This window comes from Salvelinus fontinalis, unplaced genomic scaffold (assembly GCF_029448725.1).
Source record: "Salvelinus fontinalis isolate EN_2023a unplaced genomic scaffold, ASM2944872v1 scaffold_0134, whole genome shotgun sequence".
NCBI classification, from domain to species: domain Eukaryota; kingdom Metazoa; phylum Chordata; class Actinopteri; order Salmoniformes; family Salmonidae; genus Salvelinus; species Salvelinus fontinalis.
The window spans coordinates 129,601-374,925 of NW_026600343.1; the positions used below are offsets into that span (position 1 = coordinate 129,601).

At 42.7% G+C, this 245,325-nt stretch overlaps 5 protein-coding genes and 1 long non-coding RNA gene across 7 annotated transcripts; 1 reads left to right on the plus strand and 5 right to left on the minus strand.

Moving 5' to 3' along the window:
* Nucleotides 1–7,081: 7,081 nt before the first annotated feature.
* Nucleotides 7,082–7,636, minus strand: LOC129843427 (stonustoxin subunit beta-like; the record flags this gene model as incomplete). The annotated part of the gene is made up of 1 exon (XM_055912140.1): nucleotides 7,082–7,636. A coding segment is annotated over one exon (555 nt), but the record flags the coding sequence as incomplete, so codon positions are not given.
* An 8,503-nt stretch (nucleotides 7,637–16,139) lies between these two features.
* LOC129843423 (NLR family CARD domain-containing protein 3-like) lies at nucleotides 16,140–30,834 on the minus strand. Its single transcript, XM_055912138.1, has 8 exons — nucleotides 30,748–30,834; nucleotides 25,941–26,039; nucleotides 22,684–22,800; nucleotides 22,288–22,372; nucleotides 21,930–22,158; nucleotides 17,879–19,676; nucleotides 17,421–17,594; nucleotides 16,140–16,329 (listed from the first exon to the last, which is right to left on the minus strand). The coding sequence occupies exons 2-8, from the start codon at nucleotides 26,021–26,023 to the stop codon at nucleotides 16,140–16,142; spliced, it is 2,676 nt and encodes an 891-aa protein (XP_055768113.1). The 5' UTR covers nucleotides 26,024–26,039; nucleotides 30,748–30,834.
* A 12,634-nt stretch (nucleotides 30,835–43,468) lies between these two features.
* LOC129843428 (uncharacterized) lies at nucleotides 43,469–47,385 on the minus strand. Its single transcript, XM_055912142.1, has 5 exons — nucleotides 47,252–47,385; nucleotides 46,822–47,132; nucleotides 44,150–46,409; nucleotides 43,883–43,964; nucleotides 43,469–43,704 (listed from the first exon to the last, which is right to left on the minus strand). The coding sequence occupies exons 1-5, from the start codon at nucleotides 47,261–47,263 to the stop codon at nucleotides 43,586–43,588; spliced, it is 2,784 nt and encodes a 927-aa protein (XP_055768117.1). The 5' UTR covers nucleotides 47,264–47,385; the 3' UTR covers nucleotides 43,469–43,585.
* An 11,844-nt stretch (nucleotides 47,386–59,229) lies between these two features.
* LOC129843421 (NLR family CARD domain-containing protein 3-like) lies at nucleotides 59,230–85,490 on the plus strand. Of its 2 annotated transcripts, none has more exons than XM_055912136.1 (10): nucleotides 59,230–59,314; nucleotides 71,730–71,846; nucleotides 76,803–76,919; nucleotides 77,262–77,346; nucleotides 77,477–77,705; nucleotides 78,079–79,849; nucleotides 83,250–83,423; nucleotides 83,946–84,119; nucleotides 84,350–84,396; nucleotides 84,893–85,489. In XM_055912136.1, the coding sequence occupies exons 2-10, from the start codon at nucleotides 71,779–71,781 to the stop codon at nucleotides 85,417–85,419; spliced, it is 3,192 nt and encodes a 1,063-aa protein (XP_055768111.1). In that variant the 5' UTR covers nucleotides 59,230–59,314; nucleotides 71,730–71,778; the 3' UTR covers nucleotides 85,420–85,489. The 2 variants fall into 2 exon arrangements, with proteins under 2 accessions (XP_055768111.1, XP_055768110.1); XM_055912135.1 differs by lacking the exon at nucleotides 59,230–59,314 and adding an exon at nucleotides 66,999–67,114 and having other exon boundaries at nucleotides 78,085–79,849; nucleotides 84,893–85,490.
* Nucleotides 85,491–116,276: 30,786 nt separating this feature from the next.
* LOC129843425 (uncharacterized) lies at nucleotides 116,277–225,736 on the minus strand. Its single transcript, XM_055912139.1, has 19 exons — nucleotides 223,685–225,736; nucleotides 211,418–211,534; nucleotides 181,851–181,967; nucleotides 176,874–176,990; nucleotides 174,968–175,084; nucleotides 172,994–173,110; nucleotides 168,261–168,371; nucleotides 157,889–158,062; nucleotides 157,480–157,564; nucleotides 157,122–157,350; nucleotides 154,950–156,747; nucleotides 154,497–154,670; nucleotides 138,615–138,788; nucleotides 136,102–136,275; nucleotides 135,338–135,384; nucleotides 134,227–134,872; nucleotides 125,285–125,331; nucleotides 120,047–124,805; nucleotides 116,277–118,028 (listed from the first exon to the last, which is right to left on the minus strand). Exons 1-18 carry the CDS (start codon nucleotides 223,891–223,893, stop codon nucleotides 124,249–124,251), a joined length of 5,010 nt encoding a protein of 1,669 aa, XP_055768114.1. The 5' UTR covers nucleotides 223,894–225,736; the 3' UTR covers nucleotides 116,277–118,028; nucleotides 120,047–124,248.
* A 9,306-nt stretch (nucleotides 225,737–235,042) lies between these two features.
* Nucleotides 235,043–237,885, minus strand: LOC129843429 (uncharacterized). The gene is made up of 3 exons (XR_008757835.1): nucleotides 237,666–237,885; nucleotides 237,508–237,575; nucleotides 235,043–236,417 (listed from the first exon to the last, which is right to left on the minus strand). It is a non-coding gene; the product is annotated as an uncharacterized LOC129843429 (long non-coding RNA).
* Between the last annotated feature and the right edge of the window lie 7,440 nt (nucleotides 237,886–245,325).

A 245,325-nucleotide genomic window follows, 5' to 3' on the forward strand; every position in this document is an offset into this window, starting at 1 on the left:
AGGCTGTTTTGGTTCATTTCCCTCAGTGTTTTGTAAATGGTATCCAGGTAACTGGTCATGTTGAACATGTTCCTTCAGCACTTTTTGCAGGTCAGTTGGTGTTTCTGATAAGCTCCGCCGTGCTGCTTGGTAGTTTCAATGTCCATATGAATCTTTTCAACTGTCCTCTGTCAAGGTCGCAAAGTATATTCAACACCTTCTCTGTCACCTTGATGTTTATTGATAACCTTGCCGCGTGTAGCGAAGGCCACAGGTTGTAGCTGACTTGAGGTGTGAGTACAGTCACTGTCTTTGACTCGCTTCACCAGGTCATTGCGACCGATTTTCTTGAGCAGGGTGTTCAACCCTGCCCGTGCTGCAGCTCCGTAATGCCATAACATCTGCTAACCCTGTTCTATCTGTCACATATTGCAGGTCCAGAACACTGATGCGGTGTCGATGCGTGATCTCTATCTCGCTCATAACAAACTTCATCTTCTCAATATCATCACGGGTTATATTGTCCCAAAAAATTGAGACTATTTCCTTAGGTGACATAACATTACCATTACCTACTGAGGATGATCCAGGGTAATTTCCCATGTTGCCATCAAGCTATTACTAGTAATACCTCCCTTTCTTCTGGCAGTGTCAATCAGGGCCCGGGCCTTGTCATGAGTACCTCCTATAGACTGGATACTTTCCAACTCTCCATTGTTTAGCATCCTTTGTGCAAAGAGAACATCTGCAATATGGTCCAACATCTTCATCTTGGCAGCATCTATGTAGCTGAGTCTTTTCTTGTAAAGGACATTCATGGTATCGGCTATTCGGTATGTGACACAGGAACAGCTTGTTGAAATATACAACTGCACGTTGGCTCTGCTAGACCTCTGCTTATGACCAACTTTAGTCTTTACTGTTTTAGAGAAACATCATGACCAAGTTCTGACCTTGAAGCAGTTCAGACTTTCTGCCCCCCTCTCTCTCTTCCCCTCTGTTCTAACTCTCTCCCTTCCCTCTCTCTCTTTTTCCCTCTGTTCTGACTCTCTCTCCTCCCTCTCTCTCTCTTTCCCTCTGTTCTGACTCTCTCCCCTCCTTCTCTCTCTCTTTCCCTCTGTTCTGCCTCTCTACCCTCCCTCTCTCTTTCCCTCTGTTCTGACTCTCTACCCTCCCTCTCTCTCTCCCCCTCAGGGCTCCAGATCCTCTATCAGTTCTGACTCTCTACCCTCCCAGTATAGTATACAGACTGGACAACAGGACAATGATCCTAAGCCCGGACTTGAACCCGATCGAACATCTCTGGAGACACCTGAAAAAAGCAGTGCAGCGACGCTCCCCATCCAACCTGACAGCTTGAGAGGATCTGCAGAGAAGAATGGGAGAAACTCCCCAAATACAGGTGTGCCAAGCTTGTAGCATCATACCCAAGAAGACTCAAGGCTGTAATCACTGCCAAAGGTGCTTCAACAAAGTACTGAGTAAAGGGTCTGAATACTTATGTAAATGTGATATCTACGTTTTTTTTAAATAAACAGTTACACACATAAAATAAACAGTTTTTGCTTTGTAATTCTGGGTTATTGTGTGTAGATTGATGAGGGGAAAAAACTATGTAATCCATTTTAGAAAAAGGCTGTAACGTGACAAAATGTGTAAAAAGTCAAGGGGTCTGAATACTTTCTGAATGCCCTGTATATCAGTATATTAGACTCTCTCTCTGCAGTGATGTTGTTTTCATCACTTCTGGTTTAACACTGACATCAAGTGGTGATTGTCCAAACTGCACCTCTGTTAAGATAAAAAGCGAGAGATGTAGAGAGAGAGAGAGAGAGAAGACCACAGAGAGAGAGAGCAGAGAGAAGAGAGCAGAGCACAGAGAGAGAGCTCAGAGAGCAGAAAGAGGCAGAGAGAGAGAGAGCAGCGAGAGAGAGCAGAGCAGAGAGAGAGAGAGCAGGGAAAAGAGAAAGCAGAGAGCAGAGAAAAGAGAGAAAGCAGAGAGGGTGAGAGCAGAGAGAGAGCAGGCTGAGAGAGCAGAGAGCATTAGAGAGACCGGAGAGCAGGCTGAGAGAGCAGAGAGAAAACAGAAAGAGAGAGATCAGAGAGAGCAGAGAAAAGAGAGAGCGCAGCAGAGCAGAGAGCAGAGAACAGAGAGAGAGAGCAGAGAACAGAGAGAAGAGAGAGAGAGCAGAGGGAGTGAGAGAGCAGAGAGAAGAGAGAGAGAGCAGAGGGAGAGAGCAGAAAGAGAGAGAGCAGAGAGAGAGCAGAGAAAGAGCAGCAGAGCAGAGAGAGAGACCGCAGAGGGCGAGAGAGAGAGCCGAGAGGGAGAGAGAGAGCAGAGAGCAAAAAGAGAGAGAGAGAGAGAGTAGACAGAGCAGGGAGAGAGAGAGAAGAGAGAGCAGATAGAGCAGAGGGAGAGAGAGCAGAGAGGGAGAGAGAACAGAGAGAGCAGAGAGGGCAGAGAGCAGAAAGCAGGCTGAGAGAGCAGAGAGAGCAGAGAGTGAGAGAGGGAAGAGAGCAGAAAAAGAGCAGAGAGAGAGAGGAGAGGGAGAGAGCAGAGGGAGAGAGCAGAGGGAGAGAGATAGCAGAGAGAGAGCAGGCTGAGAGAGCAGAGAGACAGTGAGAGAGCAGAGAAGAGAGCAGAGAGCAGGCTGAGAAAGCAAAGAGAGAGAGAGAGAGCAGAGGGCAAAGAGAGAGCAGAGAGAGAGAAAGCAGAGAGCAGAGAGGTCAGAGAGTGAGCAGAGAGAGAGCAGGGAAAAGACAGCAGAGAGAGCAGAGGGAGAGATAGATCAGAGAACAGAGAGAGAGCAGAGAGAGAGAGAAGAGAGGGAGAGAGAGCAGGGTGAGAGAGAGAGAGCAGAGGGAGAGAGCACAGAGAGAGAGAGCAGAGACAGAGAAGAGAGTAGGCTGAGAGAGAAAAGAGAGAGAGCAGAGAGAGAGCAGAGACCAGAGAGAGAGCAGAGAGCAGGCTGAGAAAGCAAAGAGAGTGAGAGAGCAGAGAAGGCAGAGAGGGCAGAGAGAGAGCAGAGAGCAGAAAGAGAGCGTAGAGAGAGAGCAGAAAGCAGGCTGAGAGAGCAGAGAGAGAAAGCAGAGAGTGAGAGAGGGAAGAGAGCAGAAAAAGAGCAGAGAGAGAGTGCAGAGAGTAGGCTGAGAGTGCAGAGTGAGAGAGAGCAGAGAGATAGCAGAGAGAGAGCGAGCAGAGGGAGAGAGATAGCAGAGAGCAGGCTGAGAGAGCAGAGAGACAGTGAGAGAGCAGAGAAGAGAGCAGAGGGAGAGAGAGAACAGAGAGCAGAGAGCAGGCTGAGAGAGCAGAGAGAGAGAGCAGAGCGAGAGAGGGAGAGAGCAGAGAGTGAGATAGCAGTGAGCAGAGTGAGGGCAGAGAGAGCGAGCAGAGAGCAGGCTGAGAGAGCAGAGGGCAAAGAGAGAGCAGAGAGAGAGAAAGCAGAGAGCAGAGAGGTCAGAGAGCGAGCAGAGAGAGAGCAGGGAAAAGACAGCAGAGAGCAGAGGGAGAGATAGATCAGAGAACAGAGAGAGAGCAGAGAGAGAAGAGTAGAGAAAAGAGAGAGAGCAGAGAACATATAGAGAGAGCAGAGTGAGAGAGAAGAGAGGGAGAGAGAGCAGGGTGAGAGAGAGAGAGCAGAGGGAGAGCTGAGAGCTGAGCGAGCAGAGCACAGAGAGAGCATAGAGAGAGCAGAGACAGAGCAGAGAGTAGGCTGAGAGAGAAAAGAGAGAGAGCAGGCTGAGAAAGCAAAGAGAGTGAGAGATAGAGCAGGGGGAGAGAGAGCAGAGAGGTAGAGAGAACAGAGAGAGCAGAGAGGGCAGAGAGAGAGCAGAGAGCAGAAAGAGAGAGTAGAGAGAGAGCAGAAAGCAGGCTGAGAGAGCAGAGAGAGAGAGAGGGAAGAGAGCAGAAAAAGAGCAGAGAGTGCAGAGAGTAGGCTGAGAGTGCAGAGTGAGAGAGAGCAGAGAGAGAGCGAGCAGAGGGAGAGAGATAGCAGAGAGCAGGCTGAGAGAGCAGAGAAGAGAGCAGAGGGAGAGAGAGAACAGAGAGAGAGCAGAGAGCAGGCTGAGAGCAGAGAGAGATAGCAGAGCGAGAGAGGGAGAGAGCAGAGAGTGAGATAGCAGTGAGCAGAGTGAGGGCAGAGAGAGCGAGCAGAGAGCAGAGAGAGAGCGAGCAGAAAGCAGGCTGAGAAAGCAAAGAGAGAGAGAGAGAGAGCAGAGGGCAAAGAGAGAGCAGAGAGAGAGAAAGCAGAGAGCAGAGAGGTCAGAGAGTGAGCAGAGAGAGAGCAGGGAAAAGAGAGCAGAGAGAGCAGAGGGAGAGATAGATCAGAGAACAGAGAGAGAGCAGAGAGAGAGCAGAGCAAGAAGAGTAGAGAAAAGAGAGAGAGCAGAGAACATATAGAGAGAGCAGAGTGAGAGAAAAGAGAGGGAGAGAGAGAGAGCAGAGAGAGACAGCAGAGAGAGAGCTGAGAGCAGAGAGAGCTGAGTGAGCAGAGCACAGAGAGAGCATAGAGAGAGAGAGCAGAGAGTAGGCTGAGAGAGCAGAGAGGAGAGGGCAGAGTGAGAGAGAGAGAGCAGAGACCAGAGAGAGAGAAGAGAGCAGGCTGAGAAAGCAAAGAGAGTGAGAGAGCAGAGAAGGCAGAGAGAGAGCAGAGAGAGAAGAGGGCAGAGAGAGAGAGAGCAGGCTGAAAAAGCAAAGAGAGAGTGAGAGAGGATAGAGTGAGAGCAGAGAGAGAGCAGAGAAAAGAGAGCAGAAGAGCAGAGGGAAAGAGAGAGCAGAGAGAGAGAGCAGGCTGAGAGAGCAGAGAGAGAGAGAGAGCAGAGGGGGAGAGAGAGCAGAGGGGGAGAGAGAGCAGAGAGAGAGAGAGAGAGCAGAAAACAGAGCAGGCTGAGAAAGCAAAGAGAGAGCAGAGAGAAGAGAGAGGGCAGAGAGATTAGAGAGAACAGAGCAGAAAGAGCAGAGGGAGAGAGAGCAGAGAACAGAGAGAAGAGAGAGAAAAGAGAGAGCAGAGCGAGAGCAGAGAGAGCAGAGGATAGAGAGAGCAGAGATAGACAGCAGAGAGACAGCAGAGAGAGAGAGAGCAGAGTGAGAGAGAACAGAGAAGGCAGAGAGAGCAGAGAGAAGAGAGAGAACAGAGAGTGCTGAGAGAGCGAGAACAGAGAGAGAAAGCAGAGCATAGAGAAAAGAGAGAGCAGAGACTGAGATAGCAGAGAGAGATAGCAGGGAGAGCAGAGCAGAGAGAGCAGAGAACAGAGACAGAGAGCAGAGAGAAAGAGCAGAGAGAGAGCAGAAGGCAGAGAGCTGAGCGAGCAGAGCACAGAGAGAGCATAGAGAGAGGGGTGAGGGCAGAGTGAGAGAGAGAGCAGAGGGAGAGCAGAGAAGGCAGAGAGAGAGCAGAGAAGGCAGAGAGAGAAGAGGGCAGAGAGAGCAGAGGGAGAGAGAGAGAGCAGAGAACAGAGAGCAGAGAGAGCAGGCTGAGAAAGCAAAGAGAGAGAGCAGAGAGAGCAGAGAAGGCAGAGAGAGCAGGCTGAGAGAGCAGAGGGAGAGAGCAGAGAACAGAGAGAGAGCAGGCTGAGAAAGCAAAGGGAGAGCAGAGAGAACAGAGAAAAGAGAGAGCAGAGAGAACAGAGTAGAGAGAGCAGAGAGAAAGAGCAGAGCGAGCAGGCTGAGAAAGCAAAGAGAGAGAGCAGAGAGAGAGCAGAGAGAGAACAGAGAGTGCTGAGAGAGAAGAGAGAGAGCAAGCAGAGAGAGCAGAGCATAGAGAAAAGTGAGAGCAGAGAGAGAGAGCAGAGAGAGCAGAGAGAGAGAGCAGAGGGAGACAGAGAGCAGATAGAAAAAGCAGAGAGAGAGAACAGAGGGCAGAGAGAGCAGAGAGAACAGAGAGTGCTGAGAGAGAGAACAGAGAGTGCTGAGAGAGAGAACAGAGAGAACAGAGAGTGCTGAGAGAGCAATAGAGAGCATAGAGAGCGAGAGAGAGCAGGCTGAGAAAGCAAAGAGAGTGAGAGAGCGTAGAGTGAGAGAGAAGAGAGAGAGCAGAGAGAAAGCAGAGAAAAGAGAGAACAGCAGAGCAGACAGAGAGCAGGCTGAGAGAGAAGAGAGAGCAGAGAGCAAGAGAGAGCAGGGAGGGAGAGAGCAGAGAGTGAGAGCAGAGAGAGCAATAGAGAGCAGAGAGAGAGCGGACAGCAGAGAACAGAGAAAAGAGAGAACAGCAGAGCGAGCAAAGAGCAGAGAGAGAGCAGATAGCAGGCTGAGAGAGCAGAGAGAGAGCAGAGGGAGAGAAGAGAGTAGAGAGAGCAGAGAGAAAAAACAATATGTTGCTATAGTGACCCTGCATCACAACACTCTGTTGCTATAGTGACCCTGCATCACAACACTCTGTTGTACAATTTGTTTAATTCAATTCCACATATTTAATTGTTTGTATTTCATTTCATATTAGTTTCATGTTTCAACCAGTCGCAGGTTAACGTCAACCTGACAGAGGAAACGTAACATCAATAACCAAACTGTTTTCACAATTAACAGGCTTTTCTTGTTTCAAGTATGTTTTATTATGAAAAGTACAATATATCCTTGAATACTTGTACAACTATGGAGCGTATGTCCATATATAATTATACAATTTGTTATTCAACATAAAAGACAACAAACTATCACATTGGTATTTTAACGGTGTTATTGTCACAATTATAGGAAGACATGTGTGTGTGTGTGTGTGTTTCTACAGTGTGTGTGTGTGTTTGTCCAGTGTGTGTGTGTTTGTCCAGTGTGTGTGTGTCAAGTGTGTGTGTGTGTCCAGTGTGTGTATCTGTCCAGTGTGTGTGTGTGTGTGTCCAGTGTGTGTGTATCTGTCCAGTGTGTCTGTGTGTGTGTCCAGTGTGAGTGTGTGTCCAGTGTGAGTGTGTGTGTGTGTCCAGTGTGAGTGTGTGTGTGTGTGTCCATTGTGTGTGTGTGTGTGTCCAGTGAGTGTGTGTGTGTGTCCAGTGAGTGTGTGTGTGTGTCCAGTCTGTGTGTGTGGGTGTCCAGTGTGAGTGTTTGTGTGTGTCCAGTGAGTGTGTGTGTGTGTGTGTCCAGTGCATGTGTGTCTGTCCAGTGTGTGTCAGGTTATTTTTTCAGAGACACTGAGGCACCATCATACCAAACCCCAAACCCTGGATAGAGGGGCTCAGTGAATGTGGAGGTGAATGTGATCAGGTGGGTCAGTGTGTCAGAGGAGGCTCTATAGAAGGACAGAGTGCCGGCTGGCCAGTCCAGATACACTCCTACTCTGTGGGAGCTGGAGGGGCGGACGTCTATGGTAGTGGGTTTATTATTGTGCCAGGCAGCGTAACTGTTGTCAGAGCAGAACAGACTCCAGGACTTGTTATTCCATCCAAGACAACAGTCATCTCCCCATCCTCTCCTGCTGATTCCTTTATATGTCACTCCTATATCAGCCATTATCCCACTCCACTCTACCTCCCAGTAACAGCGCCCAGTCAGGCCCTCTCTACACAGCACCTGTCCACAGCCCTGAAATCTCTCTGGGTGATCAGGATACGGCTGCTCCTCTGTCCTACATGTCACCTTTCTGTTCTCCTCAGACAGAGAGAGTAGTCTGTTTACTGTGTTTAGGTCCAGTGTGAGATCACAGACATCTGATGGATGAAACCAGACACAATATTAGAAATCATCATCATTCACATTAGAATGTTAACTCACTTTTCACTAATTCATTTAATGTAGATGTTTCTAGGTATCAAAAGGAGAAGTTAAGGTAACTTGAGACTTGTTGAATGATCATATGTTATACTGTATGGTAATATAAAACACACTTATTCCCATTAATTACACACACACACACACACACACACACACACACACACACACACACACACACACACACACACACACACACACACACACACACACACACACACACACACACACACATACAGGACACACACATACAGGACACACATATACTGGACACACACACACACTGGACACACACACTGGACACTCATACACACACACACACACACACAAACACACACACACAAACAGTCAGCATATAACTTTGTCCAACTGTTGGTAAGAATGTTAGTCTTAACAAGCCTGATAAGTCAAACATGTCTGATATGAACATGGACATAAACCCTCTACATACTTGAGTTTCTCCAGTCTGCAGTGTGGATCCTCCAGTCCAGCAGAGAGCAGTCTGACTCCTGAGTCTCCTGGGTGATTGTAGCTCAGGTCCAGCTCTCTCAGGTGTGAGGGGTTTGACCTCAGAGCTGAGACCAGAGAAGCACAGCCTTCCTCTGTGACTAGACAGCCTGACAGCCTGCAAAGAGTCAAATCACATTAAATCACACTGCTATTCTTTGGTGGTGAAAATAGTGGCAGTATATTTTTATCCATATTCATGTCTCACCCTGATCGGTTTCACCTGTCTTGTGATTGTCTCCACCCCCTCCAGGTGTCGCTTATTTCCCTGGTGTATATATCCCTGTTTCCCTGGTGTATATATCCCTGTGTTTCCCTGGTGTATATATCCCTGTGTTTCCCTGGTGTATATATCCCTGTGTTTCCCTGGTGTATATATCCCTGTGTTTCCCCGGTGTATATATCCCTGGTGTATATATCCCTGTGTTTCCCTGGTGTATTTATCCCTGTGTTTCCCTGGTGTATATGTCCCTGTGTTTCCCTGGTGTATATATCCCTGTGTTTCCCTGGTGTATATATCCCTGTGTTTCCCTGGTGTATATATCCCTGTGTTTCCCTGGTGTATATATCCCTGTGTTTCCCTGGTGTATATATCCCTGTTTCCCTGGTGTATATATCCCTGTGTTTCCCTGGTGTATATATCCCCGTGTTTCCCTGGTGTATATATCCCTGTGTTTCCCTGGTGTATATATCGCTGTGTTTCCCTGGTGTATATATCCCTGTGTTTCCCTGGTGTATATATCCCTGTGTTTCCCTGGTGTATATATCCCTGTGTTTCCCTGGTGTATATATCCCTATGTTTCCCTGGTGTATATATCCCTGTGTTTCCCTGGTGTATATATCTCCCTGTGTTTCCCTGGTGTATATATCCCTGTGTTTCCCTGGTGTATATATCCCCGTGTTTTCCTGGTGTATATATCCCTGTGTTTCCCTGGTGTATATATCCCTGTGTTTCCCTGGTGTATATATCCCTGTGTTTCCCTGGTGTATATATCCCTGTGTTTCCCTGGTGTATATATCCCTGTGTTTCCCTGGTGTATATATCCCCGTGTTTCCCTGGTGTATATATCCCTGTGTTTCCCTGGTGTATATATCCCTGTGTTTCCCTGGTGTATATATCCCTGTGTTTCCCTGGTGTATATATCCCCGTGTTTCCCTGGTGTATATATCCCTGTGTTTCCCTGGTGTATATATCCCTGGTGTACATATCCCTGTGTTTCCCTGGTGTATATATCCCTGTGTTTACCAGTTTGTATATATCCCTGGTGTATATATCCCTGTTTCCCTGGTGTATATATCCCTGTGTTTCCCTGGTGTATATATCCCCGTGTTTCCCTGGTGTATATATCCCTGTGTTTCCCTGGTGTATATATCCCTGTGTTTCCCTGGTGTATATATCCCTGTGTTTCCCTGGTGTATATATCCTTGTGTTTCCCTGGTGTATATATCCCTGTGTTTCCCTGGTGTATATATCCTTGTGTTTCCCTGGTGTATATATCCCTGTGTTTCCTCGGTGTATTCCTCCCCCGTGTTTCCCTGGTGTATATATCCCTGTGTTTCCCTGGTGTATATATTCCTGGGTATCCCTGGTGTATATATATTCCTGTGTTTCCCTGGTGTATATATCCCTGTGTTTCCCTGGTGTATATATCCCTGTGTTTCCTCGGTGTATTCCTCCCCCGTATTTCCCTAGTGTATATATCCCTGTGTTTCCCTGGTGTATATATCCCTGTGTTTCCCTGGTGTATATATCCCTGTGTTTCCCTGGTGTATATTTCCCTGTGTTTCCCTGGTGTATATATATTCCTGTGTTTCCCTAGTGTATATATCCCTGTGTTTCCCTGGTGTATATTTCCCTGTGTTTCCCTGGTGTATATATATTCCTGTGTTTCCCTGGTGTATATATCCCTGTGTTTCCCTGGTGTATATATCCCTGTGTTTCCCTGGTGTATATATTCTCCTGTGTTTCCCTGGTGTATATATCCCTGTGTTTCCCTGGTGTATATATCCCTGTGTTTCCCTGGTGTATATATCCCTGTGTTTCCCTGGTGTATATATTCTCCTGTGTTTCCCTGGTGTATATATCCCTGTGTTTCCCTGGTGTATATATCCCTGTGTTTCCCTGGTGTATATATATTCCTGTGTTTCCCTGGTGTATATATCCTCCTGTGTTTCCCTGGTGTATATATCCCTGTGTTTCCCTGGTGTATATATCCCTGTGTTTCCCTGGTGTATATATCCCAGTGTTCCCCTGGTGTATATATCCCTGTGTTTCCCTGGTGTATATATCCCTGTGTTTCCCTGGTGTATATATCCCTGTGATTCCTGTCTCTCTGTACCAGTTCGTCTTGTATGTTTATCAAGTCAACCAGCGTTTTTCCCTACTCCTGCTTCTATTCTTTTTTGATAGTCCTCCCGGTTTTTGTCCCTTGCCTGTTTTCTGGACTCTGTACCCGCCTGCCTGACCATTCTGCCTGTCCTGACCTCTAGCCTGCCAGACCATTCTGCCTGTCCTGACCTCGAGCCTGCCTGACCATTCTGCCTGTCCTGACCTCTAGCCTGCCTGACCATCCTGCCTGTCCTGACCTCGAGTCTGCCTGACCATTCTGCCTGTCCTGACCTCTAGCCTGCCTGACCATTCTGCCTGTCCTGACCTCTAGCCTGCCTTACCATTCTGCCTGTCCTGACCTCTAGCCTGCCTGACCATTCTGCCTGTCCTGACCTCTAGCCTGCCTGACCATTCTGCCTGTCCTGACCTCTAGCCTGCCTGACCATTCTGCCTGTCCTGACCTCTAGTCTGCCTGACCATTCTGCCTGTCCTGACCTCTAGCCTGCCTGACCATTCTGCCTGTCCTGACCTCTAGCCTGCCTGACCATTCTGCCTGTCCTGACCTCGAGTCTGCCTGCCACACTGTACCTCCTGGACTCTGATCTGGTTATGACCTTTGGCCTGTCCACGACCATTCTCTTGCCTTCCCCTTTTAGTATATTAATAAATATCAAAGACTCTAACCATCTGCCTCCCGTTCCATCTGGGTCTCGCCTTGTACCTTAAACCACACTGCTATTCTTTGAGGGTATCACCTTTTATTTGAGGGTAGTTTAATACATGTCTGTTTCACCGTTTAGAAAAATAAAACATGCTCACCTCTCACCTTTAACCTCAAATAAAAGGTGACATTCTGTACTGTCACCTCATATGAAACATTATATCTCATATCCAAAATGCTGGAGCATAACACCAAATGTAAAACTGTAAGCTTCATTGTCCAAACACATGTGGTGTGGACTATGTGTGTCTGGTAAACACATGTGGTGTGGACTATGTGTGTCTGGTAAACACATGTGGTGTGGACTATGTGTGTCTGGTAAACACATGTGGTGTGGACTATGTGTGTCTGGTAAACACATGTGGTGTGGACTATGTGTGTCTGGTAAACACATGTGTTGTGGACTATGTGTGTCTGGTAAACACATGTGGTGTGGACTATGTGTGTCTGGTAAACACATGTGGTGTGGACTATGTGTGTCTGGTAAACACATGTGGTGTGGACTATGTGTGTCTGGTAAACACATGTGGTGTGGACTATGTGTGTCTGGTAAACACATGTGGTGTGGACTATGTGTGTCTGGTAAACACATGTGGTGTGGACTATGTGTGTCTGGTAAACACATGTGGTGTGGACTATGTGTGTCTGGTAAACACATGTGTTGTGGACTATGTGTGTCTGGTAAACACATGTGGTGTGGACTATGTGTGTCTGGTAAACACATGTGGTGTGGACTATGTGTGTCTGGTAAACACATGTGATGTGGACTATGTGTGTCTGGTAAACACATGTGGTGTGGACTATGTGTGTCTGGTAAACACATGTGTTGTGGACTATGTGTGTCTGGTAAACACATGTGGTGTGGACTATGTGTGTCTGGTAAACACATGTGTTGTGGACTATGTGTGTCTGGTAAACACATGTGTTGTGGACTATGTGTGTCTGGTAAACACATGTGGATCTGGTGAAAAGTTAGTCATTGAGTGAACAGGTTTTTATTTTTTATATTATTACATTTTTTACTAACGACATGCCACTGAGTAAAGCCAGTGTGTCTATGTATGTAGATGACTCAACATGCCACTTTGAGTAAGGCCAGTGTGTCTATGTATGTAGATGACTCATCACTGTACACGTCAGCTACTACAGCGACTGAAATGACTGCAACACTCAACAAAGAGCTGCAGTTAGTTTCAGAGTGGGTGGCAAGGAATAAGTTAGTCCTAAATATTTATAAAACTAAAAACATTGTATTTGGGACAAATCACTCACTAAAACTTAAACCTCAACTAAATATTGTAATAAATCATGTGGAAATTGAGCAAGTTGAGGTGACTAAACTGCTTGGAGTAACACTAGATTGTAAACTGTCATAGTCAAAACATATTGATACAACAGTAGCTAAGATGGGGAGAAGTCTGTCCATAATAAAGCACTGCTCTGCCAACTTAACAACACTATCAACAAGGCAGGTCCTACAGGTCCTAGTTTCTACCTTCTTAACAACACCATTAACCAGGCAGGTCCTACAGGCCCTAGTTTCTACCTTCTTAACAACACTATCAACAAGGCAGGTCCTACAGGCCCTAGTTTCTACCTTCTTAACAACACTATCAACAAGGCAGGTCCTACAGGCCCTAGTTTCTACCTTCTTAACAACAACACTATCAACAAGGCAGGTCCTACAGGCCCTAGTTTCTACCTTCTTAACAACACTATCAACAAGGCAGGTCCTACAGGCCCTAGTTTCTACCTTCTTAACAACACTATCACCAAGGCAGGTCCTACAGGCCCTAGTTTCTACCTTCTTAACAACACTATCACCAAGGCAGGTCCTACAGGCCCTAGTTTCTACCTTCTTAACAACACTATCAACAAGGCAGGTCCTACAGGCCCTAGTTTCTACCTTCTTAACAACACTATCAACAAGGCAGGTCCTACAGGCCCTAGTTTCTACCTTCTTAACAACACTATCAACAAGGCAGGTCCTACAGGCCCTAGTTTCTACCTTCTTAACAACACTATCAACAAGGCAGGTCCTACAGGCACTAGTTTCTACCTTCTTAACAACACTATCAACAAGGCAGGTCCTACAGGCCCTAGTTTCTACCTTCTTAACAACACTATCAACAAGGCAGGTCCTACAGGCCCTAGTTTCTACCTTCTTAACAACACTATCAACAAGGCAGGTCCTACAGGCCCTAGTTTCTACCTTCTTAACAACACTATCAACAAGGCAAGTCCTACAGGCCCTAGTTTCTACCTTCTTAACAACACTATCAACAAGGCAGGTCCTACAGGCCCTAGTTTCTACCTTCTTAACAACACTATCAACAAGGCAGGTCCTACAGGCCCTAGTTTCTACCTTCTTAACAACACTATCAACAAGGCAGGTCCTACAAGCCCCAGTTTTATCGCACCTGGACTACTGTTCAGTCGTGTGGTCAGGTGCCACAAAAAAGGATTTAGGAAAGTTGCATTTGGCTCAGAACAGGGCAGCACGGATGGCCCTTGGATGGACACAGAGAGCTAATATTAATAATATGCATCTCAATCTCTCCTGGCTGAAAGTGGAGGAGAGATTGACTTCATCACTACCAGTATTTGTAAAATGTGCTGACATTCTGAATGTACCGAGCTGTCTTTTTAAACAACTAGCTCACAGCTCAGACACCCATGTATACCCCACAAGACATGCCACAAGAGGTCTCTTCACAGTCCCCAAGTCCAGAACAGACTATGGGAGGCACACAGTACTACATAGAGCCATGACTACATGGAACTCTATTCCACATCAAGTAACTGACGCCAGCAGTAAAAATAGATTTAAAAAAAATGATTTTAAAAAAACCTTATGGAACAGCGGGGCCTGTGAAGAGATACACACATTGGCACACACACACACACACACACACACACACACACACACACACACACACACACACACACACACACACACACACACACACACACACACACACACACACACACACACACACACACACACACACACACACTCACTATAAACATGGATTTAGTACTGTAGATACAGTGGGGCAAAAAAGTATTTAGTCAGCCACCAATTGTGCAAGTTCTGCTACTTAAAAAGATGAGAGAGGCCTGTAATTTTCATCATAGGTACACTTCAACTATGAAAGACAAAATGAGAAAAAAAAATCCAGAAAATCACATTGTAGGATTTTTAATGAATTTATTTGCAAATTATGGTGGAAAATAAGTATTTGGTCAATAACAAAAGTTTATCTCAATACTTTGTTATATACCCTTTATTGGCAATGACAGAGGTCAAACGTTTTCTGTAAGTCTTCACAAGGTTTTCACACACTGTTGCTGGTATTTTGGCCCATTCCTCCATGCAGATCTCTTCTAGAGCAGTGATGTTTTGGGGCTGTTGCTGGGCAACACGGACTTTCAACTCCCTCCAAAGATTTTCTATGGGGTTGAGATCTGGAGACTGGCTAGGCCACTCCAGGACCTTGAAATGCTTCTTACGAAGCCACTCCTTCGTTGCCCGGGCGGTGTGTTTGGGATCATTGTCATAATGAAAGACCCAGCCACGTTTCATCTTCAATGCCCTTGCTGATGGAAGGAGGTTTTCACTCAAAATCTCACGATACATGGCCCCATTCATTCTGTCCTTTACACGGATCAGTCGTCCTGGTCCCTTTGCAGAAAAACTGCCCCAAAGCATGATGTTTCCACCCCCATGCTTCACAGTAGGTATGGTGTTCTTTGGATGCAACTCAGCATTCTTTGTCCTCCAAACACGACGAGTTGAGTTTTTACCAAAAAGTTCTATTTTGGTTTCATCTGACCATATGACATTCTTCCAATCTTCTTCTGGATCATCCAAATGCTCTCTAGCTAACTTCAGACGGGCCTGGACATGTACTGGCTTAATCAGGAGGACACGTCTGGCACTGCAGGATTTGAGTCCCTGGCGGCGTAGTGTGTTACTGATGGTAGGCTTTGTTACTTTGGTCCCAGCTCTCTGCAGGTCATTCACTAGGTCCCCCCGTGTGGTTCTGGGATTTTTGCTCACCGTTCTTGTGATCATTTTGACCCCACGGGGTGAGATCTTGCGTGGAGCCCCAGATCGAGGGAGATTATCAGTGGTCTTGTATGTCTTCCATTTCCTAATAATTGCTCCCACAGTTGATTTCTTCAAACCAAGCTGCTTACCTATTGCAGATTCAGTCTTCCCAGCCTGGTACAGGTCTACAATTTTGTTTCTGGTGTCTTTTGACAGCTCTTTGGTCTTGGCCATAGTGGAGTTTGGAGTGTGACTGTTTGAGGTTGTGGACAGGTGTCTTTTATACTGATAAGAAGTTCAAACAGGTGCCATTTATACAGGTAACGAGTGGAGGACAGAGGAGCCTCTTAAAGAAGAAGTTACAGGTCTGTGAGAGCCAGAAATCTTGCTTGTTTGTAGGTGACCAAATACTTATTTTCCACCATAATTTGCAAATAAATTCATAAAAAATCCTACAATGTGATTTTCTGGATTTTTTTTCTCATTTTGTCTGTCATAGTTTAAGTGTACCTATGATGAAAATTACAGGCCTCTCTCATCTTTTTAAGTGCGAGAACTTGCACAATTGGTGGCTGACTAAATACTTTTTTGCCCCACTGTAAATGTACAGAGTGGGTTGAGCTCCATTCCTGACAGGCTGATCAATTCAATCAGGATGCTGCCTTTTTGATGCTACTTTTTTGCAACGGGGCCTGAGGGCACACAGTGTGTTGTGAAATCTGTGAATGTATTGTAATGTTGTAAAATTGTATAAACTGGCTTAATTTTGCTGGACCCCAGGAAGAGTTGCTGCTGCTTTAGCAGGAACTAATGGGGATCCATAATAAATACAATACAAAATCTTGTTGACCAACTACAGGAATACTGACCTCAGAGTCTCCAGTTTACAGTGGGGATTCCCCAGTCCAGCAGAGAGCAGCTTCACTCCTGAATCCTTCAGGTCATTGTTACTCAGATCCAGCTCTCTCAGGTGTGAGGGGTTTGACCTCAGAGCTGAGACCAGAGACGCACAGCCTTCCTCTGTGACTAGACAGCCTGACAGCCTGCAAAGAGTCAAATCATATTAAAATCACACTGATATTCTTTGGTGGTGAAAATAGTGACAGTATATTAAAAAAAAAAAAATCAGATACATCGTCCTGAAACCTGCCATATCTATTTATAAATGGATGTTTCATTAAAAATGATAAATGATCAAAGTATTGCCTGCAGATAGAAACATGTATCGTACAAATATTTGAGTACTGACCAGACCAGTTTAAAAGCAGTATCAGTCAGAAGACAGACAGTGAGGTATCAGATTTAGATTGTATTGAGTATACAGTCCACACCATATCTATAATGACAGTGAGGTATCAGATTTAGATTGTATTGAGTATACAGTCCAGACCATATCAATTTTGACAGTGAAGCTAACATTTTAAATGTGTCTCTATACTCCAACATTTTGGATTTCAGATCAAGTGTTTCATATGAGTTGACAGTATATAATGTCACCTTTTATTTGAGGATATTTTAATACATATCTGTTTCACCATTTAGAAAAATAAAAGCACTTTATGTATCTAGTCCCCCTATTTGAAGAAGTCATAAGTATTCTGACCAATTAACTCATAGTGTATTAAAGTCGTCAAAAATGTAGTATTTGGTCTGATATTCCTTTAACGCAATGACTACATCAAGCCTGTGACTCAAACTCATTGATTGTACATTGACACATTTGCAGTTTGTTTTGGGTTATGTTTTTCCCAATATTAAAATGGTTGATTGTGACTGGAGTAATTTTCTGTCTAAGTGAGTAGATAACATGTTTCTAAACACTACTAAATTAATCCTGATGATGCCTTGATTAATACAAATCATGAATGAATAATGAATAATAATGAGTGAGAAAGTTACAGAGGCTACAACAAAACATGCTAACCTCTCACCATTAACCTCAAATAAAAGGTGACATTCTGTACTGTCAGCTAATATGAAAGAGTATGTCTCAAATCCAAAATGCTGGAGCACCACATTTAAAACTGTAAGCTTCACTGTCCAAACACATATGGTGTGGACTATGTGTGCCTGGTAAACACATGTGGATCTGGTGAACAGTTATCACTTGTTGACCAACTACAGGAATACTGACCTCAGAGTCTCCAGTTTACAGTGGGGATTCCCCAGTCCAGCAGAGAGCAGCTTCACTCCTGAATCCTTCAGGTCATTGTTACTCAGATCCAGCTCTCTCAGGTGTGAGGGGTTTGACTCCAGAGCTGAGACCAGAGAAGCACAGCCTTCCTCTGTGACTAGACAGCCTGACAGCCTGACAAAGAGATCATCATGACTTCACAAACACACTGTTCATTTAACACCAGTAGTGTAGAAGGACAATGGCAGATGCATTTGGTTAATTCTCTCAAACAACATATAGATTAATCTTCCGTCTCCTAGATTTGTATGGTCATAATGTTATACTAATGTGAACACCAATGCATTTATTCAATATGTCTTTCAATAATATTATATACATATTATAATACATATTTTTCTCAAAACTTCATATTTCTTCCTGATGATTAGGTTTTAAATGTCATTTTATTTACTCACAGAGCAGCTCTGGAGGCTTTGACCACTGGCAGCAGCCTCAGAAGACCTTCCTCTGATCTGGAGTATTTCTTCAGGTCAAACACATCCAGCTCCTTTTCTGAAGTCAGCAACACAAAGACCAGAGCTGACCACTGTGCAGGTGACAGTTTGTCTTCTGAGAGACTTCCTGATCTCAGGTAGCTTTGGATCTCCTCCACTAGAGAATGGTCATTCAGTTCATTCAGACAGTGGAACAGATTGATGCACCTCTCTGGAGAGGGATTCTCCCTGATCTTCTTCTTGATGTACTTGACTGTTTCTTCATGGGTCTGTGAGCTGCTTCTAATCTTTGTCAGTAGACCTTGTAAGTGCTTCTGATTGGACTCCAGTGAGAGGCCCAGAAGGAAGCGGAGGAAAAGGTCCAGGTTTCCCGTCTCACTTTGTAAGGCTTTATCCACAGCACTCTTGTAGAAAGTAACTTTACGCCTTTGTTTGATCCTCACCCAAAGGTTCCTGAACGTTGACTGAGGTTTGGCCATTAGATTCTCATTGTTGTTGATGAATGAGAGGAACACATATACAGCTGCCAGAAACTCCTGAATGCTCAGATGAACAAAGCAGTACACCTTTTCCTGGTACAGCCCACATTCCTCTTTAAAGAGCTGTGTGCACAATCCTGAGTACACTGAGGTTTCATTGACATCAATGCCAGCCTCTTTCAGGTCTTTTTCATAGAAAATCAGATTGCCCTTCACAAGCTGCTGAAAAGCCAGTTTTCCCAGTGACAGAATGCTCTCTTTATTCCAGTGTGGACCTGTCTCTTCTTTCCCAAGATACTTTTCATTCTTCTGTTTGGTATGAAACACCACAAGGTGTGTGTACATCTCAGTCAGAGTCTTGGGCATCTCTTCTCTCTTATGTTTCAGCATGTGTTCAAGGACTGTTGCAGAAATCCAACAGAAGACTGGAATGTGGCACATGATGTGGAGGCTCCTTGATGTCTTTATGTGTGAGATGATTCTGCTGGCCAGGTCCTCATCACTGAATCTCTTCCTAAAGTACTCCTCCTTCTGTGGGTCATTGAACCCTCGTACCTCTGTCACCTGGTCAACACACTCTGAAGGGATCTTATTGGCTGCTGCAGGTCGGGTAGTTATCCAGAGGAGAGCAGAGGGAAGCAGATTTCCCTTGATGAGATTTGTCAGCAGAACATCCACTGAGGTTGACTTTGTGACGTCCCAACAGATCTTGTTCTTCTGGAAGTCTAGAGGCAGTCGACACTCATCCAGACCATCAAAGATGAACAGAACTTTGTACTTGTTGTAGTTGGAGATTCCTGATTGTTTGGTTTCCATGGAGAAGTAATTGAGAAGTTCAATGAAAGTGTGTTTGTCCTCTTTCATCAAATTCAGCTCCCGAAAAGGGAATGAAAATACAAATTGGACATCCTGATTTGCTTTTCCTTCAGCCCAATCCAGAATGAACTTCTGCACAGAGACTGTTTTTCCAATGCCAGCGACTCCCTTTGTCAGCACAGTTCTGATACGTTTGTCTTGTCCAGTTAAGGGTTTGAAGATGTCGTTACATTTGATTGCAGTCTCTGGTCTTGCTTGTTTCCTGGTTGTTGTCTCAATCTGTCTCAGCTCATGTTCATTATTGACCTCTCCTGTTCCACCCTCTGTGATATAGAGCTCTGTGTAGATCTTATTGAGAAGTGTTGGGTTTCCTTGTTTAGCGATCCCCTCAAATACACATTGAAACTTCTTCTTTAGATTAGATTTGAGTTCACGTTGGCAAATCACAGCAAGCTCATCTGAATCTAGAAATAACACAGAGGATATTAATATTACGTCTGTTTTAATGCCTACAGTATTGTAGGACTGTTATAAAGTTTTACATTATAATCATTTATTCTCTTTAACTGACTGTATAAATGTGTAAATGTTTTCATAATGCATTACAGACTGGTGTGACTGATCATATTATTATTGGTATTATTGATGGTATTATTAATGTTGTCTCTCTCTCTAAATTAATCACCACAACACATCCCTGCTGCTACTTGATGAGGTCACTGTTAGGAATTTTGTTAATAAATAGTTAAAACAAATTCTAGCTTTAGATAAAACTATAACTAATTGAACTCTGCATGCCTGGTGAAAAGAGATTTGTGTTGTGGGTCATAAAATAAGCAGAAGGGGTCGTTAAACTATGGTTGAACTGACCCAACTTAGCCCTGAGGTGTTTAGATAAACTTTTTAGGTCTTCCATTATCTTGAGTTGTCTGCTAAAGTGGTAATCAATTATAGTGAGCCTTCAGGATAAATGATTATATGGTGTTTCATGTGAGTGCCCTGTGAGGTTAGAATGAACTTTTGAACCTGTTTTCTATTTGTCAGGACAATGGAACTTATTCTGTAACCTATGACGTCATATCTTGTATATAAACCTGTGTTTATGATCAAATGGTGCTCCGAGAATAAACCCTATTATCTAATTTTAATAAGACTGTATCCTGTCTATTTTATGTTAATAAGTATCTTACAAATTCTTATAAATAGACAGATTGAATTTAATTAATGAGTACATTAGAGGAATTATTTAATTCCACTAACAGTCACTAGGTGTTGTGTTAAGGCTAGAGGTCGACCGATTAATCGGAATGGCCGATTAATTAGGGCCGATTTCAAGTTTTCATAACAATCGGAAACCGGTATTTTTGGACACCGATTTTTTTTTTTTTACACCTTTATTTAACTAGGCAAGTCAGTTAAGAACACATTCTTATTTTCAATGACGGCCTAGAAACGGTGTGTTAACTGCCTCGTTCAGGGGCAGAATGACAGATTTTCACCTTGTCAGCTCGGGGGATCCAATCTTGCAACCTTCAGGTTAACTAGTCCAACGCAATAACGACCTGCCTGCCTCTTGTTGCACTCCACAAGGAGACTGCCTGTTACGCGAATGCAGTAAGCCAAAGTAAGTTGCTAGCTAGCATTAAACTTATCTTATAAAAAACAATCAATCATAATCACTAGTTAACTACACAAGGTTGATGATATTACTAGATATTATCTAGCGTGTCCTGCTAGATAATATAGATAATCTGACTGAGCATACAAGCATACAAGCATCTAAGTATCTGACTGAGCGGTGCTGGCAGAAGCAGGAGCGTAAACATTCATTCAAACAGCACTTTCGTGCGTTTTGCCAGCAGCTCTTCGTTGTGCGTCAAGCATTGCGCTGTTTATGACGTCAAGCCTATCAATTCCCGAGATGAGGCTGGTGTAACCGATGTGAAATGGCTAGGTAGTTAGCACGCGCTAATAGCGTTTCAAACGTCACTCGCTCTGAGCCTTGGAGTGGTTGTTCCCCTTGCTCTGCATGGCTAACGCTGCTTCGAGGGTGGCTGTTGTCGTTGTGTTCCTGATTCGAGCCCAGGGAGGAGCGAGTAGAGGGACGGAAGCTATACTGTTACACTGGCAATACTAAAGTGCCTATAAGAACATCCAACAGTCAAAGGTTAATGAAATACAAATGGTATAGAGGGAAATAGTTCTATAATTCCTATAATAACTACAACCTAAAACTTCTTATCTGGGAATATTGATGACTCATGTTAAAAGGAACCACCAGCTTTCATATGTTCTCATGTTCTGAGCAAGGAACTTAAACGTTAGCTTTCTTACATAGCACATATTGCACTTTGACTTTCTTCTCCAACACTTTGTTTTTGCATTATTTAAAACCAAATTGAACATGTTTCATTATTTATTTGAGGCTAAATTGATTTTATTGATGTATTATAATAAGTTAAAATAAGTGTTCATTCAGTATTGTTGTAATTGTCATTATTACAAATTCATTTTTCTTTTAAATTGGCCGATTAATCGGTATCGGGTTTTAGGTCCTCCAATAATCGGTATCGGTATCTGCGTTAAAATCATAATCGGTCGACCTCTAGTTAAGGCTGCTACAATATCATTGAGTTACACAGCTACTTTAGCTGTACTTTAGCTACAGCTTTTAAATGTTATAAAACACCATTCAACATGAGGCAGACAGATCTTACATTTCTCCAGTGTGTCAGCAAGCTCCTTCTGGTTCATTTTCCTCAGGATGTGCAGTGTGATCTTCAGAGCCCCCTCTCTGGCACTGCTCTCCTGCTTCTCATCTTCAGCATCCACCACTTCCTTATCCTGCTTCTGACTCTCAAAGCCTTCTGGGAGTTCTGGACTAAGAATCCTCTTCAACATCTTCAGCTCCTTCTTCACAAATGTCATAATTTTCTCTTCAAGCAACTGAAATAAATAAAGTAAATAAGTTAAGCAAGAGAAAAAATGCTTTCTCATTTACACATTAATGAATGATTGACAGATCAACTTTACTTGAGGTAAACAAAAACAAATGTACATAACAGGACCACATACACTGAATATGGAGGCCAGGTCTGTTTGATGACTCTGGGAAGACTGACCACTGAGAATCTCTGACTCTGATCTCTCCTGTTGGTTTCTGTGGACAAAACATGAGATTACATCTCCTCATCCAGGGTGTACACACACACACACACACACACACACACACACACACACACACACACACACACACACACACACACACACACACACACACACACACACACACACACACACACAGGAAGGGAATGTTCTGTTTGCTTAATATTGTTTTAGGAATATGAAAATGGACAAAAGGATTAGCCTATGGATTATGAAAACAACCAAAAGAAATGGGAAAATGGGAGAGGAGAAATGACTAGACAGTGTTGTTTAACTCAGTGTTCATGACCCATGAGTTCTTCTTACCTTTGTTCAGTAGAAAAGTCTCCCTCTCTAAACTGTATAGGTTGAACCATAGACTTGTCACTCTTCATGGACACACAGCTGGGTACAGGGGAGGCTGGTCTCTCCTGCTTGATTGGTCTTCAACACAACAGAGACAAACATTACATCTCTCATCTACTCTGAGCTCTGATGGGGAAACATCAGAAGAGTTTCATTCCAAAAAGCTATATATCCATTTTCAGAAATGTTCGTAAATTAGCTTTTATTGTTTACAGAAGTTATGTTTATATTTTTTTGCTAAATGAGGAGATGGCACGTGGGTACCTGCTCCTATAAACCAATGAGGAGATGGCATGTGGGTACCTGCTTCTATAAACCAATGAGGAGATGGCACGTGGGTACCTGCTTCTATAAACCAATGAGGAGATGCAGAGCGAACTGCGTCACAAATAGAACTGACTTCCAGACGCTCGTTGGCGCGCGCGAGCAGTGTGTCATTTTTAATAACGAAATTCATTTAGCGACGCGAGCGTTGTAGTCAGCCCCGCTAAAAGGCTGGTGTCGTTACTCTGCCTTCTCCGGGGGCATGTTGAGGTAAATTTACTAACCGGGAGGGTTGAATTATGTAATTTATTGGTGGGCTGGAAGACGCACTCTTGTCTTTTATATTCCGAGGTTGTTTACTCACAATATCAGATATTAAGATGATTTTTATAATGAATGTTTACTGAGGTTGAGGCTCTGACTAGTGATTATTTACCCGGTGTTCAATACCTGCTATTGAGGCGCCCTGAAAATAATATTCAAAAGATTGGTCCTTGGACACAGAGGGGTTAAACACTAAAGTTACCGTCCATCTAGTGAAGAGAGGAGAACCGGACAGAGGTAGCCAGCATCCGTCAACGAGAGAATGATGAATTGTTAGCTAAGTTAACTAGGATGCTGCTGGTATAGTAGCTAGCTAGCTTACCTAGCTGTACCGACTAGCTTGGCTAGCTAGCTGGTCGTTCTGTACCTCGTCTCGATGAAAATGACGAATCCGGTGAACCACAAAATTAACCAAGGATAGAGAGTGAAAAGGATCTGGCTACACTCATACTGTCCCTGACCGTAAAGAAAAAAGCAAATTGAACAATAAACTTCGGTGTCTCAACACTGTAGTGAACTCCGTCGTTATTCCCCAAGATCACCTCAGCCCACTCTGAGTGGAACTGGACAATATCCTTGGCGCCACACCGTACGTGGACGCGGACAGTTCTTTACGGGGACGCTGACAGTTCTGTACGGGGACGCGGGCAGTTCCAGAACACGGACATGAGCAGTGCAACACAATCAACTAAACCCAGTCTTTACAGCAGGTTACATTAGTAATATTCATTTTTTATTATTATGTAAAACAAACATTCTAAGTTTTTTATAACAATGTTTTGAGATCTGGGCCCATATCGCCAAAGTGTCTCAGAGTAGAAAATTGGTCCTATAAGTGCTGAGAATAAAGACATTTTACACTTATGGGTATAAATTAAAGCTATGCATGAAGTCTCTAGTCCCACCTAGTCAGCAGATATTCAGGACACCTCGTGAGCTGTCCTAAGTAGTCAATTCCGCGCTGGAAAAAACAGGCGGAATTGATCTGACCACTGGAGGCCTGCTACATCCTCAACACATTCATCTTTTGTTGATCAGAACTCTAGAGGTTCTTCATCACTGAACCCAAATATATATAATTTTTAGTGATTCCATATATTAAGGAAGTGATAGAAGCCTTTTTGGTTCTATAAGGAACCTTCTTTTCTAAGAGTGTATAATAAATACGTTTTTCTTTTGATTATTTAATTATCTACATCATGTTATTTCAAGTTGTCCCTTTGGAGCGCAACATCACATTGTTAAAAAATAATCCTAAATTGGGCGTGGCTATAAATTGGGCAATTGAAGGCATCTAGGGTGTAATATGTGTTCGATGAAAATGAATATTGTATGCAACGTTGTAGGTAACATTATTGGCGAGGGACTTGATGCCTACTATGGCAAAGATATTCAGAGTTGTTAAACGGGTGTGAAGAGTGTGTTGATATAATGGTAAAATTCCTTTGGAGCGCAACATCAAGTTTAAAAAAAATCTTCTTAGGGCTAGGGGGCAGTATCCTGAATTTCGGAGAGTCTGGCATGCCCAAAGTAAACTGCCTGTTACTCAGGCCCAGATACTAGGATATGCATATAATATAATATAATATAGAAAACACTCTGAAGTTTCTAAAACTGTTAAAATAATGTCTGTGAATATAACAGAACTGATATAGCAGGCAAAAACCCGAGGAAAATCCATCCAGGAATTTGGATTTTTTTTACCTCCCTGTCCATTCTCATGCTTTGCTATAGAATATAAAAAGGAAATCCTCCCAGATTGCAGTTCCTATGGCTTCCACTAGATGTCAACAGTCTTTAGAAATTGTTTCATGCTTGTTTTCAGAAAAATTAAGAAGTAGTTGTAGTTTTTCCAAGTGTACATCAGAATGACCTCAAGTGTGCGTGTGAATGCGTGTGAATGAAAGCGCACACCTTGTTATTTTTGTCCGGTATTGAAAGTCGTATATTCCGTCTTAAATTGTATCGATTATTTACATATTATTTACATCGTCGTGTCATGTGAAAATTCTATCAAATGTCTTACATTGCAACGAGTACAGTCAGGGTGCCGTGGAACCCCTGCAGTACCTCCACAGACCCCGGATTGAGAACCCCTGCAGTACCTCCACAGACCCCGGATTGAGAACCCCTGCTGTACCTCCACAGACCCCGGGTTGAGAACCCCTGCAGTACCTCCACAGACCCCGGATTGAGAACCCCTGCAGTACCTCCACAGACCCCGGATTGAGAACCCCTGCAGTACCTCCACAGACCCCGGATTGAGAACCCCTGCAGTACCTCCACAGACCCCGGATTGAGAACCCCTGCAGTACCTCCTCAGACCCCGGATTGAGAACCCCTGCAGTACCTCCACAGACCCCGGATTGAGAACCCCTGCAGTACCTCCACAGACACCGGATTGAGAACCCCTGCAGTACCTCCTCAGACCCCGGATTGAGAACCCCTGCAGTACCTCCACAGACCCCGGATTGAGAACCCCTGCAGTACCTCCACAGACCCCGGATTGAGAACCCCTGATTTAGCAGATTCTCTTATCCAGAGTGAATTACAGTAAGTGCATTCATCTTAAGATAGATATTTATTTTGGAAATAAACTTAATAAATTCTTCATAAAATTGTCATCTTACCTCTTAGCTTTGGTGTCATGTCCCCCAGAGAGATGCATTTTAGAGGCAGGGCCCCCCTCCTCTCTCTCCCCAGAGTGACTCATTTTAGAGCACTGTCCCCTAAACAGAGATCCAGCATGTTGGTTGTGTAATTTTTTAATGTCAATTGTTATCATTTATTAATTATCTCTTATAAAACATTTACTAACAGACATAGAAACAGTCAGGTGATTTAATGCATCACATGAACATGTAGTTGTGACATTTCATCTCCATGGTAACTGTCAATAATAATAATAAGTCACTGATTGTTAAGGTAGTTATAGACAGTACAGCAACAATAATAATAATAATAATAATAATAAGTCACTGTTTGTTAAGGTAGTTATAGACAGTACAGCAACAATAATAATAATAATAATAATAATAAGTCACTGATTGTTAAGGTAGATATAGACAGTACAGCAACAATAATAATAATAATAATAATAATAATAAGTCACTGTTTGTTAAGGTAGTTATAGACAGTACAGCAACAACAATAATAATAATAATAAGTCACTGTTTGTTAAGGTAGTTATAGACAGTACAGCAACAACAATAATAATAATAATAAGTCACTGTTTGTTAAGGTAGTTATAGACAGTACAGCAACAATAATAATAATAAGTCACTGTTTGTTAAGGTAGTTATAGACAGTACAGCAACAACAATAATAATAATAATAAGTCACTGTTTGTTAAGGTAGTTATAGACAGTACAGCAACAACAATAATAATAATAATAAGTCACTGTTTGTTAAGGTAGTTATAGACAGTACAGCAACAACAATAATAATAATAATAAGTCACTGTTTGTTAAGGTAGTTATAGACAGTACAGCAACAACAATAATAATAATAATATGTCACTGTTTGTTAAGGTAGTTATAGACAGTACAGCAACAACAATAATAATAATAATAATAAGTCACTGTTTGTTAAGGTAGTTATAGACAGTACAGCAACAACAATAATAATAATAATAATAATAATGAGTCACTGTTTGTTAAGGTAGTTATCGACAGTACAGCAAGGCCATGTCTCACAATTATTTGTATTCATTAACAGTATGCTATTTATTGTCTTTCAATCTGTTCTTTTCTAAACGTATCTGAGAATGTAGACAGAAGGGCTGAAATGGACATGATTGATCTGAGGGGGAAATCATTGATCCATTCAGAAAGTTTATTTGCAACAAGTAAGAGATTTTATATTATGTAAAGTAGGCTAGGTTATAATGTATAGTAGTGGGTTGTTAGTGATATGTAGATGTTATATTATGTAAAGTGGACTAGGTTATAATATATAATAGCAGTTTGCTAGTGATATGCAGATCAAGGTCTATACCTCCAGCCTAAACCTGTTCATGTCAGTTCACATAATGTTATATTCCTACCAGTAGCAGGACAGAGAATGTACTGTATATAACCTACATATCATAGATAACCAGTCTAAACCTGTTCAGATCAGTTCACATAATGTTATATTCCTACCAGTAGCAGGACAGAGAATGTACTGTATATAACCTACATATCATAGATAACCAGTCTAAACCTGTTCAGATCAGTTCACATAATGTTATAGTCCTACCAGTAGCAGGACAGAGCATGTACACTATATATACAAAAGTATGTGGACACCCCTTCAAATGAGTGGATTCAGCTATTTCAGCCACACCCGCTGCTGACAGGTGTATAAAATCGAGCAGACCGCCATGCAATCTCCATAGACAACTGTGAATGCTGTTATTGTGAAGGGGAAACGTCTAGGAGCAACAACGGCTCAACCCTGAAGTGGTAGGCCATACAAGCTCACAGAACGGGCCCGCCGAGTGCGGAAGCGCATAAAAATGGTCTGTTCTCGGTTGCAACACTCACTACCGAGTTCCAAACTGCAACGTCAACAAAATAACTGTTCGTCGGGAGCTTCATGAAATTAGTTTCCATGACCGAGCAGCCGCACACAGATCACCATATGCAATGCCAAGCATCGGCTTGAGTGGTGTAAAGCTCGCTGCCATTGGACTCTGGAACAGTGGAAACGTGTTCTTTGGAGTTATGAATCACGCTTCACCATCTGGCAGTCCGACGGACGAATCTGGGTTTGACGGATGCCAGGAAAACGTTACCTGCCCTAATGCATAGTGCCAACTGTAAAGTTTGGTGGAGGAGGAATAATGGTCTGGGGCTGTTCTTCATGGTTTGGGCCCCCTAGTTCTAGTGAAGATAAATCTTAACGCTACCGTATAAAATTACATTCTAGACGATTCTGTGCTTCCAACTTTGTGGCAACAGTTTGGGGAATGCCATTTTCTGTTTCAGCATGACAATATCCCCGTGCACAAAGTGAGGTCCATACAGAAATGGCTTGTCGAGATCGGTGTGGATGAACTTGACTGGCCTGCACAGGGCCCTGACCTCAACCCCATCGAACACCTTTGGGATGAATTGGAACGCCGACTGCAAGCCAGGCCTAATCACCCAACATCAGTGCCCGACCTCCCTAATGCTCTTGTGGCTGAACGGAAGCAAGTCCCCGCAGCAATGTTCCAACATCTAGTGGAAAGCCTTCCCAGAAGAGTGGAGGCTGTTATAGCAACAAAGTGGGGGACCAATTCCATATAAATGGACATGATTTTGTAATGAGATGTTCGACTAGCAGGTGTCCACATACTTTTGGTCATGTAGTGTATATAGCCTAATCTAAATCAAATCAAATTGTATTGGTCACAATGTCTGAGCGGTATAGATTAAGATACAGTAGTATAGAATACAGTATACAGTATATACATATATATGAGATGAACATACATAATAAGACTAATTCATCCTACATAAGACTAAGATACAGTAGAATAGAATAGTATAGAATGCAGTATATACATATGAGATGAGTAATGCATAGACTAAGATACAGTAGAATAGTATAGAATACAGTATATACATGTGAGATGAGTAATACATAGACTAAGATACAGTAGAATAGTATAGAATACAGTATATACATATGAGATGAGTAATACATAGACTAAGATACAGTAGAATAGTATAGAATACAGTATATACATATGAGATGAGTAATGCATAGACTAAGATACAGTAGAAAAGTGTAGAATACAGTATATACATATGAGATGAGTAATACATAGACTAAGATACAGTAGAATAGTATAGAATATAGTATATACATATGAGATGAGTAATGACAGATATTTATAGCCTGGGCCAGATTCTTTTCACAACATTTCCAACAGAGACCATCAGGTTGGTCGGCATGATTAGTGATTATACTGTAGCTCAACCCTACTGTGACTGTTGAATGTCTGACGACGACCTAACTTTATAATAGTTCGTAGCCTACCTACCAGAATCTGCCCGTCTTTCCTTCAAATCAACACTTTTATCTGTCTTCTAAATACTTTAAAGTACTACTTACTATTTATATATAACTATTTATATTTTTAACAACTTTTACTTTTACTTCACTACATTCATGAAGAAAATGATGCACTTTTTACTCCATACATTTTCCCTGACACCCAAAAGTACTCGTTACATTTTGAATACTTAGCAGGACAGAAAATGGTCTAATTCACACACTAATCAAGAGAACATCCCTGGTCATCCCTACTGCCTCTGATCTGGAGGACTCACTAAACAGAGAACATCCCTGGTCATCCCTACTGCATCTGATCTGGAGGACTCACTAAACACAAATGCTTTGTTTTTTAATGATATCTGAGTGTTGGAGTGTGACCCTGGCTATCCGTAAATTAAAATAACAAGAAAATTGTGCCGTCTGGTTTGCTTAATAAAAGGAATTGAAATTATTACTACTTTACTTTTACTTTGATAATTAAGTATATTTTAGCAATTAAATGTACTTTTGATACTTAATAATATTTAAAACCAAATACTTTTAGACTTTTCCTGAAGTAGTATTTTACTGTGTGACTTTCACTTTTACTTGAGTCATGTTCTATGAAGGAATCTTTCCTTTTACTCCAGTTTGAGAACTGAGTTCTGTTTCCACCACTGTTCTAACGTTCCATATGAGCCACAGTTTCAGACATTTTGTAACTGCGTCGGCTACAAAGTTACTTTACATTTCTTATCAGGAAATAAAGTAGCGGTCATTGGGTGAACTCGTTTTGCATTGCCCGGCTCCCCGGGTGAGCAGAGTTTGCGCATTTTATACCATTCCATTGGTCCTAAAAAATAATTGTCCACACACCTGTAGCACCGGGCCATGCAAAACGAACTTCCCACTGTCGCAGCGCACTGAGACACAGAGTTCTAAACCCAGACGCGTTTCTTCAAGACATCTCTCTTACATTATTTTTGATAAACATATAATTTACTCGAAACCAAGTTTAGTTGTGTTTTTTTCCTCCAAAATGTGAGTTAGTGTAGGCCTTTAATAATTGTAAGCAGGCCTACAAACCCAAAAGGTTTTAATTTGAGAATGTTAATTTGTATGCCTCAAATATTAAACTGTCTTAAAATATGTGATGATTAGTTGAATCAGGTGTGTAAGTGCTGGTAAGAACAAAAGGATTGAGAAACCCTGAGATAAACATAAAACCATATAATTGAAAAGCTCCTCCACCATCTTTACCAGACATTTTACTGATAACATGTAGGCCTACTAATCAGTTTCCACTTTGAAAACTGCTGTCTGTCAGCAACTCAGCTCCAGTAGCAGTTCTACTAACTAGTAATATCTCATTCCAGTTATTCATTCTCTTACTCTGTCCATTAGAATATATTATTGTTCAAAGATACTTACTTTATCTATTAGTTCTCTCCATATAGCGTTTTTAGCTCTGTCCTCAAAATGGATCCTTTCCAAAAGAACAACTTTGCTTTCTGTTTCAGCTCAGCCGTCTCCCCACCCTGATAATAAAGTGTTTTATTGGTATGTTCCACTAGATGGCAGTAAACACCTGCTGTAACTAGACTTTACAACTATGTGTTCGGTTTCATACAGGCAGTGTCCCAGAGGAGGAGTGCTAATCTAGGATCAGGTCCCCCTCTCCATGTAATCTGATTTATTATGATCTAGGATCAGGTCCCCCTCCCCATGTAATCTGATTCATTATGATCTAGGACCAGGTCCCCCTCTCCATGTAATCTGATTCATTATGATCTAGGATCAGGTCCCTCCTCTCCATGTAATCTGATTCATTATGATCTAGGATCAGGTCCCCCTCTCCATGTAATCTGATTCATTATGATCTAGGATCAGGTCCGTCTCTACATGTAATCTGATTCATTATGATCTAGGATCAGGTCCTCCCTCTCCATGTAATCTGATTCATTATGATCTAGGATCAGGTCCCCCTCTCCATGTAATCTGATTCATTATGATCTAGGATCAGGTCCGTCTCTACATGTAATCTGATTCATTATGATCTAGGATCAGGTCCTCCCTCTCCATGTAATCTGATTCATTATGATCTAGGATCAGGTTCCCCTCTCCATGTAATTTGATTCATTATGATCTAGGATCAGGTCCCCCTCTCCATGTAATCTGATTCATTATGATCTAGGATCAGGTCTCCCTGTCCATGTAATCTGATTCATTATGATCTAGGATCAGGTCCTCCTCTCCATGTAATCTGAATCATTATGATCTAGGATCAGGTCCTCTTCTCCATGTAATCGGATTCATTATGATTGTTTTGTCTCATGTCTCTGTATATTCATGTAGCCTGGGGGCCATGTAATCTGATTCAATATGATTGTTTTGTCTCATGTCTCTTTATATTCATGTAGCCTGGGGGCCATGTAATCTGATTCATTATGATTGTTTTGTCTCATGTCTCTTTATATTCATGTAGCCTGGGGGCCATGTAATCTGATTCAGTATGATTGTTTTGTCTCATGTCTCTTTATATTCATGTAGCCTGGGGGCCATGTAATCTGATTCATTATGATTGTTTTGTCTCATGTCTCTTTATATTCATGTAGCCTGGGGGCCATGTAATCTGATTCATTATGATTGTTTTGTATCATGTCTCTTTATATTCATGTAGCCTGGGGGCCATGTAATCTGATTCATTATGATTATTTTGTCTCATGTCTCTTTATATTCATGTAGCCTGGGGGAAATGTAGCTGTATTGAAATGACCTTGTTTTATAACCTTCTTTGTTGCTCAGTGGTACTTCAGGTGTCCTGACCACGTCCAGTTCTTTCACACAGTAATGCTCCAGCATCCACTCAGAGATTATGCATCTAATGCATTCCTCAAATACTGCAGAGTTGTTCAGCAAGTCCCTGAGATCGTCCTGTTCAACCACATGTATTAGTTTATTTGTCAGATGAAACCTGAGGGGATCACTGTAGTGTCATAATGCATCAACAATGGTTCTGAGGTCCTCAACAATGTTATTCTGTTCCGTAGCTGGGATGCAGTGTTCTTTCCTGATTTACTAAATAAAAAGACAGATATTGTTTTAGAGACGTTCAATTATCTGCTCAGTGTTGATCTCTGTGGCTTGAACATATTCAGCCTCTGGCAGACTCTCTACATCGCTCCTGTCATCTTCAATGGGATCAGTCCCAGTCTCAAATTCATCATGAGGGCAATTCTCATCTAAGTTGTCTCTTAAAAGCTCTCTGTGGTTTTGGTAGATGTGTGACCGATAGGTGCTGAAACATCTATTTGTTTTCCCACCACCATTAACTCCACAGGTAATTAGAACATGTGGTTCATGCTGGTGATAGAGGACAATATGTGTGAGTCGTCTGGACACAGAGAAAGTTTGCTCGTTGCAAAGTGGACAATTGAATAGAGTTGGCATTCTTCAGAAAGATTGTGAACCTTGGAATGATGGGATGGAATCATGGAGATCATTGGTACTCAGCCACTTGCAGACATCATCAAGGGACCAGTCTTCCACAGCCACACTCTAATTCTAGTTGACACTAAAAGCATGAAATGCATTAGTGTTGAGGCTGAAACAAAACAATAATTATTATTTGACCCTGCTGGTCATCTATGAACATTAGAACATCTTGGCCATGTTCTGTTATAATCTCATCCCGACAACAGCCAGAAGAGGACTGGCCACCCCTCATAGCCTGGTTCCTCTCTAGGTTTCTTCCTAGGTTCTGGCCTTTCTAGGGAGTTGGTCCTAGCCACCGTGCTTCTACACCTGCATTGCTTGCTGTTTGGGGTTTTAGGCTGGGTTTCTGTACAGCACTTTCTGATATAAGCTGATGTAACAAGGGCTTTATAAATACATTTGATTGATTGATTGATCCCAGTCTTTCCAGACAATCACCTTTCCTCCTATTTTGTAGTTATGGTTGTTCCATAATGAACCAGAGATTGTCAGTAAAGGTGAAGATATCTGTCTCTTATTTATCTGACTCCATATTTCTTAGTTTGGGACATTATGGGATTCTGCAGTCCCACATTTAAGTGTTGACTCAGATAATATGATGCTCCAAATGGGGCATTAAGTTCTTCTTCCATGTCGACCCAAATTGTCCTATTAGAGTTGTCAATAAAGAGCCTATCAGGGCAGTTATAAAGTCTTCTTGATATAATTGTCCTATTAGAGTTGTCAATAAAGAGCCTATCAGGGCAGTTATAAAGTCTTCTTGATATAATTGTCCTATTAGAGTTGTCAGTAAAGAGCCTATCTGGGCAGTTATAAAGTCTTCTTGATATAATTACATGTTAGGGAACTTTAATCCTCCCTTCTAAGTCTTTGCATGTATTCTAGCTTGGTTCATCCTGGCCCTTTTAATAGTCCAAATTAATCATTTTGTCTATAGATCATATTCTTTGTTGTTTCATTAGTTAAAACCTGCATTTCAGGAAGGGATCCAGTCTAAATCACTAGAAATGAGCATTTTATAGCTGATATTATTCATTTCTATCCCCCCAGCAGGGATTTTTTGCATGTTTCAGTGTGAAAAAAGTGTCCCCTTTTTGGGCCCTCACCAGTAGGCAACCCTGTTGTCATGGTCACCAGTTAGCATCACTGTTGTCATGGTCACCAGTTAGCATTCATGTTGTCATGGTCACCAGTTAGCATCCCTGTTTATGGATTATAAACAAATGTATTAATTTTTGTAAAATATTTTATTTATTTATTCATAATACAAAAATCGACTTACATTGCTGCATCAAACATGTCTAGCAAACCAAACACTGGTATTAACAATGCTCAAACATACAAAAATATCAATACAAATAAAATAATACAAAAAATAAACAAATTAAGTGCAATTATATTCACTCTGAAAATATCTTATTATAATGATTCATGAAGATGTTATTCTTGTTGTTATTCACTAGGGTTAGTGTTTTAATAAGATAATTAAATTCAATCAGGAAAAATTTGTAATTTTGGTATAGAATTTTGGAATCTTTGTTTGTGTATAAAGTATTTGGCAACAAGAATAAAAAAATTAACAATCATTTCAGTGGTTTTGTTATCATTGCAATAGTAACATATTATATATTTTATGTTAAAAATATAGCAAGTGTTCATAATGGTAAATAAGTACTTTGCAAGGTTTTCCCAAAATTCTGACACAAATTTACATTCAAAGAACAAGTGAGACAGATTCTCACCTTCTTTTCCACAGAAAACGCAGATATCATCAATAGCCACACATTTGGAAATTATAGAATTACATGGATATATCTTATGTAAAATTTTGAAGTGCACTTCCTTAACTTTGTTTGGTATACAGTATTTGTAAGGCCTTAACCATGCACTTTTCCAGACAATGTCAGGAATAAGCATGTTCCAGAAAAACTTTCCTCTCGGTGTAAGTTGGTTTTGTGAATGAAGAATTTGTGTTATATATTTATTACAACAAGATTTCTCAAGTAAGCCCACGCCTTCCAATCTGAGTTCTGGATAAACTTTGTGATCATTCCCAAAATTAAGATGACTTTTCATAAGTGTAGTTAGACCACTGGGAACGGCTTTGATCACAGAAATAAACTCTCTGAAAGGTATTGGAAAATCTTTCATTGTTATAAATTGTTCATATGTGAGAATATTACCCTTGTTGTCGAAAACATCAAGAACAAAGTCAATATTCCTCTCATGCCAGCTGGGGTAGAACAATGACTTATTCCTTCCAGTTATGTCTGAATTATTTCACAAAAGAGCTTTATGAGGGGAAAAATTGTGCAGGAAACATATTTTCCAGGCCATTAAGCTTGTTGGTGAAACCTAGCCAATTTAGCAGGTAATCTTTCAGGAATATAATTACATTTCAGTAAAAATTAAAGACCTCCCAATTTATTAAACACATTATTTGGAATGAAATACCATATTGAATCAGTATCGATCAAACATTTTTTCAACCAGTTTATCTTGAAAGTGTTATTTATGTCAACAAAATCCAACACTTCTAGACCGCCTTCAGCTCTTTTGTTAGAAAGGACAGATTTTTTTAGTATGTGAGACTTATTTTTCCAGATGAAGTCAAGAAAGGTCTTATTGATCACTTTACAAGTAGCTGGATTTACACATAACGATAATGAGGGGTACACAAAACCAGACAGTCCCTCTGCCTTGGACAGAAGTACTCTCCCAAGTATAGAAAGTTATCTTTGTAGCCAATTATTAAATATATTTTTAGTTCTCTTAATTTTAGGAGAGAAACCAAGACGCAGCGTAGTTCGTGTTCAACATGTTTAATAAAAGACGAATAAACGTGAACACTACACAATACAAAATAACAAACGTGACAAAACCGAAACAGTCCTATCTGGTGCATAGAACACAAAGACAGAAGACAACCACCCACAAACCCCAACACAAAACAAGTTACCTAAATATGGTTCCCAATCAGAGACAATGACTAACACCTGCCTCTGATTGAGAACCATATCAGGCCATACATAGAAATGGACAAACTAGACACTCAACATAGAATGCCCACCCAGCTCACGTCCTGACCAACAGTAAAACAAAGAAAACACAAAAGAACTCTGGTCAGAACGTGACAAGATTTCACATTTAGAAACATTCAGCATTAATCCTGATGCAATAGAAAATGCAGTTATAGCATTAAGGGCTTGTGCCACCTGGTCTTTGTCTCTTAAGAAAAGAGTAGTATCATCAGCCAGTTGGGAAATTTTGATTTCTTTGTTAAAAATGGTTAAGCCATACAAATTTGCATCATTCAGAATATCTAGAGATAGAAGTTCCACAACCAAAATGAATAAAAATGGCGAAATTGGGCATCCCTGTCGTACACTTCTGTTGATACTAAATCTTTTGGAAGTATTAAGGTTTAGTAGCACAGAACTATTTATATCTTTGTAAAACATGCGAATTACTTTAATAAAATTTTCCCCAAATCCAAAAAGTAAAAGAGAAATTCATGTTCAATTGTGTCAAAGGCTTTACAGAAGTCCAGAAATAGGACAACCGCATCTGAGTCAATTGCATCTGAGTAATCTATAAGGTCCAAGACTAAACTAATGTTAGAGCTTATGTGACGGCCCTTCATAAATCCTGTTTGAGTCTCATTTATAATGGTATCTATTCCTTTCTTTAGTCTTTTGGCATAAACCAGAGCAATCAATTTGTAATCAACATTTAATAAAGTAATTGGACTCCAATTGTCAATGAGAGAAGGGTCTTTATCAGGCTTCGGAATCAATGAAATAAGGCCCTGTTTCATAGTGGAGACCATTTCCCCATTTTTAATGCAACCTTGAAACATATTGAAAATCGGGTCTTCTAGCAACTCCCAAAACTGTCTATAGAATTCAACTGACAGGCCATCAGGGCTAGGTGATTTCCCTTTTTTCATTGAATTCAGAGCCTCTCTAATTTCACCAATTGACACAGGTGAATCGCAAACTGAGTGGAAATCATCCTCAATTACCGGGACACAATTCTGAATGTGGCAAATGTAACTTTCACAACCATCTTCCTGAAATTCACCCCAAGGTAGCTTAGCAGTTCAGACGTATTTTTCCGTGTTGTCGTGTCGTGTCCTGTATATATATATATTTACACCTTTTCTTCACATATCTTTTATTTATTTTATTATCCAAGAACTCAACTACAAAAGCTTTCCTGCAAAAGCTTTCCTGCAACCCGCTTCACCAATTACAATAAGTACTATTCACCTCAATCTGAAAATCCATCGTGGAAGATAGCCAGGGGCTAATTCAGAAGCTAGCCTGAAAGCTAATCCAGAAGCTACTCCGATAGCTAGCCAGAAGCTAATCTGTAGCTGCCCCGAAATTAGCCGGTTTGCTGGCTAGCGTTGGTGTTTCAGCTGCCCACGTTTTGCGGTCATCAGCTATTCCTCTAGCTCGATAATCTACCGGCACTTTAGTGCAACGCGATTCGGACCGGAGCATTCCGGGACTTTTTTTCTCTCAGTTTCCCCGGATTCCAACCGCAGCCTCAGCCTCTATTTTGCACCTTGATTTCGCAGCTAGCTAGCTGCATACCGTGTGACTATTGGCTTACGTCGACCCCGGAGCTAACTCAAATCATGCTGGAGCTAGCCAGCTGAGGAGTTCCATCACCATCCGGACCCGCTTCTTTGTTGCTGCTGCAGATGCGGAACCCCACCGGGCCTTCACGACTGACTGCCGACGTTATCTGCCCGAGGGATTTATCCAACCGGCACCTCCGTCCCGGCGTTACCTGAACGCTCATCTGAGGCCCGCTAATCGTTAGCTGTCTTATCGGCTGCTATCTGAACAAAACCCCACTACACGGAACCTACCGACGGAAACGCACGAGGTATCTACAAACAGACCTCCATCCTATGCTGCTACCGATAGCCATATACCCGGCCAGCTGTCTGGATCGCCACGACCCCAACCAACCTCTACTCACTGGACCCTTATTTATCACTCGATTAAGCTTGCCTCTCCTTAATGTAAATATGCCTTGTCCATTGCTGTTCTGGTTAGTGTTTATTGGCTTATTTCACTGTAGAGATTCTAGCCCTGCTCTCTATACCATATCCAACCCTGCAGTTCCACCACCCACATATGCGATGACATCACCTGGTTTCAATGATGTTTCTAGAGACAAGATCTCTCTCATCATCACTCAATACCTAGGTTTACCTCCACTGTATTCACATCCTACCATACCTTTGTCTGTACATTATTCCTTTAAACTATTTTATCGCCCCCAGAAACTTCCTTTTACTCTCTGCTCTGGTAGCTCTAGGCGACCAATTCTCATAGCTTTTAGCCGTACTATTATCCTACTTCTCCTCTGTTCCTCTGGTGATGTAGAGGTGAATCCAGGCCCTGCAGTACCTGGCTCCACTCCTATTCCCCAGGCGCTCTCTTTTGATGACTTCTGTAACCGTAATAGCCTTGGCTTCATGCATGTTAACATTAGGAGCCTCCTCCCTAAGTTTGTTTTGTTCACTGCTTTAGCACACTCTACCAACCCGGATGTATTAGCCGTGTCTGAATCCTGGCTTAGAAAGACCACCAAAAATTCAGACATTTTTATCCCCAATTACAATATTTTCAGACAAGATAGAACGGCCAAAGGGGGCGGTGTTGCAATCTACTGCAAAGACTGCCTGCAGAGTTCTGTTATACTATCCAGGTCTGTTCCCAAACAATTTGAACTTCTACTTTTAAAAATCCACCTCTCTAAAAACAAGTCTCTCACCGTTGCCGCCTGCTATAGACCACCCTCTGCCCCCAGCTGTGCTCTGGACACTATATGTGAACTGATTGCCCCCCATCTATCTTCAGAGCTCGTGCTGCTAGGCGACCTAAATTTGAACATGCTCAACACCCCAGCCACCCTACAATCTAAGCTTGATGCCCTCAATCTCACACAAATTATTAATGAACCTACCAGGTACCACCCCAATTCCGTAAACACGGGTACCCTCATAGATATCATCCTAACAAACTTGCCCTCCAAATACACCTCTGCTGTTTTTAACCAAGATCTCAGCGATCACTGCCTCATTGCCTGCATCCGTAATGGGTCAGCGGTCAAACGACCTCCACTCATCACTGTCAAACGCTCCCTGAAACACTTCAGCGAGCAGGCCTTCCTAATTGACCTGGCCGGGGTATCCTGGAAGGATATTGATCTCATCCCGTCAGTAGAGGATGCCTGGTCATTTTTTAAAAATGCCTTCCTCACCATCTTGAATAAGCATGCCCCATTCAAGAAATTTAGAACCAGGAACAGATATAGCCCTTGGTTCTCTCCTGACCTGACTGCCCTTAACCAACAGAAAAACATCCTATGGCGTTCTGCATTAGCATCGAACAGCCCCCGTGATATGCAACTTTTCAGGGAAGCCAGAAACCAATATACACAGGCAGTTAGAACAGCCAAGGCTAGCTTTTTCAAGCAGAAATTTGCTTCCTGCAACACAAATTCAAAAAAGTTCTGGGACACCGTAAAGTCCATGGAGAATAAGAACACCTCCTCCCAGCTTCCAACCGCCCTGAAGATAGGAAACACTGTCACCACCGACAAATCCACTATAATTGAGAATTTCAATAAGCATTTTTCTACGGCTGGCCATGCTTTCCACCTGGCTACCCCTACCCGGGACAACAGCACTGCCCTCCCCTCTGCTACTCGCCCAAGCCTTCCCCATTTCTCTTTCTCCCAAATACAGTCAGCTGATGTTCTTAATGAGCTGCAAAATTTGGACCCTTACAAATCAGCCGGGCTAGATAATCTGGACCCTTTCTTTCTAAAACTATCTGCTGAAATTGTTGCCACCCCTATTACTAGCCTCTTCAACCTCTCTTTCGTGTCGTCTGAGATACCCAAAGATTGGAAAGCAGCTGCGGTTATCCCCCTCTTCAAAGGGGGGGACACCCTTGACCCTAACTGCTACAGACCTATATCTATCCTACCCTGCCTTTCTAAGGTCTTCGAAAGCCAAGTCAACAAACAGATTACCGACCATTTCGAATCACACCACACCTTCTCCGCTATGCAATCTGGTTTCAGAGCTGGTCATGGGTGCACCTCAGCCACGCTCAAGGTCATAAACGATATCGTAACCGCCATCGATAGGAAACAATACTGTGCAGCCGTATTCATTGACCTGGCCAAGGCTTTTGACTCTGTCAATCACCACATCCTCATTGGCAGACTCGACAGCCTTGGTTTCTCTAATGATTGCCTCGCCTGGTTCACCAACTACTTCTCTGATAGAGTTCAGTGTGTCAAATCGGAGGGTCTGTTGTCCGGGCCTCTGGCAGTCTCTATGGGGGTGCCACAGGGTTCAATTCTTGGACCGACTCTCTTCTCTGTTTACATCAATGATGTCGCTCTTGCTGCTGGTGATTCTCTGATCCACCTCACTGCAGACGACACTATTCTGTATACTTCTGGCCCTTCTTTTGACACTGTGTTAACAACCCTCCAGGCGAGCTTCAATGCCATACAACTCTCCTTCCGTGGCCTCCAACTGCTCTTAAATACAAGTAAAACCAAATGCATGCTCTTCAACCGATCGCTGCCTGCTCCGGCCCGCCTGTCCAACATCACTACTTTGGACGGCTCTGACTTAGAATATGTGGACAACTACAAATACCTAGGTGTCTGGTTAGACTGTAAACTCTCCTTCCAGACCCACATCAAACATCTCCAATCCAAAGTCAAATCTAGAATTGGCTTCCTATTCCGCAACAAAGCATCCTTTACTCATGCTGCCAAACATACCCTTGTAAAACTGACCATCCTACCAATCCTCGACTTCGGTGATGTCATTTACAAAATAGCCTCCAAAACCCTACTCAATAAATTGGATGCAGTCTATCACAGTGCCATCCGTTTTGTCACCAAAGCCCCATATACTACCCACCACTGCGACCTGTACACTCTCGTTGGCTGGCCCTCGCTTCATACTCGTCGCCAAACCCATTGGTTCCAGGTCATCTACAAGACCCTGCTAGGTAAAGTCCCCCCTTATCTCAGCTCGCTGGTCACCATAGCAGCACCTACCCGTAGCACGCGCTCCAGCAGGTATATCTCTCTAGTCACCCCCAAAACCAATTCTTCCTTTGGACGCCTCTCCTTCCAGTTCTCTGCTGCCAATGACTGGAACGAACTACAAAAATCTCTGAAACTGGAAACACCTATCTCTCTCACTAGCTTTAAGCACCAGCTGTCAGAGCAGCTCATAGATTACTGCACCTGTACATAACCCATCTACAATTTAGCCCAAACAACTACCTCTTTACCTACTGTATTTATTTATTAATTTATTTTGCTCCTTTGCACCCCATTATTTCTGTCTCTACTTTGCACTTTCTTCCAATGCAAACCAACCATTCCAGTGTTTTTTTTTAGTTTTTATTTTACTTGCTGTGTTGTACTCACTTCGCCTCCATGGCCTTTTTATATTTTTATTTATTTATACATATATCTGTTTGCCTTCACCTCCCTTATCTCACCTCACTTGCTCACATTGTATATAGACTTATTTTTTTTATCTTTTTCACTGTATTATTGACTATATGTTTGTTTTTACTCCATGTGTAACTATGTGTTGTTGTATGTGTCGAACTGCTTTGCTTTATCTTGGCCAGGTCGCAATTGTAAATGAGAACGTGTTCTCAATTTGCCTACCTGGTTAAATAAAGGTTAAATAAAATAAATAAATAAAAAAAAATTGAGAGCTGTAAAGGTTTTCATAAAAGGAATTGACAAATTATGATATTGTAATGGGATCTTTGCATAAAACATTGTTAATTTTGAGTGCAGTTATAGATTGTCTTTTTCTAGTTTCTCTTTTCAAGTGCAAAAAAGTAACTAGTGTTTCTATCCCCCTCTTCAATCCATTTTGCTCTTGACCTTACAAAGGCGCCCTTTGCCAGATCCGTGTAAGTCTGTTCTAATTCTAGTTGTAAAGACCTGAACACAGACTCCTCTTCTTCAGATAGATTATCTTTCTTTAGAAAACTGTCAAGCTTGCTCATCATCATCATGCAGATTTAGAAGCACGGTGGCTATGAAAAACTCCCTAGAAAAGCCGGAACCTAGGAATAAACCTAGAGAGGAACCAGGCTCTGAGGGGTGGCTAGTCCTCTTCTGGCTGTGCCGGTGGTGATTATAAGCGTACATGGCCATTAAGGCCAGATTGTTCTTCAAGTACTGTAGTTCAAAGTTCTTCATCGATGACCAGCAGGGTCAAAAATAATGTGGTTATAGAGGGTGCAACAGGTCAGCACCTCAGGAGTAAATGTCAGTTGGCTTTTCATAGCTTAACATTCAGAGGTCGAGACAGCAGGTGTGGTAGAGAGAGAGAGGGAGAGAGAGAAAGAGGTGGGGGAGAGGGAGAGAGAGCGAAGATCGAAACAGCAGGTCCGTGACAAGGTATCACGTCCGGAGAACACACATGCCCCTTCATGTGATACATGATGTTTGGCTGTGCTGTGTGAAGTGTTATCTTATGGGTTTGGTGATTGTTCTGTGTGAAGCCGTATTCTGCATTGCATCATGGAATGTGATGTGAAATCCCTGGGCCTATGGCTGTTGAAGCTACTCCACTGCACTGCTGCTGTGAGCAGGAGTGGGAGAGAAGCCATGCTTTTATTAGACTCTTGTTCTGTCACTCATTCTCCTGCCTCTCCATCTCAAAGGCTGACAAATATTTTGAAGAGTGGTTAAAGAGGTGGCTGTGTGCACACACACTCAGACTCCAACTCTATTTATAGGTTTGTCTTATTCTAGAATACACCCATAATTGTGATTCACACAGTATGGTTCTATGTTTTCCACTCTGTGATTAAAAGTAGTTCTCAGAATAGAGCATTTTTGAATTGACCAAAGCCCTTCCCCCCCGATTGCTCAGTTTGGCCTGGCGGCCAGCTCTAGGAAGAGTCTTGGTGGTTCCAAACTTCTTCCGTTTAAGAATGATGGAGGCCACTGTGTTCTTGGGGACCTTCAATATTGCAGAAATGTTTTGGTACCCTTCACCAGATCTGTGCCTTGACACAACCATGTTTCTACGGACAATTCCTTCGACCTCATGGCTTGATTTTTGCTCTGACATACACTGTCAACTGCTGGACCTTATATATTCAACATACAGATAACATCTCAGAGGGTTGATCTAGCTGCAGATAGCTAATTCTCCTCTATGTGTTTTCCCCTTGCTGCTAATAAGCTCTTATCAATCTAACTAAATGAATAGAGAACATCTGGTTATCTGACGGTCTATGCAGCAACTATTGTATTAGAGACAAGCTCTGGTTATTATATTTTACTAGACAAGTCAGTTAAGAACAAATTCTTATTTACAATAACAGCAGGTTAACTGCCTTGTTCAGGGGCAGAATGACAGATTTTTACCTTGTCAGCTCAGGGATTTGATCTAGCAACCTTTCGGTTACTGGCCCAACGCTCTAACCACAAGGCTACTTGCCACCCCAAGTCCTGCCAACTCAAAAACTGCACAATAAATGTGTAACCAAGGGTGGAACTAGCACATTTCTCTGAGAAAAGCTGCTTCAGTGCTACCAATCATCCAAAACACTTGAAACTCTTGTAAAATAATTTGCATTTATTTGATCAAATAGACTTTGAAAGGGTAAACATGCAGAAATTCCTCTTGTCAAAAGTCTTGCTGTTCCAAAAGTAGTTGTTCATGCAGCGTAACAGGTTACAGGTTCTTCTTGGTGAAGCATCTGAATGGCTTCATCATTGCTGAAAAGACCCTGACGATCAAGGATCGTTTTTTGATAGGCTGAGATATGGAGGGAGAAACCTCTCCAACTGGAGCTAGAAACACAAGAGAAATGGATGGGGTAAGAGAGAAAGAGAAATTGAGTGAGAGAGAGAAATACAGTATAATAACGTGAAAAATAACAGTGCTATGAGTTTGGTAGGCATACTCTATGTTTCTAACACACACCTAAACAAAACTACAAGCTATAGCAGAGCTCTAAAACATCCTTACCTATGCAATGTCCATCAGTAGAGGGAATCTCAGTCTGTTCCTGGACTGAATGGCAGTCCTTTTTGTTTCCTCTCTTGGAACGCTAACAGAGAAAGGTAAAGAAAATGGTACAGAGAAGAAATAAATAAATGGAACACTTCTGAATCCAAGGCAACAATTTAGTGATGAATAAAACATATTTATCACATGTATTTGTCTTATCATAGCCACATCAATAACATCAGCACCTAACTGGAACAACAACAACATGCTAACTCCCTGCTATACCTTGAAGTTGATCCTGAGTTTGGTCATTGAAAAGCAAAGGAAGCTCCTTCTTGCTTTCTGCTCAGCCCCCCTCTCTGTCTCAGCCTGGTCTGATGGGTTTGTTGCAGCAGAAGCTGGTCTTGACGCCTCCTTGCATCCCTGTACCAGCTGCTGGGTCAAGGACTTTACCAGGACTCTGTCAAATGCAGGGTCCTGGGAGGAAATAGCTGCTTGCAGGGTGTTATAAGAGCCAAACTCCTCCATGAGGTTTTTATGTACACCTCTGAACACCCTGTGGATGTGCAGCTTCTGGGAATATGCCTGTGTCCTGGAGAATCTGGATGCAGCACAGAACTCAGACAGGACTTGTCTGATGAGTTGCTGAGATGTTTCTGTCATGTCTGCTGCCTGTTGGGAGGGTCCATCTAGGGCTGAGGGTCTGATCTTCGATAGCAACCGTATCACCAGTATGGTGACCAAACACATGACATCATCTTTGCTGGAGTCCATCAAGTAGTGCAGTAGGAATGCAGTGGCACTGCTGATGTCCGGGGTGATTAAGAGCTCCCTCAGATGGCCAGAGCTGCTGGGGATGCACACCTCCTTCTCTTCAATGTCAATCCCATCTCCCTTTTGTACCAAAGAGGTTCCCTTGCTGGTGAAAGACGGAGTGGATGAACGAAAAGAGGCTTTAGCACTCGGTGGTCGGCTGCTGTCAGTCATTGGACTGTTACGATGCAGGGGTTCATCTGTGTGTGCCATCATCTTTGTCTTTAGGTCACCTGTAGAAATCTCTGGCATTTTAGAGTCCCTGATGTCGATGCAGGAGCTCCTGACTATGGGGCAGGTCAGATCAAAAGGCACTTCGTCAGGGATGGGAGTGCCAGGGAGGTTGAACTCTAACTCACACTCTGACCTACGACCCTTTGAGCTCAGTTGAGAACATTGAGTACTCACACTCAAGTCTTCATTGGGTGACTGGGAAATAGTATAGTCATCAAGCTCTGATAGGACACCATCAACAAACCAACAAGCCTCTAGGGAGTCATCAGATGAACTGACAACGTCCAAGGATTTACTCTCCACTTTTGATAACTCTGACTTGTAGATGGAAAAAACACTGCTAAGAACTTCTTGAGTACTGGTATCCAGATTGGAGAGACAGAGAGCTGGTATTGGTTGGCTCTCACTGGGAACTCTACTAAGTTTGGTGCTGGGTAACTGGACCTCAACAGTTGAAACAGTTGCCTTTTCCAGGGTGTCTGAATACTCCTGAAGAGAAGCGTCCTTAGCCACACCTTCTTCTCGAGCGGATAGAGTTAAAAGGTCCCTCAGCTTTGCTCGTATAAGGCCGTAGAGTGTGCGGGCTGGAGAGAAGGTTATCTTCTGTGAAGACCCTGTTTTGTGGTCATTTACAGGAACTGGCCAATCAACTGCTTCACATGTGCCTTCAAATGATGCTATCGTCTCCATGCCTCCCACAAATGCCTTAACAATCACTGTGGCAGTGGAGGTTACAGATGTCAGGGCTGTAGAGCTGGTATTCAGGGGTGCTTCAGTAAGGCTAGGAGCAGCACTAGAAGGCCTAGAGGAAGGAGCCATGCCAGAAGAGCTGCTGACTTTCCTTGTAAGGATGGTGCTCACCGCCTTGAGGGCTTTAGACTGAAAGTCGGGGCTAGAGAGGGTCTGAAGCTTTCTGGCCACCACACTGGTAGAGGATCCAGTCTCTTTGAGAAAGTGAGTGGTTCCTTCTTTCCCAGATGGACACTCAACATCAAGGTCACATTGAAGATTGGTCAGAAATGTAGACCCCAAGATTGTCTTCTTCTTGGCCAGATCCAAGAGGATGTCGAAGTCCTGTGCCATTTTGTCCATTGTGCCGACAATGGCATCCAGCACATCATCGGTCACAGGGTCCATGAGGGGCTCGATAAACCCTACCCACTCTGGCTCAGACGTTTTGCTCTGTAGCTCGGCCAGGATCTGCACCGAGGCTACCCGAATGACCTCCTTGCCTGCTGCTATGTCCTGACTGTCCATAGGGGGGCAACTCCCCGAGCTGGCCTGAATGGCCACTGGGAGGCCAGAGTTAAGCTGGTGTACTACCTCCCCCACGATAGCACAGCTCAACTCGGAGGAGCTGGAGGAGGTGGGGTTGGAGTGACCCTCAACCAGGGATATCAGGAGGCTCTCTTCCGTTACCCCAAAAAGAGCCTTCAGAGGCTCCTCCATGAGGGGAGCCTCTCTAGTTGCAGGCAAGCTCTGCAATGAGGTCTGGGACCTTGAAGATAAACACACAATCACCACTTATGCCATGCAAATGTGACCAACTGGTATCTTATCTGGGTCATTAGTGAGCCTGAAAACCAAATTAGAGCAATGATGGTTTACTTCTCATACCATCGTAGTTCTAGAAGCCTAAAGCCAACTGACACAATTTTTTGTCTGATTTTTATGTTTATACGACATCAGAATTTGACTAATTCTGAAAAGGCATGTACCTGATCTATTTATTCATAGATTACTTTATGGCTTACCCAGTTAAAAATTACTTTCACCTGGACCCACCCCCTCAGGGGCAACATTTCTGACCAGAACTTAAAACTACAAGGTATGAATTCCAAGTTAATAATTTATGATAAGTATGGGTCAGGTCTTGAAATGATTAAGTTGAAATATTGCTGTGAACATACCTCTTAGGCGACCAGCATGATGATGAGGTTCTGCGAGTGGATTTTTGGCGGCACCCTGCACTGCCATTCCTCCTCCTCTCCTTAGTCCAGTAGTTCATCTCACTGATCAGCAGCCTTTTCTCTCTCTCATCCAGACTGCCTAAGGAATCCTCAGACCCTGTCAGAGAGCACTGGGATTCTGGGGAGGTTGCCCCACTCCTCAGGTTCACCCCCATGATACGAGCTAGCGCTGGTAGGAGAATGCGGAGGGCTGTCTGGGTCACGACCTTAACAATCTTCAGACACAGCACGGAGAGCTGCTCGAATGTCAGCTATGACCAACAAACAGAGTAATGTTTTTGCCAATCAACCAATTCCATGACACCATTCCCTATATATATATATATATAGTGCACAACTTTTGACCAGAACCTTATGTGGAGAGACTTACGTTATTTTTCATGCCATGCTGAATCACTCTCCATTGGCTAGAGCAAAGAAAAGAAAGGAAACATATTTTAGCTGCACACTGGTGTTGAGTTAGTGGAGTCACTAGATAGCCATGTTAGGGATAATAAAAGTGTATTTAATAAGCTATTAGCAAGTACATGAGTCATTTTGTTCTTGATTTACAGCAAGAGTTAGGGGTGTGGTTACAGTGATGTTAGGGTTAGGTGTAGTGTTTAAAATCCCATTTGTGGTTAGAAGGTGCACTATGACTATATAAATTCAGATAAGTTGTATGTGAGGTTGGAAAAAGTCATGGGACTTGCTCATCAGTTAGACTCCTCAGGAAAGAGAGGAGGATTGGGGCACAGCATGTCCCAGTCTTGAGAGAAGGCATTAGAGTCCTCTGAGCCTCCTTCTCCAGCTGCTCAATGATAGATCCCCTTTCCCGGAAACCACACCCGGGTGTCTGAGAAGACTCTGGGAAACCACAAAGAGAAATCTAAAGTTGAATCTGAACTTTATTCCTAATTTCCTTCACCTTTAGTGATTTGATTGCACTGGACAGGTAAAAGCACATCTCTCTGCGGGCCTCCACTATATTGCTTTCACCTATATAGATACTATCTTCTCAGATCAGTGCTGATGAATTTGAACACAACCTGCACCCAACATGAAGTAATCTCGGACCTGCACCAATGCTGCTGTCCTCCTCCACGGAAGTCTTCTTGGCACGGCCACTGGACTTACGTTTAGCCTACATGACAACAGATTATAGGTCTCATAGCAGATCTAAGGTCAGTGTAGTGTCTCCTAATGCTTTAAGGTTAGGATTTAGTGATAGTAAACTAATCCTAGATCTGTGCCTAAGTAGGCAGAGGATGTGTAAAGGACAGCATATTTCTTACCTTGCCTCCTGTCCTGTTCTTGTTGGTCTCATGTGTCTCTGTTTCCTCCTTCATATTCTCCACAACTTTATTTTGGTCATCCGGATGATCCTCCCATTTCACGTTCTGGTGGATAAATGAGAGGTCAATATCAGTCCTAGGTTGTGACTTTATGAAACAAATGATTCTCTCCTATTTCAGACAAAACGGCAATAGTGGTCAGATTTCAGTCCATGGATCAAACCAGTGAGACCTATTGCTGTGGTAGTGACCTACTATATTGTTAGTAATTTCTCCTCTAAACTCAAAATAGGCTAAATGAACCATACCTTGCTGTCGTCTGACATGATGTGTAGCTTATTGTTGTAGGCTGTTTAGAGGTAATACTTCCTTTGAAAAAACGTCAGTGAACCATCGGCAGACAACTGAAGTGAATATGAACGTCCTTGAATTATGCCAAAGCATTGTTGAATACTCGATTCCGATTGGCTGAAGCCAGGGCATTCTTCAAAGATGTCATACACACATGATGTCACAATTAGGCCTAAGTCTAATGTCTATATGAATTGTCAACGTCATTAGAAAACAGATCATAGCTTGTCAAAGTTCTGCCAAACGAAAATATTTGTAAGTGCACGTTGTTGCATTTAATTTATGGTTTATCAAGCATCCTCATTCATCACCATGCACAAACACGTAACTCGCTGCAATCCATTAGCTATAATTCTGAGGTTGCAAAACTGCAAAACTGGGACATGCAATAAATTATAACCACTTGCACTTACAATAATTTAAAATCAATGACGTTCTAGGGGGCTTTAACTATTTCAGCACTATTGTCCGCTGCATAGTGCTGACACGTTTCTAGGCGTCAGGGGACCGGGCCATGGTGCTGAAATGTTTCGATTCTGGGCAGCACCTGAGACCGCGGCATGGTGCTGAAATGTTTCGAGTCTGGGCAGCACCTGAGACCGCGGCATGGTGCTGAAATGTTTAGAGTCTGGGCAGCACCTGAGACCGTGCCATGGTGCTGAAATGTTTCGAGTCTGGGCAGCACCTGAGACCGCGGCATGGTGCTGAAATGTTTCGAGTCTGGGCAGCACCTGAGACCGCGGCATGGTGCTGAAATGTTTAGAGTCTGGGCAGCACCTGAGACCGTGCCATGGTGCTGAAATGTTTCGAGTCTGGGCAGCACCTGAGACCGCGGCATGGTGCTGAAATGTTTCGAGTCTGGGCAGCACCTGAGACCGCGGCATGGTGCTGAAATGTTTAGAGTCTGGGCAGCACCTGAGACCGCGGCATGGTGCTGAAATGTTTCGAGTCTGGGCAGCACCTGAGACCGCGGCATGGTGCTGAAATGTTTAGAGTCTGGGCAGCACCTGAGACCGCGGCATGGTGCTGAAATGTTTCGAGTCTGGGCAGCACCTGAGACCGCGGCATGGTGCTGAAATGTTTCGAGTCTGGGCAGCACCTGAGACCACGGCATGGTGCTGAAATGTTTAGAGTCTGGGCAGCACCTGAGACCGCGGCATGGTGCTGAAATGGAGCAGGGCTCAGTTCTATGGGTATCTCATGCGGATTTTCCTGCTAGCCTATGTATAACGATACTATAATTACATTATTTTTCATCCATCCTTCAACACAAATGGCATGTCAACGTTTCCCAAATAATAATGCAATGAAGCCAAGCCGAGATGTATGATTCTTCATCCAGAGGACGAAGCACCACTGTATCATCTAAAACCTTCAGAGAGATCCCTTAAAACTGCAGTAGAAATTCTCCACAGCTGTTATGGTAGCTAGGTCATTTAGCAAGACATGGACGAATCCAACACATAGCGTTTCTACTGAGGTGACTGACTGTCATGTTGCTAGTTCTAATGACGCTATTAAAACAAGAATAGTTATTTGTAATTGCTCTGGGAGCTGGTTATTGCAGAGCCCAGCTACACATCCTGCTTGCTGGGCTCATTATGGACAGCCAATGAGCAGTTCAGGTGAAAAAGTCATCCAGATCTGATCCCTAAAGCGTACATGCTACTAGGAAACTGTAGCAACCTGCCGGCCTGCACAATCCTCCATGGCACTAATGCTACACGCGCAGTATGGTATGCTAACATCTCACAACAATTACCCAATTTAATTACTTGCCTAAACTTCCAATCATACATATTTTCTAATATCAACCACGGTTTCTGCACTTAAGGCAGACTTGCTATTAGAACAAGATGGAATTAGGAAAACTCTAAAGCTCGTTAAACGTAGGCTAAAATTAACCTTACCTGGCTGTCGTCAGCCATTATGTGTAGTCCGTTGACTAAGGGTCTGCGCCTGTAATACTGTAGCTGTTCTGATAGGCTGCTGTTCTGATAGGCTACTGTAGCTGTTCTGATAGGCTACTGTAGCTGTTCTGATAGGCTACTGCAGCTGTTCTGATAGGCTACTGCAGCTGTTCTGATAGGCTACTGTAGCTGTTCTGATAGGCTACTGTAGCTGTTCTGATAGGCTACTGCAGCTGTTCTGATAGGCTACTGCAGCTGTTCTGATAGGCTACTGTAGCTGTTCTGATAGGCTACTGCAGCTGTTCTGATAGGCTACTGTAGCTGTTCTGATAGGCTACTGCAGCTGTTCTGATAGGCTACTGCAGCTGTTCTGATAGGCTACTGTAGCTGTTCTGATAGGCTACTGCAGCTGTTCTGATAGGCTACTGCATCTGTTCTAATAGGCTACCTCTGCTGTTCTGATAGGCTACTGTAGCTGTTCTGATAGGCTACTGCAGCTGTTCTGATAGGCTACTGCAGCTGTTCTGATTGGCTACTGCAGCTGTTCTGATAGGCTACTGTAGCTGCTCTGTAACTGTTAAACTAGTCTAATCTAATCTATCCGTTGAAAACCCGTCAGTGAACCGTCCTCAAACACAATGAACTGATGTCAATATGGAAATTAACCTTCACATAAATATATCAAATACATGACGTCAGATATGCCTAGAGGTATTGTTGACTTAATCAGAATACAGGATGGAGGCCAAGATGGCGTCGCTGTGAGAGGGAGTGTTTTCTCGCTCTTCAAAGCAATATTGAGGGTTAGGTGGTTAACAGTCAAATATTGGCTATTAATATTGAAAGAAACTAACTATAACTTTTTTTATGGACATGGGATAAGTTTAGAGTTAGTTTTTGTCAAGTTCAATGGGAAGAACACGACAGAAAGACAAAAGTTGACAAAATTTCTCGCAGAAGAAAATTCTCGCAGAAGACGGCTGACATGCTAGCTATTTACAACGAGAACCAGAGCAGCATGGATACACAAGAAGCCGCGAACTCAAGCAAGAGAAAGAACAAAACTGACCAGGATGAAATCCTTGCAACCTCTTTACCTCAGACCCCAAGTGAAAAAAGTTAAAGAAAACATTTCCATGTCGGAACTTTTCCCTGCAATCCAGTCCCTGTCTACTAAACAAGACGCCACGCTCTACAAAGTGTCCCTCGTAGAGCGGGCTACAGAAGAAACATCAAAGACGATCGATAATTTGTCAGAAACTGTTAATCAACTACACAAAATTGTGAGTGAGAACAAGGATAAGATAACGTTCCTAGAGAATGAGCTGAAGAAAATGCAATCCCAAAATAATGAGCTGTGTGAGAATGTAGCTGAACTTCAAAGGTACTCTCGCAGGTGGAATCTGAAAATCCAAGGTGTAAAAGAGGTAGAGGGAGAGGATATTAGAGAAGTAGTCATTAATATCCTGGGAAAAGTGGCACCATGCATCAAAGACAGGCTAAGAGACGTGATTGATGTGGTACATCGACTTGGGAAACGAAGATCTGATGGACCCCCTCGCAATATCATCTTGCGCTTAACTATGCGCCATTACAGGGACATCATATGGAAAATGGCCAAGGGGAACAAGTTTCTGGACCAGAAGAAACTCCGCATCAAAGAATCTCTGATACCGCAGGATGAACACTTGCCAAAGAAAAGGAAGTAAATAGATGTGTTATTCTGTTAACCACCGCTACCTCAGCTGAGCGTCGTTTTCCGTCGGAGTAATCCTCTCAAGGTTCACTGTTTGTTTTATTGTTCACGTTAATACTTGTTATCTAATTTGTGTTCTTTCTTTTTTAATGCAGGAGTTCGTTTTCAATTCACTCAATATCGTTAGTCTGAATGCTCGGGGTTTGAGAAATCCTACAAAAAGGAAAGCTTTATTTTTATACTGTAAACGCAGTAACGCAGATTTTGTCCTTCTTCAGGAAACTCATTCAGGTGAAAGTGATTTGAAATTTTGGAAAGCACAATGGGGAGATATGGCCTATTTCAGTCATGGATCAAACCATTCTGCTGGTGTTTTGACACGTATTCACAAGTTTAAAGGTGACATTCTAGAATCCACATCTTCACAAGACGGCAGATGGGTCATAGTAACTGTTAAACTTGACAATGCTATTTTCATCATCTGTAATGTATACGGACATAACTCACATGCTCCTAATAAGACCCTTTTTACCCAATTTACCAGGAAAGTACAGGATTTAAGCAACAAATACTCAGAGGCTTTTCTAATTATTTCAGGAGATTTTAATGTAACACCTGATGCATCTGCTGATCGTTTTCCTCCTGGAACGAGTCAAAACCCTCAGAATAGTAACATTATTATTACATTATGCAAGGATCTCTGTGTTGAGGATGCCTGGCGTTATTTCAATCCGGATGCTAAGGGTTATACCTCGACCAACAAAACTATGTCACGTAAATCTAGAATAGATTTATTCCTAATTTCCCCTTGTTTGTTACAATTTGTTATAGATGTAGATCATCAGTTGGCTCCCTTTTCTGATCATCACTTGATTTCCCTGAATTTACAAGCTACTAAAAAATCAAAAGGTACTCGAGGATATTGGAAATTAAACAATGCACTTCTTAAAGATACTCATTGAAAACATCAAATCATAAAGATAAAGATATTTTAGCAAGAAAGGACTTGGGTCATGGAAGAAGTAGATGGGAATTTTTCAAATATAAAGTCAGAGTGGTAGCCATTAAACGCGCCAAAGAGCTGATGCAATTAAAGAACCATAGAGAAAAGGAGATGATGAGCAAGCTTGGCAGTTTTCTAAAGAAAGATAATCTATCTGAAGAATTAAAAATGTTTTATGCAAAGATCCCATTACAATATCATCATTTGTCAATTCCTTTTATGAAAACCTTTACAGCTCTCAATCACAGGAAGATGGTTGTGAAAGTTACATTTGCCACATTCAGAATTGTGTCCCGGTAATTGAGGATGATTTCCACTCAGTTTGCGATTCACCTGTGTCAATTGGTGAAATTAGAGAGGCGCTGAATTCAATGAAAAAAAGGGAAATCACCTGGCCCTGATGGCCTGTCAGTTGAATTCTATAGACAGTTTTGGGAGTTGCTAGAAGACCCGATTTTCAATATGTTTCAAGATTGCATTAAAAATGGGGAAATGGTCTCCACTATGAAACAGGGCCTTATTTCATTGATTCCGAAGCCTGATAAAGACCCTTCTCTCATTGACAATTGGAGACCAATTACTTTATTAAATGTTGATTACAAATTGATTGCTCTGGTTTATGCCAAAAGATTAAAGAAAGGAATAGATACCATTATAAATGAGACTCAAACAGGATTTATGAAGGGCCGTCACATAAGCTCTAACATTAGTTTAGTCTTGGACCTTATAGATTACTCAGATGCAATTGACTCAGATGCGGTTGTCCTATTTCTGGACTTCTGTAAAGCCTTTGACACAATTGAACATGAATTTCTCTTTTACTTTTTGGATTTGGGGAAAAATGTATTAAAGTAATTTGCATGTTTTACAAAGATATAAATAGTTCTGTGCTACTAAACCTTAATACTTCCAAAATATTTAGTATCAACAGAAGTGTACGACAGGGTTGCCCAATTTCGCCATTTTTATTCATTTTGGTTGTGGAACTTCTATCTCTAGATATTCTGAATGATGCACATTTGTATGGCTTAACCATTTTTAACAAAGAAATCAACATTTCCCAACTGGCTGATGATACTACTCTTTTCTTAAGGGACAAAGACCAGGTGGCACAAGCCCTTAATGCTATAACTGCATTTTCTATTGCATCAGGATTAATGCTGAATGTTTCTAAATGTGAAATCTTATGTTTATTTGACTCTGATGATAAAGAAATTGAAAATATTCCTGTAAAGGACTGTGTTAAATATTTAGGAATACATCTGTCAAAAAACCAGTTAGTCAGACAACATTTGAATTTCTCTCCTAAAATTTGAACTAAAAAAATATTTAATAATTGGCTGCAAAGAGATCTTTCTATACTTGGGAGAGTACTTCTGTCCAAGGCAGAGGGACTGTCTGGTTTTGTGTACCCCTCATTATTGTTATGTGTAAATCCGGCTACTTGTAAAGAGATCAATAAGACCTTTCTTGTCTTCATCTGGAAAAATAAGTTTCACATACTAAAAAAATATGTCCTTTCTAACAAAAGAGCTGAAGGCGGTCAAGAAGTGTTGGATTTTGTTGACATAAATAACTTTCAAGATAAACTGGTTGAAAAAATGTTTGATCGATACTGATTCAATATGGTATTTCATTCCAAATAATGTGTTTAATAAATTGGGAGGTCTTCAATTTTTACTGAAATGTAATTTTATTCCTGAAAGATTACCTGCTAAATTGGCTAGGTTTCACCAACAAGCGTAATGGCCTGGAAAATATGTTTCCTGCAATTCTTCCCCTCATAAAGCTCTTTTGTGGAATAATTCAGACATAACTGTAAGGAATAAGTCATTGTTCTACCCCAGCTGGCATGAGAGGAATATTGACTTTGTTCTTGATATTTTCGACAACAAGGGTAATATTCTCACAAATGAACAATTTATAACATTGAAAGAGTTTCCAATACCTTTCAGAGAGTTTATTTCTGTGATCAAAGCCGTTCCCAGTGGTCTAACTACACTTATGAAAAGTCATCTTAATTTTGGGAATGATCACAAAGTTTATCCAGAACTCAGATTGGAAGGCGTGGGCTTACTTGAGAAATCTTGTTGTAATAAATATATAACACAAATTCTTCATTCACAAAACCAACTTACACCGAGAGGAAAGTTTTTCTGGAACATGCTTATTTCCTGACATTGTCTGGAAAAATGCATGGTTAAGGCCTTACAAATACTGTATACCAAACAAAGTTAAGGAAGTGCACTTCAACATTTTACATAAGATATATCCATGTAATTCTATGATTTCCAAATGTGTGGCTATTGATGATATCTGCGTTTTCTGTGGAAAAGAAGGTGAGAATCTGTCTCACCTGTTCTTTGAATGTAAATTTGTGTCAGAATTTTGGGAAAACCTTGCAAAGTACTTATTTACCATTATGAACACTTGCTATATTTTTAACATAAAATATATAATATGTTACTATTGCAATGATAACAAAACCACTGAAATGATTGTTAATTTTTTTATTCTTGTTGCCAAATACTTTATACACAAACAAAGATTCCAAAATTCTATACCAAAATTACAAATGTTTCCTGATTGAATTTAATTATCTTATTAAAACACTAACCCTGGTGAATAACAACAAGAATAACATCTTCATGAATCATTATAATAAGATATTTTCAGAGTGAATATAATTGCACTTAATTTGTTTATTTTTTGTATTATTTTATTTGTATTGATATTTTTGTATGTTTGAGTATTGTTAATACCTGTGTTTGGTTTGCTAGACATGTTTGATGCAGCAATGTAAGTAGATTTTTGTAATATGAATAAATAAATAAAATATTTTACAAACATTTTAATACATTTTTTTTTTTTTTTTTGGATCCATAAACAGGGATGCTAACTGGTGACCATGACAACATGAATGCTAACTGGTGACCATGACAACAGTGATGCTAACTGGTGACCATGACAACAGGGTTGCTAACTGGTGACCATGACAACATGAATGCTAACTGGTGACCATGACAACATGAATGCTAACTGGTGACCATGACAACAGTGATGCTAACTGGTGACCATGACAACAGGGTTGCCTACTGGTGACAGGGTTGCCTACTTTTTTCACACTGAAACATGCAACAAATCCCTGCTGGGGGGATAGAAATTAATAATATCAGCTATAAAATGCTCATTTCTAGTGATTTAGACTGGATCCCTTCCTGAAATGCAGGTTTTAACTAATGAAACAACAAAGAATATGATCTGTAGACAAAATGATTAATTTGGACTATTAAAAGGGCCAGGATGAACCAAGCTAGAATACATGCAAAGACTTAGAAGGGAGGATTAAAGTTCCCTAACATGTAATTATATCAAGAAGACTTTATAACTGCCCTGATAGGCTCTTTATTGACAACTCTAATAGGACAATTATATCAAGAAGACTTTATAACTGCCCTGATAGGCTCTTTATTGACAACTCTAATAGGACAATTTGGGTCGACATGGAAGAAGAAATTAATGCCCCATTTGGAGCATCATATTATCTGAGTCAACACTTAAATGTGGGACTGCAGAATCCCATAATGTCCCAAACTAAGAAATATGGAGTCAGATAAATAAGAGACAGATATCTTCACCTTTACTGACAATCTCTGCTTCGTTATGGAACAACCATAAATACTAATTAGGAGAAAAGGTGGTTGTCTGGAAAGACTGGGATCAATCAATCATTCAAATGTATTTATAAAGCCCTTCTTACATCAGCGGATATCAGAAAGTGCTGTACAGAAACACAGCCTATAACCCCAAACAGCAAGCAATGCAGGTGTAGACGCACGGTGGCTAGGAACAACTCCCTAGAAAGGCCAGAACCTAGGAAGAAACCTAGAGAGGAACCAGGCTATGAGGGGTGGCCAGTCCTCTTCTGGCTGTTGTCGGGATGAGATTATAACAGAACATGGCCAAGATGTTCTAATGTTCATAGATGACCAGCAGGGTCAAATAATTATTATTGTTTTGTTTCAGCCTCAACACATACATTTCACTTTTGCTTTTAGTGTCAACTAGAATTAGAGTGTGGCTGTGGAAGACTGGTCCCTTGATGATGTCAGCAAGTGGCTGAGTACCAATGATCTCCATGATTCCATCCCATCATTCCAAGGTTCACAGTCTTTCTGAAGAAAGCCAACTCTATTCAATAGTCCACTTTGCAACGAGCAAACGTTCTCTGTGTCCAGACGACTCACACATATTGTCCTCTATCACCAGCATGAACCACATGTTCTAATTACCTGTGGAGTTAATGGGTGTGGGAAAACAAATAGATGTTTCAGCGTCTATCGGTCACACATCTACCAAAACCACAGAGAGCTTTTCAGAGACAACTTAGATGAGAATTGTCCTCATGATGAATTTGATACTAGGACTGATCCCATTGAAGATGACATGAGCGATGTAGAGAGTCTGCCAGAGGCTGAATATGTTCAAGCCACAGAGATCAACACTGAGCAGCTAATTGAAGGTCTCTAAAACAATATCTGTCTTTTTATTTATAAAATCAGGAAAGAACACTGCATCCCAGCTACGGTACAGAATCACATTGTTGAGGACCTCAGAACCATTGTTGATGCATTATGACACTACAGTGTTCCCCTCAGGTTTCATCTGACAAATAAACTAATACATGTGGTTGAACAGGACGATCTCAGGGACTTGCTGAACAACTCTGCAGTATTTGAGGAATGCATTAGATGTATAATCTCTGAGTGGATGCTGGGGCATTACCGTGTGAAAGAATTGGACGTGGTCAGGACAATTGAAGTTCCATTGAGCAACAAAGAAGGTTATAAAACAAGGTCATTTCAATACAGCTACATTTCCCCCAGGCTACACGAATATAAAGAGACATGAGACAAAACAATCATAATGAATCAGATTACATGGCCCCCAGGCTACATGAATATAAAGAGACATGAGACAAAACAATCATAATGAATCAGATTACATGGCCCCCAGGCTACATGAATATAAAGAGACATGAGACAAAACAATCATAATGGATCAGATTACATGGCCCCCAGACTACATGAATATAAAGAGACATGAGACAAAACAATCATAATGAATCAGATTACATGGCCCCCAGGCTACATGAATATAAAGAGACATGAGACAAAACAATCATAATGAATCAGATTACATGGCCCCCAGGCTACATGAATATAAAGAGACATGAGACAAAACAATCATAATGAATCAGATTACATGGCCCCCAGGCTACATGAATATAAAGAGACATGAGACAAAACAATCATAATGAATCAGATTACATGGCCCCCAGGCTACATGAATATAAAGAGACATGAGACAAAACAATCATAATGAATCAGATTACATGGCCCCCAGGCTACATGAATATAAAGAGACATGAGACAAAACAATCATAATGAATCAGATTACATGGCCCCCAGGCTACATGAATATAAAGAGACATGAGACAAAACAATCATAATGAATCAGATTACATGGCCCCCAGGCTACATGAATATAAAGAGACATGAGACAAAACAATCATAATGAATCAGATTACATGGCCCCCAGGCTACATGAATATAAAGAGACAGGAGACAAAACAATCATAATGAATCAGATTACATGGAGAGGAGGGAAACTGATCTCAATTTTTTTTTAAAGAATATAACTTTTATAAATTATGAGCCTCATCTTGAGGAGTCACCTGTGACAGTATTCATAAAGAGTAGGAGAGCTGATCTAGGATCTGTTTAGCCTTTTAGATCATAATGAATCAGATTACATGGACAGGAGGACCTGATCCTAAATTATAATGAATCAGATTACATGGAGAGGGGGCCTGATCCTAGATCATAATGAATCAGATTACTTGGAGAAGGGGGACCTGATCCTAGATCATAATGCATCAGATTACATGGAGAGGGGGCCTGATCCTAGATCAACACTCCTCCTCTGGGACACTGCTTGTATGAAACCGAACACATAGTTGTAAAGTCTAGTTACAGCAGGTGTTTACTGCCATCTAGTGGAAGATACCAATAAACACTTTATTATCAGGGTGGGGAGACGGCTGATCTGAAACAGAAAGTAAAGTTGTTCTTTTGTTCAGGATCCATTTTGAGACGACAGAGCAGAAAACACTATATGGAGAGAACTGAAAAATAAAGTAAGTATTTCTGAACAATAATCTATTCTAAAGGACAGAATAAGAGAATGAATACCTGGAATGAGATATTACTAGTTAGTAGAACTGCTACTGGAGCTGAGTTGCTGACAGACAGCAGTTTTCAAAGTGTAAACTAATCAGTAGGCCTACATGTTATCAGTAAAACGGCTGGTAAAGATGGTGGAGGAGCTTTTCAATTATATGGTTTTATGTTTGTCTCAGGGTTTCTCAATCCTTTTGTTCTTACCAGCACTTACACACCTGATTCAACTAATCATCAAATATTTTAAAACAGTTTAATATTTGAAGCATACAAATTAACATTCTCAAATTAAAACCTTTTGGTTTGTAGGCCTGTTTATAATTATTAAAGGCCTACAGTAACTCACATTTTGGAGGAAAAAAACACAGCTAAACTTGGTTTCGAGTAAATTATATGTTTATCAAAAATAATGTAAGAGAGATGTCTTGAAGAAACGCGTCTGGGTTTAGAACTCTGTGTCTCTGTGCGCTGCGACAGTGGGAAGTTCGTTTTGCATGGCCCGGTGCTACAGGGGAGTGGACATTTATTTTAAGGACCAATGGAATGGTATTAAATGCGTAAACTCTGCTCACCCGGGGAGCCGGGCAATGCAAAACGAATTCCCCCAGAGACCATTACTTTATTTCCTGATATGAAATGTAAAGTAACTTTGTAGTCGACGCAGTTCCAGAATGTCTGTTGAAACTGTGTCTCATATGGAGCGTTAGAACAGTGGTGGAAACAGAACTCAGTTCTCAAACTGGAGTAAAAGGAAAGATTCCTTCATAGAACATGACTCAAGTAAAAGGGAAAGTCACACAGTAAAATACTACTTCAGTAAAAGTCTAAAAGTCTTTGGTTTCAAATATAGTTAAGTATCAAAAGTAAAAGTAAAGTAGTAATAATTTAAAAATCAATTTATTAAGCAAACCATACAGCACAATTTTCTTGTTATTTTAATTTACGGATAGCCAGGGTCACACTCCAACACTCAGACATAATTTAAAAACAAAGCATTTGTGTTTAGTGAGTCTGCCAGATCAGAGGCAGTAGGGATGACCAGGGATGTTCTCTGTTTAGTGAGTCCTCCAGATCAGAGGCAGTAGGGATGACCAGGAATGTTCTCTGTTTAGTGAGTCCTCCAGATCAGAGGCAGTAGGGATGACCAGGAATGTTCTCTGTTTAGTGAGTCCGCCAGATCAGAGGCAGTAGGGATGACCAGGGATGTTCTCTTGATAAGTGTGTGAATTGGACCATTTATCTGTCCTGCTAAGCATTCAAAACGTAACGAGTACTTTTGGGAGTCAGGGAAAATATACGGAGTAAAAAGTACATAATTTTCTTTATGAAAGTTGTTAAAAATATAAATAGTATAGTAAAGGACAGATACCCCCAAAAACAGTACTTTAAAGTGTTTTTACTGAAGTACTTTACACCACTGCATTAGAAGACAGATAAATGTGTTGATTTGAAGGAAAGACGGGCAGATTCTGGTAGGTAGGCTACAAACTATTATAAAGTTAGGTCGTCGTCAGACATTCAACAGTCACAGTAGGTTTGAGCTACAGTATGATCACTAATCATGCCGACCAACCTGATGGTCTGTTGGAAATGTTGTGAAAAGTATCTGGCCTCGGCTATAAATATCTGGTATTACTCATCTCATATGTATATACTGTATTCTATACTATTCTACTGTATCTTAGTCTATGCATTACTCATCTAATGTGTATAAACTGTATTCTATTCTATTCTACTGTATCTTAGTCTATACCGCTCAGACATTGTGACCAATAAAATTTGATTTGATTTAGATTAGGCTATGTACACTACATGACCAAAAGTATGTGGACACCTGCTAGTCGAACATCTCATTACAAAATCATAGGTATTAATATGGAGTTGGTCCCCCTCTTTGCTGCTATAACAGCCTCCACTCTTCTGAGAAGGCTTTCAACTAGATGTTGGAACATTGCTGCGGGAACTTGCTTCCATTCAGCCACAAGAGCACTAGGGAGGTCGGGCACTGGTGTTGGGAGATTGGGCCTGGCTCGCAGTCGGCATTCCAATTCATCCCAAAGGTGTTCGATGGGGTTGAGGTCAGGGCTCTGTGCAGGCCAGTCAAGTTCTTCCACACCGATCTCGACAAGCCATTTCTGTATGGACTTCGCTTTGTGCACTGGGACATTGTCATGCTGAAACAGGAAAGGGCCTTCCCCAAACGGTTGCCACAAAGTTGGAAGAATCATCTAGAATGTCATTTTATGCTGTAGCTGTCACGTTCCTGACCTTGTTTTCCTTTTGTATTGTTGTGTTTAGTGGGTCAGGACGTGAGCTGGGTGGGCAGTCTGTGTTTGTTCTATGTTAAGTGTCAGGTTTAATTGACCTTGTATGGCTCTCAATCAGAGGCAGGTGTTTTCGTTTTCCTCTGATTGAGAGACATACATAGGGAGGTTGTTTCACATTGTTTGTCGTGGGTGGTTGTCTCCTGTGTCAGTGTCTGTATGTTACGCCACACGGGACTGTTCCGGTTTTTGTTAGTTCGTTCGTTTTATGTAGTCTGTTTTCCTGGTTCATGCGTTCTTCACGTTGTATGTAAGTTCGTGTCCAGGTCTGTCTACATTCGTTTATTTGTTTTGTAATTATTCAAGTGTTTGTCGTGTTTTTCCGTTTTGTCTATTAAATCAATATGTATTCACAACCCGCTGCATTTTGGTCAAATCCCTGCTACTCCTCTTCGGATGAGGAGAAGGAGGAAGCCCGTTACAGTAGCGTTAAGATTTCCCTTCACTTCAACTAAGGGGCCTAGCTGGAATTATGAAAAATAGCCCCAGACCATTAATCCTTCTCCACCAAACTTTACAGTTGGCACTATGCATTGGGGCAGGTAGCGTTCTCCTGGCATCCGCCAAACCCAGATTCGTCCCCCGGACTGCCAGATGGTGAAGCGTCATTCATAACTCCAAAGAACACGTTTCCACTGCTCCGATTTTCATGCGCTTCCGCACTCGGCGTGCCCGTTCTGTGAGCTTGTGTGGCCTACCACTTCGCAGTTGAGACGGTGTTGCTCCTAGATGTTTCCAATAACAGCACTTACAGTTGACCGGGGCAGCTCTAGCAGGGCAGAAATTTGACGAACTGACTTGTTGGAAAGGTGGCATCCTATGACGGTGCCACGTTGAAAGTCACTGAGCTCTTCAGTACGGGTCATTCTACTGCTAATGTTTGTCTATGGAGATTGCATGGCGGTCTGCTCGATTTTAAACACCTGTCAGCAACGGGTGTGGCTGAAATAGCCGAATCCACTAATTTGAAGGGGTGTCCACATACTTTTGTATATATAGTGTAGATTCTCTGTCCTGCTACTGGTAGGACTATAACATTATGTGAACTGATCTGAACAGGTTAAGACTGGTTGTCTATGATATGTAAGTTATATACAGTACATTCTCTGTCCTGCTACTGGTAGGCCTATAACATTATGTGAACTGACCTGAACAGGTTTAGTCTGGTCATCTATGATATGTAGGTTATATACAGTACATTCTCTGTCCTGCTACTGGTAGGTCTATAACATTATGTGAACTGATCTGAACAGGTTAAGACTGGTTGTCTATGATATGTAAGTTATATACAGTACATTCTCTGTCCTGCTACTGGTAGGCCTATAACATTATGTGAACTGACCTGAACAGGTTTAGACTGGTCATCTATGATATGTAAGTTATATACAGTACATTCTCTGTCCTGCTACTGGTAGGACTATAACAGTATGTGAACTGATCTGAACAGGTTTAGACTGGTCATCTATGATATGTAGGTTATATACAGTACATTCTCTGTCCTGCTACTGGTAGGCCTATAACATTATGTGAACTGATCTGAACAGGTTTAGACTGGTCATCTATGATATGTAGGCTATAGCCGAGGTATAGACCTTGATCTGCATATCACTAACAAACCACTACTATACATTATAATCTAGTCTACTTTACATAATATAACATATCACTAACAACCCATTACTATACATTATAACCTAGTCTACTTTACATAATTTAACATCTACATATCACTAACGACCCACTACTATACATTATAACCTAGTCTACTTTACATAATATAACATCTACATATCACTAACAACCCACTACTATACATTATAACCTAGTCTACTTTACATAATATACCATCTACATATCACTAACAACCCACTACTATACATTATAACCTAGTCTACTTTAAATAATATAACATCTACATATCACTAACAAACCACTATTATACATTATAACCTAGTCTACTTTACATAATATAACATCTACATATCACTAACAAACCACTATTATACATTATAACCTAGTCTACTTTACATAATATTACATCTACATATCACTAACAGCCCACTATTATACATTATAACCTAGCCTACTTTACATAATATAACATCTACATATCACTAACAACCCACTACTATACATTATAACCTAGTCTACTTTACATAATATAACATATACATATCACTAACAAACCACTACTATACATTATAACCTAGTCTACTTTACATAATATAACATCTACATATCACTAACAACCCACTACTATACATTATAACCTAGTCTACTTTACATAATATAACATATACATATCACTAACAAACCACTACTATACATTATAACCTAGTCTACTTTACATAATATAACATCTACATATCACTAACAACCCACTACTATACATTATAACCTAGTCTACTTTACATAATATAACATCTACATATCACTAACAACCCACTACTATACATTATAACCTAGTCTACTTTACATAATATAACATCTACATAACACTAACAAACTGCTACTATACATTATAACCTAGTCTACTTTACATAATATAACATCTGCATATCACTAACAACCCACTATTATACATTATAACCTAGTCTACTTTACATAATATAACATCTACATATCACTAACAACCCACTACTATACATTATAACCTAATCTACTTTACATAATATAACATCTACATATCACTAACAACCCACTACTATACATTATAACCTAGTCTACTTTACATAATATAACATCTACATATCACTAACAACCCACTACTATACATTATAACCTAGCCTACTTTACATAATATAACATCTACATATCACTAAAAACCCAATACTATACATTATAACCTAGTCTACTTTACATAATATAACATCTACATATCACTAACAACCCACTACTATACATTATAACCTAGCCTACTTTACATAATATAACATCTACATATCACTAAAAACCCAATACTATACATTATAACCTAGTCTACTTTACATAATATAACATCTACATATCACTAAAAACCCAATACTATACATTATAACCTAGTCTACTTTACATAATATAACATCTACATATCACTAACAACCCACTACTATACATTATAACCTAGCCTACTTTACATAATATAAAATCTCTTACTTGTTGCAAATAAACTTTCTGAATGGATCAAAGATTTCCCCCTCAGATCAATCATGTCCGTTTTAGCCCTTCTGCCTACATTCTCAGATACGTTTAGAAAATAACAGATTGAAAGACAATAAATATCATACTTTTAATTCACAAATAATTGTGAGACATGGCCTTTTTATAACTACCTTAACAAACAGTTACATATTATTATTATTATTATTATTGTTGTTGCTGTACTGTCTAGAACTACCTTAACAAACAGTGACTTATTATTATTATTATTATTATTGTTGCTGTACTGTCTATAACTACCTTAACAAACAGTGACTTATTATTATTATTATTATTATTATTATTGTTGCTGTATTGTCTTTAACTACCTTAACAAACAGTGACTTATTATTACTATTATTATTATTATTATTATTATTGTTGCTGTACTGTCTATAACTACCTTAACAAACAGTGACTTATTTGTAGTATTATTGTTATTATTATTATTATTATTGTTGCTGTACTGTCTATAACTACCTTAACAAACAGTGACTAATTATTATTATTATTATTATTGTTATTATTATTGTTATTATTATTATTATTATTGTTGCTGTACTGTCTATAACTACCTTAACAAACAGTGACTTATTATTATTATTATTATTATTATTATTATTATTATTATTATTATTATTGTTGTTGTACTGTCTATAACTACCTTAACAAACAGTGACTTATTATTATTATTATTGTTGTTGTTGCTGTACTGTCTATAACTACCTTAACAAACAGTGACTTATTATTATTATTATTATTATTATTATTGTTGCTGTACTGTCTAGAACTACCTTAACAAACAGTGACTTATTATTATTATTATTATTATTGTTATTGTTGTTGCTGTACTGTCTATAACTACCTTAACAAACAGTGACTTATTATTATTATTATTATTATTATTATTATTATTATTGTTGTTGTACTGTCTATAACTACCTTAACAAACAGTGACTTATTATTATTATTATTGTTGCTGTACTGTCTATAACTACCTTAACAAACAGTGACTTATTATTATTATTATTGTTGTTGCTGTACTGTCTATAACTACCTTAACAAACAGTGACTTATTATTATTATTATTGTTGTTGCTGTACTGTCTATAACTACCTTAACAAACAGTGACTTATTATTGTTATTATTATTATTATTATTATTATTATTATTATTATTATTGTTGTTGCTGTACTGTCTAGAACTACCTTAACAAACAGTGACTTATTATTATTATTATTATTATTATTGTTGCTGTACTGTCTATATCTACCTTAACAAACAGTGACTTATTATTATTATTATTATTATTATTGTTGCTGTACTGTCTATATCTACCTTAATTAACAAACAGTGACTTATTATTATGATTGACAGTTACCATGGAGATGAAATGTCACAACTACATGTTCATGTGATGCATTAAATCACCTGACTGTTTCAATATGTCTGTTAGTAAATGTTTCATAAGAGATAATTAATAAATGATAACAATATACATTCAAAAATGACTGTGTTAACCACAACCAACATGTTGGATCTCTGTTTAGGGGTCAGTTCTGAAAAAATGAGTCTCTCTGGGAAGAGAGAGGAGGGACCTGCTTCTAAAATGAGTCTCTCTGGGGAGAGAGAGGAGGGGGGCCCTGCCTCTAAAATGAGTCTCTCTGGGGAGAGAGAGGAGGGGAGCCCTGCCTCTAAAATGAGTCTCTCTGGGGAGAGAGAGGAGGGGGGCCCTGCCTCTAAAATGAGTCTCTCTGGGGAGAGAGAGGAGGGACCTGCCTCTAAAATGAGTCTCTCTGGGGAGAGAGAGGAGGGACCTGCCTCTAAAAGGAGTCTCTCTGGGGAGAGAGAGGAGGGGGGACCTGCCTCTAAAAGGAGTCTCTCTGGGGAGAGAGAGGAGGGGTGTCCTGCCTCTAAAAGGCGTCTCTCTGGGAAGAGAGAGGAGGGGGGCCCTGACTCTAAAATGAGTCTCTCTGTGGAGAGAGAGGAGGGACCTGCCTCTAAAATGAGTCTCTCTGGGGAGAGAGAGGAGGGACCTGCCTCTAAAATGAGTCTCTCTGGGGAGAGAGAGGAGGGCCCTGTCTCTAAAATGAGTCTCTCTGGGGAGAGAGAGGAGGGCCCTGTCTCTAAAATGAGTCTCTCTGGGGAGAGAGAGGAGGGACCTGCCTCTAAAAGGAGTCTCTCTGGGGAGAGAGAGGAGGGGGGCCCTGTCTCTAAAATGAGTCTCTCTGGGGAACAAGACACCAAAGCTATGAGGTGAGATCACATTTTTTTAAATAACTATTAAGAGTTTATTTCCTAAATGCTATTTACACAATTTTTCACATTTGTTTTTTAATCAGAAATGGTTGCTCTTGGGTACCTTCAATACTACTGTTCTCAGATTTTTAATTAATAGATTTTAGATGTGTATGAAAATGTGTTTTTATCAAAATGCTATATATCCATTGTTTATCAGGAATGGAATGTTGGTATCCTGTATATTTGACTGTGATATGTGGTTGTCTCACCTAGATATCATATGATGACTGCAGTTACTGTAATTCACTCTGGATAAGAGAATCTGCTAAATCAGGGGTTCTCAATCCGGGGTCTGTGGAGGTACTGCAGGGGTTCTCAATCCGGGGTCTGTGGAGGTACTGCAGGGGTTCTCAATCCGGGGTCTGTAGAGGTACTGCAGGGGTTCTCAATCCGGGGTCTGTGGAGGTACTGCAGGGGTTCTCAATCCGGGGTCTGTGGAGGTACTGCAGGGGTTCTCAATCCGGGGTCTGTGGAGGTACTGCAGGGGTTCTCAATCCGGGGTCTGTGGAGGTACTGCAGGGGTTCCACGGCACCCTGACTGTACTCGTTACAATGTTAGACATTTGATAGAATTTTCACACGACACGACCACTTTGTCTGCTCTTAATTATTGCCTAATATAATGGAATGCATATTGTTTTAACCATTTGTGATCGTTGTTACAATAAGAATTTTGACAATATAACCGTTATATCAACACACTCTTCACACCCGTTTAACAACTCTAAATAGCTTTGGCATAGTAGCATCAAGTCCCTTCCCAATAATGTTGCCTACAACGTTGCAACAATGTTAATTTACATCTAACACATATTACACCCTAGATGCCTTCAATTGACCAATTTATAGCCACGCCCAATTTAGAATTATTATTTAACAATGTGATGTTGCGCTCCAAAGGGAGAACTTGAAATAACATGATGTAGATAATTAAATAATCAAAAGAAAAACATGTTTATTATACACTCTTAGAAAAGAAGGTTCCTTATAGAACAAAAAAGGCTTCTATCACTTCCTTAATATATGGAACCACTAAAAGTGATATATATTTTTGGGTTCAGTGAAGAAGAACCTCTAGAGTTCTGATCAACAAAAGGTGAATGTTTTGAGGATGTGAACCCAGCAGCCCTCCAGTGGTCAGATCAATTCCACCAGTTTTCCTCAACTGTAGTGTATGATATACCATTTTCTAGAGTCTCTACTTTTATCATTTGACTGTATAAAACCTAGCAGTACTTCTGATTTCTCTGAGAGTGAGGCAGATATATATTATTACTGTGTAAAACCTAGCAGTACTACTGATTTCTCTGAGAGTGAGGCAGATATATATTATTACTGTGTAAAACCTAGCAGTACTACTGATTTCACTGAGAGTGAGGCAGATATATATTATTACTGTATAAAACCTAGCAGTACTACTGATTTCACTGAGAGTGAGGCAGATATATATTATTACTGTGTAAAACCTAGCAGTACTACTGATTTCTCTGAGAGTGAGGCAGATATATATTATTACTGTATAAAACCTAGCAGTACTACTGATTTCACTGAGAGTGAGGCAGATATATATTATTACTGTGTAAAACCTAGCAGTGCTTCTGATTTCTCTGAGAGTGAGGCAGATATATTATTACTGTGTAAAACCTAGCAGTACTACTGATTTCACTGAGCGTGAGGCAGATATATATCCTTTCATTGGTACTCATCCCGGATCCGGGAAACCCCCCCCCCCCCCCCCCACTGAGTAGCATAGCTAGCATAGCGTCACAAGTAAATTGTAGCATCTAAATATCATTAAATCACAAGTCCAAGACACCAAATGAAAGATACAGATCTTGTGAATAAAGCCACCATTTCAGATTTTTAAAATGTTTTACAGGGAAGACAAAATATGTAAATCTATTAGCTAACCACGTTAGCAAAAGACACCAATTTTCTAACTCCATCAGTTTCTTACTCCATCAGGTGCTATCACCAATTCGGCCAAATAAAGATATTGATAGTCACTAACCAAGAAAAAACCTCATCAGATGACAGTCTGATAACATATTTATTGTATAGGATAGGTTTTGTTAGAAAAATGTGCATATTTCAGGTATAAATCATAGTTTACAATTGCACCCACCATCACAACTCGACTAGAATAAATACAGAGAGCAACGTGTATTACCTAATTACTAATCATAAAACATTTCTTAAAAATACACAGCTCACAGCAATGGAAAGACACAGATCTTGTGAATTCAGACAATATTTCAGATGTTCTAAGTGTTTTACAGCGAAAACACAATAAATCGTTATATTAGCATACCACATGTGCAAACTTTACCCCAGCATGAATTCAAGGCAAAGAGAGCCATAACGTAATCATCGCCAAAATATATTAATTTTTTCACTAACCTTCTCAGAATTCTTCCGATGACACTCCTGTAACATCATTTTACAACATACATATAGAGTTTGTTCGAAAATGTGCATATTTAGCCACAAAAAAACGTGGTTATACAATGACAATACTAGCAAAACTAGCCTGAAAATGTCGGACGCCATATTTGACAGTGATCTTGTCTCATGAATAACTATTCATAAACTTGACTAAAAAAATATAAGTTGGACAGCTATCGAAAGACAAATTAGTTCTTAATGCAATCGCTGAATTACATTTCTAAAATTATCCTTACTGTGCAATACAGGGTTCGCCAAGCGAAGCTATACCAATAAAAATGGCGGAATATACGTTTAACATTTTTCAACATAACAGCGATTTATCATCATAAATAGTTCTTACTTTGAGCTGTTCTTCCATCAGATTCTTGGGCAATGTATCCTTTCTTGGGTCTAATCTTCTTTTGGCCGAAAGATGTCCTCTTGTCCGTCGAAATGCCCACTAACGTTCGACCGGGACACCGAAACGTGCCCGGCGCTTCAGAGTGCATCACAAAGCAATGCCTCAAAATCGCACTAAACGGATAAAAATTGCTATAAAACGGTTTAAATTAACTACCTTATGATGTTTTTAAAACCTATAACGAGTAAAAACATGAACGGTGATAATTTACTGGTTAAACCAAAGCTTGGAAAGAGGCCAGTCCGACGTTCATTGTGCGTCTGGGAGCAGGATCCAAAAGAGGGAGGCATCTGGGCTTTTGAGTTTTATAGAGGCCCTGATTGCGCAATCGACTCCATTCAAATTGTCACCACTTACTGACATCTAGTGGAAGACGTAGGCAGTGCTTGAATCCTGATAGAAATCACAGGGACTTTAAAACTGACCTGGGACCAGAGGCCAAGATTTATGAAATCTCACTCCATATTAGGAAAAGTGCTGTAGAATGAGTTCTGTTCCACTCAGAGACTTAATTCAAACGGCTATAGAAACTAGAGAGTGTTTTCTATCCAATAATAACAATAATATGCATATTGTACGATCAAGAATTGAGCACTAGGCAGTTTAATCTGTAGAGCAAATTATGCTAATGCGAAACAGCACCCCCTATAGTGGCAAGAAGATATTATTACTGTGTAAAACCTAGCAGTACTACTGATTTCTCTGAGAGTGAGGCAGATATATATTATTACTGTATAAAACCTAGCAGTACTACTGATTTCTCTGAGTTTGAGGCAGATATATATTATTACTGTGTAAAACCTAGCAGTACTACTGATTTCTCTGAGAGTGAGGCAGATATATATTATTACTGTGTAAAACCTAGCAGTACTACTGATTTCTCTGAGAGTGAGGCAGATATATATTATTACTGTGTAAAACCTAGCAGTACTACTGATTTCTCTGAGAGTGAGGCAGATATATATTATTACTGTATAAAACCTAGCAGTACTACTGATTTCTCTGAGAGTGAGGCAGATATATATTATTACTGTATAAAACCTAGCAGTACTACTGATTTCTCTGAGAGTGAGGCAGATATATATTATTACTGTATAAAACCTAGCAGTACTACTGATTTCTCTGAGAGTGAGGCAGAAATATATATTATTACTGTGTAAAACCTAGCAGTACTACTGATTTCTCTGAGAGTGAGGCAGATATATATTATTACTGTATAAAACCTAGCAGTACTACTGATTTCTCTGAGAGTGAGGCAGATATATATTATTACTGTGTAAAACCTAGCAGTACTACTGATTTCTCTGAGAGTGAGGCAGATATATATTATTACTGTATAAAACCTAGCAGTACTACTGATTTCTCTGAGAGTGAGGCAGATATATATTATTACTGTATAAAACCTAGCAGTACTACTGATTTCTCTGAGAGTGAGGCAGATATATACACAAATAAAAACATGTTTATTTGTCTCTCTGAAATGAAACCATCAAGTGATAGATTTTAAACAAATACATGTCTGTCATTGAACAACCCCATGCCATGATGAGATAGTGGAAAAACACACCAATCTCTTAAAAAATGTATATAAACAATAAAAGCTAATTTATGAACGTTTCTGAAAATGGATATATAGCTTTTTGGAATGAAACTCTTCTTATGTTTCCCCGTCTGAGCTCAGAGTAGATGAGAGATGTAATGTTTGTCTCTGTTGTGTTGAAGTCCAATCAAGCAGGAGAGACCAGCCTCCCCTGTACCCAGCTGTGTGTCCATGAAGAGTGACAGGTCTATGGGTTTACCTATACTGTTTAGAGAGGGAGACTTATCTACTGAACAAAGGTAAGAAGAACTCATGGGTCATGGTCAGTGAGTTAAACAACACTGTCTCTAGTCATTTCTCCTCTCCCATTTTCCCATTTCTTTTTGTTGTTTCATAATCCATAGGCTAATCCTTTTTTCCAATTTCATAGTCCTAAAACAATATTAAACAAACACAGTATTCCCTCATGGTCTGTCTGTCTGTCTGTCTGTCTGTCTGTCTGTCTGTCTGTCTGTCTGTCTGTCTGTCTGTCTGCCTGCCTGCCTGCCTGCCTGCCTGCCTGCCTGCCTGCCTGTCTGTCTGTCTGTCTGTCTGTCTGTCTGTCTGTCTGCCTGCCTGTCTCAACCTCAGTATACATTCATTATAAAAAACATCTTAATATCTGATATTGCGAGTAAACAACCTCGGAATAGAAAAGACAAGAGTGCGTCTTCCAGCCCACCAATAAATTACGTAATTCAACCCTCCCGGTTAGTAAATTTACCTCAACATGCCCCCGGAGAAGGCAGAGTAACGACACCAGCCTTTTAGCGAGGCTGAGTTGACTACTAGAGAGAGAAGGCAGAGTGACGACACCAGCTTTTTAGCGGGGCTGAGTTGACTACTAGAGAGAGAAGGCAGAGCGGGTCGATGCTGGTTGATGAATTTGACAGTGAATGTACCTGGAAAATATTTTTTCCTCGACCAGAGACGACTGAATTAATGTTCTGGCTTATTGATAATCGTTATATTAATGAAGTATAATTACAAAACATGAGCATAAAAACAGCTGATTAAAAACATGAATAATCATTATATTCCTTCACAGTAATCTGTTAAATGCTTTTTCAGTCCTTCCTCTTGCGTTAGCAGTGTGGAAAGGGACAGAGAGAAGAACACAGGCGTTTTTCTGTGAGGGGGAGTGGTGGTGTATCCAGGGAGAAACTAAACTAATCTTCTGAAATGTCATTTGTGGTCTTATGCTGCCATCTATTGGAATTATGTAGCAACTGCAGTAGTACTGTCATTGAACAACACCAAGCCATGATTTGATAGTGAAAAAACACACCAAATCCTTTAAACAATAAGAGCTAATTTATGAACATTTCTGAAAATGGATATATAGCTTTTTGGAATGAAACTCTTCAAACTGTTCCCTTTTAATTGCTACCATGGTTATGCATATGCTTTAAATATTTATTCTGTAGGTGTCACGATCGTCTTTCTGTGGAAGAGAGGACCAAGGCGCAGCGTGATACGAATACATCTTTTATTGACGAAGATGAACACGAAACAAAACACTTTTACAAACTAGCAAAAACAACAAACAACCGTGAAGCTACAAAACGAAAGTGCAGACACACACTACTAACGTTTAGACATAGACATAGACAATTACCCACAACCTGACTAATGCCTATGGCTGCCTTAAATATGGCTCCCAATCAGAGACAACGATAGACAGCTGTCTGATTGACAACCACTCAGACAACCATAGACATACCTAAACACCTACACTGAACACAACCCCATAAACTCTACCAAAACCCCCTAGACAATACAAACACCCTTGACTAGACAAAAACACACAAACATCCCCCATGTCACACCCTGACCTAACTAAAATAATAAAGAAAACAAAGATAACTAAGGCCAGGGCGTGACAGTACCCCCCCCCCCCCCCACCCACCAAAGGTGCGGACTCCGGCCGCAAACCTGACACAGAAGGGGAGGGTCCGGGTGGGCCTTCTTATGGCGGCGGCTCGGGTGTGGGACGTGTACCCCACTCCACCATAGTCAATACCCGCTTTGGTGGCGCCTCTGGAGCGGCGACCATTTCAGCGACTCCTGGCCTGAATACCATCCTAGAGGGCGCCACTGGACTGAGGGGCAGCTCCGGACTGAGGGGCAGCTCCGGACTGAGGGGCAGCTCCGGACTGAGGGGCAGCTCCGGACTGAGGGGCAGATCCTGGCTGGCGGGCGGCTCTGGCAGATCCTGGCTGGCGGGCGGCTCTGGCAGATCCTGGCTGGCGGGCGCCTCTGGCAGATCCTGACTGGCGGGCGGCTCTGGCAGATCCTGACTGGCAGGCGGCTCTGGCAGATCCTGACTGGCGGGCGGCTCTGGCTGCTCCTGACTGGCGGGCGGCTCTGGCTGCTCCTGACTGGCGGGCGGCTCTGGCTGCTCCTGACTCGCGGGCGGCTCTGGCTGCTCCTGACTGGCGGGCGGCTCTGGCTGCTCCTGACTGGCGGGCGGCTCTGGCTGCTCCTGACTGGCGGGCGGCTCTGGCTGCTCCTGACTGGCGGGCGGCTCTGGCTGCTCCTGACTCGCGGGCGGCTCTGGCTGCTCCTGACTGGCGGGCGGCTCTGGCAGATCCTGACTGGCGGACGGCTCTAGCGGCTCCTGACTGACGGACGGCTCTGAAGGCTCAGGACAGACGGGCGGCTTTGAAGGCTCAGGACAGACGGGCGTCTTTGAAGGCTCAGGACAGACGGGCAGCTCAGACGGTGCTGGGCAGACGGGCAGCGCAGGCGGCGTTGGGCAGACGGACAGCTCAGACGGCGTTGGGCAGACAGGCAATGCAGGCGACGCTGGGCAGACGGACAGCGCAGACGGCTCTGGGCAGGCAGGCAGCTCAGATAGCGCTTGGCAGACGGCAGACTCTGGCCGGCTGAGGCGCACAGTAGGCCTGGTGCATGGTACTGGAACTGGAGGTACCGGGCTAAGGACACGCACCTCAAGGCTAGTGCGGGGAGCAGCAACAGGACGCACAGGACTTTGGAGACGCACAGGGGCCTTGGTGCGTGGTGCCGGAACTGGTGGTACCGGGCTGGAGACACGCACCATAGGGCGAGTGCGTGGAGGAGGAACAGGGCTCTGGAGACGCACTGGAAGCCTGGTGCGTGGTGTTGGCACTGGTGGTACTGGGCTGGGGCGGGGAGGTGGCGCCGGATATACCGGACCGTGCAGGCGTACTGGCTCCCTTGAGCACTGAGCCTGCCCAACCTTACCTGGTTGAATGGTCCCCGTAGCCCGACCAGTGCGGGGAGGTGGAATAACCCGCACTGGGCTGTGTTGGCGAACCGGGATCACCATGCGTAAGGCTGGTGCCATGTATGCCGGCCCGAAGAGACGCACTGGAGACCAGACACGTTGAGCCGGCTTCATGGCACCTGGCTCAATGCCCAATCTAGCCCGGCCGATACGAGGAGCTGGAATGTACCGCACCGGGCTATGCACACGTACAGGAGACACCGTGCGCTCTACCGCATAACACGGTGTCTGCCCGTACTCTCGCTTCCCACGGTAAGCACGGGGAGTTGGCGCAGGTCTCCTACCTGACTTCGCCACACCCCCTTGTAGCCTCCCCCCCAAGAAATTTTTGGGTTTGACTCTCAGGCTTCCAGCCTCGCTTCCGTGCTGCCTCCTCATATCGCCTCCTCTCGGCTTTAGCTACCTCCAGCTCTTCACGGGTGAGGCGATATTCTCCCGGTTGTGCCCAAGGTCCCTTACCGTCCAGTATTTCATCCCAAGTCCATGAATCCTGTGTATGTTGTTCCTGCTGCTGCTTAACACGCTGCTTGGTCCTGGTATGGTGGGTAATTCTGTCACGATCGTCTTTCTGTGGAAGAGAGGACCAAGGCGCAGCGTGATACGAATACATCTTTTATTGACGAAGATGAACACGAAACAAAACACTTTTACAAACTAACAAAAACAACAAACGACCGTGAAGCTACAAAACGAAAGTGCAGACACAAGCTACTAACGTTTAGACATAGACAAATACCCACAACCTGGCTAATGCCTATGGCTGCCTTAAATATGGCTCCCAATCAGAGACAACGATAGACAGCTGTCTCTGATTGAGAACCACTCAGGCAACCATAGACATACCTAAACACCTACACTGAACACAACCCCATCAACTCTACCAAAACCCCCTAGACACTACAAACACCCTTGACTAGACAAAAACACACAAACATCCCCCATGTCACACCCTGACCTAACTAAAAGAATAAAGAAAACAAAGATAACTAAGGCCAGGGCGTGACAGTAGGAAACATTTCAATTCAGCGGTGTCCATTTAGGCCAATTCCCAAGAGTGTAAGGGCTTAATTAGACCCACATATTGTCTCATCTCAGTCCTCCACTTCTTTGGCAACCTCTTGATTATTGATCCAATCAGTCTCATTTATGTGTTCCATTTTCAGTCTCCTTTATGTGTTCCATTTTCAGTCTCCTTTATGTGTTCCATTTTCAGTCTCATTTATGTGTTCCATTTTCAGTCTCCTTTATGTGTTCCATTTTCAGTCTCCTTTATGTGTTCCATTTTCAGTCTCCTTTATGTGTTCCATTTTCAGTCTCCTTTATGTGTTCCATTTTCAGTCTCCTTTATGTGTTCCATTTTCAGTCTCCTTTATGTGTTCCATTTTGGCACAGATTCCAAGCTCCTTTCTCCATGGCCTCTTCTACTTATCAGTGCTAAAGATGATCTATGTGGCCATTCTGTTCTGACAAAAATGACATTGTCTTTCTTTCTGTGATGTACCTTGGAATTAGCTGACAGTATAGAATGAGCCATGTTCATTTACATCAGAGATGTCATATTGTTAAGCTAAATAAAAGATGTGAGGTAGACCTATGTAGCTGACATTTAAAAAACTACATAAGATCGAAACAGTCGTTCACAGTTGAGAGTGAGGCAGATATATAGCATTTTGTAAAGAAATATTATTATTTGTCCCTCTGAAATGAAACCATAAAGTGATAGATTTTAAACAAATAAATGTCTGTCATTGAACAATCCCATGCCATGATTAAATAGTGAGAAAACACACCAATCTCTATAATAATTTCTTTAAACAATAAAAGCATATTTACCAACATTTCTGAAAATGGATATATAGCTTTTAGGAATGAAACTCTTCTTATGTTTCCCCATCTGAGCTCAGAGTAGATGAGAGATGTAATGTTTGTCTCTGTTGTGTTGAAGTCCAATCAAGCAGGAGAGACCAGCCTCCCCTGTACCCAGCTGTGTGTCCATGAAGAGTGACCGGTCTATAGAACATCCTTTATCCTTTAGAGAGGGAGACTTTTCTACTGAACAAAGGTAAGAAGAACTCATGGGTCATGGTCAGTGAGTTAAACAACACTGTCTCTAGTCATTTCTCCTCTCCCATTTTCCCATTTATTTTGTTGTTTTCATAATCCATAGGCTAATACTTTTGTCCATTTTCATAGTGCTAAAACCATATTAAACAAACACAACATTCCCTGTGTGTGTGTGTGTGTGTGTGTGTGTGTGTGTGTGTGTGTGTGTGTGTGTGTGTGTGTGTGTGTGTGTGTGTGTGTGTGTGTGTGTGTGTGTGTGTGTGTGTGTGTGTGTGTGTGTGTGTGTGTGTGTGTGTGTACTCCCTGGATGAGGAGATGTAATCTCATGTTTTGTCCACAGAAACCAACAGGAGAGATCAGAGTCAGAGATTCTCAGTGGTCAGTCTTCCCAGAGTCATCAAACAGACCTGGCCTCCATATTCAGTGTATGTGGTCCTGTTATGTACATTTGTTTTTGTTTACCTCAAGTAAAGTTGATCTGTCAATCATTCATTTAATGTGTTAATGAGAAAGCATTTAGTCTCTTGCGTAACTTATTTACTTAATTTATTCCAGTTGCTTGAAGAGAAAATTATGACATTTGTGAAGAACGAGCTGAAGATGTTCAAGAGGATTCTTAGTCCAGAACTCCCAGAAGGCTTTGAGAGTCAGAAGCAGGATAAGGAAGTGGTGGATGCTGAAGATGAGAAGCAGGAGAGCAGTGCCAGAGAGGGGGCTCTGAAGATCACACTGCACATCCTGAGGAAAATGAACCAGAAGGAGCTTGCTGACACACTGGAGAAATGTAAGATCTGTCTGCCTCATGTTGAATGCTGGTTTATAACATTTAAAAGCTGTAGCTAAAGTACAGCTAAAGTAGCTGTGTAACTCAATTATATTGTAGCAGCCTTAACACAACACCTAGTGACCTCATCAAGTAGCAGCAGGGATGTGTTGTGGTGATTCATTTAGAGAGATAGACAACATTAATAATACCATCAATAATACCAATAATAATATAATCAGTCACACCAGTCTGTAATGATTATGAAAACATTTGCACATTTATACAGTCAGTTAAGAGAATAAATAATTATAATTTAAAACTTGATCACAGTCCTACAATACTGTAGGCATAAAAACAGACGTAATATTAATATCCTATGTGTTATTTCTAGATTCAGATGATCCTGCTGTGATTTGCCAACGTGAACTCAAATCTAATCTAAAGAAGAAGTTTCAAAGTGTATTTGAGGGGATCGCTAAACAAGGATACCCAACACTTCTCAATAAGATCTACACAGAGCTCTACATCACAGAGGGTGGAACAGGAGAGGTCAATAATGAACATGAGCTGAGACAGATTGAGACAACATCCAGGAAACAAGCAAGACCAGAGACTGCAATCAAATGTAACGACATCTTCAAACCCTTAACTGGTCAAGACAAACTTATCAGAACTGTGCTGACAAAGGGAGTCGCTGGCATTGGAAAAACAGTCTCTGTGCAGAAGTTCATTCTGGACTGGGCTGAAGGAAAAGCAAATCAGGATGTGCAATTTGTATTTTCATTCCCTTTCCGGGAGCTGAATTTGATGAAAGAGGACAAACACACTTTCATTGAACTTCTTAATCACTTCTCAATGGAAACCAAACAATCAAGAATCTCCAACTACGACAAGTTCAAAGTTCTGTTCATCTTTCACGGTCTGGATGAGTGCCGACTGCCCCTAGACTTCCAGAAGAACAAGATCTGTTGTGACGTCACAGAGTCAACCTCAGTGGATGTTCTGCTGACAAATCTCATCAAGGGAAATCTGCTTCCCTCTGCTCTCCTCTGGATAACTACCCGACCTGCAGCAGCCGATAAGATCCCTTCAGGGTGTGTTGACCAGGTGACAGAGGTACGAGGGTTCAATGACCCACAGAAGGAGGAGTACTTCAGGAAGAGATTCAGTGATGAGGACATGGCCAGCAGAATCATCTCACACATAAAGACGTCAAGGAGCCTCCACATCATGTGCCACATTCCAGCCTTCTGTTGGATTGCTGCAACAGTCCTTGAACCCATGCTGAAACATAAGAGAGAAGAGATGCCCAAGACTCTGACTGAGATGTACACACACCTTGTGGTGTTTCACACCAAACAGAAGAATGAAAAGTATCTTGGGAAAGAAGAGACAGGTCCACACTGGAATAAAGAGAGCATTCTGTCACTGGGAAAACTGGCTTTTCAACAGCTTGTGAAGGGCAATCTGATTTTCTATGAAGAAGACCTGAAAGAGGCTGGTATTGATGTCATTGAAGCCTCAGTGTACTCAGGATTGTGCACACAGCTCTTTAAAGAGGAATGTGGGCTGTACCAGGACAAGGTGTACTGCTTTGTTCATCTGAGCATTCAGGAGTTTCTGGCTGCTGCATACGTGTTCCTCTCATTCATCAACAACAATGAGAATCTAATTGACAAACTGCAAACAAAAGACAAGTCTGAAGTTACTTTCTACAAGAGTGCTGTGGATAAAGCCTTACAAAGTGAGATGGGAAACCTGGACCTTTTCCTCCGCTTCCTTCTGGGCCTCTCACTGGAGTCCAATCAGAAGCACTTACGAGGTCTACTGACAAAGACAAGAAGCAGCTCACAGAGCCATGAAGAAACTGTGAAGTACATCAAGGAGAAGATTGGGGAGAATCCTTCTCCAGAGAGGTGCATCAATCTGTTCCACTGTCTGAATGAACTGAATGACCATTCTCTAGTGGAGGAGATCCAAAGATACCTGAGATCAGGAAGTCTCTCAGAAGCTAAACTGTCACCTGCACAGTGGTCAGCTCTGGTCTTTGTGTTGCTGACTTCAGAAAAGGAGCTGGATGTGTTTGACCTGAAGAAATACTCCAGATCAGAGGAAGGTCTTCTGAGGCTGCTGCCAGTGGTCAAAGCCTCCAGAGCTGTTCTGTGAGTAAATAAAATGACACATCAGGATGAAATATTCAGTTTAGAGAAAAATATGTGATATAATATGTATATAATATTATATTGAATAACGTATTGAATCAATGCTTTGACTTTCACATTAGTATAACATTACGACCATACAATTCTAGGAGATGGAAGATGAATCTATATGTTGTTTGAGAGAATAAACCAAATTGTCACGCCCTGGCCTTATTATTCTTTGTTTTCTTTATTATTTTAGTTAGGTCAGGGTGTGACATGGGTAATGTTTATGTTTTGTTGGTTTTGGGTGTTTATTTGGTAAAGGGGTTATGGGGTGTAGTAGATGGTTTTGTGTTGAGTGTATATGTCTAGCGTTGTCTATGTTGGTTAGTATTCTAGGAGAGTCTATGGTTACCTGAATGAGTTCCCAATTAGAGACAGCTGATTTCGGTTGTCTCTGATTGGGAGCCTTATTTAGGGTAGCCATAGGCTCTCATTGGTTGTGGGTAATTGTCTATGTAGAACGTTTGTAGCCTGTATGTTTGTGCACAACGTTTGTAGCTTCACGGTCGTTTTGTTGTTTTGTTAAAGTGTTTTTGTGTCGTGTTCATCTTCGTGTTATAATAAAAGAAGATGGCTTATTTTCCAAAAGCTGCATTTTGGTCCGTTAATCCGCCACACGATCGTGACAGAATTACCCACCATAGGACCAAGCGGCATGGAAGGCGGCAACAGGACCTACCTACACAGGATCTCTGGAGTTGGGAGGACGAATTGGAAAGAGATGGACCTTGGGCGCAAACTGGAGAATATCGCTGCTCTCGTGTGAAAGGTGAGGCAGCCACAGCCCAGGAGAGGTGGTTTAAGGAGGCAGCTAGGAGACGTGGATGGAAGCCGGAGAATCAAGCTCGAAACCGGAATTATGAGGGGACACGTCTTGCACGGAAGCCCGAAAAGCCCGTGAGTAACTCCCAAAAATTTCTTGGGGGGGGGCTAAGGGGTTGTGGGCCAAGGGCAGGTAGGAGACCTGCGCCCACTTCCCAGGCTAACCGTGGAGAGCGGGAGTACGGGCAGACACCGTGTTACGCAGTAGAGCGCACGGTGTCTCCTGTACGTGTGCATAGTCCGGTGCGGGTTATTCCACCTCCCCGCACTGGTAGGGCTAGATTGGGCATTGAGCCAGGTGTCATGAGGCCGGCTCAACGCGTCTGGTCTCCAGTGCGTCTCCTCGGGCCGGCATACATGGCACCTGCCTTACGCATGGTTTCCCCGGTTCGCCTACATAGCCCGGTGCGGGTTATTCCACCTCCCCGCACTGGTTGGGCGACCGGGAGCATTCAACCAGGTAAGGTTGGGCAGGCTCAATGCTCAAGAGAGCCAGTACGCCTGCACGGTCCGGTATTTCCGGCGCCACCTCCCCGCCCCAACCCAGTACCACCAGTGCCTCCTCCACGCACTAGCCTTATGGTGCGTGTCTCCAGCCCGGTATCACCAATTCCGGCACCACGCACTAAGCCTTTTGTGCGTCTCCAGAGTCCTGTGCATCCTGTTGCTGCTCCCCGCATTAGCCCTGAGATGCGTGTCCCCAGTCCGGTACCACCAGTTCCGGCCCCACGCACTAGGCCTAATGTGCGTCCCCAGGGTCCAGTATGCCCTGTTCCTGCTCCCCGCACTAGCCCTGAGATGCGTGTCCCCAGCCCGGTGCCACCAGTCCCGGCACCACGCACCAGGCCTACAGTGCGCCTCAGCCGGCAGGAGTCTGCCGTCTGCACAGCGATGACTGAACTGCTCGTCTCCCCAGCGCCATCTGAGCCATCCGTCTCCCCAGCGCCATCTGAGCCATCCGTCTCCCCAGCGCCATCTGAGCCATCCGTCTGCAATGAGCCTGCAAAGCCGCCCGTCTGCCATGAGCCTGCAAAGCCGCCCGTCTGCCATGAGCCCACTGAGCCGCCCGTCTGCCATGAGCCCACTGAGCCGTCCGCCAGACAGGATCTGCCAGAGCCGTCCGTCAGACAGGATCTGCCAGAGCCGCCAACCAGACAGGATCTGCCAGAGCCGCCAACCAGACAGGATCTGCCAGAGCCGCCAACCAGACAGGATCTGCCAGATCAGTCAGCCAGCCAGGATCTGCCAGATCAGTCAGCCAGCCATGAGCAGCCAGATCCGTCAGCTAGCCATGAGCAGCCAGATCCGTCAGCTAGCCATGAGCAGCCAGATCCGTCAGCTAGCCATGAGCAGCCAGATCCGTCAGCTAGCCATGAGCAGCCAGATCCGTCAGCTAGCCATGAGCAGCCAGATCCGTCAGCTAGCCATGAGCAGCCAGATTCGTCAGCTAGCCATGAGCAGCCAGATCCGTCAGCTAGCCATGAGCAGCCAGATCCGTCAGCCAGCCATGGGCCATCCCTCAGTCCGGAGCTGCAGTCCCTCAGTCCGGAGCTGCAGTCCCTCAGTCCGGAGCTGCCATTCCTCAGTCTGGTGCTGCCCCTTACCCTGGTGCTGCCCCTTACCCTGGTGCTGCCCCTGACCCTGGTACTGCCCCTGACCCTGGTACTGCCCCTGACCCTGGTACTGCCCCTGACCCTGGTACTGTCCCTGACCCTAGTACTGCCCCTGACCCTGGTACTGCCTCTTACCCTGGTACTGCCCCTTAGTCCGGAACTGCCCCTGAATGCAATGGGGTTAAGGTGGAGGGGGGTCGTTTGGAGGAAGCCTAGGAGGTGTTTAGGTACTGTGGTGACGTGGGGACCGCGACCAGAGCCGGAGCCGCCACCGTGGAGGGAAGCCCACCCAGACCCTCCCCTAGACTGTGTATGGTGCGCCCGGAGTTCGCGCCTCAAGGGGGGGGGTTATGTCACGCCCTGGCCTTATTATTCTTTGTTTTCTTTATTATTTTAGTTAGGTCAGGGTGTGACATGGGTAATGTTTATGTTTTGTTGGTTTTGGGTGTTTATTTGGTAAAGGGGTTATGGGGTGTAGTAGATGGTTTTGTGTTGAGTGTATATGTCTAGCGTTGTCTATGTTGGTTAGTATTCTAGGAGAGTCTATGGTTACCTGAATGAGTTCCCAATTAGAGACAGCTGATTTCGGTTGTCTCTGATTGGGAGCCTTATTTAGGGTAGCCATAGGCTCTCATTGGTTGTGGGTAATTGTCTATGTAGAACGTTTGTAGCCTGTATGTTTGTGCACAACGTTTGTAGCTTCACGGTCGTTTTGTTGTTTTGTTGTTTTGTTAAAGTGTTTTTGTGTCGTGTTCATCTTCGTGTTATAATAAAAGAAGATGGCTTATTTTCCAAAAGCTGCATTTTGGTCCGTTAATCCGCCACACGATCGTGACACAAATGCATCTGCCATTGTCCTTCTACACTACTGGTGTTAAATTAACAGTGTGTTTGTGAAGTCATGATGATCTCTTTGTCAGGCTGACAGGCTGTGGAGTCACAGAGGAAGGCTGTGCTTCTCTGGTCTCAGCTCTGAGGTCAAACCCCTCACACCTGAGAGAGCTGGATCTGAGTAACAATGACCTGAAGGATTCAGGAGTGAAGCTGCTCTCTGCTGGACTGGGGAATCCCCACTGTAAACTGGAGACTCTGAGGTCAGTATTCCTGTAGTTGGTCAACAAGTGATAACTGTTCACCAGATCCACATGTGTTTACCAGACACACATAGTCCACACCATATGTGTTTGCACAGTGAAGCTTACAGTTTTACATTTGGTGTTATGCTCCAGCATTTTGGATTTGAGATATAATGTTTCATATTAGGTGACAGTACAGAATGTCACCTTTTATTTGAGAGTATTCATACATATATATTTTACTGTTTAGAAATGAAAGCACTTTATGTATCTAGTTCTCCCATTTTAAGAAGTCAAATTCGCTTATATTGTATTAAAGTAATCATAAATGTAGTATTTGGTCCCATATTCCTAAAGTGATTACATCAAGCTTGTGATTCTACTAACTTGTTAAATTCATTTGCATTTTGCATTTGTTGTTTTGGTTGTGTTTTAGATTATGTTTTTCTGTTTTTTACTGAACAATTTGAAAATATTCTGCCACTATTTTCACCACCAAAGAATAGCAGTGTGATTTTAATATGATTTGACTCTTTGCAGGCTGTCAGGCTGTCTAGTCACAGAGGAAGGCTGTGCTTCTCTGGTCTCAGCTCTGAGGTCAAACCCCTCACACCTGAGAGAGCTGGACCTGAGCTACAATCACCCAGGAGACTCAGGAGTCAGACTGCTCTCTGCTGGACTGGAGGATCCACACTGCAGACTGGAGAAACTCAAGTATGTAGAGGGTTTATGTCCATGTTCATATCAGACATGTTTGACTTATCAGGCTAGTTGAGACAGACATTCTGATCACCACTTGGACAAAGTTATATGTTACTGTGTGTGTGTGTGTGTGTGTGTGTGTGTGTGTGTGTGTGTGTGTGTGTGTGTGTGTGTGTGTGTATTTGTGTGTTAGTTCAAGAGTATCACTCAATGACTGTCTGTTCTTCTGCTTACTGCTACAGTGTGGAACATGGTGGAGAGAACAGAATGAAACCTGGGCTTAGAAAATGTGAGTGTTGACTGCTGTTAAGAATATGACTAAGAATAAGTCTTAATTCAAGTTAAGTCAAAGTCAAAGACCACCATCATTACTTACTTGGTCATATTAAATATCAGCTGTAGTTCTACAGAAGCAGAAATCAGGGACACCAAAGTTTACAAAGAGTTGCTTTGACAATGTGTGTGTGTGTGTGTGTGTGTGTGTGTGTGTGTGTGTGTGTGTGTGTGTGTGTGTGTGTGTGTGTGGCGCATTCGTGTTACATAAGAAATGTGTGTTTGTGTTCATGATGCATACAGGTGTGTGTGTGTGTGTGTGTGTGTAATTAATGTGAATAAGTGTGTTTTATATTACCATACAGTATAACATATGATCATTCAACAAGTCTCAAGTTACCTTAACTTCTCCTTTTGATACCTAGAAACATCTACATTAAATGAATTAGTGAAAAGTGAGTTAACACTCTAATGTGAATGATGATGATTTCTAATATTGTGTCTTGTTTCAGATGTCTGTGATCTCACACTGGACCCAAACACAGTAAACAGACTCCTCTCTCTGTCTGAGAAGAACAGAAAGGTGACATGTAGGAGAGAGGAGCAGCCGTATCCTGATCACCCAGAGAGATTTAAGGACTGTGGACAGGTGCTGTGTAGAGAGGGTCTGACTGGGCGCTGTTACTGGGAGGCAGAGTGGATTGGGAGTGGGGCTGTTATAGGAGTGACATATAAAGGAATCAGCAGGAGAGGAAGGGGTAGGGACTGTTGGCTTGGATACAATGACAAGTCCTGGAGTCTGTTCTCCTCTGACAACAGTTACTCTGCTTGTCACAATAATAATACCACTATCACAGATGTCCCCCTCTCCAGCTCCCACAGAGTAGGAGTGTATCTGGACTGGCCAGCCGGCACTCTGTCCTTCTATAGAGCCTCCTCTGACACACTGACCCACCTGATCACATTCACCTCCACATTCACTGAGCCCCTCTATCCAGGGTTTAGGCTTTGGGGTGATGGTGACTCAGCGTCCCTGTAAATAATAACCTGACACAAACACACACACACACACACACAAACTGGGCACACACACAGGTCACACACACTGGACACACACTAACACACACACACACACACTGGACACACACACACACTGGACACACACACACGTCTTCCTATAATTGTTCACTATGTTTATAAGACTATAACAATATCAAAGTTCTATCTAAATTAGTTTCTGGATCCCAGGTTCTAGAACAGCTTCTTCTTCTTACAAAAATGTAAATGTAATGTCTAGTTAACTAGACAAGTCAGGATTAGCATTGTGGTTATAGTTGAGGTTAGGATTAATATCGGATTTTATTACTTTGTTCCTGTGCCAGCTAGTGACCACTTTGCTGAACTGCCTCCAGAACAAGATTCATGACAATAAATGCCAACCTGCCTCCCAGTCATCCCCTCCATATCTTTACAAGGCTGCAGAACATGCAAGATAGTGATGTGGGGGTTCTGTCATAACCCTCAGTCCCCAGGTGGGTAGATGGCAGGTTGAATAAAGAGAAGCTAGTGATGTGGGGGTTCTCATAACCCTCAGTCCCCAGGTGGGTAGATGGCAGGTTGTATAAAGAGAAGCTAGTGATGTGGGGGTTCTCTCATAACCCTCAGTCCCCAGGTGGGTAGATGGCAGGTTGTATAAAGAGAAGCTAGTGATGTGGGGGTTCTCTCATAACCCTCAGTCCCCAGGTGGGCAGATGGCAGGTTGTATAAAGAGAAGCTAGTGATGTGGGGGTTCTCTCATAACCCTCAGTCCCCAGGTGGGTAGATGGCAGGTTGAATAAAGAGAAGCTAGTGATGTGGGGGTTCTCTCATAACCCTCAGTCCCCAGGTGGGCAGATGGCAGGTTGTATAAAGAGAAGCTAGTGATGTGGGGGTTCTCTCATAACCCTCAGTCCCCAGGTGGGTAGATGGCAGGTTGAATAAAGAGAAGCTAGTGATGTGGGGGTTCTCTCATAACCCTCAGTCCCCAGGTGGGTAGATGGCAGGTTGTATAAAGAGAAGCTAGTGATGTGGGGGTTCTCTCATAACCCTCAGTCCCCAGGTGGGTAGATGGCAGGTTGTATAAAGAGAAGCTAGTGATGTGGGGGTTCTCTCATAACCCTCAGTCCCCAGGTGGGTAGATGGCAGGTTGAATAAAGAGAAGCTAGTGATGTGGGGGTTCTCTCATAACCCTCAGTCCCCAGGTGGGTAGATGGCAGGTTGTATAAAGAGAAAACAATAGGCTACATAAAACAATCCACAAATGTATAATTATTATGCAATTTACACAAAACATTAAGGACACCTTTCTTTCCATGACAAACTGACCAGGTGAATCCAGGTGAAAGCTATGATCCCTTATTGATGTCACTTGTAAATGAAGGGAAAGGGACAGGTTAAAGAAGGATTTTAAGCCTGGAGACAATTGAGACATGAATTGTGTCTGTGTGCTATTAAGAGGGGTAATGAGCAACACAACATTTTTAAGAACATTTAAAACGGGTATGGTAGTAGGTGCCAGGCACACCGGTTTGTGTCAAGAACTGCAACGCTGCTGGGTTTTTCACGCTCGTGTTTCACAACCCAAAGGACATCCAGCCAACTGGACACATTGGAGTGTTGGAGTCAACATGGGCCAGCATCCCTGTGGAACGCGTTCAACACCGTAGAATCCATGACCCGATGAATTGAGGGTGTTCTGAGGACAAAAGGGGGGAGGGAGTGAGGGGGGGGGGGGGGGACTCAATATTAGGAAGGCGTCCTTAATATTTTGTCCACTCAGTGTATAACCTGTAGACTACACTGCTCAGTTAGAGTAATATCTAGTCCACTCAGTGTATAACCTGTAGGCTACACTGCTCAGTTAGAGTAATATCTAGTCCACTCAGTGTATAACCTGTAGGCTACACTGCTCAGTTAGAGTAATATCTAGTCCACTCAGTGTATAACCTGTAGGCTACACTGCTCAGTTAGAGTAATATCTAGTCCACTCAGTGTATAACCTGTAGGCTACACTGCTCAGTTAGAGTAATATCTAGTCCACTCAGTGTATAACCTATAGACTACACTGCTCAGTTAGAGTAATATCTAGTCCACTCAGTGTATAACCTGTAGACTACACTGCTCAGTTAGAGTAATATCTAGTCCACTCAGTGTATAACCTGTAGGCTACACTGCTCAGTTAGAGTAATATCTAGTCCACTCAGTGTATAACCTATAGACTACACTGCTCAGTTAGAGTAATATCTAGTCCACTCAGTGTATAACCTGTAGGCTACACTGCTCAGTTAGAGTAATATCTAGTCCACTCAGTGTATAACCTGTAGGCTACACTGCTCAGTTAGAGTAATATCTAGTCCACTCAGTGTATAACCTGTAGACTACACTGCTCAGTTAGAGTAATATCTAGTCCACTCAGTGTATTACCTGTAGGCTACACTGCTCAGTTAGAGTAATATCTAGTCCACTCAGTGTATAACCTGTAGACTACACTGCTCAGTTAGAGTAATATCTAGTCCACTCAGTGTATAACCTGTAGGCTACACTGCTCAGTTAGAGTCATATCTAGTCCACTCAGTGTCTAACCTGTAGGCTACACTGCGCAGTTAGAGTCCGTCTGTTAAGGTGCCTCTTTATCAGCATCATAAAAGCTGATAGTATTTCAACCACATCAAATTTGCATCCAACTTAAACTGAAATCTGATCAGAAACATGTTGGGTCTTTTACAACGAAGATTGGCCGCTAGATTATTACCAGTTTATATTAATAACTAAAACTACACCTACATTTTAATATTCTGTCATAAAAACACATTCAAATTAATAACTAAAATAAAATAAGGGTTTCCTATCTCAAAAGGTTAAATGAAAAAATGACTGTGATAAGTGCCTATTAAGTTCCAAATACAGTAACGGTTGACAATAACAGGGTTTGATATTAAATCATGTATAAATCCCTTGTGACTGTCACACCCTGATCTGTTTCACCTGTCTTTGTGATTGTCTCCACCCCCTCCAGGTGTCGCCCATCTTCCCCATTATCCCCTGTGTATTTATACCTGTGTTCTCTGTTTGTCTGTTGCCAGTTGGTCAACCAGTGTTTTTGTCTCAGCTCCTGCTTTTCCCCAGTCTCTCTCTTTTCTCGCCCTCCTGGTTTTGACCCTAGCCTGTCCTGACTCTGAGCCCACCTGCCTGACCACTCTGCCAGACCCTGAGTCTACCGACCTGTACTTTTGCCCCACCTCTGGATTATTGACCTCTGCCTACCCCGAGCCTGCCTGCTGTCCAGTACCGTTGCCCAGCCTCTGGTTTACTGACCCCTGCCTGCCTTGACTTGCCTATTGCCTATGTTGGAGCTAGGACCTGCATGTTGGAGTTAGTACCTGCATGTTGGAGTTAGTACCTGCATGTTGGAGCTAGGACCTGCATGTCTACAAAGCTTTTTGTATTTTACAACTCTTCCATTCACCTGTGTGAACTTCAATTTCATTCCATGTTAGCCTTTTACTGGCTGCTTCATGCTAGCCTTTTACTGGCTGCTTCATGCTAGCCTTTTACTGGCTGCTTCACGCTAGCCTTTTACTGGCTGCTTCATGCTAGCCTTTTACTGGCTGCTTCACGCTAGCCTTTTACTGGCTGCTTCATGCTAGCCTTTTACTGGCTGCTTCACGCTAGCCTTTTACTGGCTGCTTCATGCTAGCCTTTTACTGGCTGCTTCATGCTAGCCTTTTACTGGCTGCTTCATGCTAGCCTTTTACTGGCTACTTCATGCTAGCCTTTTACTGGCTGCTTCATGCTAGCCTTTTACTGGCTGCTTCATGCTAGCCTTTTACTGGCTGCTTCATGCTAGCCTTTTACTGGCTGCTTCATGCTAGCATTTTACTGGCTGCTTCATGCTAGCATTTTACTGGCTGCGGAGACCCTTTTCTGTTTGTATTGTGTTGTGCACCAGGTTTTTTATGTCTTTACATGCTCTGTTTTTGAGAGCTCTGACCCTTTACATAACAGGCAATTCTCTTTTCAGGAACCTTCTTAAGTGCTTTAAATGTTCCCAAACACTGATGCTCTCTCACAGCTGCTCATCTGCTCATCTTCCACACCCCTGAGATGAGTGTGACGTTTCTTTACATCTTCTGTAAGGGGAATGATGTCATCTTTGTTCCACTGAGCTGGTTTAAGAGTATTACGTGTTCCAGCGTGGTATAGAGTACAGTATATACATATGAGATGAGTAATGTAGGGTATATAAACATTATAGCTGGTATAAGAGTATTACGTGTTCCAGCTTGGTATAGAGTACAGTATATACATATGAGATGAGTAATGTAGGGTAACATTATAGCTGGTTTAACAGTATATACATATGAGATGAGTAATGTAGGGTAACATTATAGCTGGTTTAACAGTATATACATATGAGATGAGTAATGTAGGGTAACATTATAGCTGGTTTAACAGTATATACATATGAGATGAGTAATGTAGGGTAACATTATAGCTGGTTTAACAGTATATACATATGAGATGAGTAATGTAGGGTAACATTATAGCTGGTTTAACAGTATATACATATGAGATGAGTAATGTAGGGTATGGTAACATTATAGCTGGTTTAACAGTATATACATATGAGATGAGTAATGTAGGGTAACATTATAGCTGGTTTAACAGTATATACATATGAGATGAGTAATGTAGGGTATGGTAACATTATAGCTGGTTTAACAGTATATACATATGAGATGAGTAATGTAGGGTATGGTAACATTATAGCTGGTTTAACTGTTATGCTGGTGAAGGAGGACCCAAAAGCGACGTAATAGAAACAGAGTCTTTATTCCAGTTTTAAACAAACAATGATTCTCCTGGATATTATCAAAGGTTAATCCAAAACAGGAAACTGAAAACCTCTCGTCAGTAGAGAGGAACGACTGGAGCCGCGACCACAAACTGCAGGTCGCTTCAGGAAGGCACAGACCGTAGCTGACATAGACACCTGCTCACACGCAGCATCTGACAAAGGCAAAAACACGACAGGGCGGAACAAGGACACAGAGCAGCAAACCTCAAACAAGAATCCGACAAGGACTGAAGCGGAAAACAGAGGGAGAAATAGGGACTCTAATCAGAGGGCAAAAATAGGGGACAGGTGTGAAAGAGTAAATGAGGTTGTTAGGAGAAAGAGAAACAGCTGGGAGCAGGAACGGAACGATAGAGAGAGAGAGCGGGGGAGGGAGTGAGGGAGGAGGAGAGAGAGGAATAGAAAGAGGGAAAGAACCTAATAAGACCAGCAGAGGGAAGCACAGGGACAAGACATGATTGATCAAAGACAAAACATGACAGTACCCCCCCACTCACCGAGCGCCTCCTGGCGCACTCGAGGAGGAACCCTGGCGGCAACGAAGGAAATCATCAATCAACGAACGGTCCAGCACGTCCCGAGAAGGAACCCAACTCCTCTCCTCAGGACCGTAACCCTCCCAATCCACTAAGTACTGGTGACCACGTCCCCGAGAACGCATGTCCATGATCTTCCGTACCTTGTAAATAGGTGCGCCCTCGACAAGGACGGGAGGGGGGGAGGGAAGACGAACGGGAGCGCGAAGAAAAGGCTTGACACAAGAGACATGGAAGACAGGGTGGACGCGACGAAGATGTCGCGGAAGAAGCAGTCGCACAGCGACAGGATTGACGACCTGAGAGACACGGAACGGACCAATGAACCGCGGAGTCAACTTGCGAGAAGCTGTCGTAAGGGGAAGGTTACGAGTGGAAAGCCACACTCTCTGACCGCGACAATACCTAGGACTCTTAATCCTACGTTTATTGGCGGCTCTCACAGTCTGCGCCCTGTACCGGCAAAGTGCAGACCTGACCCTCCTCCAAGTGCGCTCACAACGTTGGACAAAAGCCTGAGCGGAGGGAACGCTGGACTCGGCGAGCTGGGACGAGAACAGAGGAGGCTGGTAACCAAGACTACTCTGAAACGGAGATAGCCCGGTAGCAGACGAAGGAAGCGAGTTGTGAGCGTACTCAGCCCAGGGGAGCTGTTCTGCCCAAGACGCAGGGTTTCGAAACGAAAGGCTGCGTAAAATGCGACCAATCGACTGATTGGCCCTTTCTGCTTGACCGTTAGACTGGGGATGAAACCCGGAAGAGAGACTGACGGAAGCACCAATCAAACGACAGAACTCCCTCCAAAACTGTGACGTGAATTGCGGACCTCTGTCTGAAACGGCGTCTAACGGGAGGCCATGAATTCTGAACACATTCTCAATGATGATTTGTGCCGTCTCCTTAGCGGAAGGAAGCTTAGCGAGGGGAATGAAATGTGCCGCCTTGGAGAACCTATCGATAACCGTAAGAATCACAGTCTTCCCCGCAGACGAAGGCAGACCGGTAATAAAGTCTAAGGCGATGTGAGACCATGGTCGAGAAGGAATGGGAAGCGGTCTGAGACGACCGGCAGGAGGAGAGTTACCTGACTTAGTCTGCGCGCAGTCCGAACAAGCAGCCACGAAACGGCGCGTGTCCCGCTCCTGAGTAGGCCACCAAAACCGCTGGCGAATAGAAGCAAGCGTACCCCGAACGCCGGGGTGACCAGCTAACTTGGCAGAATGAGCCCACAGAAGAACAGCCAGACGAGTAGAGACAGGAACAAACAAAAGGTTACTAGGACAAGCGCGCGGCGACGCAGTGTGAGTGAGTGCTTGCTTTACCTGTCTCTCAATTCCCCAGACCGTCAACCCGACAACACGCCCTTCAGGGAGAATCCCCTCGGGGTCGGTAGAAACCACAGAAGAACTAAAGAGACGGGATAAGGCATCAGGCTTGGTGTTCTTATTTCCCGGGCGATAGGAAATCACGAACTCGAAACGAGCGAAAAACAACGCCCAACGAGCTTGACGTGCATTAAGTCGTTTGGCAGAACGGATGTACTCAAGGTTCTTATGGTCAGTCCAAACGACAAAAGGAACGGTCGCCCCCTCCAACCACTGTCGCCATTCGCCTATGGCTAAGCGGATAGCGAGCAGTTCGCGGTTACCCACATCATAGTTGCGTTCCGATGGCGACAAGCGATGAGAAAAGTAAACGCAAGGATGAACCTTATCGTCAGACTGGAAGCGCTGGGACAGAATGGCTCCCACGCCCACCTCTGAAGCGTCAACCTCGACAATGAATTGTTTAGTGACGTCAGGAGTAACAAGGATAGGGGCAGATGTAAAACGCTTCTTGAGGAGATCAAAAGCTCCCTGGGCGGAACCGGGCCACTTAAAGCAAGTCTTGACAGAAGTCAGAGCTGTGAGAGGGGCAGCCACTTGACCGAAATTACGAATGAAACGCCGATAGAAATTAGCGAAACCGAGAAAACGCTGCAACTCGACACGTGACTTAGGAACGGGCCAATCGCTGACAGCCTGGACCTTAGCGGGATCCATCTGAATGCCTTCAGCGGAAATAACAGAACCGAGAAAAGTGACAGAGGAGACATGAAAGGCGCACTTCTCAGCCTTCACGTAGAGACAATTCTCTAAAAGGCGCTGGAGTACACGTCGAACGTGCTGAACATGAATCTCGAGTGACGGAGAAAAAAATCAGGATATCGTCAAGATAAACGAAAACAAAGATGTTCAGCATGTCTCTCAGTACATCATTAACTAATGCCTGAAAGACAGCTGGAGCATTAGAGAGACCGAACGGCAGAACCCGGTATTCAAAATGCCCTAACGGAGTGTTAAACGCCGTTTTCCACTCGTCCCCCTCTCTGATGCGTACGAGATGGTAAGCGTTACGAAGGTCCAACTTAGTAAAGAACCTGGCTCCCTGCAGCATCTCGAAGGCTGACGACATAAGGGGAAGCGGATAACGATTCTTAACCGTTATGTCATTCAGCCCTCGATAATCCACGCAGGGGCGCAGAGTACCGTCCTTCTTCTTAACAAAGAAAAACCCCGCTCCGGCGGGAGAGGAAGAAGGCACCACGGTACCGGCGTCGAGAGAAACAGACAGATAATCCTCGAGAGCCTTACGTTCGGGAGCCGACAGAGAGTATAGTCTACCCCGAGGGGGAGTGGTCCCCGGAAGGAGATCAATACAACAATCATACGACCGGTGAGGAGGAAGAGAGTTGGCTCTGGACCGACTGAAGACCGTGCGTAGATCATGATATTCCTCCGGCACTCCTGTCAAATCACCAGGTTCCTCCTGAGTAGAGGGGACAGAAGAAACAGGAGGGATAGCAGACATTAAACACTTCACATGACAAGAAACATTCCAGGATAGGATAGAATTACTAGACCAATTAATAGAAGGATTATGACATACTAGCCAGGGATGACCCAAAACAACAGGTGTAAAAGGTGAACGAAAAATCAAAAAGGAAATGGTCTCACTGTGGTTACCAGATACTGTGAGGGTTAAAGGTAGTGTCTCACATCTGATACTGGGGAGAGAACTACCATCTAAGGCGAACATGGGCGTGGGCCTCCCTAACTGTCTGAGAGGAATGTCATGTTTCCGAGCCCATGCTTCGTCCATAAAACAACCCTCAGCCCCAGAGTCTATCAAGGCACTGCAGGAAGCAGCCGAACCGGTCCAGCGTAGATGGACCGACAAGGTAGTACAGGATCTTGATGGAGAGACCTGAGTAGTAGCGCTCACCAGTAGCCCTCCGCTTACTGATGAGCTCTGGCTTTTACTGGACATGACATGACAAAATGTCCAGCAGAACCGCAATAGAGACAAAGGCGGTTGGTGATTCTCCGTTCCCTCTCCTTAGTCGAGATGCGAATACCTCCCAGCTGCATGGGCTCAGTCTCTGAGCTGATGGGAGAAGATGGTTGAGATGCGGAGAGGGGAAACACCGTTAACGCGAGCTCTCTTCCACGAGCTCGGTGACGAAGATCTACCCGTCGTTCTATGCGGATGGCGAGTGCAATCAAAGAGTCCACGCTGGAGGGAACCTCCCGGGAGAGAATCTCATCCTTAACCTCAGCGTGAAGTCCCTCCAGAAAACGAGCGAGCAACGCCGGCTCGTTCCAGTCACTGGATGCAGCAAGAGTGCGAAACTCTATAGAGTAATCCGTTATGGATCGATCACCTTGACATAGAGAGGCCAGGACCCTGGAAGCCTCCTTCCCAAAAACAGAACGATCAAAAACGCGTATCATCTCCTCCTTAAAGTTCTGATAAACGTTAGAAAACTCTGCCCTTGCCTCCCAGATAGCTGTGCCCCACTCCCGAGCCCGACCAGTAAGGAGCGATATGACGTAAGCGATCCGAGCTCTCTCTCCAGAGTATGTGTTGGGCTGGAGAGAGAACACAATATCACACTGGGTGAGAAAGGAGCGACACTCAGTGGGCTGCCCAGAGTAACAAGGTGGGTTATTAACCCTAGGTTCCGGAGACTTGGAAGACCAGGAAGTAGCTGGTGGCACGAGACGAAGACTCTGAAACTGTCCTGAGAGATCGGAGACATGAGCGGCCAGGGTCTCAACGGCATGACGAGCAGCAGACAATTCCTGCTCGTGTCTGCCGAGCATTGCTCCCTGGATCTCGATGGCAGTCTTGCGAGAATCCGTAGTCGCTGGGTCCATTCTTGGTCGGATTCTTCTGTTATGCTGGTGAAGGAGGACCCAAAAGCGAAGTAATAGAAACAGAGTCTTTATTCCAGTTTTAAACAAACAATGATTCTCCTGGATATTATCAAAGGTTAATCCAAAACAGGAAACTGAAAACCTCTCGTCAGTAGAGAGGAACGACTGGAGCCGCGACCACAAACTGCAGGTCGCTTCAGGAAGGCACAGACCGTAGCTGACATAGACACCTGCTCACACGCAGCATCTGACAAAGGCAAAAACACGACAGGGCGGAACAAGGACACAGAGCAGCAAACCTCAAACAAGAATCCGACAAGGACTGAAGCGGAAAACAGAGGGAGAAATAGGGACTCTAATCAGAGGGCAAAAATAGGGGACAGGTGTGAAAGAGTAAATGAGGTTGTTAGGAGAAAGAGAAACAGCTGGGAGCAGGAACGGAACGATAGAGAGAGAGAGCGGGGGAGGGAGAGAGGGAGGAGGAGAGAGAGGAATAGAAAGAGGGAAAGAACCTAAAAAGACCAGCAGAGGGAAGCACAGGGACAACATGATTGATCAAAGACAAAACATGACATTAACAGTATATACATATGAGATGAGTAATGTAGGGTAACATTATAGCTGGTTTAACAGTATATACATATGAGATGAGTAATGTAGGGTATGGTAACATTATAGCTGGTTTAACAGTATATACATATGAGAGGAGTAATGTAGGGTATGGTAACATTATAGCTGGTTTAACAGTATATACATATGAGATGAGTAATGTAGGGTATGGTAACATTATAGCTGGTTTAACAGTATATACATATGAGATGAGTAATGTAGGGTATGGTAACATTATAGCTGGTTTAACAGTATATACATATGAGGTGAGTAATGTAGGGTAACATTATAGCTGGTTTAACAGTATATACATATGAGATGAGTAATGTAGGGTAACATTATAGCTGGTTTAACAGTATATACATATGAGATGAGTAATGTAGGGTAACATTATAGCTGGTTTAACAGTATATACATATGAGATGAGTAATGTATGGTAACATTATAGCTGGTTTAACAGTATATACATATGAGAGGAGTAATGTAGGGTATGGTAACATTATAGCTGGTTTAACAGTATATACATATGAGAGGAGTAATGTAGGGTATGGTAACATTATAGCTGGTTTAACAGTATATACATATGAGATGAGTAATGTAGGGTAACATTATAGCTGGTTTAACAGTATATACATATGAGATGAGTAATGTATGGTAACATTATAGCTGGTTTAACAGTATATACATATGAGATGAGTAATGTAGGGTAACATTATAGCTGGTTTAACAGTATATACATATGAGATGAGTAATGTAGGGTATGGTAACATTATAGCTGGTTTAACAGTATATACATATGAGATGAGTAATGTAGGGTAGGGTAACATTATAGCTGGTTTAACAGTATATACATATGAGATGAGTAATGTAGGGTAACATTATAGCTGGTTTAACAGTATATACATATGAGATGAGTAATGTAGTGTATGGTAACATTATAGCTGGTTTAACAGTATATACATATGAGATGAGTAATGTAGGGTAACATTATAGCTGGTTTAACAGTATATACATATGAGATGAGTAATGTAGGGTATATAAACATTATAGCTGGTTTAACAGTATATACATATGAGATGAGTAATGTAGGGTATATAAACATTATAGCTGGTTTAACAGTATATACATATGAGATGAGTAATGTAGGGTATGGTAACATTATAGCTGGTTTAACAGTATATACATATGAGATGAGTAATGTAGGGTATGGTAACATTATAGCTGGTTTAACAGTATATACATATGTGATGAGTAATGTAGGGTATGGTAACATTATAGCTGGTTTAACAGTATATACATATGAGATGAGTAATGTAGGGTATATAAACATTATAGCTGGTTTAACAGTACATACATATGAGATGAGTAATGTAGGGTATGGTAACATTATAGCTGGTTTAACAGTATATACATATGAGATGAGTAATGTAGGGTATGGTAACATTATAGCTGGTTTAACAGTATATACATATGAGATGAGTAATGTAGGGTATGGTAACATTATAGCTGGTTTAAAAGTATATACATATGAGATGAGTAATGTAGGGTATGGTAACATTATAGCTGGTTTAACAGTATATACATATGAGATGAGTAATGTAGGGTATGGTAACATTATAGCTGGTTTAACAGTATATACATATGAGATGAGCAATGTAGGGTATGGTAACATTATAGCTGGTTTAACAGTATATACATATGAGATGAGTAATGTAGGGTAACAGTATAGCTGGTTTAACAGTATATACATATGAGATGAGTAATGTAGGGTATATAAACATTATAGCTGGTTTAACAGTATATACATATGAGATGAGTAATGTAGGGTATGGTAACATTATAGCTGGTTTAACAGTATATACATATGAGATGAGTAATGTAGGGTATGGTAACATTATAGCTGGTTTAACAGTATATACATATGAGATGAGTAATGTAGGGTATATAAACATTATAGCTGGTTTAACAGTATATACATATGAGATGAGTAATGTAGGGTATGGTAACATTATAGCTGGTTTAACAGTACATACATATGAGATGAGTAATGTAGGGTATGGTAACATTATAGCTGGTTTAACAGTATATACATATGAGATGAGTAATGTAGGGTATATAAACATTATAGCTGGTTTAACAGTATATACACATATGAGATGAGTAATGTAGGGTATGGTAACATTATAGCTGGTTTAACAGTACATACATATGAGGTGAGTAATGTAGGGTATGGTAACATTATAGCTGGTTTAACAGTATATACATATGAGATGAGTAATGTAGGGTATGGTAACATTATAGCTGGTTTAACAGTACATACATATGAGGTGAGTAATGTAGGGTATGGTAACATTATAGCTGGTTTAACAGTATATACATATGAGAGGAGTAATGTAGGGTATGGTAACATTATAGCTGGTTTAACAGTATATACATATGAGATGAGTAATGTAGGGTATGGTAACATTATAGCTGGTTTAACAGTATATACATATGAGATGAGTAATGTAGGGTATGGTAACATAGCTGGTTTAACAGTATATACATATGAGATGAGTAATGTAGGGTAACATTATAGCTGGTTTAACAGTATATACATATGAGATGAGTAATGTAGGGTAACATTATAGCTGGTTTAACAGTATATACATATGAGATGAGTAATGTAGGGTATATAAACATTATAGCTGGTTTAACAGTATATACATATGAGATGAGTAATGTAGGGTATATAAACATTATAGCTGGTTTAACAGTATATACATATGAGATGAGTAATGTAGGGTATATAAACATTATAGCTGGTTTAACAGTACATACATATGAGATGAGTAATGTAGGGTATGGTAACATTATAGCTGGTTTAACAGTATATACATATGAGATGAGTAATGTAGGGTATGGTAACATTATAGCTGGTTTAACAGTATATACATATGAGATGAGTAATGTAGGGTATGGTAACATTATAGCTGGTTTAAAAGTATATACATATGAGATGAGTAATGTAGGGTATGGTAACATTATAGCTGGTTTAACAGTATATACATATGAGATGAGTAATGTAGGGTATGGTAACATTATAGCTGGTTTAACAGTATATACATATGAGATGAGCAATGTAGGGTATGGTAACATTATAGCTGGTTTAACAGTATATACATATGAGATGAGTAATGTAGGGTAACATTATAGCTGGTTTAACAGTATATACATATGAGATGAGTAATGTAGGGTATGGTAATGTTTTAATTACACCAGGTGGTGTAACTGCAGTAGCAGAATTACACCATGGCATGATGTTTTAATAACACCAGGTGGTGTAACTACAGTAGCAGAATTACACCATGGCTTGATGTTTTAATAACACCAGGTGGTGTTACTGCAGTAGCAGAATTACACCATGGCTTGATGTTTTAATAACACCAGGTGGTGTTACTGCAGTAGCAGAATTACACCATGGCATGATGTTTTAATAACACCAGGTGGTGTAACTGCAGTAGCAGAGTTACACCATGGCTTGATGATTTAATAACACCCCGAGGTGTAACTGCAGTAGCAGAATTACACCATGGCATGATGTTTTAATAACACCAGGTGGTGTAACTGCAGTAGCAGAATTACACCATGGCTTGATGTTTTAATAACACCAGGTGGTGTAACTGCAGTAGCAGAATTACACCATGGCTTGATCTTTTAACAACAGCCCGAGGTGTAACTGCAGTAGCAGAATTACACCATGGCTTGATGATTTAATAACACCCCGAGGTGTAACTGCAGTAGCAGAATTACACCATGGCATGATGTTTTAATAACACCAGGTGGTGTAACTGCAGTAGCAGAATTACACCATGGCTTGATCTTTTAACAACAGCCCGAGGTGTAACTGCAGTAGCAGAATTACACCATGGCTTGATGATTTAATAACACCCCGAGGTGTAACTGCAGTAGCAGAATTACACCTTGGTTTGATGATTTAATAACACCAGGTGGTGTAACTGCAGTAGCAGAATTACACCATGGCATGATGTTTTAACAACACCAGGTGCCATATTTTAGCTGTCAGTCAAACTCAGAAAACGTGAAACTAAAACTTAAGTTTAGGCATTAATTCCGAATGGTTAAGATTAGCGTTAAGGTCTGGAAAAGCTTGAAAAAATACAACAAAAACCTTCCAAGCGCTAGAATTGAACACGAAACCTTTGGATTGGGAGTCTGCAGCCTAAACACTCTCCACCACTGCAGCTCATATATACATATATATGTAACATGTCTTACCGAGCCTTTCCATAAGTCCACTCCAGTTTCTTCAACTGTCTTCTGACTGTGATTAGAGCAATGTTGATGTGCCATGAAGCCAGCAGATTACAGATGGCCTTTGCTGATCGCTCATCATCTTCATTCATCATTGAATCGATGGCTTGAATCGTCTCGCTGGAAATACAGGCGACAGCTGATGCATTGGTCCAGAGCCAGGCGGTATTGGCATGTTTACTACAGTATGTACTGTAGGCTGTGTTTACTACGGTATGTACTGTGGGCTGTGTTTACTACAGTATGTACTGTAGGCTATGTTTACTTGTCAGACAGTAGCCTAATAAACAAATGCAGGCATCTTCTATCTTCAAAGTGCTTTATATGCTTTATTATCCACATGTTACTAGTGTGTGTGGGTGACCTCATGCAACAGCAACATGTCCTATAAAGCTGTACAGTACTGTCTTTCTTCATTAGCATCTTTATGCTTTCGTTAATAAAACAATGATAAAAATACTCTTTCAAAATGCAGATGTTTATTTAGTTATAGATCCATAACAAATTACTATGGGAATAAATATCACTGAATTACAGAAATATTGGAACAAAGTTGTCTAATGAAGGTTAACAGTTTGTTGCTTTCTGGAAAATTCTAGTACAGTGCCATTATGACTATTAGCAGGGCTATTAGCAGGACAATAGACGTGTCTATTAGCAGGGCTATTATCAGGACAATATATTTGTATATCAGGACACTAGACTTGTCTATTAGCAGGGCTATTAGCAGAACAATAGACGTGTCTATTAGCAGGGCATTTAGCAGGACAATAGACTTGCCAAGAAGGAGGGTAGGGTGACAATTCCATCGTCAAATGTATTTCTTAGTTAGGTTGGCTGTATCACAACCGTCCGTGATTGGTTGCAATTTCAATTTAATCCACCAGAAAATACAGAACAAATAATACAACACATATTGTGGTTAAACTCAAATATACTAATTGATAAAAAATATGTGGAAGGGGACAAGTATTATTATTGTTATTGTTAACCTGTTTTTCAGGCTGTGAATACTGCAGACAACGTTTCTAGGATGGGCTGTTAGAAGGACAATATATATTGGTCATATTGTTCATGGCTCCCGAGTGGTGCAGTGGTCTCAGGCACTGCATCACTACAGTCCCTGGTTTGAATCCAGGCTGTTTTGGCTGGCCAGGGATGTCCTTCTCTCCCTCTAAAAACAGAAATAAATATTTTGGCCTTTATAAATATTATTTTAGCCTTTATTCAGATTACAATCGCTCACTTTCTTTAAAAAAAACTAAATCATCTCCAAAATATTGTTACATAGAGCCTAACCGTTGTGGACGACTGTTTCAGCACTGTTTCTGCTCTGACACAAGCATGGAGAAAATAAAATGTTCAATTATATTCCATGATATAATTTTTTTTTAAACGAAACCGTCTCCAAAATATTGTTCTATATTATCAAGTTCATGGCACAGTCATATAGCCCCGACACCTACATAAAGCTCAGTGACTCACTCATTCATATCTTTGGATCAAAATAAATAAGTACCTAGGGTCCTTTTTTCAGAATTTCCGCCTGACATACGTGTCCAAAGTAAACTGCCTGTTACTCAGGCCCAGAAGACAGGATATGCATATAATTGGTAGCATTGGATAGAAAACACTTTGAAGTTTCAAAGAATTTAAAATCATGTCTGAGACTATAACATAATTGATATGGCAAGCCAAAATCCGAAGAAAAATACTCTTATAATGGAAAGCTATGGGTCCTATGTACATTTAAGTCATTTAGCAGACGCTCTTATCCAGAGCGACTTACAAATTGGAAAGTTCATACATAATCATCCTGGTCCCCCCGTGGGGAATGAACCCACAACCCTGGCGTTGCAAGCGCCATGCTCTACCAACTGAGCCACACGGGACCATGTAATTCTGGCTCCCAGATTGCAATTCCAATGGCTTCCAACAGTCTTTAATCAAGGTTTAAGGCTTGTTTTTTGATTAACAAGAAAGAATTTGTTTTGTTGGAGACCACCGGAACAAATTCAGTCTTTTGGCACGCGAGGAAGAGGGAGCGCACTTGTTAATTTTACTTTCCTATTGAACATACTACTTTCCGTATGAAATATTACAGTTTATTTACATTTTAGGGTTTCTGAGGATTAGATAGAAACGTTGTTTGACTTGTTTGGACGAAGTTTAGCTTTTTTGACTCCTTTGACTCCTTTGCATGTTGAATGAGTGGATTACTCAAATCAATGGCGCCAACTAAACTGACTTTTTGGGATATAAAGAAAGATTTTATCTAACAAAACGACCATTCATGTTGTAGCTGGGACCCTTGGGATTGCAAACAGAGGAAGATTTTCAAAAGTAAGTGATTTATTTAATCCCTATTTATGATTTTGTGAAGCCTGTGCTGGTGACAAATATGTTGATGTGGGGCGCCATCCTCAGACAATTGCATGGTATGCTTTCGCTGTAAAGCCTATTGTAAATTGGACAACGCAGTTAGATTAACAATAATTTAAGCTTTTAAATGATATAAGATACTTTTATGTTAATGAATGTTTAATATTACGATTGTTTATTTGAATTGCGCCCTCCAACGTCACCGGATGTTGTCGACTGGTGTCCCACTAGCGGGACGCCTAGCCTTATTAATAAAGAAATGTTTTGGTTATCCTGATCTGGACACCATGTACAGTATTATAATAGCCCATTATGGACTGTTAGCGGGACAATATACCTTTACCAACACCTCTCTGTATTTTAATGCTTTGTGAATGGGGCCTCCTGATTGGATGGGGCCTCCTGATTGGATGGGGCCTCCTGATTGGATGGGGCGCAGCAGTCTAAGACACTACATCACAGTGTAAAATGCGTTGCTACAGATGCAGGTTTGATACCTGTGGAGGTTGCAGGTTTGATACCTGGGAGACCCGTAATTATTGGCGGTCACGTCATTGAACCATTTTGTTGTTGTTGATATACTGTAGGCCTATCGTAGGCGACATGAGTCTCACTAGTGTTGAGTAATGTTAAGGGAATCGCGGTCAACAACATTCAGTGAAATTGGAGGGTGCGCAATTCAAATAAATAATCGTAATATTAAAAATGGTGTAGGTCTTATTTATTTAAAGAGCATATTGAAGTTAGAGGCAATAGGATTTGAAGCAATAGCCTACCTGCTGTAGTCAACTATTTTAGCACAGTCTCACGCTGCTCTGAGACAAGCACGTGGACTGGTCTTGATTAATCTATAACATTTTAATTTTCATTGAATCTCTGTTTGGGTTTTGGTTAGACTACAATTATACAATTAGGGTGTGGAAATGTTCTGCTCTTAATACTGTAGCCTACTACTGACCGTCACGTTGCACAGCGCCATATTTTCCGTTCCATCCTAACGGAAACCCAGAGGATTTTTCATTTTTCTTGAAATAGAAACATTATAATTCTTATAAAATGAATTAAGCAACATTTATTAAAATCAGTCCGATAAACTATGTTATTACAAAAAAAGGTTTTAAATTCTCTAGTACAGCCACTATTGAAGGCTATCGAATGATTCTCAAAGATACCTTCTGGTGGTCAAACTAGCACTAACTAGCATTAATGGTAACAGTGGCTGACACTTAAATAATAGAAGCTGTGCTGCAGTACGCTGCAACTTTTAAAGAACAAACCACTGTACGCTACATGGCCAAAGGTATGTGGACACCCCTTCATAAAGTTGGTGCTGTCTTTTCAATGATATTACCTTCTAACCTTGTTAAAGGAAAACAACCTTGAATCATGACTCATCATCCTTCTCTACAGGGGGAAATGACATTACCTTCTAACCTTGTTAAAGGAAAACAACCTTGAATCATGACTCATCATCCTTCTCTACAGGGGAAATGACATTACCTTCTAACCTTGTTAAAGGAAAACAACCTTGAATCATGACTCATCATCCTTCTCTACAGGGGAAATGACATTACCTTCTAACCTTGTTAAAGGAAAACAACCTTGAATCATGACTCATCATCCTTCTCTACAGGGGAAATGGAAGCTCATCCATAGTCCGCAGCTCATCAGTCCCATCGTCCTCTGAAAGGAGCATTAAACATGACAGCTGCTGAGATCTTATTAGCCTTCCTATTAGGAGGCACAGCCTTATTATTATTATTATTATTATTATTATTATAAGGCAAACTAAGCCAAAAACACATGCTGCAGCCCAGCCACCGCTGCAACCCCAACTTCCAAACAGGGATTCCAACCAAGTTGCAAGCATCCACTCTGGTTTTGGGGGATTTTTCTTAGCAGCAGTGGTGAGATCAGTCACATTAGAAGAGTGATCTGGGAGAACAAAAATACAACATTCATCCCCAATGATTACACAATTACCATTACCATGACCTGCCAGAAGATAGTCAAGAGCCTCTCTGTTTTGCAGAGATAACTTTAGCAATTCTTTTAGTTCCCCATTCAATTGTTCCTGGGCATTTCTACTTGCATTGCCAAAGTTCTCTATGTGTCTAGAGATGTCATGAATTTGGTCTCGGGCACATACAACTCCATACCCAGAGAAAAACACAGCAAAGAACCTGGAGGCAGGTGCCTGAGTGTGAGTAATGTCAGCTGGAGACCTCTTTATCTCTCCTCATTCCAGGAAGTTTGTAGTCTTTAAAACAGAGCCATCAGATCCCTCTGATTATTTGGAACGGTTCTCATAGCTGTCACCACAAACCCAACAGTACAAGTACCTCCCCAGTTCTCATAGCTGTCACCACAAACCCAACAGTACAGGTACCTCCCCAGTTCTCATAGCTGTCAGCACAAACCCAACAGTACAAGTACCTCCCCAGTTCTCATAGCTGTCACCACAAACCCAACAGTACAAGTACCTCCCCAGTTCTCATAGCTGTCACCACAAACCCAACAGTACAGGTACCTCCCCAGTTCTCATAGCTGTCAGCACAAACCCAACAGTACAAGTACCTCCCCAGTTCTCATAGCTGTCACTACAAACCCAACAGTACAAGTACCTCCCCAGTTCTCATAGCTGTCACCACAAACCCAACAGTACAAGTACCTCCCCAGTTCTCATAGCTGTCACCACAAACCCAACAGTACAAGTACCTCCCCAGTTCTCATAGCTGTCAGCACAAACCCAACAGTACAAGTACCTCCCCAGTTCGAGGGCAGGCTATAGTAAGCCATCTTCCCACACAGCCAATAGGTGCCATGTGGGGCTCCTCTCAGAGTTGTGCTATGTTTGTCAACCCACATTTTAAATGGTTCCTTATCTGCCTGACCATTCTCCTGTATTACTGTTAAATTGCAAGCATTTGATCCATTAAGATTCATAATACAATTACATTGCAATTCACCCAAATGGTGATCTCCATATCCTCTAACACACCAAGGGGCAGTCATCACCCCAGCCAATGAAATGGGCGGGATTGAGACATTACCAGGCCTCAGGTAATAGGATACGTGGGGTTGATTATATACCTTAACATTGCTGGTCATAGTCTGAAAAGGAATTTTTCCTGCCAATGCTATAATAAAGTTCACTCCTATTGGGACTCCCATAAGGGGCAGGCCTGCCCCTACCTCAACCGGACCCATCCCACACACCCAACAGTCCTTTTCTTTGGATGTTAGGTTGGCAACCATTTCTGCTCGAGATAAGAACGAATTGTCCTCTTGTTTTTGAGTTCCCAGCAGGGCTGTCCTTCTACGATGACCATCTACTTCTAGGCCATTACTACAGGTCTGCATTGGTGCCTCTTGCTCAGGACTCCTTTTGTCATTACCATCTACTTCTGGGCCACTACTACAGGCCTGTGTTAGTCCTTTATGCTCAGGACTCCTTCTGTTATTACCATCTACTTCTGGGCCACTACTCCGGGCCTGCGTTGGTCCTTTATGCTCAGGACTCCTTCTGTCATTACCATCTACTTCTGGGCCACTACTCCGGGCCTGTGTTAGTCCTTTATGCTCAGGACTCCTTCTGTCATTACCATCTACTTCTGGGCCACTACTCCAGGCCTGCGTTGGTCCTTTTGGCTCAGGACTCCATCTGTTATTACCATCTACTTCTGGGCCATTACTACAGGCCTGCGTTGGTCCTTTTGGCTCAGGACTCCATCTGTTATTACCATCTACTTCTGGGCCACTACTACAGGCCTGCATTGGCCCCTTCGGCTCGGGACTTCTCTCCCTCTGTCAGTTTTCCCACAAGAGGACAACCTACTGTTCTTATTAGCACTGCACCACCGGCACCACCGGACCTGGTGAGACCCCATCTTCTTCTGGATCAGGAACTCGTCTGAAGTGCGACAGGTGGGTCCAGGTATCTCTCTCAGCAACCTTTACCACAGTGGGGGAGGTGGGTCCAGGTATCTCTCTCAGCAACCTTTACCACAGTGGGGGGGGGGTCCAGGTATCTCTCTCAGCAACCTTTACCACAGTGGGGGGGTCCAGGTATCTCTCTCAGCAACCTTTACCACAGTGGGGGGGTCCAGGTATCTCTCTCAGCAACCTTTACCACAGTGGGGGGTCCAGGTATATCTCTCAGAAACCTTTACCACAGTGGGGGGGTCCAGGTATCTCTCTCAGCAACCTTTACCACAGTGGGGTGTCCAGGTATATCTCTCAGCAACCGTTACCACAGTGGGGGAGCGGGGTCCTGGTCTTGCGTCACTGCAGTACCTGGTTTGAATCCAGGCTACATGACTGGGAGTCCCATAGGGTGGCGCACAATTGGCCCAGCGTCGTCAAGGTTTGGCCGGGGTAGGTCGTCAATGTTAACCTGTCTAGGATCAGCGTGGCGCTAGCGGCACACCCCCCCCCCCCCACTGAAAAACCAGTGCCGCGAAATTAAAAAAAAATATTTTCTTAAAATATTTAACTTTCACACATTAAAGTCCAATACAGCTAATGAAAGACACAGATCTTGTGAATCCAGTCAACATTTCCGATTTTTAAAATGTTTTACAGGGAAGACACAATATGTAAAGATGTACATCTATTACCTAAAAACACATTAGCATAATCCACCATCTTTTATTTGTCCACCAACACCAGTAGCCATCACCAATTCGGCTAAACTAAGATATTTATAGCCCCTAACCAACAAAAAAACTCATTAGATGACAGTCTGATAACATATTTATGGTATGGGATAGGTTTTGTTAGAAAAAAGTGCCTATTTCAGGTAGATGGCATAGTTTACAATTGCACCCACCGTCACAAATGGACTAGAATAATTACAATGAGCAACGTGTTTACCTAACTACTAATCATCAAACATTTCGTAAAAATACACAGCATACACGAATCGAAAGACACAGATCCTGTGAATACAGACAATATTTCAGATTTTCTAAGTGTCTTACAGCGAAAACACAATAAATCGTTATATTAGCTTAGCACATAGCAATTAGCAGCCCAGCATTGATTCTAGCCAAAGTGAGCGATAAAAGTCAACATCGCCAAAAGATATTAATTTTTTCACTAACCTTCTCAGAATTCTTCCGATGACACTCCTGTAACATCACATTACAACATGCATATACAGTTTGATCGAAAATGTTTATATTTAGCCACCAAAATCATGGTTAGACAATGTGAAATGTAACTCAGCTGGTCAGAATTTGTCCTTGCGCCACTTAGACAGTGATCTACTCTTATACATAAATACTCATAAACGTGACTAAAAAATATAGGGTGGACAGGGATTGATAGACAATTTAATTCTTAATACAATTGCGTTATTACATTTTTTAATTTATCCTTACTTTTCAATACAGTTTGCGCCAAGCGAAGCTACGTCAAAAAACATGGCGTCCTAAGCCACTAAAATGTTTCGACAGAAACACGATTTATCATAATAAAAATGTCCTACCTTGAGCTGTTCTTCCATCAGTATCTTGGGCAAAGGATCCTTTCTTGGGAGAAATCGTCTTTTGGTGGAAAGCTGTCCTCTTGCCATGTGGAAATGTCAACTGCGTTCGGGATGAACTGAAAAGCGTGCCCAACTTTTCACATCGTTGCAAAAATAAATGTCCCAAAATCGCACTAAACGGATATAAATTGCTATAAAACGCTTTAAATTAACTACCTTATGATGTTTTTAACTCCTATAACGAGTGAAAAGATGACCGGAGAAATATAACAGGCTAAACTAACGCTTGGAACAGGTGCGCGCCGGTGTCCTCTAGGCTCATGACGCAGCTCCAAAAGAATGACTAGCTTCAGGGTTTTTTCATTTGTGGGGCCTGTGAACGCGCAATCGACCCCATTGGAATCGTCATCACGTAAAGGCATCCAGGGGAAGACGTAAGAAGTGTCCGTGTAGTCATAGCAATGACAGTGCCCTTTTAACTGACTTCAGAAGAGTGGCCAACATTTCTCAAATCTGACTCCATGTCAGGGAAATTGCTGTAGAATGGGCTCTGTTCCACTTAGAGACAAAATTTCAACTCCTATAGAAACTATAGACTGTTTTCTATCCAATAATAATAATAAGAATATGCATATTGTACGATCAAGGATTTTGTGGGAAGCCGTTTAAAAAATTAGCCAAATTAGCATAAATAGTCTAAACAGCGCCCCCATCCCCAACAGGTTAATAAGAATTTGTTCTGTCTTACCTAGTTAAAAAAAAAGTGAAATAAAAATAAAATACCTTCCAATAGATGGCAGTAAACACCTGCTGCAACCTGACTTTACAGCAGTATCATTACGATATAATAATCTAAACTGATCTGAGATCAGCTCTCCTATGAATACTGTCACAGGTTTACAGCAGTATCATTATGATATAAAAAGCTAAACTGATCTGAGATCAGCTCTCCTATGAATACTGTCACAGGTTTACAGCAGTATCATTATGATATAAAAAGCTAAACTGATCTGAGATCAGCTCTCCTATGAATACTGTCACAGGTTTACAGCAGCTGACAGTTGCAACTTAATCGATACTAACTCAAACTGACTTGGTTTAAATAAAGAAAATATCTGTAAAGATAAAAAAGTATAAGGTTAAGTATTTCTGAACAATAATTTATTCATAAGGATAGAGTATGGGAATTAATACAAGAAATTAGATATTACTAGTTAGTAGAACTGTTACTTGAGCTGAGTTGCTGACAGACAGCAGTTTTCAAAGTGGAAACTAATCAGTAGGCCGACATGTTATCAGTAAAACGGCTGGTAAAGATGGTGGAGGAGCTTTTCAATTATCTCAGGGTTTCTCAATCCTTTTGTTCTTACCTGTCATGCTTTACAAAAATCGGACCCAGAAGCAGACCAGGACAAGGTGAGTATGAAGATGGTGAGAATTTATTTAAATGATGAGAACGTGGAGGTAGATAGTTCCGGGTGGCGGAGCGGGCAGCGGAGGTGGGTTGATGGGAGTGGATGAGCAGATCCAAAGGATAGAAAAAAACACTAGCGACGAGCAGACAGGGATGGGTGATGGGTTCCGGGGAAATGGCTGTAGATAGAACAAAACGGAGGTCAGTTAAAGGCAAGCAGATGTACAAAACAATAAAACAAAACAAAACAAACTCTATAACTTGGAGACTGGTTCGTGGGCAAAACATACTGGTCATGGCTAACGATCCGGGAGGGAATGGATGTCAGGTCCGAGCTTATGAAGTGAAGAGGTGATGATCAGGACCAGGTGTGCAGATAGCTGATGGGATACAGGTGCGGGTACTCAGAGATCCCAACTGGCTACATTGCCCGGCAACCAGACAGGGTGCGTTCCAGGACGCCGAAAACAACACTCCAGGAACGAACACAGGCAAAAACAGACTCAGGAAACGGGATTCGTGACATTACCAGCACTTACACACCTGATTCAAATAATCAGCAAATATTTGAAGACAGTTTAATATTTGAGGCATACAATTGAACACTCTCTAATTAAAACCTTTTGGGTTTGGTAGACCTGTTAACAATTATTATAGGCCTACAGTAATTCATATTTTGGAGAGAAAAATACACAACTAAACCTGGTTTCGAGTAAATTATAAGTTTAGCTAAAGTAATGTAAGAGAGATGTCTCGAAGAAGGACTATAAAATAAATTGAAGCAAGATGCGGCACAATGTCATGATTTACTGCTGTCGCATGAAGCTGACTGTTAGCTCCTCCCTCTGGTTACTGTTGTTATATGAAGGGGTGACGCCTTGACTGCAGTTGAAACTGAAAACAGAAAGTATCTGCACAGGGCCATTTTGAGATGACAGAGCATCTCATAGTTTAATCTCTAAACTGCAACGCAGTTTCCAAGTAAAGTGAGTATTTCAGGTTAATAATCTAGAATAAAGTAGAGGGAACATGTGGAATACAGTAAACTAGTGTCGGAGTGCTGCTGAGTCATTACTACCATGTGGTGCCTTTTCTGTCCACAGGAAATATCAGTTCTTATTTACTGAAAGCTGAAAAAAATAATTCTCTCTACTATTATTCTGACATATCACATTCTTAAAATAAAGTGGTGATCCTAACTGACCTAAAACAAGGACTTTTTACGAGGATTAAATGTCAGGAATTGAGAAAAACTGAGTTTAAATGTATTTGGCTCAGGTGTATGTAAACTTCCGACTTCAACTGTATGTATGTGTATATATTAATTTACTGCTCTAGGGATGTAATTATTGTTTGGAAAAACTTATTTACTATTATGTATTGATTTTCCCCTTAATTTTTTTTCACTATTTAGGTGATGCGCAATGCAGAGAACACTGAAGAGGAATGATCATTTAATTACCACGATTAATTATTGTAATGTTTGTTTATGTGGTAATTAACCACATAAGGGATAGGTTGCCAGTTGGCGATTTGACACAAAAATAAAGTTTTCATTCACTCATTTGTTCATTCATTTTTCATTCATATATTTCCATTTAAGATTTTCTATATCCCTCTAATATCACTTTCCACCCGGTTAGTTTGTTGTAATTCCTAGAGCAGAACGGAGAACACCACCGGGTTCGTACGAGTCTCAGCTTACATTATGGGCGATATCGGAGGATGACGTGGATTGAGACACAGCCCATGTAAAAAACAGACATCTCCAGTTTAAACAGACATCTCCAGTTTAAACAGACATCTCTAACTTAAACAGACATCTCTAACTTAAACAGACATCTCTAACTTAAACAGACATCTCCAGTTTAAACAGACATCTCTAACTTAAACAGACATCTCTAACTTAAACAGACATCTCCAGCTTAAACAGACATCTCTAACTTAAACAGACATCTCTAACTTAAACAGACATCTCTAACTTAAACAGACATATCCAGCTTAAACAGGCATCTCCATCTTAAACAGACATCTCTAACTTAATCCCTGATCGTACCTGTTTCAATACGCAGAGACAATATCCCTGATCTGACCTGTTTCAATACAGAGACAATATCCCTGATCTGACCTGTTTCAATACACAGAGGAAATATCCCCGATCTTACCTGTTTCAATACACAGAGACAATATCCCTGATCTGACCTGTTTCAATACGCAGAGGAAATATCCCTGATCTTACCTGTTTCAATACACAGAGACAATATCCCTGATCTGACCTGTTTCAATACGCAGAGGCAATATCCCTGATCTTACCTGTTTCAATACGCAGAGGCAATATCCCTGATCTTACCTGTTTCAATACGCAGAGGCAATATCCCTGATCTTACCTGTTTCAATACGCAGAGACAATATCCCTGATCTTCCCTGTGCACATAGCGATCTCTCACACACGAATTCACCCTGAATCAAACAAAAGGTTCTCCATGTGGGTTTATGATTCATCTCACAGACCAATTCACCCTGAATCAAACAAAAGGTTCTCCATGTGGGTTTATGATTCATCTCACAGACCAATTCACCCTGAATCAAACAAAAGGTTCTCCATGTGGGTTTATGATTCATCTCACACACCAATTCACCCTGAATCAAACAAAAGGTTCTCCATTTGGGTTTATGATTCATCTCACAGACCCATTTTCTTTTCATATTGCATCAACAGTTGTTTTTAATCATGAAAAATGTCATTAATGAAAGAGACTTTAGCTCGGACTATAAAATAATGAAGAAAAAAGTTAAAAAATGTATGGCTTATATTCCTTGTGGAAGTTGATAAATATCACCTGGGGGCAAAAACCCCTACATCTTATGACAAAAAGTGTTAAAATGCATAAAATTCCCTTTCAGGATCCATATTTTGGTATTTTTAAGGTAAAGGACACCTTATATTTAAAGCCTTTTGGAATCCACATTTTACACTAAATAAGAACTGATATTTCCTGGGGACAGAAAAGGCACCACATGGTAGAAATGACTCAGCAGCACTCCCACACTAGTTTACTGTATTCCAAATGTTCCCTCTACTTTATTCTAGATTATTAACTTTTTATTGCTGCAGGGGCAGTATTGAGTAGCTTGGATAAAAGGTGCCCATTTCAAATGGCCTCGTACTCTATTCTTGCTCGTACAATATGCATATTATGACTACTATTGGATAGAAAACACTCTCTAGTTTCTAAAACCGTTTGAATTTTGTCTGTGAGTAAAACAGAACTCATTTGGCAGCACACTTTCTGATCAGGAAGTGGAAAATCTGAAAACGATGCTCTGTTCTAGGGCCTGCCTATAAATGGGCATGACACGTGTGAGTATACATGCACGTCATACACCTTCCCCTAGATGTCAAGAGGACGTGAGAAAAGAAAGGAAGTGTTTATCTTGGTCTGAGGTGGAATAAATCATCTTGGCACGACGAGTCATCCATTTTTTTTTCTGGAGCGCGCGAACATGGACCGTCGTTATAGGCGAATACTATCTCCGGCTTTGATTTTATTTGATACATGTCACAATATCATCGTAAAGTATGTTTTTTCAATATAGTTTTATTAGATTTTTGAAATTTATTCGGGACGTTAGGCGTGTTGCATTGTGTGCCCTTTGTTCAGAATGGAGAGCTTCGCGCCACTTGGCCAGTGTGCTTGCTAGTTCAAGAGGGAAAAACGATGTTCTAATACCAAACAACGATTGTTCTGGACAAAGGACCCCTTGTCCAACATTCTGATGGAAGATCATCAAAAGTAGGACCCATTTTATGATGCTATTTCATATATCCGTCGAACTGTATACTAGTAGTTTTGCGCCCCGGTTTTGGCCACTCTCTCGCTATAACATAAGCCTATTGTCGTAATGAAGATATTTTTAGAATTCTAACACTGCGATTGCATTAAGAACTAATGGATCTATCATTTCCTATACAACATGTATTTTTTTGTAATGTTTATGAATAGCTATTTGGTCAGAATAGGTGAGAGTCTAATAGAAATATCCGCACATTCTGGGAAAAGGAAGCTACGTTAGCATAATGGATAACCACTGATTTCAGCTCTAAATATGCACATTTTCGAACAAAACATACGTGTATGTATAACCTGATGTTATAGGACTGTCATCTGAGGAAGGTTTATGAAGGTTAGTGAAAATTGATATCTTTTGCTGGTTTATTCGCTAACGCTAACGTGCCTATTGCTATCGCTAACGTGCCTTGATGAATGAATGCGGTTGTGTGTAGGCTATTGTTGTAAGCTAATATAATGCTATATTGTGTTTTCGCTGTAAAACACTTAAAAAATCTGAAATATTGGCTGGATTCACAAGATGCTTGTCTTTCATTTGCTGTACACGATGTATTTTTCAGAAATGTTTTATGATGAGTATTTAGGTATTCCACGTTGGTCTCTATAATTACTCTGGCTGCTTCGGTGCTATTTTTGACGGTAGCTGTGATGGTAGCTGCAATGTAAAACTGATTTATACCTGAAATATGCACATTTTTCGAACAAAACATAGCTTTATTGTGTAACATGTTATAAGACTGTCATCTGAAGAAGTTGTTTCTTGGTTAGTTTGGTTGGCTTTGTGCATGCTACCTGTGCTGTGAAAAATGTCTGTCCTTTTTTGTATTTGGTGGTGAGCTAACATAAATATACGTGCTGTTTTCGCTGTAAAACATTTAAAAAATTGGACATGTTGGCTGGATTCACAAGATGTGTACCTTTCATTGGCTGTATTGGACTTGTTAATGTGGGAAAGTTAAATATTTCCAAAAAATATATTTTGAATTTCGCGCTCTGCCTTTTCAGTGGAATGTGGGAGGAGTTCTGCTGGCGGAACGCTGAGGCGGTAAAGGTTAAACCCATATCCTAGAGAAGTTAAACAAATTTGGTTTCTAATGACAATTGAGATGTACAAACTATGGCATAAGGGGATGACAAGCGGATAAGAGGCAATCTGTATTTTCGATTACTACATTAATGAGCGATCTAGGACGGACGTAGTCAATATAACTATTTGTTCAGCACTTTTGAAATGTACAGCAACAGAATTCATAACGTGGGCCGTTCTTACAGTGTTCTCCCTGTACACCAAGTCAGAACCGTAGGATAAATAAAGGGGGCATATAAGCAAACAATGAAAGTGCTTACAATATTCAATGATTACATTTCTCTAAAACAGGTTATAGGCTACATGTGCACCACCAAGTCAGAACAGTAGGTGAAATTAAGAGGGGTAAATAGACCAAATTCTTAGGGTGAGGCACATGGGCTACTAACATCTTACTACACAACATACACGTAGTATTACTTTCTTAGCTACAGTATACATATCTCCCTGGCATATTACATCATTTATGCAGCACCATAGAAGACATTTGTGGACTCACCTTGTTGTGTTGTGCTCACTTGAACAGGAAGGTGGCACGGCGGCCCTTCGTGGGAAAATGTTGTCATCAAAGTCTGGCATTCTCTGGATTTATGGTGCTTTCAAAACAACTGGAACTCGGAAAAAAACAAGGTCAAATCATGATGACGTCATTGAGCTTCAGGTCGTTGCTCTAGAAAGAGGCCGGATTTACAATTCCGAGTTGGATTTTCCCAGTTGGAGGTTGTTTATTCCCGACTTCCCAGTTGTCTTGAACTCACTGAAGTCAAGTTTTCGCAGTTCAGAGTTAACAGTTGTTTTGAGTGCGCCACAAATCCTGCTTCATTGACAGCATGGCCAATGTTGAATGTTTATAATTTATAACTTGGAAAAGAGACCCTTAAACCCAGATGTGGGACCACACAGCCAATTCACTGAATAGCAGGCTAGTGGTTGCTTTGCAATGCGTGTAGTTAGCCACTGTCACCTTCCAAACCACTCATTGTTGAATTTGCGATTTTCTAACTTGTTGTGTTTATTATGTCCAATGGCCGATTATTATTATTTTTTTTACCTTTATTGAACTAAGCAAGTTAGTTAAGAACAAATTCTTATTTTCAATGACGGCCTAAGAACAGTGGGTTAACTGCCTTGTTCAGGAGCAGAACTACAGATTTGTACCATGTCAGCTCGGGGATTCAAAATTGCAACCTTTCAGTTACTAGCACAACGCTCTAACCACTAGGCTACCCTGCCGCCCCAATGAGCACCGATATGTTTTATCTATAATTTCTCTTCATTATTTCTCTTCATATGACAAGGATAAAAAAGGATTTGCCAGTAGATTGTCGACTTGATTCATGATGATGACTGCTAGCTAAGATCTTGGAGGTATGATGTTGACATGATCAGTCCAATCAAAGCTACTGTACATATTATGTGATTTGATGTCATTTTATCTGTGGCCATTGACTTTGAGCCTTCTTGGATGGGCATTTCTAATGTACCTATGTGGCAGCACCCAAGGGGCTAGAATTCTCCAGGTCTCCCCTTAGACTTGGAGGTGACGTAGTTTCCCCATGAGTGACAGAACACTGAGCCAATCACGGCGCAACGCTTGTATTTCCAGCTGGCTTTCCCCTCCACCACTAAAAAAGCACTGAGCTGGGCTGAAACACCTGCATTTTGGAGGCACCTTAATCAAGAAATCAAAAAAGAGACCAAATCAAATGTTATTTGTCACATACACATGGTTAGCAGATGTTAAAGCGAAATGCTTGTGGCATTATGACCATGTTTGTATTTGGCTTTGATATATATATATATTTTTTACATTGTTTGCAAACTGATATGTGACACATATTACTGCCAAAATAACATGTAAAACAGCCAAGCCCCCCCCAAAAAACATGTATTGTTTGTAAAAAAATGTGGGTCTCATGCCTGCCTTGAATGACAGGACACCACTGTTTGATACCCTTCCTCCTTTTACAAGCAGGCATGTGAACAAAATCAACTAGCATATTTAACCAAAAAGACTCAGCGGACTGGTATTTCCCCCCTTTTTGACACATCGTGATTAATGTGTAAAAAAACAACAACACTGCTAGTTAAATAAAATAATAAAAAATGAAACTGAATTAGAATTACTACCTTTAATAACTCCATAATGAAATAATTGTATCAAACCACACTATAAAGTCAGGTCAGAGGTCATTCAACCCCTTTAAATTACTGTTTCTTTCCTTTTCCTTTCCCCCGACCTCAGACTAATTATTTTAAAACATTTAAAACATTTCATACATTTTGTATAGCAGGTTTACATATTTTTTTTCAGTACATTTCTCTTCAAAATAATTTAAGTGTCAATTAAAACTCAGAAAATAAAACAATCCCAGAGCCCTATTTTCAACATGTTGCATTGATTTAGTCTAAATATAAACCCTGTAGTTTATCACATCTATTAGATCCTTCAACAAGTTGGTTCTGTCTTATCATTGATTTAGTCTAAATATAAACCCTGTTGTTTATCACATCTATTAGATCCTTCAACAAGTTGGTTCTGTCTTATCATTGATTTAGTCTAAATATAAACCCTGTTGTTTATCACATCTATTAGATCCTTCAACAAGTTGGTTCTGTCTTATCATTGATTTAGTCTAAATATAAACCCTGTTTAACACATCTATTAGATCCTTCAACAAGTTGGTTCTGTCTTATCATTGATTTAGTCTAAATATAAACCCTGTAGTTTATCACATCTATTAGATCCTTCAACAAGTTGGTTCTGTCTTATCATTGATTTAGTCTAAATATAAACCCTGTTGTTTATCACATCTATTAGATCCTTCAACAAGTTGGTTCTGTCTTATCATTGATTTAGTCTAAATATAAACCCTGTTTAACACATCTATTAGATCCTTCAACAAGTTGGTTCTGTCTTATCATTGATTTAGTCTAAATATAAACCCTGTTTAACACATCTATTAGATCCTTCAACAAGTTGGTTCTGTCTTATCATTGATTTAGTCTAAATATAAACCCTGTTTATCACATCTATTAGATCCTTCAACAAGTTGGTTCTGTCTTATCAGCTTAATATTCAATAATAAAACATTACTTGGACTAACTTTATTTTAAACACTGTTCCATGTAATGGAAACAGATGATTGTTATAGATGACATTACCTCCCATTCAGCTGTTTATACCTCTGCTCCAAATGTCCCATTTTGTCCCTTACAGTCTGTTTGAGTTCAGTGAGTACTACTTCCTGTCACTAGCAGCTTATCTATTTTGTCAGTCTGAAAGCTCAAACCTATTCATTATTTAACCTTGTATTGAAACCCCAGCTTCTTCAATTCACTAAAATATGGCATTATCAGAGTGCTATTCAAAAACCCACTAACAACATATTACCATTCTATCACGTTTCAGGTAAGACCCAGACTGTGTTGACGTAACAATGTGTATTACAGCAACAGGGGCGGGCAAATGACAGATCAAGGCAGGGAGGGGTCAATAATCCATAGTAGTGGGGCAAAGGTACAGGATGGCAGGCAGGCTCAGGGTCAGGACAGGCAGAGGTCGGTAATCCAGAGTAGGGGCAGAGGTACAGGATGGCAGGCAGGCTCAGGGCCAGGCAGAGTGGTCAGGCAGGCGGGCTCAGGGCCAGGCAGAGTGGTCAGGCAGGCAGGCTCAGGGCCAGGCAGGTGGGCTCAGGGTCAGGACAGGCAAGGGTCAAAACCAGGAGGGCGAGGAAGAGAGAGACTGGGGAAAAGCAGGAGCTGAGACAAAAACGCTGGTTGACTTGACATACAAGACGAACTGGCAACAGACAAACAGAGAACACAGGTATAAGTACCCAGGGGATAATGGGGAAGATGGGCGACACCTGGAGGGGGTGGAGACAAGCACAAGGACAGGAGAAACAGATCAGGGCATGACACATTCACATAATGTCAACACTCATTAGATACTACATCAACCCTCTTTATCAATGTCTTTGTCAGGGTCACTTATCGTAAGGTTTCCAAAACAAAACAAACCAAACATGAGAATTCTCTCCTTTATTAGAAGGCCTTGTTTTCATTGTAGTCGACCCGAACAATGTTACTCTATATTTTTATTACCACCCTCTGTTGGATATTCACTTTCTGCTTCACACTTATTCAAATGTTTATTATTTTAAGATTACCATGTAATGCCTCACATTTATAAAATACATTGGTCAAATTCAGAGGGGAAAACATCAACTTTGGAGGGAGCCCACTCTCCAAGGCAGCTCTTGAGACCAGGTTTCTTTCTGATTATATCTTTCACAATGAATGGCCTGGCACTGTCCATCCGTCCCCAGTAGATGGCGGTCTCCGTCCATAATAAGTCTGTCGCCTGAGAGCGTAGACCGGAAAACAGACACTTTCCATTTTGCCTACTCACGAATTGGTTTAGTACTTCAACATTTGGTGTATCAATAAAAACTTAAATCGGGAGTACAATAAAATAAAATAAAATTATAGCCTAAAGTTTAAAAACAAATCTCTCAATGTTTCAACGGTTCTATTTAACAGGGCATAGGTTTTGTTTCAAAATGTATTACCAAGACGGAGGAAATCCTATAAGCATGTAATGTTATAAGCTGTGTTGGAATACCCATACTAACATACTGTCTACTACATACGTAATGAATACCCATACTAACATACTGTCTACTACATACCTAATGAATACCCATACTAACATACTGTCTACTACATACGTAATGAATACCCATACTAACATACTGTCTACTACATAGATAATGAATACCCATACTAACATACTGTCTACTACATACCTAATGAATACCCATACTAACATACTGTCTACTACATACGTAATGAATACCCATACTAACATACTGTCTACTACATACCTAATGAATACCCATACTAACATACTGTCTACTACATACCTAATGAATACCCATACTAACATACTGTCTACTACATACCTAATGAATACCCATACTAACATACTGTCTACTACATACGTAATGAATACCCATACTAACATACTGTCTACTACATACATAATGAATACCCATACTAACATACTGTCTACTACATACGTAATGAATACCCATACTAACATACTGTCTACTACATACATAATGAATACCCATACTAACATACTGTCTACTACATACGTAATGAATACCCATACTAACATACTGTCTACTACATACGTAATGAATACCCATACTAACATACTGTCTACTACATACATAATGAATACCCATACTAACATACTGTCTACTACATACCTAATGAATACCCATACTAACATACTGTCTACTACATACGTAATGAATACCCATACTAACATACTGTATACTACATACGTAATGAATACCCATACTAACATACTGTCTACTACATATGTAATGAATACCCATACTAACATACTGTCTACTACATACGTAATGAATACCCATACTAACATACTGTATACTACATATGTAATGAATACCCATACTAACATACTGTATACGACATACTTAATGAGTATATAATACATACTATACACTATTAGTTATTTTTAGTATACTGTAAACCAACAATATAGTTTCAGTTGAGCGTACTAGAGCTTCGCCTGTCTACCGGAAGTTGATGCTGTTGCTATGCAACCTCCTGCTTGCTTGTTAGCATAACAATTGACTAGCTAAACATTTTACGATTTGTGTGTGTTCATGAATTCTATCTGGAGTGCCAAAGTGCACTCTGGGCGTTTGTAAATCTGGGCGTTTGTAAACTCCGATTGTCCTGATCGGAGCGTTCAAAGGCAGTCAAGCACCGAAGCTAACTAGCTAACGTTGGCTAGCTACTTCCAGACACAAATGAGAGAAGACCTCACTCTGACCATTTTACTCACCCTATCAGAGCTGGTTAGGCTGTTTCCTTTTTATCCAGAGCGCTGGTAACTGTGCTGCTGGCAACAATTTAATTACGCTTTGTTTTGCCGACGTTTACTGACACCGGCCATATTCAACGGGTGTTGAGCGTTCGTAAATTCATCAGTTATTCTGCGTGAGAATGCTCTGAAACGGGAGTAGATAGCCAGAATGAACAATGTCCATTGAAACCACAACAACTATACCACTTAGCTAAGAATGATGTGAATAATCAAGTCAATAAATGTTGGGTAGTTTGTTAGATAGCAGAAATGTTATATACTGCCTGATAAGTTCGATGTATTAGTAGACGACTAACGTTAGGTAACTAGCTAACCCACCGGCACATATTGATGTAATGCTATGCGGATAGTAAGGATAGCGTAGCTAGCAAACTGTCAGCCAACATAACGTGCATTGTAACTTATTTGAAAAGTAATTTCTTTATTACATTGCTCAACATTTTGTTAACATTTGTGAAAATTAGTTAAAGCAATGAATTTGTATCCACTCTCACCGGCTGCATATTTAAATAAAGGTAAAATAAAAAATATTTTCCTACATTTTCTTCAAATCTGAAAACGTTGTGAAGCCACGCCCATTTCTTAAGAATTGCATTATGGTCCCTAAAAGGACGAAACAAGTGTCCACTGCATGCATACTTCGTATTTTGGTGAATTTTGTTCGACATCCGGGAACTTTTGGCAAACTAACTATATCCATTGTATGACCAATTAGCATCCTATATACTCAATTCACGTCACAAATAGTACGGTTAGTGTGGTTAGTATGGTCAGTGTGAGTATTCGAACACAGCTATAGTTTTATATTATTATTACTTTATCAAATCTATTATACAGACTCAAAATTATAGTACTGAATAGCACATACAATTTATCATGTTTTCATCTCTTTACAGAATCCAGTTTATAAATATTAGCTACTCATGTCACTCCATATGGAACAACTGTTGAGCATCTGAGTTTATGGTTGTTAGTGGGGGAAAGTGGTTGTGTGTGTGTGTGTGTGTGTGTGTGTGTGTGTGTGTGTGTGTGTGTGTGTGTGTTCTCAGTGGTCAATCTTCCCCCTGCTAGGGAATTAAAGATGTTAGGGACAATATAGGATGAATCATAATAATTGTTTGCTTTAATAATAATTGCTTGCCTAAATGTACTTTTTGTAATGGAAATACTGGTAAGAGGTAACAATCCTTTGCATGTACTACCTACATTATTACAAATATTAATTGATAATTATGGAAATTTAAGATCAGCAGGATTTTTTGAATATATAATTTGTAATAGCGATATATAATACAAATGAAGGTGAGGGTGATGGAAATGCTTTTGGCGGCTCATCTGCTTCTGTTCTGTGGGTGGCACTGTGTGCTCATTTCCAAGGATGGGTCCCGGTCTCTCGGGGGCCCTGGGATCCGGGGGGGTCGGGGTGGTCTGTCACTGGGATGACAAGCCAACTCGGGATGGGGAAGGGTTTTAGAAGGTGGAATAGTGGGGAACAATTAGAGGTTTACTTAGTATCAATGCAAATATCATGGTACAGCTACAGTTGAAGTCGGAGGTTTACATACACTTAGGTTGGAGTCATTAAGACTCGTTTTTCAACCACTCCACACCTTTCTTGTTAACAATCCATAGTTTTGGCAAGTCGGTTAGGACATGTACTTTGTGCATGACACAAGTAATTTTTCCAACAATTGTTTACAGACAGATTATTTCACTTATAATTGGACACTCAATCACTATGGTACTTTTTAATGGTGAGTTTACCAACATATATTATGATGAATAGATTTGAAACTTGTGTCTTATTATGGTAAATGGTGAAATAAGAATGACCAGTTATAATTGTAATGGCTTAGCAGATAAGAAAATAACAATATTCCCTGGCTCAAAGAGAACCAATATAATATCTATTGTTTATTGGAAACTCATTCAACAAGTTTAGATGAAGTTGTGTGGAAAATGGACCGGGGAGGAGGGTGAAGGGTGAAATATACTTCTCTCATGGGCAAAGAAACTCAAAATGGGGTGATGATTTCAATTAACAGTAATTTTGATCCAAATGTGCAAATCGTCCAAACAGATCATCAAGGTGTTATTGGACCATAAACAGATACGGCTCATTAACCTTCACGTACCAAATAATGATGATCCACGTTTGTTTGAAAATATCTACAATAAATGATCAACCCTGCAAACAGCACTAGACTGGATTATTATGGTAGGAGATTATAATACTGTTTTAAAAACATAGATATATTGGAACTAATGGATATATGGAGGCTAAATATCCTGACCTAGTTAGATATACAGTGGGGGAAAAAAGGTATTTAGTCAGCCACCAATTGTGCAAGTTCTCCCACTTAAAAAGATGAGAGAGGCCTGTAATTGTCATCATAGGTACACTTCAACTATGACAGACAAAATGAGGGAAAAAAATCCAGAAAATCACATTGTAGGATTTTTAATGAATTTATTTGCAAATTATGGTGGAAAATAAGTATTTGGTCAATAACAAAAGTTTATCTCAATACTTTGTTATATACCCTTTGTTGGCAATGACAGAGGTCAAACGTTTTCTGTAAGTCTTCACAAGGTTTTCACACACTGTTGCTGGTATTTTGGCCCATTCCTCCATGCAGATCTCCTCTAGAGCAGTGATGTTTTGGGGCTGTTGCTGGGCAACACGGACTTTCATCTCCCTCCAAAGATTTTCTATGGGGTTGAGATCTGGAGACTGGCTAGGCCACTCCAGGACCTTGAAATCCTTCTTACGAAGCCACTCCTTCGTTGCCCGGGCGGTGTGTTTGGGATCATTGTCATGCTGAAAGACCCAGCCACGTTTCATCTTCAATGCCCTTGCTGATGGAAGGAGGTTTTCACTCAAAATCTCACGATACATGGCCCCATTCATTCTTTCCTTTACACGGATCAGTCGTCCTGGTCCCTTTGCAAAAAAACAGCCCCAAAGCATGATGTTTCCACCCCCATGCTTCACAGTATGTATGGTGTTATTTGGATGCAACTCAGCATTCTTTGTCCTCCAAACACAACGAGTTGAGTTTTTCGACACTGTGCTCCAAGTCTCCACCCTCTACGTGTGTGGGTGAGTAAGTGGGCCGAGTATAAGTGGGATGTATGAGAGACAAATATGTTGGCATCTCATCCACTTCTGACCACTAATGAACAACTTTGACTTAGTGTTCCATTACATCAATAAATGACTGGTAAGTTAAGGGTAACACACCCAAGTGCTCCTGAGTGGCGCAGCGGTCTAAGGCACAGCATCCCAGAGCTAGAGGTGTCACTACAGACCCTGGTTCATTCCCAGGCTGTATCTCAACCGATATAATAATGATCGGGAGTCCCAAAGGCAACACAATTGGCCCAGCATCGTCTGGGTTAGAGGAGTGTTTGGCCCAGCATCGTCTGGGTTAGGGGAGGGTTTGGCCCAGCATCGTCTGGGTTAGGGGAGGGTTTGGCCCAGCATTGTCTGGGTTAGGGGAGGGTTTGGCCCAGCATCGTCTGGGTTAGGGGAGGGTTTGGCCCAGCATTGTCTGGGTTAGGGGAGGGTTTGGCAGTCATTGTAAAATAAGAATTTGTTCTTAACTGACTTGTCTAGTTAAATAAACACATAAGAATAGATTGAATCATCATGTTGTGTTTGACACAGGGACCACCTGACACAGGGACCACCTGACACAGGGACCACCTGACACAGGGACCACCTGACACAGGGACACTGAAGAGGAGTCATACACTGGATAGAGGGGTTTACACACTAGAGAGATATTCATACCACACACCCTGGATAGAGGGGTTTACACACTAGAGAGATATTCATACCAAACACCCTGGATAGAGGGGTTAACACACTAGAGAGATATTCATACCAAACACCCTGGATAGAGGGGTTAACACACTAGAGAGATATTCATACCAAACACCCTGGATAGAGGGGTTAACACACTAGAGAGATATTCATACCAAACACCCTGGATAGAGGGGTTAACACACTAGAGAGATATTCATACCAAACACCCTGGATAGAGGGGTTAACACACTAGAGAGATATTCATACCAAACACCCTGGATAGAGGGGTTTACACACTAGAGAGATATTCATACCAAACACCCTGGATAAGAGTGATTAGAGTGAAACATCATGTTGTGTTTGACATTGGAAACACCTGACACAGGGACACTGAGACACCAGAACCGAAAAGATGAAACCCTGGATAGAGGGGCTCAGTGAATGTGGAGGTGAATGTGTACAGGTGGGTCAATGTGTCAGAGGAGGCTCTATAGAAGGACAGAGTGCCGGCTGGCCAGTCCAGATACACTGCTACTCTGTGGGAGTTGGAGGGGGGGACGTCTATGGTAGTGGAATTCTTATTCTGCCAGGCAGTGAAACGGTTGTCAGAGCAGCGCAGACTCCAGGACTTGACATTGAATCCAAGCCAACAGTCATCACCCCCTTCTCTCCTGCTGATTCCTTTATATGTCACTCCTATATCAGCCTCTCCCCCACTCCACTCTACCTCCCAGTAACAGTGCCCAGTCAGACCCTCTCTACACAGCACCTCTCCACAGTGCTCAAATCTCTCTGGGTGATCAGGATACGGATGGTACTTTCCCATATGTGTCACCTTTTTGTTACCCTCAGACAGAAAGCAGTATCTGAATACTGTGTTTGAGTCCAGTGTGAGATCACAGGCATCTGATGGATGAAACCAGACACAATATTAGAAATCATCATCATTCACATTAGAATGTTAACTCACTTTTCAATAATTAATTTAATGTAGATGTTTCTAGGTATCAAAAGTAGAAGTTAAGGTAACTTGAGACTTGTTGAATGATCATATGTTATACTGTATGTTAATATAAAACACACTTATTCACATTAATTACACACACACACACACACACACACACACACACACACATACACACACACACACACACACACACACACACACACACACACACACACACACACACACACACACACACACACACACACACACACAGTCAAAGCAACTCTTTGTAAACTTTGGTGTCCCTGATTTCTGCTTCTGTAGAACTACAGCTGATATTTAATGTGCCCAAGTAAGTAATGATGGTGGTCTTTGACTTTGACTTAACTTGAATTAAGTCTTATTCTTAGTCATATTCTTCACAGCAGTCAACACTCACATTTTCTAAGTCCAGGTTTCATTGTGTTCTCTCCACCATGTTCCACACTGTAGCGGTAAGCAGAAGAACAGACAGTCATTGAGTGATACACCTGAACACACACACACACACACACACACACACACACACACACACACACACACACACACACACACACACACACACACACACACACACAGACACACACACACACACAGACACACACACACACACACACACACACACACACACACACACACACACACACACACACACACACACACACACACACACACACACCTTTGTCCAAGTGGTGGTCAGAATGTTTGTCTTAACTAGCCTGAGAAGTCCAACATGAATATATGAACATTATATGAACATAAACCAAAGCCATAAACCCTACATACATATTAGGTGACAGAACAGAATGTCACCTTTTATTTGAGGGTATTTATACATATCATATCGGTTTAACCATTTAGAAATGAAAGCACTTTGTGTACATAGTTCTCCCATTTGAACAAGTCATAATTATTTCACTTATAAATTCACTTATAGTGTATTAAAGTAGTCATAAGTTTAGTATTTGGTCCCATATTCCATGCCTGCAGTGATTACATCAAGCTTGTGATTCTACTAACTTGTTGAATTCATTTGCAGTTTGTTTTGGTTGTGTTTTGGATTATATTTTTCCAATAGAAACTGAATGGTGAATAATGTCCTGTCATTTTGGAGTCACTTCACTTGTATTGTCAGTAAGAATAGAAGATGTTTCTGAACACTTCTACATTCATGTGGATGCTACCATGATTATGAATAATCAGGAATGAATTGTGAATGATGATGAATGAGAAAGTTACAGAGGCACAAATATCATAACCCCTCTGTTATTGGTCATGGTGAGAGGTTAGTGTGTTTTGTTGTAGCCTCTGTTATTGGTAATGGTGAGAGGTTAGCATGTTTTGTTGTAGCCTCTGTTGTTGGTAATGGTGAGAGGTTAACATGTTTTGTTGTAGCCTCTGTTATTGGTAATGGTGAGAGGTTAGCATGTTTTGTTGTAGCCTCTGTTATTGGTAATGGTGAGAGGTTAGTATGTTTTGTTGTAGCCTCTGTTGTTGGTAATGGTGAGAGGTTAGTATGTTTTGTTGTAGCCTCTGTTATTGGTAATGGTGAGAGGTTAGCATGTTTTGTTGTAGCCTCTGTTATTGGTAACGGTGAGAGGTTAGCATGTTTTGCTGTAGCCTCTGTTATTGGTAATGGTGAGAGGTTAGCATGTTTTGCTGTAGCCTCTGTTATTGGTAATGGTAAAAGGTTAGCATGGTTTGGTGTAGTCTCTGTTATTGGTAATGGTGAGAGGTTAGCATGTTTTGTTGTAGCCTCTGTTATTGGTAATGGTGAGAGGTTAGCATGTTTTGTTGTAGTCTCTGTTATTGGTAATGGTGAGAGGTTAGCATGTTTTGTTGTAGCCTCTGTTATTGGTAATGGTGAGAGGTTAGTATGCTTTGTTGTAGCCTCTGTTAATGGTAATGGTGAGAGGTTAGTATGTTTTGTTGTATCCTCTGTTATTGGTAATGGTGAGAGGTTAGCATGTTTTGTTGTAGCCGCTGTTATTGGTAATGGTGAGAGGTTAGCATGTTTTGTTGTAGCCTCTGTTATTGCATCATTCATATCTCAGGGCCAGAGACTATAAGGACTACCAGTACTGAGTCAATGTGCAGGGTACCAGGTAGTTGAGGTAATAATGAGACTATAAGGAGTACCAGTACTGAGTCAATGTGCAGGGTACCAGGTAGTTGAGGTAATAATGAGACTATAAGGAGTACCAGTACTGAGTCAATGTGCAGGGGTACCAGGTAGTTGAGGTAATAATGAGACTATAAGGAGTACCAGTACTGAGTCAATGTGCAGGGGTACCAGGTAGTTGAGGTAATAATGAGACTATAAGGAGTACCAGTACTGAGTCAATGTGCAGGGGTACTAGGTAGTTGAGGTAATAATGAGACTATAAGGAGTACCAGTACTGAGTCAATGTGCAGGGTACCAGGTAGTTGAGGTAATAATGAGACTATAAGGAGTACCAGTACTGAGTCAATGTGCAGGGTACCAGGTAGTTGAGGTAATAACGAGACTATAAGGAGTACCCGTACTGAGTCAATGTGCAGGGGTACCAGGTAGTTGAGGTAATAACGAGACTATAAGGAGTACCAGTACTGAGTCAATGTGCAGGGTACCAGGTAGTTGAGGTAATAATGAGACTATAAGGAGTACCAGTACTGAGTCAATGTGCAGGGTACCAGGTAGTTGAGGTAATAATGAGACTATAAGGAGTACCAGTACTGAGTCAATGTGCAGGGTACCAGGTAGTTGAGGTAATAACGAGACTATAAGGAGTACCAGTACTGAGTCAATGTGCAGGGGTACCAGGTAGTTGAGGTAATAACGAGACTATAAGGAGTACCAGTACTGAGTCAATGTTCAGGGTACCAGGTAGTTGAGGTAATAATGAGACTATAAGGAGTACCAGTACTGAGTCAATGTGCAGGGTACCAGGTAGTTGAGGTAATAACGAGACTATAAGGACTACCAGTACTGAGTCAATGTGCAGGGTACCAGGTAGTTGAGGTAATAATGAGACTATAAGGAGTACCAGTACTGAGTCAATGTGCAGGGTACCAGGTAGTTGAGGTAATAACGAGACTATAAGGAGTACCAGTACTGAGTCAATATGCAGGGGTACCAGGTAGTTGAGGTAATAATGAGACTATAAGGAGTACCAGTACTGAGTCAATGTGCAGGGGTACCAGGTAGTTGAGGTAATAACGAGACTATAAGGAGTACCAGTACTGAGTCAATGTTCAGGGTACCAGGTAGTTGAGGTAATAATGAGACTATAAGGAGTACCAGTACTGAGTCAATGTGCAGGGTACCAGGTAGTTGAGGTAATAACGAGACTATAAGGACTACCAGTACTGAGTCAATGTGCAGGGTACCAGGTAGTTGAGGTAATAATGAGACTATAAGGAGTACCAGTACTGAGTCAATGTGCAGGGTACCAGGTAGTTGAGGTAATAACGAGACTATAAGGAGTACCAGTACTGAGTCAATATGCAGGGGTACCAGGTAGTTGAGGTAATAATGAGACTATAAGGAGTACCAGTACTGAGTCAATGTGCAGGGGTACCAGGTAGTTGAGGTAATAACGAGACTATAAGGAGTACCAGTACTGAGTCAATGTTCAGGGTACCAGGTAGTTGAGGTAATAATGAGACTATAAGGAGTACCAGTACTGAGTCAATGTGCAGGGTACCAGGTAGTTGAGGTAATAACGAGACTATAAGGACTACCAGTACTGAGTCAATGTGCAGGGTACCAGGTAGTTGAGGTAATAATGAGACTATAAGGAGTACCAGTACTGAGTCAATGTGCAGGGTACCAGGTAGTTGAGGTAATAACGAGACTATAAGGAGTACCAGTACTGAGTCAATATGCAGGGGTACCAGGTAGTTGAGGTAATAATGTGACTATAAGGAGTACCAGTACTGAGTCAATGTGCAGGGGTACCAGGTAGTTGAGGTAATAATGAGACTATAAGGAGTACCAGTACTGAGTCATAATCATGGTAGCATCCACGTCAATGTAGAAGTGTTCAGAAACATCTTCTATTCTTACTGACAATACAAGTGAAGTGACTCCAAAATTTTAATTTTAATTTTAATTTCACCTTAATTTAACCAGGTAGGCTAGTTGAGAACAAGTTCTCATTTGCAACTGCGACCTGGCCAAGATAAAGCATAGCAGTGTGAACAGACAACAACACAGAGTTACACATGGAGTAAACAATAAACAAGTTAATAACATGGTAGAGAAAAATGAGATTCTATATACAATGTGTGCAAAAGGCATGAGGTAGGCAATAAATCGAGTAATTACAATTTAGCAGATTAACACTGGAGTGATAAATCATCAGATGATCATGTGCAAGAAGAGATACTGGTGTGCAAAAGAGCAGAAAAGTAAATAAATAAAAGCAGTATGGGGGGTGAGGTAGGTAAATTGGGTGGGTAGTTTACAGATGGACTATGTACAGCTGCAGCGATCGGTTAGCTGCTCGGATAGCAGATTTTTAAAGTTGTTGAGGGAGATAAAAGTCTCCAACTTCAGAGATTTTTGCAATTCGTTCCAGTCGCAGGCAGCAGAGAACTGGAAGGAAAGGCGTCCAAATGAGGTTTTGGCTTTAGGGATGATCAGTGAGATACACCTGCTGGAGCGCGTGCTACGGGTGGGTGTAGCCATCGTGACCAGTGAACTGAGATAAGGCGGCACTTTACCTAGCATAGCCTTGTAGATGACCTGGAGCCAGTGGGTCTGACGACGAACATGTAGCGAGGGCCAGCCGACTAGGGCATACAGGTCGCAGTGGTGGGTCGTATAAGGTGCTTTAGTAACAAAACGGATGGCACTGTGATAAACTGCATCCAGTTTGCTGAGTAGAGTATTGGAAGCTATTTTGTAGATGACATCGCCGAAGTCGAGGATCGGTAGGATAGTCAGTTTTACTAGGGTAAGTTTGGCGGCGTGAGTGAAGGAGGCTTTGTTGCGGAATAGAAAGCCGACTCTAGATTTGATTTTGGATTGGAGATGTTTGATATGAGTCTGGAAGGAGAGTTTGCAGTCTAGCCAGACACCTAGGTACTTATAGATGTCCACATATTCTAGGTCGGAACCGTCCAGGGTGGTGATGGTAGTCGGGCGTGCGGGTGCAGGCAGCGAACGGTTGAAAAGCATGCATTTGGTTTTACTAGCGTTTAAGAGCAGTTGGAGGCCACGGAAGGAGTGTTGAATGGCATTGAAGCTTGTTTGGAGGTTAGATAGCACAGTGTCCAAGGAAGGGCCGGAAGTGTACAGAATGGTGTCGTCTGCATAGAGGTGGATCAGGGAATCGCCCGCAGCAAGAGCAACATCATTGATGTATACAGAGAAAAGAGTCGGCCCGAGAATTGAACCCTGTGGTACCCCCATAGAGACTGCCAGAGGACCGGACAACATGCCCTCCGATTTGACACACTGAACTCTGTCTGCAAAGTAGTTGGTGAACCAGGCAAGGCAGTCATTAGAAAAACCGAGGCTACTGAGTCTGCCGATAAGAATATGGTGATTGACAGAGTCGAAAGCCTTGGCCAGGTCGATGAAGACGGCTGCACAGTAATGTCTTTTATCGATGGCGGTTATGACATCGTTTAGTACCTTGAGCGTGGCTGAGGTGCACCCGTGACCGGCTCGGAAACCGGATTGCACAGCGGAGAAGGTACGGTGGGATTCGAGATGGTCAGTGATCTGTTTGTTGACTTGGCTTTCGAAGACCTTAGATAGGCAGGGCAGGATGGATATAGGTCTGTAACAGTTTGGGTCCAGGGTGTCTCCCCCTTTTAAGAGGGGGATGACCGCGGCAGCTTTCCAATCCTTGGGGATCTCAGATGATACGAAGGAGAGGTTGAACAGGCTGGTAATAGGGGGTGCGACAATGGCGGCGGACAGTTTCAGAAATAGGGGGTCCAGCTCTCTCAGAACATCTGCTATCTGGATATGGGTAAAGGAGAAGCTGGGGAGGCTTGGGCGAGTAGCAGCGGGGGGGGGGCGGGGCTGTTGGCCAAGGTTGGAGTCGCCAGGAGGAAGGCATGGCCAGCCATTGAGAAATGTTTGTTGAAGTTTTCGATTATCATGGACTTATCAGTGGTGACCGTGTTACCTAGCCTCAGTGAAGTGGGCAGCTGGGAGGAGGTGCTCTTGTTTTCCATGGACTTTACAGTATCCCAGAACTTTTTGGAGTTAGAGCTACAGGATGCAAATTTCTGCTTGAAAAAGCTGGCCTTTGCTTTCCTGACTGACTGCGTGTATTGGTTCCTGACTTCCCTGAACAGTTGCATATCGCGGGGGCTCTTCGATGCTATTGCAGTTCGCCACAGGATGTTTTTGTGCTGGTCGAGGGCAGTCAGGTCTGGAGTGAACCAAGGGCTATATCTGTTCTTGGTTCTGCATTTTTTGAACGGAGCATGCTTGTCTAATATGGTGAGGAAGTAACTTTTAAAGAATGACCAGGCATCCTCAACTGACGGGATGAGGTCAATATCCTTCCAGGGTACCCGGGCCAGGTCGATTAGAAAGGCCTGCTCGCAGAAGTGTTTTAGGGAGCGTTTGACAGTGATGAGGGGTGGTCGTTTGGCCGCGGACCCGTGGCGGATACAGGCAATGAGGCAGTGATCGCTGAGATCTTGATTGAAGACAGCAGAGGTGTATTTGGAGGGCAAGTTGGTCAGGATAATGTCTATTAGGGTGCCCATGTTTACGGATTTAGGGTTGTATCTGGTGGGTTCCTTGATGATTTGTGTGAGATTGAGGGCATCAAGCTTAGATTGTAGGACTGCCGGGGTGTTAAGCATATCCCAGTTTAGGTCACCTAACAGAACAAACTCTGAAGCTAGATGGGGAGCGATCAATTCACAGATGGTGTCCAGGGCACAGCTGGGAGCTGAGGGGGGTCGGTAGCAGGCGGCAACAGTGAGAGACTTATTTCTGGAGAGATTAATTTTTAAAATTAGAAGTTCGAACTGTTTGGGCATAGACCTGGAAAGTATGACAGAACTTTGCAGGCTATCTCTGCAGTAGATTGCAACTCCTCCCCCTTTGGCAGTTCTATCTTGACGGAAAGTGTTATAGTTGGGTATGGAAATCTCCGAATTTTTGGTGGCCTTCCTAAGCCAGGATTCGGACACGGCAAGGACATCCGGGTTGGCAGAGTGTGCTAAAGCGGTGAGTAAGGCAAACTTAGGGAGGAGGCTTCTGATGTTGACATGCATGAGGCCAAGGCTTTTTCGATCACAGAAGTCAACAAATGAGGGTGACTGGGGACATGCAGGGACTGGGTTTACCTCCACATCACCCGAGGAACAGAGGAGTAGTAGGATGAGGGTGCGGCTAAAGGCTATCAAAACTGGTCGCCTAGAGCGTTGGGGACAAGGAATAAAAGGAGCAGATTTATGGGCGTGGTAGAATAGATTCTGGGCATAATGTGCAGACCAGGGTATGGTGGGGCACGGGTACAGCGGAGGCAAGCCCAGGCACTGGGTGATGATAAGAGAGGTTGTATCTCTGGACATGCTGGTCTCAATGGGTGAGGTCACCGCATGTGTGGGGGGTGGGACAAAGGAGGTATCAGAGGTATGGAGAGTGGAACTACGGGGTCCATTGCAAACCAAAACAATGATAACTAGCCTGAACAACAGTATGCAAGGCATATTGATATTTGAGGGAGACAAACAATAAGGCGTAAAGTGATTGCAGGTCTTGATTGGGAGAGCTAGCTAAAACAACAGGTGAGATAACAGCAGCTAGTCAGCTAACACAGCAACAGAAGGTAAAAATGGCGACGGCTAGGCAGAGAGGGTCGGATTAACTACACACAGATCCTGAGTTAAAGCACAGAGCCGACAGATAAAACACAAATAAACGGAATGGAGTACCGTGAATTAATGGACAGTCAAGCAGGCATCAGCTATGTAGCCAAGTGATCATAGTGTCCAGGGGGCAGCCGTAGATGGAGCAGTGAGGCCTCCACTAAGCTAGCCCGGGGGGGTGGTCTGCTCAGACGGAGGGGGTCTGCTCAGACGGAGGCCGGTTGAGGGCACAGCGGATGGGCTATTTGTCTGCAGACCAGACGTGGTCGTGTCGACAGAGAATCCAAGCCGGATGGCGATGGCGAAAGAGAGGTTGTCTGTTCAGATAGCAGCCGATATGCTCAAGACAGCTAACGATTAGCGGGCCGCAGTTAGCATAATGGCGTTCCGGTTACGTCGCGATGGATTGGCCAGTTGAATAACTCCCTCGGGCAGATAACGTCGGTATCCCAGTCGTGAAGGCCCGGTGGGGCTCCGCATCGGCAGTAAACGGGTCCGGATAGGTGATTGTAGCCCAGGAGTGGCTGATGGAACTCTTCAGCTGGCTAGTTCCGGGATAATTGGTGTTTGCTCCGGAATTGGTGTTAGCCAATAGTCACTCGGATAGCAGCTGGTTAGCTGCAAGATCCAGGTGTAAATGTCCAGAGCTTGCGGTAAAAATCCGGGGATATGGAGAGAAAATAGGTCTGGTATGCTCTGGTCTGAGTCGCGTTGTACAAAACTGGCAATAGTTTTCCGAGCTAAAGGATAGCTGATAAACGCTAGCTGTGGTTAGCTGAACTACTAACGTTAGCTTGTGAGCTGGCTAGCTTCTGTTGTAGATTTCGGATACGAGGTGAATAATACCTTTGAGGAAGAAAAAAAACAGATCCGCACCACATTTGGTGAGGTGGGTTGCAGGAGAGTGTTTTGAAGTTGAGTTTTTAAGAAGAAAAAAATATATATAAAAAGAAATGCAAAGAAAAATATATAAAATATATATACACGGGACAGGACGAGGACAAAGGACATCTGACTGCTACGCCATCTTGGATACAATGACAGGACATTATTCACCATTCAGTTTCTATTAGGAAAAACATCCAAAACACAACCAAGACAAACTGCAAATGCATTTAACAAGTTAGTAGAATCACAAGCTTGATGTAATCACTGCAGGCATGGAATATGGGACCAAATACTAAACTTATGACTACTTTAATACAATATAAGTGAATTCGTCCAAATAATTTAGACTTCTTCAAATGGGAGAAATAGATACATAAAGCGCTTTAATTTCTAAACGGTAAAACAGATATGTATGAAAATTCCCTCAAATAATAGGTGACCTTCTGTACTGTCACCTAATATGAAACATTTGATCTCAAATCCAAAATTCTGGAGCATAGCACCAAATGTAAAACTGTAAGCTTCACTGTCCAAACACATATGGCGTGGACTATGTGCGTCTGGTAAAAACAGGTGGATCTGGTGAACAGTTATCACTTGTTGACCAACTACAGGAATACTGACCTCAGAGTCTCCAGTTTACAGTGGGGATTCCCCAGTCCAGCAGAGAGCAGCTTCACTCCTGAATCCTTCAGGTCATTGTTACTCAGATTCACCTGACAAAGGGACGCTGAGACACCAGAACCCCAAAGATGAAACCCTGGATAGAGGGGTTCAGTGAATGTGGTGTGGAATGTGTGCAGATGGGTCAGTGTGTCAGAGGAGGCTCTATAGAAGGACAGAGTGCCGGCTGGCCAGTCCAGATACACTCCTACTCTGTGGGAGCTGAAGGAGGAGACGTCTATGGTAGTGGAATTATTATTGTGCCTGGCATAGTAACTGTTGTCAGAGCAGCGCAGACTCCAGGACTTGTCATTGAATCCAAGCCAACAGTCATCACCCTCTCCTCTCCTGCTGATTCCTTTATATGTCACTCCTATATCAACCCTTCTCCCATACCACTCTTTCTCTCCTCTCCCACTCCACTCTACCTCCCAGTAACAGCGCCCAGTCAGACCCTCTCTACACAGCACCTCTCCACAGTGCTCAAATCTCTCTGGGTGATCAGGATACGGATGGTACTTTCCCATATGTGTCACCTTTTTGTTACCCTCAGACAGAAAGCAGTATCTGAATACTGTGTTTGAGTCCAGTGTGAGATCACAGACATCTGATGGATGAAACCAGACACAATATTAGAAATCATCATCATTCACATTAGAATGTTAACTCACTTTTCACTAATTCATTTAATGTAGATGTTTCTAGGTATCAAAAGGAGAAGTTAAGGTAACTTGAGACTTGTTGAATGATCATATGTTATACTGTATGGTAATATAAAACATACTTATTCCCATTAATTACACACACACACACACACACACACACACACACACACACACACACACACACACACACACACACACACACACACACACACACACACACACACACACACACACACAGTCAAAGCAACTCTTTGTAAACGTTGGTGTCCCTGATTTCTGCTTCTGTAGAACTACAGCTGATATTTAATATGACCAAGTAAGTAATGATGGTGGTCTTTGACTTTGACTTTTTGAACTTGAATTAAGACTTATTCTTAGTCATATTCTTCACAGCAGTCAACACTCACATTTTCTAAGCCCAGGTTTCATTCTGTTGTCTCCACCATGTTCCACACTGTAGCAGTAAGCAGAATAACAGACAGTCATTGAGGGATACACCTGAACACACACACACACACACACACACTGAACACAAACACACACGCACACATTCACACACTTGTCACAAACACACCCTAGACACACACACACTGGACACACACACATGGTCAAGCATTGGTGAAAATAATTGTCTGTTTGTGTGTATTTGTGTCCAGTTTGTGTGTGTGTGCGTTTGCGTGTGTGAGTGTGTGCGTTTGTGTGTGTCCAGTGTGTGTGTGTGTGTGTATGCAGTATGTGTGTGTATGTGTCCAGTATGTGTGTGTATGTGTCCAGTATGTGTGTGTATGTATCCAGTGTGTGTGTGTCCAGTATGTGTGTGTATCCAGTATGTGTGTGTATGTGTCCAGTGTGTGTGTGTGTCCAGTATGTGTGTGTGTCCAGTATGTGTGTGTGTGTGTGTGTGTGTGTGTGTCCAATGTGTAAGTGTGTGACGTGTGTGTGTGTGTGTATATTGGACACACACAAACACACACACAGAGGACACACACACACACGCAGGACACACACACACAGACAAACACACTGGACACACACACACAGGACACACACACACACAGGACACACACACAGCATATAACATTTGTCCAAGTGGTGGTCAGAATGTTTGTCTTAACTAGCCTGATAAGTCCAACATGTCTGATATGAACATTGACATAAACCCTCTACATACTTGAGTTTCTCCAGTCTGCAGTGTGGATCCTCCAGTCCAGCAGAGAGCAGTCTGACTCCTGAGTCTCCTGGGTGATTGTAGCTCAGGTCCAGCTCTCTCAGGTGTGAGGGGTTTGACCTCAGAGCTGAGACCAGAGAAGCACAGCCTTCCTCTGTGACTAGACAGCCTGACAGCCTGCAAAGAGTCAAATCATATTAAAACCACACTGCTATTCTTTGGTGGTGAAAATAGTGGCAGAATATTTTTTCAAGATATTCAGATACATCAGTGTCATGAAACCTGCCATATCTATTCATAAATCGATGTTTCATTATTAGAAATGAGAAATTATAAAAGTATTGCTCTATGCTAACATTTGAAATGTGAATCTACACTCCAGCATTTTAGATTTGAGATCAAATGTTTCATATTAGGGGACAGTATATAATGTCACCTTTAATTTGAGGGTATTTTAATACATGTCTGTTAGAAATGAAAGCACTTTATGTATCTAGTCCCCCTATTTGAAGAGTCATAACTATTCTGACAAATTTACTTATAATATAATAATCAAAATAAATGAAGTATTTGTTCCCAAACTCATTGGTTGCATTTGCAGTTTGTTTTGGTTGTGTTTTGGGTAATGTTTCGTTTTTCCCAATATTAAAATGGTGGATGATGACTGGAGTAATTTTCTGTGTAAGGGAGTAGATAACAGGTCAGCGGAGTCAATCACCACCTTCCGGAGACACCTGAAACCCCACCTCTTTAAGGAATACCTAGGATAGGATAAAGCAATCCTTCTAACCCCCCCCCCCCCCCCCTTAAAAGAGTTAGATGCACTATTGTAAAGTGGTTGTTCCACTGGATATCATAAGGTGAATGCACCAATTTGTAAGTCGCTCTGGATAAGAGCGTCTGCTAAATGACTTAAATGTAAATGTATAACCCATTTCTAAACAATACTAAATTAATCCTGATGATTCCTTGATTAATACAAATCATAAATGAATCATAATGAGGGAGAAAGTTACAGAGGATAGAACAAAACATGCTAACCTCTCACCATTACTAATAACAGAGGCTACAACAAAACATGCTAACCTCTCACCATTACCAATAACAGAGGCTACAACAAAACATGCTAACCTCTCACCATTACCAATAACAGAGGCTACAACAAAACATACTAACCTCTCACCATTACCAATAACAGAGGCTACAACAAAACATGCTAACCTCTCACCATTACCAATAACAGAGACTACAACATAACATGCTAACCTCTCACCATTACCAATAACAGAGACTACAACAAAACATGCTAACCTCTCACCATTACCAATAACAGAGGCTACAACAAAACATGCTAACCTCTCACCATTACTAATAACAGAGACTACAACAAAACATGCTAACCTCTCACCATTACCAATAACAGAGGCTACAACAAAACATGCTAACCTCTCACCATTACCAATAACAGAGGCTACAACAAAACATGCTAACCTCTCACCATTACTAATAACAGAGACTACAACAAAACATGCTAACCTCTCACCATTACCAATAACAGAGGCTACAACAAAACATGCTAACCTCTCACCATTACCAATAACAGAGACTAAAACAAAACATGCTAACCTCTCACCATTACCAATAACAGAGGCTACAACAAAACATGCTAACCTCTCACCATTACCAATAACAGAGGCTACAACAAAACATGCTAACCTCTCACCATTACCAATAACAGAGGCTACAACAAACATGCTAACCTCTGAAACATTACCAATAACAGAGGCTACAACAAAACATGCTAACCTCTCACCATTACCAATAACAGAGACTACAACAAAACATGCTGACCTCTCATCATTACCAATAACAGAGGGGGTATGATCTTTGTGCCTCTGTAACTTTCTCATTCCTCATCATTCAGGATTCATTCCTGATTATTCATAATCATGGTAGCATCCACATGAATGTAGAAGTGTTCAGAAACATCTTCTATTCTTACTGACAATACAAGTGAAGTGACTCCAAAATGACAGGACATTATTCACCATTCAGTTTCTATCAGGAAAAACATCCAAAACACAACCAAGACAAAACTGCAAATGAATTCAACAAGTTAGTAGAATCACAAGCTTGATGTCATCACTGCAGGAATAGAATATGGGACCAAATACTAAACTTATGACTACTTTAATACAATATAAGTGAATTTGTCCAAAATATTAAGACTTCTTCAAATGGGAGAACTATAAAGTGCTTTCATTTCATATATAAACAGTAAAATATATATGAATGAAAATACCCTCAAATAAAAGGTAAGATTCTGTACTGTCGCCTCATATGGAACATTAAATCTCAAATCCAAAATGCTGAAGAAAATGCTGGAGCAGAGCACCAAATGTAAAACTGTAAGCTTCACTGTCCAAACACATATGGTGTGGACTATGTGTGTCTGGTAAACACATGTGGATCTGGTGAACAGTTATCACTTGTTGACCAACTACAGGAATACTGACCTCAGAGTCTCCAGTTTACAGTGGGGATTCCCCAGTCCAGCAGAGAGCAGCTTCACCCCTGAATCCTTCAGGTCATTGTAGCTCAGGTCCAGCTCTCTCAGGTGTGAGGGGTTTGACTCCAGAGCTGAGACCAGAGAAGCACAGCCTTCCTCTGTGACTAGACAGTCTGACAGCCTGACAAAGAGATCATCATGACTTCAAACACACTGTTAATTTAACACCAGTAGTGTAGAAGGACAAAGGCAGATGCATTTGGTTTATTCTCTCAAACAACATATAGATTCATCTTCCGTCTCCTAGAATTGTATGGTAATTTTGGTATACTAATGTGAAAACCAATGTACTGATTCAATGTTATTCAATATAATGATTAATGAACCCTTTTGAAAGTGTGATTGATATGTGATAATGAACATAGAATATCCAGTTCATTAACTGTAACAACCCCAGCTTCCTGTGGTGAAACGACTGCTGTGCAAGGTATTGGGCAACAGCTTTTGTCCTGTGTGTGTGTGTCCAGTGTGTGTGTGTTTGTGAGTCCAGCGTGTGTGTGTCCATTCTGTGTTTGAGAGGACACACACACATACACTGGACACACACACACACACGCTAGACACATAACTTTGTCCAAGTGTAAGAATGTTAGTCTTAACCAGCCTGATAAGTCAAACATGTCTGATATGAACATTGACATAAACCCTCTACATACTTGAGTTTCTCCAGTCTGCAGTGTGGATCCTCCAGTCCAGCAGAGAGCAGTCTGACTCCTGAGTCTCCTGGGTGATTGTAGCTCAGGTCCAGCTCTCTCAGGTGTGAGGGGTTTGACTCCAGAGCTGAGACCAGAGAAGCACAGCCTTCCTCTGTGACTCCACAGCCTGACAGCCTGCAAAGAGTCAAATCATATTAAAATCACACTGCTATTCTTTGGTGGTGAAAATAGTGGCAGTATATTTTTTTTTAACATATTGAGATATATCAGTGTCTTGAAACCTGTCTTATCTATTCATAAATGAATGTATCATTACTAGAAGTGACAAATGATCAAAGTATTGCCTGCATATAGAAACATGTATAGTACAAATATTTGAGTAGATTGACCAGACCAGTTTAAAAAGCAGTATCAGTCAGAAGACAGACAGTGAGGTATCAGATTTAGATTGTATTGAGTAAACAGTCCACATCATATCTATAATGACAGTGAGGTATCAGATTTAGATTGTATTGAGTAAACAGTCCACATCATATCTATATTGACATTGAGGTATCAGATTTAGATTGTATTGAGTAAACAGTCACACATCATATCTATTTGGACAGTGAGGTATCAGATTTAGATTGTATTGAGTAAACAGTGTTCCCTCAAAATGACACAACGACTATGTTCCAGTTGAACAACGTTTACTAAACCGTATTACCACAATACATGGTTACCATGACACTCAGGCCAGGTCCATCAACACTGACACTCCCAGGTGTACTAATAACAGAGTGATATCACCGTAGTAACAGAAATATAGGGAGACTTAAAACATGAACTTAACAATCTCCCACTTCTTTAAAGACAAATAAAACAACAACATAATGAAATGTCCCAAGTATTTGTAACGGTGGTCCTCCTTCTCTTCGGTCCAAAAGGAGGAGTATTGATCGAACCAAGGCGCAGTGGAGTTTGAACACATATTTATTAAACGAAAACACGAACTTAACTAAACTAACAAAACAACAAACGGTGTAGACAGACCTAGACGACGAACTTACATGAAACAAGAAGAACGCACGAATAGAGAAAACAGGCTACACAAAAACAACGATGAACAAAACAAACCGAAAACAGTCCCGTGTGGTGCAACGACATACACAAACACGGAAGACAATCACCCACAACCAACTCTGTGACAACGCCTACCTAAATATGACTCTTAATTAGAGGAACGCCAAACACCTGCCTCTAATTAAGAGCCATACCAGGCAACCCAAAACCAACACAGAAACAGAAAACATAGAATGCCCACCCAACCTCACGTCCTGACCAACTAACACAGATAACAAACTAACATAAATAGGTCAGGAACGTGACATAACCCCCCCCATAAGGTGCGAACTCCGGGCGCACCAGCACAAAGTCTAGGGGAGGGTCTGGGTGGGCATCTAACCACGGTGGTGGCTCAGGCTCCGGGCGAGGTCCCCACCCCACCATAGTCAATCCCAACCTCCATCTACCCCTAAAAATGTCCACCCATATCCCACAAAATCCTCTTTGTAACATCCATGACAGGGACAGCACCGGGACAGAGGAATAAATCAAGACAGAGGGATAGATAAGAATAAAGAGGTAGATCAAGAAAGAGAGGGAGATCATAATAGAGGGGCAACTCCGGACTGAAAGGCAGCTCCGGACAGAGAGACAGCTCTGGACTGAGGGGCAGTTCTGGGTATATAGCCATTTCTGGCTGAAGGGCAGCTCATGGCAGGCTGACGGCTCTCGACGCTCATGGCAGGCTGACGGCTCTCGACGCTCATGGCAGGCTGACGGCTCTCGACGCTCATGGCAGGCTGACGGCTCTCGACGCTCATGGCAGGCTGACGGCTCTCGACGCTCATGGCAGGCTGACGGCTCTCGACGCTCATGGCAGGCTGACGGCTCTCGACGCTCATGGCAGGCTGACGGCTCTCGACGCTCATGGCAGGCTGACGGCTCTCTGGTTGGCGGCTCTGGCAGATCCTGTCTAGTTGGCGGCTCTGGCAGATCCTGTCTGGTTGGCGGCTCTGGCAGATCCTGTCTGGTTGGCGGCTCTGGCAGATCCTGTCTGGTTGGCGGCTCTGGCAGATCCTGTCTGGTTGGCGGCTCTGGAAGATCCTGTCTGACGGGCGGCTCTAGCGGCTCCTGTCTGACGGGCGGCTCTAGCGGCTCCTGTCTGGCGGACGGCTCTGTAGGCTCATGGCAGACGGGCGGCTTTGCAGGCTCATGGCAGACGGGCGGCTTTGCAGGCTCATGGCAGACGGGCGGCTTTGCAGGCTCATTGCAGACGGGCGGCTTTGCAGGCTCATTGCAGACGGCTGGCTCAGACGGCGCTGGGGAGACGGATGGCTCAGATGGCGCTGGGGAGACGGATGGCTCAGATGGCGCTGGTGAGACGGATGGCTCAGATGGCGCTGGTGAGACGGATGGCTCTGGCCGGATAAGGCGCACTGTAGACCTGGTGCGTGGTGCCGGAACTGGAGGCACCGTGCTAAGGACACGCACCTTCATACTAGTGCGGGGAGCAGGGACAGGGCACACTGTACTCTCAAAGCCCACTCTATACCTGATGCGTGGTACCGGCACTGGTGACACCGGGCTGAGGACAAGCACATCAGGATTAGTAGGGGGAGAAGATACAGTGTGTACAGGGCTCTGGAGACGCACAGGAGGCTTAGTGCGTGGTGCCGGAACTGGAGGCACCGAACTGGATACACGCACTACAGGGAGAGTGCGTGGAGGAGGAACTGGGCTCAGGAGACGCACTGGTAGCCTAGTGCGTAGTGTAGGCACTGTAGGTACTAGGCTGGGGCGGGGAGGTGGCGCCGGAAATACCGGACCGTGGAGGCGTACTGGCACTCTTGAGCATTGAGCCTGCCCAACCTTACCTGGTTGAATGCTCCCGGTCGCCCGACCAGTGCGGGGAGGTGGAATAACCCGCACCGGCCTATGTAGGCGAACCGGGGAAACCATGCGTAAGGCAGGTGCCATGTATGCCGGCCCGAGGAGACGCACTGGAGACCAGACGCGTTGAGCCGGCCTCATGACACCTGGCTCAATACCCAATCTAGCCCTACCAGTGCGGGGAGGTGGAATAACCCGCACTGGGCTATGCACTCGTACAGGAGACACCGTGCGCTCTACTGCGTAACACGGCGCCTGCCCGTACTCCCGCTCTCCACGGTAAGCCTGGGAAGTGGGCGCAGGTCTCCTACCTGCCCTTGGCCCACTACCTCTTAGCCTCCCCCCAATAAATTTTTGGGTGTTACTCACGGGCTTTTTGGGCTTCCGTGCCAGACGCGTTCCCTCATAACTCCGGTTCCTCAGTGCCTCCAGCTGTTCCCATGGGAGGCGATCCCTACCAGCCAGGATCTCCTCCCATGTGTAGCAACCTTTCCCGTCCAATATATCGTCCCAAGTCCATTCCTCCTTCTTTTCCTGTCCCTTACTCCATTTACTCCGCTGCTTGGTTCTGGAGATTTGGTGGGTGATTCTGTAAACGGCGGTCCTCCTTCTCTTCGGTGGAAAAGGAGGAGTATTGATCGAACCAAGGCGCAGTGGAGTTTGAACACATATTTATTAAACGAAAACACGAACTTAACTAAACTAACAAAACAACAAACGGTGTAGACAGACCTAGACGACGAACTTACATGAAACAAGAAGAACGCATGAATAGAGAAAACAGGCTACACAAAAACAACGATGAACAAAACAAACCGAAAACAGTCCCGTGTGGTGCAACGACATACACAAACACGGAAGCCAATCACCCACAACGAACACTGTGACAACGCCTACCTAAATATGACTCTTAATTAGAGGAACGCCAAACACCTGCCTCTAATTAAGAGCCATACCAGGCAACCCAAAACCAACACAGAAACAGAAAACATAGAATGCCCACCCAACCTCACGTCCTGACCAACTAACACACATAACAAACTAACATAAATAGGTCAGGAACGTGACAGTATTATTTAAGTTCCTCATTACAAATGGGTTGTGTGACTCAGTTTATATTTGTATTAGTCAAGCTGCCACTTTCCATTACTGAGTGTCTTTAGGAGCACAAGACCGGATGCTCCCTTTTTAGTCAGACAGTCAGGAAGCTGCTCCTTTGTGGTCGACCAGGAAAACAGCTTTGAGGTGTGGAATCACAGTTGTAGAAAAGGTCTGTGAAACACCCCAGATGAAGTCATCAACATGACAGGAAAGTACTCCAGTCAAGCCAATAGAAAACTGCAGGATCCACTTGTGACATTTCTCCACCTGTACTCAGCATTGTTGCCTTGACTTTGCTGCACCAGTAGAGTAATGCACCTGCCAGGCCAGACACACACCTTTTTAGTTTCCACAGTGTTCCTTCACCCTTAGCTTCAGGCGGAGGGCAGATGTCAATGTCCCTTGACACTCTGTTCTCTGCAAAAATGCAGATTTGATGTCTATGGAATTAAGTTTTCATTGCTGCTGCCAGTGATCTCCCAGAAACAATCTGAGTGATTCTGAGACGCATGTCAGTGAGTCTTTTGGGAGTTGTTTAGCAGCCAGCTCCTCTAAACCTCTATCCACTAGATGAGTCTTTTGGGAGTTGTTTAGCAGCCAGCTCCTCTAAACCTCTAGCCACTAGATGAGTCTTTTGGGAGTTGTTTAGCAGCCAGCTCCTCTAAACCTCTATCCACTAGATGAGTCTTTTGGGAGTTGTTTAGCAGCCAGCTCCTCTAAACCTCTAGTCACTAGATGAGTCTTTTGGGAGTTGTTTAGCAGCCAGCTCCTCTAAACCTCTAGCTACTAGATGAGTCTTTTGGGAGTTGTTTAGCAGCCAGCTCCTCTAATCCTCTAGCCACTAGATGAGTCTTTTGGGAGTTGTTTAGCAGCCAGCTCCTCTAAACCTCTAGCCACTAGATGAGTCTTTTGGGAGTTCTTTAGCAGCCAGCTCCTCTAATCCTCTAGCCACTAGATGAGTCCTTTGGGAGTTCTTTAGCAGCCAGCTCCTCTAAACCTCTAGCCACTAGATGAGTCTTTTGGGAGTTGTTTAGCAGTCAGTTCCTCCAATTACTGAGCTCATCTAGTTTAGCTGAGTCAAATTAAATATCTGTTGTTTCAAGTACATCATAATTTTGAATGTCATTCTGTGTTTCCGCGATTTTCCATTGGTTGAAATCTGATAAGTGACAGGTCAGCTGACCCTGTTGTACCAGAAAGTGTAGCTGGTTTAGAGTTCTGCAAGTTGGTCCAGTTGTTGTGTTTTCCTTTGGCTTTTCCTGCTCGTCCAATGACGGTTGCTGTGTGTGAAATACCACTTTCTCTGTCCATGTATTTAACAGTTTGTCCAGTTTTCAGATTGGAACAACCATGTTGTCTGAACACATGTGGCTGTTGTTGAACGTTTTCCTCAATTGAACCCTCAACAGTATTACCTGTGGCATGGTTGAAGGTCTCTGCTCCATTTCCTGTGTCAGTTTCAGTGTCCATATCATTGGATGTGACATCTGGTAGGCTTGTGTCTGTTAATGTGTCCTTTCTTCTCATTTTCAGTAGGAGGCTGATTCTCAGCAACAGCCCCTCCATCTTGTTGATAATTTACTTTCGCCCCCCGGGTGGCGCAGTGGTCTAAGGCTGTGCCACCAGAGATACTGGGTTCGAGCCCAGGCTCTGCCGCAGCCGGCCGCAACCGGGAGGTCCATGGGGCGACGCACAAATGGCTCAGCGTCGTCCGGGTTAGGGAACGTTTGGCCGACAGGGCAATCCTTGTCTCATCGCGCACTAGCGACTCATGTGGCGGGCCGGGAGCAGTGCACGCTGACCAGGTCGCCAGGTGTACAGTGTTTCCTCTGACACATTGGTGCGGCTGGCTTCCGGGTTGGATGCGCGTTGTGTCAAGAATCAGTGCGGATTGGTTGGGTTGTGTTTCAGGGGACGCATGGCTCTCGACCTTCGCCTCTCCCGAGTCCGTACGGGAGTTGCAGCAATGAGAAAAGACCGTAACTACTACCAATTGTACACCACGAAATTGGGGAGAAAAAGGGGTAAAAATAATAATAAAAAAATAATAAAAAAAATAATATAATTTAAAAAAAAAGATGATTTACTTTCCTCAATCTGGAGTGATGCACCTTAAATATTGTGCCTCACAAATATCACCACACCATCTTGGCCAATGACTACTCCCGGTCCTTTCCACTCCTGCCAGTCAACTCGTTTGTAGTACACCCTGCTTCCAGTCTCGTACTTCTCATCGGTGGGTCGAAGCTGTTTCCTCAGAGCCCTGCGAATTCTCTCTGAACACTCTGCTTCAGTGAACGCTTTTCTCGCTGCATGTAGTGCTGAAAGGTGCTGTCCCACCCCCATTGCACTCACACTGGTCCCTTCTAGTGCTGAAGGCTTGTCAACCAGTACAGAGGGAAGATTAGGGTTCTGCCCCAACACTAGTTGCTATGGGCTGTAACTATGAACATTGTGCATTGAGTTGCCATCAAAGCCCAATCTATGGTTGTTTTCCAGTCACATCCATTGTCTTGCCTCACATTCAGCATAATCTCTGAGTGTTTGATTATGTCTCTCCACAAGTCCATTTCTCTACGGACTGTATGCAGCAGTTGTCTTTACTTCCATGTTGAAGTTCTCTGCCATTTCTCTTATTTCATTATTTTTGAATTCTCCTCCATTGTCACTGTATAATTTCTGGGTCGGGCCATGCACACGTATCCAGGAATGAATGAAGTGCTTGACCATTTCACTGTGTTTCTTTGTGTTCACAATGCTTCCAGCACTGAAGCGTGTGAAGTGGTGGATGATGTGAAGATACCACACACTTGGTCCAGGCTCATGTAGATATACAGCCACTGTTTCATTGTACTTGGAAGCCAGTGACAAACCGCTGGTTTGCTGTATTTCTGTAATATCTCACAACTGTTAACTATCTGCTGTAGAATGGAAATACTCTCATCATTATTCCCAGAACTGCTGAGTCATTTCTGTCAACTGTAGCATGTCCAAACTGTTTGTGAAGTTAACAATACTTTGTGTTTTTCTTTATGTTCATGTTCTCTGTGCTGTTAGAATCTCCATGTTGTCTGTGCTGTCAGAATCTCCATGTTCTCTGTGCTGTCAGAATCTCCATGTTCTCTGTGCTGTCAGAATCTCCATGTTCTCTGTGTCTGTTAAAATCTCATTTTTACATGGACTCTGTGTAACGTCTTTGTCTAAAATATTTACTCAACTCAAAAGTGGCCTGAGGTAGTAAGTTCAAGGGTCACTGGTTGTTTAAACATCACTGCCTTGTCATTGTTTTATGTCTAGTACAGCCTCTGCCTTCTTGAGGGAAGCTTTGCTTAATAGTTAGGGGATATCTGTAGGGACCACCTCTGTTTCAACGTGACACTTAGTCTGACCAATGTTAACCTGTCTAGGATCAGCGTGGCGCTAGCGGCACACCCCCCCCCCCCCCACTGAAAAACCAGTGCCGCGAAATTCAAAAAAAATATTTTTTAAAAATATTTAACTTTCACACATTAAAGTCCAATACAGCTAATGAAAGACACAGATCTTGTGAATCCAGTCAACATTTCCGATTTTTTAAATGTTTTACAGGGAAGACACAATATGTAAAGATGTACATCTATTACCTAAAAACACATTAGCATAATCCACCATCTTTTATTTGTCCACCAACACCAGTAGCCATCACCAATTCGGCTAAACTAAGATATTTATAGCCCCTAACCAACAAAAAAACTCATTAGATGACAGTCTGATAACATATTTATGGTATGGGATAGGTTTTGTTAGAAAAAAGTGCATATTTCAGGTAGACTTCATAGTTTACAATTGCACCCACCATCACAAATGGACTAGAATAATTACAATGAGCAACGTGTTTACCTAACTACTAATCATCAAACATTTCGTAAAAATACACAGCATACACGAATCGAAAGACACAGATCCTGTGAATACAGACAATATTTCAGATTTTCTAAGTGTCTTACAGCGAAAACACAATAAATCGTTATATTAGCTTAGCACATAGCAATTAGCAGCCCAGCATTGATTCTAGCCAAAGTGAGCGATAAAAGTCAACATCGCCAAAAGATATTAATTTTTTCACTAACCTTCTCAGAATTCTTCCGATGACACTCCTGTAACATCACATTACAACATGCATATACAGTTTGATCGAAAATGTTTATATTTAGCCACCAAAATCATGGTTAGACAATGTGAAATGTAGACAAGCTGGTAAAGAAAATGTCCTTGCGCCACTTAGACAGTGATCTACTCTTATACATAAATACTCATAAACGTGACTAAAAAATACAGGGTGGACAGGGATTGATAGACAATTTAATTCTTAATACAATTGCGTTATTACATTTTTTAATTTATCCTTACTTTTCAATACAGTTTGCGCCAAGCGAAGCTACGTCAAAAAACATGGCGTCCTAAGCCACTAAAATGTTTCGACAGAAACACGATTTATCATAATAAAAATGTCCTACCTTGAGCTGTTCTTCCATCAGTATCTTGGGCAAAGGATCCTTTCTTGGGAGAAATCGTCTTTTGGTGGAAAGCTGTCCTCTTGCCATGTGGAAATGTCAACTGCGTTCGGGATGAACTGAAAAGCGTGCCCAACTTTTCACATCGTTGCAAAAATAAATGTCCCAAAATCGCACTAAACGGATATAAATTGCTATAAAACGCTTTAAATTAACTACCTTATGATGTTTTTAACTCCTATAACGAGTGAAAAGATGACCGGAGAAATATAACAGGCTAAACTAACGCTTGGAACAGGTGCGCGCCGGTGTCCTCTAGGCTCATGACGCAGCTCCCAAAGAATGACTAGCTTCAGAGTTTTTTCATTTGTAGGGCCTGTGAACGCGCAATCGACCCCGTTGGAATCGTCATCACGTAAAGGCATCCAGGGGAAGACGTAAGAAGTGTCCGTATAGTCATAGCAACGACAGTGCCCCTTTAACTGACTTCAGAAGAGTGGCCAACATTTCTCAAATCTGACTCCATGTCAGGGAAATTGCTGTAGAATGGGCTCTGTTCCACTTAGAGACAAAATTTCAACTCCTATAGAAACTATAGACTGTTTTCTATCCAATAATAATAATAATATGCATATTGTACGATCAAGGATTTTGTGGGAAGCCGTTTAAAAAATTAGCCAAATTAGCATAAATAGTCTAAACAGCGCCCCCATCCCCAACAGGTTTAATAGTAAGGGGATATCTGTAGGGACCACCTCTGTTTCAATGTGACACTTAGTCTGACCAATGTTAATAGTAAGGGGATATCTGTAGGGACCACCTCTGTTTCAACGTGACACTTAGTCTGACCATGTTTGCTGGTATCTTGACTCTCTTGGTAAAATGGACGGTTCTCCCATCTCCAAATTTGAAAGCTCTGTAGTAGTTTGGTGTGTCAATAATATTTTGTACTTCTTTCATATTTAGTTCACTGACACAGCTATCAAGCCATTTCTCACCACACAATGTGTTTTACATACAGTATCAATCACAGCAGATCCTAAGGATTCAACTATAACGATCTCAGTATCAATCACAGCAGATCCTAAGGATTCAACTATAAAGATCTCAGTATCAATCACATCAGATCCTAAGGATTCAACTATAAAGATCTCAGTATCAATCACAGCAGATCCTAAGGATTCAACTATACAGATCTCAGTATCAATCACAGCAAATCCTAAGGATTCACCTATAAAGATCTCAGTATCAATCACATCAGATCCTAAGGATTCAACTATAAAGATCTCAGTATCAATAACAGCAGATTCTAAGGATTCAACTATAAAGATCTCAGTATCAATCACATCAGATCCTAAGGATTCAACTATAAAGATCTCAGTATCAATCACAGCAGATCCTAAGGATTCAACTATAAAGATCTCAGTATCAATCACATCAGATCCTAAGGATTCAACTATAAAGATCTCAGTCTCAATAACAGCAGATCCTAAGGATTCAACTATAAAGATCTCAGTATCAATCACAGCAGATCCTAAGGATTCAACTATAAAGATCTCAGTATCAATAACAGCAGATCCTAAGGATTCAACTATAAAGATCTCAGTATCAATCACAGCAGATCCTAAGGATTCAACTATAAAGATCTCAGTATCAATCACAGCAGATCCTAAGGATTCAACTATAAAGATCTCAGTATCAATAACAGCAGATCCTAAGGATTCAACTATAAAGATCTCAGTATCAATCACATCAGATCCTAAGGATTCAACTATAAAGATCTCAGTATCAATCACAGCAGATCCTAAGGATTCAACTATAAAGATCTCAGTATCAATCACATCAGATCCTAAGGATTCAACTATAAAGATCTCAGTCTCAATAACAGCAGATCCTAAGGATTCAACTATAAAGATCTCAGTATCAATCACAGCAGATCCTAAGGATTCAACTATAAAGATCTCAGTATCAATAACAGCAGATCCTAAGGATTCAACTATAAAGATCTCAGTATCAATCACATCAGATCCTAAGGATTCAACTATAAAGATCTCAGTATCAATCACAGCAGATCCTAAGGATTCAACTATAAAGATCTCAGTATCAATCACATCAGATCCTAAGGATTCAACTATAAAGATCTCAGTCTCAATAACAGCAGATCCTAAGGATTCAACTATAAAGATCTCAGTATCAATCACAGCAGATCCTAAGGATTCAACTATAAAGATCTCAGTATCAATAACAGCAGATCCTAAGGATTCAACTATAAAGATCTCAGTATCAGATTCGTTTGGTGTAATGTTGCTCAATCTCTGTGTTTATATTTTCCTCTGTTAGTTTAACTTGTTCATTTTTATGAGGACAGTCTTTAACCCAGTGGTGCTTTGACAAATAGCACGTTGATCTCCTTCCACACCTGTCCAGTGGATTTGTGCCGGGAAAGGGCGCCCTCTTCTGGTTGTCTTGAGAACGTGACTTTTTTTCTTTTTTTTCTTGTTGGAGCCTTTTCTCTGCCGCTCAGTGTAATAAGCTGCGTCACTCACTTGCATTGGCGCAATAGACGTCTTTTCACCCAAAATTTTTAGTGCCGACTTCATTGACGCAAAAGTCAGCACAGTCAAAGCCAACTGTTGCTCCCAACCATCCAGACAGACAGTATCTAGCAACTTGAAAACTAACACTGCAGGAGAACCATGTCTCTACCATCCAGACAGACAGTATCTAGCAACTTGAAATCTAACACTGCATCCAGGAGAACCATGTCTCTACCATCCAGACAGACAGTATCTAGCAACTTGAAATCTAACACTGCATCCAGGAGAACCATGTCTCTACCATCCAGACAGACAGTATCTAGCAACTTGAAATCTAACACTGCAGGAGAACCATGTCCCTACCATCCAGACAGACAGTATCTAGCAACTTGAAATCTAACACTGCATCCAGGGGGAACCATGTCTCTACCATCCAGACAGACAGTATCTAGCAACTTGAAAGCTAACACTGCATCCAGGAGAACCATGTCTCTACCATCCAGACAGACAGTATCTAGCAACTTGAAAACTAACACTGCATCCAGACAGGCAGTATCTAGCAACTTGAAAGCCAACACTGCATCCAGGAGAACCATGTCTCTACCATCCAGACAGACAGTATCTAGCAACTTGAAAGCTAACACTGCAGGAGAACCATGTCTCTATCATCCAGACAGACAGTATCTAGCAACTTGAAAGCTAACACTGCATCCAGGAGAACCATGTCTCTACCATCCAGACAGGCAGTATCTAGCAACTTGAAATCTAACACTGCATCCAGGAGAACCATGTCCCTACCATCCAGACAGACAGTATCTAGCAACTTGAAATCTAACTCTGCATCCAGGAGAACCATGTCGTACTTGCAAATCCTATTGTAGCTCTGTTCCAAATCAATTATGTTGTCCGTCATTGCAACCGAAATGTCTCAAGTAACACTGTCAGAGTGTGAATATGCCTCGTAGGCACAGCCTTTCTCTTCTTTAAGAAACACAGAATCCAGTTCTCTGATCAAAAGACCAATACCGTCATCTTTGTTCAAATCCTCCAGGGATATTTCCAGTGCTGTATCTCTCACTCTTCCTTCCAGCGATAATACCACCCAAGTGCTTTTTCACGTCCAGATTAGTAACCAGTGTCCAGATTAGTAACCAGTGTCCAGATTCCAAGGTTATTTTCCCAACTTTCATACAACATCTTCTCGTGGAAGCGAGGTGGCACATTGTAGTTATTAGCCATCTTCTGCTACCAATGTTAACTTAAAATGACACAACGACTATGATCCAGTTGAACAACGTTTACTAAACCGTATTACCACACCATTACCAATAACAGAGGCTACAACAAAACATGCTAACCTCTCACCATTACCAATAACAGAGGCTACAACAAAACATGCTAACCTCTCACCATTACCAATAACAGAGACTACAACAAAACATGCTAACCTCTCACCATTACCAATAACAGAGGCTACAACAAAACATGCTAACCTCTCACCATTACCAATAACAGAGGCTACAACAAAACATGCTAACCTCTCACCATTACCAATAACAGAGGCTACAACAAAACATGCTAACCTCTCACCATTACCAATAACAGAGGCTACAACAAAACATACTAACCTCTCACCATTACCAATAACAGAGGCTACAACAAAACATGCTAACCTCTCACCATTACCAATAACAGAGACTACAACAAAACATGCTAACCTCTCACCATTACCAATAACAGAGGCTACAACAAAACATGCTAACCTCTCACCATAACCAATAACAGAGGCTACAACAAAACATACTAACCTCTCACCATTACCAATAACAGAGGCTACAACAAAACATGCTAACCTCTCACCATTACCAATAACAGAGGCTACAACAAAACATGCTAACCTCTCACCATTACCAATAACAGAGGCTACAACAAAACATGCTAACCTCTCACCATTACCAATAACAGAGGCTACAACAAAACATGCTAACCTCTCACTATTACCAATAACGGAGGCTACGACAAACATGCAAACCTCTCACCATTACCAATAACAGAGGCTACAACAAAACATGCTAACCTCTCACCATTACCAATAACAGAGTCTACAACAAAACATGCTAACCTCTCACCATTACCAATAACAGAGACTACAACAAAACATGCTAACCTCTCACCATTACCAATAACAGAGACAACAACAAAACATACTAACCTCTCACCATTACCAATAACAGAGGTTACAACAAGACATGCTAACCTCTCACCATTACCAATAACATGGGCTACAACAAAACATGCTAACCTCTCACCATTACCAATAACAGAGACAACAACAAAACATACTAACCTCTCACCATTACCAATAACAGAGGCTACAACAAAACATGCTAACCTCTCACCATTACCAATAACAGAGACAACAACAAAACATACTAACCTCTCACCATTACCAATAACAGAGGCTACAACAAAACATGCTAACCTCTCACCATTACCAATAACAGAGGATACAACAAAACATGCTAACCTCTCACCATTACCAATAACAGAGGCTACAACAAAACATGCTAACCTCTCACCATTACCAATAACAGAGGATACAACAAAACATGCTAACCTCTCACCATTACCAATAACAGAGGCTACAACAAAACATGCTAACCTCTCACCATTACCAATAACAGAGGATACAACAAAACATGCTAACCTCTCACCATTACCAATAACAGAGGCTACAACAAAACATGCTAACCTCTCACCATTACCAATAACAGAGGCTACAACAAAACATGCTAACCTCTCACCATTACCAATAACAGAGACTACAACAAAACATGCTAACCTCTCACCATTACCAATAACAGAGGCTACAACAAAACATGCTAACCTCTCACCATTACCAATAACAGAGGCTACAACAAAACATGCTAACCTCTCACCATTACCAATAACAGAGGCTACAACAAAACATGCTAACCTCTCACCATTACCAATAACAGAGACTACAACAAAACATGCTAACCTCTCACCATTACCAATAACAGAGGCTACAACAAAACATGCTAACCTCTCACCATTACCAATAACAGAGACTACAACAAAACATGCTAACCTCTCACCATTACCAATAACAGAGACTACAACAAAACATGCTAACCTCTCACCATTACCAATAACAGAGGCTACAACAAAACATGCTAACCTCTCACCATTACCAATAACAGAGGCTACAACAAAACATACTAACCTCTCACCATTACCAATAACAGAGGCTACAACAAAACATGCTAACCTCTCACCATTACCAATAACAGAGGCTACAACAAAACATACTAACCTCTCACCATTACCAATAACAGAGACTACAACAAAACATGCTAACCTCTCACCATTACCAATAACAGAGGCTACAACAAAACATGCTAACCTCTCACCATTACCAATAACAGAGGCTACAACAAAACATGCTAACCTCTCAACATTACCAATAACAGAGGGTTTATGATCTTTGTTCCTCTGTAACCTTCTCATTCATCATTATTCAGGATTCATTCCTGATTATTCATAATGAATGTAGAAGTATTCAGAAACATCTTCTATTCTTACTGACAATACAAGTGAAGTGACTCCAAAATGACAGGACATTATTCACCATTCAGTTTCTATTAAGAAAAACATCCAAAACACAACCAAGACAAACTGCAAATGAATTCAACAAGTTAGTAGAATCACAAGCTTGATGTAATCACTGCAGGCAAAGTGGAATATGGGACCAAATACTAAACTTATGACTACTTTAATACAATATAAGTGCATTTGTCCAAAAATAAAGACTTATTCAAATGGGAGAACAAGATACATAAAGTGATTTCATTTCTAAACTGTAAAATATATATGTATGAATACCTTAAAATAAAACGTGACATTCTATACTGTCGCCTAATATGAAACATTCTTTCTCAAATCCAAAATGCTGGAGCATAGCACCAAATGTAAAACTGTAAGCTTCACTGTCCAAACACATATGGTGTGGACTATGTGTGTCTGGTAAACACATGTGGATCTGGTGAACAGTTATCACTTGTTGACCAACTACAGGAATACTGACCTCAGAGTCTCCAGTTTACAGTGGGGATTCCCCAGTCCAGCAGAGAGCAGCTTCACTCCTGAATCCTTCAGGTCATTGTTACTCAGGTCCAGCTCTCTCAGGTGTGAGGGGTTTGACCTCAGAGCTGAGACCAGAGAAGCACAGCCTTCCTCTGTGACTCCACAGCCTGACAGCCTGACAAAGAGATCATCATGACTTCACAAACACACTGTTCATTTAACACCAGTAGTGTAGAAGGACAATTTGCATTTTGTTGTTCTCCCAAACAACATATAGATTCATCTTCTGTCTCCTAGAATTGTACGGTCATTTTGTTATACTAATGTAAACATCAATGCATTTATTCAATATGTTTTTCAACATAAAATTATATAAGGATTATGTACATCATTTTTTCTAAACTGGATAATGCTTCCTGATGATTAGTTCTTATATGTCATTTTATTTACTCACAGAACAGCTCTGGAGGCTTTGACCACTGGCAGCATCCTCAGAAGACCTTCCTCTGATCTGGAGTATTTCTTCAGGTCAAACACATCCAGCTCCTTTTCTGAAGTCAGCAACACAAAGACCAGAGCTGACCACTGTGCAGGTGACAGTATGGGTTTTGAGAGACTTCCTGATCTCAGGTATCTTTGGATCTCCTCCACTAGAGAATGGTCATTCAGTTCATTCAGACAGTGGAACAGATTGATGCTCCTCTCTGGAGAGAGATTCTCCCCGATCTTCTCCTTGATGTACTTCACTGTTTCTTCATGGGTCTGTGAGCTGCTTCTTGTTTTTGTCAGTAGACCTCGTAAATGCTTCTGATTCGACTCCAGTGAGAGGCCCAGAAGGAAGCGGAGGAAAAGGTCCAGGTTTCCCGTCTCACTTTGTAAGGCTTTATCTACAGCACTCTTGTAGAAAGTAACTTCAGCATTGTCTCTGAACAGCAAAGAAAAGATGCTGGACTTTGTTTGCAGTTTGTCCATTAGATTCTCATTGTTGCTGATGAATGAGAGGAACACATATACAGCAGCCAGAAACTCCTGAATGCTCAGATGAACAAAGCAGTACACCTTGTTCTGGTACAGCCCACATTCCTCTTTAAAGAGCTGTGTGCACAATCCTGAGTACAATGAGGCTTCATTTACATAAATGCCAGCCTCTTTCAGGTCTTCTTCATAGAAAATCAGATTGCCATTCACAAGCTGTTGAAAAGCCAGTTTTCCCAGTGACAGAATGCTCTCTTTATTCCAGTGTGGACCTGTCTCTTCTTTCCCAAGATACTTTTCATTCTTCTGTTTGGTATGAAACACCACAAGGTGTGTGTACATCTCAGTCAGAGTCTTGGGCATCTCTTCTCTCTTATGTTCCAGCATGTGTTCAAGGACTGTTGCAGAAATCCAACAGAAGACTGGAATGTGGCACATGATGTGGAGGCTCCTTGACGTCTTTATGTGTGAGATGATTCTGCTGGCCAGGTCCTCATCACTGAATCTCTTCCTGAAGTACTCCTCCTTCTGTGGGTCATTGAACCCTCGTACCTCTGTCACCTGGTGAACACACTCTGAAGGGATCTTATTGGCTGCTGCAGGTCGGGTAGTTATCCAGAGGAGAGCAGAGGGAAGCAGATTTCCCTTGATGAGATTTGTCAGCAGAACATCCACGGAGGTTGACTCTGTGACGTCCCAACAGATCTTGTTCTTCTGGAAGTCTAGGGGCAGTCGGCACTCATCTAGACCATCAAAGATGAACAGAACTTTGTACTTGTCGTAGTTGGAGATTCCTGATTGTTTGGTTTCCATTGAGAAGTGATTGAGAAGTTCAATGAAAGTGTGTTTGTCCTCTTTCATCAAATTCAGCTCCCGAAAAGGGAATGAAAATACAAATTGGACATCCTGATTTGCTTTTCCATCAGCCCAGTCCAGAATGAACTTCTGCACAGAGACTGTTTTTCCAATGCCAGCGACTCCCTTTGTCAGCACAGTTCTGATAAGTTTGTCTTCTCCAGTTAAGGGTTTGAAGATGTCGTTACATTTGATTGCAGTCTCTGGTCTTGCTTGTTTCCTGGTTGTTGTCTCAATCTGTCTCAGCTCATGTTCATTATTGACCTCTCCTGTTCCACCCTCTGTGATGTAGAGCTCTGTGTAGATCTTATTGAGAAGTGTTGGGTTTCCTTGTTTAGCGATCCCCTCAAATACACATTGAAACTTCTTCTTTAGATTAGATTTGAGTTTACTTTGGCAAATCACAGCTAGCTCATCTGAATCTAGAAATAACACAGAGGATATTAATATTACGTCTGTTTTAATGACTACAGTATTGTAAGACGGTTATAACGTTTTACATTATAATAATTTATTCTCTTAACTGACTGTATAAATGTGTAAATGTTTTCATAATGCATTACAGACTGGTGTGACTGATTATATTATTATTGGTATTATTGATGGTATTATTAATGTTGTCTCTCTCTCTAAATTAATCACCACAACACATCCCTGCTGCTACTTGATGAGGTCACTAGGTGTTGTGTTAAGGCTGCTACAATATCATTGAGTTACACAGCTACTTTAGCTGTACTTTAGCTACAGCTTTTAAATGTTATTAAACATCATTCAACGTGAGGCAGACAGATCTTACATTTCTCCAGTGTGTCAGCAAGCTCCTTCTGGTTCATTTTCCTCAGGATGTGCAGTGTGATCTTCAGAGCCCCCTCTCTGGCACTGCTCTCCTGCTTCTCATCTTCAGCATCCACCACTTCCTTATCCTGCTTCTGACTCTCAAAGCCTTCTGGGAGTTCTGGACTAAGAATCCTCTTGAACATCTTCAGCTCGTTCTTCACAAATGTCATAATTAACTCTTCAAGCAACTGAAATAAATCAAGTAATTAAGTTAAGCAAGAGAATAAATGCTTTCTCATTAACACATTAATGAATGATTGACAGATGAACTTTACTTGAGGGAAACAAAAACAAATGTACATAACAGGACCACATACACTGAATATGGAGGCCAGGTCTGTTTGATGACTCTGGGAAGACTGACCACTGAGAATCTCTGACTCTGATCTCTCCTGTTGGTTTCTGTGGACAAAACATGAGATTACATCTCCTCATCCAGGGAGTGACAACACACACACACACACACACACACACACACACACACACACACACACACACACACACACACACACACACACACACACACACACACACACACACACACACACACACACACACAGGGAGGGGATGTTGTGTTTGTTTAATATTGTTTTAGGACTATGAAAATGGACAAAAGGATTAGCTTATGGATTATGAAAACAACAACAATAAATGGGAAAATGGGAGAGAAATGACTAGAGACAGTGTTGTTTAACTCACTGACCATGACCCATGAGTTCTTCTTACCTTTGTCCAACTTGTAAGTCGCTCTGGATAAGAGCGTCTGCTAAATGACTTAAATGTAAATGTTCAGTAGAAAAGTCTCCCTCTCTGAACAGTATAGGATGACCCATAGACTGGTCACTCTTCATGGACACACAGCTGGGTACAGGGGAGGCTGGTCTCTTCCGCTTGATTGGTCTTCAACACAACAGAGACAAACATTACATCTCTCATCTACTCTGAGCTCAGATGGGGAAACATAAAAAGAGTTTAATTCCAAAACGCAATATGTTCATTTTCAGAAAAGTTGGGAAATTAGATTTTATTTTTAAAGGAATTATTTAAGAAAGAGATTGGTGTGTTTTTTCACTATCTAATCATGTTATTGAGTTGTTCAATGACAGACATGTATTTGATTATAATCTATAACTTGATGATTTCATTTCAGAGACAAATAATCATGTTGCTTTGCAAAATGCTATATATCTGCCTCACTAAAATAAGTAGCACTGCTTGTTTTTACAGTCAAATTTGACCGACCGGCTCAAATCAGTCTCATGTAGCAATATTTTAAATGGTGTTTTTCACATTGGATAAAAGTAGAGACTGAGGGCTAGAAAATGGTATATCACACACTACAGTTGAGGTCCAATGGGAAAGAAATTCTGCTTTGAACGTTAATGAAATTGAAATAACCTCACTTTTGAGAAAATGACCTTTGAATATTTTTGGTACCTACTGGAGAGCTCTTCTTTGTCTACAGGGCTGAATGTATTGGTTCCTACTGGAGAGCTCTTCTTTGTCTACAGGGCTGAATGTGTTGGTTCCTACTGGAGAGCTCTTCTTTGTCTACAGGGCTGAATGTGTTGGTTCCTACTGGAGAGCTCTTCTTTGTCTACAGGGCTGAATGTGTTGGTTCCTACTGGAGAGCTCTTCTTTGTCTAGAGGACTGAATGTGTTGGTACCTACTGGAGAGCTCTTCTTTGTCTACAGGGCTGAATGTGTTGGTTCCTACTGGAGAGCTCTTCTTTGTCTACAGGGTGAATGTGTTGGTACCTACTGGAGAGCGCTTCTTTGTCTACAGGGCTGAATGTGTTGGTTCCTACTGGAGAGCTCTTCTTTGTCTACAGGGCTGAATGTGTTGGTTCCTACTGGAGAGCTCTTCTTTGTCTACAGGACTGAATGTGTTGGTACCTACTGGAGAGCTCTTCTTTGTCTACAGGGTGAATGTGTTGGTTCCTACTGGAGAGCTATTCTTTGTCTACAGGGCTGAATGTGTTGGTTCCTACTGGAGAGCTCTTCTTTGTCTACAGGGCTGAATGTGTTGGTTCCTACTGGAGAGCTCTTCTTTGTCTACAGGGCTGAATGTGTTGGTTCCTACTGGAGAGCTCTTCTTTGTCTACAGGGCTGAATGTGTTGGTTCCTACTGGAGAGCTCTTCTTTGTCTACAGGGCTGAATGTGTTGGTTCCTACTGGAGAGCTCTTCTTTGTCTACAGGGCTGAATGTGTTGGTTCCTACTGGAGAGCTCTTCTTTGTCTACAGGGCTGAATGTGTTGGTACCTACTGGAGAGCTCTTCTTTGTCTACAGGGCTGAATGTGTTGGTTCCTACTGGAGAGCTCTTCTTTGTCTACAGGGCTGAATGTGTTGGTTCCTACTGGAGAGCTCTTCTTTGTCTACAGGGCTGAATGTGTTGGTACCTACTGGAGAGCTCTTCTTTGTCTACAGGACTGAATGTGTTGGTACCTACTGGAGAGCTCTTCTTTGTCTACAGGGCTGAATGTGTTGGTTCCTACTGGAGAGCTCTTCTTTGTCTACAGGGCTGAATGTGTTGGTTCCTACCGGAGAGCTCTTCTTTGTCTACAGGGCTGAATGTGTTGGTTCCTACTGGAGAGCTCTTCTTTGTCTACAGGGCTGAATGTGTTGGTTCCTACTGGAGAGCTCTTCTTTGTCTACAGGGTGAATGTGTTGGTTCCTACTGGAGAGCTCTTCTTTGTCTACAGGGCTGAATGTGTTGGTTCCTACTGGAGAGCTCTTCTTTGTCTACAGGGCTGAATGTGTTGGTTCCTACTGGAGAGCTCTTCTTTGTCTACAGGGCTGAATGTGTTGGTTCCTACTGGAGAGCTCTTCTTTGTCTACAGGGCTGAATGTTTTGGTTCCTACTGGAGAGCTCTTCTTTGTCTACAGGGCTGAATGTGTTGGTTCCTACTGGAGAGCTCTTCTTTGTCTACAGGACTGAATGTGTTGGTTCCTACTGGAGAGCTCTTCTTTGTCTACAGGACTGAATGTGTTGGTACCTACTGGAGAGCTCTTCTTTGTCTACAGGGCTGAATGTGTTGGTTCCTACTGGAGAGCTCTTCTTTGTCTACAGGGTGAATGTGTTGGTACCTACTGGAGAGCTCTTCTTTGTCTACAGGGCTGAATGTGTTGGTTCCTACTGGAGAGCTCTTCTTTGTCTACAGGGCTGAATGTGTTGGTTCCTACTGGAGAGCTCTTCTTTGTCTACAGGGCTGAATGTGTTAGTTCCTACTGGAGAGCTCTTCTTTGTCTACAGGGCTGAATGTTTTGGTTCCTACTGGAGAGCTCTTCTTTGTCTACAGGGCTGAATGTGTTGGTTCCTACTGGAGAGCTCTTCTTTGTCTACAGGGCTGAATGTGTTGGTTCCTACTGGAGAGCTCTTCTTTGTCTACAGGGCTGAATGTGTTGGTTCCTACTGGAGAGCTCTTCTTTGTCTACAGGGCTGAATGTGTTGGTACCTACTGGAGAGCTCTTCTTTGTCTACAGGGCTGAATGTGTTGGTTCCTACTGGAGAGCTCTTCTTTGTCTACAGGACTGAATGTGTTGGTACCTACTGGAGAGCTCTTCTTTGTCTACAGGGTGAATGTGTTGGTTCCTACTGGAGAGCTATTCTTTGTCTACAGGGCTGAATGTGTTGGTTCCTACTGGACAGCTCTTCTTTGTCTACAGGGCTGAATGTGTTGGTTCCTACTGGACAGCTCTTCTTTGTCTACAGGGCTGAATGTGTTGGTTCCTACTGGAGAGCTCTTCTTTGTCTACAGGGCTGAATGTGTTGGTTCCTACTGGAGAGCTCTTCTTTGTCTACAGGGCTGAATGTGTTGGTTCCTACTGGAGAGCTCTTCTTTGTCTACAGGGCTGAATGTGTTGGTTCCTACTGGAGAGCTCTTCTTTGTCTACAGGGCTGAATGTGTTGGTACCTACTGGAGAGCTCTTCTTTGTCTACAGGGCTGAATGTGTTGGTTCCTACTGGAGAGCTCTTCTTTGTCTACAGGGCTGAATGTGTTGGTTCCTACTGGAGAGCTCTTCTTTGTCTACAGGGCTGAATGTGTTGGTACCTACTGGAGAGCTCTTCTTTGTCTACAGGACTGAATGTGTTGGTACCTACTGGAGAGCTCTTCTTTGTCTACAGGGCTGAATGTGTTGGTTCCTACTGGAGAGCTCTTCTTTGTCTACAGGGCTGAATGTGTTGGTTCCTACTGGAGAGCTCTTCTTTGTCTACAGGGCTGAATGTGTTGGTTCCTACTGGAGAGCTCTTCTTTGTCTACAGGGCTGAATGTGTTGGTTCCTACTGGAGAGCTCTTCTTTGTCTACAGGGTGAATGTGTTGGTTCCTACTGGAGAGCTCTTCTTTGTCTACAGGGCTGAATGTGTTGGTTCCTACTGGAGAGCTCTTCTTTGTCTACAGGGCTGAATGTGTTGGTTCCTACTGGAGAGCTCTTCTTTGTCTACAGGGTGAATGTGTTGGTTCCTACTGGAGAGCTCTTCTTTGTCTACAGGGCTGAATGTGTTGGTTCCTACTGGAGAGCTCTTCTTTGTCTACAGGGCTGAATGTGTTGGTTCCTACTGGAGAGCTCTTCTTTGTCTACAGGGCTGAATGTGTTGGTTCCTACTGGAGAGCTCTTCTTTGTCTACAGGGCTGAATGTTTTGGTTCCTACTGGAGAGCTCTTCTTTGTCTACAGGGCTGAATGTGTTGGTTCCTACTGGAGAGCTCTTCTTTGTCTACAGGGCTGAATGTGTTGGTTCCTACTGGAGAGCTCTTCTTTGTCTACAGGGCTGAATGTGTTGGTACCTACTGGAGAGCTCTTCTTTGTCTACAGGGCTGAATGTTTTGGTACCTACTGGAGAGCTCTTCTTTGTCTACAGGGCTGTTACTTTGGCAGATAATGTCACCCATCTAAATAAGTATGTTTTCATATATATATTTAACTAAATGTATAATGTTTTTGGTTTATGTTAGACTCATTGTTTGTTATGCAATAAATTGTTTTTTTTACGGTTTAAGTGGTAAAATGAACTAGAAAATGTTATATTTAGCAATTCAGAGAATTTCCTACTTTAATACGGAATTACACATTATTCAGTACTACTGCAGTTGCGACATAATTCCAATAGATGGCAGCATAAGACCACAAATGACATTTCAGAAGATTAGTTTAGTTTTCTCCCTGTGTGCTTCTTTCTGTCCCTTTTCACACTGCTAACACAAGAGGAAGGACTGAAAAAGCATTTCACAGATTACTGTGAAGTAATATAATTATGATTCATGTTTATTATTATCTGTTTTTACGCTCCTGTTTTGAAATTTTACTTCATTACTATAACGATTATCAATAAGCCTGAGCATTAATTCAGTCACCTCTGGTTGAGAAAAACGTATTTTCCAAGTACATTCATTGTTAATTTCATCAACCAGCATCGACCCACTCTGCCTGCTCTCACAAGTAGCCAACTCAGCCCGCTAAAGAGCTTGTGTCGTCACTCTGCCTTCTCGAGCAAGCGAGGGGCATGTTGAGGTAAATTTACTAACCGGGAGGGTTGAATTATGTAATTTATTGGAGGGCTGGAAGACGCACTCTTGTCTTTTCTATTCCGAGGTTGTTTACTCGCAATATCAGATATTAAGATGTTTTTTAAAATGCATGAAAACTACGGTTGAGGTTCTGACTAGTGATTATTTACCTGGGGTTCAATACATGCTATAGTCACAACTTTTTTTTCTCCCAAAAACAACACGGCCCTAATACAAGATATACAGCTAACTAAAGTAATGTGTGACCATTTTATGTAAAGCAACACACTTTCACGACTTCCGCCGAAGTCGGCCCTTCTCCTTGTTCGGGTGGTGTTCGGCGGTCGACGTCACCGGCTTTCTAGTCACCATCGATCCATTTTTCAGTTTCGTTTTGTTTTGTCTGTATTACACACACCTGGTTTCAATTCCCCTATCATGTTCCCTATTTAACTTCTTTGGGCTGCAGGGGCAGTATTGAGTAGCCTGGATAAAAGGTGCCCATTTCAAAAGGCCTCGTACTCAATTCTTGCTCGTACAATATGCATATTATTATTATTATTGGATAGAAAACACTCTCTAGTTTCTAAAACCGTTTGAATTATATCTGTGAGTAAAACAGAACTAATTTTGCAGCAAACTTCCTGACAGGAAGTGGAAAATCTGAAATCGATGCTCTGTTCTAGGGCCTGCCTATAAATGTCCTTGATATTTATTAGTATACATGCACTTCATACGTCTTCCACTAGATGTCGACAGGCAGTGAGAGAAGAAATGGAGTGTATAACTTGATCTGGGGTCGAATAAAAGCTCTTGGCATGACGTGTCACCAGTTTCCTGTTTTCTGGAGCGTGCGAGAAGGGACCTGGTATTGCCTTCTGAAAAGCTGTCGTTATAGACGACTAATATCTCCGGCTTTGATTTTATTTGATAAATGTGACAATATCATCGTAAAGTATGTTTTTTTCAATATAGTTTTATTAGATTATTGAAATTTTTTCGGGACGTTAGGCGTGTTGCGTTGTTCTGTGTTTGTTGACGATGGAGAGCTTCGCGCCACTTAGCTAGTGTGCTTGCTAATTCAAGAGGGAAAAATGCCATTCTAAAACCAAACAACGATTGTTCCCGACAAAGGACCCCTTGTACAACATTCTGATGGAAGATCATCAAAAGTAGGACCCATTTTATGATGTTATTTCATATATCTGTCGTACATGTGTACTAGTAGTTTGCGCCCAGATTTTGGGCACTCTCTCGCCATAACGTAAGCTGCATGTCGTAATGAAGTTATTTTTAGAATTCTAACACGGCGATTGCATTAAGAACTAGTGTATCTATCATTTCCTATACAACATGTATTTTTTAGTAACGTTTATGAATAGTTATTTGGTCAGAATAGGTGATTGTCATAAAAATATCCGGACTTTCTGGGAAAAAGATGCTACGTTAGCACAATGTATAACCACTGATTTCAGCTCTAAATATGCACATTTTCGAACAAAACATAAGTGTATGTATAACCTGATGTTATAGGACTGTCATCTGATGAAGCTTATCAAGGTTAGTCAAAAATTATATATCTTTTGCTGGTTTGTTACGATCGCTAACTTTTGCTGCTGGTAAATGGCTTGTGTTTCTGGCTATTGTGGTAAGCTAATATAATGCTATATTGTGTTTTCGCTGTAAAACACTTAAAAAATCTGAATGTTTATCTTTCATTTGCTGTACACCATGTATTTTTCATAAATGTTTTATGATGAGTATTTAGGTAGTTCACGTTGGTGTCTGTAATTACTCTGGCTGCTTCGGTGCTATTTGTGACGGTAGCTGTGATGGTAGCTGCAATGTAAAACTGATTTATACCTCAAATATGCACATTTTTCGAACAAAACATAGATTTATTGTATAACATGTTATAAGACTGTCATCTGATGAAGTTGTTTCTTGGTTAGTTTGGTTGGTTTTGTGCATGCTACCTGTGCTGTGAAAAATGTATGTCCTTTTTTGTATTTGGTGGTGAGCTAACATAAATATACGTGGTGCTTTCGCTGTAAAACATTTAAAAAATCGGACATGTTGGCTGGATTCACAAGATGTGTATCTTTAATTTCCTGTATTGGACTTGTTAATGTATGAAAGTTAAATATTTCAAAAAAATATATTTTGAATTTCGCGCCCTGCACTTGAGCTGGCTGTTGTCATAAGTGTACCGACGTCGGGCTTGCAGCCATAAGAAGTTTTACCCCTCTGGCATTCATTTCTGTTTTGTCCGTGATTGTTTGTTGCGTTAGTGGTTGTTGTTAATACGTGTGTGTTTGTTATTATTCCATTTGAGGAATTTTTGCTGAATTTTTGAGTAAACGCTGTGGTTTCGCTCAACACCTGTGTCCTGCGCTTGACTCCGCTACTTCTCTGCACACAACCCTGACACACAGCCCTAATACGAGATATATAGCTAACTAAAATAATGAGTGACCATTTTAGAAAATCATGGGACATATAGTCTGTGGTTGCATGCTATTTTATGTCAATCATATTGTTGCTTGTAGCCTATAACTGACACCTTGTGGTCTTATGCTGCCATCTATTGGAAATATTTAGCAATTAAAAGTTATTAATTAATTTGCAGACATTGGCGAGGCAGCTGAGAAATAAAGTGTATTTTTCTTGTTAATTCCTTAGATCAGTCTCAAACCTGCCCCACGCCAAATGCTGGACTTTCACATAGAGGTTACTAGGTCACCCAGTTCAAACCACATTAGAAAAATACAATTAATGTGGCTTTTTTATCAAGTTTTCTGCATTGCAATAATAAATACAATACAAACGCAAAAAAAGCTAAATGCTTAGACAGGTTTTGATTTACAAAATAAGCAAAATCTCTATTTAGTACTATAATTGTAATAACTAACATAATATTATTACTAAAATAGTTTCAAAAATTGTTCTACGCCACGCTATAATTAGGGTTAAGGATAAAATAGGTCATACGTAGGGTTAGAGTTAATGTATAGGACTTTGTGACATCTGCTGATGTAAAAAGGGCTTCATAAATACATTTGATTGATTGTTTGGTTTAGGGTTTTTAAGGCAAAAAAAGAGTATGGGTTTATAGCTCCGTTGCTCCTCCCTGTGGCCTTCTGTGGGTACTACATAACTCATTCACAACACCTGCTAGGCTCATAATCTGAGGTAACAACTGAGTCAGATCTACAAATCAATTAGCTAGACCTGTCCATCTGGTTTGTAACTCAGTGAACCTGCGCAGCATTCGATCATTTCGATGACTTCAAATGAAAATGTAGATGAATATCAAATTACCCAGCAGCCATTTAGAAACAACAAGTCGTCAACAAAAAAAACTGTTCCTCGATAGAACGAAGTTAATAGGGTGAAAAATGACCTAAAATAAGGCCTGTTTTTTAGCGATTACTAAATCAAAAGGGACATATGGTAATATTATGAAACTGGGCTCCATGGCGGATGCAATGAACTAGTTTTTAATCAGACAAAAGTAATGTGTCCAGCCTACTTGAGGCGCCCTGAAAATAATATAAACAAGTTTGGTCCTTGGACACAGAGGGGTTAAACACTAAAGTTACCGTCCATCTAGTGAAGAGAGGAGAACCGGACAGAGGTAGCCAGCATCCGTCAACGAGAGAGGGAGAAGCCCTCCACGGATTTAACAGGTGGAAGAAACAACCGGGGAGCTCCATCGGTCCACAAGAAATGCAGACAGCCGGTGATGATGTAGTGGTAGCTAGGATAACTAGGATGCTGCTGGTAGAGTAGCTAGCTAGCTTACCTAGCTGTACCGACTAGCTAGGATAACTAGGATGCTGCTGGTAGAGTAGCTAGCTAGCTTACCTAGCTGTACCGACTAGCTTGGCTAGCTAGAAGGTCGTTCGTCTGTCCCTATCTCGAGGATGATGACGATTCCGGTGAACCATAAACTCATACAAGGATAGAGAGTGAAAAGGATCTGTCTCCACTCATACTGTCCCTGACCGTAAAGAAAAAAACAAATTGAACACTGAACTTCGGTGTCTCAACACTGTAGTGAACTCCGTCGTTATTCCCCAAGATCACCTCAGCCAACTGTAACTGGACAATATGCTTGGCGCCACACCGAACGTGGGCAGTTCCAGAACAGTTGCGCAAAATAATTAAACCCAGTCTTTACAGTGGGTTACATTAGTAATATTCCTTTTATATAAATTTTTTTATGATTATGTTAAACAAACATTCTAAGTTTTTTTACAACAATGTTTTGAGATCTGGGTCCACATCCACAAAGCGTCTCAGAGTAGAAAATTGGTCGTATAAGTGCTGAGAATAAAGACATTTTACACTCATGGGTATACATTAAAGCTATGCATGAAGTCTCTAGTCCCATCTAGTCAGCAGATATTTAGGACACCTCGTGAGCTGTCCTAAGTTGTTAAGAGTTCACAGCAGGTGTCTTGATAATACTATAGAATAATGCAGTCAGTGGTGCAATTATGTAATTGCTTTGGAGTAGTTAAATAATGTTTTATATTTCTATATGATCAATCGATAAATAATATAGACCTACATGCAACAGTATGTTTGTGCTTTTTGCAATGATTTATGTATAATAATTACGTATCACAAGTGATACCATGTATGTCTGTGGCGGCAGGTAGCCTCGTGGTTAGAGTGTTGGGCTAGATCGAATCTCTGAGCTGACAAGGTAAACATCTGCCCCTGAACAAGGCAGTTATTAACCCACTGTTCCTAGGCTGTCATTGTAAATAACATCTGCTAATGTCACGCCCTGACCTTAGAGAGCCGTTTTATGTCTCTATTTGGTTTGGTCAGGGTGTGATTTGGGTGGGCATTCTATGTTCTGTTTTCTAGGTTTTTGTGTTTCTATGTTTTGGCCGGGTATGGTTCTCAATGAGGGACAGCTGTCTATCGTTGTCTCTGATTGGGAATCATACTTAGGCAGCCTTTTTCCCTTTTGTGTTTGTGGGAAGTTATCTTTGTTAGGGGCACTATAGCCCTTGTAAGCTTCACGGTCGTTCCTTTGTTTCTTGTTTTGTTGGCGACATTATAAATAAAGAAATGTACGCTCAGCACGCTGCACCTTGGTCTCATTCCGACGACGGCCGTGACAGCTAACCATATGTATGTGACTAATACAATTTGATTTATATCTGGGACTAAGTTTGTTTATGTGTTGGTCTTATGTTCTGTGTTTGTAAACTCCAGCTCAGATGATCGGGCTAAAAACCTTTAAAGTGGTCACAAATATGAGTAAAGGACTTGTCAACAACATTATTTGGGTTTGAGTTAACAGAATTTTTAAAACCTTGTCTGTTTTGTGCCCTGGGATTTGTAGAACCTGTGTTTAACATTTTGAACACAAACACGCTATTTGTATCAATACCATGAGCATTTACTCTGTGATTAGATACCTGGTATATACCAGGACTATTTACTCTGTGTTGAAGAAATGTCTCCCTTGGTGCATGTAATTGGCGGCATCATAGATTGGAGTCTTCATTTCACAGACTGCTGTTGCTCTGTGAATACATACCTGGTATGTACCATGAGTACTACTTACCCTGTAAATGCAGAAAAGTATCCATCTTCGCAATCATAGAAAATGTCCATAGACCCGTCATTATTCATGGACAGATAGCTGGGTGAGTCTGGTCTCTCCGGATGGATTGGGCTTCAACACAACAGAAACAGACCTTCAGTCTCTAGTCTAATCTAGACTAATGATGATGATGTCATGTCACTGATACCAGGTCAGAGACAACATATGTAGTTAATAAAACATGCCAAGAGATTTATGTCTGTCCCCACAGTGTCCCCACGGTGCATTGCTGAATATCCTAAAGGTTTCAGAGCAGTGGTTTCCAGCCTGGTGAATATCCTAAAGGTTTCAGATCAGTGGTTTCCAGCCTGGTGAATATCCTAAAGGTTTCAGAGCAGTGGTTTCTAGCCTGGTGAACATCCTAAAGGTTTCAGATGAGTGGTTTCCAGCCAGGTGAATATCCTAAAGGTTTCAGATCAGTGGTTTCCAGCCAGGTGAATATCCTAAAGGTTTCAGAGCAGTGGTTTCCAGCCTGGTGAATATCCTAAAGGTTTCAGATCAGTGGTTTCCAGCCAGGTGCTCTGCATTTTATTATATATTTTAATTAAAATACAACATTGTAACTGTTGGGAACTAATGGTATTATAAGCAATTGAAGGGTTTCATTCCAAAACACTATATATCCATTTTCAGAAAAGTTGGTAAATTAGCTTTTATTGTTTAAAGAAATTATGAAAAAGATTGGTGTTTTTTCACTATCTAATCACGTCATGTAGTCGTTCAATGACAGAGATGTATTTGTTTTAAAATCTATCACCTGATGGTTTCCTTTCAAAGGGACAAATAATCATGTTTATTTCCTGAATGCTATGTATCTGCCTCATTCTCAGAGAAATTAGTAGTACTGCTAGGTTTTACACAGTAATAATATGTATCTGCCTCACTCTCAGAGAAATCAGTAGTACTGCTAGGTTTTACACAGTAATAATATATATCTGCCTCACTCTCAGAGAAATCAGTAGCACTGCTAGGTTTTACACAGTAATAATATATATCTGCCTCACTCTCAGAGAAATCAGTAGCACTGCTAGGTTTTACACAGTAATAATATGTATCTGCCTCACTCTCAGAGAAATCAGTAGCACTGCTAGGTTTTACACAGTAATAATATGTATCTGCCTCATTCTCAAAGAAATCAGTAGCACTGCTAGGTTTTACACAGTAATAATATATATCTGCCTCACTCTCAGAGAAATCAGTAGTACTGCTAGGTTTTACACAGTAATAATATATATCTGCCTCACTCTCAGAGAAATCAGTAGTACTGCTAGGTTTTACACAGTAATAATATATATCTGCCTCATTCTCAGAGAAATCAGTAGTACTGCTAGGTTTTACACAGTAATAATATATATCTGCCTCATTCTCAGAGAAATCAGTAGTACTGCTAGGTTTTACACAGTAATAATATATATCTGCCCCACTCTCAGAGAAATCAGTATTACTGCTAGGTTTTACACAGTAATAATATATATCTGCCTCACTCTCAGAGAAATCAGTAGTTCTGCTAGGTTTTACACAGTCAAATGTAACAAATACCTACATGTATAATAAAGATATGTAAAAATTATACATTTGTGACATCAATAAAAAAAAGTTCGATTTAAAAAAAAAATCAGTAATATGAGATCTGTATGTTAAACATTTCATTTTTAATTCAGCAGATGTTTTTATCCAGGACCTGGTTTCCCAAAAGCATCTTAAAGCTCAGTTCATCATCAAAGCCTTAATAGGAGCATCGTTAAATCTCTGAGCTGTTTCCCAAAACCATCGTTATTAACGTAGAACATTTGAGTGACTCGTTAGATGCTTTTATTACCCTCCCACGTCACTTTATACACAGAAGATCTCTGCTAAACATAGAATCAAATGGTTTATCAGACTCTCTGCGGATAAATTCAGAACAAAGTTGACTACAAATACAAAGTTGCAAATGTCTTTGCAATTCATAGAAAATATACATTAAAATATAAACAGTTGATACAAACAAGCCCTTTCCAAGCAATGCAGTTAAAAAGTAAGAACTATTAAATAAATAAATAAAGGAAATAGTAACACAATAAACTAACAATAATGATATTATAAGGAGAACCAGTACTGAGTCAATGTACAGGGGTACCAGGTAGTTGAGGTAATAATGAGACTATAAGGAGTACCAGTACTGAGTCAATGTGCATGGTACCAGGTAGTTGAGGTAATAATGAGACTATAAGGAGTACCAGTACTGAGTCAATGTGCAGGGGTACCAGGTAGTTGAGGTAATAGAGACTATAAGGAGAACCAGTACTGAGTCAATGTGCAGGGGTACCAGGTAGTTGAGGTAATAATGAGACTATAAGGAGTACCAGTACTGAGTCAATGTGCATGGTACCAGGTAGTTGAGGTAATAATGAGACTATAAGGAGTACCAGTACTGAGTCAATGTGCAGGGGTACCAGGTAGTTGAGGTAATAATGAGACTATAAGGAGTACCAGTACTGAGTCAATGTGCAGGGGTACCAGGTAGTTGAGGTAATAATGAGACTATAAGGAGTACCAGTACTGAGTCAATGTGCATGGTACCAGGTAGTTGAGGTAATAATGAGACTATAAGGAGTACCAGTACTGAGTCAATGTGCAGGGGTACCAGGTAGTTGAGGTAATAATGAGACTATAAGAAGTACCAGTACTGAGTCAATGTGTAGGGGTACCAGGTAGTTGAGGTAATAATGAGACTATAAGGAGTACCAGTACTGAGTCAATGTGCAGGGTACCAGGTAATTGAGGTAATAATGAGACTATAATTGAGGTAATATGTACATGTAGGTAGGGGTAAAAGTGACTAGAGATTACATCTCCTCATCCAGGGAGTGCACACACACACACACACACACACACACACACACACACACACACACACACACACACACACACACACACACACACACACACACACACACACAGGACTATGAAAATGGACAAAAGGATTAGCCTATGGATTATGAAAACAACAAAAGAAATGGGAAAATGGGAGAGTAGAAATGACTAGAGACAGTGTTGTTTAACTCACTGACCATGACCCATGAGTTCTTCTTACCTTTGTTCAGTAGAAAAGTCTCCCTCTCTAAAGGATATAGGTAGACCCATAGACTGGTCACTCTTCATGGACACACAGCTGGGTACAGGGGAGGCTGGTCTCTCCTGCTTGATTGGGCTTCAACACAACAGAGACAAACATTACATCTCTCATCTACTCTGAGCTCAGATGGGGAAACATAAGAAGAGTTTCATTCCAAAAAGCTATATATCCATTTTCAGAAATGTTCGTAAATTAGCTTTTATTCTTTAAAGAAGTTATGTTTTGTTATTGTTTTAATCTGAAACAGATTGGTGTGTTTTTCCACTATCTAATCATGGCATGGGATTGTTCAATGACAGACATGTATTTGTTTAAAAATCCCTTGATGTTTTCATTTCAGAGAGACAAATAATCATGTTTTTATTTCTCGCAAAATGCTATATATTTGCCTCACTCTCAAATGTGACCGACCATAATAATGAGACTATAAGGAGTACCAGTACTGAGTCAATGCGCAGGGGTACCAGGTAGTTGAGGTAATAATGAGACTATAAGGAGTACCAGTACTGAGTCAATGTGCAGGGTACCAGGTAGTTGAGGTAATAATGAGACTATAAGGAGTACCAGTACTGAGTCAATGTGCAGGGTACCAGGTAGTTGAGGTAATAATGAGGCTATAAGGAGAACCAGTACTGAGTCAATGTGCAGGGTACCAGGTAGTTGAGGTAATAATGAGACTATAAGGAGTACCAGTACTGAGTCAATGTTCAGGGGTACCATGTAGTTGAGGTAATAATGAGACTATAAGGAGTACCAGTACTGAGTCAATGTGCAGGGTACCAGGTAGTTGAGGTAATAATGAGGCTATAAGGAGAACCAGTACTGAGTCAATGTGCAGGGGTACCAGGTAGTTGAGGTAATAATGAGACTATAATGAGAACCAGTACTGAGTCAATGTGCAGGGGTACCAGGTAGTTGAGGTAATAATGAGACTATAAGGAGTACCAGTACTGAGTCAATGTGCAGGGTACCAGGTAGTTGAGGTAATAATGAGACTATAAGGAGTACCAGTACTGAGTCAATGTGCAGGGTACCAGGTAGTTGAGGTAATAATGAGACTATAATGAGTACCAGTACTGAGTCAATGTGCAGGGGTACCAGGTAGTTGAGGTAATAATGAGACTATAAGGAGTACCAGTACTGAGTCAATGTGCAGGGTACCAGGTAGTTGAGGTAATAATGAGACTATAAGGAGTACCAGTACTGAGTCAATGTGTAGGGGTACCAGGTAGTTGAGGTAATAATGAGACTATAATTGAGGTAATATGTACATGTAGGTAGGGGTAAAAGTGACTAGAGATTACATCTCCTCATCCAGGGAGTGCACACACACACACACACACACACACACACACACACACACACACACACACACACACACACACACACACACACACACACACACACACACACACACACACACACACACACACACACACACAGGACTATGAAAATGGACAAAAGGATTAGTCTATGGATTATGAAAACAACAAAAGAAATGGGAAAATGGGAGAGGAGAAATGACTAGAGACAGTGTTGATTAACTCACTGACCATGACCCATGAGTTCTTCTTACCTTTGTTCAGTAGAAAAGTCTCCCTCTCTAAAGGATATAGGATGACCCGTAGACCGGTCACTCTTCATGGACACACAGCTGGGAACAGGGGAGGCTGGTCTCTCCTGCTTGATTGGACTACAACACAACAGAGACAAACATTACATCTCTCATCTACTCTGAGCTCAGATGTGGAAACAGAAGAAGAGTTTCATTCCAAAAAGCTATATATCCATTTTCAGAAATGTTCGTAAATTAGCTTTTATTCTTTAAAGAAGTTATGTTTTGTTATTGTTTTAATCTGAAAGAGATTGGTGTGTTTTTCCACTATCTAATCATGGCATGGGATTGTTCAATGACAGACATGTATTTGTTTAAAAATCCCTTGATGTTTTCATTTCAGAGAGACAAATAATCATGTTTTTATTTCTCGCAAAATGCTATATATTTGCCTCACTCTCAAATGTGACCGACCATAATAATGAGGCTATAAGGAGTACCAGTACTGAGTCAATGCGCAGGGGTACCAGGTAGTTGAGGTAATAATGAGACTATAAGGAGTACCAGTACTGAGTCAATGCGCAGGGGTACCAGGTAGTTGAGGTAATAATGAGACTATAAGGAGTACCAGTACTGAGTCAATGTGCAGGGTACCAGGTAGTTGAGGTAATAATGAGACTATAAGGAGTACCAGTACTGAGTCAATGCGCAGGGGTACCAGGTAGTTGAGGTAATAATGAGACTATAAGGAGTACCAGTACTGAGTCAATGTGCAGGGTACCAGGTAGTTGAGGTAATAATGAGACTATAAGGAGTACCAGTACTGAGTCAATGTGCAGGGTACCAGGTAGTTGAGGAAATAATGAGACTATAAGGAGTACCAGTACTGAGTCAATGTGCAGGGTACCAGGTAGTTGAGTTAATAATGAGACTATAAGGAGTACCAGTACTGAGTCAATGTGTAGGGGTACCAGGTAGTTGAGGTAATAATGAGACTATAAGGAGTACCAGTACTGAGTCAATGTGCAGGGGTACCAGGTAGTTGAGGTAATAATGAGACTATAAGGAGTACCAGTACTGAGTCAATGTGCAGGGGTACCAGGTAGTTGAGGAAATAATGAGACTATAAGGAGTACCAGTACTGAGTCAATGTGCATGGTACCAGGTAGTTGAGGTAATAATGAGACTATAAGGAGTACCAGTACTGAGTCAATGTGCAGGGTACCAGGTAGTTGAGGTAATAATGAGACTATAAGGAGTACCAGTACTGAGTCAATGTGCAGGGTACCAGGTAGTTGAGGTAATAATGAGACTATAAGGAGTACCAGTACTGAGTCAATGTGCAGGGTACCAGGTAGTTGAGGTAATAATGAGACTATAAGGAGTACCAGTACTGAGTCAATGTGCAGGGGTACCAGGTAGTTGAGGTAATAATGAGACTATAAGGAGTACCAGTACTGAGTCAATGTGCATGGTACCAGGTAGTTGAGGTAATAATGAGACTATAAGGAGTACCAGTACTGAGTCAATGTGCAGGGGTACCAGGTAGTTGAGGTAATAATGAGACTATGAGGAGTACCAGTACTGAGTCAATGTGCAGGGGTACCAGGTAGTTGAGGTAATAATGAGACTATAAGGAGTACCAGTACTGAGTCAATGTGTAGGGGTACCAGGTAGTTGAGGTAATAATGAGACTATAATTGAGGTAATATGTACATGTAGGTAGGGGTAAAAGTGACTAGAGATTACATCTCCTCATCCAGGGAGTGCACACACACACACACACACACACACACACACACACACACACACACACACACACACACACACACACACACACACACACACACACACACACACAGGACTATGAAAATGGACAAAAGGATTAGCCTATGGATTATGAAAACAACAAAAGAAATGGGAAAATGGGAGAGGAGAAATGACTAGAGACAGTGTTGTTTAACTCACTCACCATGACCCATGAGTTCTACTTACCTTTGTTCAGTAGAAAAGTCTCCCTCTCTAAAGGATATAGGACGATCCATAGACCGGTCACTCTTCATGGACACACAGCTGGGAACAGGGGAGGCTGGTCTCTCCTGCTTGATTGGACTACAACACAACAGAGACAAACATTACATCTCTCATCTACTCTGAGCTCAGATGTGGAAACAGAAGAAGAGTTTCATTCCAAAAAGCTATATATCCATTTTCAGAAATGTTCGTAAATTAGCTTTTATTCTTTAAAGAAGTTATGTTTTGTTATTGTTTTAATCTGAAAGAGATTGGTGTGTTTTTCCACTATCTAATCATGGCATGGGATTGTTCAATGACAGACATGTATTTGTTTAAAAATCCCTTGATGTTTTCATTTCAGAGAGACAAATAATCATGTTTTTATTTCTCGCAAAATGCTATATATTTGCCTCACTCTCAAATGTGACCGACCATAATAATGAGGCTATAAGGAGTACCAATACTGAGTCAATGCGCAGGGGTACCAGGTAGTTGAGGTAATAATGAGACTATAAGGAGTACCAGTACTGAGTCAATGTGCAGGGGTACCAGGTAGTTGAGGTAATAATGAGACTATAAGGAGTACCAGTACTGAGTCAATGTGCAGGGGTACCAGGTAGTTGAGGAAATAATGAGACTATAAGGAGTACCAGTACTGAGTCAATGTGCATGGTACCAGGTAGTTGAGGTAATAATGAGACTATAAGGAGTACCAGTACTGAGTCAATGTGCAGGGTACCAGGTAGTTGAGGTAATAATGAGACTATAAGGAGTACCAGTACTGAGTCAATGTGCAGGGTACCAGGTAGTTGAGGTAATAATGAGACTATAAGGAGTACCAGTACTGAGTCAATGTGCAGGGTACCAGGTAGTTGAGGTAATAATGAGACTATAAGGAGTACCAGTACTGAGTCAATGTGCAGGGGTACCAGGTAGTTGAGGTAATAATGAGACTATAAGGAGTACCAGTACTGAGTCAATGTGCATGGTACCAGGTAGTTGAGGTAATAATGAGACTATAAGGAGTACCAGTACTGAGTCAATGTGCAGGGGTACCAGGTAGTTGAGGTAATAATGAGACTATAAGGAGTACCAGTACTGAGTCAATGTGTAGGGGTACCAGGTAGTTGAGGTAATAATGAGACTATAAGGAGTACCAGTACTGAGTCAATGTGCAGGGGTACCAGGTAGTTGAGGTAATAATGAGACTATAAGGAGTACCAGTACTGAGTCAATGTTCAGGGGTATCATGTAGTTGAGGTAATAATGAGACTATAAGGAGTACCAGTACTGAGTCAATGTGCAGGGTACCAGGTAGTTGAGGTAATAATGAGGCTATAAGGAGAACCAGTACTGAGTCAATGTGCAGGGGTACCAGGTAGTTGAGGTAATAATGAGACTATAATGAGAACCAGTACTGAGTCAATGTGCAGGGGTACCAGGTAGTTGAGGTAATAATGAGACTATAAGGAGTACCAGTACTGAGTCAATGTGCAGGGTACCAGGTAGTTGAGGTAATAATGAGACTATAAGGAGTACCAGTACTGAGTCAATGTGTAGGGGTACCAGGTAGTTGAGGTAATAATGAGACTATAATTGAGGTAATATGTACATGTAGGTAGGGGTAAAAGTGACTAGAGATTACATCTCCTCATCCAGGGAGTGCACACACACACACACACACACACACACACACACACACACACACACACACACACACACACACACACACACACACACACACACACACAGGACTATGAAAATGGACAAAAGGATTAGTCTATGGATTATGAAAACAACAAAAGAAATGGGAAAATGGGAGAGGAGAAATGACTAGAGACAGTGTTGATTAACTCACTGACCATGACCCATGAGTTCTTCTTACCTTTGTTCAGTAGAAAAGTCTCCCTCTCTAAAGGATATAGGATGACCCATAGACCGGTCACTCTTCATGGACACACAGCTGGGAACAGGGGAGGCTGGTCTCTCCTGCTTGATTGGACTACAACACAACAGAGACAAACATTACATCTCTCATCTACTCTGAGCTCAGATGTGGAAACAGAAGAAGAGTTTCATTCCAAAAAGCTATATATCCATTTTCAGAAATGTTCGTAAATTAGCTTTTATTCTTTAAAGAAGTTATGTTTTGTTATTGTTTTAATCTGAAAGAGATTGGTGTGTTTTTCCACTATCTAATCATGGCATGGGATTGTTCAATGACAGACATGTATTTGTTTAAAAATCCCTTGATGTTTTCATTTCAGAGAGACAAATAATCATGTTTTTATTTCTCGCAAAATGCTATATATTTGCCTCACTCTCAAATGTGACCGACCATAATAATGAGGCTATAAGGAGTACCAGTACTGAGTCAATGCGCAGGGGTACCAGGTAGTTAAGGTAATAATGAGACTATAAGGAGTACCAATACTGAGTCAATGCGCAGGGGTACCAGGTAGTTGAGGTAATAATGAGACTATAAGGAGTACCAGTACTGAGTCAATGTGCAGGGGTACCAGGTAGTTGAGGTAATAATGAGGCTATAAGGAGTACCAATACTGAGTCAATGCGCAGGGGTACCAGGTAGTTGAGGTAATAATGAGACTATAAGGAGTACCAGTACTGAGTCAATGTGCAGGGGTACCAGGTAGTTGAGGTAATAATGAGACTATAAGGAGTACCAGTACTGAGTCAATGTGCATGGTACCAGGTAGTTGAGGTAATAATGAGACTATAAGGAGTACCAGTACTGAGTCAATGTGCAGGGTACCAGGTAGTTGAGGTAATAATGAGACTATAAGGAGTACCAGTACTGAGTCAATGTGCAGGGTACCAGGTAGTTGAGGTAATAATGAGACTATAAGGAGTACCAGTACTGAGTCAATGTGCAGGGTACCAGGTAGTTGAGGTAATAATGAGACTATAAGGAGTACCAGTACTGAGTCAATGTGCAGGGGTACCAGGTAGTTGAGGTAATAATGAGACTATAAGGAGTACCAGTACTGAGTCAATGTGCATGGTACCAGGTAGTTGAGGTAATAATGAGACTATAAGGAGTACCAGTACTGAGTCAATGTGTAGGGGTACCAGGTAGTTGAGGTAATAATGAGACTATAAGGAGTACCAGTACTGAGTCAATGTGCAGGGGTACCAGGTAGTTGAGGTAATAATGAGACTGTCACAGCTGTCGCTTTCCTCATCCTCAGATGAGGTGAGGAGAGAAGGATCTTCTGACCAAAATGCGGAGTCTGGGAAATATGCCATCTTTATTTTATAACGAACACCGATGACAACGAAAACAAACACTTTCAAAACTTACAAAATAACAAACGACGTAGAACGGAACCTGAACATAAACTCACATAACAAACGTAAACTCACGGACAGGAACGTTACATCGAAACACACGAACAGCCAAACAGTCCCGTAAGTGAAACACATCGACAACGACGAAGACATCACAGGAGACAATCACCCACAAACACACAGTGATAATGCCCTACCTAAATATGACTCTTGATTAGAGGAAAATGCAAACCACCTGCCTCTAATCAAGAGCCATACCAGGCAAACCGAAACCAACATAGAAACAGATAACATAGACTGCCCACCCAAAACACATGCCCTGACCATAAACACATAAAAACTAACATAAATAGGTCAGGATTGTTACAGTACCCCCCCCCCAAGGTGCGAACGCCGGGCGCACCAGCACAAAGTCCAGGGGGGGGTCCGGGTGGGCAGTTGACCACGGTGGTGGTTCCGGTTCAGGACGCTGTCCCCGCACCACCATAGTCACTCCCCTCTTCTTTCTACCCCTTCTAATGCCCACCCTAACACTACCTTCCCCTAAATAAACAGCTAGCACCAGGACAAGGGGCAGCACCGGGACAAGGGGTAGCACCGGGACAAGGGGCAGCACCAGAACAAGGGGCAGCACCAGGATAAGGACCATCACTGGAATAAGGGGCAGCACCGGGACAAGGGGCAGCACCGGGACAAGGGGCAGCACCGGGACAAGGGGCAGCACCGGGACAAGGGGCAGCACCGGGACAAGGGGCAACACCGGGACAAGGGGCAGATCCCGGCTGAAGGACTCTGGCAGGTCCTGTTTAGACGGCTCTGGCAGGTCCATGCAGACTGACGGCTCTCTACGCTCATGGCAGGCTGACGGCTCTCTACGCTCATGGCAGGCTGACGGCTCTCTACGCTCATGGCAGGCTGACGGCTCTCTACGCTCATGGCAGGCTGACGGCTCTCGACGCTCATGGCAGGCTGACGGCTCTCGACGCTCATGGCAGGCTGACGGCTCTCGACGCTCATGGCTCTCTGACGGCTCTGGCTGCTCATGGCTCTCTGACGGCTCTGGCTGCTCATGGCTCTCTGACGGCTCTGGCTGCTCATGGCTCTCTGACGGCTCTGGCTGCTCATGGCTCTCTGGCGGCTCTGGCAGATCCTGTCTGATTGGCGGCTCTGGCAGATCCTGTCTGGTTGGCGGCTCTGGCAGATCCTGTCTGGTTGGCGGCTCTGGCAGATCCTGTCTGGTTGGCGGCTCTGGCAGATCCTGTCTGGTTGGCGGCTCTGGCAGATCCTGTCTGGCGGGCGGCTCTAGCGGCTCCTGTCTGGCTGACGGCTCTAGCGGCTCCTGTCTGGCGGACGGCTCTGTAGGCTCATGGCAGACGGGCGGCTTTGCAGGCTCATGGCAGACGGGCGGCTTTGCAGGCTCCTGGCAGACGGATGGCTCAGACGGCGCTGGGGAGACGGATGGCTCAGATGGCGCTGGGGAGACGGATGGCTCAGATGGCGCTGGGGAGACGGATGGCTCAGATGGCGCTGGGGAGACGGATGGCTCTGGCCGGATACGGCGCACTGTAGACCTGGTGCGTGGTGCCGGAACTGGAGGCACCGGGCTAATGATAAGCACCTTCCTACTAGTGCGTGGAGCAGGGACAGGGCACACTGAACTCTCAAAGCGTACTCTATACCTGGTGCGTGGTACCGGCACTGGTGGCACCTGGCTGAGGGCACGCACCTCAGGACTAGTACGGGGAGAAGTGACAGTGTGTACAGGACTTAGGAGACGCACAGGTGGCTTAGTGCGTGGGGCCGGAACTGGAGGCACTGAACTGGATACACGCACTATAGGGAGAGTGCGTGGAGGAGGAACAGGGCTCTGGAAATGCACTGGTAGCCTAGTGCGTAATGTAGGCACTGTAGGTACTAGGCTGGGGCGGGGAGGTGGCGCCGGAAATACCGGACCGTGCAGGCGTACTGGCTCTCTTGAGCATTGAGCCTGCCCAACCTTACCTGGTTGAATGCTCCCGGTCGCCCTGCCAGTGCGGCGAGGTGGAATAGCCCGCACTGGGCTGTGTAGGCGAACCGGGGAAACCATGCGTAAGGCAGGTGCCATGTATGCCGGCCCGAGGAGACGCACTGGAGACCAGACGCGTTGAGCCGGCCTCATGACACCTGGCTCAATGCCCAATCTAGCCCTACCAGTGCGGGGAGGTGGAATAACCCGCACTGGGCTATGCACACGTACAGGAGACACCGTGCGCTCTACTGCGTAACACGGTGTCTGCCCGTACTCCCGCTCTCCACGGTTAGCCTGGGAAGTGGGCGCAGGTCTCCTACCTGCCCTTGGCCCACTACCCTTTAGCCCCCCCCCCAAGAAATTTTTGGGAGTTACTCACAGGCGTTCTCGGCTTCCGTGCCAGACGCGTTCCCTCATAATTCCGGTTACGAGCTTGATTCTCCGGCTTCCATCCACGTCTCCTAGCTGCCTCCTCATACCAGCGCTCCTGGGCTGTGACTGCCTCACTCTTCTCACGAGAGCAGCGATATTCCCCAGTTTGCGCCCAGGGTCCTCTACCAGACAGGATCTCCTCCCAAGTCCAAAAATCCTTGTTGCTCCGTCGATTTTTCCCATACCGCTTGGTCTCTGTATTTTGGTGGGTGATTCTGTCACAGCTGTCGCTTTCCTCATCCTCAGATGAGGTGAGGAGAGAAGGATCTTCTGACCAAAATGCGGAGTCTGGGAAATATGCCATCTTTATTTTATAACGAACACCGATGACAACGAAAACAAACACTTTCAAAACTTACAAAATAACAAACGACGTAGAACGGAACCTGAACATAAACTCACATAACAAACGTAAACTCACGGACAGGAACGTTACATCGAAACACACGAACAGCCAAACAGTCCCGTAAGTGAAACACATCGACAACGACGAAGACATCACAGGAGACAATCACCCACAAACACACAGTGATAATGCCCTACCTAAATATGACTCTTGATTAGAGGAAAATGCAAACCACCTGCCTCTAATCAAGAGCCATACCAGGCAAACCGAAACCAACATAGAAACAGATAACATAGACTGCCCACCCAAAACACATGCCCTGACCATAAACACATAAAAACTAACATAAATAGGTCAGGACTGTTACAGAGACTATAAGGAGTACCAGTACTGAGTCAATGTGTAGGGGTACCAGGTAGTTGAGGTAATAATGAGACTATAATTGAGGTAATATGTACATGTAGGTAGGGGTAAAAGTGACTAGAGATTACATCTCCTCATCCAGGGAGTGCACACACACACACACACACACACACACACACACACACACACACACACACACACACACACACACACACACACACACACACACACACACACACACACACACACACACACACACACACACACACAGGACTATGAAAATGGACAAAAGGATTAGCCTATGGATTATGAAAACAACAAAAGAAATGGGAAAATGGGAGAGTAGAAATGACTAGAGACAGTGTTGTTTAACTCACTGACCATGACCCATGAGTTCTTCTTACCTTTGTTCAGTAGAAAAGTCTCCCTCTCTAAAGGATATAGGATGACCCATAGACCGGTCACTCTTCATGGACACACAGCTGGGAACAGGGGAGGCTGGTCTCTCCTGCTTGATTGGACTTCAACACAACAGAGACAAACATTACATCTCTCATCTACTCTGAGCTCAGATGTGGAAACAGAAGAAGAGTTTCATTCCAAAAAGCTATATATCCATTTTCAGAAATGTTCGTAAATTAGCTTTTATTCTTTAAAGAAGTTATGTTTTGTTATTGTTTTAATCTGAAAGAGATTGGTGTGTTTTTCCACTATCTAATCATGGCATGGGATTGTTCAATGACAGACATGTATTTGTTTAAAAATCCCTTGATGTTTTCATTTCAGAGAGACAAATAATCATGTTTTTATTTCTCGCAAAATGCTATATATTTGCCTCACTCTCAAATGTGACCGACCATAATAATGAGGCTATAAGGAGTACCAATACTGAGTCAATGCGCAGGGGTACCAGGTAGTTGAGGTAATAATGAGACTATAAGGAGTACCAGTACTGAGTCAATGTTCAGGGGTACCAGTTAGTTGAGGTAATAATGAGACTATAAGGAGTACCAGTACTGAGTCAATGTGCAGGGGTACCAGGTAGTTGAGGTAATAATGAGACTATAAGGAGTACCAGTACTGAGTCAATGTGCAGGGGTACCAGGTAGTTGAGGTAATAATGAGACTATAAGGAGTACCAGTACTGAGTCAATGTGCAGGGGTACCAGGTAGTTGAGGTAATAATGAGACTATAAGGAGTACCAGTACTGAGTCAATGTTCAGGGGTACCAGGTAGTTGAGGTAATAATGAGACTATAAGGAGTACCAGTACTGAGTCAATGTGCAGGGGTACCAGGTAGTTTGGGTAATAATGAGACTATAAGAAGTACCAGTACTGAGTCAATGTGTAGGGGTACCAGGTAGTTGAGGTAATAATGAGACTATAAGGAGTACCAGTACTGAGTCAATGTGCAGGGGTACCAGGTAGTTGAGGTAATAATGAAGCTATAAGGAGTACCAGTACTGAGTCATTGTGCAGGGGTACCAGGTAGTTTGGGTAATAATGAGACTATAAGAAGTACCAGTACTGAGTCAATGTGCAGGGGTACCAGGTAGTTGAGGTAATAATGAGACTATAAGGAGTACCAGTACTGAGTCAATGTGCAGGGGTACCAGGTAGTTGAGGTAATAATGAGGCTATAAGGAGTACCAGTACTGAGTCAATGTGCAGGGTACCAGGTAGTTGAGGTAATAATGAAGCTATAAGGAGTACCAGTACTGAGTCATTGTGCAGGGGTACCCGGTAGTTTGGGTAATAATGAGACTATAAGGAGTACCAGTACTGAGTCAATGTGCAGGGGTACCAGGTAGTTGAGGTAATAATGAGGCTATAAGGAGTACCAGTACTGAGTCAATGTGCAGGGTACCAGGTAGTTGAGGTAATAATGAGGCTATAAGGAGTACCAGTACTGCGTCAATGTGCAGGGGTACCAGGTGTTGAGGTAATAATGAGACTATAAGGAGTACCAGTACTGAGTCAATGTGCAGGGGTACCAGGTAGTTGGGGTAATAATGAGACTATAAGGAGTACCAGTACTGAGTCAATGTGCAGGGTACCAGGTAGTTGGGGTAATAATGAGGCTATAAGGAGTACCAGTACTGAGTCAATGTGCAGGGTACCAGGTAGTTGAGGTAATAATGAAGCTATAAGGAGTACCAGTACTGAGTCATTGTGCAGGGGTACCAGGTAGTTTGGGTAATAATGAGACTATAAGAAGTACCAGTACTGAGTCAATGTGTAGGGGTACCAGGTAGTTGAGGTAATAATGAGACTATAAGGAGTACCAGTACTGAGTCAATGTGCAGGGGTACCAGGTAGTTGAGGTAATAATGAAGCTATAAGGAGTACCAGTACTGAGTCATTGTGCAGGGGTACCAGGTAGTTTGGGTAATAATGAGACTATAAGAAGTACCAGTACTGAGTCAATGTGCAGGGGTACCAGGTAGCTGAGGTAATAATGAGACTATAAGGAGTACCAGTACTGAGTCAATGTGCAGGGTACCAGGTAGTTGAGGTAATAATGAGACTATAAGGAGTACCAGTACTGAGTCAATGTGCAGGGGTACCAGGTAGTTGAGGTAATAATGAGGCTATAAGGAGTACCAGTACTGAGTCAATGTGCAGGGTACCAGGTAGTTGGGGTAATAATGAGGCTATAAGGAGTACCAGTACTGAGTCAATGTGCAGGGTACCAGGATGTTGAGGTAATAATGAAGCTATAAGGAGTACCAGTACTGAGTCATTGTGCAGGGGTACCAGGTAGTTTGGGTAATAATGAGACTATAAGAAGTATCAGTACTGAGTCAATGTGTAGGGGTACCAGGTAGTTGAGGTAATAATGAGACTATAAGGAGTACCAGTACTGAGTCAATGTGCAGGGGTACCAGGTAGTTGAGGTAATAATGAAGCTATAAGGAGTACCAGTACTGAGTCATTGTGCAGGGGAACCCGGTAGTTTGGGTAATAATGAGACTATAAGGAGTACCAGTCCTGAGTCAATGTGCAGGGGTACCAGGTAGTTGAGGTAATAATGAGGCTATAAGGAGTACCAGAACTGAGTCAATGTGCAGGGTACCAGGTAGTTGAGGTAATAATGAGGCTATAAGGAGTACCAGTACTGAGTCAATGTGCAGGGGTACCAGGTGTTGAGGTAATAATGAGACTATAAGGAGTACCAGTACTGAGTCAATGTGCAGGGTACCAGGTAGTTGGGGTAATAATGAGACTATAAGGAGTACCAGTACTGAGTCAATGTGCAGGGTACCAGGTAGTTGGGGTAATAATGAGGCTATAAGGAGTACCAGTACTGAGTCAATGTGCAGGGTATCAGGTAGTTGAGGTAATAATGAAGCTATAAGGAGTACCAGTACTGAGTCATTGTGCAGGGGTACCAGGTAGTTTGGGTAATAATGAGACTATAAGAAGTACCAGTACTGAGTCAATGTGTAGGGGTACCAGGTAGTTGAGGTAATAATGAGACTATAAGGAGTACCAGTACTGAGTCGAAGTGCAGGGGTACCAGGTAGTTGAGGTAATAATGAAGCTATAAGGAGTACCAGTACTGAGTCATTGTGCAGGGGTACCAGGTAGTTTGGGTAATAATGAGACTATAAGAAGTACCAGTACTGAGTCAATGTGCAGGGGTACCAGGTAGTTGAGGTAATAATGAGACTATAAGGAGTACCAGTACTGAGTCAATGTGCAGGGTACCAGGTAGTTGAGGTAATAATGAGACTATAAGGAGTACCAGTACTGAGTCAATGTGCAGGGGTACCAGGTAGTTGAGGTAATAATGAGACTATAAGGAGTACCAGTACTGAGTCAATGTGCAGGGGTACCAGGTAGTTGAGGTAATAATGAGGCTATAAGGAGTACCAGTACTGAGTCAATGTGCAGGGGTACCAGGTACTTGAGGTAATAATGAGACTATAAGGAGTACCAGTACTGAGTCAATGTGCAGGGGTACCAGGTAGTTGAGGTAATAATGAGACTATACGGAGTACCAGTACTGAGTCAATGTGCAGGGGTACCAGGTAGTTGAGGTAATAATGAGGCTTTAAGGAGTACCAGTACTGAGTCAATGTGCAGGGGTACCAGGTAGATGTGGTTATAATGAGACTATAAGGAGTACCAGTACTGAGTCAATGTGCAGGGGTACCAGGTTATTGAGGTAATAATGAGACTATAAGGAGTACCAGTACTGAGTCAATGTGCAGGGGTACCAGGTAGTTGAGGTAATAATGAGACTATAAGGAGTACCAGTACTGAGTCAATGTGCAGGGGTACCAGGTAGTTGAGGTAATAATGAGACTATAAGGAGTACCAGTACTGAGTCAATGTGCAGGGGTACCAGGTAGTTGAGGTAATAATGAGACTATAAGGAGTACCAGTACTGAGTCAATGTGCAGGGGTACCAGGTAGTTGAGGTAATAATGAGACTATAAGGAGTACCAGTACTGAGTCAATGTGCAGGGTACCAGGTAGTTGAGGTAATAATGAGACTATAAGGAGTACCAGTACTGAGTCAATGTGCAGGGTACCAGGTAGTTGAGGTAATAATGAGACTATAAGGAGTACCAGTACTGAGTCAATGTGCAGGGGTACCAGGTAGTTGAGGTAATAATGAGACTATAAGGAGTACCAGTACTGAGTCAATGTGCAGGGTACCAGGTAGTTGAGGTAATAATGAGACTATAAGGAGTACCAGTACTGAGTCAATGTGCAGGGGTACCAGGTAGTTGAGGTAATAATGAGGCTATAAGGAGTACCAGTACTGAGTCAATGTGCAGGGGTACCAGGTACTTGAGGTAATAATGAGACTATAAGGAGTACCAGTACTGAGTCAATGTGCAGGGGTACCAGGTAGTTGAGGTAATAATGAGGCTTTAAGGAGTACCAGTACTGAGTCAATGTGCAGGGGTACCAGGTAGATGTGGTTATAATGAGACTATAAGGAGTACCAGTACTGAGTCAATGTGCAGGGGTACCAGGTTATTGAGGTAATAATGAGACTATAAGGAGTACCAGTACTGAGTCAATGTGCAGGGGTACCAGGTAGTTGAGGTAATAATGAGACTATAAGGAGTACCAGTACTGAGTCAATGTGCAGGGGTACCAGGTAGTTGAGGTAATAATGAGACTATAAGGAGTACCAGTACTGAGTCAATGTGCAGGGGTACCAGGTAGTTGAGGTATAAATGAGACTATAAGGAGTACCAGTACTGAGTCAATGTGCAGGTTACCAGGTAGTTGGGGTAATAATGAGGCTATAAGGAGTACCAGTACTGAGTCAATGTGCAGGGTACCAGGTAGTTGAGGTAATAATGAAGCTATAAGGAGTACCAGTACTGAGTCATTGTGCAGGGGTACCAGGTAGTTTGGGTAATAATGAGACTATAAGAAGTACCAGTACTGAGTCAATGTGTAGGGGTACCAGGTAGTTGAGGTAATAATGAGACTATAAGAAGTACCAGTACTGAGTCAATGTGTAGGGGTACCAGGTAGTTGAGGTAATAATGAGACTATAAGAAGTACCAGTACTGAGTCAATGTGTAGGGGTACCAGGTAGTTGAGGTAATAATGAGGCTATAAGGAGTACCAGTACTGAGTCATTGTGCAGGGGTACCAGGTAGTTGAGGTAATAATGAAGCTATAAGGAGTACCAGTACTGAGTCATTGTGCAGGGGTACCAGGTAGTTTGGGTAATAATGAGACTATAAGAAGTACCAGTACTGAGTCAATGTGCAGGGGTACCAGGTAGTTGAGGTAATAATGAGACTATAAGGAGTACCAGTACTGAGTCAATGTGCAGGGTACCAGGTAGTTGAGGTAATAATGAGACTATAAGGAGTACCAGTACTGAGTCAATGTGCAGGGTACCAGGTAGTTGGGGTAATAATGAGACTATAAGGAGTACCAGTACTGAGTCAATGTGCAGGGTACCAGGTAGTTGGGGTAATAATGAAGCTATAAGGAGTACCAGTACTGAGTCATTGTGCAGGGGTACCAGGTAGTTTGGGTAATAATGAGACTATAAGAAGTACCAGTACTGAGTCAATGTGCAGGGGTACCAGGTAGTTGAGGTAATAATGAGACTATAAGGAGTACCAGTACTGAGTCAATGTGCAGGGTACCAGGTAGTTGAGGTAATAATGAGACTATAAGGAGTACCAGTACTGAGTCAATGTGCAGGGGTACCAGGTAGTTGAGGTAATAATGAGGCTATAAGGAGTACCAGTACTGAGTCAATGTGCAGGGTACCAGGTAGTTGGGGTAATAATGAGGCTATAAGGAGTACCAGTACTGAGTCAATGTGCAGGGTACCAGGTAGTTGAGGTAATAATGAAGCTATAAGGAGTACCAGTACTGAGTCATTGTGCAGGGGTACCAGGTAGTTTGGGTAATAATGAGACTATAAGAAGTACCAGTACTGAGTCAATGTGTAGGGGTACCAGGTAGTTGAGGTAATAATGAGACTATAAGGAGTACCAGTACTGAGTCAATGTGCAGGGGTACCAGGTAGTTGAGGTAATAATGAAGCTATAAGGAGTACCAGTACTGAGTCATTGTGCAGGGGAACCCGGTAGTTTGGGTAATAATGAGACTATAAGGAGTACCAGTACTGAGTCAATGTGCAGGGGTACCAGGTAGTTGAGGTAATAATGAGGCTATAAGGAGTACCAGAACTGAGTCAATGTGCAGGGTACCAGGTAGTTGAGGTAATAATGAGGCTATAAGGAGTACCAGTACTGAGTCAATGTGCAGGGGTACCAGGTGTTGAGGTAATAATGAGACTATAAGGAGTACCAGTACTGAGTCAATGTGCAGGGTACCAGGTAGTTGGGGTAATAATGAGACTATAAGGAGTACCAGTACTGAGTCAATGTGCAGGGTACCAGGTAGTTGGGGTAATAATGAGGCTATAAGGAGTACCAGTACTGAGTCAATGTGCAGGGTATCAGGTAGTTGAGGTAATAATGAAGCTATAAGGAGTACCAGTACTGAGTCATTGTGCAGGGGTACCAGGTAGTTTGGGTAATAATGAGACTATAAGAAGTACCAGTACTGAGTCAATGTGTAGGGGTACCAGGTAGTTGAGGTAATAATGAGACTATAAGGAGTACCAGTACTGAGTCGAAGTGCAGGGGTACCAGGTAGTTGAGGTAATAATGAAGCTATAAGGAGTACCAGTACTGAGTCATTGTGCAGGGGTACCAGGTAGTTTGGGTAATAATGAGACTATAAGAAGTACCAGTACTGAGTCAATGTGCAGGGGTACCAGGTAGTTGAGGTAATAATGAGACTATAAGGAGTACCAGTACTGAGTCAATGTGCAGGGTACCAGGTAGTTGAGGTAATAATGAGACTATAAGGAGTACCAGTACTGAGTCAATGTGCAGGGTACCAGGTAGTTGAGGTAATAATGAGACTATAAGGAGTACCAGTACTGAGTCAATGTGCAGGGGTACCAGGTAGTTGAGGTAATAATGAGGCTATAAGGAGTACCAGTACTGAGTCAATGTGCAGGGGTACCAGGTACTTGAGGTAATAATGAGACTATAAGGAGTACCAGTACTGAGTCAATGTGCAGGGGTACCAGGTAGTTGAGGTAATAATGAGACTATACGGAGTACCAGTACTGAGTCAATGTGCAGGGGTACCAGGTAGTTAAGGTAATAATGAGGCTTTAAGGAGTACCAGTACTGAGTCAATGTGCAGGGGTACCAGGTAGATGTGGTTATAATGAGACTATAAGGAGTACCAGTACTGAGTCAATGTGCAGGGGTACCAGGTTATTGAGGTAATAATGAGACTATAAGGAGTACCAGTACTGAGTCAATGTGCAGGGCTACCAGGTAGTTGAGGTAATAATGAGACTATACGGAGTACCAGTACTGAGTCAATGTGCAGGGGTACCAGGTAGTTGAGGTAATAATGAGGCTTTAAGGAGTACCAGTACTGAGTCAATGTGCAGGGGTACCAGGTAGATGTGGTTATAATGAGACTATAAGGAGTACCAGTACTGAGTCAATGTGCAGGGGTACCAGGTTATTGAGGTAATAATGAGACTATAAGGAGTACCAGTACTGAGTCAATGTGCAGGGGTACCAGGTAGTTGAGGTAATAATGAGACTATAAGGAGTACCAGTACTGAGTCAATGTGCAGGGGTACCAGGTAGATGTGGTTATAATGAGACTATAAGGAGTACCAGTACTGAGTCAATGTGCAGGGGTACCAGGTTATTGAGGTAATAATGAGACTATAAGGAGTACCAGTACTGAGTCAATGTGCAGGGGTACCAGGTAGTTGAGGTAATAATGAGACTATAAGGAGTACCAGTACTGAGTCAATGTGCAGGGGTACCAGGTAGTTGAGGTAATAATGAGACTATAAGGAGTACCAGTACTGAGTCAATGTGCAGGGGTACCAGGTAGTTGAGGTATAAATGAGACTATAAGGAGTACCAGTACTGAGTCAATGTGCAGGGTACCAGGTAGTTGGGGTAATAATGAGGCTATAAGGAGTACCAGTACTGAGTCAATGTGCAGGGTACCAGGTAGTTGAGGTAATAATGAAGCTATAAGGAGTACCAGTACTGAGTCATTGTGCAGGGGTACCAGGTAGTTTGGGTAATAATGAGACTATAAGAAGTACCAGTACTGAGTCAATGTGTAGGGGTACCAGGTAGTTGAGGTAATAATGAGACTATAAGAAGTACCAGTACTGAGTCAATGTGTAGGGGTACCAGGTAGTTGAGGTAATAATGAGACTATAAGAAGTACCAGTACTGAGTCAATGTGTAGGGGTACCAGGTAGTTGAGGTAATAATGAGGCTATAAGGAGTACCAGTACTGAGTCATTGTGCAGGGGTACCAGGTAGTTGAGGTAATAATGAAGCTATAAGGAGTACCAGTACTGAGTCATTGTGCAGGGGTACCAGGTAGTTTGGGTAATAATGAGACTATAAGAAGTACCAGTACTGAGTCAATGTGCAGGGGTACCAGGTAGTTGAGGTAATAATGAGACTATAAGGAGTACCAGTACTGAGTCAATGTGCAGGGTACCAGGTAGTTGAGGTAATAATGAGACTATAAGGAGTACCAGTACTGAGTCAATGTGCAGGGTACCAGGTAGTTGGGGTAATAATGAGACTATAAGGAGTACCAGTACTGAGTCAATGTGCAGGGTACCAGGTAGTTGGGGTAATAATGAGGCTATAAGGAGTACCAGTACTGAGTCAATGTGCAGGGTACCAGGTAGTTGGGGTAATAATGAAGCTATAAGGAGTACCAGTACTGAGTCATTGTGCAGGGGTACCAGGTAGTTTGGGTAATAATGAGACCATAAGAAGTACCAGTACTGAGTCAATGTGTAGGGGTACCAGGTAGTTGAGGTTATAATGAGACTATAAGGAGTACCAGTACTGAGTCAATGTGCATGGTACCAGGTAGTTGAGGTAATAATGAGACTATAAGGAGTACCAGTACTGAGTCAATGTCCAGGGGTACCAGGTAGTTTGGGTAATAATGAGACTATAAGGAGTATCAGTACTGAGTCAATATGCAGGGTACCAGGTAGTTGAGGTAATAATGAGACTATAAGGAGTACCAGTACTGAGTCAATGTGCAGGGGTACCAGGTAGTTGAGGTAATAATGAGACTATAAGGAGTACCAGTACTGAGTCAATGTGCAGGGGTACCAGGTAGTTGAGGTAATAATGAGACTATAAGGAGTACCAGTACTGAGTCAATGTGCAGGGGTACCAGGTAGTTGAGGTAATAATGAGACTATAAGGAGTACCAGTACTGAGTCAATGTGCAGGGGTACCAGGTAGTTGAGGTAATAATGAGACTATAAGGAGTACCAGTACTGAGTCAATGTGCAGGGGTACCAGGTAGTTGAGGTAATAATGAGACTATAAGGAGTACCAGTACTGAGTCAATGTGCAGGGGTACCAGGTAGTTTGGGTAATAATGAGACTATAAGAAGTACCAGTACTGAGTCAATGTGTAGGGGTACCAGGTAGTTGAGGTAATAATGAGACTATAAGAAGTACCAGTACTGAGTCAATGTGTAGGGGTACCAGGTAGTTGAGGTAATAATGAGGCTATAAGGAGTACCAGTACTGAGTCATTGTGCAGGGGTACCAGGTAGTTGAGGTAATAATGAAGCTATAAGGAGTACCAGTACTGAGTCATTGTGCAGGGGTACCAGGTAGTTTGGGTAATAATGAGACTATAAGAAGTACCAGTACTGAGTCAATGTGCAGGGGTACCAGGTAGTTGAGGTAATAATGAGACTATAAGGAGTACCAGTACTGAGTCAATGTGCAGGGTACCAGGTAGTTGAGGTAATAATGAGACTATAAGGAGTACCAGTACTGAGTCAATGTGCAGGGTACCAGGTAGTTGGGGTAATAATGAGACTATAAGGAGTACCAGTACTGAGTCAATGTGCAGGGTACCAGGTAGTTGGGGTAATAATGAGGCTATAAGGAGTACCAGTACTGAGTCAATGTGCAGGGTACCAGGTAGTTGGGGTAATAATGAAGCTATAAGGAGTACCAGTACTGAGTCATTGTGCAGGGGTACCAGGTAGTTTGGGTAATAATGAGACTATAAGCAGTACCAGTACTGAGTCAATGTGTAGGGGTACCAGGTAGTTGAGGTTATAATGAGACTATAAGGAGTACCAGTACTGAGTCAATGTGCATGGTACCAGGTAGTTGAGGTAATAATGAGACTATAAGGAGTACCAGTACTGAGTCAATGTCCAGGGGTACCAGGTAGTTTGGGTAATAATGAGACTATAAGGAGTATCAGTACTGAGTCAATATGTAGGGTACCAGGTAGTTGAGGTAATAATGAGACTATAAGGAGTACCAGTACTGAGTCAATGTGCAGGGGTACCAGGTAGTTGAGGTAATAATGAGACTATAAGGAGTACCAGTACTGAGTCAATGTGCAGGGGTACCAGGTAGTTGAGGTAATAATGAGACTATAAGGAGTATCAGTACTGAGTCAATGTGCAGGGGTACCAGGTAGTTGAGGTAATAATGAGACTATAAAGAGTACCAGTACTGAGTCAATGTGCAGGGGTACCAAGTAGTTGAGGTAATAATGAGACTATAAGGAGTACCAGTACTGAGTCAATGTGCAGGGGTACCAGGTAGTTTGGGTAATAATGAGACTATAAGGAGTACCAGTACTGAGTCAATGTGCAGGGGTACCAGGTAGTTGAGGTAATAATGAGACTATAAGGAGTACCAGTACTGAGTCAATGTGCAGGGGTACCAGGTAGTTGAGGTAATAATGAGACTATAAGGAGTATCAGTACTGAGTCAATGTGCAGGGGTACCAGGTAGTTGAGGTAATAATGAGACTATAAAGAGTACCAGTACTGAGTCAATGTGCAGGGGTACCAGGTAGTTGAGGTATAAATGAGACTATAAGGAGTACCAGTACTGAGTCAATGTGCAGGGGTACCAGGTAGTTTGGGTAATAATGAGACTATAAGAAGTACCAGTACTGAGTCAATGTGTAGGGGTACCAGGTAGTTGAGGTAATAATGAGACTATAAGGAGTACCAGTACTGAGTCAATGTGCAGGGGTACCAGGTAGTTGAGGTAATAATGAAGCTATAAGGAGTACCAGTACTGAGTCATTGTGCAGGGGTACCAGGTAGTTTGGGTAATAATGAGACTATAAGAAGTACCAGTACTGAGTCAATGTGCAGGGGTACCAGGTAGTTGAGGTAATAATGAGACTATAAGGAGTACCAGTACTGAGTCAATGTGCAGGGTACCAGGTAGTTGAGGTAATAATGAGACTATAAGGAGTACCAGTACTGAGTCAATGTGCAGGGGTACCAGGTAGTTGAGGTAATAATGAGGCTATAAGGAGTACCAGTACTGAGTCAATGTGCAGGGTACCAGGTAGTTGAGGTAATAATGAGACTATAAGGAGTACCAGTACTGAGTCAATGTGCAGGGTACCAGGTAGTTGGGGTAATAATGAGACTATAAGGAGTACCAGTACTGAGTCAATGTGCAGGGTACCAGGTAGTTGGGGTAATAATGAGGCTATAAGGAGTACCAGTACTGAGTCAATGTGCAGGGTACCAGGTAGTTGGGGTAATAATGAAGCTATAAGGAGTACCAGTACTGAGTCATTGTGCAGGGGTACCAGGTAGTTTGGGTAATAATGAGACTATAAGCAGTACCAGTACTGAGTCAATGTGTAGGGGTACCAGGTAGTTGAGGTTATAATGAGACTATAAGGAGTACCAGTACTGAGTCAATGTGCATGGTACCAGGTAGTTGAGGTAATAATGAGACTATAAGGAGTACCAGTACTGAGTCAATGTCCAGGGGTACCAGGTAGTTTGGGTAATAATGAGACTATAAGGAGTATCAGTACTGAGTCAATATGTAGGGTACCAGGTAGTTGAGGTAATAATGAGACTATAAGGAGTACCAGTACTGAGTCAATGTGCAGGGGTACCAGGTAGTTGAGGTAATAATGAGACTATAAGGAGTACCAGTACTGAGTCAATGTGCAGGGGTACCAGGTAGTTGAGGTAATAATGAGACTATAAGGAGTATCAGTACTGAGTCAATGTGCAGGGGTACCAGGTAGTTGAGGTAATAATGAGACTATAAAGAGTACCAGTACTGAGTCAATGTGCAGGGGTACCAAGTAGTTGAGGTAATAATGAGTATCAGTACTGAGTCAATGTGCAGGGGTACCAGGTAGTTGAGGTAATAATGAGACTATAAAGAGTACCAGTACTGAGTCAATGTGCAGGGGTACCAGGTAGTTGAGGTAATAATTAGACTATAAGGAGTACCAGTACTGAGTCAATGTGCAGGGGTACCAGGTAGTTTGGGTAATAATGAGACTATAAGAAGTACCAGTACTGAGTCAATGTGTAGGGGTACCAGGTAGTTGAGGTAATAATGAGACTATAAGGAGTACCAGTACTGAGTCAATGTGCAGGGGTACCAGGTAGTTGAGGTAATAATGAAGCTATAAGGAGTACCAGTACTGAGTCATTGTGCAGGGGTACCAGGTAGTTTGGGTAATAATGAGACTATAAGAAGTACCAGTACTGAGTCAATGTGCAGGGGTACCAGGTAGTTGAGGTAATAATGAGACTATAAGGAGTACCAGTACTGAGTCAATGTGCAGGGTACCAGGTAGTTGAGGTAATAATGAGACTATAAGGAGTACCAGTACTGAGTCAATGTGCAGGGGTACCAGGTAGTTGAGGTAATAATGAGGCTATAAGGAGTACCAGTACTGAGTCAATGTGCAGGGTACCAGGTAGTTGAGGTAATAATGAAGCTATAAGGAGTACCAGTACTGAGTCATTGTGCAGGGGTACCCGGTAGTTTGGGTAATAATGAGACTATAAGGAGTACCAGTACTGAGTCAATGTGCAGGGGTACCAGGTAGTTGAGGTAATAATGAGGCTATAAGGAGTACCAGTACTGAGTCAATGTGCAGGGTACCAGGTAGTTGAGGTAATAATGAGGCTATAAGGAGTACCAGTACTGCGTCAATGTGCAGGGGTACCAGGTGTTGCGGTAATAATGAGACTATAAGGAGTACCAGTACTGAGTCAATGTGCAGGGTACCAGGTAGTTGGGGTAATAATGAGACTATAAGAAGTACCAGTACTGAGTCAATGTGTAGGGGTACCAGGTAGTTGAGTTAATAATGAGACTATAAGAAGTACCAGTACTGAGTCAATGTGTAGGGGTACCAGGTAGTTGAGGTAATAATGAGGCTATAAGGAGTACCAGTACTGAGTCATTATGCAGGGGTACCAGGTAGTTGAGGTAATAATGAAGCTATAAGGAGTACCAGTACTGAGTCATTGTGCAGGGGTACCAGGTAGTTTGGGTAATAATGAGACTATAAGAAGTACCAGTACTGAGTCAATGTGCAGGGGTACCAGGTAGTTGAGGTAATAATGAGACTATAAGGAGTACCAGTACTGAGTCAATGTGCAGGGTACCAGGTAGTTGAGGTAATAATGAGACTATAAGGAGTACCAGTACTGAGTCAATGTGCAGGGTACCAGGTAGTTGGGGTAATAATGAGACTATAAGGAGTACCAGTACTGAGTCAATGTGCAGGGTACCAGGTAGTTGGGGTAATAATGAGGCTATAAGGAGTACCAGTACTGAGTCAATGTGCAGGGTACCAGGTAGTTGGGGTAATAATGAAGCTATAAGGAGTACCAGTACTGAGTCATTGTGCAGGGGTACCAGGTAGTTTGGGTAATAATGAGACTATAAGAAGTACCAGTACTGAGTCAATGTGTAGGGGTACCAGGTAGTTGAGGTTATAATGAGACTATAAGGAGTACCAGTACTGAGTCAATGTGCATGGTACCAGGTAGTTGAGGTAATAATGAGACTATAAGGAGTACCAGTACTGAGTCAATGTCCAGGGGTACCAGGTAGTTTGGGTAATAATGAGACTATAAGGAGTATCAGTACTGAGTCAATATGCAGGGTACCAGGTAGTTGAGGTAATAATGAGACTATAAGGAGTACCAGTACTGAGTCAATGTGCAGGGGCACCAGGTAGTTGAGGTAATAATGAGACTATAAGGAGTACCAGTACTGAGTCAATGTGCAGGGGTACCAGGTAGTTGAGGTAATAATGAGACTATAAGGAGTACCAGTACTGAGTCAATGTGCAGGGGTACCAGGTAGTTGAAGTAATAATGAGACTATAAGGAGTACCAGTACTGAGTCAATGTGCAGGGGTACCAGGTAGTTGAGGTAATAATGAGACTATAAGGAGTACCAGTACTGAGTCAATGTGCAGGGGTACCAGGTAGTTGAGGTAATAATGAGACTATAAGGAGTACCAGTACTGAGTCAATGTGCAGGGGTACCAGGTAGTTTGGGTAATAATGAGACTATAAGAAGTACCAGTACTGAGTCAATGTGTAGGGGTACCAGGTAGTTGAGGTAATAATGAGACTATAAGGAGTACCAGTACTGAGTCAATGTGCAGGGGTACCAGGTAGTTGAGGTAATAATGAAGCTATAAGGAGTACCAGTACTGAGTCAATGTGCAGGGGTACCAGGTAGTTGAGGTAATAATGAGACTATAAGGAGTACCAGTACTGAGTCAATGTGCAGGGGTACCAGGTAGTTGAGGTAATAATGAGGCTATAAGGAGTACCAGTACTGAGTCAATGTGCAGGGTACCAGGTAGTTGAGGTAATAATGAAGCTATAAGGAGTACCAGTACTGAGTCATTGTGCAGGGGTACCCGGTAGTTTGGGTAATAATGAGACTATAAGGAGTACCAGTACTGAGTCAATGTGCAGGGGTACCAGGTAGTTGAGGTAATAATGAGACTATAAGGAGTACCAGTACTGAGTCAATGTGCAGGGTACCAGGTAGTTGAGGTAATAATGAGGCTATAAGGAGTACCAGTACTGCGTCAATGTGCAGGGGTACCAGGTGTTGAGGTAATAATGAGACTATAAGGAGTACCAGTACTGAGTCAATGTGCAGGGTACCAGGTAGTTGGGGTAATAATGAGACTATAAGGAGTACCAGTACTGAGTCAATGTGCAGGGTACCAGGTAGTTGGGGTAATAATGAGGCTATAAGGAGTGCCAGTACTGAGTCAATGTGCAGGGTACCAGGTAGTTGAGGTAATAATGAAGCTATAAGGAGTACCAGTACTGAGTCATTGTGCAGGGGTACCAGGTAGTTTGGGTAATAATGAGACTATAAGAAGTACCAGTACTGAGTCAATGTGTAGGGGTACCAGGTAGTTGAGGTAATAATGAGACTATAAGGAGTACCAGTACTGAGTCAATGTGCAGGGGTACCAGGTAGTTGAGGTAATAATGAAGCTATAAGGAGTACCAGTACTGAGTCATTGTGCAGGGGTACCAGGTAGTTTGGGTAATAATGAGACTATAAGAGGTACCAGTACTGAGTCAATGTGCAGGGGTACCAGGTAGTTGAGGTAATAATGAGACTATAAGGAGTACCAGTACTGAGTCAATGTGCAGGGTACCAGGTAGTTGAGGTAATAATGAGACTATAAGGAGTACCAGTACTGAGTCAATGTGCAGGGGTACCAGGTAGTTGAGGTAATAATGAGGCTATAAGGAGTACCAGTACTGAGTCAATGTGCAGGGTACCAGGTAGTTGGGGTAATAATGAGGCTATAAGGAGTACCAGTACTGAGTCAATGTGCAGGGTACCAGGTAGTTGAGGTAATAATGAAGCTATAAGGAGTACCAGTATTGAGTCATTGTGCAGGGGTACCAGGTAGTTTGGGTAATAATGAGACTATAAGAAGTACCAGTACTGAGTCAATGTGTAGGGGTACCAGGTAGTTGAGGTAATAATGAGACTATAAGGAGTACCAGTACTGAGTCAATGTGCAGGGGTACCAGGTAGTTGAGGTAATAATGAAGCTATAAGGAGTACCAGTACTGAGTCATTGTGCAGGGGTACCCGGTAGTTTGGGTAATAATGAGACTATAAGAAGTACCAGTACTGAGTCGAAGTGCAGGGGTACCAGGTAGTTGAGGTAATAATGAAGCTATAAGGAGTACCAGTACTGAGTCATTGTACAGGGGTACCAGGTAGTTTGGGTAATAATGAGACTATAAGAAGTACCAGTACTGAGTCAATGTGCAGGGGTACCAGGTAGTTGAGGTAATAATGAGACTATAAGGAGTACCAGTACTGAGTCAATGTGCAGGGTACCAGGTAGTTGAGGTAATAATGAGACTATAAGGAGTACCAGTACTGAGTCATTGTGCAGGGGTACCAGGTAGTTTGGGTAATAATGAGACTATAAGAAGTACCAGTACTGAGTCAATGTGCAGGGTACCAGGTAGTTGGGGTAATAATGAGACTATAAGGAGTACCAGTACTGAGTCAATGTGCAGGGTACCAGGTAGTTGGGGTAATAATGAGGCTATAAGGAGTACCAGTACTGAGTCAATGTGCAGGGTACCAGGTAGTTGAGGTAATAATGAAGCTATAAGGAGTACCAGTACTGAGTCATTGTGCAGGGGTACCAGGTAGTTTGGGTAATAATGAGACTATAAGAAGTACCAGTACTGAGTCAATGTGTAGGGGTACCAGGTAGTTGAGGTAATAATGAGACTATAAGGAGTACCAGTACTGAGTCAATGTGCAGGGGTACCAGGTAGTTGAGGTAATAATGAAGCTATAAGGAGTACCAGTACTGAGTCATTGTGCAGGGGTACCAGGTAGTTTGGGTAATAATGAGACTATAAGAGGTACCAGTACTGAGTCAATGTGCAGGGGTACCAGGTAGTTGAGGTAATAATGAGACTATAAGGAGTACCAGTACTGAGTCAATGTGCAGGGTACCAGGTAGTTGAGGTAATAATGAGACTATAAGGAGTACCAGTACTGAGTCAATGTGCAGGGGTACCAGGTAGTTGAGGTAATAATGAGGCTATAAGGAGTACCAGTACTGAGTCAATGTGCAGGGTACCAGGTAGTTGGGGTAATAATGAGGCTATAAGGAGTACCAGTACTGAGTCAATGTGCAGGGTACCAGGTAGTTGAGGTAATAATGAAGCTATAAGGAGTACCAGTACTGAGTCATTGTGCAGGGGTACCAGGTAGTTTGGGTAATAATGAGACTATAAGAAGTACCAGTACTGAGTCAATGTGTAGGGGTACCAGGTAGTTGAGGTAATAATGAGACTATAAGGAGTACCAGTACTGAGTCAATGTGCAGGGGTACCAGGTAGTTGAGGTAATAATGAAGCTATAAGGAGTACCAGTACTGAGTCATTGTGCAGGGGTACCAGGTAGTTTGGGTAATAATGAGACTATAAGAAGTACCAGTACTGAGTCAATGTGCAGGGGTACCAGGTAGATGTGGTTATAATGAGACTATAAGGAGTACCAGTACTGAGTCAATGTGCAGGGGTACCAGGTTATTGAGGTAATAATGAGACTATAAGGAGTACCAGTACTGAGTCAATGTGCAGGGGTACCAGGTAGTTGAGGTAATAATGAGACTATAAGGAGTACCAGTACTGAGTCAATGTGCAGGGGTACCAGGTAGTTGAGGTAATAATGAGACTATAAGGAGTACCAGTACTGAGTCAATGTGCAGGGGTACCAGGTAGTTGAGGTATAAATGAGACTATAAGGAGTACCAGTACTGAGTCAATGTGCAGGGGTACCAGGTAGTTGAGGTAATCATGAGACTATAAGGAGTACCAGTACTGAGTCAATGTGCAGGGGTACCAGGTAGTTGAGGTAATAATGAGGCTTTAAGGAGTACCAGTACTGAGTCAATGTGCAGGGGTACCAGGTAGTTGAGGTAATAATGAGACTATAAGGAGTACCAGTACTGAGTCAATGTGCAGGGGTACCAGGTAGTTGAGGTAATAATGAGACTATAAGGAGTACCAGTACTGAGTCAATGTGCAGGGGTACCAGGTAGTTGAGGTAATAATGAGACTTTAAGGAGTACCAGTACTGAGTCAATGTGCAGGGGTACCAGGTAGGTGAGGTAATAATGAGACTATAAGGAGTACCAGTACTGAGTCAATGTGCAGGGGTACCAGGTAGTTGAGGTAATAATGAGACTATAAGGAGAACCAGTACTGAGTCAATGTGCAGGGGTACCAGGTAGTTGAGGTAATAATGAGACTATAAGGAGTACCAGTACTGAGTCAATGTGCAGGGGTACCAGGTTGTTGAGGTAATAATGAGACTATAAGGAGTACCAGTACTGAGTCAATGTGCAGGGCTACCAGGTAGTTGAGGTAATAATGAGACTATAAGGAGTACCAGTACTGAGTCAATGTGCAGGGGTACCAGGTAGTTGAGGTAATAATGAGACTATAAGGAGTACCAGTACTGAGTCAATGTGCAGGGGTACCAGGTAGTTGAGGTAATAATGAGACTATAAGGAGTACCAGTACTGAGTCAATGTGCAGGGGTACCAGGTACTTGAGGTAATAATGAGAATGTCACGTCCTGGCCTTAGTATTCGTTGTTTTCTTTATTATTTTAGTTAGGTCAGGGTGTGACATGGGGTATGTTTGTGTTTTGGGTGTTTATTATGGTAAAGGGGGTGTTGGTTTTAGTGTATGGGTTTGTGTGGAGTGTATGTGTCTAGTATTGTCTATGTTTAACGTTTGTAGCCTGTGTGTGTGCACTACGTTATTTAGCTTCACGATCGTTTGTTGTTTTGATTAGTTTTGTGTAAGTGTTTCGTTTCGTGTTCTATCATCTTCATAAAATAAAAAGAAGATGTATTCATATCCCGCTGCACCTTGGTCCGTCTCTCCACACGATCGTGACAGAATTACCCACCAAAGGACCAAGCAGCGTGTGAAACGGCAACAGGACCCACCTACACAGGATTTCTGGAGATGGGAGGACGAATTGGATGGAAAGGGACCTTGGGCTCAACCTGGAGAATATCGCCGTCCCAAAGCTGAGCTGGAGGCAGCGAAAGCAGAGAGGCGGCGATATGAGGAGGCAGCACGGAGGCAAGGCTGGAAGCCCGTGAGTACTACCCAAAAATTTCTTGGGGGGGGGCTAGGAGGTAGTGGGCCGAGGGCAGGTAGGAGACCTGCGCCCACTCCCCAGGCTAACCGTGGAGAGCGGGAGTACGGGCAGACACCGTGTTACGCAGTAGAGCGCACGGTGTCTCCTGTACGTGTGCATAGCCCAGTGCGGGTTATTCCACCTCCCCGCACTGGTAGGGCTAGATTGAGCATTGAGCCAAGTGCCATGAAGCCGGCTCTACCTATCTGGCCACCAGTACATCTCCTCGGGCCGGCTTACATGGCACCAGCCTTACGCATGGTGTCCCCGGTTCGCCTACATAGCCCGGTGCGGGTTATTCCACCTCCCCGCACTGGTCGGGCGACGGGGAGCATTCAACCAGGTAAGGTTGGGCAGGCTCGGTGCTCAAGGGAGCCAGTACGCCTGCAAGGTCCGGTATTTCCGGCGCCACCTTCCCGCCCCAGTCCTGTTCCACCAGTGCCAACACCACGCACCAGGCTTCCAGTGTGTCTCCAGAGCCCTGTTCTTCCTCCACGCACTCGTACAATGGTGCGTGTCTCCAGCCCATTACCACCAGTGCCTACACCACGCACCAAGCCTCCTGTGTGTCCCCAGAGTCCTGTGCGTCCTGTTGCTGCTCCCCGCACTAGCCCTGAGATGCGTGTCCCCAGCCCGGTACCACCAGTTCCGGCACCACGCACTAGGCCTAATGTGCGTTTCCAGGGTCCAGTATGCCCTGTTCCTGCTCCCCGCACTAGCCCTGAGATGCGTGTCCCCAGCCCGGTACCACCAGTTCCGGCACCATGCACCAGGCCTAGAGTGCGCCTCAGCCGGCCAGAGCCATCCGTCTCTCCAGCGCCATCTGAGCCATCCGTCTCTCCAGCGCCATCTGAGCTATCCGTCTCCCCAGCGCCATCTGAGCCATCCGTCTGCCCAGTGCCATTAGAGCCGCCCGTCTGTCCCGAGCCGTCAGAGCCGATCGTCAGTCAGGAGCCGCTAGAGCCGATCGTCAGACAGGATCTGCCAGAGCCGCCAACCAGACAGGATCTGCCAGAGCCGCCAACCAGACAGGATCTGCCAGAGCCGCCAACCAGACAGGATCTGCCAGAGCCGCCAACCAGACAGGATCTGCCAGAGCCGCCAACCAGACAGGATCTGCCAGAGCCGCCAACCAGACAGGATCTGCCAGAGCCGCCAACCAGACATGAGCAGACAGATCCGTCAGCCAGCCATGAGCAGCCAGATCCGTCAGCCAGCCATGAGCAGCCAGATCCGTCAGCCAGCCATGAGCAGCCAGATCCGTCAGCCAGCCATGAGCAGCCAGATCCGTCAGCCAGCAATGAGCAGCCAGATCCGTCAGCCAGCCAGGATCCGCCAGAGCCGTCCAGCCAGGATCCGCCATTTAGTCCGGTGCTGCCCCTTATCCTGTTACTGCCCCTTATCCTGGTACTGCCCCTTATCCTGGTGCTGCCCCTTATCCTGGTGCTGTCCCTTATCCTGGTGCTGTCCCTTATCCTGGTGCTGTCCCTTATCCTGGTGCTGCCCCTTAGTCCGGTACTGCCCCTTAGTCCGGTGCTGCCCCTTATTCCAGTGGGTTTAGGAAAGCGTCTAGTGACTATGGTGGGGTGGGGACCACGACCAGTGCCGGAGCCGCCGCCGTGGACGGACGCCCACCCAGACCCTCCCCTAGACTATGTGCTGGTGCGCCCGGAGTTCGCACCTTAAGGGGGGGGTTATGTCACGCCCTGGCCTTAGTATTCTTTGTTTTCTTTATTATTTTAGTTAGGTCAGGGTGTGACATGGGGTATGTTTGTGTTTTGGGTGTTTATTATGGTAAAGGGGGTGTTGGTTTTAGTGTATGGGTTTGTGTGGAGTGTATGTGTCTAGTATTGTCTATGTTTAACGTTTGTAGCCTGTGTGTGTGCACTACGTTATTTAGCTTCACGATCGTTTGTTGTTTTGATTAGTTTTGTGTAAGTGTTTCGTTTCGTGTTCTATCATCTTCATAAAATAAAAAGAAGATGTATTCATATCCCGCTGCACCTTGGTCCGTCTCTCCACACGATCGTGACAGAGACTATAAGGAGTACCAGTACTGAGTCAATGTGCAGGGGCACCAGGTAGTTGAGGTAATAATGAGACTATAAGGAGTACCAGTACTGAATCAATGTGCAGGGGTACCAGGTAGTTGAGGTAATAATGAGACTATAAGGAGTACCAGTACTGAGTCAATGTGCAGGGGTACCAGGTAGTTGAGGTAATAATGAGACTATACGGAGTACCAGTACTGAGTCAATGTGCAGGGGTACCAGGTAGTTGAGGTAATAATGAGGCTGTAAGGAGAACCAGTACTGAGTCAATGTGCAGGGGTACCAGGTAGTTGAGGTAATAATGAGACTATAAGGAGAACCAGTACTGAGTCAATGTGCAGGGGTACCAGGTAGTTTAGGTAATAATGAGGCTATAAGGAGTACCAGTACTGAGTCAATGTGCAGGGGTACCAGGTAGTTGAGGTAATAATGAGACTATAAGGAGTACCAGTACTGAGTCAATGTGCAGGGGTACCAGGTAGTTGAGGTAATAATGAGACTATAAGGAGTACCAGTACTGAGTCAATGTGCAGGGGTACCAGGTAGTTGAGGTAATAATGAGACTATGAGGAGTACCAGTACTGAGTCAATGTGCAGGGTACCAGGTAGTTGAGGTAATTGAGGTAATATCCACATGTAGGTAAGTGTAAAAGTGACTAGTCAATCAGGATAGAGATTACGTCTCCTCATCCAGGGAGTGCACACTGTCACAAGCCGGCTCATAGCCTGTGACAAATGAGAGGACACGAACAACAGGTATAGGCCAATTCAAAAGTGTTCTTTATTATTAAACAAACTATTAACTTAAACTAAGAAACAGGAATGAGGTGTGGATGTATCAGAATGTAAGGTGTATGTAAAGTGCATGGGTGCATGAATATGTGTGTGTGAACATGACTGAGTGAAAACTATGCAAAACTAAAAAGGAACAAACAAATCATGAGCATACCTGGAGGAGCAGAGAGAGAGAGAGCAAGAGTGATTAGTGACAGCTTTATACCCTGAGCCCAGGTGGCTCCAATCACTAACGACCCTCCTCTGCCTGCAGGAGGAACCACCCCCTGCACGGCAGAGGAGGAGCCGTGACACCCCCCTCCTTAAAATGAGGGTCCCACCCTCATCCCAACTTCCTCCAACATAATCAAAATAATTCAAATTTCCCCAAAAACAAATAAACAAAAAAAAACCAATCCCGGCTCCTAGCAGTAGCCCCGTGTCCCCCAGCCGACTGTCCGTCCCTCAAACTCGGCAGCCCTGGTACCTGGGGAGCAATTTAAGAGGAAAGAGGCGCAGACAGCCCGTAGGGGTCAACAGAGAAAAGGTACAAGCTAGGTTAAAGGAGCACGGGACAGAGCATCAGCAATGATATTATCCTTACCCTTAATGTGCCTAATATCAAGGTTGAATGGTTGCAAGAACAAAGCCCAACGCATCAGGCGCTGGTTGGGGTTTTGCAGGGACCTCAGAAAAACCAGTGGGTTGTGGTCAGTGAACACAGTTAAAGGGGTCAAACCAGAACCAACATAGACCTCGAAGTGCTGTAAAGCCCAAATGAGACCTAAAGCCTCCTTTTCAATTACAGAATAGTTTTCCTGATACTTATTAAATTTTCGGGAGAAGAAACTGACTGGACACTCAACCTTGTCGTCATTCTCCTGGAGAAGCACAGCCCCAGCACCGATTTGACTGGCGTCTACCTGCAATTTGAAAGGTTTCCCAAAATTTGGTGCTGCCAACACAGGTGCCAAACACAAAAGAGTCTTAACTGCATCAAATGCCTCTTGACACTGGGTGGACCAGATAAATTCAGCCTTGGCCTTCAACAGATTGGTCAGTGGGGACACTACTACCGAAAAGTTTTTACAAAAAGCACGGTAGTACCCCGCCATTCCCAGGAAGCGCATCAGTTCTTTCTTTGTAGAGGGCTGTGGGAACTGCCTCACAGCCTGAACCTTGGCTTCCACGGGACAGACAAATCCCTGACCAACAACCTTGCCTAGGTATGTGACTGTAGCTTTGGCAAACTCACATTTTGCCAAATCAATACCATTGTCCAACATAAAACTGGAAACAGAGATGCAGTCTAGTCTCTTCTCCTCAGATACACGATCAAATCTGTGTTTGATAGGCTTAGCATCTCCGATGTCTATATCATGTTCAATTAAGTGGGTTTGTGATGGAGTGTCAGAAAACAAAACAGGGTAGTTTCTAATAAGAGCTACCAATTCATCACGTTTCTCAGAGTAAATGATCTACCAAAACCCCAAGGTTTTGCAAAGTCTGGGAGTTTTTCAACCGTCCTTGTAAGACCTCATCTGAAACTTTAACTTCCTCTTCTCCCCCCTCCACCAAATTAAAGCCACAAGATGCAGGGACTGGGGCAGCAGTCAACACTGACCTCACTGCTGGAGTGCCTTCAACTTTGCTTAGATCACGGGAGTGATAACATTTTAACAGGTTCACATGGCATAATTTAGAGGACTTCCTATGACTAGGGGTTTCAATAAGATAGTTCAAATCTGACACTTTACGCAACACAGTGAAAGGACCACAGTATTTTGCCTGAAAAGGTGAACTTACAAGAGGCAGAAGAGCAAGTACCCGATCACCGGGACTAAACTCACGCAGCTCAGCCTGTCCGTCATATTTCAGTTTCATTTTCCGTTGAGAACATTTTAGTTTTTCTTTCGCTAGTTCACCAGCCCTATACAACTTCAACCTAAAACCATTTACATAGTCAATAAGGTTCCGAGGTGGTTCCTCAGGCAAACAACCATCCTGCAACACTGCTAAAGGCCCACGCACCTTATGGCCAAACACTAAGTCATTTGGGCTAAACCCTGTGCTTTCCTGCACTACTTCACGAGCAGCTAGTAACAGCCAAGGTAACCCCTCCTCCCAGTCGGCAGACAGTTCCGTACAATATGCACGAAGCAAGGATTTTAAAGTTTGATGAAAACGTTCCAAAGCTCCCTGGCTCTGGGCATGGAACGCAGTAGACTTGTTGTGTTTAACTTTAAGCTGTTTGAGAACCTGAGCAAATAAATGAGAGGTAAAGTTAGACCCCTGATCTGACTGGATGGTTTTTGGAATCCCAAATGTTGAAATAAATTGAGTTAAAGCTTTAACTACTGATTTTGAAGTTATGGTACGCAAGGAAAAAGCTGCCGGATATCTGGTTGCTTGACACATAACAGTTAATAAGTAGCTATGACCTGACTTGGACCTTGGTAATGGCCCAACACAATCGATAATAAGATGCTCAAAAGGTTGCCCTACGGCTGGTATTGGATACAACGGTGCAGGCTTTACAACCTGATTTGGCTTGCTTGTGCGCTGACACGTATCACAAGTTTTAATAAACTGAGATACATCCCGCTTTAAACGTGGCCAGAAAAAATAACGAAGTATACGATCATACGTTTTACGAACACCCATATGACCTGCCACATCACCATGTGAAGTTTGCAACACTTTATTTCGCAAAGTAGTAGGTACAACTATTTGAAAGACTGGTTCTCCTAAACCCTTATCATAGTGTGGAACCCATTTCCTGACCAACAGCCCATCAAGAAGAAAATAACACTGAGCACTATTCCTCACCACTGAATCAGGAACCACTTTATCAAACAGATCAGCCAAAGTAGTATCGGCTTTTTGCTCAGCCATCAATGAATCTCTAGAACTAGTCAACTGTTCTGTCTGGAGTTTGACTGGCAACTCAAGACTTTCTGGCTTACTCTCAATCTCCTTACGAGAGGCTGCGCGGGTAACCGCACAAACTGGAAATACCTCAGGAGACACACAGTTTTGATCCGGAGATTCCCTTGCAGGGGACACTGAAGGTTGCTTCTTACAGATGTTTAATTTGCCATCTGCCCACACCTTACTACCTGCCAAGTCATTCCCCAAAATCATGTGCACTCCCTCTACTGGCAACTGAGGTCTAACCCCAACATCTACATCACCCTCTATCAGACCACATTTTAGGGTAACTTTTTTTAAAGAACAAGAGAATGGAACTAAACCCATACCACATACCATTACACAACGGCCAGTATCAGACTCTTTAGAGAACGGCAAAACAGATTCCAGAATAAAAGAATCTAAAGCTCCAGTGTCTCTTAGGATCTTGATTTTAACCTGTTGGGGATGGGGGCGCTGTTTAGACTATTTATGCTAATGTGGCTAATTTTTTAAACGGCTTCCCACAAAATCCTTGATCGTACAATATGCATATTATTATTATTATTGGATAGAAAACAGTCTATAGTTTCTATAGGAGTTGAAATTTTGTCTCTAAGTGGAACAGAGCCCATTCTACAGCAATTTCCCTGACATGGAGTCAGATTTGAGAAACGTTGGCCACTTTTCTGAAGTCATTTAAAAGGGCTCTGTCGTTGCTATGACTACACGGACACTTCTTACGTCTTCCCCTGGATGCCTTTACGTGATGACGATTCCAACGGGCTCGATTGCTCGTTCACAGGCCCTACAAATGAAAAAAACCTTTAGCTAGCAAGTCTTTTCTTGCTGCGTAACGCGCGTGGAAGACACCGACCCTCTCCTGTTCCAAGCGTTAGTTTAGCCTGTTATATTTCTCCGGTCATCTTTTCACTCGTTATAGGAGTTACAAACATCACAAAGTAGTTAATTTAAAGCGTTTTATAGCAATTTATATCCGTTTAGTGCGATTTTGGGACATTTATTTTTGCAACGATGTGAAAAGTTGGGTGCGCTTTTCAGTTCATCCCGAACGTAGTTGACATTTCCACATGGCAAGAGGACAGCTTTCCACCAAAAGACGATTTCTCCCAAGAAAGGATCCTTTGCCCAAGATACTGATGGAAGAACAGCTCAAGGTAGGACATTTTTATTATGATAAATCGTGTTTCTGTCGAAACATTTTAGTGGCTTAGGACGCCATGTTTTTTGACGTAGCTTCGCTTGGCGCAAACTGTATTGAAAAGTAAGGATAAATTAAAAAATGTAATAACGCAATTGTATTAAGAATTAAATTGTCTATCAATCCCTGTCCACCCTATATTTTTTAGTCACGTTTATGAGTATTTATGTATAAGAGTAGATCACTGTCTAAGTGGCGCAAGGACGTTTTCTTTACCAGCTTGTCTACATTTCACATTGTCTAACCATGATTTTGGTGGCTAAATATAAACATTTTCGATCAAACTGTATATGCATGTTGTAATGTGATGTTACAGGAGTGTCATCGGAAGAATTCTGAGAAGGTTAGTGAAAAAATTAATATCTTTTGGCGATGTTGACTTTTATCGCTCACTTTGGCTAGAATCAATGCTGGGCTGCTAATTGCTATGTGCTAAGCTAATATAACGATTTATTGTGTTTTCGCTGTAAGACACTTAGAAAATCTGAAATATTGTCTGTATTCACAGGATCTGTGTCTTTCGATTCGTGTATGCTGTGTATTTTTACGAAATGTTTGATGATTAGTAGTTAGGTAAACACGTTGCTCATTGTAATTATTCTAGTCCATTTGTGATGGTGGGTGCAATTGTAAACTATGAAGTCTACCTGAAATATGCACTTTTTTCTAACAAAACCTATCCCATACCATAAATATGTTATCAGACTGTCATCTAATGAGTTTTTTTGTTGGTTAGGGGCTATAAATATCTTAGTTTAGCCGAATTGGTGATGGCTACTGGTGTTGGTGGACAAATAAAAGATGGTGGAATATGCTAATGTGTTTTTAGGTAATAGATGTACATCTTTACATATTGTGTCTTCCCTGTAAAACATTTTAAAAATCGGAAATGTTGACTGGATTCATAAGATCTGTGTCTTTCATTAGCTGTATTGGACTTTAATGTGTGAAAGTTAAATATTTTAAAAAAATATTTTTTTTGAATTTCGCGGCACTGGTTTTTCAGTGGGGGGGGGGGGGGTGTGCCGCTAGCGCCACGCTGATCCTAGACAGGTTAACATTCTGGTTGCCATCTACCAGGGACACTACACCATCTGAAATGAAGGCTGAAAAATCACAGCGGGAAAACTGAGAATCAAACTCAACTAGTGGCTGAAACAGCTCACCCTGGTGGTCAGAGGCTGTAACAGGACTTGCCATCACAGCAGGTTTAACTTGAACTGACTGTTTTGATTTAAGCAGAGGACAATTTTTCTTCCAATGTCCTTCAACTAAACAGTAGCGACAGGTATTAGCATTAACCGGTGCTTTAAATCCTCCAGACTTAAACTTCTGCCGAGGCCTTTGGAAAGAAGCCCCCAAAAAAGGTGACCTACTATTCCTAGGAGTAAAGTTATTCTTATGGTACATATCACTGTTTGACTCAAAATGGCTTTTATGTGTTAGCCTGTACTCATCTGCAAGGATTGCTGCATCACTTGGAGACTTAACTTTACGTTCATTCAGGTATGTAGCAACCTGGTAAGAAACAGAATTTTTGAACTTTTCTAACACAATCAAATTAGACAGACCCTCAAAAGTACTAACTTCAGAAGCTGTACACCAACGATTAAATGCAGAAGTCAAATCACAAACAAACTCAGAATAGGTTTGTGAATCTAACTTTTTCCTGTAACGAAAACGTTGACGATATGCCTCTGGCACAAGCTCGTAGACCTTCAGAACTGCTGATTTAACTTTAGCATAAACTTTACTGTCAGCTACACTCAGTGCTGCAAAAGCCTCACGTGCTTTACCTGTAAGTACACATTGCAACAACATAGTCATGTCCAAATCTGACCAAGCTCTAGCTTCCGCAATACGCTCAAATAAAGTAAAGTATGTGTCTGGATCTGACTCATCAAATTTAGGCAACAAATGAAGATTCTGTGAAACATCAAACTGTGGTAGTCTTTCCGGTCTATTAGCATTTCTCAATCGCTCTATCTCTAATTGCATTTGCATTTGCTCTAATTGCATTTGCCTTTGCATTTGCAACAGTTCCCTCTGCTGCTCAAAAGTTAATGAAGGGCTAGCCTGAAAACTTGCACCCTCACTACTAGCAGACTGACCGCCAAAAACACCCATTTCCCTAAGACCCTGCTTTAAGCTAGTTTTAACAGTCTCTTTAATTTTTTTATCAACAATCTCAATCTGATAATGTTCAGCAATTTCAATTAACTGCTCCTTAGTACACAACTCTAAGGCTACCTCTGAAGGAGCTTGAACAAAACTACACAAAATGGAAGACATTTTCTTCAACCAATACAACTATTACAAATGCTCAAAAAAACACAACTCACCTGCTGTCAATCTGGGTTCAAGGACAAGAGCCACACCCCACTATCCTCCAAAAACTACTAACTAACTGGCCCTGGTCTTCGTGCAGTCACATGTGGTGGGGTTTTATGCACACAAAACCAGTGGAGTGGAAAAGACAACCAGAAACTGGCGGCCCTCCCATAACCACGGAGGTGCTCCCGAGCCGATGTAGGGGAAAAGGGAAAGGGATGCTCTACCCACGTTCACTGCCACCTAAAACAAAAACACCACAAGCCTCCTATGGACACTTGCTGATATGCCTGAACAGGAGAGGACTCCCACCTGAACAAAACCCAGAAAAACACAAAGTGAATTGCTTAGCTACCAAGCTAACTGAACCAAAAGAACACATGGTTCTCAACTCTCTCTTAAACAAAATTGGCCCAACCAAAACATCCACTCAAACAAAAAAAATTGTCAATCTGAACTAAACTAACCCAAGTTAACTACTATCCCGGATGAGCCCCCACTTGTCACAAGCCGGCTCATAGCCTGTGACAAATGAGAGGACACGAACAACAGGTATAGGCCAATTCAAAAGTGTTCTTTATTATTAAACAAACTATTAACTTAAACTAAGAAACAGGAATGAGGTGTGGATGTATCAGAATGTAAGGTGTATGTAAAGTGCATGGGTGCATGAATATGTGTGTGTGAACATGACTGAGTGAAAACTATGCAAAACTAAAAAGGAACAAACAAATCATGAGCATACCTGGAGGAGCAGAGAGAGAGAGAGCAAGAGTGATTAGTGACAGCTTTATACCCTGAGCCCAGGTGGCTCCAATCACTAACGACCCTCCTCTGCCTGCAGGAGGAACCACCCCCTGCACGGCAGAGGAGGAGCCGTGACACACACACACACACACCCACACACACAGAGGGAATGTTGTGTTTGTTTAATATTGTTTTAGGACTATGAAAATGGACAAAAGGATTAGCCTATGGATTATGAAAACAACATAAAGAAATGGGAAAATGGGAGAGGAGAAATGACTAGAGACAGTGTTGTTTAACTCACTGACCATGACCCATGAGTTCTTCTTACCTTTGTTCAGTAGAAAAGTCTCCCTCTCTAAAGGTTAGAGGTTGTTCCATAGACCGGTCACTCTTCATGGACACACAGCTGGGAACAGGGGAGGCTGGTCTCTCCTGCTTGATTGGTCTTCAACACAACAGAGACAAACATTACATCTCTCATCTACTCTGAGCTCAGATGGGGAAACATAAGAAGAGTTTCATTTCAAAAAGCTATATATCCATTTTCAGAAATATTGGTAAATGAAATGTTATTGTTTAATAAAGAAAATATAAAAGAGATTGGTGTGTTTGTTCACTATCTAATCATGGCTTCAATAACAGACATGTATTTGTTTAAAATCTATCACTTGATGGTTTCATTTCAGGAAAAAAATGGGGAAAAAATTGCAAAATGCTATATATCTACCTCACTCTCAAATGTGACTGAACGGCTCGATTCGGTCTCATGGAGCAAAATATGAAATTGTGTTTTTTACATTGGATAAAATTAGAGACTAGAAAATGTTATATATTTTTTTTTATTTCACCTTTATTTAACCAGGTAGGCCAGTTGAGAACAAGTTCTCATTTACAACTGCGACCTGACCAAGATAAAGCAAAGCAGTGCGACACAAACAACAACACAGAGTTACACATGGAGTAAACAGAGTTACAGTCAATAATACAATAAAAAAGTCTATATACAGTCTGTGCAAATGGCATGAGGAGGTAACGCAATAAATAGGCCATAGTAGCGAAGTAATTACAATTTAGCAAATTAAAACTGGAGTGATTTACAGATGGCCTATGTACAGCTGTAGCGATCGGTAAGCTGCTCAGATAGCTGATATTAAAGTTAGTGAGGGAGATATAAGTCTCCAACTTCAGCGATTTTTGTAATTCGTTCCAGTCATTGGCAGCAGAGAACTGGAAGGAAAGGCGGCCAAAGGAAGTGTTGTCTTTGTGGATGACCAGTGAGATATACCTGCTGGATCGCGTGCTGCGCGTGGGTGTTGTTATGGTGACCAGTGAGCTGAGATAAGGCGTGGCTTTACCTAGCAAAGACTTATAGATGACCTGGAGCCAGTGGGTCTGGTGACAAATATGTAGCGAGGGCCAGCCGACGAGAGCATACAGGTCGCAGTGGTGGGTGGTATATGGGGCTTTGGTGACAAAACGGATGGCACTGTGATAGACTGCATCCAGTTTGCTGAGTAGAGTGTTGGAGAACATTTTGTAAATGACATCGCCGAAGTCGAGGATCGGTAGGATAGTCAGTTTAACGAGGGTATGTTTGGCAGCGTGAGTAAAGGAGGCTTTGTTGCGAAATAGGAAGCCGATTCTAGATTTCATTTTGGATTGGAGATGCTTAATATGAGTCTGGAAGGAGAGTTTACAGTCTAGCCCAGACATGGGCAAACTACGGCCCGCGGGCCACATACGGCCCGTTAGGCTTTTTAATCCGGCCCGCCGAACTTGTCCAAATTATAGTAAAAACCTCCTTTTTTTCCCCTTTCCCTGCAATGCCCACGTTTCCCCAATAGATGGCGCACTCAAAACACATTGACCGTTGTTGGAGTGGCGCGTATTTCTCTTTATTTCACTTTAATTTTCACTTCGTTTCACGTCACCATTAAGCCCTTCTGTGAAAATGAGCGGACCAAAGAGAAGGAAAGTGGACAGCGAATGCCGAGTGTTTAATAAGGAGTGGACAACAAAATACTTCTTCACTGAAGTCCGATCAACGGCTGTATGTCTGATATGCCAAGAAGCTGTTGCGGTTTTCAAAGAGTACAATATCAGCCGTCACTTTGCCACGAAGCATGCAAACTATGCTAGCAAGCAGTCAACACAAGAACGGGCGGCTACTGCTCAGAGGTTGGCAGCTAATTTACAGAGTCAACAGAACTTTTTTCACCGACAAACTGCAATTCAAGAGTCAAGTACCAAGGCAAGTTATTTGCTGGCATTCAAATTAGCAAAGGCTAGCAAGCCTTTCTCCGAAGGCGAGTTTTTGAAAGAGTGCATGGTAGAGACAGCAGGTCTCTTGTGTCCGGAGAGCAAAGCCAAGTTTGAAAAAATCAGTTTAGCACGCAGGACAGTGACTCGCCGCGTGGAACTGATTGACGAAGATATAGTCAGCGAGTTAAACAAAAAGGCGGAGTCCTTTAAGTTATATTCACTAGCACTGGATGAAAGTAACGACATAAAAGACACTGCTCAGCTCCTAATTTTTATCCGAGGGATTAACGACAGTTTTGAGATAACGGAGGAGCTTTTGAGCATGGAATCACTGAAAGGGAAAACGCGAGGAGAGGACTTATATGAACAGGTGTCTGCTGTCATCGAGAGAATGAAGCTACCTTGGAGTAAACTTGCCAATGTCACCACGGATGGATGCCAAATTTAACTGGAAAAAACATCGGGCTGCTGAAAAGAATCCAGGATAAAGTGAAAGAAGAAAACCCTGACCAGGATGTTATTTTACTTCACTGCATCATTCATCAGGAGTCTCTGTGTAAGTCTGTATTGCAGCTTAATCACGTCGTGGATCCAGTTGTAAAACTTGTTAACTTCATACGAGCAAGGGGACTTAATCATCGTCAGTTCATTACGTTCCTGGAAGAAACTAATGCGGATCACCAGGACCTACTTTACCACTCTCGCGTCCGCTGGTTAAGTTTGGGGAAAGTGTTTCAACGAGTCTGGGAGCTCAAAGACGAGATTCGCTAATTTTTTAATTTAATGGGGAAATCCGAAGAATTCCCCGAGCTGAGCGACACAAACTATTTTCACACATGAATGAGCTGAACGTGAAGCTACAGGGGAAAGATCAGTTTGCGCACGACATGTACACAAATGTGAGAGCCTTCAAATCCAAGCTGGTTTTATTCTCCAGGCAAATGTCAAACAAATCTTTAACACATTTCCCCACACTAGCCGTGCAGAAAGAGGCCGCCCGAAATGCGAAGAAATACTGCAAATCACTGGACGATCTGCACAGAGAATTTTGCCGTCGGTTCTGTGATTTTGAAAAAATTGACAAGTCACTTCAACTGGTGTCCTGTCCCCTGTCACAAGACCCCGAATCAGCACAGCAGGAGCTGCAATTGGAACTGATCGATCTTCAGTCTGACTCCGTCTCAAAGGAGAAGTTCAAGTCTCTTAAACTGAATGACTTTTACGCTTCACTTAACGAGATCGCGTTTCCAAACCTCCGGAGGACGGCGCAGAAGATGCTGGTGTTGTTTGGCTCGACCTACGTGTGTGAGCAGACGTTTAGCGTCATGAAAATCAACAAAGCCCATCACAGATCCAAGTTAACTGACCAACACCTCAGATCTGTCCTGAGAATTGCCACAACAAAACTAACTCCAGACTTTGATGCACTGGCAAAAAAGGGAGACCAACAACACTGTTCCCACTGAAATGGTGAGTTTTTCTGCTGTGTTATGAAAAAATGCATATGGAAAGTTTGGAAGTGCGTCTTTTAATTAAGAGCAATGCGCATTTACGCACAGCAGCGGTACAGTAGCTTTATTAACACGCCGCACATCGCTCTTAATTTAAATTTAAATTTTCAGCTGCAGGTAGGATATTTAATACAGCCTATGTCTGTGTGCTTGGCAACGATACACGTGTACTGTTTGCGCGTGAAGGCGAGGGCGTCCGTGGCGAGTTTGTAGAGCGCGCGGTCAGGACAATCCATCCATGATTTTGCGGAGTTTAACACAAGTAGATATTATTGAGCTTGAGTATTTCGTTGTGTAATAATATGTTTTGAATGTTGAAAGTGATTCCATTTTTCAATAAATGTTGATTTCTTTAACTTTGCACCTTCGATTGAAACTTATTAAAAACAGACGCAATCTTGATAAATCACAGTGCATATGTTATTTTAATCTATTTACATTTCCTCATCCCGGTATCTGCGAAATAGTATGTAAATGCCATATCTTGCATATTCCTTGAGACAAATTTATTAACTGATAAGGGCTATTTTTCACATTTGAAAGACAGTTAATAAATTGGGTTGTAGTGTTCTTACTGTGCTATGAGGTTTGCACACACTACATTTAATGCTTTAGTATATCCGGCCCAAACACTCCCTCCAAATGCTCCTGGCCCGGCCCCTCTGTCAAATTTTAGAACCCATTGTGGCCCGCGAGTCAAAAAGTTTGCCCACCCCTGGTCTAGCCAGACACCTAGGTATTTGTAGTTGTCCACATATTCTAAGTCAGAACTGTCCAAAGTAGTGATGCTAGGCGGGCGGGCGGGTGCGGGCAGCGATCGGTTGAAAAGCATGCATTTAGTTTTATGAGCGTTTAAGAGCAGTTGGAGGCCACGGAAGGAATGTTGTATGGCATTGAAACTTGTTTGGAGGTTAGTTAACACAGTGTCCTTAGAAGGGCCAGATGTATACATAATGGTGTCATCTGCATAGAGGTGGATCAGGGAATCACCAGCAGCAAGAGCGACATCATTGATGTATACAGAGAAGAGCGACATCGTTGATATATACAGAGAAAAGACTCGGCCCGAGAATTGAACCCTGTGGTACCCCCATAGAGACTGCCAGAGGTCTGGACAACAGGCCCTTCGATTTGACGCACTGAACTCTATCTGAGAAGTAGTTGGTGAACCAGGCGAGGCAGTCAATTGAGACACCAAGGCTGTTGAGTCTGACGATAAGAATACGGTGATTGACAGAGACAAAAGCCTTGGCCAGGTGGATGAAGACGGCTGCACAGTACTGTCTTTAACCTGTTGGGGATGGGGGCGCTGTTTAGACTACTTATGCTAATGTGGCTAATTTTTTAAACGGCTTCCCACAAAATCCTTGATCGTACAATATGCATATTATTATTATTATTGGATAGAAAACAGTCTATAGTTTCTATAGGAGTTGAAATTTTGTCTCTAAGTGGAACAGAGCCCATTCTACAGCAATTTCCCTGACATGGAGTCAGATTTGAGAAATGTTGGCCACTCTTCTGAAGTCATTTAAAAGGGCACTGTCGTTGCTATGACTATACGGACACTTCTTACGTCTTCCCCTGGATGCCTTTACGTGATGACGATTCCAACGGGGTCGATTGCACGTTCACAGGCCCTACAAATGAAAAAACCCTGAAGCTAGTCATTCTTTGGGAGCTGCGTCATGAGCAAAGTGGACACCGGCGCGCACCTGTTCCAAGCGTTAGTTTAGCCTGTTATATTTCTCCGGTCATCTTTTCACTCGTTATAGGAGTTAAAAACATCATAAGGTAGTTAATTTAAAGCGTTTTATAGCAATTTATATCCGTTTAGTGCGATTTTGGGACATTTATTTTTGCAACGATGTGAAAAGTTGGGCACGCTTTTCAGTTCATCCCGAACGCAGTTGACTTTTCCACATGGCAAGAGGACAGCTTTCCACCAAAAGACGATTTCTCCCAAGAAAGGATCCTTTGCCCAAGATACTGATGGAAGAACAGCTCAAGGTAGGACATTTTTATTATGATAAATCGTGTTTCTGTCGAAACATTTTAGTGGCTTAGGACGCCATGTTTTTTGACGTAGCTTCGCTTGGCGCAAACTGTATTGAAAAGTAAGGATAAATTAAAAAATGTAATAACGCAATTGTATTAAGAATTAAATTGTCTATCAATCCCTGTCCACCCTATATTTTTTAGTCACGTTTATGAGTATTTATGTATAAGAGTAGATCACTGTCTAAGTGGCGCAAGGACAAATTCTGACCAGCTGAGTTACATTTCACATTGTCTAACCATGATTTTGGTGGCTAAATATAAACATTTTCGATCAAACTCTATATGGATTGTGTAATATGATGTTACAGGAGTGTCATCTGAAGAATTCTGAGAAGGTTAGTGAAAAAATTAATATATTTTTGGCGATGTTGACGTTATCGCCCACTTTGGCTAGAATCAATGCTGGGCTGCTATGTGCTATGTGCTATGCTAATATAACGATTTATTGTGTTTTCGCTGTAAGACACTTAGAAAATCTGAAATATTGTCTGTATTCACAGGATCTGTGTCTTTCGATTCGTGTATGCTGTGTATTTTTACGAAATGTTTGATGATTAGTAGTTAGGTAAACACGTTGCTCATTGTAATTATTCTAGTCCATTTGTGATGGTGGGTGCAATTGTAAACTATGCCATATACCTGAAATATGCACTTTTTTCTAACAAAACCTATCCCATACCATAAATATGTTATCAGACTGTCATCTAATGAGTTTTTTTGTTGGTTAGGGGCTATAAATATCTTAGTTTAGCCGAATTGGTGATGGCTACTGGTGTTGGTGGACAAATAAAAGATGGTGGATTATGCTAATGTGTTTTTAGGTAATAGATGTACATCTTTACATATTGTGTCTTCCCTGTAAAACATTTTAAAAATCGGAAATGTTGACTGGATTCACAAGATCTGTGTCTTTCATTAGCTGTATTGGACTTTAATGTGTGAAAGTTAAATATTTTAAAAAAATATTTTTTTTGAATTTCGCGGCACTGGTTTTTCAGTGGGGGGGGGGGGGGGGTGCCGCTAGCGCCACGCTGATCCTAGACAGGTTAATCGATGGCGGTTATGATATCGTTTAGTATCTTGAACGTGGCTGAGGTGCACCTGTGACCAGCTCGGAAACAAGATTGCACAGCGGAGGTTTATATAATTTGCTAAATAATATATATCTGCCTCACTCTCAGAGAAATCAGTACTGCTAGGTTTTATACATTCAAACGTTAACGTACGGCTCAATTTAGCATATGGCAAAATTTGAAATAGGGTTTTTTAAATTGGATAAAAGTAGAGATTCAGAGCTAGAAAATGGTTTAACAGACACCACAGTTGAGGGATATTGGGAAAGTAATTCTGCTTTGAACGTTGATTAACTTGTAACCTCACTTGTGAGAAAATGTCTTTTGAATATTTTGGTACCTACTGGAGAGCTCTTCTTTGTCTACAGGGCTGTTATTTTGGCAGATAATGTCACCCATCTAAATAAATAGTTAATTAAAAAAAATAATGAACTAAATATATGGTGTTTTTGGTTGATGTCAGTTTCATTGTTTGTTATGCTATAAATGGTTATTTTATGGTTGAAAGTGGTGAAATGAACTAGAAAATGTTATATAATTACTACTTTAGTAAGGAATTACACATTATTCAGTTCTACTGCAGTTGCTACATAATTCCAATAGATGGGAGCATAAGACCAGAAATGACATTTCAGGAGATGAGTTCAGTTTTCTCCCTGGATTCACCACCACTTCCCCTCACAGGAAAACTCCTGTGTGCTACTTTCTGTCCCTTTCCACACTGCTAACGCAAGAGGAAGGACTGAAAAAAGCATTTAACAGATTACTGTGAAGTAATATAATGATCATTCATGTTTATTATTACCTGTTTTTATGCTCATGTTTTGAAATTATACTTCATTAATATAACGATTACCAATAAGCCTGAACATTAATTCAGTCGTCTCTGGTAGAGAAAAACTTATTTTCATAGTACATTCATTGTAAAATTAATCGACCAGCATCAAGCTGCTCTGCCTTCTCGAGCAAGTAGCCAACTCATCCCCATTAAAAAGCTTGTGTAGTCACTCTGCCTTCTCCAGGGACATGTTGAGGTAAATTTACGAACCGGGAGGGTTGAATTATGTAATTTATTGGTGGGCTGGAAGATGCACTCTTGTCTTTTCTATTCCGAGGTTGTTTACTTGCAATATCAGATTAAAGATGATTTTTTAAATAATGTATGTATACTAAGGTTGAGGTTCTGACCAGTGATTATTTACTCGGGGTTCAATACCTGCTATTGTCACAATTGTTTTGCTCTCCCAAAAGCAACACAGCCCTAATACGAGATATATAGCTAACTAAAGTAATGAGTGACCATTTTAGAAAATCATGGGACATATTGTCTGTGGTTGTATGCTATTTTATGTCAATCATATTGCTGCTTGTAGCCTGTAACTGACACTTTGTGGTCTTATGCTGCCATCTATTGGAAATATTTAGCAATTAAAAGTTATTAATTCACCTACAGACATTGCTGTTAATTCCTTAGATCAGTATCTAACCTGCCCCACCTATCCCATTCCAGATGCTGGACTTTCACATAGAGGTTTCCAGGTCACCCAAGACAAATTTGAAAAATATAACTAATTTGGCTTGTTTATCAAGTGTTCTGCCTTGCAATAATAAATATCATGAAAGGGCCCTAGAATTAGGGTTAAGGGTTAAGGGTTAGGGGTTAAGGGTTAAATAGGTAATACATAGGGTTAGGGGTTAAGGCTAAAATAGGTAATACTTAGGGTTAGGGGTTAAGGGTTAAGGGTTAAGGGTTAAATAGGTAATACATAGGGTTAGGGGTTAAGGGTAAAATAGGTAGTATATAGGGTTAGGGGTTAGGGGTTAAGGCTAAAATAGGTAATACATAGGGTTAGGGGTTAAGGGTTAAGGGTTAAATAGGTAATACATAGGGTTAGGGGTTAAGGGTTAAGGGTTAAGGGTTAAATAGGTAATACATAGGGTTAGGGGTTAAGGCTAAAATATGTAATACATAGGGTTAGGGGTTATTTATTTATTTTTTTACCGTTATTTTACCAGGTAAGTTGACTGAGAACACGTTCTCATTTGCAGCAACGACCTGGGGAATAGTTACAGGGGAGAGGAGGGGGATGAATGAGCCAATTGTAAACTGGGGATTATTAGGTGACCGTGATGGTTGAGGGCCAGATTGGGAATTTAGCCAGGACACCGGGGTTAACACCCCTACTCTTACAATAAGTGCCATGGGATCTTTAATGACCTCAGAGAGTCAGGACACCCGTTTAACGTCCCATCCGAAAGACGGCACCCTACACAGAGCAGTGTCCCCAATCACTGCCCTGGGGCATTGGGATCTTTGTTTAGACCAGAGGAAAGAGTGCCTCCTACTGGCCCACCAACACCACTTCCAGCAGCACCTGGTCTCCCATCCAGGGACTGACCAGGACCAACCCTGCTTAGCTTCAGAAGCAAGCCAGCAGTGGTATGCAGGGTGGTATGCTGCTGGCTGGGTTAAGGGTTAAGGCTAAAATAGGTTATACATAGGGTTAGGGGTTAAGGCTAAAATAGGTAATACATAGGGTTAGAGTTTCTGTATAGCATTTTGTGACATCTGCTGATGTAAAAAGGGCTTTATAAATACATTTGATTGATTGTTAGGTTTAGGGTTTTTAAGGCAAAAAACAGTATGGGTGTATAGCTCTCTTGGCCTTCTGCGGGTAGTACATGACTTATTCACGACACCTGCTAGGCTCATAATCTGAGGTAGCAACTGAGTCAGATCTACAAATCAATGAGCTAGACCTGTCCATTTGGTTTGCAACTCAGTGAACCTGTGCAGCAATCGTTCAATTTGATGCCTACAAACAAACATTTAGATACATATCAAACTACCCAGCAGCCATGAAGAAACAACAAGTCGTCAAGTGTGATTCTTTTGATGTGAGTGTTTTTCCATTGAAAGCCTATCGACCATATACGTGGATAGGACCAAGATTGCAGTTCCTATGGTTTCCACTAGATGTCAACAGTCTTTAGATAATGATCAGGATTGTATTCTGAGAAATGAAGAAGAATGACAGCATTTCATGAGTGGTCAGGTCGAATGAACTAGAGCTTTTTTCGCGCGTGACTGGGAGCGAGACCGGGAGCGAGACCTCTTCTTTTTCCTTTGTATTGAATGTTTGGGGGGGATATAAAGAAGGACTTTATCGAAAAGAAAAAAAAACATTTATTGTGTAACATGGAGTCTTGTGAGTGCAACCATATGAAGATCATCAAAGGTAAGTGATTAATTTTATCGCTATTTCTGACTTTCGGAACTCCTCTACTTGGCTGGAAAATGATTGTATGCTTTTGTATGCGGGGCGCTGTCCTCAGATAATCGCATGGTATACTTTTGCCGTAAAGCCTTTTTGAAATCTGACACAGCGGCTGGATTAACAAGAAGTTAACTACTTAAGACAGCTCACGAGGTGTCCTAAATATCTGCCGACTAGGTGGGACTAGAGACTTCATGCATAGCTTTAATGTATACCCATAAGTGTCAAATGTCTTTATTCTCAGCACTTATACGACCAATTCTCTACTCTGAGACACTTTGTGGACATGGTCCCAGATCTCAGAATAACGACGGAGTTCACTACAGTGTTGAGACGGCGAAGTCTATTGTTCAATTTGCTTTTTGCTTTACAGTCAGGGACAGTATGAGTGTAGCCAGATCCTTTTCACTCTCTATCCTTGTTTCATTTTGTGGTTCACTGGATTCGTCATCATCCTCGAGACGAGGGTCAGCCGAAAGACCTGCTAGCTCGCCAAGTTAGTCTGTACAGCTAGATAAGCTAGCTAGCTACTATACCAGCAGCATCCTAGTTACCATAGCTACCACTACATCATTTCAGGCTGCCTGCATTTCTTGTGGACCGATGGAGCTCCCCGTTTTTTTTAATCCTCCTGTTAAATCCCGTTGAGGGCTTCTCCCTCTCTCGTTGACGGATGCTGGCTACCTCTGTCCAGTTCTCCTCTCTTCACTAGATGGACGGTAACTTTAGTGTTTAACCCCTCTGTATCCAAGGACCAACCTTTTTAATATTATTTCCGGGGTGCCTCAAGTAGGCTGGACACATTACTTTTTTTTTTTTACTTTGTGAGAACTCACTGTTCAACTGTGTACACGTTAAAACCTCTTTGGGATAGGCATCCCGCTAGTGGGACACCTCGACAACATCTGGTGAAATTGCAGAGCGCGAAATTCAAATTACAGAAATATAAATATTTAACTTTCATGAAGATACAAGTGTCATACATCAAAATAAGGATTAAGAGTAAACAGCAGGTGTCTTGATAATACTATAGAATCATGCAGTGAGTCAGTGGTTCCTGCGCCACATGTAATTGCTTTGTAGTAGTTAAAAATAATGTTTTATATTTCTATATGATCAATCTATAAATAATATAGACCTACATGCAACAGTATGTCTTGTGCCTTTGGCAATGATTTATGTATAACAAGTGATACCATTTTGGCTTAATTTTGGCAGATTAAATCATGTTTATTTCTGAAGATTAACTCAGGTTTTTGCCCAAAGGAATTGGATTTATGGTTGAAAGGTGGCTGGTTCGAATCCCTGGGCGGGCGCTGGAAAAATCAGGCGGAATTGATCTGACCACTGGAGGGCTGCTGGGTTCACATCCTCAAAACATTCACCTTTCGTTGATCAGAACTCGAGAGGCCCAAAAATATATAATTTTATAATTTTATAAATGTTATAATTTTTAGCTGTTCCATATATTAAGGAAGTGATAGAAGCCTTTTTGGTTCTATAAGGAACCTTCTTTTCTAAGAGTGTTTAATAAACACGTTTTTCTTTTGATTATTTAATTATCTACATCATGTTATTTCAAGTTGTCCCTTTAGAGCGCAACATCACATTGTTAAAAAATAATCCTAAATTGGGCATTTGATGCTACTATGCCAAAGCTATTTAGAGTTGTTAAACGGGTGTGAAGAGTGTGTTGATATAACGATAATATTGTCCAAATTCTGCTTGTAAAAACGATCAGAATTGGTTAAAACAATATGCATTCCATTATATTAGTCAATAATTAAGAGCAGGCAAAGTGGTCGTGTCGTGAAAATTCGATCAAATGTCTTCCATTGCAACGAGTACAGTCAGGGTGCCGTGGAACCCCTGCAGTACCTCCACAGACCCCGGATTGAGAACCCCTGCAGTACCTCCACAGACCCCGGATTGAGAACCCCTGCAGTACCTCCACAGACCCCGGATTGAGAACCCCTGCAGTACCTCCACAGACCCCGGATTGAGAACCCCTGATTTAGCAGATGCTCTTATCCAGAGTGATTTACAATAAGTGCATTCATCTTAAGATAGCTAGGTGAGACAACCAAATATCACAGTCAGATATACAGGATACCAACATTACATTCCTGTTAAACAATGGATATATAGATATCTAGATGAGACAACCACATATCAGAGTCAAATATACAGGATACAAACATTCAATTTCAGCTAAACAATGGAAATATAGCATTTTGCTAAGAAACTAACTTTCATACACATCTAAAATATACTAATAAAAAATCAGAGGACAGTAATGGAAGGTCTCCAAGAACAACAATTTCTGATTAAAAAACAAATGTGAAAAACTGTGTAAATAGCATTTAGGAAATAAACACTCAATAGTTTTTAAACACAATTGTAATCTCACCTCTTAGCTTTGATGTCATGTTCCCCAGAGTGTCTCATTTTAGAGACAGGGCCCCCCTCCTCTCTCTCCCCAGAGAGACTCATTTTAGAGGCAGGACCCCCCTCCTCTCTCTCCTCAGAGAGACTCATTTTAGAGGCATGGACCCCTAAACAGAGATCCAGCATGTTGGTTGTGGTTAACAGTAATTCTTGAATGTCAATTGTTATCATTTATTAATTATCTCTTATAAAACATTTACTAACAGACATAGAAACAGTCAGGTGATTTAATGCATCACATGAACATGTAGTTGTGACATTTCATCTCCATGGTAACTGTCAACAATAATAATAAGTCACTGTTTGTTAAGGTAGTTATAGACAGTACAGCAACAACAATAATAATAATAATAATAATAATAATAAGTCACTGTTTGTTAAGGTAGTTATAGACAGTACAGCAACAATAATAATAATAATAATAAGTCACTGTTTGTTAAGGTAGTTATAGACAGTTATAGTTAAGGTCTCACACTTATTTGTATTAATTAAAAGTAGCTATTTATTGTCTTTCAATCTGTTATTTTCAAAATGTATCTGAGAATATAGACAGAATGGATAAAACTGGAGTGATTGATCTGAGGGGGAAATCATTGATCAATTCAGAAAGGTTTTTTGCGACAAGTAAGAGGTGTTATATTATGTAAAGTAGGCTAGGTTATAATGTATAATAGTGGGTTGTTAGTGATATGCACATCGAGGTCTATACCTCGGCTATAGCCTACATATCATAGATGACCAGTCTAAACCTGCTCAGATCAGTTCAAATAATGTTATAGTCCTACCAGTAGCAGGACAGAGAATGTACTGTATATAACCTACATATCATAGATGACCAGTCTAAACCTGTTCAGGTCAGTTCACATAATGTTATAGTCCTACCAGTAGCAGGACAGAGAATGTAGCCAAGGCCATCAGGTCGGTCAGCTTGAAAAGCAGTGATGTATTTTTTTTAGGTGAGGGAGCGCAAGAAAATATGTAAATTACGTCAAAATTTCTTCAAAGTTTGTACCGACAGATGTAGCCTATTGAAGTGCCTATCATTACAGTTCACTCCAACCCTGTTCCTGGAGCTCTACCCTCCGGTAGGGTTTCACTCCAACCCTGTTCCTGGAGCTCTACCCTCCGGTAGGGTTTCACTCCAACCCCAGTTGTAACTAACCTGATTTAAGTTATAAACCAACTAATTATTTTAATCAGGTGACTAGTTTTGAATAGTAGTGAAAACCTACAGGGTGGTATCTCTCCAGGAACTGGATCGGAGAGCCCGGTTTTAGAAGATGAATAAAATCCATCCTCCAATTGTTTTTTTACTATTCAGCTTCAGTAAACCGTCCTAAAATCTTATTAGAAATTGCTATATTTTTGTAACAGTAACGTTACCATTTACCTGGTAATTAAATATAATTTATTTAGAATTGATCAGAATAATTTCTTCGTGTATTCTCAAATTGAAAGTGCTCCCTCGCGCTCCCCAGCACTACACACATGATGATCAGTGATCATAGATCAAACCTACTCTGGACTATTAAATGTCTGAAGACGAACTAACTTTATAATAGTTTGTATGTAGCCTCTAGACTTACCAGAGTCTGCTCGTCTTTCCTTCAAATCAATACTTTTACCCGACTTCTAATGTTGCCGAGAAATGTGCGCCACAGTTTCAACATCCATTTTGTAAGTGCATTCGTCTACAAACTTACTTTCAACTTCATGAGGAAATTACATAACCAGAATTCCTAAACCCAGACACAACATCCCGAGTCTACCGGGACCGCTGGGGAAGCAGACTCTAGTAAGTAGAACGATGTTGGGATTTGGCGTTTGAGAAGTCATAAGTGAAAAATTATTCCTTAGTCGTACATTTTCTCGAAATCTAAAGGCAAAACCTAGATTCGAGCCAATGTATTAAGTATTTGAACATGTTATTACTCCAACTTCGTGAAAGTGACAAACTGACAGGTTATTATTTTAGTTAAAAAATACTTTATATCGAAGGAGTGTCTTTGGTTTGACGGTCTGCACATGCGCAGTTCGGCGTGAGACGACCGTTATACCCGATGGTGTGTTTCTGCGCATGCGCTGAGCAAACCAACGTTGCCATGACATGTGCGTCTGTTTCTAGTTAGTATAAATGTATGTGCATATTACACTATATTACACTTTTGGAGCGGCAGGTATCCTAGTGGTTGTTGGACCAGTAACCGGAGCTGACAAGGTAAACATCTGTTGTTCTGCCCCTGAACAAGGCAGTTAACCCACTGTTCCCTGGTAGGCCATCATTGTAATAAATAATTTTTTCTTAAACTGACTTGCTTAGTTAAATAAAGGTTACTTAAAAAAAGATATATATATATATATATATATACATATATGCATAAATACTAAAGTATGTGGACACCCCTTCAAATTTGTGGATTTGGTTATTTCAGCCACATCCGTTGCTGACAGGTGTATAAAACCGAGCACACAGCCATATAATCTCCATAGTCAGTAGAATGACCTTACTGAAATGATCAGTTACTTTCAACGTGGCACCGTCATAGGATGCCACCTTTCCACAAAGTCATCACATTTCTGCCCTGCTAGAGATTCCCTGATCAATTGTAAGTGCTGTTATTTTGAAGTGGAAACATCTTGGAGAAACAACGGCTCAAGCATGAAGTGGTAGGCCACACAAAGTCACAGAATGGGGCAGCCGAGTGCTGAAGCGCGCTTTCTGGAGTGATGAATCACGCTTCACCATCTGGTAGTCCGACTGACACGTCTGGGTTTGGTGGATGCCAGGAGAATGCTATCTGCCCCAATATATAGTGCAAACTGTAAAGTTTGGTGGAGGAGGAATAATGGTCTGGGGCTGTTTTTCCATGGTTTGTGCCAGGCCCCTTAGTTCCAGTGAAGGGAAATCGTAACGCTACAGCATACAATGACATTCTAGATGATTCTGTGCTGGCAACTTTGTGGCAACAGTTTGGGGAAGGCCCTTTCCTGTTTCAGCATGACAATGTCCCAGTGCACAAAGCAAAGTCCATACAGAAATGGTTTGTCAAGATCGGTGTGGAAGAACTTGACTGTCCTGCACAGAGCCATGACCTCAACCCCATCGAACACATTTGGGATGAATTGGAACGCCGACTGCGAGCCAGGCTTAATCACCCAACATCAGTACCCGACCTCACTAATGCTCTTGTGGCTGAATGGAAGCAAGTCCACGCAGCAATGTTCCATCATCTAGTGGAAAGCCTTCCAAGAATAGTGGAGGCTGTTACGGCAGCAAAGGCTGGACCAACTCCATATTAAGTGTGTAGGGGGCGCTATTTTCACTTTGGGAAAAAATCATGCCCAATTTAAACGGCCTCGTACTCTATTCTAGATCGTACAATATGCATATTAATATTACTATTGGATAGAAAACACTCTCAAGTTTCTAAAACCGTTTGAATTATATCTGTGAGTAAAACAGAACTCATTTTGCAGCAAACTTCCTGACAGGAAGTGAAAAATCTGAAATCGAGGCTCTGTTCCAGGGCCATCCTATTCAATTGCTTGAAATCTATGGATATACATGCACTTCATACGCCTTCCACTAGATGTCAACAGGCAGTGGGAGGTGAAATGGGGTGTCTAGCTTGATCTGAGGTCGAACAAGAGCTCTTGGAATGACGTGACCCCAATTTCCTTTGTCTAGCAAGGCGCAGGAAGGACATTGGCTTCTGAAAAGCGTTCGGTATAGACGTCAAATAACTCCGGCTTTGATTTTATTTGATACATGTGATAATATCATCGTAAAGTATGTTTTATCAATATAGTTTTATCAGATTATTGAACGTTTATCGGGAGTTTTGGCGTTTTCCGTTCTCTGCGTTTGGTGAAGATGGACATCTTCGCGCCACTTGGCTAGCTAAGGTTGCTAATTGGACAGGAGAAGAGCACATTCTAAAACCAAACAACGATTATTCTGGACCAAGGACTCCTTGTACAAGATTCTGATGGAAGCTCAGCAAAAGTAAGAACCATTTATGATGTTATTTTGTATTTCAGTGGAAAATGTTTAGTCCTATTATCCGCACTAGGCTAACATAAATATATATAGTGTTTTCGCTGTAAAACATTAAAAAAATCGGGCATGTTGGCTGGATTCACAAGATGTTTATCTTTCATTTGCTGTGTTGGACTTGTTAATGTGTGGAAGTTAAATATTTCAAAAAAATATTTTTTGAAGATCGCGCTCTGCGAAGGCAGCGGAATGTTGTGGGTGTTCCGCTTGCGGAACCTCGGGGTGAGAAAGGTTAATGTCCATGATTTTGGAATGAGATGGCCGGTGAGCACGTGTCCACATACTTTTGGAAATGTACTGTATATTTGATGCTTTTTGTAAAACTCATGCCACCATTTTAGTTATAGTTATAACATACTGTAGTCTAAAACCATCTTAGTTATAGTTATAACATACTGTAGTCTAAAACCATTTTAGTTATAGTTATAGCATACTGTAGTCTGAAACCATTTTAGTTATAGTTACAGCATAACATACTCTAGTCTAAAACCTTTAACAAGTACATTTGGGAACATAACATGATGTCATATTTTCCAAATGGTTTCATTATCAAAACTTCATGACACTTACTTGGGTGACTACCTCATGTCTCCTTTTCTGTTAAATGCGTTAAATGCTGTTAAATGCTGGAGATCCCTCTTAACAAAGCCTTGCCTTAGTCTATCCAGAGGACAAGCCTTCTGCCATATGCTGGAGATCCCCCTTAACAAAGCCTTGCCTTAGTCTATCCAGAGAACAAGCCTTCTGCCATATGCTGGAGACCCCCTTAACAAAGCCTTGCCTTAGTCTATCCAAAGGACAAGCCTTCTGCCATATGCTGGAGACCCCCCTTAACAAAGCCTTGCCTTATTCTATCCAGAGGACAAGCCTTCTGCCATGCCTGCACATTTTCAGAAAAAAGTACCAACACTTCAAAATTAAATATCACTTGGGATAATATTCCAATGACATTGACTTTTATTCAAATAACAGATTGTACCTGTTTGGGGCTCCAGGTTCTCCAGAAGGACCAGACACCACCATCTCCTCAGACCAGGCTGAAGGACCAGACACCACCATCTCCTCAGACCAGGCTGAAGGACCAGACACCACCATCTCCTCAGACCAGGCTGAAGGACCAGACACCACCATCTCCTCAGACCATGCTGAAGGACCAGACATCACCATCTCCTCAGACCAGGCTGAAGGAGCAGACACCACCATCTCCTCAGACCAGTCTGAAGGACCAGACACCACCATCTCCTCAGACCAGGCTGAAGGACCACACCACCATCTCCTCAGACCAGGCTGAAGGACCAGACACAACCATCTCCTCAGACTAGGCTGAAGGACCACACATCACCATCTCCTCAGACCAGGCTGAAGGACCACACACCACCATCTCCTCAGACCAGGCTGAAGGACCACACACCACCATCTCCTCAGACCAGGCTGAAGGACAAGACACCACCATCTCGTCAGACCAGGCTGAAGGACCAAACACCACCATCTCCTCAGACCAGGCTGAAGGACCAAACACCACCATCTCCTCAGACCAGGCTGAAGGACCAAACACCACCATCTCCTCAGACCAGGCTGAAGGACTACACACCACCATCTCCTCAGACCAGGCTGAAGGACTACACACCACCATCTCCTCAGACCAGGCTGAAGGACCAAACACCACCATCTCCTCAGACCAGGCTGAAGGACCACACACCACCATCTCCTCAGACCAGGCATATCAGGCTGAAGGACCACACACCACCATCTCCTCAGACCAGGCTGAAGGACCAGACACCAACATCTCCTCAGACCAGGCTGAAGGACCAGACACCACCATCTCCTCAGACAAGGCTGAAGGACTACACACCACCATCTCCTCAGACCAGGCTGAAGCGCCAAACACCACCATCTCCTCAGACCAGGCTGAAGGACCACACAGCACCATCTCCTCAGACCAGGCATATCAGGCTGAAGGACCACACACCACCATCTCCTCAGACCAGGCTGAAGGACCAGACACCAACATCTCCTCAGACCAGGCTGAAGGACCAAACACCACCATCTCCTCAGACCAGGCTGAAGGACTAAACACCACCATCTCCTCAGACCAGGCATATCAGGCTGAAGGACCTCACCACCATCTCCTCAGACCAGGCTGAAGGACCAGACACCAACATCTCCTCAGACCAGGCTGAAGGACCAGACACCACCATCTCCTCAGACCAGGCTGAAGGACCAGACACCACCATCTCCTCAGACCAGGCTGAAGGACCAGACACCACCATCTCCTCAGACCATGCTGAAGGACCAGACATCACCATCTCCTCAGACCAGGCTGAAGGAGCAGACACCACCATCTCCTCAGACCAGTCTGAAGGACCAGACACCACCATCTCCTCAGACCAGGCTGAAGGACCACACCACCATCTCCTCAGACCAGGCTGAAGGACCAGACACAACCATCTCCTCAGACTAGGCTGAAGGACCACACATCACCATCTCCTCAGACCAGGCTGAAGGACCACACACCACCATCTCCTCAGACCAGGCTGAAGGACCACACACCACCATCTCCTCAGACCAGGCTGAAGGACAAGACACCACCATCTCGTCAGACCAGGCTGAAGGACCAAACACCACCATCTCCTCAGACCAGGCTGAAGGACCAAACACCACCATCTCCTCAGACCAGGCTGAAGGACCAAACACCACCATCTCCTCAGACCAGGCTGAAGGACTACACACCACCATCTCCTCAGACCAGGCTGAAGGACTACACACCACCATCTCCTCAGACCAGGCTGAAGGACCAAACACCACCATCTCCTCAGACCAGGCTGAAGGACCACACACCACCATCTCCTCAGACCAGGCATATCAGGCTGAAGGACCACACACCACCATCTCCTCAGACCAGGCTGAAGGACCAGACACCAACATCTCCTCAGACCAGGCTGAAGGACCAGACACCACCATCTCCTCAGACAAGGCTGAAGGACTACACACCACCATCTCCTCAGACCAGGCTGAAGCGCCAAACACCACCATCTCCTCAGACCAGGCTGAAGGACCACACAGCACCATCTCCTCAGACCAGGCATATCAGGCTGAAGGACCACACACCACCATCTCCTCAGACCAGGCTGAAGGACCAGACACCAACATCTCCTCAGACCAGGCTGAAGGACCAAACACCACCATCTCCTCAGACCAGGCTGAAGGACTAAACACCACCATCTCCTCAGACCAGGCATATCAGGCTGAAGGACCTCACCACCATCTCCTCAGACCAGGCTGAAGGACCAGACACCAACATCTCCTCAGACCAGGCTGAAGGACCAGACACCACCATCTCCTCAGACCAGGCTGAAGGACCACACACCACCATATCCTCAGACCAGGCTGAAGGAGAAGACACCACCATCTCCTCAGACCAGGCTGAAGGAGCAGACACCACCATCTCCTCAGACCAGGCTAAAGGACCACACACCACCATCTCCTCAGACCAGGCTGAAGGAGGAGACACCACCATCTCCTCAGACAAAGCTGAAGGACCAGACACCACCATCTCCTCAGACCAGGCTGAAGGACAAGACACCACCATCTCCTCAGACCAGGCTGAAGGAGCAGACACCACCATCTCCTCAGACGAGGCTGAAGGACTACACACCACCATCTCCTCAGACCAGGCTGAAGGAGCAGACACCACCATCTCCTCAGACCAGGCTGAAGGAAAAGACACCACCATCTCCTCAGACCAGGCTGCAGGACCAGTCCTCACCATCTCCTCAGACCAGGCTGAAGCACCACACATCACCATCTCCTCAGACCAGGCTGAAGGACCAGAAACCACCATCTCCTCAGACCAGGCTGAAGGACTACACACCACCATCTCCTCAGACCAGGCTGAAGGACCACACACCACCATATCCTCAGACCAGGCTGAAGGAGCAGACACCACCATCTCCTCAGAACAGGCTGAAGGACCACACACCCCCATCTCCTCAGACCAGTCTGAAGGACTACACACCACCATCTCCTCAGACCAGGCTGAAGGAGCAGACACCACCATCTCCTCAGACCAGGCTGAAGGACCACACATCACCATCTCCTCAGACCAGGCTGAAGGACTACACACCACCATCTCCTCAGACCAGGCTGAAGGACTAAACACCACCATCTCCTCAGACCAGTCAGAAGGACTACACACCACCATCTCCTCAGACCAGGCTGAAGGAGCAGACACCACAATCTCCTCAGAACAGGGTGTAGGACCACACACCACCATCTCCTCAGACCAGGCTGAAGGATCAGACACCACCATCTCCTCAGACCAGGCTGAAGGACTACACACCACCATCTCCTCAGACCAGGCTGAAGGACCAGACACCACCATCTCCTCAGACGGGCATATTAGGCTGAAGGACTACACACCACCATCTCCTCAGACCAGGCATATCAGACTGAATAACCAGACACCACCATCTCCTCAGACGAGGCTGAAGGACCAGACACCACCATCTCCTCAGACCAGGCTGAAGGACCAGACACCACCATCTCCTCAGACCAGGCATATCAGGCTGAAGGATCCGACACCACCATCTCCTCAGACGGGCATATTAGGCTGAAGGACTACACACCACCATCTCCTCAGACCAGGCATATCAGGGTGAATAACCAGACACCACCATCTCCTCAGACGAGGCTGAAGGACCAGACACCACCATCTCCTCAGACCAGACATATCAGGCTGAAGGACCACACCACCATCTCCTCAGACCAGGCTGAAGGACCAGACACCACCATCTCCTCAGACCAGGCTGAAGGACCAGACACCACCATCTCCTCAGACCAGGCTGAAGGACCACACATCACCATCTCCTCAGACCAGGCTGAAGGACCACACCACCATCTCCTCAGACCAGGCTGAAGGACCAGACAACACCATCTCCTCAGACCAGGCTGAAGGACAAGACACCACCATCTCCTCAGACCAGGCTGAAGAACCACACACCACCATCTCCTCAGACCAGGCTGAAGGACCAGACACCACCATCTCCTCAGACCAGGCTGAAGGACAAGACACCACGATCTCCTCAGACCAGACTGAAGGACCAAAAACCACCATCTCCTCAGAACAGGCTGAAGGAGCAGACACCACCATCTCCTCAGACCAGGCTGAAGGACTACACACCACCATCTCCTCAGACCAGGCATATCAGGCTGAAGGACCACACACCACCATCTCATCAGACCAGGCTGAAGGACCAGACACCAACATCTCCTCAGACCACGCTGAAGGACCAGACACCACCATCTCCTCAGACCAGGCTGAAGGACTACACACCACCATCTCCTCAGACCAGGCTGAAGGACCAAACACCACCATCTCCTCAGACCAGGCTGAAGGACCACACACCACCATCTCCTCAGACCAGGCATATCAGGCTGAAGGACCACACACCACCATCTCCTCAGACCAGGCTGAAGGACCAGACACCAACATCTCCTCAGACCAGGCTGAAGGAACAAACACCACCATCTCCTCAGACCAGGCTGAAGGACTACACACCACCATCTCCTCAGACCAGGCATATCAGGCTGAAGGACCACACCACCATCTCCTCAGACCAGGCATATCAGGCTGAAGGACCACACATCACCATCTCCTCAGACCAGGCTGAAGGACGAGACACCAACATCTCCTCAGACCAGGCTGAAGGACCAGACACCACCATCTCCTCAGACCAGGATGAAGGACCACACACCACCATATCCTCAGACCAGGCTGAAGGACCAGACATCACCATCTCCTCAGACCAGGCTGAAGGAGCAGACACCACCATCTCCTCAGACCAGGCTAAAGGACCAAACACCACCATCTCCTCAGACCAGGCTGAAGGACCACACCACCATCTCCTCAGACCAGGCTGAAGGACCAGACACAACCATCTCCTCAGACCAGGCTGAAGGAGCAGACACCACCATCTCCTCAGACCAGGCTAAAGGACCAAACACCACCATCTCCTCAGACCAGGCTGAAGGAGGAGACACCACCATCTCCTCAGACCAGGCTGAAGGAGCAGACACCACCATCTCCTCAGACCAGGCTAAAGGACCAAACACCACCATCTCCTCAGACCAGGCTGAAGGAGGAGACACCACCATCTCCTCAGACCAGGCTGAAGGACCACACACCACCATCTCCTCAGACCAGGCTGAAGGACCACACACCACCATCTCCTCAGACCAGGCTGAAGGACCACACACCACCATCTCCTCAGACCAGGCTGAAGGACCACACACCACCATCTCCTCAGACCAGGCTGAAGGACCAGACACCACCATCTCCTCAGACCAGGCTGAAGGACCACACATCACCATCTCCTCAGACCAGGCTGAAGGACCAGACATCACCATCTCCTCAGACCAGGCTGAAGGACCACACACCACCATCTCCTCAGACCAGGCTGAAGGACCACACATCACCATCTCCTCAGACCAGGCTGAAGGACTACACACCACCATCTCCTCAGACCAGGCTGAAGGACCACACACCACCATCTCCTCAGACCAGGCTGAAGGACCAGAACAGTCACAATGTATTTCCAATTGCTCATTCTGAGCATCTGTAAATACTAAATAAATACCTATTCTGCTTTTGAAGTAATACCACTTACGGTTGAGTATTCAAACGGAGTGTCCGAGACAAAATATCACGTGTACTGGAATGAAAACTCATTATGAATAAAACACAATGTTAATTACTCATTATAAATGTATGTTAGTAAAACATAATGAATAAAACACAATGTTAATTACTCATTATAAATGTATGTTAGCAAAACATTATGAATAAAACACAATGTTAATTACTCATTATAAATGTATGTCAGCAAAACATTATGAATAAAACACAATGTTAATTACTCATTATAAATGTATGTTAGTAAAACATTATGAATAAAACACAATGTTAATTACTCATTATAAATGTATGTTAGTAAAACATAATGAATTAAACACAATGTTAATTACTCATTATAAATGTATGTTAGTAAAACATTATGAATAAAACACAATGTTAATTACTCATTATAAATGTATGTTAGTAAAACATAATGAATGTTAATTAATGTTAATTACTCATTATAAATGTATGTTAGTAAAACATTATGAATTAAACACAATGTTAATTACTCATTATAAATGTATGTTAGTAAAACATAATGAATGTTAATTAATGTTAATTACTCATTATAAATGTATGTTAGCAAAACATAATGAATTAAACACAATGTTAATTACTCATTATAAATGTATGTTAGTTAAACATAATGAATTAAACACAATGTTAATTACTCATTATAAATGTATGTTAGCAAAACATTATGAATAAAACACAATGTTAGAGAGAATAAAGTAGATGTCACACGTCAAAATTTTCATTTATGACCCTATGTCATGATGACGTGTGCATTCAGGACATAGGGTCCTGCATGCACACGTAGGGAGAAAGTGACCATGTGTTTGGGCATCCTGTTCCTGGTTCTCACGGCTTAGAGTTGTTTTTGAAGTTGTCATGATCTTTGATGTCTAGTGTCCTGTTTGGAACGGGGTGGGGGGAATGAACATTTCAAAGAGTAAGCCCCCCCTATTTTTTTATAGTGTCTTTGAAGTTGTCATGATGTTTGATGTCTAGTATCCTGTTTGGAACAGGGTGGGGGGAATGAACATTTCAAAGAGTAAGTCCCCCCTATTCTATTGCCCTCCGGGTTGTTGTCTATGAAACACGAATGTCCTGGGGTATTGGGCTTTGCAGACGCCTTATAAAGCCCCAGAACAATACATGCGTAAGACTGTACATGATAACCCCCGGAATATTAAACAAAAATGACACCTATGCCAATTTTCGGTATGTTATGCGCGTCTTGTCATGAACCCAGTGACCAAAGCATTGAGGAAGTTCTGTGTGAAGATCCAGAATGTTTTAAAGGAGTTTTGGGTACGAGTGAGGGACATATGTCTTACATATTCCAGCCGGAGGCTTCTACGGTAAAGATATTCACAGACAGTGGCCCCAAACCCCTTTATCAGGCAAAACCTGGGAGTTTTTCTCCTGCTCTGCGGATGAGAAAATGGTTAAAGATTAGGCTGGCGCTCTGTAAAATTGAACAGGCCCTGAGTGGTACAAATGTGCCCGGATATGCGTTGGAAGAACAGGTCTGCGGCCGCAGTGATCTGAAGGCCCTAAGAATCGCTTCAATGGCCTATAGCCCTGACGCCAAAGTGACAATTTTAGTCTGTGAACTTTATGATGGTGCTAATGCTGCAAAGTCTGTCAATTCTCCTGTATCTTCCAGAGCATGCAAAGATGTAAACTTTTTTATTCCTGTGTTTAGTTTTAAATGGGTGGATTATCCAATTTTCATAACACTTATGAATAAGCTGGACAGTCTTTTCCAAAATGGTGAACAATTACAGCGCTGGCCGCGGCTGTCCTTGAGACATAGCCAGGATCTAAAGGCCCGACGGATTATATACCCCTGGAGGGAAAACTTACGGAGTTTTGATGAACCGTGCAAGAGAGCCAGGCAGTTTGAAGGGGAATTGGACACGGATAATGGTGGATGGCTATACCAGGCCCCTGTATCTGTAAGAAAGGCAGAGTAAAAGACCTTAATTATGAACGGCTATAAATTGTATGTACATGATTTTTTGAATGAAATAAAGATGTTTTTAAAAGCAGTATCTAACGACGTCCTGAACTCTCTCGTTTTTCACTCCTCAGTCTGTCCCCGAGAAAAACACTGGCGGAAAAAGCCATGTGCGCTGTGTGTGTGTGTGTGTGTGTGTGTGTGTGTGTGTGTGTGTGTGTGCGTGCGTGCGTGCGTGCGTGCGTGTGTGCGTGTGTGTGTGTGTGTTAGAAACAAGGTCCCTTCGCATTGTGTACATTTCAAGCTTTCAACAACAATAAAACAGCCATATAAATACTGTTTCTAGGCCTAACACACTGTTGAGTTTCCTATTTAGTTGTCTTTATATGTACAGGCACCGAGCTTCCAGGTGGCGCCATCCTATGGTTGTTCAGGGCATGTACACCGGGGAGATAAGAACCCCAAAGAAAGATCCTAAAGGTCATTTCAGATTCAGGTTTAGGGGGTAATAACTTTAGTGAAACCGCATTTCACACCATGTACAGACATAGAGAGCCAACACATCAAGGTGTAACAGGGATGAATGGATATTCAACGTACAACAGTGGTCTTCTGTAACAAGCAATACGTGTTAAATATGGGCCACAGTCAATCATGACAGCCTCTTTAGGAAAGGCCTTTACTTATGACTTAAACAGATTCATTTTCTACACATCTTATTCATTAATGCTGTGGGATAAATCAGGTGTTTCTAGGTGGGCGTAAACAAATCTACAGTGAAACAAAAGTGTACATTTTACACATATGTTTATTGACTTTTAAAAAGACCACAGTAACATGACAGATATAGTAGAGATGCATGCTACACAAATCTGCTAGTGGATATTCAATGTACAACAATAGTCTTAAGTAACAAGCAATACGTGTTAAATATGGGCCACAGTCAATCATGACAGCCTCTTTAGGAAAGGCCTTTACTTATGACTTAAACAGAATCATTTTCTACCCCTCTTATTCATTAATGCTGTGGGCATACCCAGGATTTACATGCCGGACGGATTATCTACCCATGGAGGGAAAATTTACGGCGCTTTGAGGGAGTGTGCAAGCGTCTTAGCGATCGGATAATGGTCAGGGCTAACCAGGACCTATATCTGTAAGAAAGGCATAGTAAAATACATTAATTATGAACGGCTATAAACTGTATGTACTAAATATTTTGAATTAAATAAATGGTATCTCACCTTTTAACGATAGGAATAAGTCCTTTCCATCTATCACCAAGCATGCCCCCGGAGAAAAAGACTTGCGGAAAAAGCCATGTGCGCGCGTTCGTGTGTGCGTGCGTGTGCGGTAGTGGATGTGTGTGTGTTTCAAAACAAAGAAAACAGGGCGGGGTGTGTGTTCATAAATGGCTATGCGGTTGCGCTCAAGGCTCTCTCTCTCTTTACAATATCCTGCAAAACAGAGGCCTACCCCCCCCCCCCCCCCTCCCCCCAACAAAAAAGTGTGTCTGGGTTTTACGGACACTTACGCTTCATTAACAGCCTTTCAAAACCTAATTTAGCTCACCCCCCAGAGGATGTGGGGGCTAAAAAGGTCAAACATCCCAGAAATAATAGCGATGTCTAGACCGACCCCCCAGCATCGAGGTGCCCCCCGGAGGTTGTAGAATATCAAAAGGGTAATACTGTCTCCACCCCCCAGCATCGAGGTGCCCCCCGGAGGTTGTAGAATATCAACAGGGTAATACTGTCTCCACCCCCCAGCATCGAGGTGCTAGCCCCCCGGAGGTTGTAGAATATCAAAAGGGTAATACTGTCTCCACCCCCCAGCATCGAGGTGCTAGCCCCCCGGAGGTTGTAGAATATCAAAAGGGTAATACTGTCTCCACCCCCCAGCATCGAGGTGCCCCCCGGAGGTTGTAGAATATCAACAGGGTAATACTGTCTCCACCCCCCAGCATCGAGGTGCCCCCCAGAGGTTGTAGAATATCAAAAGGGTAATACTGTCTCCACCCCCCAGCATCGAGGTGCCCCCCGGAGGTTGTAGAATATCAAAAGGTTAATACTGTCTCGACACCCCAATCCTAATGTTTGAACCCACTAATTTAGTAATCAAATATACCGGATAGCGCCCGGATTTTTTTTATTTATTAAAAACCCGTCACCCCGGGCTCTGTAAACTCATTCAGTACTATCACTACTTTTGAGCCAAGGCCGCAAACTTCTCAACGAGTCTAGTGAAACAGATAGTTTCCCACTCTGTTCGCATCGTTTTAGCGCAGTTACAAACAGGCAGGACAGCAGCCCCAGAATAGTTATCGGACAAGATCATCTGTAAATCCTTCCGCTTTCTGAAGGTGAGTTCGTGAAAACGTAGATATTAGATTTGGGATGCGGGGACTTGTTTGAACATTGTGGATGTTATAGCAGTGGCGTGCTGTGGGCCTGGGGCCTGGGCCTTCAGTGAGGTATAACACAGTCCCACCCGAATTAATCCACCTCATTATGATGCCATGGCTCTAGACACTATACATTTAGGCAGAAACGCAGTATAACCAGGCGTTGCGTCACCTTGAAATTGACAAATTGACATTTTTGCACATATTCATGTAATTTAAAAATGTATATAACATGTTAATATTATCTAACGTCTGTATGATACCCAGATGCTACAGGGCATAATGGATTGGGAACAGACAGAGTTAGACCGGGATTCTCAGAAGCAAACTGCGTCCGGTCCTTTACGTGGCCCATTCACGAATACACTATTTTCGGCGGAAGATTATGATGTTGATGTGATTTTTAAAAATTAATTTCTCAATTTAGGATAATACGGTTTATTTTATACTTTACTTAAATTGTATTATTTATCATGCCTCATACCAGGCTAATACACTACCAAGCCATGCAAACAGCTAGGGAATTAACCCAGAACAGTTGTGGGTCTTTTTTTTTTTGGAACAATAAATGATCAAGAATACCAATAGGCGTGATCTGATCCTCAAACCTATCACAACATCCTATAATGCACAGACATATGCAAAACCATAAAACTCTGACAAGAAAACAATGAAAATCTTAACATGACTACAAGCCCTGCCATTATTTTTTAGTTACCATCCACCAATGGTTGAATTTGGTACTTTTTCTATGTAGATGCACCGAGCCTCCAAGTGGCTAGAGACATACAACAGGCTAAATTAAAATGACCCAGTATGTGAAAAGCTGGGGGTCAAAGGTATTTTTTATGTTTGGTTTTTGTTACAACCAACAGAGCTGTCACGTTCCTGACCTATTTATGTTAGTTGTTATGTGTGTTAGTTGGTCAGGACGTGAGTTTGGGTGGGCATTCTATGTTTTCTGTTTCTGTGTTGGTTTTGGGTTGCCTGGTATGGCTCTTAATTAGAGGCAGGTGTTTGGCGTTCCTCTAATTAAGAGTCATATTTAGGTAGGCGTTGTCACAGTGTTCGTTGTGGGTGATTGTCTTCCGTGTTTGTGTATGTCGTTGCACCACACGGGACTGTTTTCGGTTTGTTTTGTTCATCGTTGTTTTTGTGTAGCCTGTTTTCTCTATTCGTGCGTTCTTCTTGTTTCATGTAAGTTCGTCGTCTAGATTTGTCTACACCGTTTGTTATTTTTGTTAGTTTATTCAAGTTCGTGTTTTCGTTTAATAAATATGTGTTCAAACTCCACTGCGCCTTGGTTCGATAAATACTCCTCCTTTTCTGATGAAGAGAAGGAGGACCGCCGTTACAGAATCACCCACCATACCAGAGCCAAGCAGCGGAGTAAACGGAGTAAGGGACAGGAAAAGAAGGAGGAATGGACTTGGGACGATATATTGGACGGAAAAGGTTGCTACACATGGGAGGAGATCCTGGCTGGTAGGGATCGCCTCCCATGGGAACAGCTGGAGGCACTGAGGAGAGCGGAGGCTACCGGAGAGAGGAACCGGAGTTATGAGGGAACTCGTCTGGCACGGAAGCCCAAAAAGCCCGTGAGTAACACCCAAAAATTTCTTGGGGGGGGGCTAAGAGGTAGTGGGCCAAGGGCAGGTAGGAGACCTGCGCCCACTTCCCAGGCTTACCGTGGAGAGCGGGAGTACGGGCAGGCGCCGTGTTACGCAGTAGAGCGCACGGTGTCTCCTGTACAAGTGCATAGCCCAGTGCGGGTTATTCCACCTCCCCGCACTGGTAGGGCTAGATTGGGTATTGAGCCAGGTGTCATGAGGCCGGCTCAACGCGTCTGGTCTCCAGTGCGTCTCCTCGGGCCGGCATACATGGCACCTGCCTTACGCATGGTTTCCCCGGTTCGCCTACATAGGCCGGTGCGGGTTATTCCACCTCCCCGCACTGGTCGGGCGACCGGGAGCATTCAACCAGGTAAGGTTGGGCAGGCTCAATGCTTAAGAGTGCCAGTAGCCTCCACGGTCCGGTATTTCCAGCGCCACCTCCCCGCCCCAGCCTAGTACCTACAGTGCCTACACTACGCACTAGGCTACCAGTGCGTCTCCTGAGCCCTGTTCCTCCTCCAAGTGTATCTAGCCCGGTGCCTCCAGTTCCGGCACCACGCACTAAGCCTCCTGTGCGTCTCCAGAGCCCTGTACACACTGTATCTTCTCCCCCTACTAATCCTGATGTGCTTGTCCTCAGCCCGGTGTCACCAGTGCCGGTACCTCGCACCAGGTATAGAGTGGGCTTTGAGAGTACAGTGTGCCCTGTCCCTGCTCCCCGCACTAGTAGGAAGGTGCGTATCCTTAGCCCGGGGCCTCCAGTTCCGGCACCACGCACCAAGTCTACAGTGCACCTTATCCGGCCAGAGCCATCCGTCTCCCCAGCGCCATCTGAGCCATCCGTCTCCCCAGCGCCATCTGAGCCATCCGTCTCCCCAGCGCCATCTGAGCCATCCGTCTCCCCAGCGCCATCTGAGCCATCCGTCTCCCCAGCGCCGTCTGAGCCATCCGTCTGCATTGAGCCTGCAAAGCCGCCCGTCTGCCATGAGCCTGCAAAGCCGCCCGTCTGCCATGAGCCTACAGAGCCGTCCGCCAGACAGGAGCCGCTAGAGCCGCCCGCCAGACAGGAGCCGCTAGAGCCGCCCGTCAGACAGGATCTGCCAGAGCCGCCAACCAGACAGGATCTGCCAGAGCCGCTAACCAGACAGGATCTGCCAGAGCCGCCAACCAGACAGGATCTGCCAGAGCCGCCAACCAGACAGGATCTGCCAGAGCCGCCAGCGAGCCATGAGCAGCCAGAGCCGTCAGAGAGCCATGAGCGTCGAGAGCCGTCAGAGAGCCATGAGCGTCGAGAGCCGTCAGAGAGCCATGAGCGTCGAGAGCCGTCAGCCTGCCATGAGCGTCGAGAGCCGTCAGCCTGCCATGAGCGTCGAGAGCCGTCAGCCTGCCATGAGCGTCGAGAGCCGTCAGCCTGCCATGAGCGTCGAGAGCCGTCAGCCTGCCATGAGCGTCGAGAGCCGTCAGCCAGCCATGAGCGTCGAGAGCCGTCAGCCAGCCATGAGCGTCGAGAGCCGTCAGCCAGCCATGAGCGTCGAGAGCCGTCAGCCAGCCATGAGCGTCGAGAGCCGTCTGCCAGCCATGAGCGTCGAGAGCCGTCAGCCAGCCATGAGCGTCGAGAGCCGTCAGTCAGCCATGAGCTGCCCTTCAGCCAGAAACGGCTATTTACCCAGAACTGCCCCTCAGTCCAGAGCTGTCTCTCTGTCCGGAGCTGCCTTTCAGTCCGGAGTTGCCCCTCTATCATTATCTCCCTCTCTATCTTGATCTACCTCTATATTCTTATCTATCCCTCTGTCTTGATCTATCTCTCTGTCCCGGTGCTGTCCCTATTAGTGATGTTACTAAGAAGATTTTGTGGGGGTAAAAGGAGGGTGGACATTCTTAGAGGGAGATGGAAGCTAGGATGGATTATGGTGGGGTGGGGACCTCGCCCGGAGCCTGAGCCACCACCGTGGTTAAATGCCCACCCAGACCCTCCCCTAGACTTTGTGCTGGTGCGCCCGGAGTTCGCACCTTATGGGGGGGGGTAATGTCACGTTCCTGACCTATTTATGTTAGTTGTTATGTGTGTTAGTTGGTCAGGACGTGAGGTTGGGTGGGCATTCTATGTTTTCTGTTTCTGTGTTGGTTTTGGGTTGCCTGATATGGCTCTTAATTAGAGGCAGGTGTTTGGCGTTCCTCTAATTAAGAGTCATATTTAGGTAGGCGTTGTCACAGTGTTCGTTGTGGGTGATTGTCTTCCATGTTTGTGTATGTCGTTGCACCACACGGGACTGTTTTCGGTTTGTTTTGTTCATCGTTGTTTTTGTGTAGCCTGTTTTCTCTATTCGTGCGTTCTTCTTGTTTCATGTAAGTTCGTCGTCTAGATTTGTCTACACCGTTTGTTATTTTTGTTAGTTTATTCAAGTTCGTGTTTTCGTTTAATAAATATGTGTTCAAACTCCACTGCGCCTTGGTTCGATCAATACTCCTCCTTTTCTGATGAAGAGAAGGAGGACCGCCGTTACAAGAGCTTCCTAACATTCGACATAACTAGGAAGCCTTATGCGGGAGATTAGAACTCAAAAGTAATAGGGGTTAAGAAAGATCATAAAGCTAATTTCATATTTCGGTTTAGGGGGGTAATAACTTTAAGGAAAACAATATTCACACTATGTGGATTATAAACATGTTAGAGAGCCATCACATCATGATGTAACAGGGATGAGTGGCGATTCAAAGTACAACAGGAGTCTTCTGGAAACTGCAATACGTGTTAAATATGTTCTACATACAGCCATGACTGAGTGGTTTCACAAACTCCCTTTAAAGGTTTTGTAAGAAAGTTGTAACAGGCCTCATTCAACAGTCTAGAGATGAACCTAGAGACACCAAAAACATCAACGTTTAGAGCAGCTTGGATATTATTCCCCATGTAAGGGGGGCAAAGATCTGATTTACCTAACCCTGTACATACCAAAGGATTTTCCAGAGTTAGCAAACCCTGACACTGGGTATGATAACTCTGACTCGTATGTCTAAGGATTATTGTAGATGTTTACACCTGAGGGAGTTTACAGTAGGTCAATTAGATGTATAAAGGCAAAGAGAGCAACAAATTGACCTACGTGACCTCAAAGGACAGCCTACTTTATAATAGAGAACGCAGGGATGTTGTGACGACCCTCCCACTCTGTCTGCCGTATTCTCTCTTTGTTCTTGATTCCTTATTAGGATGTCGGTGGGCGGAGTTGGGAGGGTCGTCAGCTACATGGGAAACACCTGGGCCCGGTGTGTCCCAGGATAAATACACCTCTTCCCCATTCATGGAGGAGACTCTCTCCATGCAGACACACCTGGGCCCGGGTGTGTCCCAGGATAAATACACCACTTCCCCATTCATGGAGGAGACTCTCCCCATGCAGACACACCTGGGCCCGGGTGTGTCCCAGGATAAATACACCTCTTCCCCATTCATGGAGGAGACTCTCTCCATGCAGACACACCTGGGCCCGGGTGTGTCCCAGGATAAATACACCACTTCCCCATTCATGGAGGAGACTCTCCCCATGCAGACACACCTGGGCCCGGGTGTGTCCCAGGATAAATACACCTCTTCCCCATTCATGGAGGAGACTCTCTCCATGCAGACACACCTGGGCCCGGTGTGTCCCAGGATAAATACACCACTTCCTCATTCATGGAGGAGACTCTCCCCATGCAGACACACCTGGGCCCGGGTGTGTCCCAGGATAAATACACCTCTTCCCCATTCATGGAGGAGACTCTCTCCATGCAGACACACCTGGGCCCGGTGTGTCCCAGGATAAATACACCACTTCCCCATTCATGGAAGAGACTCTCCCCAGTCAGACACAGACAGATTTTGGTTGTGGCCTGGTTGTGGTTATTTGGTTTGTTTGTGTTGGCACCCTTCAACACCCCTACTTATCCCATGTGTACACGCAACCACTCACCTACACTACTGACTGCTGACTACACACACACCATTGTTAATTGTATTTACTTAAGTTAATAAATATAGGTTGTTATTCCTTATCTCCATGTGGTCTCCCTTTTGTTACGGGCTTTGAGCCGGTTCGTGACAATGTGTACTGAACATGTACCTTTTATAAAACATAGCGATCTACGGTCAAATGCATCTAAAGTTTTTAATGAAGGGGCCGATGCATTTAATTTAGATTACTTCAACATAGTCTAGAACCAGTAAGACCATTGATTGAATGATCTGCTTTGTGCTATTGAGCAAGAGGCCTGACCCATTTCTATGGAAGAAGCAGCATCTTTATATTATTTTTTATATTCAGCTTCTTAATTAACTAACACATAAATATGTTTTTTATTTTATTTTTTAAGTTTAAGCTTTTTTAAGTTTAAGCTTAACGTATATACTAGTACAACATATTAGGTACATACACTTCAATCATTGAAGTAATCTAAATTAAAGACTATTGTTGTACATTGAATATCCACTAGCAGATTTGTGTAGCATGCATCTCCACTATATCTGTCATGTTACTGTGGTCTTTTTAAAAGTCAATAAACATGTGTGTAAAATGTACACTTTTGTTTCACTGTAGATTTGTTTACGCCCACCTAGAAACACCTGATTTATCCCACAGCATTAATGAATAAGATGTGTAGAAAATGAATCTGTTTAAGGCATAAGTAAAGGCCTTTCCTAAAGAGGCTGTCATGATTGACTGTGGCCCATATTTAACCCGTATTGCTTGTTACAGAAGACCACTGTTGTACATTGAATATCCATTCATCCCTGTTACACCTTTATGTGTTGGCTCTCTATGTCTGTACATGGTGTGAAATGCGGTTTCACTAAAGTTATTACACCCTAAACCTGAATCTGAAATGACCTTTAGGATCTTTCTTTGG

Excerpts from the sequence above, each read along its gene's own strand:
- LOC129843423 (XM_055912138.1), bottom strand. The coding sequence starts at position 26,023 with ATGAGTCACTCTGGGGAGAGAGAGGAGGGGGGCCCTGCCTCTAAAATG. Across the intron at positions 22,159-22,287 it reads ACCTGGCCTCCATATTCAGT|TTGCTTGAAGAGAAAATTAT; the intron begins GTATGTGGTCCT and ends TATTTATTTCAG. Across the intron at positions 19,677-21,929 it reads TGCTGACACACTGGAGAAAT|ATTCAGATGAGCTTGCTGTG; the intron begins GTAAGATCTGTC and ends TGTTATTTCTAG.
- LOC129843428 (XM_055912142.1), bottom strand. Across the intron at positions 46,410-46,821 it reads TCATGCTGGTCGCCTAAGAG|GTCCCAGACCTCATTGCAGA; the intron begins GTATGTTCACAG and ends TTTATCTTCAAG. Across the intron at positions 43,705-43,882 it reads TACTGATGGACATTGCATAG|CTCCAGTTGGAGAGGTTTCT; the intron begins GTAAGGATGTTT and ends TTGTGTTTCTAG.
- LOC129843425 (XM_055912139.1), bottom strand. The coding sequence starts at position 223,893 with ATGATAACAATTGACATTCAAGAATTACTGTTAACCACAACCAACATG. Across the intron at positions 176,991-181,850 it reads GACTTTTCTACTGAACAAAG|TCCAATCAAGCAGGAGAGAC; the intron begins GTAAGAAGAACT and ends GTTGTGTTGTAG. Across the intron at positions 168,372-172,993 it reads GACTTTTCTACTGAACAAAG|CCCAATCCATCCGGAGAGAC; the intron begins GTAAGAAGAACT and ends GTTGTGTTGAAG.
- LOC129843421 (XM_055912135.1), top strand. The coding sequence starts at position 67,077 with ATGAGTCTCTCTGGGGAACAAGACACCAAAGCTATGAG. Across the intron at positions 77,706-78,084 it reads TGCTGACACACTGGAGAAAT|ATGATCCTGCTGTGATTTGC; the intron begins GTAAGATCTGTC and ends TTCTAGATTCAG. Across the intron at positions 83,424-83,945 it reads TGTAAACTGGAGACTCTGAG|GCTGTCAGGCTGTCTAGTCA; the intron begins GTCAGTATTCCT and ends GACTCTTTGCAG.